The sequence below is a fragment of the Galleria mellonella genome, unplaced genomic scaffold, assembly GCF_026898425.1.
Source record: "Galleria mellonella isolate WM207_F2 unplaced genomic scaffold, CSIRO_AGI_GalMel_v1 utg159, whole genome shotgun sequence".
NCBI lineage: Eukaryota > Metazoa > Arthropoda > Insecta > Lepidoptera > Pyralidae > Galleria > Galleria mellonella.
In genome coordinates this window covers 692,572-969,713 of record NW_026442004.1, presented here as the reverse complement: position 1 = coordinate 969,713, position 277,142 = coordinate 692,572, and the positions used below count along the sequence as shown (strand labels likewise).

General features: G+C 31.1%; 1 protein-coding gene and 1 long non-coding RNA gene across 7 annotated transcripts; one reads left to right on the top strand and one right to left on the bottom strand.

Annotated features, from left to right (window-relative positions):
* Positions 1–37,315: 37,315 nt before the first annotated feature.
* On the bottom strand, positions 37,316–224,761 carry LOC113518855 (homeotic protein ultrabithorax). Of its 2 annotated transcripts, XM_031906967.2 has the most exons (4): positions 223,831–224,761; positions 121,222–121,236; positions 74,737–75,929; positions 37,316–40,048 (listed from the first exon to the last, which is right to left on the bottom strand). In XM_031906967.2, exons 1-3 carry the CDS (start codon positions 224,288–224,290, stop codon positions 75,631–75,633), a joined length of 774 nt encoding a protein of 257 aa, XP_031762827.2. In that variant the 5' UTR covers positions 224,291–224,761; the 3' UTR covers positions 37,316–40,048; positions 74,737–75,630. The 2 variants fall into 2 exon arrangements, with proteins under 2 accessions (XP_031762827.2, XP_052748576.1); XM_052892616.1 differs by lacking the exon at positions 121,222–121,236.
* Positions 121,495–216,521, top strand: LOC128200164 (uncharacterized). 5 transcript variants are annotated; one of them, XR_008252572.1, is made up of 7 exons: positions 121,495–121,640; positions 124,415–124,582; positions 136,029–136,203; positions 148,366–148,558; positions 149,027–149,169; positions 201,011–201,278; positions 215,632–216,521. It is a non-coding gene; the product is annotated as an uncharacterized LOC128200164 (long non-coding RNA). The 5 variants fall into 5 exon arrangements; XR_008252569.1 differs by lacking the exon at positions 215,632–216,521 and having other exon boundaries at positions 121,498–121,640; positions 201,011–202,114; XR_008252571.1 differs by lacking the exon at positions 201,011–201,278 and having other exon boundaries at positions 121,499–121,640.
* Positions 224,762–277,142: the final 52,381 nt, after the last annotated feature.

The following is a 277,142-nucleotide window of genomic DNA, read 5'->3' as shown; positions in this document are numbered from 1 at the left end:
AAATACACAATTCAAATTTAAATTAAAGTAATTATATTGTTCATTATAAACTAAAAACTTTTTTAAAACAAAGCTGTATTGTTCGTATATCTAATACTATATAAAACTAACTGTATCTCTAAACATTGCGCACTTAAAGTATGTTAGTGTAAAAAGTACTGTATATTAAAACTTAGATCTGTGTACTCTATTTCAAGTATATTTCACTAAAATTTGTTTAGTTATTTTAACGTATAACAAACTTCTAAGTCATAAAACACTCTAAAATTACTTACAGTAAAATTGCCAATTTTCAATATTACAATTTGTTATTACAACAAAATGCTTATGCAGAATAAATGATAAGCTTATGTCAATTTCGATGAAATGAATTTAACATAGGCTTGAGAAATTTTGTAGGCCAGTCTATCTTAGTAATCCTTGCGCCCACAGCCGATATCTAGCCAACTTTAAATTAGGTAAGAGGAATAATTCTCCAATCTCTTTTAGTCCGACCACAAATCACGGTGTTCCTTTGGAAGTAATTGAAAATACATTACGCAACCAAATTAAAGTGGAAAGTGGTACAAGTTAGAAGAGGGCGGCAGGTGGCAGCACCAGCGACATCTCCCTACCCGCGGAATGTTTTGGCATAAAATATCGTTTCAATTATTTACGTGAAAGATTTATAGCACTTAGAAAAGTGCGCCGAGAAAAAACTGCGAGCGACGTGTGCACGAAAAGTGTTTTTCTTGGGAAACTTATAATGGGTATGAGTGTAGAAGAACTTTTTTGAATCTCTTTTCTATGGTAATTTGTTTAGAGTTCGCTTATAAAGATATTAGTGGGATGTTTCTTTTCCCTACATCATAATAGGCGAACTTAACAACAATAATACATAATGTATTGCAATAGATACATAATATCTGTATTCAATAAGCAACCTTATTTAATATGTGATGATATGGGAGTTAAGACCTACACAGAGAAAGATTTTCTGTATGCGAACAAAATATCTCTCGCCTGTGCAAGTAATTAATAAAAGAGGCTTTTAAATTTTAATATGTTTATAAATGGGATACCATAGAAATTTTGTTATTATTATGGATTACCAATGAGTGTAATAAAAAGAAAATTGATGGATAATACTGGACTATAACAGAGACAGTCACAACTGTTCTCTTTGCTATTCACGACAGTACAATCGTTTTCTTAAATATGTAGTTATATTAATTTAATTTCAATGTCAACAATAATTGAGAGATGTTTAATTAAAATTCAAAGATACTTGAACATCATTTACTAACATAAAATTATTACCATAATATAATGATTTTATATAAAATAAATGAGTTTTCGTTAATTTTGTTTTATTGATTAATGGTTCTTTGAAAATTATAAATTACAAATAAGTTACCTAGGTATAAGTTTTACAATATTTTTATTATTTAGGCATCTATAAAAATTCATACCTATTCTATTTCGACTCTTGACATTGAAATATTCAAATGTGTACTTAGATAAAAATAAAAAGTTGTAAGTACTGTTAGAATACAGGCATTTGGAACTCGGCTCTCCCTACCTGTAAGAAACCTAGCGTAAATTTCCGACGACTGCAGCATCTTCACATATTTTTTTTTCCTATTGTATCCGGATAATAAAGTCGTGCCGTATCATGTCGTGTTACCATATGATTAAAATTTTTGCTCCACAAATAAATAACAGCTTCATATGTGACAAAATTGATATAAGATAAACACGAGAATAAATTCTTATAGATGGTAAAAGTAATTATTGTAAGAGAAGATATAGCATGGCATACATATATACACAAATAATGTACCTAAATAAGTTGAGAACCCCCTTTTTCAATATACAACCGAGTCGCATAAAATTCTACTAGCACTCTGTTGACAAAACGACTTGTTTAAAAGTATGAAACAACTTATTTCATACAAGCATTACGTAAGTTGCTTTAAGACAATAATTTTACTACTAAATGGAAGACTTCTCAAACAATGTTAATACGTGTAACGGCAACTCGCATAAACCTCTCCACGCATGTTTATTTTTCATTTACGAGGAGCGTCGGGTAAACAGTCTGATCTTATTACATATCGCGATAGTAAGCGGTCTCTATACACTGAAGGGAATAGCCGACAGAAATTTGATATATACATGAAACGTAATTCTGAATCTTAATGCATATAAGCGTGTTTCACGTTTATACTAAATATGGATCTACCATATTCTTTTTTTTATACAACTTAGAATGGCAAACAAGCTGACGGTCGACCTGATGGAAAGTGGTGACTGTCGCCTATAGACATGAGCAGTACCATGGACATACTGGAGTATACTGTTTCGCCCATGATACCCCTCATGCGTTGCCACTCCTGAGGACTCAGGTGTTATTCCTCTGTACCCTGTAAATTCACGCCATATCCCACCCTTCAAACCAAAACACAGCCATGCAAACACAACTGTTTCACGGCTGAAACACGAATGGGACAGAGGTACCCAAGCAATCGACTTTTGTACAAAGTCTCCCTCTGGTGATTATATAGTGGCATTTCGAACGTCACTAACCCTTTCCTGAATTGTCTGAAAATTGTACAATTTTACGTTCTAATTAAAAATTTTGAATGAACTTTTATGTTAAGTTCTGGAAAACGATCAAATCATAAACAAGCTAAGTCAATTTATCTGTATTTTTTGTACCTACATAACGTTATGTTATTTTATAATTGATTTTGCAAAATGAAAATAACAGGGTTTTGTACCGCTTTCGTCTCAAATTCATTTCGTCATGATTTAAAGTGCTAACATTATTTTACGTTTGTTATCATTTATTATTTTAAATTGGAAAAAAAGATAAAAAAGAAGTAAAAATGATTAAACTATGTTAAGGTTCTTTAACGGTAATTATATCTCCTAACAATACGTCTATATAAGAGGTATGACTTCATCAAATAGAACTTAATTAGAAAATCTTAGAATAAATTAGGTATATGAATACGCGCCAATTATTCTAATTTAAAACGGTTCGTTTGATTGATATATTATACTGTGACAAATCAGTCGGGTCGTCTTATTAATTTGTTTATAATTTGAAAATAAGTAATTATCAGTAGTAGGTAGGTATCTAACTAATGGTGTATCTAGAGCTAAAAAAAATAACGATAAAGCATTTAAATGTCAATTATATTATTTTTTAAACTTTTATATAATATAATAGTAATCATAATGGATAAATATAAAATTAATGAAGCCCATAACATTTTAAAATAATTTAATTGTTTATCTATACAGAATTGGAGAATAGATATTATGCAAGAAATTACCGATATGATTTTTAAAGTACTTTTATGTATTTTAATTATGGTAACTATATCATCTCGGCCGTTAACTGCCCACTGATGAACATAGGCCTCCCCCATAAAGGGGGTTTTGCCAATAGTTGTTACGCTTGGCGGGCGAATGGGTTGGCAACCGCAGTTAGGCTTTCGTGATGTTTTAAGAGGAACACTGTTGTCTATCCCTCGAAAAGAATGAATAGCCCTCATGGGAAAAGAATGGATGGCCCTTTTTTTCTTTCCATTCCTTTCATTAATTTTAGAAATATATTTATTGCAAACAGACATTTTATAATTAGACATTTACAATATTTTTTATTTTGAACATGTACATTAAATTTATTCATCCAATTTAAATATTTATTTTCCGTTAAGTAATCTACTTACTAATATTATTACATACTAGTTAAATGCGAAAGTACCTAACCGTAGTAGTAAGTTATCTAGATAATTTGATGGTAACACAATAGGTTAACCTATCAGCACGACACGTAATCGCAACACGCCATCTCTCCAACTTTATGTCTGCGTGATAATCTTCAGTAAAAATTTAATTGAATCTCGGAAGTGGCAGCAGATGGGACGGCGTATTGTTCCCCTTAACGGTGCTTTTGTATTGCCTACCGGAATATTCTCCTATATCCCTTAAGGGCTTCGCCTTTTTTAACGTTCGCACAAAAATTCTAAGGCCTCTTTTTCAGTTTTTGCTATCCCTTTGTTTTGTTAATCAAACGTACTCTAAAGTGAGATGAGGTCTTTTGTTATAGAACACAATAATTGCATTGTTTTTAAGATGTTTTTAAGGTTTATATTATACAAATTAAGCAAAGTATTCTTTTTATGAAGACGAACATAAATGGATATTGCTAAAATAATTTATATCAACTTCGAGATTACTGAATAATGGGATACACAGATGAGGGACATTTTGTCCGTCAGCAAACTTTGTCTCTATATCTGTTCAATATAGAGACCGTTATAGGCGCAGATTATAGCTTAATCATAAGAAATCGTCTAATGTTTCAATCCGTAATTTATACATATTTGTAATTACGTATGTATTTATAATTTACACGGCTTACAGAAAATTTTTCTTACGGACAAAATGTCCGTCATAATAACCATTACTACCATAAAGTCATTAGTATATAGTGGATATAATTTTAGAGTACAAGTATGTATTCTTGCAGATATGTATTGTAGGTACAATCACGTAGATGTATTAACAGTATAACCCCCAATGCGATTACGATAAAGATCAAAAACAAAACACTTTACAACATTAAAATAACCGGCTAAAAGTGGCGAGCGACAAAAAACTGTATTCTCGCTCGCTTTCATAATTTGTTAATGATATATAAACTCATAAATCTAGGAGGCGCGCGCGCGAATTTGTTTACAGCAGATCCACATTTAAGATATCGCTCTGGCTTTGTCGCTAATCTCCTAACAACTTTGAAGCGAAAAATTTAAATCCAGAACTGTAGCGGTGTTTTGTAATGAAGAAAAACTCGCGGTGCGCCGTGGGGCGTTTGTTTTGCTAGACCAAATTGGTTATTTCTCATTCTCGAGTTTAATTGAGAAAATATTTGATGTACTATATCAATTGTTTGAGATCCTTTAGGTATGGATTAAAAACAATGTTGATTGACGTCAGTGTTGACATAATAAGTGGTAATAATTTGTTGCAATTACTGTGTAAAATTATGCAAGAATTTATAAATGCTATAACGGCACGCTCTTGTAATTTACATATTTTGCTTGTTGATCGATTCAACTGTATAGAATATCCATCTACACGAAGATGTAATCTATTATTTACAAAAGTACAAACCGTATTCGTGAAATGAAATTGTTGCAGCCCGAAAGAATACAATAATTAGTATAAATAAATCATTCCTAAATTGACCGTGTATCAATTATTAGATATGTAGTCCCGGCATAGAATAGGCCACCGCTTCCTTTTCCGTGGATGTCATAAGAGGCGACTAAGGGAACTTAACAGTCGAGGGATGGGTAGCAGTGTCTCTTTTAACTACTATCTAATCCCCCCCCCCATAGGGGAGACCTATGTTCAGCAGTGGACAGTAAACAGTTGATATGATGATGATAATTATGACATCAATTATTTAGAAATAAACTATTCTAAATAGGCAAGTGTAGATGTTCTAGTTTGAGCGTTTATATATTCGGTAATTAATTTTGTCATAGCTTATGGTCACACAGGTTTCCTTCACATAATATGCACTTAATTGTATTTCTGCTCGCTTTTCATAAATGTCAAGCATAACGAAATTTCAAAAACGACACGGTGGCATCCCTACATGACATTCTCGGGAACATTTGCACCTAATATTTCAGTCTTCTACGGGTAGGTCGTAGGTCTATTTAACTTCCGGCATTTCGAAACTCATCCACATTTCAAATTAGGGATTCCTACAAGACGAATTGCGGAAGCTTAGCACCGCGCCCTCAGAAGGCATTATGCTAAGGCACGTACCCGAATGTTTTCACGTATATCGCTCTCATCTCGGGACCAACCCCAGAATATAATATATACAGCAAACTTTACATATATTTGTCCCGTAAATCCTTATAATATATCGCTCTATTTTTGTCTGTAGCTTCTAAATTTAAGTGGAGGACGTAGGTATTTAATGTATGTTAATGGGAACTTGCATTCGCGGCCCGCAATTGGTTTAATGTCGCTTGAAATGTGCTCTGTGTGCAATATACACTGTTAAAATTACTAATGTTGTGTTTTATATTGCATAGGTATATAGAATTAAAAATTATAGCTTTTTCAAAAATGTTATATATCGAATTTAAGCTGGAATTTCTTTGCGTGATAGAATTCGAAATGATGATATCCCTAGAAGAATCCTAGTAACCCACAGAACCTAAAGGATAAGCAAGCTGATGTGACAGTAGCCTAATCATATATCTCGAAGAACCGACAACTGATGGCGAAGAAAAGTTCTTGAGTGGCGACCCCGTACGAGCAAACGTAGTGTAGAACGATCCCCCACTGTGGCTCAGTTACATACGTTGGAGATACTACCATCTATGGAGGAGGCAATGAACAGATGACTGTTGAAATGATAATGATGATGTTTTGTATCAATTATGCCACAGTCGAAGCTGTTTTTTTTTATGGGAATAACCTTTCTTGCCCCTGCAACTGTGTATTATTGTATGATTAATATAATCTATTGTGAAGGACAAAATGTACGCCGAGGACTGTCGACCGTCTGCTCTAGCCTTAAAAACTGCGATTATTTTTAACGTAACCAAGAGGCGGTTCTGCATGAAAATTTCATGAAAAAATTGAGATATGGGGATCGTCTATAAGACGAATCGCGGGCGATTCGTAACGTGAAAATGGGCCGGCTATAGCCGTATTTGACATCTCGGATAAATTGATATTTATAAGTCGAAGGGCCATGGGCGTTTAAGGGATTGCCTTTATAGCTGTATCGGGTGGAAGGGCGGATGCCTGGTTCCTGTCTCGCCTCAGGTTATTATGATATATACCAACTCTGTCTAACTTCAAAATGTCGATACTATATTTATTGGGCGGCGAACGGAGGAATTATCGACGCTCCCGGATGTAAGGGAAGCCATTATTATCCTTTTTATTGGTATAATATTTAATTTTGGCCCTTTATCTAGTCCGCAATAGTTGTTGTTACATATAAACGGTGGAATTATTTTGTGGGATTTCAAGTAAAGGCCTATGATACGTGTCGAGAAATTTTCTTTATATAGAAGATAATATTTAAAAGAGAAAATTTAATACAAGTAACATTAATGTGCCATAAAACTAGTACAGTATTTTAGGTACTGAATACTTAATAAATAAATTATGATATTATTAAGTTGACCATTAAATGTCCACTGCTGAACATAAGCCTCCCCACAAGTGATGGTTTGCCAGTAGTTGCCACGCTTGGCAGACAGTTTGGCAACCACAGTTAGGTTAGTTATATAATTTTATAATTATGTAACATTCATTATATAATCATCGGAAAGAGATCAAAATATCTTTAGATACAGAAGTTATATATAAAAAATATTAAAGATATCTAAATAATCCTAAACGGATTTTTTAAATTGATGTAAAAGACGATATTATTTTAATTCAAATATATATCACTACACATATATATATATATATATATATATATATATATATATATATATATATATATATATATATATATATATATATATATATATATATATATATATACGTTTTATATCTAACTCTCAAACAAATAATTTACTCAATTAAAATTACATAATAAAAATTTTCCATACAGTACTTATCTATCTAAATATATATATTTAGGTAAATGTAAAAGGAATATTTTTAGCAGTGAAACATTAATAAGATGGTATCTATTTCATCAGGCTAGTGAGCACGGGTTTCTTTTCATACAAATATAAAATAATAATAAATATATTATTTTTACAACAATTAAGTTTATATGTAATGACGATGATTTTTACGACTTAACAGTATCCATCACATAGTGTACGAGTACAAGGATCACACACTACGCCTCTGAATTAATTCATTTATTTATACGACCGTATTTATACAAACCGCCATGCCCTCGGGATAAGATCAGGACATTGTTTTATGTGTAAATAAGGCAAAATTAACGCCTGCGCAGTAAGTAACACCATCAATACTCCAATCATACACAGTTCTGTTTACCCAAAAAAGGGTGGACGTAAAAAGTTAGTAATAATTATAACTACCTAATTTTTATAAATAATTTGATTAAAATTTAAGGCACATATTACCGTATCGATTCAAAAATAGAACAAATACCGTTTTGCTGTATTTAATCCTTAATGTATCCTGGTCTTGACTAAATGCACAATGTCCCACTGAAAATACAAAGTGCAAGGCAATAATCTTCAAAAAATTAGTAATTTAAAATAAAATATAATTCTTAGTATGGGGTTCTTCAAAAAAGGTATATTAAGGTTCTTCTGGGTCGGCGACGTGCACGTAACACCCCTAATGTTACAGGCGTCCAAAGGTTACAGTGACCGTTTACTATTGGATGAGCTTTATGCTTGTTTGCCACCTTCTTGGTATAAAAAGACCTATTCTTAATACAAAAAAGCAATTTTGTTTTCGAATACATTTTTTCTTCATGTTTTCTCTCTTCAACCCTTTTATATCCATCTTATAAGGAACATGTGTATTGCAGGGTACCTATAGTGCTAACTAAAGAGTTTTTTGTCTGCAAACAAAAATCATCTACGCTGACCTTATTTTTAAAATAAAAAACAGAGTAAATCAAATTATATACTCATACGTAGGTATATAATTTATAAATTACACGGAATATTGGGCCGATGATTTTTAATAGATATCATTATTTAATAGGAACATAAAGCCGAGCATTAATAAATTGTGATCGGCTGCAAGTTTCAGGACGGGTCAGAGGTGTTCCGGGCCGGGGCGCGGGCGGGCAGCAATTATCGGAAACAAAGATATTGTATCAATGGAAAGAGCATACGTACCTAAGATCATAAGGTTTTAATAGTAATACACTCTCTACCAATATTATTAATTAGAAAGGTTTATTTGAATGAATAAAAGCTCTTTATGAATGATACAGATTATAAAGATTATCAATATGTACACAAACAAAATTTATTATTTGTTACCTCTTGGCTCTTTAACGGTTCAATCTAATGCCATGAAATGTAACATACAGGTATTACTGAGGATTGTATTATATAATGAAGAAAGACGTAGGCTACTTTTTAACCCTGCTAATTAATTACATGTAGACGAAGTTACGGGTATAACTAATATAATTATTATAAGTTGTTAGGGATTAGATGTAGCATAAGAATATTCCATTTTACCAGAAATTTAAAAATTCTCTACGGTAATAATTCTTTCATAATTACTTGACATTTGACTGTCAAAAGTTCGTTAACATGAGGGCAGAGAATATTTTTTATTATTCTCATCTCTGCTTGTGTATTAAAAAGGTTATTTTGCTTAAAGATTTCCTAGCAAAAACATAAGTCGCTACGACTAGAGACATCGAAAGTAGTGAGACCGAGAAAAGATTTTTATAGCAATTCCATCCTAACTTATTTAATAAAGTACGGTAAGATTATTAAAAAATTTATTTTAAAAAGCGTGTTCTAGTAATTATATTCGTAAGCGTATTTATTTATTTACTATTGTAATTAATTCCATTTCCATTTTGATACTATAACGAGCTAGTCATTTCCACCGTAGTCGGATCTAAGTTCGGTAGCGTCACCCGCACATAGTAGATAAAGTAAGGCCTGGGGCGGCTGTCACCCGGCCTGATTTATGGACCTGCCCTTATCCAAGATTACGATGACCGCCATCCACTTGCTTAGTTTAATAGTCGTGTACATGATACGTATTAACTCACTTATAAACAATAGCAATAGGTTTGGAGCTTCATTATGTATTGAATCGATTAAGTACTTGCATAGATTAAGAAATATAATAATACTTTTGTAAATCTACTATCTGAATCTATCTTATATTGAGAATATTTATATGAATCATATTTAAATACATAGCTATGTATTACAAAAACGTATTTATCCTTATTTAATTAATTAGTAATTATTGTTGTTAATCGAAGTGATTACATTTTATAAAAGAAAATATTGTACTTTTATTTATAGTTATACTTATATCATCAAACATTATCAACTTATACATTAGGCTTTATATAAACTTAGGTAAAATGATTGATAGGCTGATATTAGTAGAATTCATAAGTTTATATTAGATTGAGAATACATTTGTACTTACAAGCTAGGGAAGATTTCAAAGGTTTTTATACTTATAAAATTAGATTTTTTTTTACAACACAGGGGGCAAACGAGCATGCGGCTCACCTGGTGATAAGTGACTACCGCCGCCCATGATCACCCACAACACTAAAGATATTGCAGGTGTGCTGCCGGCCTTTTAAAAAGGAATATACTCTTTTCTTGAAGGTTATGTTGTCGTATCGGTTCGAAAATACTGCTGCTAGAAGTTGATTCCAAAGAGTGGTTATTAGATAATACTAAGCTAAAAATAGCTTGAAATAAAAATAGTTATTGCTTAAATATCATTTATTTGGAAGAAATTTTACTAAAATTAAGCTAAATATAAAATATATGTAAAGTTATATTGTTTTTAAACTTTTTAAAAATTAAGAACAAAAGTGAAAATACTCATATTCTTATTAATCTTATTTATGAATTAATTATATTATGAAAAATAAGTCTATAAATATATAACATTAATTGATTAGATTCACGTTGGTTCTACATATATTTCCCAACTTTCTGCGTACAAAATAAGAATTATGTGTTTGAATTTGATTATAAAGATCCGACTGGATTTATGGACGGTGCGTTTCAAAGGGTGTGTATTTATTAAAATGCTAATTTTCTCTCCTCCACCGCGGCTTTAGATACTCGCTATCGGGGTTCCACACGCTTTGTGTACACCCTGTAGATTTATTCCATACGTCAGAGCCCTACCATGAGCCAAATCTACACAAACGAATTGTATTCGAGATGTTACAATAATGACAAATATTTTTTTGAACATTAGTTAATTGTTATATCCTAACATAGGTCTTTATTTGTCATTTTGAAAGTCTTAATCAGATTTATTTATTTATTTTCATTGAATTAGTGATTAATCATCATTATTATATCAAATTTCAACTATCCACTCCTGAACATAAGTGGGGGTTTTGCCTGTAGTTACCACGCTTGGCAAGCGAATTGGCAACCGCAGTTTTAAGATGGACGCTGCCGTCTATGCCTCGCTTTCCTGTAGTCGCCTCTTACGACATCCACGGAACAGAAGTTAATGATTGCTATACTTTAACAAGCAAACATTAAAACAAATTTAAACCAATTAATTTTAAGCTATCTAAAATAGTGGTGGGTTGAGTAAGTGGCTCCAGAAAGCCTATACTGACAGGTGTATGAAGAATCAGGATAAGGAATTCAAAAATATTGCAGAAAATCGATAAATATAGGTTCATCAGAACTGTTCTTTGCAAAGTAATAGAGCAGAAGTTTATTCCTAACGCTACACGTTTATGTTGAAATTAATTTTATTTACGATGATTGGAAATAATATAATATCACAAACATCGAATAACGTCCGAGAACTGATAGTAGAAGACATTGGTACATAGATTAACGGGTTAGGTATATGTGCGTGTATATGCAACGAAACGCAAATTCAATCATGGTAGATTAGAGGTCCCTTAATATTTTAATGCCTGACCACCGGCCGCTAACCGAGAATCGATCCCCGACCCCTCAAAACAAAGTATATATTTTATAAGCGTATATCTCATCTGCGCTAATTGGGGTCGCTTAATATGGCTTACCGACGTAAGTACGTAATTTATTCCCTTCTCGGTGGAGAGTAATGTTCTGTATACAGAAACGCAGGGAAAAGGTGAGTTTACCTATATTTTTATCGAGGCATAACGAAGCCTTTATAATTGGAAACAGGAAACGGTAATTATTATATGTAATTAAAAATAATATCTAATTACGCTGAGTAAAATTTCTTCAGAACATAATATTTTGCTTGTCATATGTAATGACAATCTATTCGAGAATCTGCTCTTTTCGACTTAGTTTTAGCTACTGAAATTCTCCTTAATTCAATTAATTATTTTTCTTAGATGATTAAGAAATTTTCAAATGATTTTATTTTATGATATTCAATACTCTAACAACAGTAACTTTAGTAGGTACATATATATTAGACAAAAAAAAATTAATTATAATTTTAAAAAAGTTATTAAAATTAAAATAGAACTGTAGAAAGTTTCAGGTTTTATATTTATAAAACTATATGTGAAGGAGGTTAGAATTCAGATATCGGCAAAAATAAAATCTATGAATCAACATTACAATTTTGAATTTACACCACATCGACCTCACACAATCGAAGCAAGCAATCTCTACGCCTTAACACTGACATTAACAACACAATTAAAAAGTCGATCATCGCTTTAACATCACTAAAATCTGTTATATTCATCAAATTTAATCTTTAACGCCTTGTGATAAGAGCTATCAAGTCAGCAACGTGAAATAAGGCGTCTCAAACGTCCCTGAGGCAACGCACGCGAGCAGCCAGCATCTCAATAAGGTTTACAAAACAAAAACCAAAGTTAAACTTCGTTTAACATGCAAATTTGAGAGTCTCCACGACAGCATAAGCGTCGATACTTAATTACTTGTTTAATCGTTCAATCTCTGTGAAATTAAGGTGGGTGCTGGTTCAGGTTCAGGGATTGGTTTGGTCGCGCTGTCGCGTGTCGCACTTGCTGTATCTTAACAACAGTAGCAGTCTTAGAACTGTTTTTGTTGATAATATTTCTCTTTAAAATCATGATATCGTACTATATTCTAAAAAGTTATCCCTCCTATATAAGCTGCAAAGTAATCTATCATTAAATGCGTTATATATGTATATATATGATTCTGTGTGCGAAGTAACAGAAATGTTTTTATCAGAATAAGTAATAATAAAATTAATGAATAAATTAATTATTAAGGAAGTGCTTACGTTTTAATAAAATTGAATTAAAATATGAGTTCATTAAATTCCCGTTATTCAATTATAAATTAACATTTTATTTTATAATTTTTTTTTGTATATTTATTTCAAATTAAGTAATTTTATACTATTATTAGTTGTACTTAGTAATCTTAGTATACTAAGATCGAAGTAAATGCTATATTATTTTTCAACTGTAAGGTTAAAAAGAACATATGTAATACACTTAATCTTTGTCAACAAAGACCATGATATATCGAGCAGTCCGTTAAATGGCTGAGATATATTATTGATGCATCTGATAATAACAAAATACGTTACAGCAAAAACTTAAGGATAACTTATTATTTAACTTCAAGAGTATCTTGTTACAAAAGAAGGCGTTGACAGATTAACTGAATAAGGGAATCTCTGATCACTGCCATTTTATACAAAATTAAAAGAAAATTGTTATTATAACAAAAAATATAATCAGTGTCTATGTTTTTAAGTATGGTCTTGATAGATATTGAAACTAAAATTACTTATTTATATATTGAAATACATATAATTTTTCGATATACCTATATTATGTTACAATAGGTACATTAGAATAAAAATATTAGACGGCCGTTTTAAGCATGCTGAATACTTGTAAATAAAGCCTTGTAGATATTTATACATGACTGTGATTTATACTGTAATAATACTTAGTTTCTCTGATATATAGATATTATAATTAATACTTACATTAATAAATTTTCATTACAAACTGTACCAATAATTCAAAGTATGAAACAGGAGAGTACCTATATCAAACTCGCATCCCATTTTATACCTACCTATATCAATAAACCTACATAATGAACCACAAACAACTTTCTCCTTTGGTAAATTATTGCAAAACAATCCATAACTTTACACTGCGCGGAACTCGCAATTATTCTATTCGGGCATCGAAGAGTCTTGCCTTCCCTTACAACGTATACCTACTGCGTACACCGAACTGAAAATAATCAAAACTTTGCTCATAAAAATCCAAAACAAAAATGCATTATTCATATTCGCCACTTCGCGTATCATCCCTCCATTGTAATTTGACCTCGCGAGCCCCATTTCCAATATAATAATAAAGCGAAACCTGCGTACAATATAAAGAATACTCACGGATCAAAGTAAACTGGATAAGTTGGATGTAAGTCGAGCGGACATCGCGAGCAAAGTATGAAACTGTCGGAAAATACATAAATATTATGTTTAGGGGACGCGTAGGTAGAAATGAACTATTGTTTTACTGCTGCTAAGCAATACGAACAAGATGTCTAGGTAGTATGTCTGACAAGATATTATTAATATATATTTTGGATGGTAGAATATTAAAAATATTTATTAATCAGTACGCAAGAATTATAACCTAATAGATCATTATTAAAAATACACGGAACAGTTGAATAATTTTGAAAATTTGGTTCAGGGGGACAGGGTAAATATGGACGTGGTCACTGCACGATGGATAATGACGTGATGATGATGATATACCTCTACATTTATTTTGAAAAATGAAACTAATGTTGGTATATGCTGCATATGAAATTCGATTTCTTCCTAAAGCCTTCGGTCCGTTCGGAGTGCAGAAGTCCTTCTTAGAGAAGTCCTTAGTTGAATGACGATACAGATATAGCGTCGTGTTCTATCCGTAAGAGGTAACCAGAGGTGTCAATGAATCGTGGAAAAAGCAGAATTAGTGATGCCTAGGGTATTAGTAATTTAGATAGATAAAAGTACGTTTATTATGCTTACTTTATTTGTAATAACTTAATAACTCCAGTAAATACAGTAAATTATTTGCACAAAAAGGATACAAAGCAAAATATTTACTTGAAATGGTTCCAAATGTGAGACGAAAGAATCTATGTGAATTTATAGGCGACGGATATGAATGCTGACAAGCGCAGAAAATACGTTCTACTTCTTTGAGGGAAAAACTATTTACTAAAATAGGACCCCAACGTCCCCAACTAATGAGATTTTTTTACATCTATTTCCATCTATATACATTACGTTCATTCATCTCTAATTCAATATAATGATTATATAAAGACATTACTTTTCGATGATTTTCGAGACACATTAATAAAAACCTTAAAAAAAAACAATAATTATTTGCACTTTATTGATTTATGTAAGCTTCTGATCTTTCAATTTAAAACTTGTAATTAATTTAACGGCTAACTATATCATGTGATTAAAATTTGAAGTTGAAATTTCTTAGATATTTATGGTGATATATTGATAGAGGTGGGAGGTAATGGCTTCTGGTATTTCAAATGACATCAAAATAAAATTCTTTTTAAAATCAAATGACTTTGTGTAATTACTTTGATTAATGTACTTTTCTTATAAATTTTCTTTTTTCATTCTTAAATAAAAAATAAAATCTTTCCCAATATACACATAATTTAACACAGACCACAAAAATGTTACTCACGTAAAATTATTATTTATAATACTATTTTCTTAATACAACATTCTGGCATGCGCGAGTCGCATTAAATACACTGTCAATTGCAAAGTTGCCATTTGTCCATATAAGTGCCCGCCAGTGTATCTTCCGCACAAAGTAGTGTTGCCATGCACCATCCGACCCATTCAATGCTGTGCTGTATTTTACGTAAAAGATTGAGAATACGGTGTTTTATTTCAATATTATTATCGAAAGCAGCTTGAATGTGTTAGGTATTTTCAATTGGTTCGTTAAATATTTGTTAATACTGACAAAATTTGATTTTTTTTTTATTGCTTGACACAATTAGGTGAGTCATCGGCTTGTTTGCCATTCAAAATTACATAAAAAATATAAAGATAATAACATGGATATAAAGATAATTATGGATATCTTGCTAATATAATAAAATTGTAACTTTAGGAATACAAATTTTATAAAATACTTTTTAAATAGCTGCGAAAGTAATGTTAGATTTTTTAAAAATAATATATTATTCATTGAAAACGACTTAAATTGCAATAAAAGTTTTATTAATCTAAAAGAGAGAAATAAATTAAATAAAGTAAGTTTATAATTGGTATTTCCATAAAAAAAACAAGAATATTACAATAATAAATTCACTTAAAAATGTTAGTTCGATATTCTTATACGAAAAAAATATAGTTTTTAATAAGTGAGAACACTTATATAACTTCCACAGATTTTGTGTACATAAACAAGACTTGTGAATGTAACACGCGTGTTTTAATTTATATCAATTATTTTATAACGAGTATATCATTAAATTTTAAAGGTGCATTCCAAATTCCACCAAGTACTAACAATTATCAGCATAATATAAATATAGACTGATATTATACTAAAAAGGTTAGTATTAATAAAATCTACCGAATCTCGGTTGTAATTTTCTTCACTCACAATATTTCGCCAAATTTAAACAAGCATTCATCTAAAATTACTTTAAGGGTGGCTATTATCGATAAATTACAAAAAATGTGGCCAGTAAGTAATACCTGTAATGTATTGCCAATTTATTAAATGGGGCAAACAGGAGTTTTAATTTTAAAAGCAATTAAAAATATATATAAGTGTTTAAACAATGACTTAAGCGTTTTTTTTTTTTTTTAAATACATATTACTCTTATTACTTGCAATAAATACAAGTATCTTTCTTCATTTAGGAAATAAATTTCCTTAATACAGCGTCAGTCGTAATAGGTCGTATATTGGTACATAAAGTATACAATATTCGTGAAACTCAATTATTTTCCCTAAGAAGCATCATATCTGAAAATTTTTAACCTTTTATCGATCATGTGACCGCGCGATTTAGATCAAAAAATTTGAAAATATTTTTGAGATCACGACTATGTAATTCATCTGAAATGTTTTATAAATAGGCATCATTGGATACATGAGAACGCCGTAAATTAATTTGATACATTCCACTTCTTTTCAATGAATAACGAATGTTTGTCAGTTTTTAATCGGAGCAGAGTCAGTAAACATGTTTACGCTTCGTATTCTGGCTATATTTCTATTTTCTTGTCGAGGTATTTCCACTGCGATGTGGCTTAGAAAACAAGGATACTGAACATTCTGGATATGTCTCTAGGAGAAATAATTCAAAAATCAATTATTTTAATACTATGGAATATAAAAAATGGCGTGGCTACGTAGTCCACTATTGAACATAGGCCTCCCCCATAAGAGGGGCTTTGCAAACAATTACTAGGCTTGATAGAGGGGTTGACAACCGCAGTTAGGCTTTGATGATGTTTTAAGAGAAACACTGGTGCCCATCCCTCGTCCGTTAAATTCCCTTAGTCGCCTCTTACTACACCCACGGGAAAGGAACGGTGGACCATTTATTGCCAGGACCACAGATGCTCTGAAATAATCACGACACTGTAGTTTATATGAAAAAACATGGAACTTGTGATAAGAAGTCCGCATCACCAATAAAATGTATGTAGATATATAATTTCTTTCATGTTTACATTTTACCTCCTTTTATTCCAAATAAGTTTATTTACATATATTTTGTATAATTAGAGTGAAATAAATTTTTATATAAATATATTCCATCCATAGGTTCACTTGTCACTTCTAGGGCAACTATATAGCGAAGATGGCTACCATGCTATGTATTTCAGTCGTTTCTCTGTTGGAATATATTCGTTTTTGGTCGCTCTTTTCATGAGCTCGCCTGAATGTGGGCTGGTCTATTCATTCTGGCGTACCGCCGTCGGATCTTTATGGGGATTTAACGCGGATTATATTTGCTTCAACCGAATTCAGATAAATAACGAAACGACAATATTTACGTATGTATTTTTTCATTTGTTAATACTTATTGTCCGAAAACATTCGTTAATCACCTTTATTGTTGCTCAAATAAAATAGCGGCGGGATACAAATAAATATAATTTGTTCGTCGGTAAATTGGTTTTAAATATGATTTAGACATAGATACAAGTTAAGCCGTGTGGTCATGGCATATAATAGGCCACCATTTCCTTTCCCGTAGGATTTTCCTGATGGAAAGTGGCAACCGTCGCCTATAGACATGAGCAGTACCATGGACATAACAGAGTAGACTGTTTCGCCCATGATACCCCCATGCGTTGCCATTCCTGAGGACTCAGGTGTTATTCCTCTGTACCCAGTAAATTCACGCCATATCCCACCCTTCAAACCGAAACACAGCCATGCAAACATAACTGCTTCACGGTTGAAACACGAATGGGACAGAGGCACCCAAGTAATCGACTTTTGTACAAAGTCTCCCTGTGGTAATAATAATAATATAAATTAAGTGTGATAACTACTGGGAAAATGCCCTTTATGGAGGAGGCATGTGTTTAGCAGTGGACAGTAAACGGCTGATGCAATGATTATGACTATAGGTTAAGGTAGATAAGGTTAGATATAAATGATTTAATTAGTATCGAAACTTAATTTCGCTTCTTAAATTTTAACCAAATAATTTGATGACATAATAAATATTACATAACAAAAACAGTTTCAGTTAGTTATATTTATACGAACGTATGTAAATGTATCATTTTAACAAAGGTGATTTAATAGCAGCCATTTTATTCATTGGAAATCGTTTACTTTTTTACTAATAGACATTGATTGTAAATATTATACAATTTTAGTTTAAAGAAATCTTAAAAGTAATTCGAGAATTTTCACAAATTGTTTAAGGTACTTAGTTTAGTTTCGCTGTGGATACTGAGGTGGCAGCTTTACGACACTTTAATGTCTTCGCTTAGCCGATGTTGTGCTATCCTCAGCCCTACCACAAACTACCCTAACAACTAATAAAATATTCTAATAAATAATTATATATCACATGCATGTTTTTACTAAATAAAAATAATCTATCTAATGCATCTTATCTTTTATACGATTATTTATTATTATTAATTATTATTTTACAACCTCGAAGTCAATCAATAGGTATACAATTTTTTTATACCTCAATTATACCAAATAAGTGCATGATTTCTTTAATTGTAAATACTTATCGTAGCTATGGACGTCTGTAGCACTCAGAGTGACAAAGCGCAGTGTCATAACCCTGAGAAAAGCTTAGCGAGCCCCATGTCATAGTCTATAGAATAAAAAACAAAAGGAAGTACCATCACAATGCAGTTTAAAAATCTGTACAAATGATAGGTATTTAATTTGCGAACTAATTTTTTCCTATGCATAAATCGTTTACTTGAACAAATTTTTGGTCAATTTTATCGGAGTCAAAAGTTTGAAAGGATGAGACAACCAATGAATGAAGTTTAATTTAAATAACGAGTAACGTAACATTAGCATTGTGTTAATTGATAAATTAAAACAGTGGTGAATAATACACAGAACTTGAATAGAAATGAAGCGAAGATGTAAATGGGACACGTTTATTCAAATCACAGAAGTAAATACTGTTAAAATAATGCATACATAAACTGTTGTATAACTCAAATTCGTGTCCGACAAAGAAACAATGCATGCTCTACATAAAGTGGAACTCTTTAGCGATCATTATGTATTCAGTCCTTATTTTTGTTTCATCATTTATTACAAATAGCTCGAGTGCCGCTTTATTAAGATTCTCGGTACATAATAATTTATTGTGCATTGCACCCTGGTGAGTTCCACTCAGATTAAATTGTGGAAGTATCTGTATAAGTCCTGGATTTGTGCAACTACCTAGCAGTGCTACTGCATCATGTTAAACTTTGCACAGTTCCGCGTGATTTTTTTTTTAGTCGAAACTAAAAATAGTACTGATACGTGAGTAGCTTTGATAAACGTCTAAATTGAAAGTAAGGTAACGATGACAATAAACGTCCACGCCTGATCGAGTGTCCGTTATTTTGTGTATACGTGCCTCTTTATTATCCATCATGCATTCAGCTAGATTGTCTATTTAAAATAAATAAACACATAAACCCCAAATGATAGTTCGTATTCGACATAAACGGTTTTTAATTTGAATACTCGCGGCTTTGTTCGCGGATGAGTTTAGTGAAGACAATCATGCATGACCTCCATTTTATATGAGACCGCGTAGTGCGAATATAAAAAGACATCGATTTGGATCTACTTAACGTATTCAAATGAAACTTGATTATTAGTTTTGAAATCATTAGTCAGTTATCAAAATCAATATTCGTAATATGAAATAGAAACATATATGAGTATATATGAGTAAAGTATCATCATCATCATAGCCGTTAATTGTCCACTGCTAAATATATCTCCCCCCCTTGGGGGTTTCAAAACAGTTTCCATGCTTGGCAGCCGGGTTGGTAACCGCAGAGAGATTTTGATAAGGTTTTAAGAGAGACGCTGCAACCCATCCCTCAACCATTAAATAAAAAAGTATATAAACAATAATTTTTATTCTTGAAAAAATTGCTGCGGTGTAGACATTTGGCATAGTTGCTTATTAGGTTAATATGACTGTGCAATAACAAACGATGCAATTAATAAAGTCAATTTTAAAAGAAAATTTGTAGCTGAAATACTACTATTCTTTTTTTATTTTTTAGCAAATGTTTTTTAACTGACATTATTTAAATTGAAGAATAAGTTTTTCTTATTCCTTCAAGATCAATTCCGAAAGAGTTCACGATAATCAAACTTTAAACATTTTTAGATTTTTTTTTCATTATCGGTATTTATTTTTGTTCTTATTCTGAAATAAACCATTTACCACAATTTATAAAATAAGTCATTTTTAAAAGGAATAACCATAAAAATGTCTTATACAATATATTTAATGAATTAACCAATCAAAATTTCATTAAAGTGAAAACGTATTATGGCCCAAATGTTAATCACCGAAATGGGCCACCGGTGATTCACTAAAAAATTAACATTGTATTTGCGTCTAAATAAATTTTAAATTTCGTCGCGTGATTTATAGCCCCAACCCCGGCTGCCCCGCTTGTAATTGTATCTCTTATTTCAGGAACAAAGAGAACAATTGCATTATTAATGCTTCTGAATATGATTTAGGTACGACATGTAAATTCGTTGGATCTAGTAGTATATTATCAATTACATTGCACTTTGGTTTTTGCATAGTCTGCCTAGTTTTTATATATAAACTATATAAATTTTATTTTATAGACTGTATATTTTCAAATTGGATATTAAACTTTGTGATTTACACATTAAAAATATTATTATAAATTTATATATTTTTTTTTTTTTTTTTTTACATGAATAATTTATATTTAATAATGATATAAACTATGTAGCTACACTTACTTATTTACAATATTTCAATATAGATTTATATTCAGGTATATCAATATCTTATATGAATTATATTGAATTCAAGATTTCATATAATTCAAAATGTTTTAGTTTACAGATTAAAAATGTATAGGGCAATAATAGTAAGGTACTTCTTATATATTAATTATATCTCTCATAGCACTGTATAAATTATTACTTAATCAGTCAAACATAAAGACCGTTTCGGTTTAAGATCTTTTTATAATAAAAATGTAATATATAAACAACCAGCTCATTAACTATGGAGAATTCATGAAATAATATTTGTTCACTTAATTAGCTTCCTTCATTAACCTATGCGCAGACTTCATAAATAAGTTTTAGAGCATAATACCAAGTAGGGTCAACCAGAAAAAGTTATGAACACTCAACATGAACCCTAATGTGTTACAATAAGGGCTAAATGTGATGATACACTGAACACTTTCTGTTACCAACTGTGGATCATTTCTAAAACATGCAAATTATGTGAGTGAAAAATAAAAGATGATATCGTTTTTATAGAGTTCCGTCCGAGAGCGAGCTAGGAGTGCGGTCGGCGGGTTTATATGACATGCTACGGTAAACATTAATAATGCTTTAAATATGTATTTAGAGTAATTTTATCGTATTTAGTGAGAAGGGGAAGAAACGTTGCATATTTTAACATACATAGTAACTTCTCTTATACTAAATTCAATAGGGTAGATTAAACATATTATTTTTGTGATTAAATCATGCCAATTTAAAATGATTAATACTAAATAATAATAATCATAAGAAGAACTTAATAATAATAAGAGGATCAAAATTTTTAATTAATAAAAATAAAAATTTTCACATTAAATTTGTTACGTTTTACTTTTTTAAATACTTGAATATTTTAAATTAAATTTTGCTTATTATAAATTATATTAAAAACGAATTTAAATATTCTTATACTTGCTGTCAATATGTAAAAATCCTAACAAACAAAAGTTAAGTAAATAAACAAAGCATACATATGAGAGCATATTGCTGGTTTTACACGTGACTTCAGGGTTGACACAAAATTTAATGAAGGAGTAAAAGCAAATAAATTTATATTACGTAATAGAACAATATTGTATAATAAAATACAAATGATCTTTCATGATCTGCAATTAAGATATGAAATAAATTTGCTAAAGTATTCTTACTAATAATTATACTTCAAAATGTGCATACCAATGGCTAGCATTCTAATATTGTCTAAGTACCTACTATATCTTAAATACAAAAGGTGTTCAATTTATTTATTTACATACACATTTAATTTATTACTTCTAAGGCTAATAATCACTGACAAATTTCTCTGTCTAACAATGCATAGGAGTATTTTCATTATCTTATCTTCCAAATAATCAATTACTAAGTTCATATTATTGACTTAATGTTAACTAATAAAAAAATATAATATATTATTATAATTGTATATCATTGATATTTATAAGTAAATCTATAAGTTAATTTGCTAGCATCCCTTTTTTAATAAAACGTGACAGTTTTTGCAAATGTATTCAATAATATTTATATAATATTATTCTTTTCCAAATTAACACAAACACTTTATGTAAACGTTTTTAAACTAACATATTCCTCGCTATCTAATTATAGACCCTCAAATTGCAGTAATATTGTATACTAATGAGAGAGAAATAGCCGAACGATTTTCGTAGCCGTTAAAAAATTGTATGTCCGCACTAAGCCAGCAAGACGCATAGCCCTGAACGTGTCTCTGGAGGTAATTAGTGGAGATACTAATTTACATTTGTATTCAAAATTCGAGCTCCTCTCGCCATTTCTCGTCGTCTGTTTATTCTCATCTCCTTTTTTTTTCTGGAAAACGTACCGCATTGCTGTTTTTTGCGTAAAAAATTACGCGGCACACTCCCCTAACAAATGTTTCGGGGACATTGTTTGGTAAACAACTTAAAGCGTAATAAATAGAATTTTTAAAATTGTGTGCTCCATACGCCGTAAGACATGACGATTTTAATGAAAATTATAATGAAAAAAAACGAAAATGTATTATGCAATATTGACAACCAGTTCATTAATTGATTAATGTTCAAACGGTGTTTTTAATTTATTACTACTATTTTTATTAGGCTATTTTTAATTAGACTGATGAATGAAAACATAATAAAACGATGAACAAAAATATTTAATAAAAAAAGTATTTAAAATGCCGGCCATTTCAATAATCTATTTTTGTTTCATTTTTATTGATGAAGTATACAAAAACGTGACATTGAACTATAAACAATATTTTTGATTTATTTGTCTTGTATTTTGGATCTGTTTTATTATGACAAAACTTCTCTTGAATAAAAATTGATCTCGTTTTATTTGTCCTTAAAACCAAATGATTTTATACCTAAAAGTATAAACATATAAATAAACAGAAATATAGATTTTTGGAATATAACCAATTGTATATTTAAAACTCTGATCAACATGGTATGTAAGATTAAGAGTTTAGAATAGGAGAAAAGTTGCTTCAATCAGCTAATGCTATTACTTTACGTTATTACTTGGCATACTTAGAACATTCATCTTGTCCATATTTGGGTCATATATTTGTACGTTATATTATATAGATGGAGTATCGAATGTCAAAAACAGGTCGACATTTAATCAGTCAACTGTCAAATTAAATAATTTGATTTTTTAAACGACGTTTTATACTATAAAATTAGCGCCATTTTCAGTATTAAAAAAATCTTCATAGTGGAATCAAAATTTCCCTAATGAACGGATTTTTTTATTTAATATGAATTGATTATTTTATTTTCTATACAATAATAATAATTACATATATTAGTTAACTTCAATACTATAGAGAATTAAATAATAATAATGATATATATAATCTTTACCAACTTACGTTAATTTAAAGTAATAATTTATAATCTAATATTCCAATTTACGCAATATGGATAAAAAGTTGTCAAGTTTTAGTGCGAAATTTTTACTGAGATGCTCTATATAATGTAAGATTTATACTTAAATTATTGTAGATCATAAACTAATACATTGATTTATGTAAAAATTGAGTGTGGCAGTCCTGATAGGCATATTAGGACTATCATCACATAAAATTTTTGCATCATGCATCTCAGCTCGTAAATTTGATTGAAAAAGCAATCCCATAGATGTTATTTCAATGTAATTTTTTACTACGTTTGTTCTCAGACTTCAGTTTCAAATTAAGTATTTGCTGGACTTCATCTAATTTACCCATTAGTTTTAGTGCAAATCGTAATGAAAATATTTAGGAAAAACGAATACGATTTCAATACAAATATGTAAAATTTTGATTATATGTGTTTGAACTATCTAATTTGCAATTTTTATTACCTAAATTCATTCATTAAGAAAACTTGCTTATTATTTCACATGTGGCGAAAGGTCGTGAAACTGGTACAGTTTAGTACAGACCAGTCAGATTGCAAGTGGGTGAATGTTTGTGTTGAATTTAAATACCGTTCACTTAGTTAACAATTCCACACATCTATATTTTTGTGTTTATACGTTCCGTGACTAGGTTCACTGTTTGATTGGATTTTTCCATCGGTATTAGCATTAGAAGTTGGTAAAAGCGTTTTACTGCTAAGGTCATTGTTGTTAAATAAATACCATCTTAATTCATAGCACCTTAAAAATCAAATTGAAACGCACAAAGTTTTATTGAATAAAAGACACAATATAAATCACTGATATAAAACTCGAATCACGTTGTTTGCAATCTATACTTACTTTAACGTATTTTTTTTTTTATTCTCAAAGATATATTGTTTAAATTTGATAAAAATTACTTAAAATATATAAAACCTTTTAGGAAAGTCTAAATTGAAATGGAACTAAATTCAGCACGAGCCTTATTAGCTTTATAGAGCCGGTAATGAGAACATGTTGTTTTTAAAGCAGCTTATTAAACAGAACATGAATAACGATCGGTGGACGCATTACACAACAATAATAAATGTTCGAAAATAATACGGAACCAACCATTAACGAAAGCACGTAAAATCCATTTGGCGTTTTCATTTCAATTTTATTTAATTAAGGCTTATGTGGTGAGTTGGCGTGTATTGCAGTATTTGCGTATTGTTTATTGAGTAATAGTGGGATGTTCAAATAACTAGTACGAAATAGGTACAATGAAATACACATGCTTCATATATGTATATGGCGAGATTTTTCCCTTAAAAGATTATAGGATATGACAAACTTTGATAATATTATTAATAAGTGTCATCGAATACAATATGCTATCACTATTTTTAATCATCAGGATATGGTAAGAAGTAATTCGTCATCATATCAGTCAACATTATATCAGCTGTCTACTGTCCACAGTTGAACATAGGCCTCCTCTAAAAGGAAGGTTTGCTAGTACTTACCACACTTGACAGGCGGATTGGCAACTTCAGTTAGCCTTTGGTGATGTTCTAAGAGGGACACTGCTGCTGGGATAGGCATCTGTCGAACATTAAGTTCCTTTAGTCGCCTTTTACAACGCCCACGGGAAAGGAAGGGGTGACCCTATTATATGCCAGAACCAAACGGTAAGAAATGATTATAGGGATATAATACCCTTCTTTTATGGAAAAAGAATAGTGCCTATAGTATATTAGTAGATTGTGGTGTGAAACTATAAGAACGAAACATACTACATACATTAGTGCAACAGAAGGCAAAATGAAAACTCTATACCAAGCTTTTTGACCAATAGCGTGAACATTAATCCATCAAATATCAAATAACTCACGTTGGATACCAATATACTAAGAAATTTACTTTTGAAATTGGTCACATAGTAACTCTAATGTATAACTATGTCGATAAAATGCTTCCAAAAACTCTTTCTGAGATCATAATCGTGACTATTACTTAAGTTTGAAAAAAAACTGATTACGATGATACATGATAGGAAGTAGGTGGTGATCGTCACTTATAACCATAGATCCATCATTTTCACAAATCATTCACATCTAGATAATGACAGCAACGAGTAATCCTTTGTTGAACTTATAAATTTAAAAGTGTGTTTCTTTTGTTTATTTTTAAATCTTGACGCTTTAAAGGCTCCACCAATTAATATGAAATTTAGTGTACTACATTGAATATTTGAGATGGAGGAGGACATAGGCTACTTTTTATCCTGGTCACGCGAAAAAAGTCGCAGGCACGAGCAAGCAAGTCACTTATTTCTGATAATACGATGTTACTCAAACGAGTCACAGAAAAATCCCGTTTAATTTTATTACGGATCTTAAAAGTCATAGAAAAAAAATCCCGTTTATTTTTACACTCTTTATTGCGGATCTTACATATGTAATATACTAGCATAGAAAGCTGTTTTATGGGCTGTATAACCTGGTCAATCAGAGAGAACACTTATTTTTAAATCTAATTCTATCTTTCACTACATTGCTAATCCAAAGCACATCCGATGATTAGTAGTCTGTTGCGATTGTGGTGATCGTAATACACACACATACACACGTTTCAGAATTTGATGCAGCAATAGTAGATATTGTACAGATAAAATGATTGGTGAAATTTCAAGTTTATAATCATTTTTTTAAGACTTTACCACATTTTATGCTAGATCCATATTTTTAATTCCGGTCGTGTGATCTCGGCATAGAACGAATCTTCTACCCGATGGTTTCCTTTCCCATGAGTGTCGTAAGAGGCGACTAAGAGAATTTAATAGTGCAAGGATGGCCAGCAGAATCCCATCAGCATCATTTTAAAACATTACCAAAGCCTACCTACCAACCCGCCTACCAATCGTAGCAACTATTGACAAAACTCTCCAAGGAGGAAGACTTTATTCGAGAGTGAACAGTTAACGATGCATATGCAGAATACTTTTTGTACAAAGTCTTCCTTTGGTACCACTACATAATTCTGCCTTTATTAGAGTAAGAAATAATATAGACTTTAAATCCACTTAGTAGGCCTACTAAGTCCAACGGCAAGAAAGTGATATTACTTTCTTTTTCAATAATTTATCTAATTATTCTGGTTTGGTTACGCCATGTTGTCTGGGAGCCTATAACCTGACGTCACCGGAGGCGCCAATGGTCAATCGTTAGTTAGCAGTCACAACGAAACCCGTGAACGTGACCGATCAGTTATCAATATCAATCGGATATCTAAATCTAGTAATGCTGCCTACCGCAGCGTGACCAATTTTTTAGGCGTTACATTGGTATGTACCACCTAAAACATTGTTGGTGCAGATAATTAATATTCATAAAGTTTTATGTTGTACTAAGGTTAAATTTAAACAAAATATATGTTTTGTCTCTCAGCTAAATTAAAGGCGATTACGAAATCATTACAAATTGTCGAAGATTTAAACCAAGTGGACTAAATTGTACGAGTAATCATAGATGTAGATTAGGTATTAAATGAACTTTTTTTTTCTAGAAAACTTATATATAAACAAATATCAATCATTACCATATAAAGAATGAAGACGAATACGTATTTACACAATAGCAATAGCATTAGTTTTACGTGTCAATATAGGATATAGTCCATCTGTGTATTAAGATTCAAATCAGTTCAGTGTTTAAAATGTACTTAAGTAACAAACAACCAAATATTCAAACAGTTTAAAATCTTTGCAAACATTCATATTTATTTTGTTAGGAGTATATGGAATAAGATATTATCTATTCTAGCAAGTTTATCTGATGAATAAATTTAAAAAAACTAATTTCCATAAATAAAATTACGTAGGAATGTTTATTAAATTGTTACATTTTTATGCAATGATAAATAACTTTTAATTATTGCATAAAAATTTATTTTTTTTCCCCTTTTCTCTATTATTGGTTTACAATCCTACAGACAAGTTTCTAATTTAATATAGATTAATTAACATTTCCTAAATCATCTTCATTTTCTTGCCCTTACTTTAATCATTTGGTGTCGGCATGATATGTTTTCCTATTACAAATAAAGATGTATTTACAGTTGTTCCAGCGTTCACTATCTTTCTAGTCAAATCATCTTTCCCGCAGTTAGTTAAAACTAAAGAAATATTAATTCTACAAAATAACATTTGTCATTCCAAACTACCGTACAAATCCCACTTTAGATAGTTATAAAACCCTTGTACCTATAAGAAACTATTTAATTTGTTTTTACTTTAATGTATCTACAAGAGAGTTCCTTTTATATTATAATATTTTAGCACTTTATAAAAAATAAATTAATATTGGTGTAAAAGATTTGTAGTATACATATTAAGAAGAAGAAAGAATAAAAAGTAGAGATTAAACAAGTAATTTGGCAAATATATTGCATCAAAATTTCTCAATACAAATATCCTATTTTGCATTTTCCAAATAGATACTTATTATTATTAATTTATTGTAAAACTAACAATTCTGTGTACAATAAAGTTATTTCATTGTTATAAAAACATATTAATGTCCCATTAGTGAATGCAAGTTTCTCACTATAATAGAAATATAGATGTATAATAATTTGCTAAATAAAATTATCACACTAGTTATACTCTTGTATAATTCTTTGTTTCTCTAATCTTCCCTTATGCCTTGAGAATCAAAAGAATCGGCGAGACTTTGAATTCTTGTTTCATTATCACATGGATTATAAACATATAAAGGATTGTATAAGTAAAGAGTAATCTTTTAAAATCTAATCTAATTATTTTTACGTTATAGAAACATTGCTATACAAATCCTCTTGATTCTTTTAACTTGCGACAATAACGTAAGATGACACGACACCGTGTTCGGCGCATTCATCGAAACAATCGCTAACAAAAAGGCTCTTGTTATTCAAGACACACCAATCTGGAAGAACGATGATTGACAGTACATTAGGAAGGCTGGAAGCTTGCACATTGGTAATGCGAGTCACCTTGACATGTCATGTTGATATGTCGTATCAAGAATAATGATTATTTGGTTCGTTTTTTAAAACGACACGATGATCAAGATATTTTATACCTATTTTACAATAAAATGTAAGTATGATACGAACAATGAAAGCAGATGAATCAAGAGATAAATATTAGGATATTGGCCTTTGGCACTAAGTAAAAAATATACAATTTCAATTGAGTTGGACGACTTGACACCACTTTTTTTTATAGTCAGATCGAAAATATTTTTGAATAATATTATAGCTTTATATGATTTCTGATTTTTATATCACTATTTATCTATTTACATATCAAGACTTATTATTAACAAAAAATAATTTGCAACAATAACTTCGAATTCTTTTAACAGAATCTTCAGTTACCTTTTTGTTGCGCACCTTAAAATTAGCTATTGTGATTATATTTTATCCAGTTTTTATTGATTTTACATTTTAAAAAAGTACTTTGTCAATGTAAAGCACTGTAGAGAACAAGAAGAAATCTTTGTATCACCTCAGGATAGCGGGTGGTAAGGTCCGATACAATACCTGAGCATAATCACAATTTGCGGTTGTTTTGTATACACTTTACAATTATTTCAATTTATCACCTTTAAAGGTATATAAATAAGAACTAAAATCGTTAATATGTATACAATTTCAACAGTACTATTGACTGAAGTTTATTTATGCATTGAAGTGGAACAGTAATTTATCGTCGTCTTTGCAAGGTAATTGCGTAAATCATGCATTTATGACAGGCGGGTACTAGCAGCTTTGTCTACCCGTAATATTCTAGTTATGCGGTCAACTTTATCATTACACCGTAAACAAGTGATTTCGGACTATTGTGTGATGGATAGTCTTGCATTGTTGTACTACAAAACATTTTATTCAGTTACAATGCACAGTTTTTAACGTGAGATTTGAATACCTTCATGATATTTGGTTTGTATAACACAACAAATAAGTCGATTAGTTATTATATTTAAATGGTTCGGTAATTTATAAAAAAAGCCGGTCAGGTGTGTGTCGAATTCGCGCAATGAGGGTTCCGAACAAAATTATCATGTTTATAATTGTTTTTATATAATAACTACAAACTTACGGTTTTTTTTTATGTATATTTTTTCCTTTAGGTAGAAGAGAAGTACCTTATAGGTTTTGATTCCCTTTGTGAATTTCAAAATATGCAATATAAATAGAACATAAACGGCCGTATCTTTTGATTGCATTGATTTAGAAGCTTGATTGTTTCACTGTTTTAAGAGATTGCAAACCTGAGTATATAAAATTAATTTAAACTTAATATCTCCACTAAGAAAAAGGAACTTGACAGACGGACGGACGAACAGAGAATCCTTACGTCAGAATAACGAAGTGATTCTGACGTAAGGATTCCGTTTTTTCCTTTGGAGGTACCGAACCCTAAAAATGCTATTTAAATATAAAAACACAACATTCTATAATATTAGTGACTATTATCATCAATAATTGTATTATTGTAAATATCGTTAGATTTTGCTAATATATTCCTTTACAAGATTTTATTTATCATTATCTGCCGTATAAGCAGCAGATTTACTAAGAAATATTTGAATAAAAACTTCAATAAATAGATAAATCTATATTTAAGTTTATACAAATAATAAAAAATTCTTTATTCGGATCACAATTGTGTTAGTATAAGACTTAGAAAACTATGTTAGTAAAAACAATGTTTAATTCATACATCGCTGTTCATAGCCAACTGCACTGGTTTCGTAACAATACATAGCACTCCAGTATTTCTGGAGTTGACATTTGGACTTCTTTGCAAACCTTTAGGATGCTGTTGACACTCCCGCGGAACCTATTTCACAAGGAGGCAGTTCTCGTTCTCATTATGACGTGAAAATCATCTGTACATGCTTCAGCAAACATACCTGAATCTCTATAGAGGCTCCATCGTGTTGATAGAACATCTGTGGTTCTTTAGTCTCTATTACCATTATTTCGCAGATCATAGAGCAAAGCATATTCCTCACAGACTTCTAGTAGTCGTTAAAGTGCATTAATCAAAAGACTGAGTAGCACCATATTGTTTGCACAACTTGGACTATGAACCATGTAACTATCTACTGAATACCCAATTCTATTGCCGCTAAGCTCCTCAATCAGGTCACTAATGTACAAGTTGAAGAGCGCCGGCAAAGATAGACCTTTTTGACTCACCTTACAGTTCTATAGGTACTGATCCGATAACGCGCTGACTACCTGACCTGGTTAAGTTGATGATAATACCAGTATTTAAATAATTTACCAACTCATTTTGGATATCCATTTGATGCATTTTGAACAACAATGTGTTATAATTAACCATGTCAAAGAGCCTGGAAAGATCTAGAAACGAAACTATAAACAGGCGTACTTCTGACATAATACTTCACAGTCTGGTTAAGCGCGAAAAAAGCAGTCTCCGTAGATAATCGAGTACTTTTTAACTTGTGCATCAATAAATTTAGTATAACTGTTAAAAACAATAAATCGTACAATAGAATTCGACACGACAGGTTACTATGAAATAAAACACCAATTCAGAGATTGCTCGATCAGAATGTACTAGATATGTAACAATCTATTAACAAATAAACTATAGGAGCATAGAAGTTAAAGACTTAATTAGCTGCCACGGCGGGGTACCGCGCACGCGCACCGCGTTGTGGCGTTTATCTTATCGTGAGCAGGCGCACGATTCGCGCATGTCAGCCCTGCACTGTCGCCCGCTACGATACCGACGGAATTTATGTTTGTAGCTCATGTTTGTGAATATTGCTAATATACTTAGCACAAAAACATACTTCTATGTGAAAAGTTCGTCGTTTAGATATTCATGTACCCATCATTAAATTTTTCCCCGCTGCGTGCAGTACACAAAATGTCTCCAGAGCCTTACTAGATACCATCATTAAAACTCACATTTCAATATAAACAATTTTCAATTAACATCTTAGTAATAGATAAAAAAAAAATTGTGCAATAGAAATTAAGAAATGGATATATAAATGCTATAGTCCATTAACAAATCTGCAGATTTTTGTTAGCCTTTGCATCGATTAAAACTTCAGAATAATCTCAGTTGCTATAGATTAGATTTATAAACACAAGCATATCTCTATAAACTAAAATATTTTTTTCCATGTTTACTTACAAAAAATGTAAGAATATTATAGTTATTGTTATAGGTCAGTGTGTATTTGGAGGTAATAGAAAAATGAGCCAGAATATACCCACACGCACAGACTGCGTAGAGAATTATTGTGTCTTCTAAACTTTAGATACGTAATATTTTTAGTAAAAATGTTTAACCAATTTTATAAAACTGAATTAAAAATTATTGATTTTATAATAACAATAGTGTTAATATATTATATGTAAATAATATGCTGTAGCAGGGGCAGCCGCATCTCGTAAAACATCACCAAAGCCTAACTGCGGTTGCACACCCACCTGCAAAATGTGGCAACTACTGCCCCCCCCCCCCTCTCTCTCTTCACCATAGCAGGAACCTTCAGTAGTGGACAGTTAACGGCTGATATGATGATATAATGAAGTAATATAGATGTAAAATAGAACACTACCTAAAAAAATGTAGTAGCCAAAGTTTTAATTAGATTTTAAGATCCGACCACTATATATTACAATACCTTGGTTAAAAAATTTTGTACTTTGACGCAGGAAATTATATTTCTGATCTTGTTACAGCTTCCATTATATAAAAATTGTTATTTTGCAGAGATAAACTCTACAATTGATCAAGTCAGTAAATAGTGGGTGGTCGAAACAACAAATGGTACTAAACTATGTGCAGACATCAAGTAACAAAGCAATGTAACATGAAAATACTTAATTAAACTAGTACCAAAATCCGATATCAGCAACATCGTGGCGTCACGAAACCCCGAGCCACCTAATAAAGTGAGCAGTCTCACGTTCCTAATTAGATCGTTAATTATAAGCCTTTCATGGGAGCTTTAATTCCTGCATAAATGACTATCAGCGAGGCAGGCTTAATTTTTGACCGGATTCCAGTTACGTGGTTCAGTTTGCTTATTTATATTATGAATCATAGATTATGAAGACTATTCTTTTACATAAAATATGATTATCGCTAGATATAGAATATTTATCTATTTAGAACATATAATCTGCATCAATTTGTTGCATGTCTGATTTCCTTGCGTACAACCTATCATCTATTGTTAGAATTTTCATTTTATGTAACGTTAATTTGTGTTTTTAAGTAGATAAAGATCATCTAGGAGAGTCGTACAAAAGGCTTTTGTTTGATGTTGAAGAATTTGTCAATATCTAATTAAGCTACACGCTTTAGCTATGATTATATTTTTTAATGTCGGCTGTAGACGTCAGCAAATGTATAGTTTTACTAATTTTGCTGATGATTACTCTGTTATGTACCTATATTGATCTTTAAGTATGTTCGAGTGATAAAAACATTTTTCACATATTAAGGAAAAGTAACTCACAAACATATTATCTGGTACAAATGACACGTAACGCCCAAGGACTGAACGCACGAGCAAATAGCTAAGTAATGGCAGTCCCTCACCAGGTGGACTTGAGTCATTACTCTCGCGGTAATCCGCCGAATACACCCTGATTTATCGCGGCCCTACAGACGGACCGCCAAATTTAGCTGTTTTATAAAAAATGGGGCTTAGTTTCTTGAGTTATAAATAATGTTAGAAATCCTCGTTGTAACGTATAATGGGTTTTGGAACTATGACGCAATTTTGAACAGCGTTATCTTGTTACTAGATGGACTGTTAATTTATGTATGTATCGCGTATAGCCTGTTAAGTTGATTGTGTTTTATTGTAAATCAAGCATATAGATACAGATTATTTCCAAATATATAATAAGTATTTGAACTTCGAGAAAAGAATCGGAAATTGGGCATGATAAAATAATAAAATTTTTGACAAGTGTCAATCCAACTCGCATGATATTGAGTACTTTAAAAAAGAATGTTAACTGAGCAAAGTTGTCTTCTCGAAGCTTGATGTAAGTCATTGCTATTTATTATGTACCTACTAGCTTTTATTCGCAACTTCGGCCTTATGACTGGGATAAAAAGAAGCATGTTCTTCTCCATTCCATATAGTACCTGTATACTAAATTTCATGGTTATTGGGTTAATAATTCAAGAGACGAAGAGATAAAAAATAAACAACATACATCATTCAAATTTGTAATACGAGTATTAATAATGTTTTCTAAACAACGAACGGATACACGGATAAACGGACACAAAATATTATTTAATTTTATTTGCAGTCGATATATATCTTATATATTATCGCCTAGGATTTATTATTATTATATTATATATTAAATAAAAAAAATAGAGATCCGTACAAAAATTACAATATGTAATATGTTCCAAAGTATAAAAAATTTGTATATTAAAGCTATTATAAAATATTATTTTTATCTTTTTATCTATCTATCTGTGAAGCCGGGGTTGATTATAGTATAATATATTGTAAGAAAACAATATCTAAATCAAGGTACGTATGTATCAATATTATAAAGGAGAATATTCTGCAGTGAAAGAATTGAACCCCACATCCCGTGGCGGCTCGCATGCAAACTTCCTGTTTGGCACGACACCATGGCTACTTTCCTCAATACCGACTCTGTGTTATACCTACTAGTGATGTGCTAGATTGCATTTACGATCCGATCAGAATTACAGTGCATATCCAATCTCTATATCTGCAAAATTGAACCGTTGATGTAGTGTGCGTAGTGGCTTTTGTCAAAATTGCTCCATTTGTGTAAATTAGACTAAGTAACCCTGTTCACTAGGCATCAGTAATATGGATACCAAATGACATCTATATATTGGGTTCCTTTGGACATTGATAGCGGAAAAAAGGTCATTACCCATTTCAATATTGGCCATATTCGTTAGATATCTAATTTCGAACATGTTAAAAACCTGTTCTCCAATATTAGGTATGTTTTGGATAACAGACTTTTATCATATTAATTATTCAGTATATAGATGTTTTAACTAAAATATATAGATATTGCTATATATTACCTAGTGTTTGTAATTTTATTAGCGTTATTTTAGGTAAAATCTCAAATCTCATTTGCCTATCATTGATGAAATGAAATACATGATAATGTATGTCATGTAATTTATTTATTGTATATACAGAACTGTTTAGTTTTAAAGATTGTTTAATTATAATTTTATATTCTGTTACAACTAGTTGTTTCCTGCGGCTTTACACTCACAGTAAGTATCAAGTTTTCTATTTTTTTTAAATTAAAAAAAAAAATTAAAAATTGTATTTAAAAAAAATCTCGTCTCTATGAAATAAGCCTATATAGCTTATTTCATAAAGACGAGATTTCACTTTTAATAGCAAATTTTACTTTTATAGACTTAGTAATTTTAATTTTGCGTTGGTAGTAAATCTGAACAAACAATTTTATAAATATAGGTAACATCGATAGATAATTTTCCCATCACTAATACCTATATACGTGTTTATTTAGGTACATATAGACGTATTCATGCCAACTCGTTTTTCGAACAAGCAAGCCACTTCATTACGCCCCGAACGAGGAACGATCATAAATTTGCCATCATTGGCAAATACGAGACAAGATAAGACGAAACGAGCCTCTCTCGCGGATCTGGCGACCTCTGGTGACCACCTTTAATGTGAAATGATAGATTAATAATGCAAACTAGGAACTATATTATAGATTTTAATAAAAATTTAAACATACGTATAATTATCCTGATTGTATAATTATGACACTTTGATATCCAATAGTTATTTCAATTAAAAAATTTATTAGTTGAATTTTACTAATTTGATTAAAGATGTTTCCGTGACAATTTCAAAAAAATTTTATACTTTTGTATTGAAACAATCTTATTTCAATAACCTATTTCCTGATATACCTTGATTGACTGGTATAGTCGATCGGTATACCCCGGTCACGTGGACGAGGATGCAAGTAAAAACTATTAGTTTTTTTAATACCCAGATACATTAGATTTTGTCTGTTTTATTTTGATCGTTACTGTTAGTTTTTATTTAATATTTTGAATTAATTTGAACAATTATATATATTATCTACTAGTTGTTATTAAAACATATAAATAGTAGATCTAAAATATTGAAATGAGTTTTCAAGATGTTTGCATTGAAAACACACGAAAGCCTTTACAGATTTTACAGTTGCTACCTATATAGATTACTAAGTGTTGCCCGCAGTTTTGCATGCGTGGTCTAGTGTATTCTTTTCGTCTTTATATTGAAATGTTCAAAAATTCTTTTTTCGCGGATATTTACGTTACGAAATAAAATATGTCCAAATTTCAGCTTTCCATACTTTAGTGGTTTTGGTTGTGCGTTAATAATCAGTCAGTAAGTTTACAGGTTACAGAGGAATAATACCTGAGTCCTCAAGAATGGCAACGCATGGGGAGTATCATGAGCGAAACGGTATATTCTGTTATGTCCACGGTAGTGCTCATGTCTATAGGCGTCGGTTACCACTTTCCATCAGGTGAGCCGTCAGCTTGTTTGTCCTTCTTTCTAAGTTGCATAAAAAAAGGACAAATGATTTTATAAGTTAATATATACAAATACATCATATTTTTCTTAAATTCATTTTAGAATAAAATTTACTGACAGCGCCAGTTTTGAAATTTACCAAAGATTATTATTTATATTTATATTATTAATAATGAAAAAAAAAATTGTTATTATTTTAAAATCTATTTGATATACGGCCTTATAAATTATAACAATTTAATTATAATTAAATTGGAGTTAATTTATATGTTCTAATATGAAATAGTAAAATATTGTTGTCAAAAATTTACCAAAACATCGTTTAACAAAATGAAAATAATGAATTTTATGACAAAGCAGTCACAATTTTGAATTTTAAAATATGGTAATTTTGATTTCATTAGTCTTGATGACTCTGTATTATAATAATATATCTATACGAGTATACTTATAATGTATGCCAACCTCAAATGTTCTTTTTAATCTAGTAAACTAACTAATATAAGACGAGGGTTCCAAATTGGAGAATGAAAGTAAAAGCAGATAATACTGTAACAGAATTTTATTTAATGCAGATCCATTTCGCACTATAGCCGACGTTGTACAAAAAATTATAATATCGCTTTCCATTCATATGATAGGTAGATAGGTAATAATAATAATTACACAACTTTTCACACAATTACAATCATTAAACACAAACATTTAAATCATTTTCTACACTAGAATCCCGCGATTTCATTTAAGTATTCCTTCATTTATTACTATTTAATATTAATTAATTATGTTACATTACAGTAAATTGGGCCTACCTAGTGTATTTACGTATGACAAATGCTTCGATAAAAGGACAAATTTACGTTTAATATTCGTGAGCACGCATTAAAGGAAATTAATTAAAAACCAATTGTTTCGTACAAATTAGTGTTACCATAACCCATGGCTAATAATACAGTGTTTGTAAAACAAGTGAACTAATTTTGAATTCCGAAAATATACAATAAAAATTATTTCGATAGGAAGCTATATATAGATATAAATAAGTAGTTTATAATAGGTATATTTACAATATATAACAAAGAGAAAATTTAGACAAAGATTCTTTCAAATGAACAAAATATTGATAATAAATTAAGCGACATAAAACAAGGAACTACAAGAGGTATGAGTGAGTGATGACCTATTTAAGGTTAGTACAAAATAATTTGGCACTCTCAAGATAAATAAAAAAGTGATTGAAAGAATCTTAGCCAAATTTTAATTTCTACATTACACAGGAAACAAGTTACGTATATGTTTATAGGAATCCAAAAATATTACCACTACTTGTATCTTAAAATAAATTACATTATTACTTAATTTAATTAACTATTCGTATACTGGGCACAACTAGTTTGATTCGTGTCATTTTTTAAGTGACTATAGGTAAACTATTTGTCTAAGAATAAGTTAAGCTATCGACTAATAAATGGAATATTTTTCATACTAAAGCTTTTGTAGTTACGTATTTAGGATCGCTGGCGTGTCGCAGTGTAACAAAAATAATTTATTCGAATAATGTTATGGAACCTGCCAAAAACAAGATAACTCAATTTATGAGATCTTAAAGTAATAAATAACATAATTTTAACTAAAAATTCGATGTTACATTAACAAAAAGGTAAACAAAAAATCTTAAAATATTCACTTTGCTCATGCAACATCCAGCACAAAATTATATTTTAAAGTCTGTAACTGGCATTATTATAAAGTATTTGTGTACGTATTCGTCTAGGCTCATAAAGACTAGCTTCTAGAGCCGTTAAACCTCTTTATTAAAAAAATTGTGTACGTATACAGACGTTGTACATCAGATTTTTATTACAATTACATTTACACTAAACTTATTATTTACATTACATATAATTATATTATTTTAACACGTTCAATGCTTGCTATTAGTAGAGTTTGAGCTATCGTGAAATACTGACGATGTTAGATACAAATAAATTCTTATAAGGTTTATTAGAACAACACAGTGCCCATAAAAATGATGAACTATATCGAGATCAAAAATTAATACGTATTAATTTAATCAATGATTACTGGTTAAGATGATCTTCTCCGTACAGATACATTTCTAATCGTTTAAGTAGGTAAATAATATTTTCAAATATTGAGCAATTATACTTAATATTCGCTCATACTACGGCAATGAACGTGTTAATACTAAATCGTGTTTTGAACATTTTTTCATCCCACTATCACCATTATTTATATTAACCAGAATCTATTACGCGATTTTTACCTAATAATTTCTTGTAACGTAAAATAATTCATGATATATTATTATAAATATGTAAATCTTCCGTAATAGTGGAATGGAAGACTTGAACAGTCATGCAAACTAAAGTGTGTAATAAAATGCCTACACATGAGCGAGTAACTATAAAGAGCTGTAAAACCCACCGTCGATTCGACTCCGGGTTTTTGTAGATAAAGTACGATTTCAAGTGAGCGATAGTGGGGCACGATTCGCACGATAAATAAAAACACAATTCCATTTGAAGCTCGGAGCTGCGGCGCGGCGGCCGTGTCCCGTGTACCTCAGCAGGCGTTCAAGATTTATACCGGGAGATGCGGAACAATATATCACGGAACCGAACACGGGAACTCGACCTATGCCTAGTGCAGAATAGCCACCGTACCGATGGAACATGATAGCAGATCAGTTCGACAGATAGCGGCACTCTCGTAACTAACACTCGATAACTGTTCGATCTCTTTCGAAAACAAAGGTTGGTGAAACCTTCAACGATTATTTCGCAATCCTTTACACCACCCAATAATACATTAATCAATATTAATAGACACATCTATTTAATATCTCTACATATTTATTCATAAGGTAAGGTAAACGATAAATAAGCGGACACCAAACCGCGATTTTTCATCCGAGCTTCATATAATTTATAGTCGACGATGATATCGCGACTGGTTCTTTTATTCGTGAAATAGTGATACGCGGAGTGTGCTCGGTAAGCGTTACTAACGGGAAATTTTGACAATAAATCTCCGACAGTCGATTGCCTAAGCGGTTGTGTGGGCGGGCAGAAAAATGTATTCTATAGTTGAATTTTGATATCTTGATCGTGTGACATGCGTTTTAAAATATCATAGATTTAAAAATTAAAATGTATGTAAGGAGCTGAGGTACGAGGCGAAGCGTGCTGTAGAATTCTGGACTAACATCTTCCCTAACACCTACCAAAGTATCGACAACGTTTTACACGACGACCACCTGAAACAAAAGGAAAAGCGAAATTAATTAAAATGCCAATAATAAAAAGAAAAGGAAAAATGCAAACAGCGTGTTTTAGGGCAAATCATTTAACACTGAAGCGATAACAGTCAAGTGCACATAAAATGTTGGTGATTAAAAACATGTGTGGTACCAGTAAAACATGTCATGCTTATTCTAACATGAATATATGAATCATTTTGCATAAATTGACGTTATAAACATTAACAACGTATCTAGTTAAATCTCTAAACAAATAGCAATATATCATCGTCTCGAAATACGTCCTTATAAACAAGGGCGGACTTAAAATGCAAATAATTTCGCGCAAGCCCCATGGGTATGTTAAAACAAACTCAGCATTCTAACAGCTTTCCATTATTTATCGCTTACGCTCACGGAAAGGCGATTTTTTCAGTTAAAGTTAATTTCTAGCGTAATGCGTATTTGATAAAAGGCTGTATCTCTGGCAGGCAGGCTCCGACGAGCCCGGTCTGAAATTAAGATGTAACATGATGCGAGAACGAGCAAGAGCCGCTAGATTTATTGCTATACCACTTTGCATATGCTGATTTACAAAGACGATGGACACTATACAGAGTGGTTGCGTGTGAGTCAATAATAAACCATGTATGGCAAACGACTTAATTCTATCGATGAACTTGTTTAATTATTAATATAAAATATCATCAACATAGCAATGAAACTTTTCTATATATTCGTTAGTGTCCAGCATATTTATGTATAAAATAATATTTCTGGTTAACTTGAACTAATTTTATTATTAGTCAATTGCTTAATTATTTGATATTACTTTTAAAAACCCATCTCATTGCAAAAAGATGTTATAAGCTATTGCAATGCTAAGATTAATATTAATAATATAGTTTTTGAGAGTGCTTGTGTAAAGACTCAAATAAAATTTAACGGAATTTTATGGTTAGTATTTTTTTCATTCAAAAATTTTTGCACTAATTCATAAATAGATTCGAAAGATACGGTATGTATTTCTACAAATTATTATATCGCTAATATGTTCCACAGTATTGTCAAATTGTTTAATAAGCTGGTAGACCATCACATCCAAGTATAGCAAAATGACGTAATGTCCTATTACTACTAAAGTAATATTATTAAACTACTTACTTTAAAAAGAAATATATTTATAATTTGCCTGTAGTTTTTGTATATATCGGATAGGGGTATACCCATGCTGGTCTCGTATTAATATTGTTACGTTTGAAGAATTTGCTTTTTTTTCTTTTTTGCAGAGAAAAATTGTAAATTCATTAACGAATATAGTTGAAATCTATATAGAATATTGTAGTGATAGTCCATCTTAAAGATTTTATTTTTTGCTAGCGATCCAGGGCTGAATTCGCACGGGTAGGTAAAATTTTCGAAAATAATACATAGCCTATATTACTTTTTGTAAATAAATTAACAATCAAATATTTTCTTTTTTATAATATTTTTATAGATTTAATAAAGCATAAACATAACTTTAGCATAAAAATAATGTTCGATGGTAATCGCAGCTCATGGCAGATATTTCATTGCTGATGTGGCCCATTCGCGACGAGGCGAGCGCGAGCGGGATGACTGTCTGGCGATCCGTAGTCAGCGGAAAGAAACATAACAGAATCGCTCACGCTTGCCTTGCCTTGCATTATTTTCCCATAGTTTATGATGTTTCTTTTTCAAAACTGTACATAATTGTTTAATTACTGTTTATTTAAAATATATTTGTTTTTAAAATATGTTATTAACTTCCTAATAATTGTTTTACATATCTACTCATTTATTACATGTAACCAACTAAATTAGAAGTAAATGCACAACTGAAATAGTAAGTACACATTTTATATATATTCAAAAAGTCAAAGTGCAAAACGTACTGCTCGGGCGGGAAACTAATAAAGAAGAAGGACGCCAACCGAATAATTGATACGATTATGTGTTACCACTACAGAGTACAGACAATATAAGGGTAGCTACAAACTTACTAAGCAACTTTATTAAGTAGATGGAAAGAGAAATAAAAAAGAAAGAAAACTATTTAGACAAACTTCGTATTGCGGTAGTTAATCATCAACTCCATAATATTCCTCGAAGAGCTACAGTAAATTAATTACTATTGAGGTGGTCAATTAAGGTTTTATTTCTAGTATTTATTTATCTTTTAGTTTTTTCCACGATTTCTTTAGCATGAGCAGAATAAAAGTAACCTATATACCTATCTATCTGTCCAGTTCATAAAGTACATTTCGCCAAATTTCTCAACAATATAAACAAATTTAGGTACAAACTTTGCCATTACAAGCTAGACTAAACTAACAAGCTGAAATTTTAAGTAACAATGAATCCCAAATAATCCAATATTATCAAGAATTTAAAGTGGATATAGTGTAAAAATAGTTTCATCTGTAACTTAGCAACTTAACGCGTAGGTCAATGAACTGTCTACTAACATCCTGAATTCCTTTCTATTTGCAGCTGGCCAGTATGAACACAGCACCAAGAACAATGGAAGAAGGGCGGCCAGCGCTCCGTCAAGTGCGAGCGGCAATAAATCGTCCAGGACGCGCAATTTGTTGAATTACAGCATGCGCCAGCCAGCCACCGGGCCGACGCGAAATTAGCTCCCACAGAGATAAATTGACGGCGGGCCGCTAAATAAATTATTTGGGAAAACCGAGAAAAAACGGGCGTCTTCCCTTGATAAGGGTTGCGAGCGCTCCACCGTGGAAATAATGAATATCGACCGGTGTTGCGTAACTTTTCAAAGTATTGTCCGTTATTGTGTTAAGTTGTGAATTTTGTTATTATTGTTTAAATATACTATAGGTATATTCATAACACATTCATTAAAAAATAAGCATTGGTAATATGGATACCGATCGAATATTTATAGATTGAGTTTTTCTGGCGGATTGATGGCGGAAAAAAGTTATCACCCATTTCAATGTCGCTCATATCGGTCGGATATCTAATTTCGAACATGTTAAAAGTCTGTTAACCAATATTATTATTTGGACAACAAATTTTTAACATATCCGTTATTGAACCAGTACATAGCTATTGTAGCTAATATATATTGATATTGCTACACATTACCCACCCCTTTGAGAAATATTCTCTACTGAAAATCCCAAATACAAACACGCATTATCGATGTCGACTGTTAATCATTACTCAAGTTAGATTAGGAAATTGAAGCTGGTGTTAAACACCCATATTTTTCCGAAGATAAAAGAATTTTTATTCATATTTGGGATGGCAAACAAGCTTATTGGAAAATGGCAATTTTTTCCTGTAGACTTGAATAACACAATTACATACTGTAATGGCTATGGTTCTCTCTTATCATTACTGAAGAGCAAATTATTATGCCTACATACCAATGCAAACACCTTTACTTGATGACAAAAACACGAGAGAACTGAGCAGATGACTTTTATACAAAGCCTCCCTTTGGTGATAGTAATCTGTATACACTGGGAAGCTAACCTATCGCTACATAGATAAATAACGTTACGTCGACGTTTGTAGATAGTTGATGAATAAATTTAATATAAATCGTTAAATAAAAATTTGCAATTCTTAAGATTGCAAATCGTATGGTCCGCGCATAGAGCCTAATTGCGACTGCCAACCCGCCTGCCAAGCGTGGCTTCTACTGGCAAAGCTCCCCTACAAGCGAAGGCCTATGTTCAGCAGTGGACAGTTGACGGCTGATACAATAATAATAATTCTTAAGAAGTATAGCCTTCAAAGGCTTCTTCAAACTACTTACAAGGACATACGATTCCTTCCCTTTTTTGCAGTTGGTCCATGGTCCACACGCGATCCCATTAATAAGCACAAGTCAATCTGATATTCATGGTAACATAATTAAACAGACACTACATCAAGGCCCACTCAGACTTGATTATAATAAAGTTAAGCGGACAATTATCACTTAATACCATTAGTTCACCTGACCACTGTTTCTCACGGCAATAAAGTGGCAGTTAATGAGTTAAACTTCAATTACTTTTACACACTTGAGTTAATTTTCTAAGAACGAGATTATACGAGATACGGCCAAAACAGTGTTATATTTTTCTAAGAATTATTTATTTTCTTTTATTGTAAGTAAAAGAATCTGTGAAAAACATTTGGAATAAGGTGTTGAAAACTATAAAAATGGTAAGTTCATAAAATTCTCATTAACCTAAAAAAAATACCTATATAAATGGTTAAAAATGAACATAAGTTTTCTAAATATAAAAATAATACAATCAGAGCATAATTCATCCAATTTATTTATATATGTTTATTTATATATGTTTACAAAACTGATAAGAAAATTTTGTCACATATGACTAGATCTTGATAATATATAAGAATCATATTCGACTCCATTCTTGTTTTGTTTTGTGATAAATTAGTATTACATTTTTTAAACAAAATTTGGAACTTAAATTAGAAAATAAAATAAGAAAATAATGAATTAATAATGTAATTTTTGTATGGATTGATATTAAAAACTAAGATTTAGTTTTTAATATCAATGTTTAAATACTCATATCTAAGACATCGAAAATAAAATTAAAACTATGTACCAATTTCACCCAAATAATCACAGTTTAGCCAAACAGACTCATTTATCTATCAAAGTGGAAAAGACCTGTAACCACAATGCTATAACATTTTGTACAGACACCTGATTATATATATTAAAAAATAATAACATTATGAGTTTGTTCTATTGACCTTTCTGATGGATGATTTAGTATATTTATATTTCATCGCAAATGAATAATATTACATAGAATGTATATTTTTATACTACTATACATCAGTCTTGAAAGGGTTTTACCCTTTCTTTCAACAGGATTAATCTTAGTTGTATATTCGAGATTTAGCTGGCAATAAGAAAGATGCATAGGTGGGCTTACGGAGGGGCGAGAGTGGCAAATTGTCTCAGATCCCCCTCACTTGGTATTGGTATAAGAATTTTATTACATTCGTTAACGCATATTAGATTAATGTGTAAACATTTTATATGCAAATAAATGGTGTAAATCTAACTGATGTTTATATCAAAACAAACCATTAGCATCTCTATGTTAGGCACGGATTTCTCCATATAAAAGGATCTACTATTACCACGATGGCCAGGCGGCTTGGTCTTTGAGGTCTCTTTCCTTTATATCCTTATATAACTTTTACTACATTCAGGAAACGAAAAAGTCAGTATCACAAAGCATATTTACTCTGTTATAACACGAACTCACAATTTAAATATGTAATTTACAAGAATTTAGAAAAACATATTTTAAACCAGGATGCATTAATAAATATTAATAATAGATATTCATTGACATTAATTAAAGCTGGATAAATATTTTTATGTAATGTTTTTATATTATAAATATTTTATAGCAATAACGAAACGCACAATCAGTTCAGCGTCTTCAAATACACATTTGAAATTGGAATCCATTTTTAAAGTCTCCGTGGCGGGGGTTCGTTCGTCCCACCCCATACCTGGAGTGGCCATACGTCACCCCGCCCGACGTATGTGGCTCGCTCGACGTGTTCGCTACGCAACGCCATTACTGTTTCGTTTTACCTATTGTATTGTGATCTCCGCTTTATAAATTGGGGATTTACTATTGGTTGCATTATTTATGGTAATTTTATTAGAGTATAAAAAAATATAATTTGGTATCTGATATAATAATTGATATAATTGACTTAAGATGTAATACAATATCATTATAGAAAAATATAATTAAAGGATATCAAATAATATAAATATAGATAGTTTAAGAAAAACTGTGTTTGAGAAGCCAATGCTCTGGATTATGTTAAAAAGTCAGGATAGGAGTTGATCAACCACGTTGAATCATATCACAGTAGTACAGTATCTATTATCTTTTGTATTGTAATTGTAAAAACATAATTATATTTCAGAAAAAATAAGTATTCAAAATCTGTTGAGTATGGATTATTTGTTGTGTGTGTTTCACGTGCTTCACCTCTAAACGAGGCATCTTCAGGCAAATTATGCATGAACAAAATGGAGGGTTGTGTCAATTCTGGTAGTATGAATGGAATGTATGAGTATACTTTATTTGCATTATAGGTACAATATAGGAAATAAACAAGACAATTAACCAATATAATGATATAATTTTATAAGTATCGGTCTTATTGCTGAAAACAATCCTTTCAAGACAATCTTAAGGCAATGGACTAATTGTTGTACAAGTAGTAATAGAGGTACTCAATCTTTGAATGTTCACAGTCATACACATATTTATGATAGCGGAATTAAACAAAATAATTATAATTAAATAATCAGTTATATACACTTCCACAAGATAACAACATGACAACTATTAAACTAACTAAAATAATGTTCATCATTTTTTAATAGTTACCAATATCTAAACGTCTCAAAGCAGAATTATCTCCCAAAAGTGTAAAAGCCTATAGTTATTTCTTCACATGATGTATCAAAAGATGAGCTTAAAAAATGTATGCTAATATTCTAATACAATCGCTCTGCATGCAATATTAATATTATAAAGGGTAGAACACTTTTTTCGCGCCGAATCGCCCCCCCGCCCGGGTCATATATCAGGATTTTGGACGGGCGAAGCTAAAATTTGGACGGTTAAGCTGGACGTAAATTTTACAAAACATGACACGACGTAAAAAATCCAACCAAAAAGTTATCAAATATTTACTCGTCGAGACGGAAATTAAAATTAAAGAGAAACAATTAGAGTTTTAAGTGTAGATTACATGTCGCGATAGAGAAATGAAACATGTTAGGTAAGTACTTACAAATTTAAAAATCGAATAGTAGTTTTGACGATCTTGCATCGAATGTTAATGTGTCTATTAAATTGTAAATATTTGAATTTAGAACGCAGAATTTTGTATCTATCAGTAAATTTTTCTTCGTAACAGACAACTTAATCGTCACAAAACTAATATGATAAGACCAACACTATACTTAATCAAATGCAAAAGAGTTGTCAACATCGTCGACGCAATAAAAATACGAATACAAATGCCTAATTTGAAAATCTACTCTATTTGATAATCGTTTTAAAAAATGCTCTATTGTAGGCATCTATTCCTTTTCTTACCCTACAGAAATAATACTTATTAGTTGTACAAGTTATAATTTATTATGGATAAAGATTGACCTTACTATCTCAATTGATGCTTAGTCATTCATAACCCCACACGATGTTCAACATAGATACATTGACAGGAATTAAAAAGCGCCACATATCTTTCAAGGCACCGAAAGATTACGCGGTCGTTTTAAAAAGCTCACGTACTCATATGTCGTTTCTCGCCATACTGAACTTTCACACTGCACAGATTAATTTTATTTTTGGGTTCCGTTAATGCGACAGACGTGCGTGGACTGAACTCTCTTTTTCTCAGTTATTTCTGTAACAATTTGTAATGTGCGACCATTAGGTTAGGCATGCGAGGGGCAATAGATCTATTTAGAGAAGTTAGGTTACTTATGTTTTATAACATTGACACCTATTAATTGTTCTGCGTCAATATAGCTCGTTGGAATTTATTTACCGACAATTAATTCGAATCAATTTCGAGTACTCGGTTAACAAACAAAGCAGGACCTGAAATTCTAGGTGTATGTGACTGTCTATTTATCAATAATAGGTATTCTAATTTAATCAAATTTCACGATATTTATCAATTATTTCCAATCATTTTAATACCAACTATTATTTCTGTTGAAAAGTGTTTGTCTAAATGTTAACTTTTTTATTATTCTATTTGTTAGCGTATTTCACTAAAAAGGAAAATCAACAACATTAAAATTAGAAAGTAAAATATCCTGACCTAAACATGAAATAATAATAGAATGCAACCTCTATTACTATGAGCAATCTATGTACGGTACAGTTGCAACCAAAATAATTAAGCTAGAAAAAAAAACATAATGAAAAAACATACGGTTGCCAAATATTAAAACGAGGAAACTATTTAATCTGAAAACTTTTGTAGGTTGGTAGTTGGCGATAAATCAGCGAGTTGTCGCTGGCGTCGATGCCAAGGAAATAAGATGAGATCGAGTTGGCAACGACATCGGCGTCGTGTGTAGACGGTGCGTCGTATGCATAATCTGTCATTGTTATTGCACTGGAGAGCAGTGTTAGTTCTGGAGTATAGTTCAAGATGCGATTCGAATACACGATAGTCACGATTCACAGATAGCTTACAAAACGTCACAGGATAAAGTAAATTATAAATTAATCAAACAAAATTGTTATTGTTGATCCAAGACACAATACGCAATGTAACAATAAAATTAAAAATGCTTAATATTTTATTTTTAATAAAACAATTTTATGGCAATTTACTTGATTTAATTCAGAGTACAATTAATTGGTTGTGGTTTGAGTGAATTAATAAAAGGAAAGACTTTCATGGGTGCGTGAAAGTGTAACGCGTATGCGTGCAACGCCACTATAAAGTATAATACGAGTACTAAATATTGCCTATGTGAATTATAAGGCGATTAAAAAATTACGTTATAGAGTTTAGTGGTTGCAAGATTAATTGTCTGTATTTTCAAAACATCGTTTTAATTTATTTTTTTATGATATTCAGCAAACAAGCTGATGGCTCAACTGATGCAAAGTAATAAACGTCGCCTATAGATGTAATTTATTATCGATCTTTCAATATTTAGGTGAAATTGCTTAAGTACATATATAGTCTGTTATGTCCATGTCTATAAGCGACGGTTACAACTTTTTAACAACATGTTTGCCATTCTAAGTTGATTAAAAAAATAGGACAAATAGTGGCAAGTTGATACCCACCTTATTATTATCTAATATCGATCTAATGCAGATATAAACATGTGTGGGATATTCAATCGATATATATATTAAGCATTTTTATTTATTAAGAATATTTATAAATCGTTATATAAAGCATTATTTTATGTACTGATTTGACTGATATGATTTTAGCAAAGGATTAAGATAAATATTTCTATTCAAGTGTCTGAAAAAAATTAATTAATTAATTAAATATTAATAATATTTTTTTGTGAAATCCTCAACGCTTTTGAATTTAATTATACTAAATTTAATATACTTACCTGTCGCGACGCCATTTTTAATACACTAATTCACCAAAACAGAGGATGCATTGCCATTTTGTACCAAATTATATACAGTATAATATAACGTCTTAGAAAATTATCACCGATTAATTATACATATAATTTTGAACTGGTTCTTAATAAGACTATTTATATGAATGTAATAAATTTAATGTGACAACTTAGATACGTAAATGATATTTAATGTAGGATTAGAAATATAAATTTGGCAGCTCGGGTGTAAATAATATAAATCTCAGTGTATGTATGTTTTATATAATACACAGACGGTCTTTCTCCATATAGTGTTAGCAAATTACAATACTTCATCCCAGAACAAGCGGGAGGTAACACGAAAACAATTTTCCGTAGAAAAGATTACTGGGTGAGTCTGCGATGTTTTCTTTATTATACCCAATCACGTGATGCGGCGATAAACTATTTCTCACTATTATTATTTATTAAGGACCTGCTTAGCCTTTTTTATTTTACTCCTTGTGTCTTTTCTTAGAATGAATAGTATGTTGACCATTGATCAACGTCAGCGGTGCTCGTTTCCGAAATCACGTTTATCATAGATCACATTTGTCTAAGGTTTTAGTTACGAATTTCTTAATAGATAACATCCTAAGTGCAGATACGTTAATAAACAAAATTCAACCCTTTGTGTGTTCGATAAAGGTCCAAACTGTAGTGAACACTGTTAAATGTTATATAGAAATTATAAAGGAGATAACAGAGAAGAGTCGCGAGCCACACACGACGAATTACGAGCGAACCCGGGACGCGGGGTTGAGTTATGTGACCGCGATATAATATTTATGAAATATGTTTTGTATTTGGTAAAAATCCATTTTACTTTTGAAATATAGTCAGGTGAGTAGTAGCGTCACTTCCTTTTTCTTTGAACTTGGTTGAACACGCTGCCGCGTATTACCTAATTGTTTTAATTTTTAGATGTATAGTTGAAAGTATATATATTTCAATACGTAAGTACTTATAAGTTAAGATTTTAGTCTCCAAAACAACCGACTTAATTATGACAAAATATATGATACCAACATGAACCCTTCTGATTGAATAAAAAATTGTAAAAATCTCTTCAGAATTGGTGAGGAAAAATAATATAAAAATTGTGTTTCCTTCAGACAAGAGAATACTTGGTTTACTATAGATAAGAAATTTTCATTTCTATACTAAATGTAAAAATATTTTGAAATAAAAACTAATAGGTAGGTGAAGTACATGGAAACCAGACTGCTGCATTACGACAATGACATATTTATCCTCCAATTTATTCATAACGGCTGTCAGTAAGTGCACTGACATATGTAAATAATATAAACAAGTACACAAGGTAAATGCTTTATTTGCCATTAAATAATACATGTTTACACAAGACAAGAAAAATAATAAAAATTAAACACTTCCTAAACAATGAATTACCAAAGTATAAACAGCATCTTCTTGACGCGGCAAGATGGCGACACTACGCAATTTGTCATTGAAAACAAACAGCGCAGGAATAGCTTTAGCGAAGTGACAAGTTTATGGCACGGTTACACCATTTTATTTAGGATGTATAATTAACATAAGATCCATAGTAATATGAACTTATAGGTAAATTAATTTTAAGAATTCCATAAGTATTTACAAACAAAACAATTTATGGCTATCTTGAAAAAAGAGAAATTGTTTGCTATACACATGAACAGATCCGTTACGAATAGAACAGAACACGAATAATCTTTATTGAAATAAACATGTTTGTAAATAGTGATTTTTTATAATACTGCCGTGGACATCTACAGGTTACTGATGACACCCATAACATTTGTCAGAGGTCTCATATATCTACTATACCTAATAACTCTTAGGTTCCAGAAGAGGCACGATCTATAATATTTCGAAAATTTGAACTTTTTATAATCAAATCTCGTGATAGTATGAAAGGTAAAATAATTTATGATTTCGACATTGCTGCTTTCAAATTAAATTTTGTTATAGACTCATCCTGCATCAATTGTAAATTCGAAGATAAAACAGTGATACTTATAAAAATGAAGCAGTATTTTATGTAACATTTATTATGATGATTGCTTTGCCCTTCCAGGCTTTATGTTGATACTGTCAACCTCTAATGCTTAAGAAATATGTTGTTATGACATGACAATGTGATAAATGTTTAAATTAAATTGAATTATTCAAAAGATTAATCTACAAAATTCTAAATTTCTGTTATGTATCCTAATATACTTCAATCGGCTCATCCACTTGTCTGGTTATGCTTCAGATCAAATACCGTTCCCATAGTAACAGAAAAGAAATTGGTGCCAATTAATTACCACTAAATAATTATTACATAATTGCAGATATTCAAGAGTTTATGCGACGATTTTCAAAGTTTCCTCCTAAATGGTATGCCGCAAGATGGCGCCGACGACGCGATTTGTCAAAAGGAAAACAAACAGGCTAAGAATAGTAGCAGCTGACAAGTTTATAGCGGGCGCTTTCGTCTGAGTCCCCTGTTACGAAATTACACGAACAGACGAGAAATTTTATTCAACGCTACGAGTTTTCCGCTGTGACTGCTGTGAGTCTGTAGATACTAATATAAATTTATCTCTATTTCATATAGATATCAGCACTACAATCGCTAGATACTACACCGCCCTACGTCTAGCGAACGCAACGTTGCGTTGCGACGTAACGCACACACGCGCACAGCTGTTGTTATCGTTTCTCTTTTCATCAACATGATAGCTGTTTATTTATTTTTTTGTTTTCTTCTTATTACTTTTTTAATTTTACTTTCCTAATATTTAATATGAGGCGCTGCTTCAACATGGAAACTTTTTCCTTTTCCGACTATTTAGAACGTTTAAAAAATTTACAGTGCAGAATAATAGCAATATAAAGATTCTTAAGCGGCCACCTCGTATACGCAATATATTGCCATATATTGCAATTAGCTCCATTTGGAGGATCCCCACTAGTTGTGGTAATTTTTTCTACTCAGCTTCCTAGAGACTTGATGAATGTCTGTGGCTCGGGAGAATAAAACCGTTCCTTGTGGAAATTTATGGGGATGCCATATTTAGTAGATAATGAATGGCTAAAATTGATGATTTATCTGATACCCATATTATTAAACCACATTATTCCATCGGTAAGTAAAGATCTCCTCCATTACTTTCCTTATTAAAACTTGGTGACCACTTTCTGACCCACGTTTGTTAAAACAATCTGACAGAAAAAATTGTTCGGTCACTGTTGTGAGAGAATCTTATGGTCAAAACTAAATTGTGACCGAAGGTACTTTTTTGGCTTAAAGTAGTCGAAGTTCAGTTGGATCATAGTAATAAATATGTAATAGTATTTCCTATTTGTTTCCTCTGTAGATAGAACTTAAGATATTCATCAGGGAAGGATCAGAGGGAGAAATAAATATTAAAAAAGTCAGTATATCACAGTCCGAACACGTAACTAGTTTCCGCGGATATTTGTCTAAGCAGAAACAGTTGGAGACGGGGGATGTGATAAGGGTATACGCAGCATTACGGATTTATGCATCAGACACACACAGCTTCCTACGCTGGTTATTCACGCTAAAGGATTACCATAACTTTTTAGACAAACAAGGTTATGGTACACCTGATAAAATACTATTAAAAAATTCGCGTGAATAATATGTATTATTGTGAACATTTAAGATTAAAATTTGCATACGCATGATTTATGCTGAAAATTTTGACAACTAATTTCAGAACAATCCGATCACTAAGAGTGTGCGCAGACGACCCGTTGCATAGACATAATTATACAGAACCACTGAATACTTAGAATGGCAAACAAGCTGACGGCCCACCTAATAAAAAGTGGTAATCATTGCCTATAGACATGATCAGCACCATGGACATAATAGAGTATTCTGTTTCGCCCATGATACCCCCCATGCGTTGCCATTCATAAGGACTCAATTATTATGACAGTTTATTATATTTTTAAAATAGTTATAAAATATTTTTAATAAACTTATATAGATTTCAAGTGGCAGTTCAAGTTGAGTCTAATTATAATGTAAAAATATGCACAAGTGGTTATTTAAATACCATTAAATTATAATTAATTAAATTATTGAATTTCTCTAAGTATAATTAATTGATAATGTTTATTCGCTTCTTAAAAACATATATAAGGTTAAATTGTTGTAATTTTACTTTAGCCGTTAGCGCTGTAATATGTCTTGTCAATACTTTAGTTTTTTTTTTTTTTTTAATAATAATAAACGTTAATTTATTGATATTTCAACAAAGGTTTAACACTTATAATCACTATAATGATTTAAAATAGTTTATAGTACTCATATGCGTACACAACAATCAAGGGAACGCTAGATCTGGCTTAATGTTAGGTACTTAGGATATTTATTTATAAACATACTCGAATAGCAAACAAAACAAGATTGTATAAACGAAATTAATTGAAATTGCAAGTTTACATAAATTTGAATAATTATCTAAGTGCTGAGAAATTTCTTCTACCCGCCATAATAGTAGAAATACTGTATCACAATATTATACTAATTATTACATAATTGTATAATTCCTTCAAACAATAAAAAATCGCGAAACCGAATTCGTGTGTCGCAAGTGTTCGGTCCGCCTACAGAGGGTCGTTGAAGTTACGCGGGTAAGAGCGCAACAAGAATAATACAAAATGTTTTTCATTTTCTTTATGTCACCCTCGGCAGTCGTAAAGGCATTAAGCGTGACCAAACTTTTGTTTGATACCGCCGATATAAGTATGAGAATAATGTTCCGATGTACTAAACTTACAAGATACAAATTATAAGCAGTACATACCTGAAAGTACTTGCATTTATAATAATCAAGTAATAAAATAAAAAATATAATAAATATTATGGCCTAGCTTCTTGTCCGTTACTTCCTATGAGTTGATATAAAAAGTAGGTAAACAAATACCACTTCTAGTTGGCGTATCAAGTTAAAACATAAACCAGATTTTATGTAAGACCTTCAGAAATATAACTATGAAAACCGCATCAAATTTGGTGTAGTAGTTTTTAAGTGATTCCAGAACAAACATATTTTTTTTTTCTAATTATTGTTTCAGCATCCATTGGTTTTATTAGGTCAGACATGTTTTGGTTACAGTTTAATATTATTTTAAATAAATGCATCATAATATTTAGAATGCAAATTAAAGTAAGTTTAAAATAAATATTAGATATTTTTTTTTTCTACATTTTCTTTCATTATTATTGAAATATACTGCAGATATATATTCAATGTGAAATCAAGAAGATTTTTACGCTGCGTCTAACGGCTCCCTACTTTTAGCTTCATTATAGGGAAGTTAGCTAACATATGTATGGGGATGTTTTCAGTTTGGTCACGAACCGTGATTTCTGGAGAGACCGAGGGAGATACCAATATACAACTAACGACATGTTTTCGATGTTTACGTACTAGAGAATAATATATTAACTTTTTCCTCTTTATACAAAATACATACAACGAGATGTTGATATTAAAAATAACTTAATAGTTATACTGAATAAAATATACATTTTTTTATATCACGAAGGTGGCAAACAAGCATACAGCCTGCCTAAATGTAAACGGTAAATGTTAGCTTTTACCTATTTATTTTTATTATTATTTTTATTGGCCACGATAAAAAGTAGCCTATATACTTCTCCATCCCGTTTAGTACGTACACAAAATTTCATAGTGATTGGTTAAGTCATTAAGGCGCTACAAGGAGTTATAAACAAATTTCTTTCATAGTATTAGTAAGAATAATGATCTCATCTTTATCATCACTATTTCTACGTCTACATTTACCTAATACTGAATGTGTCTCAAGGGATTTAGGATAAAGGTATAGTTTAGTTAATATTAAGTTTGTTAGGGCTAAAGTACTTTTTTCTGCGGAGAAAAATCTACATATTATGCAATAATAAATTTTAATGCATTACAGAACATTTTTAAATGTTCCGAAATGGCAACCAAACTGACTACCTAACTTTTATGTTTTCCACATCATTGAACAATTTGTAACCAATATTTTTAATTCATTACAATATTCTCAATAAATTATACAAGTTACAAAAGTCAACGACCTCAAAGATTCCACAATGCCACGTGTCACCTTAAAACCGTATATCATATCGGGCTATTCTTGAAAATATATCATGTTACCTAATTAAGAAGGCGTTGAGTAGGCGTGATTGAAAATATCTTTCTATAAAAACAAATGATGTTAGAAACATACAGATGAGTGTGTGAACTCATTTGATATAATCTCACTTGCTATAGATATGTAAATCTTTTTCTATTTCTTAAAAAGATGTAGTTTTTAATTGTCATATGTATACAATTTTATATACCTAATGGGTCACTGGCCTTGAACAAATCCGCTCTGTGCTGCGAGCGTTGGTGTTGAGCCACAAACAACATATTATCTGATTATCTAATGCAACCTATTTGACTTAGTACCTGAATAGGCTACATTTTTTTTTAATTTTCCTGTAAGAAATTAAAAACTGAGAAAAATATTACTTGCAGAAAAGTACTAAATGGATTTTCATACAAATTCTCCTCCTGTTGTAAGATACAACTTTTTTCACTTTATTGTGTTTTGGCCAGAGGAAATAAACAATTTTCGAATAGAAATGATGTTAAAAACATACCAGATTTTCATATAGTATATCTAACGACTTGGATGCGCCTGTAATAGTTATAAATCAACATAACAAGTAAAAAAGATATTTTCCAATTAAATCTAATTCACACTCAATATTATTTTTGTCAACGCTACCACTAAAGGCTGTAGGAGTACGGAGCCGGGGACGGAGAGCTACCCGAGTAATTACTTTATTAGGTGACACCGGAAGATGCTCGCCGCAAAATATGCCGGTGGCAACCCTAGCGACAAATGACCGCTTTACACTAAGTGCTATATAAGTACTTACTGATTTTTATGAAAAAAAAAAATTAAGCAGATATCCATAGTGTTTCTTTTTCGATTCTAGTTTATGACGTGCTTCTTCGAAAGTAATATTTAGTTTCACTTTTAAAATAATCACTTAAGAAAATACTTATAATTTCTGAATATTTAGAACAAGCAGGTAGATGAGTATTTATTCTAATAAATAGGTTTAATTAAACTTGATTTCTAAAATTATACGCAGTAGTGACAACCCTAAAACATTGCTTCCCTGTGGTGTTTGTAATCGCTTGTGAAAAATAAGACACTGTTAAAATTACGCAACTAATTTGTAATTTTTTACATAAAATTTGCATAATGTTTATTTGCTAGTCGTAATCGCCTTAATTTAATAACCATTCAATTTTATAGTTTTAAACGCTATTAATCATATTATTGTATTAAGATAATTAGCAAAATTAGTAAAATTTTCATATAATTTATACACTTTTATTTACATAATAATTAAGTACATAACACAGCAAAAAAACAACACACATGTATGTGCAACGCAGTACATCTACTGAAAATAACATGTACTTACCTAAACAACTATAATTATCATGCAGAAAATAGAAAAACAACCCCAGGCGGGACACATCGACGTTTTAACATAATTAATAGATAATATAGCACAAACATAAATTTACTTACAAACCTAATTATAAACGAACGACAATAAATCTTCATTCCATTAAATCAAACCTAGAGGCGTATCTACCTAAATCACGAACATAACACTCGAACAAACCACGGGGACACTCTAAACGACAAATTAACAGCGTCAATTACTTACAACTACCGGCACATCGCTATCGCGGCAATGAACTAGTGACTAGAACCCGGACCTACCTGTGGCTCGCTCCTAAAATATTTTATGACCGCCACCTTTATAAATACGGGTAAAACGTTCTTACCGTAAAAAACGTACAATTGTGTAACGGAATTCCTTTTTTGAATAGAACAAAAGAGCTCTATTGATGTGTTAACAAAAGAGTTTATATTTTAAAAAAAGATTCTTTTTTCAAATTGTCATATGGTATTTTAGTTCAAAGAAAGTTGCGTCTTTGTGTTTCGCAATTTAAAAAGTAGAGTTTTTTAATTTTAAGTTTTTTTTTTTTAAGAAAGTGTGATACAATGACAACAGAGTATCATTCTAGGAAGTCGCCGACGGGATGGGGATGTGCCAAAAAGAGATAAAGTAGTTTTATTGATCTATACGGACGTTCGGGTGGTGCGAGTGTGAGTTGAATGAAACGAAGATAACTTACCGCCCCAAGTTTGTGTGTCCCTTTCTCTCGCTACATTTCTCGGTGACACCATCCCTCTCGGGCCACGTGACCTAAGCAGGGTGTAACTCACCCTACAGCGGCCATAACTTACTCATAGCGATAGGCGGTGGGTACGGTCGCGAAAAACATGTCTACTTTATTATTCTTTATTATTTTTTAATTAGGGAAATAAAGGTATTAAACATATTACATAATTAATTAAATAGATACAGCTCAATGATAATATGATTGCACATGCCAAACTGAATTTATTTGGTTGGATAGTTAAGGCGGAAAAAGGTGACAAACAACTTTCACGTTAGTAATGTTAATAAAGATTAACATTATGCATATTTACAATAAACACTGATATAATAAGTTATACAGACGGTCTTTATTAATAGATAAACAAGTAAGTAGGTAGTACTTAATTAGATTTGATTTAATTAACGCAAAGTGTTAATTACTATATGAAATGACTAAAAAACTTTTGGTAACAATTATTGTGGTTTTAAATATTTGTGAATAGGTGTATTACTTGCATACAAACTATACACATACTATACTCAAATATACTGCACCTATTAACATTAAAAATTTATAAGATATTAATTGATAAAATAAAAAAATACAAGGACATTAATATCATAACCATACCGGGAAATAACTTTTTATTTGGTGCTGTTCAGCCCAAATGTGCATCCCATAAATTATGCCGCTCCTTGACTACTTCTTTCTCTCTTTATATTTTTTGTCCCGCTCGCACACGCTTTATTAACTGGCTAGGTCAATCCACTGGGGTACTATCTGGCTATTGTGTTACGTCAAAAATATAATTGGAAATTTGTTATCATAATATAAATAAGATTTGGTAGAGAAAGTTGCCTAAATTAGTTACTAGGTACTTTATAGATGTTTTAGTCTAATATCAGCCACTTTTGATTCTACAATATATAAAATTTAAAAAAGGAGATAAATTTAACTAGTTGTTAATTATTTTTTTTTGTTTAATTAATATTTATCTCTTTATACTGTAAAAAATATATAATTGTATTCATTATATCATGTTTTTCGACCTATGTTTTTCTGAGAATAAATTTCAGTTTTACTGGTAGAACACTTCTTTAATAAGAGTCTAATGAATGATTACAATTAAGTACCAACACTCAGTATATGAGATAATAATTATGATTGTGTTTCACAAAAAAAAAAAAAAACCTTCAATGGCAAAATCAGTTACTCTGTATTAAAAACTAAACTACAAAACCGATTTTGATAAAATTTCTATAGGTTCAATCTGTGAGTACAACCTTTTAGATAAAAAAAATTCAAAACGGTTTACAATTGACGGAGTTATGACGTAACAAATTTAAATGGTATAATCGATATAATATAGTTGGTTGAAAATAACAATTCTAACACAGTAGAGGTAAAAAACGGCATGACTATAGTTATCACTACTATTTTTTTAGGTACCTACGTAAAAATAAATGCGCAAATGTGTGTGAAAGGGGGGAAAGGGATTGTTAGCAATGGAGTTTGACAGCCCCATTGCTAGTAATATGCCTTATTAGGTCGACCTCCACGTGGTTCCCCCTGGAAACCATCGTGAACAATTCTTGTTAAATCACGTCATCACGATCGTCGTCACGATGGGCTAATAGACCTACTTCATCCTCATCTATCATCCTTCACTGGTGCCCCGCCGGTATATACCGATAGCGCGGGTTACCATTCCATTATCATCCATTAAAAAAAAAAAAGTGTGTGAAAGGTATGTATCGACCACGGTGCGTTCTATTTTTGAAGAGTCATATTTAAGTCACAGAGAGGGGATGAGGTCAATTCGAGAGAGAGGCAAGGACCAGCAAGGATTGGCCATATTGAATGGTAGGTATTAATACTTATAAAGGTAAGATAGCATAATCATTATAAAAAAACTAAATGCGTACGCTATAGGAACGACTATCAATTATCCTACCAATGATCAATAGTCATTAGAAACGATAAGGCAGGTAGCTGTTCAATTATCGATTAGTTGAATTTAAATCTCATACAAATCTATTTACTCGCTTATACTTGATTAAGTTACAACCACAACTAATGCAATAAACGTGAACAAACAACAAAATATTTTCTTTTTTTTTGTAATAGTAATAAAAAGGCCATAAAACCAATCCAAATAAGCACCCGCACGCGCGGCATGCAAGCAGTTCATAAAGTTATCTGTTTACAATAATTAATTTCAAGTGGCACTAAATGTAGGACCGCACAATCACAGGCCGAGGTGTTCAACCGATCGTAAACGTCAACTTAACGATCACGATAATCGTAAAGTTGTCGTAAAACAAATAATTAGCTGTTGGCTTCACAGCTTCATGCTTTACAATACTTGAATGGATAAATAAATAAAAAATGAGATAAGCTTTTTGCATGGTTGTCGTATTTATTATTTTTTTATAGTTTTGTTTTATTTATATTATTGTACGAGTTGGTGTATATTTTTAAGATACAGCACCGCCCCGCCATCTGTTGTTGAATAGCTAAGTTAAACGATCAATCAAATAAATCAAAGATGAATTAATTAGTAAGATTATAAATAACTTTTTTTTTATTAATAGACTATTTCAAATAACTATCATGTTTAACAAAACAATTAATCAACACGTAAAATATGTACGTATTACTAGCCTACCTATGTATGAAAAAGGAGAATCAGTCTTTTCATCCAATTGGAATATTAAACGAAATGTGACAATCCAACAACCATTTGAATAAAGTTTTATAGGCTCATAAACCACCACTTGCTGCAATAAAGTGATTTATCCTATAAAATAACAGCTGATCGCTGTGATTAGGCACAATAGGAGCGAACTCATAATTTTACAGCCAATTTACAAACAATAAAAGTCGTTCTCTTGTCTTACACGCCCATTCGCCCTCCGATATCTCCATATTCGATGGCCGAAAGTCGTAACTCCTAACTTTATAACCCAATAAAACCATAACCGCCCTTGAAGTTAGTGTAATTCAACTCTAACGTGTAGATGGCGTTCATCACTCAACTACCCGTAACGCCATCTGTGAGCGAATCAGTGAAGCTTTTTATGAGCCATTTGAGGTCGACACGTCGTAAAGTTGATGTTTTACGAGTTCGGTTGATGCCGCTAGTATAGCACTGCAGTTATTATTTAGTATCCTCCCGTACCTTGTGTACGACGTATTTTTACATAGAATTAGAGATAATAATTAAGTGTAGCTATAATTAATAATGATAAATTATATATTGACATTGTCATTAATTTTAGGAATAACCATTATAAAATTAATGCACGTATACTTTTTAAGTAATTAAATAAAAATTGAATCATCTAAATACGTATGGTATATTCAATTCCTATATGTGTAGTGTTTATACATAAATGAATATTTAATAATAATTGTTCATTTTTTATATATATAAATTGATTAAACAACAAATCTATAAGTAGTAGATAGTAAGATCGTTAAACGTTATAAATTAAGTAAACAAACTATTAAAAAACTCGACATAGACAACTATACAGTTTAAAAGAATGTTTAGAATTCGTTGAAGGAAAGTGTATTGTCGTGTTATTTGAAGTAGCTGGCAATATACGAACTGTAAATTGGATCATAAACATTCAGCTCGAACTTCGTATGGGCCAACCTCGCTAAACTCGTAGTACATGAATAACGCCACAATAATGTGGTGGCGCTTCGTATCAGAAATGCGAAATGCGACATCTATCGTCAAGTCGTTGAAGCTTTACAAACAATACTAAAGTAGAGTCAAAGATTTGTGCAATTGAAAGATAATTTTATTGATATTGTAGGTAATTCAATGGATAAAAATGGTACAAAAGAATATGTTATAAATGTCAATTAATTTTACTGGTTACATGATTCTGCATGAGTACTGGATAATAAAATTTAAAAATAGTAAGGTTGAACGTGCTATCTGTCACTAGATGGCAGCAGACGTATTAAATTCTATAAATAAATTCAGGAAATATAATGATATTTCTTGACTTATAAAAAAATTATTAGATAAACTTTATTTTTATGTATATTTATTCTGATTTCCAATTTCTGTAGGTACCATTATGTCATATTTCTAATTTATTTTTTCCTTTCAATTATTATCAAATTACTTCATAAAATATTTTATAAATATTTTTTTTATTACCTATTTACTAAAATAATGTACTGCATCAATTTCCAGCTCAGACATTGAAATGTTAGTATACAGTTTTGCCTGCTTATTTTTAAAAATAAAGGGATTATTTCTTTCAGCATGTTTTAACATTTAAGATTCTACCTAGATGTCCTTCGACTTAGGTTCACCTTGTAGGTATATGAATAATCCTTCCTAGACCTTATTAATATTATAAATATGAAAGTGAATTTCTATTTGTTAATATCTCTTTACTTTACGCTCACTGACTTAGCCAATCACTATGAAATTGGTATATACCTACACCTTTTATATGAGATGAATAAGAACATAGGCTACATTTTATCCCAATCAGTGAATATATCCCGGTCACGCGGGCGATATCGCGAGTAAAAGTTAGCTAGGGGATATAAATATTTTTATTACTTCATTGTTTTTAATTAATACAAGATTTTGCTCCGAAAAATTTGTAGCGACAACAATCGTAACAAAACTAATATGGAACTAGTACAGAATACCTATAGATCGCAAAAAGGAACATTAAAATATGTTCAGAATTACTGGTGAAGGTATCGCGTAATAACAATACAGGCTAATTGAGAAACTGCTATTTTTTTATTATTAAATAATATACTCTTAAATATATTGTATTATTACTATATAATATATTTATTTCACATAAATAATCTTAATATATATTTTAATGTGTCTTATTTCATAATAAAAATATGTATATATAAATAAATAAATAATTTCATCATAAACAAGAGTAGCTAATGGTTTAATTGATATAACAAAAGTTGGGAAAAATCTTTAAAATATATATTAAATTACTGAGCTAACTCAGAAAATATGAGGGGAGAAGAAATTACTAATAATAGGATTAGTAGTCCCATTGCTAACAATACACTCCATCAGATCAGACTTCCTCGCAGTTCCTCCTCCTGGAAACCATCGTGCTCAGTTCTAAGAGAATTCATCACGATAGGCTAACGAACTTGTCTTTTCATCCTCACCTATCATCACTAATTGGTGCCCTGCCAGCGTATACCGTTAGCGCAGGCAAAGCTTCCTTTATACTATTATCTTACATAGAAAAAAAAAAAAAAACAGAAAATATAAGTATGTATTTTAAGCAATATTATATCTTATCAAATATCCTGGATCAAAGTTGAAGAATACGAAAAAGAACATAGTGTTCATAATATAATAAATATGAAAGGTCAAAAAGGAGCTTAGACATGTGCTGCTCGAACACGATAACGCAACCGGGCTGAATTTGCAATAAACAATAAGTGATCAATCCCAAAAACTGATCAATCCTAAAAAAGAAACTACATTCACTTTACTAAAAATATATCCAACTTATTACTTTACATAATACAATAGAACGTTCCAATTGTCTCTGATAACCTTTAATTTTTCTGTCGTCTAATTAGTTTAGTTTGTTGTCTTTTTAATTAGTTTTATTCTTATCAAGAAAATGACAATCCATTTTAATCTCATAAGTATTGCTGTTTTCGTAAAAGTATCTTAGAGTAGATAATAAGCGGAGATTATACATTGTATCCCCAATCATGTACGATCCAAATTAAGTTACAAACCATGCTAATCCACCAACCGAACCCAAAACTAACATAAATTCAATCTAAAAAGTTACTCGATATCTGGGGGTAATTATAAAAGCGGGGCTGAGTGACAAATCCCCGAATAAAACAACAAGGAAATAATTCCGGACATAAATCGCACTCTCAGTGTGAATAGAATAGCAATTATTTGGTTGAGTTGATACTCCACCCGAGCCGGTACTATTGTGAACCAACTCGAATTTATTTCACCATATCATTCAATTATTCTGTTTCTCGTTAAATTAAGAGATTTTGAATAGCAAATTTCAAATTCAATAATACCTTAGTTTAAGAAGTTTCATTTTCGTATAAGATTTTGAAATGTATAATGTAAACAATTCTAACTGGATAAATAAAGTAGGATTATAAATAGAGAACTTTCAAAGAACAAGAATACAACAATAATTAATTTGGAAAGGGAATTTTTATTGTCTCAATTTGTGTCAGTTATGTTTGTTAATGTTGTTTACCACCATCGTAAATAGAAATCGAAATTAAAACAGTTTCTATGTTAAACTCAAACTGAGAAACACTGAGGTTTTTGTGGGTCGACTCGACGCGCCTAAAAGCCAAAGTTCACAACTCTCTCAATGGCTAGGTACCGTTTTGAATTTAAAGTGAGAATCTGTCGAGATTATCCTAATCATAGTAACCACTATCACAACATTAAACAGCCATTCTAGTTAGAACTACCTCACACTTCTATCCCTCTAATCTTATACGACTCAAAGGGTTTTCCCACTTAGCGTTGGAGGTCTAATTTAAGTGGTTATAAAATAAAGGGACATACTGGGTATGTACGGGGGGCCGTTATGTTGTTTAATTAACACTGTCACGTCTTAAATTTCCAAGGACCGTTAGCAATAACTTTAAATTTACCTCGACATAGTTTTGTTGATTGTGTTAAGATTTTGAATATAAACACGGACTGTTTACAAATCTATATCTTAAATTAACAATGAAATAGAATAAATATATAAATTTGAATATTCCTATAAAATTACTATGCGCAACTTAGGTAAGCACTAATGTTTTTAATGTTTTTTCTATTCTTATATAGTACACTTATACAATATTTTTAAAGGTCTCTAATAATGGCAAATAGAATGAAAGTCCACCAATAAATGGTATTGCATAAATATATTGTAATGGATGATAATGGAGAAGAAGAGAATCCATTTTTCACAATTGGTTAGTATATAAAATCTGTAATAAATTTGTTTCAGATTTTGTTTAAACAAATTTGCGTTTACTTATCGTACACAAAATTAGACAGACAAAGTGTTTAATTCTAAAAGCGTATCCTTACTGATATTATAAATGTGAAAGTGAGTTTGTTTGCTTGTTACCTTATAACGTCTAAACAGCTTAACCAATCACTATGAAATTTTGTATATACGTATTATATGGTATGGAAAATGATGGGCAGACGATGTCGCGGGTTGAAGCTAGTCCGTATTAAGTATCTACTGAATATTTTATGAACCAACTCATATCTACCACTTCAAATATTTAAGTATACAAAAACATTCAGGACTTAGAAAAATACCTAGAATTTGTTCACGATAACCTACGGAAATACTGAGTTCATGACTTCATATAGTTTGTAATATTTATTTTAATTTACCTACTCGAAATCAACTCTAAATACCTATTAGAAAGCTCGATGCCGTGACAAAAAGCAGTAAGTCTCATTTGCCCTTTTTATTCAAACGATACCAATCGCAGACTCAATTACGGGCTTAAACATCGCTATCAAATGATAAAAAACACACGCCCCAACTTTAATCAGAGCCTTAAACAATACCGCGGAAAGGAATCTCTAGTGCAATAAAGAAAAGCGAATAAAGATAAATTAGCGTATCTCCAGAGAAGACGAATAGGGGTCGGCGGAACCCCGGTAAGGAAAAAGTTGGGGCGCTCTCAACCCTTCCCCGTTTATTTACTTCATACGCCCTCTGTCGCTAGAGTTTGATAGAGTTTTTATTTATCCGGACCTTACCGAAATAGGTTATAGGTATTTACACGCCGTTTACAATTTGAAGATAGTGATGAATATTTATTTTTTAATAATCGATATTTTTAACTCAATCACACTTTAACGTATGGTTAAAGAATAAAATATTTTATTCATATAGCAGCTTTTTTTAAATACGCAGGTCAATTTTTATCCCTGTCGTAGAGAATAGATCAGTAAGCAGATATTGAGTAGGAAACAAAAACAGCATATAAATGGCATATAGGTAAAGATAATTAACTGGATGTATACCAGATAGATCAGGTTCTGAATTAGTATTATTATATATTTACTTTTAAAAAAATAAAGATGTCTATAAGACAGTAATAAGTACATTTTAGTTTGGGACTAGATGGAGCTGCGTGACTTGTTAATACTCGAAAATTCAGATCTATTCATGTAGTGTCCTTGTTTATAATAATAGCATTATAATAGGTCCAATCATACTTGTAATTGTAAATAAAATGGGAGCAAAAGTCAAAGCGGTAAAGTATGCATCTGCATTATTCCGATAATAATAATAATAATAATAATAATAATAAAGTTTATTCTCTTCACAATACCAGTTGTACATCTATTATATTCTAATACATTTATTTTTGGAGGTTACATAATTTAATGTATTGTGATAATGAATAAAAACTTAAGATTACATTAAAAAAATATTAATGATAAATAAATATTATTTATTGAAACGTATAATTATACAACTTTAAAACAATCACTAATATTCTGTGCAACCCTTATTTACATACTGAAAGTGCAGGTGTAAACGTGAGTTGGCTCGATAAATAGGTGCGATTGACATAAATCACTGAGCGCGCATGCGCGAAACGTGCCACACTGCGCACTCAATTAACTAGTGCGATTTCAATTAAAACGCCTCCAAGGATTTATGGCTATTCTAATTTATGCACTTTTGCCATTTGCCCGCGCCATGCGCGCTTTATTGGGTACAGTAATCTACGCAATTTTGGTTTGCACTAGAATTTTCCAGACATTTCACGGAGGTGTCTTAGAATTTATTTCGCATCAAAACCCACATAAAATTGGGCAATGTGTCTTTGCACTGAGATAATTCACAATTTATAAAAAAAAAACTAATAATAATAGGTAATAATAACACGAAACAGTATGTATTGTTAGAAGACTGAATTACTATCCCAAACTACTGATAGCATACGTTTCGTAAATTTTTATCAAAAATTTCCTTAAAGATATAAATTAATAAGTGTATAATAATAAATGTCATACTAATTAGTAACATTTCTGATTACCAAGCTAACTACCTAATATGAGCAGTTATCTAAACATAATATAATATTTGTGTCCAAAATATTCACAAGTATACTAGATTTCTAGGTACCTACCGATAAATAAACTTTTATCTAGTAATTTAAAATAAATTACTTAATTTAAATTATGTTGTAATGACTTCTTTAGATAACAGCTATGTTGTTATCTTTATACATAATAATAAACCTATCGTTTGCCCCACAAAGTATATTAAAGATCGGCTCATTCGATCACTTCGAATACCTGTTGATACCCGTGAAAGTTCTGACATGATATTATTTTATAAACCTGTATTTAGTCTACAACAACCCCCCACTTACGCCCATACAATTTATAATACATAATGGTAAGTAACGGTGAACGCCAGTGTACTCAACCAATCATAATCATTAAGTGTTGATGCAATTAAGTAAGTATCGGCCAGTAATCGGAAGCCAGTAACGCGAAGGCACGCGGCGGGTCTGTGTATATGCACTTTACATAAACAGTTCTCCGCCCACTAAATGTCACTCGTCTGCATGTAAATAATGTTTTCAGCAAGGTTTTAATATATGGCCACAGTGAATATTGACGATGACACTGTATAGAGAATATTCCCACCAGTATGGTCAGTGCAATAATTGAAATATTTTTCAATATCAATAAAATATGTTTAATCTATTTTTTTAATTGGACTTTGTAGATGTATTAACAAAATAAGAGGGCTACATTTGTAGTTTATTAAGACAGTTACTTACCAAATTATATGTTAGGTGGGTACTTATAAAATATATATGCATTTAAAGTAAAATATTTCACCCTAGTCAGCAGGAATGGTTATGCATGAGGGTCACAGTGTTTTATGTGTTGTTCACGATGCTGTTTTGTCTATAGCTGTGTGATGGATAGTCAGCTTGTTTGGCATTCCTATTTGTAAAAAAAGAAATTTTACCAATAAATTTATTTTACAACTTTTTTTACTTAGAGTTACATACGTACCCATTTATCTAGAAATAAATTGATTTATTATTATTATTGATAAATGAATTAGCTATTATTTTAACAATCACATTCAAATCAATACACGTAATATTAAAAGAAATTTGCAAAGTAACTGTTGAGTTTCTCGTAGTTTCTACTCGACTTTCTAAACTACAGTAGAGTCATAAAAAATTATGGTGGTTTAAAATAACTTTTGTATAACCCTACTTAAGTATAGTTTATTTTGATTTCGACTATGAGTATTAAACCAACAAGAGATGAAAAAGATATCATTAAAATAGATTCTGACTTGGCAAGGATGCCGCGTATCATGCTAAAATTGATTGAACAAAATGGATCAATTAATTGCAGAAACTGATAAATCCATTTACAATAATGTCAAGCAGATTTAATATTATAATTTATATAAGAACATAATGTCTAAATCACCAAATAGATAAACCTAAATATTATACTACATATTATATTAAACTTGTAAATTTCAAACATACCCGTTGGCAATTGGTAAAATAACCATAACGTGCCAATAATACAATAATTTCCAAGCTATCAGAGCATGTTATCGATGCCAACAGATTATGCGTTAAATCACGTCCAATAATTTTGAGCTAGTACTTTGTTTTATGACAACGATGTCGTAAACTAATAAAATAAAAGTTGGAAGTGCGAACCGATAGATAATGAACTTTTATTGGTCAGTTTTACAATGGTCCCACAGTGGCTGTAAGTGGCAAGTCGTAAATGGCAATAGCGTGCCATAGAGAATAGAACAAGGACCGTCAAACATGTATGACACCAATAAAATTATTTACGCTATAAAATTGATTGGGTTTGTGATTGAGTAAAACAGAATATGTATATTAAAAACATCTCTATAACCAATGATTGTCCAGAAAAGAGCGGCGTTAACAATAATAGTAATTTTAGCTTGTAATTCTCTTCTTTGTATTTACTATCTCATATGTAATTTCTATTGCAAAATTATGTAAACAAAACTCATTCTATATAATAAAAAAACTGATTGGTTTTATGAATTTTCTATATAATTTTTTTACTGTTAATTACTAAAAGCCTAACTGCGGTTGCCAACCCGCCTGCCAAGTGTGGCAACTACTGGCAAAACCTCTCCTTTTAGAAGAGAGGAGGTTAACCGCTGATATGATAATGAGGAAATCAATGTTGGAGTCTTGATATTTTAAACATAATGAATACCCATTTCATCTCTATGTGTATGAATATAATTTATTTCTCACATTACATATATCACATAGTTACACTTTCAATCGAAAAACACATTAGAGCGAATAATAACAAGACAATTACAATAACAACTTTATTACTAGGACACGTACAATTCAATACTTCATTGATTATAGCTTATGTAAAGAGTCCATTAAGTAGGTAGTCCAATCGGTAGTCGTGTTTATTGCACAAGTATATTACTGCCTTTACAGTAACCATAGCAATTAATAACTGTTGTGGTTAACTATAATTCGTATAACTCGTAAATTATTAAATGGTCGCGTAATTTAATAGGGGTTAACTTGATAACGGAATGGGGTTGGTTTATAGTTCATATACTGATTATTGCAAAATTTATATAGCATATTATAGTGATATGGAATTCATTGTTATTATAACTTCGATACAAATTCATGAGTTAGAAAATTTGTTAGTTCGAATGGACAAATCACGGAACAGCCTTCATTTAATATTAATATGTAACGAAGTACACAATATTATGAGAAGGAATAAAACAATTTTATATTGAGTCATTTTATATTTTACCACTGAAAATAAAATAATGTAAGGCTACAGTTATATATGTACAAAACAAAAGCGACTGACACATTATAGCACAATCGAAACAGCATACCGAGTCCAAAAACAAGAAATATGGTACATAGTTTTGAGAAGGAATTGTTTAAAAATTTCAAGATTATAATTAAGATTGTTCCCAAAAAATGTGGCAAAATCATTTATTTTTATTTCAAAACGTAAACTACTGAACCAATTTTAAATAATTTTTTATAGGACTCATCTATATCTATAAAAAGAATTTTATAAATCAGTTTATAACTGACGGAGTTATGAGGTAACAAACATAAAAAAAATACAAACAAATTGAGAACCTCTTTCTTTTTGGAAAACTATCTAGATAAAAAAATACCAGTCACGTAGTATACCAAGGTTCAAATCCTTTCTACTTAACAGAATATTTTTTCTAGTAAATAAAAATCTGATTAGGTATCTAAATAATTTTGGTTATATATTTATAAAGTTTATATTACCACTTATTATACTTATAGAATGCATGCATTTTATAGTTTTTTAATTCAGATAAATGGAAACAATAGTTCGTTTTTGTAAAAATTATCTAGTTAAGTAGGATAATAATATTTTTAGCTTTTTCCATTGATTCATCAATGCGAAATTATAAATACACTTATAAAACGGAAATCCAGTTAAGCTAATAAGCAAAGAAATAGGAAACAAAGCGATGTAACAAACGCGTAGGTTTCTCAAATAGCGGGAAACGTTGAAGGAGTCGTGTACAGGAAGGTAGGGCAGGTCGGGTGACGAGATTGTATCGAGTCGCACGAACTGTCCCGACTCCCGCCCGAGGTACTCGTACCCACGGAAGACAATTGAATACATGTGAATATAAGCACGATCGTGCGCTTGAAGAATGTTCTAGATAATTGATTGATCTTCTGTTATTGATTTAATCTTCTATTGGACACTTATTATGATAAATTAAATGGTTAAAATTAGACCTCAAAAATTTCAAATACAAAAGCCTCCCCTCCCACTCACATCGCCAAGTTTTTTGTAAACTCACAGAATGTATGATAATAATAATAAGACAAGGTCAAAGTAATATTAAAAATAATCACTAGTAATCCGGCCCAGCTTCGCACGAGCAGGTAGAATTTTCTAAAATAACACATAGTCATGTTACACACAGGTTACTCGCTGATAATATAGCTTTTTATAGGTGAAGAAATTTTTAAGACAGATCAAGTAGTTTTATACTTAATCCATTACATACAAACAATCGAATCTTTCTTCATAATTAATCGATCATTATATAATAATTTTGGATTTTTTTTCTAAATTGTAATCGTTCCTAAAACAGTTCGAGTAAAACCTTAATATACTTTTTGCGAGTCTAATGAATAAATAACAATTTGGTGTAAGATTCAAGGAACAACAAAATTTTAAAACATTTAAATATTCCGATACCTAACACCTAATAAATCTATAATATAGAAGATTTGTCTATATTTTATTATTTAAACAGTATATACCTTACTGAACTAGGTGTCATTTTGCCGGTAATATAGTATATATATTGCTAGAATTAAATCTAAAAAGTGCCACCCATAAAGGAGTTACTTTCAGAAAATAATTTAATTTTAAAATTTTAAATTGAAGTGCAGCTAAACTCTCGGACTGCCGACTGCGGCACTCAGCACACACTGCACATAAGAAAGGAGATCTTTCATCTTGGCACAGCTGCCGGGCTGAGACCGGCCCGCGTGTACATAATGATATATGCACCGCGCCCGCTACCATCGCGCCATCCTTATTACAAACAGGTTCAAGTCTATATAAAATTGCAATATTTTTACAAGAAACCGTCGCTGAATATAAATTAATTTAAATAAAAATAAAACACACGCATTGATTAATCGATTATGAATTATTCAATTCATCTAATTAACTCTGCTACAGTAGCCCGGTCAATATTGTAATAAGCGCTATTATATGAAAATTACACTACATTTTATGTATCTACATTACATTGTATGTATGTGCATTGAAAATATTCTTGTATAAAAACTTGTCGAGCTTTAAATGGGCAAAAGCATGTTCTGTTATGTGACTAAAAATATAAAACATGTAAATAAAACAACCACAATGTGATGATACAAAAAATGGCATACAAAGTAAATATATACAAATATGTTTACTTTGTATGCCATTTTTTTTTTGTTTTAAGTCCGAAAGAGTGCTTAGATTCTTGCTTAAATACAATTAAAACATAAAATTGTTGAAGAATGTTGACAAAAACAACATATATTTTTAAATTTGATATCAGTTGATCATAAGTTACTGCACTCTATGCATATAAAAAATTAAGTTACTTAAATAGTGTTCTAAATTTAATTAAAATTTCAAACTAGTTCACATGATTATATTTCAATTAATTATTCATAAATTATTACTAATGAAGCTTAATATACAACTCCGATAATAAATAAAACATTTTGAGAACTTTATTATACCTAATATTATAAAAATAAAAATTAGAATAAAACACGGGCTATCAAGGCCGCCAAAAATGAAGACGTTTTAAAATCGCCTCTTGCGATACGTCTGTAAGTCAGCAACCAATAATTTTTCGTATCGGTTAAATAATTATCTGCTATCGTCGAATTGGCAGCACAGGTCGAGGACCGAAAAGATGGCCGGCATGTACCGACAGCAAAACAATTGTTTAAAAAAATTACATTTATTAAAAGTGTGTTAGCTTACTAATATAACAAAATTGTAATTAGACTATATATATATATATATATCATCATGAAAAAATCATATGGGGATCATAATAAAAGATAAGACCAATCTCTATTTTAGTTTTATTGTCGGTGTGCCTATTTGTTCCAACATCACGTTAAAACCTAATGCATCAAATTGAATAAGGTTTCCATGATTGTGTTACTAAAGGTTTAACCCAAAATGTAGTGTATAGTGTACGAGGTTAAAGGGAAAATATTATATTTATATACAGTTTATATATAACGATATATAATGGAAATACCAATTCAGTGATAGTATTCATGAAACGCAATAACTTTACAGAACATAATTACGAAAAGATTTTTATAAAACTTAACGTGGGGTAATTTTGAACAACTTATCTGCTTCCTATATCGCCAAGCAGGCTATATTGCCATATGATTTGATTTGATGATACCGTAGTCCTCAGAAATGGCTTCAAAAGTTCCATAAAAGTTGTTTTTGTCTACAAGCAATTTTGTTCCCATCAGATGGGGCGTCCATTTGCTATTCCGAGATGCAAGATTAGGGTTGTATTTTAATTATATTAGTCCAAGAAAATTTTAGTTTTGTGAACACAAAAATACACATGAAAACACAAAAATAGCTCAAAAAAGCTGATTTCTAACTTATATAAACGTAAAATAAACAAAGAAGTTATACACTTAACTAATTTCAATACACTCACAATATAGGTAGGTACTCAAAGAGATAAAAAAATCCCAAATAATTTTATTTCTAATACGTCAAAAAAATGTACGAATTATAATCTAAAGAATTAACTATAAATTAACGTTGACATATTGCACTATGAATAAAAAATGTGTTTATATATAACACGTATAAGTATAAATTCTGATGCTTCATTACTAAAGTTAAATGGCAAACTAAAGTGGATGAACAATATTCGAAGTTTTTGCGGATCCTACAATGGACGCAGTGGAATTCAGTTTTTAGTGACGCTTTTGTAACCTTGTATAGATAAGTACATAGAATAAACTATATTAATAGATTCAACTGTTATACTATTTGTGTAACTAATGAAGTCATTATACATGACTATAAAAATATCAAAAAACTTTAGTGTTATAACCTGCCTATATTTTTGTTTCTGTAATATCTATGTATTATTATGGCAATCATTATTTTAACCATTAATCACTAAAATGAATATGGCAAACCCTTCAACTTCGATCATTTGACTAAAGTAATAGTTGTCCGATCCGAAAAAATGTAATGTGATCAAAATTCGACCGAATTGACACAGTATTTGGCAAATTAACGAAAGATTGGTTATACTATTATGCTTGCTATAGCAAATCTTATCAAGTTTAAATTAAATAAATAAATAAATTTATTAACGACTAGCGGCCCGTTCCGGCTTTGCACAGGTCCGCCCGTGCGAATGTCCACATTTTTACAACATTTTAAAAAGTAGTTATTGTGACATAACGATAATAGTTGGACATATAGTATCGTTTTTAATAAGTTTTTTTGTAGTTATTGATATTTTCTTCAATATTGTAGAACATACTTTTATTCTATCACCAATAATTTCCGCAGCGCATGCGACGAAAGATATTTTATAGCATTTTTTACACCTTGAGTTATGTTATTAAAGTTTTAGTAAGGATCCCTAATCTTTTCTAGCAATTAATATAGCTTATATTAATCAGGGTGAATGTAGCTTTCTAATGGTGAAAGAATTATTGAAATCGGCAGAGTAGTTTTTGAGTTTATTAATTACAAACATACATACACACAAAAATACAAATCTTTCCTCTTTATAATATTAGTGTAGATTTTAACTATAATTGTATAGTACTTATTGTAAGATGCATTGCAGGCAACTTTTCATTCTATGACCAACAGGCGTGACACTTTAATTGATGACATTACATACTTGCTTAACCGCAACTTCATCCGTGTGACTGGAATATGTTGCTTGACTGGGATAAAAAGTAGTTTATGGCCTTTTCCATTCCCAATATATGTCAAATTTGGTTGAGCCATTAAGACATCAAAAGGCAATAAACAAAGCCAATTTCATATTTATAATATTAGTGAGGATTACAACATAGAAGTTTGTTTTTTGTTTGTTCGTTACCTCTCGGCCTTCTAATTTTATATGTCTCACTTAATTGAGTGAAGTCGCGGGTAAAACTTGTTAATTATGTGATACAAGCTTTTTCCCATAAAAGAAAAGGAATGGCAGTTTCACACGTTATTATACATATATCATACGTGCCTAAAAATGTTCATAAGATAGCTAGATGCGGCATACTAATATTATTTGACTTATTTGTCTGCAGATATATTGACTTTACAAATATCTATTAGATAACATTTAAAAAGTAAAATGTTAATAGTCAAATATATAATAAAATGAAGACGGTTGCGGAAAATCAAATCTTCAAATAAAAGCAATGCAAAACGAAGACAACGTAGAATTCTCGCATGCAGGACTGCTAAAGTTGGTATCGACCGATGAAGACTGAGTTTTTCGCGACCGTCTCCACACGATAAATAATGCCTGCCGCTCACTTTGACAAAAACTTACCTAGTCCTGTTCGGTGGCCGGCGACGCACGCTCCCCGCTCCTCGTCGTCTCTCACTCTCCTCGTTACTTTTTCTGACCATTCCACGGCGCCGGCGCAATCCCGAACCGCTCACTTCCAACATCGTAAACTATGCCCTAACTATTTACACTGCTATGTACTCCTAAATAATAACTACTTATATTTATGGCAATTTGTTTAACTTCACCGACTATTAAAACTGCAGGAACACGATCACGTTTACACTATACTTATGCGAGAGTATTGGAGGATTAGATGGCGCGGAAGGTTATTCTGTTTCACACATGAGTCCGATATCAGAATAGCGGATTATTAATTTAACTTACGACTCTTTACTTAGCTTTAAGGGTACGAGACCGGGTCTCTTTGGTAGGCATATTAAATTTGTACAATACAGTCCGTCTCGCCGACGCTGCCGAGCTACATTCGCTACGTCGCACATAATGTAAAACGCACTACGATTCACCTACACTATGTTACACGGAAGAGATTCCTACAAATTGCACTGGTTTCCAAACGCCTTTGACGATAGCGCGAATTAAAATATTAAAATTCAATAAATCAACAATAAACAAAACTCGAAACACAAAATAATACGACCCGTTTCTAGTCTAGCATTTAACAGTTTATTGTTCGTTCAATTAATTAGAAAAACATGTGTCTATTTAATAATTAATTTAAAAAAAATAATCACAACAACCGAACAACACTTAAATAACGAAAATAATTACAAACAATATACAAACACAAAACTAATGAGTGTTCGGCGGACTGCGATCTTATCACTGGGCAACAAGGCCGATCCCTAGGCGGGCATTATGGTATAAGACCTTAATGTTCAGTACGACCCTGCTCGGGTTTTATGGCTTAAGGCCTTAATGTTCAGGATGGCCCTGCGCAGCCGCCGCAGCTGCGGCCGCCGCTGCTGCTTTCTGCGCCTGCGCTTGTTTCTCTTGTTCGTTTAGCTCCTTTATAGCTTGTATTTCCTTCTTTAATTTCATCCTTCGATTCTGAAACCATATTTTGATCTGTCGCTCCGTGAGACAGAGTGCATGCGCCATTTCGATGCGTCTCCTCCGCGTGAGGTAGTGGTTCGTGTGAAACTCTTTCTCTAACTCTAGCGTTTGATATCTAGTGTACGTTTGTCTTCCTCGTCTTCTCAGGCCATTCGCTCCTGTAACAAATAAAATACAATATTAAAACATGTGGAGAGTTTATCGACCTCGGTTCATCAGTGGTTTCAAGTGGGCTTTTAGAAGCACAGAACGCATCTGTGGGCGCTCTTAGCGTTTGAATGTTGAATGGGATTGGTTGTCTCACACGGGTTAGTTGAAATGACTATACAATTGGCGATGACGACAGCTTCATTTCGTTCTGCTGTCAATATTGATATGTGGCCGGGAGCACCCTTTTAAGAGCCGCAAGGCACCCATTCTGGTTGCAAACTTGATTAAGAAACATAAGCAAACGTGAGGTAGGTTTGTTGTATAATGTACACAGATAATATCTACGGTGTTAAAGGAATTCATGTGTGAATTTAAATTTTATTAATATCAGTATATAATTTGAATACACTCGCATAAATTTAAGAAGTTTTATATGTATACCTGTGCTGCTGCCAACCAGTATGTATTCAGTGTCAAAAATCTGAGATTTAATGAAAGGCATTAAATTTATTTAGGTAATTGAATGCTTTTGAATTGTATACCGGGAACTCGATTGGAATCAATGATAACTGAAGAGCAATCGTTCCCAAAAATTCGATCGGTTAGCTATGTTAGGGTTGGAAATCTTAGAATTTCTATTATAATTTAAATTAATTTATTTGTATATCAAATAAATTCTTAATTATAAAATACATAAGTGCAAAAAGGTATTTATTCAAAATTGTAGAGCTAAATAATAAAAATATTGGTATTTTAGTGAAATCATACCCGTATTCACTTTGTATTACATAAATTTTGAACAGGTATTCGTTATCGAAAAAATATTTGATAAGTATATTAATTATATTATTCAATAACGAAACGAATAACGAATATTCATTTATGACATTATTTAAATAATTAATGCCATAACATCAAATAATTCGTTATAAAAAACCATAAATGCCACTTTAATATACCAATTATAATTAATACTCTACTAGTAATTGTCATGCATATACAAAATCTATCAAAAAAATCTTTGGTTCTCGACTGGTTTGGTTCTGGTTGGTTTTGGTGCTGACCAGAAACTCAAGAATGCAAGAACTTTTTATTGAATTTGATATTCACAATATAGGTTCTAAGTTTACAACAACAGTCATTATAAACTTTAATTTTTTTTTCAATTTTATCGTAATAATAAATTAAATTAAAAAGAGATGTAATTGTCAGCCCTATTGAATATAAAACCTGAGGCCGCGGCGGTGCGCGGCGTTGCGGTATGTAACGAAAGCTTTCATTGCATGCCGCGTTGTTGCGTGCTCTTTAATGTATAGGTTTTTGAACGCACGCCGAATGCATTTCAACTTTTTTATTTATTTTGAAACCGCCAAAGTTTCTCAAGATATACCTACAAATTAAAATCTCAATTGCGAATGAAATCTACGAAATACCAGAAAGTCAGGACCTTTTATGTGGAAAACATGTAACACGTAACTTCAGATCCTGTTTTATATAACAAGTACATTTTGTTCAGCAGGAATTACGATTTCAATTCTGATAAACCGTATTAAAACAATACATATATTTTTGTTGTAATCTAATATCTGTATTAAAAGTGAATGTAAAAAAGCATATAAATAAATAAATAAATGTTTCGTAGGCACGTTACAGCGGAAACGTTTAAATATAAAATGTGATACGAATGACTAAAATATTTAAATGTAATAAAATTACATAAATGTAACTAGTATGTAATTAACCTTATCTATGATATGAATAATCGTTATCTATAAAAAAAAAGTATAATCATCGAACATCCATTCAGATCTGACAACGTAGTCACTTAACATGCCCTCAAAAAATGCAAAAGAATGAAAAAAAGGTAACCTTTACCTTACGGAAGTATGTGGTCTAAAAATGAATGCTTTTTGGAGTTCAGTAACTCCAATTACATTACTTACTCTGTACATTACTGATTCTGTATTGATAATTGAATGAATGAGTATACTTTATTTGCATTATACTATATAGAGGAAAAACAACACAATTAATAAATATAATGATACAAATTGTAATTATTTATGTAAGGAACAGATTTAGATCTACATAACAAAGTTATAACATTTAATTAGGTACAGTTCAAATACGCCCACTGTTAAACCACTCAAGTGCTACTTTAACATATTGTCGCTATTGAAGCATGCTAGATATAAAATGGAAACTTTTGAGATATCTTCCATAGTGAAGGGTTAAAAAATTACCACATAAATCATGTCAAGTGAGGGAGTCACATAGAAACATATCTCATATTCTATTCATTATTCGGTTCTAAAGAGAGATAAAAAGTAGGTTTTAAAATTGTTTTTAAATTCCAATATATATATAAATAAAAAAATTGGAACCGATGACATTTGAATTCTACTGTAGTTATTAATAAAAAAATATGATTCGATATCCTTTGAGACATAATATTTAAAAAAAAAAAAATAATAATAAAAGCAAATTAAACATAACTATTAAAACTTAGTTCTATAGAAAAATAATTGTGATAAAACCAGTTATTTTGATATAAAAACTAAACCACTAAAGTGATTTTGATAAAATTTCTATATGATCAATCTTAAGTATATACTTTCAGATAAAAAAATTTTTCTAATTAGTTTATAACTGACGGTGTTTTGACATAACAAACATAAAAAAATAGATTCGAATAGACAGCCTCCTATTCTTGAAGTCTGTTAAAAATATCAGGATAATAGAAAAGACTTTTTCTAAGGGTATAATTTTCGAAATTAGCTTAGTTTTTGACAATTCTGGGATGTTTCTTAAATACGGTTGGTACGTTTTTAAATACGTATCGGTTTTCTGAATTTTAATGAGACAATGTGGTATTCACGTTTGATCTCAAACAATTGACCTAGTTATTGATTCTACAAGACTTATAAAGCATGATATTGTCAAATTTTGGAAAATATGCTTTCGAAATAGTATTTGATCGCCTTTTCGACGGACCAATCTTTATTACAAGAAAGTGCCGGGTTTCTTTCTCCCTGCCAGTAATTTAGCTTCCCTTACTGGAAAGTTAAGTGCAACCTTTTTAATTATTAACAAAAATTCTTCCATCCAGAGTAGTGGTTAATTGAGTGACGCTAATTACAAAAGCCGTAAAAGCCTTCTGAGGGTGGCACGTAAATACTGGGGGACCTTTCTATAAGTTGACCATTGTTTAGTCGACTTGAACGGAAATTTATTTTTATTTTGTGAACTGCCTTTCAGGGGATTGGCTAGTTGTTTTCCTATTACGTACAACAACATGAGTAATATATGTAATAATACGTATATAAGTACAGATATTTTACAAATAGTTATTAAAAACATTATTATTATTAAATTGTGAGAAAAACAAAAAGAGTACTTAAAAATATGCTAATATAATATAGTAATTAAAAAATATGCTATGAATTTGCAAAGACAATGAATTAAGGAAAGAAAAAGGAGAAATCATTATATAAGCAAATGGAAATAAAAAAATACGGCGCCAACTTTACCAATATTTAAGGATAAGTAATACTAATATAAAGTAACTATATAAATATATATACATTACTCGTATATAATCAAGACGGACAAAAAATCAAAGCAAAAACCCATAAACACACATGTGCCATCTAATTAGTACGGTCACAATTTCATGTCAATTTGCGCCTTGTAAATTCACCTCAAAATCCGGAGTGCGATGTAAAAGTAATAAACATGACACAAATGGCTTCATTAAGGCCCTGGGCGGGGTTTGTGGTCTAGCAAAAAATACATGTAGTGTCACTTTAGGGCCTAATAGGTATATAATGACACCAAATGTTTCCTCACGCACAAATCTGGTGAATATCATCAGCCTGAATGCATTATGGTTTCCGGAAGAAGGGGGTGTGACGACTCAATATTCCCGTAAAGCATTGACACAGTTCAAATTTCATACAGATGTCAATTTCTATTATATAAACGACGCACAAAGATTGTGACCCTTACTTTAGTAAATTGTCGAAAAGAATTAAGATTTGAAATATTATAATTACAAATAAATTATAATTGGAGTAAATATTGTTATTTGTAATTTGATAACATTAAACCCGATTAATAGTCTGAATGAACTGGAAAGACCTGTGTCTAAAAATAGATAGATATAGACTTAGATGAGAAATCAAAATAAGCCATTGGACTTTGTACGTAAAAATATACAAGCTATCTTATCTTATAAATGAAAGCCCGAAGTTGAAAGATATATGAATTTATTGAAATGTTATAGTCACAATTTACAAAAAAAAAGCAACTATCTACTTACAGTTAACCGATTCTGAAATTTAACATCAAATTTCAAAGAACAAAAGCTCTTACAAGAATATCGACTCACAATCGTTCTTAAGATTCCCTTGCAAGTGTCAGCAACCCGTTTTGCAACACGTGTCGCAAACAAAAGAAACTTGTCCAACTGCGTCCCGCTCCCCGACGGGCGACAAAAGGATTGCGCAAGTTATATTAGTCGTAAAGAATTTTGGACTAAGATCTATAGCTTGTAAACCGCCCGTAATTCTCAATGGTCCCGCAATTGCCGGGGACATTCGCAACAACTGTTGTTTGCTTCAACGTTTTAATTGTTACTAATTCGTAAAACTTTTACACGTGATTTACAACTGTTGTTTTAGTATCGGTGGCTTTTGTACGGCCACTTTTTTGGGACATGTGGCAAAGGAAGCGTTTGTTGACACTTGTGGGTGCGTAAATCGTTTTTAATGACAGAAGCGACTTTTTTTGTTTGTATGTACGCAGCTGTGAGTATTTTAATCATAGATATATAAAAAAAATCACAGATTCCCATACAACAGTTTTACCCAAAATTTAGTTAAAAGCTTTGAGTAGTTATTGTAGGACAGGTCATGAGTGGCTCCTTGTTTTCTGTAAGTATGAAACTTCTGTCTATTACAATTAAAAAAAATTATAAGAATATACTAGCATATTTAGCAATAAATATCGCAAAATTATTACAAATTAGCGTGAATACACTCTACTTTCAGTGACACTTCGTAGCCTCTGATTGTGTATCTAGGTCTTTTTGTATATCAACGGTTCTAATAGAATAAGTATATAGATCAAGCGTTAATCATACCTACATGTCGACATCTAGAGGGCAATTGCGTTTGCATATTTCAAGGAAGGGTCACATTAAAACGGATCACGTCGACAAGTGTGCCCACGCGCACAATTTTCTTCGATAAAATTATGTAAAGTAGATATTTGTGCGCCGAGTCTAATGAGGCAAATTAAGATAACATAGTGAGTTTGAGTGTACACAACATGTTTTACTAGTCAATAAATGCGTCTAGGACTTGTCCAGACCAGACGAGGTTACGATCATTTTATCTCATGTAACCTTATAATATATTAAAATATTAAAGTTTTTACCTAATGGTTAGGTGGTAGAGAATGTCATACGGCATAAAGCTCGCCATTTGTATAAATTTTATTGTGAAATAAAGAATAAATAGATGAAGTTTTTATTTTTAGAATACGTACGTATACGTTGTATAAGCCGTTTATATTTTTTAAGATATTTTACGTAAACGATTAGGTACCTTAATCAAGCATACATACACGACTCATAATAGCCGCACGATTATCATAATTATATAAAAATTTTATTATTACTAAAAATTAACATCTCATTTCCAACTACAATTCGAGTATAATGGCAACCTAATCTTCCCCTTTTCCCTTATTACATATTCGCGACCAACCATCTCACGGTACATAATAACTCAAATTTGTAAGAAACGAAAATTACTAAATTGGTACCGAAGCATTGCATTACATGCGGTGAGAAAATTTCCGAATTTTATAAATATAGACGCATATATACCGTGCGTATATGAACGTACGAGTTTAAATAAAATAAGATGGGTAGGCACCTACAGTTACTCTGAGTAACGAATCACGACTTGGGTGGTCCACAGAATCAACCCAGCGATTACAATATATAACCACATGTAAAAGCGTATACCGGTATAGGTCAGCTCTTTCCTATATCTATACGAAGTGAAATATAAAATAAAAGCGCACTCAATACGGTATCAATACACGGTGTAATTAAAATTGTGCTGTAGCGTCAGCAAAATTAATTAAAATATAAATTATACAAGAATATATAATACATTGTTATATACAATGAAAGAAAAAATATTTATCATAAATAATATACATTCCATATAATTACTGAAAATTTTATTAACCTTTTTTATAATAATACAGAGGGTAAACGACCATGAGACTCACCTAATGGTAAGTGACTACCGCCGCCTCAGAGCACCTGTGTTGCTGGATTTTTAAAAAGGATTATGTTATTTTCTTAAAGGTTACGACGTTACATAGGTTCAGAAATACTGCTGCTAGGAGTTGAGTCCAAAGTGTACATGTACTTCATAATAAGTAAATATTTTTAGAGATCATTTGAACCGCAGATCAGAAGAAGTCCCGACATTTAACTTTAATGTTAAAACTCATAAAAGTAGAATAAATTCTTAAGAAAACACTGTCATAAAATAACTCAAGTTTAATCCGCAACGTAATTTTAATAGACTTTCCAAGACACCGCTTAAAGGTTTTCCGCTATCGCCAACGGAGTACCAATCAGTCCACTAGATGTGTATCGACTTAAAAAGTTGCTTGTTATCTCAAAAGCACAATATGAATAATACATTAGTGGCCAGTGAGATACACTCCCGCTTAAATTGGCCAGACTTAATTGACTCAAAGGTTGAAAATGAACTGAGACTTCAGCACACTACTTTCTTGGCGGCTACTTTTTATGTAATCTGTACCTGACGATCCACATAACGGAATCAATTTAATTCGGCTATGTAGGTAGGCACTCGTGAAAAAGGGTAGGAGCAGGAAAAAAGTTTCGTATTGCATTTATCTGAGATTAGTCTGGTTTATTTATTACAAAATTATAATAATATAGAGCCAAATATATAATAGACAAATATCAAATTTCCATATAATAAAAAATTACAAGCATCAGAAGAAAATGATATAAAGAAATTAAAACATGATTAAAGGAAAAAAATATTTATATAGCAAAAGTTGGTACCACATTAATAATTCATTAGCTTATAGCATATTTTAAAGCATATTATTTATGCATATTTTGGTAAAGGTTGTCAGGTATTAAGTAGCAACGTTGTAAATGTATGTACGCACAAAATCAGTATAAAAAGAATATGTAAAACTTGAAACACTGTTTTTTTTTTTTTTAATGACGCGTAATTTTTAATAATAGCTGCATGAATTTAATATAAATTAGCTTATATTCGTATTGTTATATGAACTTCAGTTTAATGGGTGATATGACTGATCCTAAAATTACGATGGTTTTAGAGAAAACATAAAAGAGACAAAAATATTTTCAAAGTAATAAAATCTACCATATTATTTAAATTGTCAGGAAAAGGAACTATAGGTTACAACAAGTTCTTCGTTCAAGTTAAAATTTGGGAAAAACAGAAAACAATAGTTCACATACATCTGACATGCATGTCTCTCGTTGGGGTAGGCAGAAACAATGGAACGCCAAATACTCGTACTCCGTTTCAAACAGACTTCTTTTGCTTCCTTTACATTCACCAATCTATTCAAACACAATTTAATTATATATTTTAACACTACTAGGTATCGTTTACATCAATATTAATGTAATAATATAAAATTTTATAAAGAATTTTGGAATACATACTAATTAAAATGGATGGTAGTCACAAGATGAAGACTTCAAGTGTCAAGTACAAAAATTTTAAGTAGTAGGTATTTCTTATAGCGAAAATAGATTTAAAAATAATTAAGGCGCCATTGTTATTTACGAAGTAATCGGATCCAACGGTCCCTTGTTGGAAACTGTATACGAGTATTTTATATTATGTGAGGATACTTGTTAAAATAATTACACAGTATTATCTCCACGCCACGAAAAATGACGCCCTGAAAACAGGGCGCCCTCGACAACGTTTACCAAGAAAATTATCATTTCTGCGCGCCAAAATTGCGACAACCCGATTTTTCTGGTTTTCGGCGGACCGCGCCCCTAGACGATAATTTCGAGTGACTTCGTAAATGCAAATTGCTAAATGATGGTGTACACGATCGACATTTCGATGTCGATACCGAGGAGCTCGTTCGTGATCGAACCTTGTAACCTAATTGCACACTTCGATAATGCTTTTACATTTTCTGATTTTTTAGAGACTTATTCAGTTTCCCAGACTAATCGATACCCTTATAAGAATAAAATACTAGTTAAAGTGAGATTTTTAACTTAATATTAAATATAAGGCAATAACCTAATGCAATATGTGAACCCTTTTGACATTACGTTTTGGTACATCGGCTTGATATTAGACCATACATCAGGGTTGAATGCAATAAAAATTCGACGTCCCGTGCGGATTAGGACAAACCCTGACGTATGTGACATCTGAAAGCCTGAGACTATTTCTCTTGTGAGGGGACGGCATCTGGAGTTATTTAAAAATCAATTTTAGCCATTACTTCGCAGTATAGAAGTGCTTCAGAGATAAATATGATATTTAAAATGGGCGCGATACTATTATTATGATGAATATTACAGCTGTTATTCAGAACGTTTTAATAAATCAATGACAGAACGATTATAAATTTCGAGGTCATACACCGTATAATTCGCACAATACACGAACAAAAATATATTTATATAATCAAACAAGGCCTAGCTAAGTACAATCCAAAAATACACGAATTCATTCACGCAAATAATTTTAACACAAAACAAGCCGCTGAAATCAACGCTAACAAGACGCAGCTGTCGCGATATCTCAACGGAACTCCATTTTGAAAAACTTAACGGAGTTTTCGAAAATAGAATATAAAATGTGTCACTCCTTCCCTAATAAATCAACTGTGATTAATGTACTTTAGTTAGGAACGGAACGACCCGCGTGACGGGCTATTCCCTCATTGGGTGGCTCGGTCGCCATATTGCTCAGAGCTTGTAGCTGTCAAACTTTGAAATATGGCCGCTGGCTTTCTCTAGTGTGCGCCTTGTCTTAAAATACCCAAGTAAATTAAGAGGACTGCGACATGAAATCGCAAATGGTCAGATACCTCACATGATAACAAAAACAGTTCTATTGTGTGTGAAGAATTTATAAGCAAAAAAGATGACCTTTTTATTTCACGGGAGTTTTAAAAATTATTTTTTTTCTCTAAGTGGAAAATTATTGTAAGTTTCAATTTATGGATAGGAGATAGATATTGATTTATATTTTGACATTCTAAACCAAAACATGCGTTAAATGTGTCTAATCTTTAATTTATTGTCATTGTTATAAATATTTAATACGATGTGTATGATTAATAATATTTTAAGTGTTATTTTTATATTTTAAATTATGTATGACAATTCTAAGTGTTCATTATGAATAAAAAATTTATCAATTGAATAAATAATGTCAAAATAAGATTATTATTTAAATAAAACGAGATAAATAGAAAAAATAAAAGTGAAACAGAAATTGTTACATCTGCATATATTTACGGATGAAATATAAAAAAAAGTAATGATTTTTTGGCAACTATGGTACCTTTATCCTTTTAATTAAATACTACAATATATAAAATATCTCTTCTAGATTCATAAGTTTATTATTTAACACTGCGGCAACATTGATTTCAAACCGCAAAGTAAGCATGACAAACATATCCACGTACCTACAATTGAAAAATTCTTTACTGTGGTAAATAGGTTCAATAGTAAGGCAATTTTAACCTTATGTCAAGATACTAAAGTCGAACAGATTTATTGCATGTTAACTGCTTGCTTAAAGTGTCCGATTACGAACCCATCAATTTGCGATGTAACTAACATAAAGGCGAATCATACCGATCCGATAGTAATCTTCGTCGCTATCGTGTTATTATAGAGACTTGAAAATAGCGGCAGCAAAAAAGTTATTTACACAATATAAATAAATATAGCAGCATGTGTATAATGGGATTATAGAGATTGAACGATTTAATGGAGGCTACTGTAGACAAATATAAAAACATAGTATTGCAGTATGCAATTACAGCATTATTATTCTTTCTACTTACACATTATATATTCCAAAAAAGTTTTTATCAGAATTATCATTACCACTGGAATTATCACTGATACAGTACAACGCCAATTCTATTATGATAAATGCGAAAGGTTATAATGACGTATGTTTGTTATTTCTCCATGTAATAACTAGTCGACTTTGAATAATATTATATCGATACACTCAACATTTAGAGTTTAGTTGAGTTATTATTAGTTATAACTAAAAATATTTAGATACACTCAACAGCTTAAAGATTATTCATAAAACAAAAATAAATTAGGTATATCTTTAAAAATACTTCTTTATAAAAATATGTCTTATGCAGTAATAAAGATTGACTTTAATTTGTCACAAAACAAAACAAAAAAAATACAGTCTTTTAAAAATGAACGTTAATGATTCATGAAGGTTTTTAGTTACTTAAATATGTAAATTACAATGCGGTAACGTTAGGAGACAGATTGCAATATAAAAACAGTCAAGTGATGCGAAAACATTTCTTTATCAAAATTACATAAAGTAAACAAAATAAATACACCCACGACTGTAATATCCTATGAGGTAATAAAAGGAATTTATCGATTATTACCGCGGTAACTTTTTTTAATACCCCAAAGGTGGCAAACAATCATACATCCCGCCTGATAGTAAATGAATACTGTAACCTATATAAACACTTAGGTTGTCACGTGCGCGTTGCCGACCTTGAAGAAACCTTATACACATTGAAGAACCCCATACTGTAGTCTATTAGTTATTACTATTATGTACCTATATATTATTAGAAAACACGATTTTAATTGCTAGAATATTTAAAATAATTTATTCATATACATTTCTATGCTGGCCGTACAGTTTCTATGAATGCAATAAAGTATAGAGTTGAAATAAAATCGTGGACTCGTAATATTTGCTGGGTCCATTAAATTGATAGCGCATAGAGGCTATCCATAATACGAAACGGCTCCGGAGCAACTGTTGACACAAGAACCCATTACATCCACCACAATTGCTTCAATAACTTGTTTATTTTCTTTTATTATTGACGATTCTGCTTACATATCTAAAACTGAATGATAAACAATTTTATTTTTCCATTTTATATTGGTATGTTAATGTTAAATAAATTTATACAATACAATAATAATAATAACATTGAATTTTATTCATAAATTCTTATCACTAACAATTATAATTTTAACTACTCGAACTAGGTAGAATATGTTAAGCAGTTTATTTAATTGTTTTCAAGAAATAGGAAATTCTCAATTCGTTTAGTAACCTTTAAGAAATGATCATTTTGCTTTTAAAAGGCAGACAGCACACCTGCAATTCCTCTGGTATTGCGGGTCACTCATGGGCTGCAGTAGTTATTTACTATCAGGTGAGTCACATGCACGTTTGCTGCTTGTGTTATAAAATAAATCAATCGTATCTTTAACAAATTTAAAAAGGAGAATATTCCAAATTCATCTATTTTGTTTACTTTAATAATAATTAATACTTTATTGTAGATAAAAAAATAGCCGTGTGGCATAGAATGGGCCACTACATCCTTTTCCGTGGGTGTCGTAAGAGCTAACTAAGGGAGGACGAGGGATGGGTAGCAGCGTCCCTTTTAAAACATCTTCAAAGCCTAATTGTAGTTGCCAATCCGCAAGCCAAGCGTGGCAACTTCTGACAAAACCACTCAATGAAGAAGCAGCAGTGGACAGTTAAAGGCTGATGTAATGATGTAGACAAGAAAGAGTTGTTATAATTTTTTTAATAATGTAAAAAGATCGACAAAATCTGAGCTACAGTTTCATGTATAAATTTTGTAATACTAAGTATATTATTAGTTTCCAAATAATTTCTCTTTTTTTTTTTTATTATTTGAAATAGTTCACTGTTATAGACGGTGACATTTTAATTAGGACACGATTATCGCAATTTTTTTAAGTAAAATGTAGTATGCAATAAAATTTCTATATCAAGTAATATTAATATTATATCTAAAGTAATTTAAGATTGTGTTTTTAAATAAAAAAAACCCATTTCAATTACGGGAACCCAGTTATTTTGATTTGAACACCAAACTACCGAATTGATTTTGATTAAATTTCTATGTGATCCATAAAACAAAAATTTTCCGAATTTAGTTATAACTGACGAAGATATGAGGTTACAAACATAAAAAAAAAACAATGGAATTGAACCAGAGGGAGACTTTGTACAAAAGTCGATTGCTTGGGTACCTCTGTCCCATTCGTGTTTCAACCGTGAAGCAATTGTGCTTGCATGGCTGTATTTCGGTTTGAAGTGTGGGATATGGCGTGAATTTACTGGGTACAGAGGAATAACACCTGAGTCCTCAGGAATGGCAACGCATGAGGGGTATCATGGGCGAAATAGTATACTCTGTTATGTCCATGATACTGCTCATGTCTATAGGCGACGGTTACCACTTTCCATCAGGTGGGCCGTCAGCTTGTTTGCCATTCTAAGTTGTATAAAAATAAATAAATAACCTGCTTTTTTGAAGTCGGTTGATAAAATAAACGTAAACAAGTGGTTACATCGCCTTAAGTATGTGTACAAATATACTGTGTATAAATATAAAATATTATTATTAAGATTTCTTCCAGTAATGTGTCTATGGCTGGCTACATTAGAGAAATAAACGTAATAAATTATTTGTAAAGTACCTACTTTACTCTAAATCTCCACATTTGTGCAAACTTTAAATCCGCGAGCTCAAGGAATACTCGAAAATTTTCAAACAGAAAGACGAAACAAAGTCACCTGAAAAGGAGTTGGTATTCAGGAGCTTCGGTAACCCAAGTTGGGCGTAGCTGTGTAAGTTAAGTTAGAGTTAAGTAAAGAAACCGCAGCGCCGCGCTGTCTGACGACCGACTTAAATCTCAGACTAACTTAGGCTTTGGATACAAGGTTGAGTGGAAAAACTTAATCATAACTTACAGGTAAGTTATGAAGACAAAATTGCCTAATCAAGAGTCTAAGAAAGTTTAAAAAAATTGTTGTTACAATATTATCTGACACGAAACTGACTAGGTAATAAAGAAAATACATAGTTTGTTAATACTGGAATATTTGGAGAGGTTTTAAATTGGATATCTCTTATATATATATATATATATATATATATATATATATATATATATATATATATATATATATATATATATATATATATATATATATATATATATATATATATATATATATATATATATAAAAGATATCTGTACATGAAGTTATTTAAAAAAATGTATGTAAGGGGTATTAATAAAAGTAACAGAAGTTTAATGAAATTTTTTTAGAAATTGTGTATTTACTATGTTTATTCCAGAATAACGTAAAAACTACTGCACCAAATTGAATGTGGTTTTTACTGATGTGTTTTTGAAGATATAACTTAAAAACTGGTGTGTTTTATCTTGAAACACCATACAGAGCTAGACCAGCTCTGTATGGCGTTTCAATATATCATAATATATCTCATATATATCATAATCAGGCATAAAATTTATGTACTTAATAGATATAAATAATACATACTCAATTTTCCCAATATTGCCTACAGCTAATACAACATGGTGTGACGAGTGGACTACCGCAGTCTATTGTGGTGAAATGGCTTCCAATTTTGTACTACTCTGTATTTAAAATGCGTATTCTTTCCTTACACACAACAGCGAGGAAACCGCCTGGTGGAACGCCGCGGGCAGGGCGCCACACCGCTCGGTGTGCTAAGCACCCAACTAATAATTACTGATGATGAGTTTTATGTAATAAGCCTTGGTATGTATCACGGTCTCACCTATACTTATTGTAAGGCAGCAATCAATGCCTGTGTTGTTTCAGTTATTAAGTAATCCGTGGTTTACAGAGTAAGTAAACCTAAAAAAGATCAAACAATATTTTATTCAATATTAGAGGCATCATATCTTAGCCCTAGTACTTATTATTAAAAACTTACTGAATGGCGTAGGAGAAAATTTTAATAAGGTCAGTGTCTCACTAAATTCTTAGCTGAACCTAAACCTACAGTATGTATAGAGCTTAAATGCAAATTTCGTCGCTGAGCTGGAGGATTCGCGGGGATTTTACCGCCATACTAAATAAATATTCCAGATTTGCCGTTTGAGTTCTACGCTAAGACAGTATTGTTATATTCACTTTGTCTTGAGTGAAAATAGTAAGATAGCTTTAATTTATATGAAAATATGGTATGGTTATAATAAATAAATCTGAACAACTAACTAGAATGAAAACTACCTTCACTCTCGACTACTACTCTACGTTCTCAAAACCATATCTGATAGGCAATAATATCTATTAGGTAATAAATCAGCCAGGAACCAAACCCAAAACAAGAATATTTTTAAACAAACAGCATTATTAGGTAATAAAGGTTATGTTTTATGACCTAAGCACCTATATGATACTTATTTGACAACCACTTCATGTTGAATAGTAAATAAACATCCACGATGCGACGTGTGACGATACCACGACCATAAATGTTTCCCTCCTGAAACCTGTGTCAATAAAGATAAAGGCAAACTAATATCAAAACAAGAATAGGTACGTGATAAGAAAACATTTATTCCCTATGTTTAATGCATGATTTGTCGTAATTTCCCAGCCTCCCCCGCGTGGTCCGTTGTTTTGTTGCTAGAAGAAATGGGCGGATATGATTTATTGTTTATCTTATTTATCTCGGACGAAAAATTGCTTGGGGAAACATTGCGGGACTCGGGAACCTCCGGGTTTATTAGCTAATATGCTGTTGAGCTTACGGAAGTTTATATTAACCACTTTTCATTATAAACATTATAGAAATATGATACAATAAAAAAGAAAAGAACACGATTACAAAAATATATTAAGATGAATATATTAATATGACTCTCGTGCGCGTTTCTGATCATTCGACAATAAATTAAGTAACGTGACTTCAAAAAAACAAACACTTTCACAGTGTACTTTGTATATTGGTCCCTTTGTAGGTACTAAGCGGTAATAAAGCCGCGAATCAAAAGTTAGCATTAAATCACAATATGGCGTCCGATGCCCCGTGTTTGCTCTCGCCCACATAATCCGTTCATACGGCGGTAAATCCATCCAGCGGCGTCGCGCACCATACTAAATCATCATAAGAGAATCCCGTATGTGTACTACATACAAACTGCAGATATTGCTTATTCTGTTTGGCAATGTAAAGTTCCATATCATTCTGAGCTCATACTGAATGACGAATAAGCCATTATCTCTATCGGATCGAACGTTTTCCATTACATACATTAAAACATCTAATACATCAACCACTCGTTTAGTTACGTACACGTGAGTATATAACTCATGAAATGTATAATTATATTGCTCACTTATGCAATGGCCCTGTCAAAGAGATTATGGCGTTTTTTACTCTAATGATTTATCTATAGTTCATATCGAATAGAAGTAAGTTCATTATCTAATAGTCGAATGGTCAATTATTTTCTTTCGTTTGTATCGAGTTTCAGAAAAAGTTTTCATCAAGATGATGAAAACTTTTTCTGCGTGTATGAAGAATCGATTTATCAGTTTAGAGTTAATTGAAATATTGTCTGCAGAAATATTATGCATTTTGTATTTATAAACAAATAAAAATGTATCTATAGCAAGTTGAATTAATAACACTACAGATTGTCTGTTTTTTATTGTAGTATCATAGTCGATTTCGGCATGTAATTTTTTATTATACGTATTGGTATTTTATATACTGTTTATTTAATAAAAATATAAATATCAAAATTGTTTACTAGATATGCCAAATATAAAAAAAATTACAATGCCCCTCTCAATTTTCATAGGGATCGCCCAAATCAACTCCAACGCTAAGCCTACTAAATTTCAAGTTATCGATCGTAAAACCGTTTCGAGCGATCCAAAATTTACACCCGAGTGCGTGAACCATCGCAGCAATTTGGCTTTTTCGCTCGATTTATGTGAATATCACCGGCGCGCGGAAAGCGCCCAAACAAGCTGAATTTGTTGTGGAAACAAAGCAATTTTTTAGTTTCGCCAGCGTTTAAATCAGTCGCGTGTCTAACCAGTGGATTGCTTTGTTGACTGATGTGTTTACGCGGCGTGTACACTTGTAAAACAACGCAATGATGTGTGTCCTGAAAATAACGAACGAGATTCGTGTTTAGATTGAGCGCTCCAATATTGTAAATTTACGTCACGTAAAAAGTGCCCATTGTACTCGTTGCTATAAACATCTGTATTCGTAACAAAAAAGTCAACTTATAAATTTTAATTCATTTAGAGTAAATTATGTACAACATTGCTAATCTTAACCTGTAGAAATACTCGTAATATATTTTAGTAATATTATTAAAAATAGATTATATTATTCATTCCTTTAACCCTAACAAAAAAAAAGTAAAAAAAATATATACATAATTCTTCTTATATACATACACACATATTTAAACAAAAGTAAATAATGTGAGAATTCACAATTAAATACCTAAACATGTTGTTATTATTTATTACCCACCTAATAAGGGTTACACCCATCGCATGTTTACTAACAATTAGGTGTACCATATAGCATGAGGAATTCTCCGATAAACAAAATATTTAGCAACCTAGTCTAAAATACATCTAAAAAGTTTTAAATTCAAAAAGTCTATACATATAACCAGTTAGACGAAGATTTGTGTATGTGTGTGACTCCGCTACGTTCATAGTTGCGGATGACCTTTATAATTTCACACCGTCATTAAGGGAGTGAGTACATATCTATAGCATTCCAAATCTGGGAAGGTCAATTCTTATTTAATACATATTATATTCTTTTGTAAGAGAATCTCTAACGGTTAAAACCTCGTCTTATATTTTCAAACTTCGATCCTCGTTTTAAATGTTTTAACAATCTATGGCGTCCGGGAAAGCTATTTAGATACACCCAGATATCCTGCATGATCTTTTATAACGTGTTAGAAAGTATAATTTGTGTGTTCGTCTTCGCCGGCGGAGATGATGTTGTGCATAATAGTTAGTACGTAACGGTTGTTCAGTGTTTTCGTGGCATGTTAAGGGCGTGTATCTAATCGTCTTCCTTTCCCTAGGGGGACGATTGACTACCGTTATGCTTATGAGGCCAATGAAAACATACTTTTATTATGTATCGTAATTTTGTATTTAACTACTACAACTATTACATATCTGTCTAAGTACTACGAGGCGGGAAGGACCGCTTGTTAGCAACAAATCCAAGCAGACATCATCACATTTTATAGTTTATAGATAAATAGAATTAATTGGTTATTAGAATGCAACAAAACTATTATTCGTAGATTCTTGATTTTAATATTTCAAACTTTCGATTCCACTAACTAATAGATGAGGACTGAACGCATCCGTAATGCAAGCAAGACGTGTGTGGCATGGACAATAGCTCAGATCAGTTGGGTTTGTTAAGCCCTGTCTGTCTGTACGTCAGCGGTTTATTGGACATACGGAGATTGAAGCGATAGCTTGCGCACGCCCGCCAACGTCGAGCGAATTAGAAGTGTAGGAGGCATGATGCGAGATACGATTTCTTGTTACTTGGTGTACTTCAAGTTTTTATGGAGATAATTGGAAAGAAATAGTAGTATTATGAAAAAAAGTTATGATGAAAATATTGACAATTAAACGTACTCCTAGCATTCATACGAAAGCTGTTGAATGCATGTAGCTCACGGCCTCTGACAGTAGGTAGTTTTATATTTTTTTTCATGTCAAATGGTAATGGAAACCTGGTGCGCGTAAACTATGCTCTACGGTGTACGGAGAAACAATTGTTATCTATTCCATAATTTATTCATAATTAGTTATGAATCTCTACAAAATATCAACGGTCTCTAATAGATTTTGCTGATTTCACCGAGCATGTTCGAATCCAATGTGGCAAATGACAAACTTAGTGACATTTTCTTTGGGTTTAAAATGTTATTCTTAATTAAATCTATTAACCGTACTATTACTGGTCATGAAACTCCCGATAATCTCTAGCTGTACGTTCTGTCATATACAGATTAATACGGTTTTAGTTACAAACCGACTAAAGCTTTTTTTTATTTCACAACCACTACAAACCTCGTAAACTGTTACAATTCTATGCACGTTTGTACTCACAGCTGCCTTACAATTTCACCATCGACGCTATTTATCGAACAGGACACAAATATGGGCCGCATTCCAATTTATATTCTAAGTTAAGAATTACAAACATGCCCTTATAAATTAAGAAAGAAATAAAGAACTTAAGAACTGGTTCGTAGCCAGCCCTTATTTTAAACTAGCAGTCCGATATTAAAAGATTCACAATGGAACCTATATCACTATACACGATACTCTTTGAATTAAAGAATTAAATGATCGCTGATATGTTAATTGATGCATTCAATATAAGTTATATTATTTACTAGTAAATTTCTGTATGTGCTTTTGTATAAAAACTCTTACGAACACCCTGTCATACAACAATGATAGTTTACGTTAACAAAATGTAATGTTTTAATTCCGAACATTATAATTCTTGCTTGATAATAGTGGTTTTTGTTAGTAAATCATGCACGGAATGTTCAATATGTTAAAAATAAAATAGGTGTAACACGACTGCCCTAATACATTCACGGAAAACAGATTTTTGTCTCTTCAAAAGAACTGTGCAAAGTTATATATATATATATATATATATATATATATATATATATATATATATATATATATATATATATATATATATATATATATATATATATATATATAGGTTTTCCGAAAGTGCAGCACGATAACAATAAAGAAATCTCAATTTAAAAGGAGCCTGTGTAGCAAGCTACTTAAATATTGCTCGCAGTTATTCATTTACACCATTTAAAAGACTTTTTAAGAAGAAACTTTTAGGTATATAGTGTGGGCATTAAGGTTACACTTCTGAAAGATTAATTAACTATAAAAACAATATCATAAACACAACCAACTCAAATTTTGAACTGGTACTGGTATAACAAAACAAAGTATGTTTTGTTATAAAAGCAGTTTTTTTTATGAATTTACTAATCGAAATCATTTATTCATTGTAATCATTACAATATATCAATTATGTCAAAGTAAGTATGCAATAGATATTTCACTTTGCTATGAGTCTACTTCTGTCTAAGTATAGACAATGCCGTATCCTGTATCCTGCCAAAGTATCTAAATATATTCGTTTTAAAATACACTATCTAATGTTGCAAAAGTAGCAATTTTATTTTCATTCATATAATGTACAGTACTCTCCTCAGTCTATCTTCGCGTATATTCCTAAGTCTAGTTATGTTTGTTGTCTGAGAGACAGTAACGAGCATACTGCTTTAGACACCATCTCAGTAAATTTATACCTCAATAAAGACACTTATTATTACTTCACGGTATTAGAAAACATTTTGTAAATGTTCATAATCAACATTTTAAAAATAAATTTCATACCGATATCAATATTGATATTAATACAGAATTCTAATTTCGACAATTGAATAGATGAAAAAATTGATATTTCTGAAGGTAATTAAAAGTCACAAGATATTTTTTTTTTAATTTATACTATTAAAGTTTGTTAAAGTAACCGTAAACAAAGATGGAAAAACCTAATTAAGTTGATCACCCATTTGAGCTTTTCTCAATGTTACTATAATGCCACTGACCGTCTAATGAAGAAACGCATCGCAGAACAAACAATCCAGGGTAAGGAGATCTATAATGAAGATCCACCATGTATTCCATTTATACGAAATATCCATTTATAAAAAAAAAGTTTAATAACATACATTCGATATAAGCAGAAAGTCGCCACATCCTACTTGATGATACGTTTATCATCAAATAGGATGTGGTTACTTTATAGTAGTAAGTAATGAAGTCTAAAACATTTCGTTTTTACAGTGATCATTACTACAGCAACCAGATAGATTTGATGTAAATTTACAAACTTGACTAAAAAACCTACAATGGACATAAATATGTCGAGTAAACTAATAAAGCCAATAAAGCGCGATGCATAATAACTTCATATTTAGGAAAAAATATTATATTTGTTTACGAGTAAACAAATAGATTAATTAAACATACATACAGATATGCACGTAGGTACAATACAGAGGGTGTCTGAATTTAGCCGTTGTTAATTTGTCACAGTGAATTAGCCACCGACGGGGTAACTGATAGCTGGATGTAGCACCCTGCGCCGCGCCAATATGCTCGTAAATGTCGCTGCTGGCCAATTTAATACCTAACTATTATCTAGATGCATATCTGAGCAGAAGTATGGCGTCTGTTCTATGTACTGTACATATATTATGAATTGCATCTAATAAGAATGGGGAAGAGGTTGATTTCAAAAACATACAAAGTACCTATCAGAAAATACCTAACGTCTCGTTGTACTGACAACTAATTTTGGCTCACACCATACAAAAGCAAAGGACAATGCACAATATTATTTTTAGAAAAAATAACACAATAGTTCTAGGATATATATTATTACGTATATGGTAGGTAATGAAAATTTAAACTTACGAAAATTCTCTCACAAACTGACAAACGTCCAACATATACCAGTCAGTCTAGGTGAGCGTAAAATTTTGCACCAAAGTTATGTAAATAGCGTTAACGATCACCTAGAAAAATATTTTTTAAAAAGTTACCTACATAGAGAATGAAAATTGAAACTGAAATTATTGGATAGGTACATGTATAAATATAAATTTACTACATAAAATAGATAAATATTTAGTTCATAGGCTTTTCGTAGTCGGTCCTCTTAACTAACCAAGAAGGAAGAAACTTGAAAATATATATACAATACTTTAAAAAGACAATTTATAATTGAAACAAAAAAGATACATAACTAAATAAATTACTGTAAAACCATAAAACTAATAGATATATTTATGTGATAAAAACATTATTACATTATTTTGCTATTGAATGTAACGTGGCATGGTACAGATGTTTCATATTAGCAAGCCTTTAGGATTAATTGTTATAAATTTTCGTTTTAACTGTCATCCTGTCCTGAACGCAACTATAGTGCGAGCCTATTTTTATGCCTGTTTTTAGTATCGCCATAAAACTATTGACTCTTAACTGACTAAAAAGGAAAAAAGGGGAAAGTTTACCGTAATAAAAGCACTGTTGTCCAGAGCAAATCATAAAAAATACGCAGCTATAAAACATTTCGACTTGACCACCTTTTGTCCACAAGATAAAGAGAGAAAGTACGCAACGGTCATCTTTGTAAATTTGATTTTTGTCTATTGTTTGGCATTGCTTCTATGCGAATGCAACTAAACTGTATTTGTTGATTGACGTAACATAAAAAAAAAAAAAACGATAAGGAAATATTAGATTAAATATGGATATAAATAAGTGGTTAGAAAGATAAAGGAATATCTAAAAATAAAGATGGACTGTGTGTGTGTGAAATATGATACGATGGTGAGTAAACACCAAGATTACTGTAGAAATTATTAATCGAAAAAATAAATATAATCAAGCTAATCGCAAATAATATAGAATAAAGGAAGAAGATGTGACAATAATGTAATTTTGTATGGTACTGTATAAAATTAAATAATAATTAGGTTTTGCTGGAAGAAATCTCTTATTAGAGATAAGCTCGCCTTTGTACATTATGTTTATAATGAATTATGATTAACATTATGTTTTGTGTACAATAAAGAATATTTCATAGAATTTAATAAATTGACTGAATTCATAAATGCTATTCCTTAAAACTACTAAAAGAATCCTTCCCAATATTTCTCTTTTGACATTTTAGAACAGACTTCGCTGCCACAAAACTTCGACTCGACCAATAATTCGTGCATTACAGAACATTCTTTTGTAATATAAAAGAATAAATATCATAATTTTATCATTTTAAAATAAAAATAATTTTTCAAGTTATTTCAAAAATATGAAAATACTCAGTAGAAATTCAGCTCGTAAAGAAATAATTTAAAATAGGGATTGTTAATTCCTGGGATAAGAAATAATTAGGATCACTAAATTAGTAAATGTAGTTAATAAATCCTTCATTGGATTCATACACGTACTTACAAATTTTATTTGGCTTTTCTATCGCATCAATACTTCGAGAGTTCAAGTACCGGAATAAGTACTTATGTACTTATTTATACGTGTAGGTAAGGTTCCGTTGTCGTGCCAAAGTGCGGTTAGACCAGCTTGTTAGCGAACAATGCTGAGGACAACGTTTGTACAGTTTTAATATGGATATGTACGAAACCTTGGATAAAGTACGAGTATTGAATTGTTTTAGATATCTTCTATCTACTTGACATATAACCTACTACAACTACGATTACAGCATTTTTTCCGGAGCATAGATAAAAAAGATTTCTCAAACGTTTAAATACTTAGACAAACGAATAAAAATCCAATAGAAAAAAATTCCTACCGGATGAGTAAAGTAAAATCGGTTAAAAACAAGTATATTTTCATGGCAGAAATGAAGAAAAATGCATGAATAGGTGCTTATCCAAGCAAAACAAATAAAACTTTGCCACAAAAAACAATATAATGTATTGTATATAAAATATATATTATTAATATATTATATCGATAAAACAATGTAAGATCTATCATAGAACCTATAACTTACACCTGTTCAACCCTAAGGCAGCATACCAAGTAAGCCATAAATCATTCAGTCGACATTAAACTCGCGTACCGTAACTAATCTATAAACAAAGATGTGCTAAAAGACCATAAACAATAATGGGCCGTTAATGTGGACATTTACGACTGTCTCGAAACATGACAATAACACATCTACTATATCAAGCCTCATTGAACTAAACGCGTACTATGAATCATCGATTCAGATTAAGAAATCAATTGCACCGATGCGAATAAAAAATCAAATATAATCGATCGATTAAGTCTCCACAGCAATAAAAGTAAATTATGCACAGCTCGACAGGCTTTTAACGTGTGCTGTGCAGAGAGATTTAGCCAACTGTAATATTATTTCCTTTAAAAATTATAGCTTCTTTGTAGGATTCTATAGACAATATTGAAGAAAATTATTTCTTAAGTTCTTTAAATTATAATTTTGTTATGCCCATCTCGTTTTATCTGACTATCAGTACTTGTACATTTCTACTGCGGTTTAGATTCGATAAAATAGTAACTCTCACAGATGCCAATATATATATATATATATATATATATATATATATATATATATATATATATATATATATATATATATATATATATATATATATATATAATTATTTTACGAACCTCATAATACAAATCAAATAATCGGATCAAAATCATTTTTTTCTGTAAATCCTTCTTCTGAAGTCCAGAATATACAAACGCATTTGCGGTTCATTCATAAGTTCCCATGCAATGCTCGACTCTAGTGCTGTATACAGAATTTCCACCTAATAAAAACCACGTTATGTTTAGGAAAGGTTGGACAGGCAATTATTAAACGACCAGTATAGTGAGACCTGAAACACTCTTCCCTATTTTAGGGGCCAAGATGAAAATAGGGATGGTGTGTGGTCCCTTTAATAGCTCATGTTTATGTGGTAAGCGTAACATAGTTTCCCGTTGAACGTTACCTAATTAGTATGCTTCTCGCAATCATGGCTTTCATAGGCTTGAGTACGACAAGAAATTTTGTATAAAAATATTATTTATACAATCTGTTGTACCAAAACCGATATTTGATCCAATATTTGAACCAGTATGCAATTAATACAAGGCGTAATTTGATGTAGAGATTAATGCGCGGAACAATTTATAGACTATTATCGTAACCAATACCGCCCCGGGATCAATTAACACAAAGGCTCTATTGCAAATTAGACTAACTGGATACCAATCTGGCAACCAATAAGCATTAGATATTCGAAATTGTACCTGCAAGTAGATGCGATATCGATTTATTACTTGGTAAATGATGCTGAAAGTTTTACGATCTCAAATCAAATTGGAAATTTACATTATGTATACGTATAATGAGGAATATGAACTCGGTTCTCAGAAACGGCAACGCATGAGGAATACCATAGGTCAGGGGTGCTCAAACGGATGACCGTTTGACCTTGATTAAAATATGCATTTTTGTGTGGAAAACTAATGTCTTTGCCAAGATACACCACACTCTACATAAATGACAATTCTGCATTATATAGGATGTCAGTGCAGCCTCTCAGAGTCTATCGATCGTAGTCTAATAATATTGTGGTAGGTCGCCAGCAATACAAGTTTGAGCACCCCTGTCATAGGCGTTACAATGTATTCTGTGAAGTCCATATCGATTGGCAATGATTATCACCTTCCATCGAGCGGGCTATCATAAAAAAATATTAGCTGAGTTTTGCTTCAGTGGGCATATAAGAAAACATTGTCTGATATTTGCTTCAGTGAGCAAAAATATGATTTGATACATTCCTATTTATTGCTTCTATAAATATTTTAGAAAGTGTATTAACATCAGAAATATGAGTCACTATTCGCTAAAATTATCTCTAAATAAATAAAACATATAATTTGATGCTTTAACGTAAGTATTACGATATAATACATACATAGAGGAGTTAATAAAGTAGTTCTGATTCAATTCTATAATAAGTTTAGTTTACACTAGTACTTAGTAGATTTGCTTTTTTTTCCAATATCAAGCCAAATTTTCGGTTTTGGACATAGAAATAAAATACATTCTCTATTTCTATCTTTAAAACTGAAATTTTAACTTCATACTACACAATTTTTCTTTTTCAAAATCCACCTCGTTACTCTTTCACTTTTGTATTTTAATAAATATAATTTAATTTAATCAGCTTTATAAATTCTCTGTTGGCTTCATAATTCCTTATTCTGTTATTCAAGCTATCATAAATGATCAAAATGATATCAACGTCAGCTAATAAAAACATTAGTTAATTTAATGATTCATCGATCAACGTGATATTGATCGATTGCGTGTTACTCAATGGTAATTCGTTAATGCTGGTAATATTTTACATGTCACGAACCTAAATGGAATCAGGCAATCCATCCAAGTCCATCCCTGGTTGTTGTAGACGTCGTAAACACGTCTGTCAGCTTGTTGAGTTCCTCCCCAGGGTTTAGTATTGCCTTCATAAAAGCAATAGAATTGCAGTTAAACTATTTTAAAGATACAAGTATATACTTGTAGAGAAAATATATAAAAATAATTGATATAAGAATCAAAACAGTTTTTAATGAAATTTCTCGATAGAAGACAGCTAAGATTTTTACGACTTTGTTTTTTTAAAGTTCCTAAATGTAAAAGAGATAAACAGACAAGTATATATACTAATGCTTATAACATTTCTAATGCACTACATACGTATCGCTGACTGCGTATTTTTAAATTCAATATAATCTATATTTTGAACTTCTAATTGTATTAATCTTCTAACTACAATACATTTTCATGATAAAATGTCTACCTAGATATCAGCACCATGTGTTTTGCAACTTATACAGGCTGCATCGTCACTTCATTAAACTTATCATTCCAGGCGAGCAGTTTCCATAGTTTATAACCCCATGATTATCGATCCCTTTGTCGCGTCGTCAAGCAGGTGAACTAATGATTTTAATTGGGTTTTGTGTAGCCAACTAACATAACCATCCTTAATAAATGGAGTGAGTAGTATGCATTTTATAGCGGCCATATATTGTAGATTATGTTCTAGATATTTTATGACATACTCGCCAAGAATATAAATTAAACGACTAATAAAGTTACATACATTTTTTTTAAAACTTATCTTTCTAACTTATCTTATTTATCATTCTACTTATCATTCTAAAATAAATTACACCTAAAAAAATAAACATTAATTGCCAATTTTCTATTAACTGTAATATTCGTGCAGAAAAATATTACACTACATTTAGTCCATATGGCAAGTAACAAGTGTTTAGCCTCTACATCTTACAAAACTCGACACAGGTATCTTTAGGCGAAGATTTCACACAAACATTAAAATTCAAGTCGAGAATTAATAAAGAGATAAATAAATTTAAGAGCAGCGGGAATGTGGGTCTGCCGTTACGGGTCCGGTTCGCTTTATGTGCATATCGAAGATGGATGGCACGGGTGTGCGGCACAGCGAGAGCAAGGCAACGCTGGCGAGTGCGGAGGGGTGGGGCAGCGGCGAGGAGCGCATACCGCCCCCCCTACCGGCTGTAATGGCCGCGGCCACTCGCAGCCTCGTCAGACGACAAAAATGCCATAATAATGGTCCCTGAATAGTTTTTGCTGCACCGCTCCAAATACCCACTGGGCCCCTAGTACGTGACGACACGTCGGTCATCTCTCTTTTATTGAGAAATTCGTCAGTTTCATCCCCATATGGAAAAAGTAAAATGTAGAGGGTTCAGGAATCCGGTTGTGTCATTTCAAACACTTGATAAGTATCGCTTGGAAACTTTTTCGGTGCTGAATTTCTGTGGAGCTGATCTTGTTTAGTATTCAACGAATGGCCAGTTTTTATTTGTCTTTAAGGCTAGCACGGTCACCTTCAGGACGTAATGATGAACCGATAAGAAATCCATTTCTATAGTTCAGTTATAGCCTTTTTATCATATCTTTATTATTAAAAATGTACTATATAATTAATATTATTTTATTCTAATATTTTTTTATTCACCACCTAGATGTTTGTTTTTATATATATATATATATTCTTTATTGCGCTTAAACAATACATATAGCGATTAACTAAAAATATTCCTAAAACTAAGTTATGTATTATTCCTCATCATTTATAAATTGTCATTTGGTCCCGAAATAGAATGATCCACTCCTTCCTTTCACGTGAGTATCGTAAGAAACGACAAAGAAAATTAATGGTCGAGAGATGGGCAGCAGCTTAACTCTTAAAACAACATCAAAGCCTAGCTGTGGTTACTAAACAAGCGTAACAACCACGGGCAAAACCTCCCAATTTATTAGCTGATATGAATGAATGAATATTTAATAATTATATAGTTATATACTACTACCTTTTAGATTTTTCTACTAGATTAATATGAATATATTAATATAAATATAACAATATAAATTTCATGGCAATTTTTTAAAACAATACGTATTAAAATAATTAACCACAATCTCGGGTCGTCAAAAGCAAGGAACATATCATTCCAATCCCATCAAACAGCTAATTAAAAGCAACGATCTGCTAATAATTGGTCATGTTATTATCGAGGCGGCGATATTAAACGTCACAAAAGGTGGACCAATTAAGAGTTTCCCCGAATGTCCGAACGAAAAGTTGAGAATGATAGCACCGTCAATTATGGTTGCCTGTTTGGCTACCCGAGCAGCCAATTACCAACCAGCTCCTCGATTGATAAAAAGAGTTTCGAAAAATTCGCCCAAACAAATTTGGGTTATCTCCGATGGCGGACCGCTCTCGCAAACCTCTTTAGAAAGCGCCAATTTCGAAGCACAGTTAGTTACCGATAATGTTAATTATAAGCAGCACAAAATATTATCAGTTCGTCGTTCAAGAGTCCAAGGAATTCGAAGTCGAAAAAATTCAACGTTGCGCGGCAAAACTTCAACAATTTTACGAACACGATTTTATTTACGATCCGAGGACGAGCGGTAAGCCGAAAAAAACTAGTTCGCGCTTCATGTATGAACCATGACGCAGTCGCAAGAACAATCATGGAGAATAATTCATATTCCGAGCGCGCTGCAAATATCCAGCGCCGATTTACGGTTTGTCTCTCTTGTTCTGGACCGGTATTTAGTTACTTTTAAAAATAATTGGATTTCGATTGTGAAAGAAAAAGGCCAACCGAGTTGTGCACCGTATGTCATTACCGTTGCCCTTTTACAGCGAATATATCGTATAATTGGGGCTGTATCGAGTGCTATCAGAAGATCATGCGTGTCTAACGCTTCAATATCGGAATTCACAAGAACATTTACTCACTAGAACCCAACGGACTGTCTAAAACGGCGGTCAGGAAGGTGACACCTGTATGCATTAGTTGGCCGCATAAATTCCCGAGCCGCGATTCAGTTGCATGGCAATCGCATCTTGGTTTATTGAACTCAAAAGATAAACCGTAGTTTCCACTGCATAGTTGTAAAAATAAAACGCACTAATTACGTATTATTCTGATTCGTTTGTTTGTTTTCTTCAGAAGTTTGTGAGAAAATTTTATTACATCTGATTCATTATATTCAAGTCACATTACCCACATGCCTTCTAATGTATCTATTGCTGACGTTTCACTTTACATAGTTGTTTATGATTTGCATTTATGCATTTCAATTTTCTCACTGTAGGTATCTAGTATTCTTATGTTATGTATAATCTGTTCTAGGAAATGAAAGGAGGAATGGATAAAATAATAATCGTACCTAATAGGTATTTATTTAATACGTATATAGTACATAAATTAAATTTTTTGTAGTTTAATTTACTTTGAAATGAAATCAAAGAAGAAACATTTATTTAGTTTTAATAAAAGAACGAATTGTGTAAACATTCGTTGTAACTATTCTTGGTAAAGGAAAACTTTAAATAAATCAGAAGTTAGTTCCATAGATTACTTCATGCCGCATGCCACCCTAACTAGTGGTCGTGTATTAGCACACAATAAACATTATCTCAAAAGAATCTCCGTGTTCGCGACCGCTCTCCTAAAATGTCTATTTCCCGCTCCAGCAATGGAAATGTCGTCGGGTCTGGATAAACGGGTGCGCAGGCGCAATACAGCGGGACCAGGTAGACAGGAGGGGGAGGGGGACAGTTCTAATGAGGCGCGCCCAGCCTGCGCGGGCGCTGCCCTCCATGCACGCTGGCTACGCTTTATGTGCTTAGGTATGAATTTAAATTAGTACCTACGGCCATTTAAATTTCGTAACAACTTAATCTGTTCTCACAGTTTCAAATATCCGTCAGGGCGCTTTTGAGAAAATATTTTTCAGTTGTTTATGTCGAAATATTTAAATGAACACGGAAAAGAATATATAAATCAAGATTAGTGAAGATTTCTACCCAGTAAAATACTTTCAGATTGAAATAGCTACGTAATAAGGGGTGTCTTCGTATCTTATTAATATAATAAAAATACATCTAGACGAAGTCTGTACTTAATGGGAAAACATTATCATCACCATATTAGCTGTTAAATGTTCACTGCTAAATATAGGTCTCCTCCTATTGGGAGGTTTTGCTAGTAGTTGCCACGCTTGGTAGGCGAGCTAGCAATCAACAAGATACTAACAGATTTTTTTTTTAATTTTGTCTGTTTATTTATCTGTATGTTTGTTTCGGCATGATGCATAAACTACAGCACCGAATTGGATGTGGTTTGCACAGTTGTATTGGTGAATGCCTACGCTATCTAGAAATGGTCTATTTCTTTCTGAAATCTGTACGAGTAGCGAGCATAAAACAAATATGAATTTTATAAGTATAGTATTATAACTTTAATTACATACTATATTTAATTATAGGTACATCTAAAGCGCACTGAACTAATCAATTAAATGGTTCCACAATGGTTTCAAAAGCAATTGAAACTAGTAAAACAGTATTGCCTCAAAGTTTTTAGTAATATAAAAGCGAACATTAACGTTACGTACCCTTTTTTCTCTAACCCAAAATCCATTTTGGCTTAATAAATATTAGCAAATAGGCGCTACGTACGCACTAAAGTAACGCATACGCTTTTAAACGAATTGCTTCGCATAACAATAAAAACGCCTATAGGCCCTTTCACACATTCTAATGTGCCCAATGCTCCTTCATTTGTCGAGGGCTAGCACGCAGAGGAAATATTTTCCCAAATCCATACAGCCTTAAGGATCTCATAAAGCAGTCGTTTTCCCCACGCGAAAGTATGGAAGTGAGATTTATACGGGGGACTTCGGTCTCGAGCCCGGGGCTTTGCTATGATGAATTGACACTTTTTCAGTGCCGCCTACAAATTTCAACTGGAACATTATACGCACACTGAATGAACAATGAAAGGTAAGAGTTGCCGTCGTTATGGCTTTCAAACTTTTAATGTTCCAATGAGGTAGGGCGTCCATAAATATTACCGTTCGTGAGATTAGTAGCTCTTTCTCAAAGTTACTTACGAGTACGCGCATTCATAAGGGAAACCTCAAACAAAGTACCTACTCCTCGGTAATTAAGATTAACTTTTAATTATTCTTAACAACATTCATTTTGAATCAACTTGGGAAGCTTACTCGAGTCAGAAACCACCGGTGTTCTTTTGCGATAAAAGTATCAGAAATATCCCTACATTAATGGGTTTCCCTGATATAATGGCGATGTTTCAAACAAAATCGTGTGACTACAAAATGAAGTCGGACTATTTATATTTTAATTTTCCAGTCATTATGCAGTTTGAGGAACATGCTCACGTGTAGAGCAGCCCACAAAAAGTATAAACACATTATAAACATGGACGGGGCGCCGCCATGGCCCGACGTCACGGAATCTTCCCTTGCATTTTTGCATAACAAATAAGGCTATGATTTCTTACCGTCTCCTTATCACGCTTAACTAAAAATACTTTATTCGCGGACAATACAAAGTTCTTTAGAAAAAGCTTGTTGAACTTTATATACTTATAGGCACGAACGAGATTGTAGCAATTTTTTATTTTGTTATAGCGAATTTATACACTAAAATTTAAGATGACTTCATTCAATCGTAGAAGCTTAAGGCAATCGTCTAAATTATAATAATAAGCGGGCGTGAGCTGAGTGGACGGGTTGTCTTAATAAAGCCATTATAAATATCTGATTCCTCGACGTAACTACGATACGAGTAGTGCCATAACCAAATGCCAATGCTGCCGGTTTATAGTTGTATCGTAATTGATTATTACGTATCACTGCATATACGAAGTAGATACGTAGAATCTTGCGTAGACAGATGGTACGTCAGTGTTTGAATAAAATTATCATATCATGGTTAACTTTATTAACATAATAAAAACTATATGAGATAAAGTGTGAAAATTCTTAACAACACTCACCATGTTGCTATACGAAAGGAATATAACAAGCGTAAACAAACATCGATATAGCTAGGCAGCGGTTGATTTAAGCGGCCGCGAGCTAACAATAGCGCGGTCGTATGAATAAAACGTATACAAATTTAATCAAAGAGAAATCTATTAGTAAAATGAGAAGTACGGAAGGGAGCGCACTATACATATTCAACGAGGTACTGCATCACGACGGGCCAATTTATGCGGCAGGTCCAGAGTTCCTTACTTTTACCGCGGCCATATGTAAAACTGGAGTATTTCTGCCCGATCTGATCTTCACCTGAGACTTTCTATTTGTTCATTTCCCATACGAAAACAGTTTCAATGTACTAGTTAATTGCATCGAATCCTATTATTCTATCAAATATGTTTGGTCTGGTTCTAATTTACATAGGTATAGAATATTAATATAGGAGTTTTGTTAAGAGAAGATTGAACACACGAGCACGGTAGTACAATACTTTGGAAGATTGTTGTGTATTGAAAAATACGCTCGGCAGTGGAATTTATTTTAGAAAATAAATATTCTTTTTGTAAGGATAATATTTAGATGTGATATACTTTTTTCTTCGTCTTTAAAATACTAATACAACAATATATATCGCACAAAACAAGGATTAATATCCTACAGAAGACCTTTAATGAGACGGCGTTTTTCATGCAACCATTTACCGGGTTATGGCATTTACAATAAAAAAAGCCATAACCCGGCTTTTTTTATTGTTTAATTATGAAATATTATTCTATTTAATCTTATTTATTGTTTGCTGTACTTGCATTTTTATATATAGTAGGCTCAAGTATATAGAAAACGTAAGTGTCTAATGTACAGGAATGTGACATACAATTGACAGTGTTCAAAAAAATATGTAGATCATGGAACTGTGACTGAGGTTATATTTTATGTAATATATTATTTTTATGTACCTACTTAAACTGTTTTATAAAACATTATGCACACTTATTAGCAAGTGTTAAGTATTGACAACAAAACACAAGATGCGACCACTTAATGTTTTTCACCTTACCTATTACGTAGCAACTATATATGGTAGAATTAATAATGATTTACCCATCCCTTTTTTCTGTTACGTTTTACGCTATCTTTGGAGGAGTTCATTGCTATTTCAGCAAACGAATTATAAAGGCTTTGATACACTATACCAAATGCGATCGTTGGTTAATGTAATTTTATATTAACAACACCATAAAAGCGTATATTTGGTCATAAAAAATACATGTTTTGGTACTGCATTCGCCTCGCATTTTATGTGTCGGAGCCTTTATAGTCGTTACCGACTGCCTAGTTTGCCGGCCGCACAAGTTTCCTTTAAAGTATTAATCAAGAGCCATGTCGCGTTTAATAGTTGTTTTTTATTTCGCAAGTGCATCTGCCCTTTTGTGTATTTATAAACTTTACATAATATACTTACGTATAAAAGTATAAGTATGTGTAAGCAAGTACATGTCTAGATCATAATTGGATGTCTTTTTTATCTTATATTTTGTCAGTTATTAAGAAACTACTTTAGTAGTATGTGAAATATCCCATAAATTACATTAATAATTGACGTCCTTACAAGTAATTTTTTTTATAGACGCATTTAATTTTATGATGCGTTTAATTATAGTTCGTTATTATTATGAAAATGGCATAATTGTTCTTATATTATGCAGTAAATAGTTACTTCGAAAAAAAACCGATGAAATTAATCAGCTTTAGCACCTTATATACATACGAGCTTTTTACCTGCGGCTTCGTCTACGTGACCGGGATATATTTACTGGCCGAGATAAAAAAGTATATATGTCCTTCTCTATTCCATATAATACATATTATATATTAAAATTCACAATGATCGGTTAAGTCCTTAAGGCGCCATGAGGTAACAAACAAACTCAATTTCATATTTATAATATTATTAAAGATAATAGCTATAACTACAAAATAAAAATATTTAACTACGTCATTTAGTTTTCTAGTACTCATAAAATACAAAAACGGCGGGAAAAAGAGATTGTTAGTAACTGGGGTTTGAAAGCCCCATTGCTAATATACCCTGTCCGGTCGACATCTGCGCCGTTTCCCCAGGACATCATTGTGATTAATTCTTCTTAAATTTGTCACTATAATAGGCCAACTGACCACTTTTCATCCTCATCTATAATCTCTTATTGGTGTCCCGCCTAATTAAAAAATAAAAACAGTTTTTCTTTTCCTATTTATTTTAATGAATAATAATGGAATGATAATTCTGCTTGCGCGGGGAAAAAGGGATTGTTAGTAATGAGTAATAACAACCCCATTACTAGCAATATACCCTATCAGGTCGATCTCAATGCGGTTCCTCCTGGAAACCATCATAATTAACTCTTGTCAAATTCTTCACGATGGACCAACTGACTTGCCTTCATCTTCAGCTATCATCTATCACTGGCGCCTCGCCAGCGTACACCGATAGCGAAGGCAGGGTTACCATTCCATTTTTAACCATTAAAAAAAACCCCGCCTGGGATCACAATATACGCAGTCGGGGCGGCAGTAAGGGATGATGGGTAAGAATAAAAAGAAACCAGTTGGCCCACCGTGGTCTATTCTTTATGTATGACGAATACATAAAGAATAGATCACGATGGTTTCCAGAGAGACCACTAATTTGATTATTAACAACCACCCCTCCCCCTCTTACAGGTACAGACTAGTTAGGGACAAGTTGGCGTTATGTACTATGAGTAGGGCTATTTATTTATCATAGAAATAAAAGAGAAAAGATTGAATTAGCTAAGCATCACATCGTATAAAGTCTTGAATAAATATAGGGCGTTACAGTGGGTGGAATGTAGTTATACTACTCTATAGGTAAAGTTACGTCAGTGGACATGAAGCCACGACCGATGGTATCGTAACAAAACGACTCTATCTAGTCACGTTGTTAGGTACAGTTAGCTGCACAATACACGGACTGCTTATTTTATGATTTTCACATATTCGTTTAGTAAACTTTAAGGGTTATTAGATTAAAAAGGTATTCATGAAGCCTTGTGGATACCCGCAATAATTAAAAAAAAAAAAATTACAATGTGTGTCACCAAAGAATCAAATACAAAATAAAGAACCTATCCTAAGTGGACAGACTGCGTACTCACTTAAGGAATAGTTAAGAGCAACAGTCGGTCTGTATCAGCATGTATGTATGACAGGATTAAACGAGTTATAAGACTGAATGAAATAAGAGATTTCATGAGAACTTGATGTGCTGTGATGGATATTTATAATATTATATCTAATTTTTAATTAATCATATAATAATAATAATCACATATTTAATCAAAATAACATATGATATAATTATTAACTTAGGATTATCTTTCTTCTTAAGATATTTTGGTTCAACGTAAACTTATTATGATTAAATATATACTTAACATGTATATATTATATTCAGAATATCTGTTCGAATCATCTAAAATCTTCACAAACAACAGTTAAAAAAAAAGTTTAAAACAATCCTGATAACATTTTCATTTTAAAACACATTTATTTATTTATTTAACACTTTATTGCACCAAAATTACAAGATTTCTTGAAGAATTTTCGATAAGTATAATGTAGTAGATACAAAAGGCGGTCTTTTACTAAGCAATCTCTTCATTAAAAAAGTCTTTCCTTATGTAGACACATAATAACACGCGTTTTCATGCGCAGACAGGACTTTAATTACATACTTTAACAATAATTAATAGTCCTTATTCTTAAACTTTAAAGTGCGTATTGCAATACGTTAAACAGATGCAGCTAATGCATCACAAGTTTGAAGCCCGGAGGCGACACACTTTAAAAGGATCATTTAAATCATGTTTACGTACGTAAATATATGGTAGAGAGATTTTAAGAGCTTCATTTTTATGTGAGTAAAAATATAGTTGCGTGCGACGACCGACAACCGAGCGGGGATAGTGCGGCAATTTACCAAAGGATCGATGTCCCAATGAGAACGTTGGCTGTGGCGTCGATCTTTCAAGAATTCAATTATGTTTAGTAAAGTTGGCTTAAAGTTATACGAAACTAAACCGAGTAATTATTTTGTTTTTAATTTTAATACGGTCTCGATTGGCTTTTCTGTAATATGATGTCAAATAAAAGGAGCAGAAATAAGAAATTATATTGACTTACCATCAGTTATTATTATTCAGCGCATTATTCAGAAAACCAGGTCTGATTTGAAGATAATTGCGTTTTCATTATCATCTCAATTTTTTAAACGATTAGTTGTAAATTATTATTAATAACATAATAACAATTAAAATATAAAAGAATTAATAATTTGTATTCTTTGTGACATAAACATACATAAAACCAAAATTGTTGCATACATTGCAATTTGAGATGATTTTCCGCCAGCGAACTCTATCTACATAGTAAAAAGAACTACTTGCCGAGATTTTCCTTGTAGACTTCAGTATGGATATTACCAAAAAGGTTTTTAAAGATCAATAATGCTCACGTAATAAATTATAGCAATTATCACTATTATTAGATGAGCTATATATAGCAATATATTAATGGACTATATACAGCTGAGATGTATACTAGCAATATCCCGCAGCTTCACACGTGGTCGTGTTGTGATGTTAAATAACTTGGAAGGAGCTATCACTTCTAAAAAAAATCTAATCAAACTAATACCTCCAGATGTTAGCACATTAAAACAAACAAACACTTCCATTTTATTATACTAGTGCAGATTCTTTAAAAAGTTATTATGGGTGATTTTTATTTATACCGATTCTACGTATGAAAGTGATATGTGGAAAAAAATATCAATAAAAAAGAAAATTGCATTTTCCTCAACGGTAAAAGAAAAAAGGATAAAAGCTTATATGGGTGGGTATATAAATATTTTGTTGCGTGCGTATCGCGTCGACCAAGCGGTAAACTAGCAGAGGATCGATGTCCCAATCGGGAACACTGGCTGGAGTGTCGACGGAAAAACGCTCGTCTTTGAATTTATGTCGTAGAAAGATAATTCGTTTTAAAAATAGTGGAGCATTATTACACTTCTTTTTTTTCATTTTTAAAACCCTCCAAAGTCGATTGGTTTTAACTTGGCGTCGAATATGGCCCATTAATATGAATTATATTACACCAGTGTATTTCAAATATTGCAATCTTACAGTTTTATATAAGTATTATTATGGCATTTATGAACAATAAGTTATACATCGGATATCTGAAATTATCAGAACCAGCAAAAGTGCACAGAAAGTTTTTCCAGAATGTAAAATTGCTTTCTAGTATTTCTAAGATACTAATATATAACAATATAAATTAAGTTAGCCCTTTTTCTATTCTATACAGCAAATATTTATCAGACGAATGTTTTTTTATGTACACCGCGATTTTTATGCGTTATATATATATAATAATATAATTATACAATATAATAATACAATTACTTTTACTTAGCTGTAATTTCATTCAAGCGAATACTTGTATTCTTTTAAGAAATAAATATCTTAAACTGTAGGTAATATAGACGAAGTACTATAAAAATAGCTTTTTAGTAATGCAAATATATAGGATAGATTTTTCCAATCTTGAATAAAGTATGCTAATGCTGATTTCAATGATTTCCAAACAAATGGGATTTACCTTCGCGAAAAGCAACTATTACAACTGTGAGAAAATTAATATGGGTTAATACGAGTGGCAGCCTTATTTATTGCAAATTATCAAAATAGGTTCAGAATTCGTGAAGATATCGAATAATATATACACCAATAAAAATATAGACGATGTGAGAAACTTCTTTTTTAATGTTGCTTTATAAATATAATACAAACGGGCACACACATAAAAATTATAAAAAAATATATTTTTTATTATTATTCAACCATTAACTGGCCACTGCTAAGTATTAGCCTTGCCCAGGAAAGTTTTAACAGTACTTGCGACGCTTGGCGGGCAGATTGGCAACCGCAGTTAGGCTTTTAAAGATGTTTTAAAATGCTGCTGCCTATCCCTCGCCCTCCTTTAGTCGACTCTTACAAAAATATCATAAGTACTTTTATTTATTTAATAATAAATATATATGTCAATATTTTTTTTTTTTTTTATAAAACTTAGAATGGCAAACAAGCTGACGGCCCACCTGATGGAAAGTGGTAACCGTCGCCTATAGACATGAGCAGTACCATGGACATAACAGAGTATACTGTTTCGCCCATGATATCCCCCATGCGTTGCCATTCCTGAGGACTAAGGTGTTATTCCTCTGTACCCAGTAAATTCACGCCAAAATACCGAATATAATATACACTATGTTTCTTATAGTAATACCTAAATCTATTACTACTACATACCTACATAAATATATCGGTACATTTTTAAATTTTATATAAGAGTTACCTAGAATGAAATCAAATTAATAAATAGTTTAATTTGGTATGAATATGAAAAAAAAAATTCTATATGCTTAATAATTAAATTCAAATTCAAACTAAACTAATTAAACAATTCACAATCTTATATTGTAAAATGTTCGATAGACGGTTGCAATAACGTTAGACATATTTGAATATCTTGGCGCGGATCGGTAGCCATTGTTGTATGCCCAGTATGGACTTAATTAAGGGCCAGAATAGGTGGAAAGATCTAGGGGAATTTAGAGATGGCCAGCGAGGTCGAGCTATGTTAATGCAGTCGGGTGTTACCGTACTGCATTATTGTTTAATCTATGGTAAAGAGAGGGTAGATCTAAAATAAGTAGTTCAATAATAATATAGTGAAATTATATTGTATATAAAACATTTTTTTAAATCAATTAGGTATTTAATAATTTAAAACTACAGGTTAAAAAATTTTCAGTAGGTTACAAATTTGTTACATATTGGCCGGTTTACATATTACAAGTCAAAGTTTAACTCTTGATGATATGATAATGAAACGTGATGAGATAGGAAAACCATCTGTCTTTAAATGTTTGTTTTATATCTTTCATTAGTTGCCTGTAAAAAGAAGTCTATGATGATATATGAATAGACTCTAAGTTCATTAAAATAATTTAAGTCGATTTTATTCGTCAAACAATATATCAATTCTTTTCAAGTGTTTTTATAAATTATAACTGCCACGAATTTCGCATTAGCCCTATTGAATTATGACAATTATTAAATGGTATTTTATTAAAATATTTGGAAATCGTCTTTTAATTTATCACCTCTAAAGTGTGTTTGAAACGCTTCCGGTTCTGGCATCATCTTGCAATAATTGTTATATTATTCATAAACTCAATTAACCTTCATAGGCGAGATCCCCTTGCATCTCGTAACGAACATTCTAACAATGATATTAATGTTGCAATTTCACTGTACCCAGTCGTTAGTTGCTTAGAAATTCGGCTGCAGGGAAATCAAGATGGTAAACTTAAAGGAATTGTGGTTTGGTCAGTGGAGGCCTTTTGGGTTATGTTAGCAAATATTATTTCGAACCGCGGTCAAAGGTCTTATTGTAACGAAATAATTTAAACACAATAATACTTACAATATAATATGTAAAAGAACGTCCTAAACACGATTAGCCAAAAAGTGATTGTTGAGTAGCTTCTTTAAATCAAACAAAGCATGCCAATTTTAATTAATGTAAATAATAACTATAAGGGTTGGTACCTCTAATTACGCAGTCTAACGAATCGCAAAAGTCTATGCGTGGTCCATGATAAAAATTAATTGATATAAAAAGATAGACTACTTTTAGTGAAGCGTTTCTAAACAGACGGTCTCCATCAAAGTTTCTTTAATCTAGGTAAAATACTGATATTAATAGACAATACTTAGATATATCTATGTACACTTATGAATGAAAAGCCTATAAACCATTATTGTCGATACGCACGCTACATTTAATAAATACGAGTATAACTTAGGGTGAGCGATAAGCGGGTAGATAGGTACTTACCTACTGTAATATTTGAAGAAACAATTTTTTTTTATAAAATTATTGTTGAAATAAGAGTGCGTTCTTTAAAAACAGACTATATTTATGGCAACACAAGTTATTTTTATTTAAAAACTAAACTACTGAACTGATTTCGACAAAATTTCTATGGCACCAATCTGTAAGAATTTTTTTTTTCTCTAGATTAAAAAGCATTTTTCAAATTTATTTACAACTGACGGAGTTATAAGGTAAAAAACATAAAAAAATACAACCGAATCGAGAACTTCGCTGTATTTGAGTCGGTTGATAATTTTTTTTTTATTAATAATACCATATATATATATTTGAAGAACCACTTTTTTTATAAAATTAATGTGTACGTAATAAGACTGTTCCACACATAAAACCGAACTCAATTGTGGCAAAAGAAGTTTTTTTTTTTTTTTTACTTAAAAACTAAATTATTAAACTGATTTTGACAAAATTTCTATGGCACCAACCTGTAAGTATATTCTTTCAGATATAAAAAACATCCAAATCGGTTAACAACTGACGGAGTTATCAAACATCAAAAAATACAATTGAATCGAGAACCTTCTTCTTTTTTAAAGTCGGTTAATAGTGGTATAAATAACATATAAATCTCCTTTTCGAAGTAACTGAAAACTCTATACCATTTTTCTAAGATCAATCGCCTTTACAGAGAACACTTAAGTTATATATTAACCTGTTTAGTATTTTTATATTAATTAATCGTTACATTTTCAGCAAAAATCGTTAATAATTAAACGACCACTACTGAAAACATATTTGTATTTAATTAATTTCCCATAGAAACGATACAGATAACTAATATAATGTACAAGGCCTCTAAATAAGTAATTAAGAGCCCATATTAATTGTACAAACCTAAGTTGTCCTTTTAAGTCAAAGATAATACAATAACTTATAATTAAAATAGTTTATTCTGGTGTTAGGTGAGTTTTTCCACGATAATACAACGATATCTGTATGGGATGAGTTATTAGAAAAAAGCGATTTCGATACGACATTTGATCAGAATAATAGTTGAGTTTGGGAATTAGATTAACGGAAGTCTAGCTATATCTTAATTTTAGTATGGACATGATTTTCTTATATTATCCTAATATTATATACTATATATTATAAAAACCTTATTTAATGTATATTAATAATAATATTATATGTCGGAATCTATATGAAATTCGTCTGTTTTTTTCTATTTTATGTAAAATATACTTTTTACTCTGCTCAATCACTGTCTATTATAAAGTTGTCGATTTCAATGAAAGAGGTCTCATCTAAATTTTTTCTTTAGTGTTTAAAACGAAACCTTATGGCTGAAAAGATGTCCGCAGACCGTAGAGTTAAATTTTTTCTTATATTCTGTTCCGTTGAATGCCGTAGTATAGTATAATAGTAGTTGAATACCGTCAATATTTATATAAGAACGATAAATCGCTTCCCTCATGAATTTGGACCACAGGAGAAGCGCTCGCGGAGTTTACTGCAGGGATATAAATTAAATGCTTACGTTTCGCTCGCCCGCTTCGCTAGTTTAATTAAGCGTCTCCTCCTTTGTCTGCATGTGCGTAGACATTCAACATGTTCCCTGTTGTTCCGAGACCATTGGATACGTATTTACTTTGTGTGGCTTTAATGAAGTCTTAGATAGTTTCGGTAAACGACCGATCCTGCTTAATTTTTGAGAAATTTTCCAATCATACACTTGACAGGTTTGCGGATTATAGGCTAAAATAATAAAGATTGTATAAAATATTTATTGCATATTTTATGTAAGTAGAAATTATTAGCAGGTACAATATAAATAGAAAATAAATTAATCAAAGAAAATACGTAATTTATATGTCATGTTTTAAATAACAACTTTATATTTTACTTACCGATATTTGAATCAATTCTAAATTGAAAATGACATAATGAGTTTTGCTATAATACTTGCCTAAAAAGAGTAGGTATGTTTCAAAACAAAGTTAAGAGAAATAAACATCCATTTTCCTTGAAACATTACGTTTCGAGTTCGATTAATATTTTACTAACAAAGCGATGTGCTGAAACTCGTCACACTTTTTTAATATCTAAACTGCCTAAAACAGTGCGTGACAAAAAATTCGCAAACAACATTAATTTGTACAAACACTGCACGTACAAGAGCGTGAAATTAAATTTTCGTGTCGCCCCCGATTAATTTTTTTGGAGAAATTTCGCTTTCATGTTTGTTTCCTGTCATTTAATCTGGAACATTATTTATGTTGGGAAAACTCTAAATATTAAGAACATGAATATCTTTTATTATATGGCTAAAACAAACATTATTATAAATATTATTGCCAGAAACAGTAACTTGCTATTTACCTGAAATCAAGTTTCAATATGCAAACAATGCTGTGTCATGAAGAAGCAAGGAGAATATTGTAAGTGTATACCTACGCTATACAGGACGACATCTACCTCTAAGAAGAGGTGACCGGTTGTATCTTAAGTCAATTTATCACTTATTTACACAATTTTACTCACAGTTTAGCCCTTGTTCAACAATTTCAAATTTGGAACAACCGTTGAGGATTTTTTACAACTTAAATACACGAGCATTCTACGGCAAAGCTATTCGAAAACTAAAAAACTTAAACTGTTGATCGCTCGCTTCTTTTGCAGGTATAAAAGTTTTTTAAAGGGCGATCGTGACTTTCTCCCTAAACAATGGCATAAAAAGATATTTTTTTTTATTGTTGTTCGAATACAAACGCAACGAACTTTCTCCTTGCACTACTATTGTCACTAAAAGAGGCAACAAGGTTATGAATACACTTGATATTTTTTAACTCAGTCGTTACTTCAACACCGATCGAGCTATCCGATCGACTTGACAATCGTAACCGTACTGAAAAACGGTATTCTTTTATCCAAAAATCTCTTAACGAGGTTAGTTTAGGCAAACTTTTGTGATGTGATTTTTTTGTTGCCTTATAATTGGGTCCATATGAGTTCGTATATTGTGCTACCCTTTCGATGTTGGAACACGACTAAGATAAGGGTTACGCTGCTCTTACAAATTCGTGCTGCGCAAGAGTGAGTGTGACGCAACTATTTTCTAAGCAACTCTACAATTAGAACGGAGAACACGTTTGGAGAATAATTTGAATACCAAAATGCAGATGGCTTCTTTTATTCAAGGGGCTTTGGAACGCCGCCGATATACAAGTTAATTAAGGTTTGCCCATCAATTAAATATTGATTTCGATTGTTTCATTTTGCAGATTAAGTTATGCTCATAATTTATATTCTAATTGTTATTGTTAATTAAGATATGCCTACTTGTATAAACTGTTTTGTAAAGACCATGTATGTGATCCAGTATTAGACACATTTCTTTGTTTAAATAAAGCTCTAGGTTCGATTCTCAGTCGACCTAATTTAATAGAAAAACTTTTTTAAAATTGGCCCTGTTTGTGTCTCTAAATATTATTTAGACAGTCAATATAATTACGTAGCACTTATTTAATATTACAAAAAAGGTTTCGCTTTTGAATTGAAAAATACCTGAATATGACAATAAATAATTGTTTATCTATAAACTCATATTACTTATGAATAAATAAAAGCTAATTGAACTCAAAGTTGGTTTATGTTTCTATAAATCATAATCCTCAAAGAAATAATCCAATATAGTCAAATCTCGCAAATTCGTATCTGGGACGATGCATTCATTCTACGAACGGATTCTCTGAGCGAAACACCAAAATTTATTGGGTTAGTAGTTGCCGTAGGTCGATAAAACTACTCACCGAAAACACAATGTCGTAACTCTATAAATTTGGAGGAAAAAAAATAGGACCCTCAACATAATGAAACAGAGTTATCTTTTGCTTGATGGTACTAGAAGGTTGTATGACTGAAAAGAGCAATGCGCAGTGCAATTTTGTGATATCTTTTTCACTCTCTCAATGGCAGAGCTGCTAGGCGACATACGGACGTTATAGTGTTGAATTAGCATATTTATTGCTAGTTACACGACAAAATAAATTTATCTTAGCCCATTGGGCTTGAGCCATATTCGACTTTTTTTCTTTTCATCACATATTCCGGCTTCCGCTCGGCTGTTCGGTCTGGCTGGCTGTGATACGATATGCCTATAACAATTTTCCTATTGAAAGCATTTGATAGTTGAAAAATGTCGAATTAGGTTTATTGTTAAAGTAATTCAAACTTCAAACAAGACAACTTTATTGGTTTTTTATCTGTATGTTACCCGATAGCCTCAATTCTAAACCGATATTGATAATTCCTTTTAATCAAATTCTATTGTTGGTTTTATATTAATTTTGTTAATATTGGTCTTTTTTGTTTTATTAAAATCATAGGCATCATTCCAGTTTTATGTATTTGTTGATTCCATAGTTATCTAAACTGTAAAGTAATTAAAAAAACATTGATTTCATAATTTTAAATGTATGACATTTTGAGTCTCTCTACTTAACATATCTAAATGAGATTGTAATGTGATTACACGATACATACTATACAAACATGTGCAGTCTGACTCTGTCTGACGTGAAAGAGTGGTTAAACACATTGCCTCCATAAATGAGATCCTTAAATCTCGGCAAGACCAATCTAGATAACATATCTTTCTAAAATGCCTCCAATGTCTCCAATTTCGGTTATTCCAAATATTTTCAAAACGTTGTATTACTATCCATATTATTATTACCTACACTTACTTTTAAATGATCACATTTGATTTATCCGATGAAAAATGTGATTGTCTCGCCATTCACCACTTCACCACACATAATAACCCATCAACTCCCATGAGTCTGTTCTCGTCTAAAGGAGGATATTGACCTACTATTTTCGCTCCAGGCGAGTTAGATTTAGGATTTTATATCAAGTTTTCTTTTGCTTACACTAATGTCTTGCTTTTGTTCCCCTTCACTTTTTAATACATCTTGAAAATGAAAAAGAATTGCACGTTGTAATGTTACTTCGTAAATACATTTTTTTTAATAATTGTTACTATTATAAATGTGAAAGTTAGTTTATTATTGTGCCTTAAAGGCTTAACCAATCACTATGAAATTTGGTATACACGTACGAATGGAGAAGGATATAAGTCACTTTTTATCCAGGTGAGTAAACATATTCTGGACATGCGGCCGAAGTCGCGGGTAAATATATAATTTTAATAATTTGTCATTTTTTTATGCTACTTAGAATGACAATTAAGCTGACGGCCCACCTGATGGAAAGTGGTAACCGTCGCCTATAAACATGAGCAGTACCATTGACATAACAGAGTATACTGTTTCGCCTATGATACCCCCCATGCGTTGCCTTTCATTTTATTCCTTTGTATCCTATAAATTCATTGCCATATCCCACCCTTCAAACTGAAACACAGCCATGCAAACACATCTCCTTCACGGCAGAAACACGAATGGGACAAAGGTGCCCAAGCAAATGACTTTTGTACAAATTCTCCCTCTAGTAATCTATCATGGAGAAAGATACCTTATTTCTACGATCTGAAGGTCTTAATTTCAACTTCAAAAATAAAAACTGCTTATTATAATTTTAATACCCTATTATTCCTTTTATTAATGATAGTTAATATCTAATATCTCAGACATGCGGCTGACCAGTCTTATGTTGTATTGAACATAGATGAGTTTGACAAAATATGACCAAATTTAAAAGTGTTACGTTTACCACATAAGTAAGAATTAGGATAATTCCCCTCTCAGTATGAATTTGGTATTATTACATTAGTAAAATTATTTGTTAAAAAATTCTACCTACTTTTACTCATTAATATTTCTACCACACTTACCACATATTTATGAAAATCTTTAAATATATTCAACGTATTTATGTTATTAAATTTATTTCGTAAATAATAATATTATTCATGTAGGTATATAATTATATTATTTTGCATATACCTAATAGTCAAATATTTAAAAATCAACCTTTCACAATTTGCTTATGCTTCATTATTAATATAATGTCCTCATTTTTCGTTGTAGTATTTACCTTCATAGAGTTTACCTGAAACAAGAGAAAATAAAAATTAAAAATTTAATTTTTAATCCAACGCACCGCGCGCACCATTCAATTCATCATTATAAATAGGTAGCGCGATACTCTACCTGCCCTCGGCATATACCCATGCGCACATACGCACACTTTGTAAACGCCTCTGACAAAACCGGTCCGACACGCTAGCAGCATACAAATGTACTCTCGTCCCAACATATTCTCCGTCTTTCATCGGCGCCAAAACATCACATAAATATTTCTCGCTCGCACACCCAAGCCAACTTCACGGCAATGCGCGCGTCGACCAATCACTAAACGGCGTCGCATCGCCATATTGAATGACGCGATCAAGTCGCCCTCTGTATCAACAAATGTGGAATGAATGGTGTCTCTGTGTTTTTCGCATTGTTTTTGTGAGTTTTTCCTATTTATTAATGTATTTAATTCTTATTTAAAGTTAAAAAATAGTGAGTTAATATGTGCTTTATTCATATCGTATATTAATTTATCCGTTTAAAAGGAAATTTATGTGAAAAATACGTATGTTTTGGATAGACGCCGCTCGAAGCACACAAAGCTAAGTTCTGTATGGACAATGTTTCCTGTTCTCATTTTCTTGTTTACATATTTTGTCTAATCAGACCGGTACTTGAAGAGTATATATAAAACTGTTTGAAACTTTTTTCCTGTGTGAAACTGTGTATAATACAGTTTCAAATCAAAAAGTTCGATACAACTTATCTAGTATTTTTTAAACCTATAATATTTAACCCACCATTCTTGATTTTTCTAGTAGCCAGTACTATTTTTTAATTAGTTTATTGTAAAATATGTTTTATTACACTTCAAATATCAAATATATAATAGCATAGTTCAGTAGGTACTTATTAAATGTTATTTATTTATATGAGAATAGACAAATTTCATGATTGACAAACCATGTTAAATAATAACTAAAGCAAAATGGGTACATTACATTAACATGTAAGAATTGTTTTATTCAAATTATTTTACAGATAAAATAATAAAAATACATAAGTACAAAATAGGATTATATTTAAAAGATTTTTATTTACAAGGATATTTTAACCTTATGTAGTTTATCGTATTATTTTTTATCAAAATAAAATATTATTGAGATGTAATTAGTTCTGAAGTGATAGTTTATGTTGTAAATATGGTTATTATTTTGTTGAAAAATTGGAATTGATCGATGCAAAACCGAACGACCGACGGATTCTGTAAATATCCGACGTCCGACGGCGCATGCGTCAATTTACTACTACGAAAGTTATAAAATTGAGAACATTTTATTTGTAGCTAATTTTTATATTTTATTTTAAAGCATTATATTTTCATATACTTGATTCACTAAATAATAATATATAAATATCTATGTATCTTTTATCATTCACCCATTTTTTTTTTCTATTACCTACACACTCTCTTAACATTATATTTTAGTATATTTTGGGCCTAACCTCGAATTTTTGTTATAATATTTCTTATTATTAAACGTTATTTTATCATAATTTAATAGTCATATAATGCCTCTATATTCGTTAATAAAAAATAAACGCAAAACTCTAAATCACTAATATCGTTATGGGTAACAAAAACTATTTTCTCAGCTCATTTTATCAGAGTTGACTGGAATATTGGCTGAATTCTGCTGAAGTCAAAGATGGAGATAAAACTTGAGTGCAGTTTGTGCGATATTGTGAAAGTTCAACGTTGCATTGAACGACTTTGAATCCTAAATAGGACACTGATGCATAGCTGCATCTGCATAGAAAAAACTTTAGACCAGTGAGAAATGCGTGCGGGAATTTAGTTTTCATTGCAACGTTTTTGTTTGTTTGTTGTTTGCGGATTTATTTTGCTCGTTCTATTTGTTTATTTTCCGTTTCTTTTATTACATGGGTACGTGCGAAAAAATCTGCTTCAGATAGTCTACTGGTATATTGACGATGTTTGTATAAATAATATCATGACTTTACTTAATTCAAATATTCCTGCTTTTCGGTAGATCTACAATTACCGTTATGAATTAAAGATATTTTTAGAACACAAATAAATAAATATCAATGTACAATATAGTTTAAATAAACAAAAACAATCTTAATATTACTGTCTGACCCATAAGAGAGTAATTATGATTGGTTATTTTTTTTATGAAATATGGAATAGCAAAGAAGCCGACAAGATACCTGATGGAATGTGATCACCGTTTCCAATAAACATAATTATTATGGATTTATTGTGAAATAATATACTAATATCGTCATAATATTAGCTGTTAACTGTTTACAGTTAAACATAGGCCTCTTCCTATTGGGGGCAATACCCAGTCATTGCCACCCTTGGCAAGCGGATTGGTAACCGTAGTTAGGCTTTGAAGATGCTTTAAGAGGGACGCTGCTGCCCATCTCTCGACCTTTAAGTTCTCTTAGTCGCCTGTTACTACACCCGAGAGGAAGGAAGGAGTGGCCCATTCTATACCGGGACTACATGGCTATATAATAGATAGATATATAGATATTACTAAAGATATGCAGATATTAATAATTTGGTACTGATTACGTACACACATATATTAAGTTATCATCAAATAAAACAAAACAAACAATTAGATAAATTAAAATATTGTTCAGCGACGTGCAAAGTAATTTTATAGAAATGTCTTATCTGTATAAAGTTGAACCACCTTACCTATTTATGCCGTGATGCACTAATACATACGTAGCTGTTTCGATTTTTGGCTAACAAACAGCAGTAGGTATTAAAGTCAACTTCATAAGATGTTTAATATAAATAGATATATAACTCATTTGTAAAAGGTCACTGACATGATTTTCTATATTTAAAAATCCAGTAAACTTGTTACGTTTGTTGATTTTAATTCTCTAACAATTTTATGAGACCTTATGTAAAAAGGTCTTTTATAAAGATATTGATGACTTGTTTTTTATAAGGAAATAAAATGTACCTATTCAAATGTAGATATCTAGATGTCATCGGTTTATCTAATGGGGGTGGTTCGTTTTACACATCGTTTGTCTGTAATGTCGCTAAAAGGTCATTGAACTTTTACATTTCGTCAATAATTTTAACTATAATAATATATTTATTTAATGACATTTATAGTTGCTAACTATTTACTACCAACGCAATGCTTGCATTACAGAGATAAAATACGCTGCCAAGTCTTAGCCGAACAAAAGAAGCGAAACGAAAGCGGAGATTTACTGTGGAAATTTTGGAAGTCAGCCGGCACTGCGTTGTGGTGGCTTGCATTAATCACGCGATGGAAAAATATCTCGATTTTCAACAAACTTCTGTAAGGAGCCCGATGGTATAAATATTTCAACGTTAAACTTTTAGCACAATAGATACGGTCGCAACAATATTACACATTGTTTTATTTTATTTTTTAATTATAAAACTAAATAAAAAAAAAGTAATAAAATATAAAATGCGATGTAAACAAATAGGCCGGACTTAATCCTACTTAAACAAATTTACAACGATTCTAAAGGTGACCCAAATTACCATGAAAAAAGTTTAACAGCCCTTTATTTTAGTACAAACAGAGGCTGTTCGTGGGAATCCCGTGTAATCCGGCCACTTATCACGCGTGCAAAATGCAAATTCAGCGCCGGTTGGCGTACGCAGAATTAACGAAAACTCGCGCCGGACCGGGATTGGTACGTCACTGAAATTATCAAAGTTTGCAAGTAACATTATCAAAGGATAAACAAGTAATCTAAAGTATGCCACCCCAAACTACATCTAAGTACAAGAACGATCTAAATTGTGGGCTTAATTTTAAAGAGTTGGACGTTTTAGGTATTCAGCAATTTCAAGATAGATTATAATATAGTAAGTAGTTTAAAAGATGAAAAGCACATAATGTATGTAAAGATGCATCTAATAAAGGACCTGATGGAAGGATAGATTGATCAAAGTTAAAGATAAACGACGTGTGAAAAATTTTATATACTTTTTTAATATATATGTTACACTAAAAGGTATTTATCTATAGGCCTATTATATTATATTTATCTATATGTTTATAAACTTGTTCATTGAAATAAAGAAACAAAAATATAATTTTAAGTCTTTTATATAGCGTAGATATGTTTTATTCAAATTCAGAGGATATACCTACTTGGAAAAATTGAGGAGAATAGGTATTGGCGTGTTTAGAGGCTATATACTTAGCGCTTGCTCGCTTTTCAATACCTCTACACAATATTGATTAAGTTCTCAGAAAAAGTTGGCACGCCAGTACGATACCTACTGCATGTAATGGAGTCCATGCGAGTATTATAGGGTGATTACGGGACTTTTGATCAACTACAACGCAACTATGAATATTACTCGAAATAGTTTTATCGATTTATAATATTAAACAGGCTTCCTTGAGTTATTTTACTTGGACCTAGTTTTAACCGCCTTTCAAAGAGAGATGTATATTTTTATGAGTATGTTACGAGATTTTTTTATTTTTTCATTTCGCTATTTCAGAACTAATTGCAATAATTATTTTAGAAATCGAAGAAGGTTCAACGTCGTTTAAAGGTTTAATGTTGTGTTATTAAATTTAAAATGATTACATGATAATAGAATGCCGAATTCTAAATTGAATTCTTTTCAAACTAATGTTCGAAACATCTCGTCAATCATCAGTGTATGTGAGTGACAGGATTAAATTCACTACATTTTTGTGGATCTAAATTCACTTCAATTATATATTTTTAAATACCTTGTAAATACTTTTAAATCCTTTCAGAACTTTGAAGTTGCATGTGCTTTGGTAAAATGCGCATAAGAACTTGCACGTTCGATATAAAATCTGAGGCGTATATGAAATGTTTTTGCGGAATAGTGATAGGCACGCCACCTGTCGCGTACAAACTAGGAAAACAAGCTGTGAAAAATGGCTATACTAAATGCCAAGTGTGCAACGACAGTAAATCTATTACACTAAAAGCTTGGGGCGATGGGGTTTGCGTTTGTGTCACTGATTATTATAAATTCGATAAACAAGTAATAGATCACAATAAAACATAAAGAAAATTAACTAACCATAATATTAATGTAAAATATAAAAATAAAATAGGCTCAGGTATTATTGTTTGTTATCATATTAATATTATAAATTCGAAAGTTCATGGATGGCTGACTTTTTCACGCAAAACGAATGAATGGATTTTAATGAAATTTGTACGTTCTATCCTTAGTACATAAAATAATTTATATACTGATTTACGTGGATTAGACCGCGGGATACAGCAAGTATTTAATATTCATATTGAGCTCTATCATTGTATAAATGATTCAAAATTCTACAGACATATCACAAAAAGCCATTTATTAGTTCCCATAGTAACAAATCACTCTTAAGTATCTACTAAAGTACATATTTTAAAAATTTACTATATAAAAATATAACAAACGCCCAAACTAATACATTAATTGATACAAATATTTGTATTCTTCGGGAATCGAAGCAGTACACTTGACGGTGAAGCAATAATCACTACACTGTCAAGATCATCGCATAACTTTACAATTTCGCCTTTTAGTTCATTTGCTTTAATTAAGTAAAAACAGTACGTAAACAATACTAATAGTGTTAAATATAAATAAAAGCTAAAATCATAATTAAGTCCTAAGCTTGATACTTTAGACGGGGCATTAATTTCACAAGTACTCTGCCGCTAATCTTCGACCATTTTCAGCGAGCTATGGTCTGCCGAAACCCAAGGCTTAACGCTTGTTTGTTAGCTTTAATACTCGTTTAACACCTGCCTTTTAAAATTATGCAACGTGTGAATTAGATAAAGTAGGTTTTTGGGTGAAGTGCTGACGTATATATAGGGGTAAGTGAAAAACATACTCGCTCGAACGGCTGCGCCTGATTGATTGATCACCATCGATTAAAGAGATATACAAGGTATCGTTTCCCAGTATATTTATGCACCTTAACATTTAAATGAAAAATAAATTTATGTATTCGGTACTGTATTCAAGTATTGTATTCTATAATTGATCACGAGAGGTTTAGCGGTACGGTCACACTATCTCAGTTGGATAATTTCCAAGTTTAGCGTAGTCAGACGCCATTCATCCGCGAGAATTAAACATTGTTTGAGAAATCTATTTTACGTAGTAGTTATTTATAATATATTATATATTATAGTCATTAAACCTATACCATAACAACTCATTAAAGTTCTACTGCTGAACTCGTATTTATCTTTATAAAGGGCAGATATTAGTCTATTAATTTCATGGGTTTGACTGGCTTGGTAGAGAATTACAATTCAAAATTTATGTCTTTTGCACTGACGTACTATATTGAGTTCTCTTAGCCAAATTTTACAATTGTTTGTATTAGTAAATTTTAAATAGAATTACCTATATATAGTACTTATAAATATGTAGGTTAAGCAAGGAAGACAAACACGTCAGATAACATTATCTCTCGTGTTAACGTTGAGTAATTAATGAGTAATGAATGCATCCTTATCAGTTGTTTTAGCAACTGACAACCGCTGGCATAAATTTATTTCAATTAATAACATAGTGTTTAATCAAACTCCATAATAATGGTATTAAAATCTCGTTATTATAAAATGAAATCATTGGATGTTCTTATCAGGCAGTAAGTGTAAAGATCAGAATTTTTTGCATGTTGTTTTTTCTCTTATTATGCGTTTATAAAATGATATGATAGCGTCATTCCATTACTTAGTATGGTTTCTCAGCGAGCAATCTAACAATTATAAACCTTATTTACTACTACTTAATGCTGCTAGTAAGTAAGTAGTAGGTTATGATTCATTTCAATTATTCATTAGATCATTCTTCGAAATTATTGAGACCCCATGTAATGGTATTACCATTACATGGGGTCGGTATAGAATTTTTGTCTTCCATTCTAATGTTGATTTAATAATCGAATTTATTTATCTCAACACAAATATTAATATCGTCTTGCACATAGTTAAATCAACTTTTTGTGTTATCTACTTTTCTTTTTCATCGACATTCAATTTTAAAAAATTGGCGTCCTTTAATAACATCATCATCATTATTTCAACCGTTAACTGTTCACTGCCTTTCCCATAAGGGGAGTTTTGCCAGTAATTGCTACGTTTGGCAGGCAGGTTAGCAACCACAGTTAGGCTTTTGGAGGTGTATTAATAACATGTTTCTCGTAATTTCTAATAACATTATATTACTAAGACAATCTGTATTTTTTCCTTTATCAGTTGCTAGTACTATATTAAGGCTATGTTAATATAAGTATTATTTCCGGATGTAATATTATCAGTTTTTCTTTCTTCTTATTGTTTGTCCTTAATTTAACAATTTATCATATTTTTCACCAATACTAGTTCCAGGCTACAAATATATAAACATTTTTAATTGTCAAGTAAAATTAATCACTTTTTTTTAAGTCATGTTAGTCTATATTCAACAAATTTAAAACGACACATCTAACAGTAAAAGTTAATTTCAATTAAATGGCTACAAAAAATGTTTTATAGGTATATTCATTTTATTAATTCCACCTATATTTTGTTGCCTGTCATTATCAGATAGCAAGTTTACTAAGGCCCTACGTACACAAGTAAAATGAGGGGTCTTTAAAGCTACTTATGCGAAAGCACGCCAACCCACAAATCTATTTAGCGCAGGATGTATCCGTATTTACAATATTTCTATTACGATAAATTGGTAGTCTAAATTTGGCCGGTTTAGCTCAGGTGAACGCATATCTGCATATTTATGAAACCGCGAAAGCCTTAAGGGGAACGTCTCGGTTTTAAAAATGGCGGAAAACGCTTACGTTTTTTCCGCAAGTTTTTAACAAGATCCACCTTATTTATGCTGTACTAGGGGTACGCTAAGATTTATCGTGGGGAAACGTGACGAATCGGGGAAGTTAGCTAAAGATACGTTTACGTTGAATTTAAATTGGCTTTTTTATAACTTTATCTGATCTGATGCAGTCGAAAAGGGAATTCGGATCTCCGCAGTACAAGACGCGTGTAATTAGAAAAAAAGAAGAAATTGTTTAAGGTAAAACACCGCAATGGAAGCGTTTTATTTAGGAAAAGATTCTGTCTGTCGAGGAGGACTAACCTGCAATTGTGAGTTTTTCTGCTGTAGGTGATCGACAGATCTTTCTCAACTTCTATATGTACGCACACACAAATTCTTATAGGTTCTTCAGAGCACATACAGTTTAAACCACACAAATTACATTTATTTTACAGGAGCAAGTGTCCGCGCACACCCCTCCATTCAGTCAGTACTTTTTTATTCGTATAAACTAAGGTGGGAGAAAAATAATAATGACGGACTCCAATATTGTAAACAATCTGTGTTTTATTACAAAGGGATTAAGGCTTTATTTTGAACAGAAATATAAATTGTATAGTATTGCTATTTACTAGTTCATTGGTTCTTTATTACTCACTCAGAATATTTAATAATATGTGACAGGGATTTTTAAAATTTTAAATCTACAGTCAAATTACTATCAAGGATAACATTTTAGGGTTTCTCTATGAAAAATATTTATAGTGACATTAAAAACCTGGTCACATATAGCAATAGTCAAAAGAGACTTGGAGGCGACCATAGGCTATGGTGACCGTTTCCATCAGAACTGTATGTACGGTTGCCATCTTCGTGGTATAAAAAGCTTATTAAACCATACCATATTAAAACTATATAAATTTTGATGAGACTACCTATAAGCTTACACCTCATTTGTACGTACTCATAATAATAACTGTTACATGTTTGAACTTTAATTATTTTCACACATAACTAATAAGGTAGTGTCTAATTTAATGATAAGGGACTAATAATTATGATAAAAATAGGTCCTTAAAGTACAGCACAAGGGACAATAATAATTATAGTTACATAATAAATTGCCCTTAATAAATTTCTAGTTAGATACTTACATTGAAAGCAATTGGCCTATTTAAAACAATAACTGTTAATATCGTACACACCCCTCTATAATAAGTTCTGAATTTCATTTACCAATAAATAATAACCCGTTTATTTACCGCCTATTGTATGTAACGAAGCCATGCATTTTATGTAGGTATATAATTATTAGTCTTGTCTGCAGTGTACCTAGATAATTGCCTAAACGCACTATACCGTAAGGCGTATCTAGTAATAGACTCAAATTGCAGATCAAATTAAGTAATTAATATTATCATATATGTGCTGTAAACTGGAAATAGGTTAGGCATAGTATATAATGTAGTAGTACTATAGAGAATCAGAGGTCGATTCATACACATTTATAGATTTTGAAACATTTACAAATAGTGATAAAATGCAAATTAATATATTAAAAGATTCTATTATCCTTAATGAATTACTAAATATCTTCAATCTTTATAGTAAATAGACTAACATTTAAAGATATGGCATCTTAATTTATGATTCTTTATACACTAAATAGTGCTTCACTTCGCTCACTACTTTACAGCATGCAAAAAAAATTATATATATTTTTTACTAGCAATAAATCGGTATATGAACGATATTATAAAATGAAAAAAAACGACTAGAAAACAATAATACACAAATAATTACTAAAGCCATATAATAATTATCATAACACAAAAAATACAGGTGAAGCTTCCGCAAGGGAAGACTGCATATAAACAAAGGCCATAGATAGGAGTAGCTAAGAAACCAATATAGTAGGTATAAATTTATATTATAAGTGAATAAACCGATGGTCAAAACATATGTTATTTGACCATCATTTCCATCTTCCAACTACCTGTACCACAGCACCGATAGCTGAAAAATGCAAATGAAATAACTACAAGACTGAGAAATGGCACAATCAAAAGCATGCAAATGCATGATTTAAAAGACCTAACTATGGTTTTCTTGAATTATCTATACGTATAAATACACTAGCAACGCTCTTATGTCACAGCAATTAAAGATCGACAATAAAACGTCAATCAATGATTACGCCCGTCAATGCATCTGTCACAATTCCTGAGTCGTTATTATCTACCTACCATTTCGATAAGAGCTCACAAACTACGAGCACAGCCCTCGTCTCGTATTAACTACAGGTTCAAGTTATACTGGTGGTCGGTGGCTTATCTGAGTGCAAATCAGTCAGAGGTTATGTGAGGTCATGCGTATGATATGATAAGCTACCCAATACGTTGACAACGCTGTGTTGTTGTATAATCAATTATAATTATATTTGTATCCTAGTGCGGTTGCAAAATAAATCTTTGTCTCGAACGATTTCCCAAATGAGATTATATTCAGAGTAGACAATAACAGTATCTACATACCTATGTACATTTTTATTTTTAATGTGATAATAATTCCTGTTATCAAGTTTATTTGTTACTTTTCATAGCTTTTTATAAAAGTATATGTTAATGAGGTTATGATTACGGTGATGATAATATATACATAATTAACAAATGTGAGAGGAAAGGATTGTTAGTAATGCACTCTACCAGTCTAATTGCTAGCAATATAGCCTGTCAGGCCTGCCTACACGTGGTCCCCCCTGGAAACCAATGTGCTGAATTCCAAGTTAATCAGATGGGCTAACTGACCTACTTTTTCATTCTCACCTATCATCCCTCACTGGTGCCCTGCCAGCGCATACCGTTAGTGCAGGCGGGGTTACCATTTCATTATCATTTATTAAAAAAAAAACAACTAATCTATGTAGTTTTCCTCTTATATCTTCTTATATCAATTATTTCTGGATCAGTGACGTTTGTGAACAACCGTGAAATGACGTCATAAATTTAACAAATTTATTGGACACATACCCATATTTCAGAGCTACAATTTTTTTTTTCAAATTATACATCATAATCATTCCTTTTATACTGCTTTTATACAATTTTATAAGCGAATGTGGGTCTTGTTTATTCGTTTATCAATACTGAAAATAAACTATCTTCATTAAATTATCCGTAAAGTTCTATAATATACAATTAAGGTGTTTATACAATACATTGCACATGATCATACCTATTTTGAATAAACAAACAAACGGTAGTCATAATAATTACAATAGATACTCATGTAATGTAGTAAATGACCACGGTAACTACAAAAGGAGTTAGAAACATTTATATGCACAGTAATAATAACTAACAACTGATTTATAACGTATCTACTTAATTAACAACGCATGATTTATTGCATACAAAACACGATAAAGGTCTTTAAATCATATCATTGAAATATTTTAATTTGTAACGTTATTTCATTATAATATATGATCAATTAAATAGAAATAATTTGATTAACTGATGTCAGGTTCCTCGACAAGCTTCACACTGTTTTTAGATAATATACTTGATGATGATCGTAGGTTAAATACTATGATGTAAAACATATAACTATATTTATTTTATACATCGTATATATGTGTGTGTATATATATATATATATATATATATATATATATATATATATCAGCCGTTACTATCCTCTCCCATAAGGAGGGGGGGGGGGTTGCCAGTAGTTGCCACTCTTGGCAACCGCATTTAGAATTTGGTAGTATTTTAAGAGGGATGCTGCTGCCAATCCCTCATCCATTAAGTTCTTTTTGTCACCTTTTATGACATTCACAGGAAAATAAGGCGTGGCCTATTCTATGCCGGGACCACACGGTTATACGTGTATACCTATATATATATATATATATATATATATATATATATATATATATATATATATATATATATATATATATATATGTACCTATGAAAATACGTTTTCTACTCATCAGTGTATGGAAGAAACTACCGGAATAAAAAAAATAAAACGTTGGCTTAAGTACACTCCAAATTCGTGTAAAGATGCTCAGAATGTTTGTTTATGATAGAATAACTCACAAACTATTCGACCAATTTTAAAAATTCTTTCTCCCATAGAAAGCTACATTATCAGCAAGTATCATAAGCTATATTTTATTTACAAATAAAAGTTGCGTAGGCGGAGCGAACTGTTAGTAATTCATAATTCTTAGGAAGATTTATAGTAATCTAAAGGAATTAAACGATAGGTTCCTATATAATAAAAATTTACATATACCTACTAAATTTAGGGACAACAATAGAAATAACAGTAACAATTAAACCTAGAAACAACATAAGTTTAACTTTCATATAATGACTATAATTGTAAGTCATATAAGTTTATATATTTTAACTTTTATAATTACGCTTGGCTTTTTGATTGTTTTTTAAACCGAAGTTAATCTAAAATCATATGTGCAGATCGTTGTCTCGGTAAAAAAAAAACTTGTAGCTAGAATTAATTTTATATTTGAACAATATAAATTTGAACAAATTCTTTAAAGTAAACATATTAATTTTATTAAGTTTTCTCTCATTCTCATTGAATGAGAATTTTTATGTGAAATATGTATAAGAATTGTATAAGCAATTAATAAGTTATTCTATGCTTTTTGCTATAAAGGAATATAAACGTTAATTAAAAAGTAAGGAGAACTGCTCAACAATTAGTCGGAGAACAAAGAATCCTCATTAAAACCACGACGGCTAAATAATTGCAGGCAGTAACTAACTGAAAACTAAACTTTAGATAACTACAGTAAAACAAATAGAAGTGACAAAAGCGTGTAATTGCGGTTAAGAAAAAGTGCAGTGGCGTTGTTTGTAAAAACGAATAATTTAAAATTTTACTTCTCAAAAAAAAAAACAAGGGCTTTTAACGTAACAAAATTAATATAGGATCCATATAGGTACGAAAAAATTGTATCAATTGCAAGAAGAATTCTCAAAATAATGTTAGCAATTCTAAAAACGAAAATATCGTGTAGGTAACATGAATAATAAAATTATTTAAGACTTCAGAAGTAAGGATTTTAAATAACTTTAAAATAATGTACATTTATTTAGTAAAAATTAGATAATAAATATTTATTATTTAATTAATAATACTACTATTTCAAGGCTTATTATTATTATTTACAGATTATCTGTATCATTTTAATCGTTAACTGTTCACTGCTAAACGTCAGCCTTTCCAATAAGAGAAGTTTTGCCAGTAATTGCCACGTTTGGCAGGCAGGCATATATATATATATATATATATATATATATATATATATATATATATATATATATATATATATATATATATATATATATATATATATATATATCTGTACAATTATACATAATTGCGAATTCTTGTAAAAAAGGTCACTTATGAAACTAAAACAATAAACAAGGAGAAAGAAAGAAGTAAAGGACTCGCCCAAAAACTTAACCAAGATAATGAGCTCGTAAATAGCTTCATGTATAATTTATTAGATGCAGTTTTTTCGCTTAACTTGCGAACGGGAAGACATAGAGGCTATTTACTGCAGCTTAAGATAAGCTGTAACAATTACAGTTAGCTATAGAATAGTAAAGAAATCAGTCGCTGAATATAGTAATACATTAACGCAAAAAAATAAATTCTTGATCATATTATCGTATATGTAATTATGTTTACAGTAAATAGGTATATATATCTACGTATGTACATGTTTAATTATTATTATTAACCTTAAATTTGTTTACTTAATATAAGTCTACATTGTTCAATTATTTATGTCAAAGCTTTTGTACATTCACATTTATCAGATGAAAACGTATACAAGCGGACTTATCTCTTTATTTTTTTTTATTCCATAGATGAATACATTTTATTTTTTATTAAAAAAAATTGTGCATATTCTTGTTTCGTAATTCTTATTCTTTAGTAAAAACTATGCTTACAATTGCTATCTTTAGTTGAATTAAATATCTCACTGAAAAAATATCTAGTTACTTCTTTTAAGATTTATTCTCATCAATTAAGCGTAACAATATTAAAAATAACGCAGATATACGAATACAAATATACAGAAATGCTACTAAAAAATTAAATACAGCATACACTTACGAGGAGAAACAATCGCAAACAAAATGAAATGCAACATATGTCACACTCTTGTCGATACGCAAAGAGATTATGTATGAATTATGTAAGCCAGCTGCCGGTGTTAGCTACAATGAATAAAGCAGCACCTTTTAGTATACGAATTGAATTCTGTTTTATTTCTCGGGTGCACTTTTAAACGCATCCGTATTCACGCTTGGACACTGTCACTGAAAATTCGCACGGTACCGAAATACGAGTAAATATAGACCAATAAAAATAAACGTCTATCTCCTAAAAAATATAAATGTAGTCGAAATTATTGTAAATTGACCCGAGCCCGTTATAAATTCCATTCGAAATTTGAATTTTAATAAAACAGCATGTTCGTGTATTCATACGTCACATCATTCCTTGTTGTACGGCCTCTATGCTCACAATTTATGTCTCTCGTGGGAGACGAAGAGTAATGCCGGCGTAGGGAGAAAAGGCAAAAAAAAATTGCTACGAGTCGGTCGACAAGTTCAGCCAATTATAACTGACAAGCGGCGCAGGCGCGCCCGCCCGTTTAATTTCAAGCCTTCAAGCAACGACATGTAGTAATTCTTAACAATACCTTTTCCTTCGTTAAACACGTTAATGAATGTCATTGTACAAAATTCATTTAATTAATACAAAACGTTTTAATATCGAGCGTTAACTTGCATAAAACCAACAAAAAATAAACGATGCAAAATGGTAATTGAAAACGTGAATAATAATATTCTCGCGCGCTACGTTTTTAATATTCTATTATATGCCTTCCACCTTCATTACAGGTACGTTTGAGAAGTTAAAAAGTGCCTTGGAATGAATCATGGCGTGCGATCCCCATGAAATATTACACCCAAGCTGGCACCATAAAGCAAACGGCGTGGCACAGCCGATACAACGATAGCGACACTACGAACTCGACAGACACCAGAGAACTCGACGTTCTGAATGCATATACAGGTTGTTTCAAGATACAAAGAATAAAACGTTTTCTCTCCAATTAATTTCCTGAACAATACTCGAAATTATTTTATAATACAAAAATTCTTAAGCGAACAATGGCTTTAATTATGCAACAGGTCATAGTAATTTTTTGTGCTCATGTAATTAAAAATTAGCGGAATCTTACAACCATGCAGTTAATTACGACATTCTAATACATGTTCACCTTCAACAGTCAATCACTTAAAGTATAAATGTATTATGTATCTATAGGACAGTTATTACTTTATTAAACATATATGTATGTATGTATATAGGATTAACGTAGGTACTCATGTCCTAGCATTTTTAATACACGGAAGAAAAACATATCTCATAAAATTATTCAATTTCAATTTATTTATTGCATTCTACAATTCTACATTCTAATCCTGAATTACATGTTATAAAAATAACTTTTAATTAGTTATTATTAAAGGATTAAATAAATCCTTTATATATATTTACGAGACTATAACAACCACTTACATTTTTATCTCGATGCATTAATTTTACTAAATATACTAAACTACCAGAGGGAGACTGTACAAAAATCGTTTGCTTGGGCACCTCTGTCTCATTCGTATTTCTACCGTGAAGCAGTTGTGTTTGTATGGCTGTGTTTTGGTTTAAAGGGTGGGATATGGCAAGGAATTTATAGGGTACAGAGAAATAACACCTGAGTCCTCAGGAATGGCAACGTATGGGGGGATATCGTATCATGAACGAAACAATATACTTTGTTATGTTCATGGTACTGCTCATGTCTATTGGCGACGGTTACCACTTTCCATCAGGTGGGCCGTCAGTTTGTTTGCCATTCTAAGTTGCATAAACCATATGACTGTGGAATTTTGAACCCAATTTCCTAGTTTCAAATGATCCTTGTAATATAGAAATTATAAAAATAAATTAAATACGAGGTTTTCATGAACGACAAATGCGAATGAAGGCCTAATTAAATAATTAATTCAAATATGAAAATAAACTAAATAAATAGGGCCACCCTGTGTGCAACTCCCACATATTTTACTCACCAACACAGGGACGTAATGAAGCAATTATATATCGATATTTTTATGCATAAAATACTTGGCGGATATCTGGTCGGACCGCGTCGGAACGTACAGAAATAAAACAAAGCGAGAGGTTATTGTTGGCCTGGGTAGGTGTGTGCCCGTCTCGGTTATCGAGCTTTTAACCCGACGTGCGACACGTCGCAACATCGACACGATTTATCACCTCACTAGCCCACTACTCATTCGTATTTTCCCAGTGGAATAAATTCAAAACAAGCGAAATGATTGAAAACTGTATCTGATAATTTAAATTACATTAAATAGTCTTTTTTCTATTTAACTTATTTATTTCACAAACATTATCAATGTGAATTTTTAAAAATATTTGGATATTTGATACTCAATTACATTTAAAAACTACACATAGAATACTTTATATACTAATGTACGCAAGTAACGCCACAGAAAACAGCTAGTATATAAATAAATGTACAATTTTTTAATATTTAAATATTATTATCTATTACCTACTACTAGGTATTTATTGGTGTAATTAGTTTGAAATTATTAGTTAAAAAATATATAAATAAAACGTCTATAAACAAACAAATAAAACACGTAAATACAATATTCAAACTATAGTCGTATAAACTATAAAATAACGACAGATGACAACCCTAATGAAAAGCCACTTAACTCGAATGGTGTACTAAATGGTGTGTTTAAATGATTATGTGTTATTTCAACGACATTACAACCATTTTTGTTATTGGAATAACGCCTCAGATATGCGGACGTTGCGGCGGCTCCTTAGTGAGATTAACAGGTATTCGACATGTTTCATTGCATACAATTACTGTTTGTTCTTCCCGTGGATGCGCGGCTGATGAATATGTGTGATAAGGACAGACGGTGTCAATGGAGACGTTCTGTCCGTGTTTTATGTGCGCTGATACACCATTGACGTATGCACACACCGTCATTCCGGAACATATTACAACATGTAGTTACTTAAATTATTTTTACTTTTGACGCATCTTTTTTATACATCTATTTATACATGTGGTTTGATTTTTCAATGATTATGTATTCTTTTCCATAATTTAGCAAATTTGAATTTACAAATACTGTATGCTCTTTCCTAGTTATTTTGATTAACTAGATACTTGAATTTGTGCTGCCACTTGATCGCAATTTTTTCGAATTGGTTTTTAAGCGATTTTTTTAGCAAATTGGTTCCTAATGCACTTTTTGCATTACCGAAAGCAAAAGGTTAACTCTTGAAATGGTCCCACATTTTATTCCCTGTATTTTGTCGCAAAAAAATCTTAAATTATTAAAATGTTTAAACAAAATATGTATCATTATTGATTTTGTAAATTAAATTATTTATATAAATATATCAAATAGAACTGAAACTTATAGAGCAACTTATAAAATACTATACCAAAATACGTATACAGCAATAAATACAACATAAACGCATCATTCTGAAGATTTATAAGTACCACATAATATATAATATAGTAATATATAGCAAGTAACAGCTCTTAGAATGAACTAATATCTCTCTAAGGAACAATGTACAAAGTCTGTGCATTGTCTGCTATTACCCTGTGGAATTAACTTGAAGATGAATAGGTACTGTATTTAGTTTGCATTACATTTCTTGTCCTTTTGTTAAATTAACTAGCCCCTTTGATATTATCATCTATTGTATTAATACATATCCAACCGAATTTAAATAGTAAATTTTCTAATTTCATTAGATATTTTTTTATGTTTTGTGTTCATTTTATGCGATGTCTTTAACAATTGGAAACATATTTTTAACAAAAGTTGTTGTTTTATTATTTTTAATTAACAAAGTTTAAATATTATGTATTGATTCTTTATTAACTACATTTAGAAAATGTTTAATATAGATTTTAAATGTTTATTACATTTTTAATTATGGTAGGTAACCTTTAACAAAAGATATAGGCATTAATTCTTAGATTATTATTTTAAAACGTATCGTAAACATTTTAATGATGTCAAAGGTTCGTATTTGATACGGATTACTTTTAAGTATATTAAATTATATCAATAAAATGCAGTTGACAGATAAATTGAATATTGTGAATAACCTTTGGCCAAGTTTCTGTTTCAGTTGTTATTATAATAACATATATACAATTTTAATAGGTATTTTTTACTTAATTATTACTAAATATCAATTAATTATTCAGTACAATATTTTAATGATGAAAGTTTGTTATAGAACAAGATAAAAATAGATTTAGTGAAAGGTTTGCCTTGCTCATATTTTATGAAAACAGGAATTGTATCATATGTAAATTATTGATTTTCCTTTATGCAGAAAATATACCAAATAGCTACATTGAATTCATTGGTATGCATTTAAGGGTTCTATCAATATCTTATCCCAAAGTAGCCCCGATCAAATATATACCTACATTAATTTTTCTACTCTTCATACAATCACGGCGTTTCCAATTGTCAAGCTAGTAAGTACTAATAAGTATGGGTACTCCTATGTAATACAGGGGACTCTACTTTTTCCCGTTTTTCTTATCCAATTCTTTGGGATAAATGTTGAGATTTACTGATACAATATTTTTATTAAAATATGCTTGATAAGTCATCAATTTGTCTGTTAAGTTCTGATATTTTATTAACATTTGCCACTATAAATAATTATGTTTAAATATTTTTGTCTCATTTCTCGAATTTATCCGATAATCACAATGATAATGACAACAAATGTCTAGTTGTTTCATTAGGATACCCTACTTTATGGCCAGGTTTATAGTTATTATTAGCATATGTTTATACTTCAAAATATTTTTTTCTCACAATTATGTATTGTTATTTGTACCCCTTTGAATTTCTACAGTCAATTACGTATAATAAAAGTAGTTGGTAATATTTTACTTTTACTCCGTTATCACATAATAATAACTGATATTAATGTGCTAAATAAATCTATATTGAAGTAGTTATCTAATAAATTGCTAGCAATTATTATTAGTACTTGAAAATAATTTGTGTCCCATCGCCCTGTTGTGTCACGGACAGTGTTAGTGGGTTATCCATTAGCCTCTCAACATTCTACGACACTCCGTGATCCACGACCCAGCCTGAGGCTCTCCTACATACATCATTAGGCGTCTGTACATCACTATATTGTTGTACCGAGAAATTGATGATTTCAGTATGGAATTACGTGCATAACTGATTTATTTAATATAAAACTCATATATTACTGTGTAGACGTTACAGTTCGTTTAGTGTAGGTGGTTAGATAATAGGTACTTTAAAGTTAAGTGATTTTCATGCGAGATGCCTATTGATTGGTATAACCACCCAAACTGCTACAATTTTGCAATATAGTCTAAACAATATATTTATTATAAGAGAATATGTAGCTACGCATATTTACTATAATAAAATATCAATGTGATTAAATCATAAATAGATTTTGCTGTAATGAAAAAAAAAATCTATATTTCAAATTTAATTTCTTTTTATCACAACAAAATTAATAGTAGCTGGTACTGTCACTATTCGTATATTAAGACGAATAAAATACTGGAACGTATGAAGAGATTTTTGTAAGAAAAATATTTTTATTTAGAACGCGGAATTCTCTCAAGCAGATTTTATTCCACAAAGAAAAATAGAGGTATCATGAAAACCCTATCGATGCAAAAAGGATTATGAAAAATTCATAATTGATGAAATTAACAATATAAAAAATACAGGATAATGCTGATTCGATTTATATACTCTTGATTTCCTCTTCCACAATAAACATTATAGTTACCATTTTATTACTATTGCAATAGTATTTGTGCACATGGAAAACAAGCCTTAATCTTCATCCGAAGCTTACAAAGCACCAAAACCCAAATATCCACAACAGAAGAAAAAAATCTACAGAAACCCGTCAACAATAATAAAAAAGATTCTTTATTGGTTAATGTTAGTGATAAAGCAGTAGGTATCCACACTTTCATTCATTCCATGTCCTGATAAGATGGGCTGAATACTGGCTGGACATTTATCTTTAAGATTAACGAGCCAATTTTCTTAGTTAGCTATAAAAAGAATCGCTAGGCCGACCTCGGAGGCCATCACGGCCACTTATGGGTTAACTTTGGCCCTACTAATATTTGGGTTCCGCTTGAATTTATTACATAATGTAATTATCTCCGCTAACAAAATTATCAGAAAATCTATTTATGGTGTTGTTATCATTATAATATTAAATTAGGCTTTTATAGGTATACATATATCTTCTATAATATAATAATTATTATGTTATTAAAGTTTCAGTTTTACACGATTTTCAGTATATTATAGACAATATATTTGATAAGCGATATTTATTATCCGACTTCCTACTTTTTCATAAATGTGAAATTTTGTAAAGAGTTTTGTATGTTTCTTACTCCATCACGCTTAAACGGACGAATAGTAGTACGAGTATATGGTATAAATAAGAATTAATATTACTAATTAAGTAATATATAGTATAGCTGTAAAAATTAATATATACAAAAACAAATTTTTTGAAACAAAAAATTACCGCTAGGGGACAATCGTGTTATAAATAAGAAAATTTTAAATTCAAAATAACAATTATAAGGGAAATATTCTTCCCCTATCCCCGGGGTGGGATACAAGGAAACAAATTGGATTAAAGTGTCAAAGGTGAAATAAAAAACTCGCATATACTTTATCTTTCCGATGTCTGTGCAACGTCACGGTCTCTTTTGTGTGCTTACGCGAAATTGGATTCGTGAAACATCTTAATATACAATACATACGGTCCAAAATCCTTCATGCGGCACAAAAAACCACATGACTGCCCAGTATAATGCGTATTTGCATTTAAAACAGTAAGTAAACAGCGAGTAGAGTATTCGTGAATGGACGCCCATGTTTATGACTCGTTTTATGACCTGTTAAGCGTAAGGATCGCTCGTAAAATGAATTGTTTGATAGCTAGTTGGTTTTTTTACGTTTTATAAATCTGCGCTTCCATTCATAAAATTCTCGAGGTTCGTTTAAATTATAGTCGTGTGTATTTCGAAGATTAGGTATAGGTATAAACTAGTAGTATTTTAACGTAAATTTTATTCAGATGTTACTTTACATAATATTCATAGAACGGATTAGATAGATATAGACGTAGTATTTGCATTAAATATTTAATAACAAAGTATGTGTAAAATTCGTAATAAAAGTTTGCACCCAATCTAGCGTGGCCGCTTTGTTTTCGTACAAATCGGGCGTGTACACGGGCGGGCTAACTTATTTTTGTTCGTAGGTACGCAGGATAGATGGATCCAATTCCAAATTATGTCTATCTTGGGAATTAACGGTGGGACGGGGATTCCAGTTTATACAAAAAAAGTGCGGGAAGCAGGGTTGGAGGGTGTATCAGTGGTCGGGCGGAGGGAACGGATGAAAGTTATTTTGGAATTATGATTCCGGATGCGTCCTCTGAGCACCGCGTGTTTCACGCCTCGTTTCGTCGTAATATTGGTCGGTTGCAATCGTTTAAGTTGCAACGGGACGCATATAATATTTATGATGAAATATTTACACGCCGTTCCGTGTGTGAACATTCACACATGGACAGTGAAAATATTCCGTAGATGTTTTATAGATTTATTCAAAGATTCTACAGCAATTTCAATTTTATTAAAGAAAAAATATAAGTAGTATATAGATAATCTTTACTATAATTGCATATATGTATGTATATGAATAGTTAGTATCTACTTACGGTGACACTGGGATCCTTGTCATAATTGCATACATACGTGATCTAATATGATAGTCGATAGACGATAGGTATTCTACGTATATGCTTAATATATACGAAGGAATACCAATCGAGGTAGCTAGCCAGAGAAAGATTTTGTCAACTATTCTTATTATGATGAAAGTGATATTGTGGTGAAATTCGGTTTATATATACGAGTATTTACCAAACTTACTACCGTTCCACGTATACAATATAATTTTACCATCACAAAATACCTTAGCCTTTTTAACTAATTAAGACAGGAATATAAATTTATCTAATTAATGCCCCTACAGTTCACCTTTAGTATATAGATTGAATGTTCTTTTCCATTATTTAATTAAATTGAATATTCATGAATTTAATAGAATAGTACAAGTAACTAATTAGTTTTAAACATTAATTATTTTTAATAAAACGGCTATATACTCATTTATCATATGAATATAATTAAAATTTTACATTTATTTAAGAAATAAAAATACCATACGTAACTGCTTGTTATCTACCTAATAAAAAATATGCATATCATAAATTTTACAAAATATTTTCTACTGATAAATTGACAGCCCCTTTTATAAAAAGCAGTTGTTTAAAAAAGTAATGCAAGATCGAGTCCACATGGGGACAAATTAAAACGTCTCGCCAAAAATGCAATACGTGTGTTTTAATGGGGTGTCACCGGGGTTCTTAAGTATTCCACCGGCCCACCCCATAATACCCAGTCTCCTTAGTCTGGCACGTCCTCCCCTTGATATATTAGTCCCAGTTCGTCGTACATAATTTTGTAGAGGGTGGTTCCACCCTCTCGCGAGCGTGGCCGATTCTTACAATATGAGGCTTTTGTTTATAACATTGTAATGTGTAAGAATTGTTCACTGTCAGTCATCATATTTATATAACATTAATATGTATTGTATAGTTATTTAAATATAGAAAAAAAAATACGAACATAAAGATGGAGAGACAAACTTATTATCCAACGAAGCCAACACATTTCGTATCATCATTAGACCATATATAATCTAAATGAATGTTATATACGTGAAAGAGAAGTAATCAAAACTGATCGATGGTGGTAATCAAGCACATCTACAGTTAACCTATGAACGCCCGCAACAACGGGGTATCACGTATTTGTTACCAAACCTAAAAGAACCTATTAAGAAGGATCACGTAGTATAAAACTATATAAATAAACCCTTCAGTAAAGAGCTCACTTCTAAACTGAACCTGAATAGAAACTCCTAAACTGTATTGTATAGATGTGATGATTAATTCTTTCGCAATCTCGGTTAATGCAATCATAGAATAATCTATACTTATAATAAATGAATGAATGAATGAGTATATTTTATTCGCATTATACAATATAGGAAATAAGCAAGGCAATTTACAAACAACGATACAATTGTATAAGTACAGTAAGGCGGTCTTATTGCTGAGAGCAATCTTTTCAAGACAACCTTAAGGTAATGGACTAATTGTTGTACAAGTAGGTATGATAGTGCTGCATAATTAAAAAAGCATCTTTTGAGAAATCTGTACAGAGGTCAATTCTGTACATGAAATATATTTCCAAAATAACTATCAGGGAGTGATTAGTGATCTATACTGATGTCAAAAATGTTATCAGTAAAATTGTTGTGTCTGTCTGTGTGTTCGTTATAGAAACAAAAACTACTCGACGGATTTTAACGAAACTTGGTACAATTATTCTTCATACTCCTGGGCATACATATAGTATACCTTTCATCACGCTACGATCAATAGGAGCAGAGTAGTGAAGGGAAATGTTGGGAAAACGGGAGAAGTTACTCCATTTTTAAGGTTCTGTTGCGTGTGCAGCCTTAATGGCCACATTTTAAAATTAAAAAATGTCCACCCGTGCGACGTCGGGACGGGCCGCTAGTGTAAATAAACTCTTTTAGCATTCGGTTGATGAATGATTAACTCTATATATATTGACTCTGAAATTCCCTCCCAAATTATACCAGAATGGCGCAAACTGTTCATACCTTCAGAACTTAAACAAAATAATATTATATTATTATAAATGTATAATAGTTATTCAATGTTTATATATATTTAGCTATATTTATATACGTGTTTATGTGTATATGTATACATTAATATGTATATATGTATAAATTTGTTTACTCTGTTACTAACTAGGTATATATGTAGCTACTAATAATTTAATATTAATTATATTATTTTTGCACCATATACGTTATGCTTTGTATACCCTATAGACATTTTTTCCTATCGGGTTCTCAAGGTTGACTGGAAGAAATCCCTTTAAGGGATATGTCCGCCTGTGTACATTTTTGTTATAACCTAATATCTATACTATAAATGAATGTACATAAGCATATTAATAAATAAATTTACCTATAAATATAGGCGTTAGCCATGTGGTCTGGCATAAAATATATCACCACTTCTTTTTCTGTAGGTGTCGTAAGAGATGACTAAAACAATTAGATGGTAAAGGGACGGGCAGCAGCGTGCGTATTAAAACCGTCCGCCAAGCGTGGCAACTACTTGCTAAACTCTCCTTATGAGAAAGACTTATTATGTGTAACAGTGGACAGTTAACGGCTGAAATGATAATGATGATAAGTGTTAACCAAAGAGCAAATTGTTATAATTTTCCGCCCATATTTGTCGAATAATAAAATAAAAAATATAAACATGATATTTGCATTACTGTTATTAGGAGATACTGTTATAATTTGCAGAATTGAACATAAGCATTTTACTTCTCATAACAACATGCATATTATCCGTTCGCTGTTCATTAAAAAGTATTGATAATGTATGCGATTTTTATAGCTTATAAATAATGATCTTTCGAATACCGTGCTACCCAAATGATAAATGTATCATGATTAATTCAATAAATCGCGAGAATGTAATTACGCAATTAAATTGGATCTTTTGTTATTTATTGTTTTAGATAACAAAAGGGGACATTGTATGTTGTCTTTAATTCGGTCGTATCTCTAGTAGATAGACAGTATCTATATACCTATATATTTGGTGTAGTTATAAGGAATTATAATTGTATTTAACTTTAACCGTAAAATGCTGATAAAGAAAGATAACCCATCAGAAAGACTGTTAGAAACTATTAGGGTATTTTTGATGATTATGACCCATCATTGTAATTTTGATACAATTACTATATATTACTATATATTTTCTATTAATATTTACAAGGAGCAACACTAATTTATCGCCGTTTTTTTACTGTTATTTTTATTTTGCGAGAAATGTCCAGTTTCCTTGATGGTTATCTTGGATTATCTTAAAAACCTAAATAGTTATGCACTGTAAGGTATTCTTTGTGAGTGGTATATAAATAATTATTATTTATTCAAATAATTTGGATATCACCCTGTATAAAAGTGAAGTCGGAAAGTGCTGCATTTATCATTATGTTGTTAATATATTAGTAGATACAACCTATAGATGTTAGTATATGTGTGGTAGAATGTCATTAGTTGTACACTGGAGAGCCGTTCATCTCGTGTGGTCGCGTGCTCCTCTATATTGAGTTATATGGGTAACGATCACAGTTCAAATAAACTTTATTGAAATATAGGATGCCATTTCAAAATTGGTACATAAGGGAGACCTGTGAGTTTACCGCGTTAGATTTTTTTTAACAGAACCTGTTAATGTTTAAATTTGGTTTATGCAGTATATATATTTTATAAACTTGTAATTTTATTAAGTATGCACTCTAAAAATAAGTATCAGATTTTTGGTGGATTTTATGTACATTTATATTAGATATCAATATATTCGAATAATTAGATTAATAATGTTTTCAAATGTTTAATATTATTGTCTTTTGCAAAATATCATCATCATTAATAATTCCCATTAATCCTGTTTGAATTCATCATGAAAATGGAGTTTATTCAAATTCCTCAACATTTACGTAACACACTATTTTTATAATAAAAAAGAATAGGTCTACATTTATAATAATTATAGAATTAAAATATACAAATATACGTTTTCGTACAATGTACCTATCTACAAATTTAGAATAAGCTTTTTTTATAATACAATATTCCCCTAGAGAGTTTAATCTTGTTATCTGTAACACATTTTGTCACTACATTATCATCATTATAGCAGCCGTTTACCACTGCTGAACATAGGTCTTCATCTATGGAGGACTTTGCCAGTCGTTGTCAAACTTGGCAGCCGGATTGGCAATTGCAATTAAGCTTTGGTGATATTTTAAGAGGGACGCTCCTACTACTTTCTCGGAAATTAAGTTCTCTTAGTCGCCTCTTACGACTCCCACTGGAAAATAAGAAGTGGCCCGTTCTATGCCGGGACCACAAGGCGACTACAGTTTATAATAATTACATTATTTCTTCCTATAGACACTTAACGATTGTTACACAATGAAAAGAATATTCAGTAGGCAATAAAAAAAATAGAACAAGGTGTCTAAATCTGGGAAACGCTATCTGTTTTATCATTAGATACTTTTACAACTCACGTACGTGCCTCGTATTATTTCTCATAATAATATAATACAGTCCATTAGTTAAATTAAGCAAGATTTCTCTCCCTATCTCGGAGAGGTATTTGTCATGTAGGGGCCCGTACTTAGACTGCAATACATTGTGGTTAAGGCATTTAATTTTGTGTTAGACATAAATCTTCATTTTGAGAGTCTACGGGAGTGTCTTGGCGTCTTGTATGTCATACGAGTAAAATTGGCTGTTGAGAAAATATAGTTCTGATTGATTATGGCAATTATCTCGTTACTGTCTCGATGGGTACCTAATATTTATTAATTCTATATGTATTAATTAGTTGGAGAGTTTTATAGTGACAAATATAGTGATGGATTAGGAATAAGTACAATATGAAAAGAACATGAAAATATAATCAGATATGAAAAGGAGTAAGCGCTCTTTTTTTATCCAGGATTTCGCAAGAGGCGAGTAAGGGAACAAAGCAATATACACCATTGCTAGAGAAGGAAAACTCGAATTAAATCCCATAATAAATCACCTGGACTGTGTGGTAATATCCTCCTTTTGTGAGAAGAGACCCGTGTCCAAAAGTGGACGCCAATGGGCTGTTATGGAATAGTATGGAGAGTTTTGTACTTTTGTATTATTTGGCAGGATAACCTAGATACCCAGCGCGTGTTTTATTAGTTTTATAGTTTCGATCAATAGATGCGAGATCTGACAAAGGAAACATAATATCTTAGTGCTCAGAAACGACGCATAATAATGATGAAAATATTTTTTACAACAGGCAATTCAAAAACAGTTTGAAAGGGCTTGCTACGTCGGTTCAGGCATGTGGAACAAATGTCAGATTAACAGACACTACAATGCGAAAGTAGGACAATGCAAGTATCTACTGAGGAAGCCTCCGCTGGCCTGTAATGATAAGAGAAATGGTGTACTACTATCTATGTGAAGGAAATATCAAGTTTTCAAGAACCGTACGTAATTCTAATTAATAATTAAAAAATTAATAGAATTATCTACGTGTGCGATGAGTTATGAAAGTATATGAAAAATGAGATGTAAACATAAAGCCTTGTCACAAAATTTTTCCTGTGGGATCTAGTATGAATATTAAATTCACATTTTTTAATTATTTGTTGAATTAAAAAATGTCTTAAAATACTCAATAGTCTATAGTATTGAGTCATTAGAAAACTACAGCGTCCGCATTGTAGATCAACGCGCCCACGCGCTGTCACCGCAAGCCCTGCTATGTTTATGGGGACCCTACTGGCTACAAAATATACCGGTAATAGTAGATGGCATGTAAATCTGTATGTATGTTGTACTGTTCATTGTATCAGTTAATTAACAAATAATAAAATATCTACTTTGAGTGGCTTTAGCCATGTGTGACATTTTAAATATTCTATAAGTATAATAAAGTACGTATGTTGTTACAGGATATGTCGATGAAATTGATACAATAACCATACAAGAACAAAGAATTCAGATTGAAGTCAACTATATTATGTATCCAAGAAATATAATTCATGTTAAGTTCATAAATTCAACCATATGTGGCTATTGAAATTGTGATGTTTGAGTAAGTGTATTTTTAGTCTTTATGTAACAGGTAAGTGGTTATATAAAGAAAAATTATATAAAAGACAAAGATATTGACAAAAACTATTTTTAAGCCATTGCTATGACGATGAGGCAATAAATTAGTCTGTGTGTTTGTGGATGTGTTACACAATTACATTAACAATTCTAAAACAACTTTAGAATTTTTTTTTAATCGATAACATTTGCTCTCTTGTTAGTCCCATATTAAATTTATGTGAATTGAAACTACAGTTTTTTTTTCTTTGCTGAACAAAAAACTGCTTATTGTTAAGCAAAATCTATTTGTAGACACATACACACACTATTGCGCATTCCGAATTCCAATTTTTATTAATTATATATGTAAATGGAACTTCTCGTCATTTATCAGTGTATTTCGTCACCATTTTTTTTTATTGCTAAGAAACATGAGTTTGTAAACTTTATCTTATATCATTGTTCAATACTTTGAACAGTGGTTCTCAAAGTTCATTAGCCACAAAACAAACACTACTACACTACTATGTAGCTAGCTATATGGAGGCCTGAAACATTTTGTGGCGAGCATACCTGCATAAACCATTCAAGCATCCGATTAAATTACTTAACGTCTTCATTCCCCGTGGTGTACGCAGGTTGCATGCAGGCACGCGGATGTTGAGATACATGTATTTAAAATGTACATAGCCTTATGCAGGTTATACCTACTTATACCTAGTTTGAAGTAATTTAAATTAAAAATTAATATTTGTGTATGCAATTTTTACTTTTCGTTTTTGATGTTATTCTTTTGTTTTCCCTGTTTTTTATACTTGTGCTTGTACTATATATCTAAAAACGTATCTTCTATTTACCAGTTTCATACTCATAGTATTCGATATAATTATTTTTAATTAAAATCACATTAAAATACGTATAAGTAAATACAAGCTGAATAAAATTATTACCTATACATAAAAAGATAAATAAGAGAAATAAATATTTGGTATGAAAAGGTTTTATATTAGGCATAATATAGGTATACACCTTTTTATTAATCTTTCTCTAAACGGTTCAGATCAAAATACGAGAATTCATAATTCTCATGCTTTAACAACATTTAAAAGGTAATAAATAAAGAACATTGACTATGTTTTTTTTATTGCGAAATAATATCTAAGTATTAGACGTATACTGTCATAAATCATAGAATCGATGTTTATATTTGCTATTTAAGTCTTGAATAAGCTTAATTTATCATCATTATCGAAGCTACGATAAAACAACGCGATATCTGAAAGCTAAAATTTATAATCCGACCAAAAATCAGATAAGGGCACGGAAACTATGAAATATCCTCTTAGGAATTTAAGACGGTGTCACACCAATAAAGCATATCCTCGCAGTATATTTAAGGCGGCTTTAACTGTAGTATATTATTTAATATTAAAGATCTTAAGGTAAACGGGCGGAGTGCCTGCATTTCTGCGATAAGGCTCCGCCGCCCCTCCCTACGCTTTTTGGGGGTGGAAGCGTCTAAGAGGCGGCCATACTTCAAATTGCGTTTTACTTAGATAGCTAGTTTGATACATTGCCCCCCATTATATTGCATATCAAAGGGCTTTGATAAAAATTCGTGTGTAGTAAAAGTACAGATTTTGAACGACCCATTTCGTTATTACTCACAAGATAAAATGGTGGAATTATGGTCGCCAATTCTACAGCGTCAATGGATTTACCTGTAACAAATTTATGTTAATAAATAATAATTTTAATAATAATAACGAAGAAAACAAATACATAAGAACAGGTACAAGTGACGATCCGAAGTCAGAAAATATTAATCCTAATATTATAAATGCAAAAATGAGTTTGTTGGTTTATTACGCTTTCACGCCTAAACCGCTTAATCATTTATGATGAATATTGGTATAAAGGTAGATGTAGTCCTGGTGACAGTTATATGAATGAGGTTTTCAAGTTTTCCTTCCGAAAAACTTATCAGGTGTAGAGTGAGGAAGGGGTAATTTTTGTATGAAACTTTTTATTCCATCGTCCGATTTGCTTCAAACTTTGCAGAATTATTGTTTATAATTCATAATGTACACATATTTATTTTTCAAAATATTTCTTAAAAAGATTTCCTTTTGTAACTATTTCATCTCTACCTATACTGACAACCAGAATTGTTATACAAAATCAGTAATAACGCGAGCGAAGCCATGGGTAAGCTAGTAAAAAATAAAATAAAATTGTATTTACTTAACAATGAAAAAAATGTACTAATGTTCTTCCACGAATAAAAAAAATATATAAAAATAAAATATCAAACTTCAAATGCTTGATTCTAAATAAAATATCATTACAATATCTCTGTGTATGTATATACCATCACACATACAAAGCACTATCACATAGTATACACACACGTGAACAGTGTACGGAACGAATTGCAAACGTAGCTCTACATCACGGCACGTAGACACAAACACGGTGCAGGCAGCCGATATAATAACGAATCGATGCTATTCGATATCGTATCGATGCTACCTATAGATACGATTGTCAGACTAGATAGAATTCAATGTACGTTCGAGCTTCCTTCGATCGGAAAGATTATTCGGAATAATATCTTGTGAAGTGAATTCGTTTATAGTCACATAGTTCTTGATAAAATAGATTTTTGCCTATTCAAAATAAAAAATATTTCATGATTAAAAGGTATCTATGTATTTTCATCTAGGGATAAAATGTTTTGAGTACATTTTGTTACATCATTAATAACCACTATCATACCGATATATATCATGCGCTGATTGAAATGTAAAAGCACAAGAAAAAAGATTATCATATCTTAAATAAGTACCTTTAGGTACGTATGTACCTACATGTATATAACATTATTTCTATTATTCATAAAAAAATCAAAGCTCTCATAAACCTATTTTAACTATTGAACTTTATTGTCTATTTTTGTTGTGCTAAATTCCCAATTTTTAAGAAAGTGATAAAATAATGTAATAGTTAAAATAGGTTTCTAGAAGATATTAATTTTCATGAATAAGTGGATATTTATACAACATTATTTGTCAAATAATTTGCCATCTGAAAGTAGATAACGTTTGCATAGCAAAACAACACCATAAACATCCCAGAAAACAGCACATCATGCGTTGCCATTCCTGAGGACTAACATATTATGCTCCCGTACCCTCTAATTTCACTGCCATTATCCACCCTTCAAGTGCTGCTATATAAGACTGTGTTAATAAACACACCCAAGTATGGCACAGCTTTTTGACGGTAAAAACAAACTGCGACAAAGATATCCATGAGAAAAACTTTCATACACTCTAGTATTATATAATAATATCTATAGTTTTACAACTCTATTACATTATAATTATTGGATCCATATTTGTTTATTATGTAATATTATGTATGAACATTATTTTACAATGATGTTACAAACAATAACAACTTAAAATAGCCTGTGGCAATACAGTATCGTTGTAGACAGATTAAACATCGGAGGCCAAACGAACGCGCGATAATTTATCGCACATACCCCCGTGTGTATTAGCTGTATCCGACTAATGCCGGCTTTCGATATTCGGTTCGGTCGCGATTCGATATTTACGACCAAACGAGTCGCATTAGACTGTCCGCTCGTAGGTAAATTAGCACAGATGCTCCACTGTTACAGTGATTCATTCCAAATTGGCTTTTCAACACAGAAAAAACGGTCCGGCAACGGCACTGCGGTAGACGCTATCTAGGAACTGTACCTAAATAGCTTTTAAAACAGTTTGCGTTTTGTTCTCCTTTCCCAGTTTCCAATAGTACTTTATGTGCAGGCAGTATTTTTTGTTAAATAGACTGGTATAGGTAATAAGCTTCGGTGGGGTATCTAAATAAATTTGTTTAAAGAAAATAAATCTTTCAATTTGTTGTTGTTTGTTTACATCGAATTACGTACTTATTAGTATAAGTTTATGTTAATGGAAAGTGCTTATAATATTACCATGCTCGTAAATTCACCGTGCGAAAATAATGCAACAATGTAGAAGCAATAAACAAATCGAATTTGCAATTAAACATGGTGTAATGGTGTAAAGGCGTTACCGAGATCGTTGGTAGCGGCAACGCCTTACGATGACTATCGGCCCTTCCCCGCCTCGACGCGTGCTAGACCACCAGATAAATTATCGTAGTCAGTGAAATTTTATGACTTAAAGAGCGGTAAGTGGTCATTTTAAATTGGACGCGTAATAAATAATCGAAGTCAAGTAGTACGCGTATAGTTGAAGTAGCTTTTTGTACGCAGATATAATGACTGTCGGGATAATGCCGTAGTTTGCTCATTGGAGTATATGTTACTCACGTACTTTTTGATAACGAAGTTTACATACCTATGCCTCAATAGATTTGCTACGGTAGTGAATTGTGACAAGGAAACGAAATTAAAAGAAGAAAAGTTATTTTTGTAGCAGCAATAGAAATACAGCATCAACAGATTAATAGCTAAAACATATTCCGAGACTCGTAAATAAATTTATGAATTTTAAATTACATAAATAAAACGAGAATTTGACAATAATAAATAATAAAAAATTCGGAAACATGTAAATAATCGAAGTACAACACGGATGTAGCTTATTTTTAATGAACTGCAAATGATAGTCCGTGAAATACACAAATGTTGCATTTCCCAATAATGAACTGGGGAAATTACCTTTAGTATAAATAATCCGTGCCAAAGGGTGGCATCGATGCGCTGCTACTGCAAATCAAGCTACCCCCTCCCCCACAACAACACCCCCACCGCGGACTGTCGACTATAAATAAAATTCACGTTTTAACAATAAAATGCATTTTCCGCAAATGCTCCCAGTGAATTATTGTTCGGGTTTTACGAGCTTAAAATTATATGGGCACGTGAAATTTCCGATCTCGATAATGCAAGGCCTGTGGCACAACACTATTTTTCGAAGAGCACAATTTCAATGCACAGTTGTGGTGAAATAATTTTGTAACATTAAAAATTCATAAATAATACCTGACAAGATAATTATACAGAAAGTGCAACCAAAACATTTTCTATTTTTTTCTGTCCATAAAGGTTATTACGTTACATGCATCGAGGGTTATTTTTTATGCATTTTTCCATTTACACCGCTGTGGACGCTCCCTAAAAAGAACGTCTGACGCCCTAAAACATAGTGTCACGTAGCGACCCCAAAATACTTATAAAACATTTCCCGAAGGAAAAAACAATGTTTTATTCGCAACAAAAATAGATCACGAGACCGCTTGATGGAGAACCAATGGCGGGTAGCCCTCGGGCACAGATGGCGACACAAGCGCACAGATAGCAGAAATATGAATTGTAGCTTTCGATATTTGTCACTTGAATTACAACTCCCGACGGACTCAAAATGGTCGAATTGCCAGTCGCACCTCATTCGTTGAATGATGTATTTTTCTACCAAATTCTGGTCAGGGGCACATTGTTTTCTCACTTTAACCTTCTGCAGAAATGTGTATAGTTCTGCTGACTAATGCCCGTGTGATTATTTAAATATAACCCAAGTTTCATGTTCTAATTTTAGCTGATGTATATTTGAATCTTTAACTTTCATGAGATTTTGTCGAGTTTCCAGAAATCATACATATATAATATTTAAAGAATTTACAAATAACACAATTAATCATACATAAGGACACGGTATCGTAGTAGGCTGAAGCGTAGGTGTGTAGACAATTTAGATTATTTTAAAGAAAAGACATCAGTTGAATAACTTCAGCATAGAGTTATAGTAAAAACGTGAAACTATTCTAAGAAGCAGAATACAAATGAAGCAAAAAAATAATGAAAGAAATCATCCTAAAATGCGTTGGATAAAAACGAAGCTAAAGAAGAAAAAGTAGCCAGTAATTTACTACGCAACATTCTTATTAAGGAGTAACTGGTGCAAGATATGTTGTGAACTCATGATGTAATACCTAATTAATCACACCACATATAGTTAAACGTTTATACCTTGCAACAGAAGCTGCTACTGTCCGGGAGCAATAAGTAAACACAACTCGTAATAACGGCCAGTCACGCCAAGCAAACCAATTTGGGAGGTATTTGTAAACGTCAAATATGTTTGTGCGCACCTATTTATTGCGAGCATCCCTCACGTACGAGTAAATAACGGAGACACTGCGATAAAGTGAAAAGAGATACCCAAAAAGTACGAAAGCTTTGCCTTAAGTACAATTTGTGGGTGCGCGAATTTGAACTTTACGGGTTCATCATTGGGTCTGTATTTATTTGGAAAATTTCAGAGCTAAACCGTTTTGTATTAAGACGGGTGCGTATATAAGTGGAAAACTCAGTGCGCCACGTGCGAATGATTCATAGCCGTCCCTTAATTAAAGAAGATTTTAATTGTATCGGATGTCTGTGAAAGCGAAAATAATGCACTCCTAAATTGGGGTCGGAATTCGGAAATTTATTTTTGGTAGGACGAAATATTGCTTTGCACAATTTCAGCGATAACTAGAATCTTTCGGATGCCGTTACAGGCGGTACTCAATTGAGAGATGATATAAATAATAAAGAGTAGCAATTATCTGTATTATTGTTTTGTAAATTATTATGCATATTACAGTTTAATTAAGATTTTATGTTTCATATAATATTTTAGTCTATAATAATAAACTAAATTTTAAATTAATTAATATCCGAAGGACGAACCAAGATCCTCGAGAAATATTAGAGGTATTTTTTTATTGTTAGGAAGGCAAACGAGCAGACGGTCCACCTGAATGAAAGCGACTATCGCCCATGAACAGTTGCAACACGAGAGGAGTTGCTTGCGCATTTCCGGCCTTTAAAATGTTTGTAGGCACGTTTTTTTAAATTACCCATTATATCAGCTGTTAACTGTCCATGTTGAACATAGGCCTTCTCTTGTTGGGGGTTTTTGCCAGTAGTTGCCACGCTTGACAGGCGGGTTAGCAACCGCAGTCAGGCTTATGGAGATGTTTTAAGAGGATCACTGCTGCCCATCCCTCGACCAAGTTAAGTTCCCTTAGTCGTCTCTTACGACACCTATGATAAAGGAAGGGGTTACCTATTTTATGACGGGACCTACAGGAAATTTTCCATATTATTTTTATTTTTTTCACGTGATGATAAGTGACTACCGCCGCCTATGATCACCAACAACGCTAACATCATTATAGGTGTACTGCTGATTTTTTAAAAAAGATTATACTCTATTCTTGAAGGTTATGATTTCGTATCGGATATTGAAAATACTGCTGCTGAAAGTTGATTCCAAAGAATAGTTGTGCGTGGAAGAAAGTGCCTTGAAAAATGCACGGTGGAAGACCGCCACTCGTCCAGATGATTGGGATGAAACTTCAGTATATGGCGGGTTGTACGATGATGAAAATCAGCAGCAAGTATCCATCCGAACAATTCCTCAGAGCACTCCCTATGATAAATTCGGTAGAAGATGCACAGAGATGCTACATCTCCACGCAGTTTCAGTGGATCGAGTCGGACAGTAAGGCGCTGATTATCAATAATCGAGTCGCCCAATATCATATTGTATAGGGAAAAATGAAGATGGAAGCTCATTCCATAACCAAGATATACACGGTAGAAATGAACGGGTACACGGACAGTAGTAGTATATCATACACCTAAAAAGTGAAGGTGAACTCCATGGCGAGAGGTATGATGAGTGTATTGTACAGTCGATAGAAAATGGATAACGAGGTAAAATACCGCCTTAAACTCAGGGAATCCTTCCCAGAATCTAGGGAAGATTTTTTGTTCAGGAGTGAAACACTCTTTTGCTTTGTTCAGAGCCCCGAGTTTCTTAGGAGTCAGTTTCACTTTCTCTTCCAAATGACCCTTAAAATGAACGTCCTTTATAGTATGAAGTCCAATGCTTCTAGATACCTTAAGAGGAGTATCCAAGAATTTAGGTGCCACAACAAACGAGTTCTTCTTTGCAATAAATGCATAGATCTGCGTCTTTCAGGGGTTAAAGGACACCAAAATTACATTTCCCCTACTCCGAGATCCACTGTAAGTGCGAGACAAATTATAATAAAGGAAAAAGTGGAAGATGCATGTACGGACAATATAGTATCCCTCTGTCTACCCCATAAGATTGGAAGAAAAACAGTTAGGTAACTATTTACTGTTCATTCAAATTTATAAATACATTATAAAAACAATAATTTAAATAAAAAATAAAAACGCAATTTCAATAACGTTTGGATTCTAAGATGTGACGCTATTAGCCCTAAATCATTAACAAAATAATAATAATTTGCCATAATATTGACCAAAAATTTGGTATCATAATCTCAATATTATTTTTCGTAGGAAAATGATCGATATACTTTCATAAATACTTACTGCGTAATGAAAGGAACAACAACTTCGTCTAACGAAATTTAAAACACCCTTAAACCAGTAAATTCATTTCGCAGCTGCCGCCAACTAAAATATCTTTCTTAATTACAAAAGCCTTTGTTGAACGTATCTGATCTATGTAAGTCGGGGCGAATGTTTTAAATAGCAGCCCAACAAATAGGTTCCGGTTGGGCGAAATAAGCAAAACTCCTTAATGAAAGAATATTTGAAGGGTTACGAAGACGGTACAGTGCCATCGATTTGAAAGTCGACTTCAATTTACACAATAAGAAAGATCAAGTTGAAAATTTGTAATTGAATGTATTTTAAAATACAGGAACTGAATGAAAAGGGGCAAGGTAACAAATCTATAAATTAAAAAAATCCAGCAACTTACCGATATGAATGACACGCAAAATGAATTTCGAATTTCGAACACAAACCGCACTGAACATCAAACATTGGAAATTCGCATATTCCGACGGAAACTGATGACGGAAGCAGTGTAACGATCCTGTAAAGCTTGGAGCGTACTTCATTTGGCGAACAATGGAGAGGCCCGGTCCCACCGCCCCGCAGCGACACTGGATAAATTGACTCGGGCCTTAACTCGCGCCCGCCCGCGGAAAATTGGGGAAAATCGATTTAAATATCTTGAATGTGATGGCTTATCTCGATCGTAGGAGTTAACCCGTACGCTTTCAGTCGCAAGACACATTTGTATAAAACCTTTTTGTCTACATGGTTGATATCTTACTGAAAATTCTTTGCATGTTTATTTTATAGTTATTATATTACTACAAATAATATTGACGAAACTGAAAGCGTATACCTTAGTCAATTTCTTTAATAATATTTGTATTAGCAAAAAGTATAGATGTAGTGTTGAAAGATTATTTACATTATTCTATTGAAAATTGTGTAAAAATAATATAGTCCTATACTAGAATCCAGACAATTTGATATGATATTAAGTTATTGTGCAGGTATTCTTTCCCTCAAAACCGCAATACAATGTATGAGTTTTCATTTGAATTAAATTAATATTATTTTGGCAATTTATAATGGCAAACAAACTGATGGTCTACTTATTGGACAGTGATAACCGTTGTCTGTAGACATAAACCATGCACACGATGCATGAATAAATTACTGAACAAAGACCAAACTAAACGAGAATGGTATGAACTAGATAAATAAACGAAATGTAGCACGCAAACCATCTTCTTTGCTCGGTGCTCATTGCATATTATGTAGACATACCTACCTGTAGTCTATATAAGTCACTCTGTATATATTAATAAAGAAATGCCAATTAAAATGTGTGGACTGAAAGGAATAATGGAGAATCTAGATAGTGACCGCCACTGGCTCCGCGAGATGAATCTTAACCTGCACGCAAGCTTAATGCAAACAAAATTAAATTTATGATGAAGAAATAAAATGGACGCTAAACGCTTGGCGCAGACTATCTACATGGGTCTAAATATTACCGGAAGATAAATTATTTCTTCGTATGTTTATACCTTTCACTTTAAGATCAGTTTCTTACATATTAATATAAATCTCCGCGCCCATATTCGAAACCCCAAAGAACTCAAAGCAAGGTAAGGCCGCTTAACTTAATCTAATAGAATCACCTCGGATTGCTTTCCGATATTTACTGTTTGATTTTTCCCCTCGTGTAGAGATTTGGGACGTTTACCCAAAAGAGGCGTGTACCAGTTGATGGTAATGGCTGGTAGGGTCGCAGGGTACATAACCTTCCTAATTAACAATTTGCCCTGCAGTCTATGAGGTGCGAGTTGATTATTTAACGAGTATTCCTTCCCTTTGTTTTTCTTTTACCACACAATATTAAACGTTTCATTGTTTAGTGAGTTCATAGCGGTTTATTTGATGCAAATAATGCAATTAATCTACAAAATGAAATAAATACTGACTGATACTAGATACCTTTTAACAATTTGAAAACTCATATTTTGTGAAAAAGGTAAATAGTCTTGAACTCTATTTACATTACACAGCATCCGAATCTTTTATCGCAAATGTTTTATATATATACGAGTTGGATAAAAGATCAAATCTGCAAAATTTATGATACCAAATATAATATAACAGCAGAACAGAGAGACAGACATGTCGCAATGCTAAGGGACCGATTTTTATCACTTAACTACGAACCCTAAAACATAATAACTTGCGAAAGACATTGTAAAAATAAACGAAGAAAAACGCACAGAATTACCAAATCAAATAACACGGCAATACAACTATACAATAAGTTGATTGAATTGATGATGCGCAAATATTTATAGATAGGGACGCAACAAGATAGGGTCACAATTTATTGAAATCCAAGCATACATAGGTAACTTACATAAATTGAGATCGGCAGCAATCAGACAAATTGGCTCCATCCAAACCCCTCCGAATTAATCTGATACGTAGGTTTTCTTAGCGAAAACCACTTAGATAGAGAAATATGGGTGAAACAGAGGGGCAAATACTGAAACTCATACGAATTATTCATCTCTGTTCGCTAGCAAAATTGAAATTACTAGTAAATAGAATCTGTATTAGAAATTATTTTTATTATTCAATAAAAAATATAAATAGTGAGTTTGATTGAAACAAATATAAAAAAAATACTGTACTAGGTATTATTTTGCGAAAGTCCATATCACTGTAGAACTTCTACTAATAATAATTGTAGTCGATCATCAAATGTTGGCAGGCATACTAATGGTAGTGAAATTAAAAAAAAATCTAATCAACTAATCAAACAAACTTTTAATCATTTGGTGTACCTATATGAATGTGTCATCTCAATAATGATTGAAAACAACAATAGTTTGTTAATTAAATAATAGTATTTAAAATATATTATTTTATGAACCTAAATATTTTTTTTTTGTATCTTCGTTCTAATGTGCCTTATGATTTGTTCAAATAAGTATATCGAAATGCCCCGTGAAGATGCGCCTACCGCGCCCTAAAACATGTAAACGTACGTGAATAAATATCCAACAAATCCACCTTTAAATAAACAGTACGAGGGAATAACGTTTTTGCCTCATTCCGAGCAAACGATGCTTAAGATATTTATTACGGGATGAATTGAGTTTTTAGATATTGGAGCCCTTTTCTATCTCTTCTTAATAGTAAATGGGGAAGACACATCGTCTCAAGAATTTTTCCCATAGATATCATAATTAATTTCATCGTAGTATATTTTATCTTTTACATCTCTACAAAAATGTTCTTATCTCATGTCAAATCAACATAATGAAAATAAAATTCATTATTATTAGCATAATTGTTCAAAATGTATTCAATATTAGTCACTATAAAATAAATGATCAAAGTCAAAGACCTACATTTATACATCTTCCACGTATAAAACGCTAAAATTTTAAATTTTGCAATTAAATTTGTATCCACCGCCTAATAGTTTAAAAGAAAAACTGTTTTAAAACAAGATTGATATTGTTGTCCCCAATCTCCCCTACTAGTAACATTAATTACATTTGTTCAAGATGTTTAAATCCCATTTCTGGTGGAAAAACTGATTATCTAATTAGAAGAAAAGCCTCAAGTCTCCTAACTGTGGGCTAATCACAAATTAATGAGCGCTTGTACCCGAGTGTCGTGGCGCGATGATAATTCCACGCCGCCCTGCTGCGCTAAGAACCTCATCAATTATGGCAGAGCCACCCCCAGTCGAGCCTTGAAGGCCGAACACCCCTTCGTGATAATCTAGTCACTACAGTACCGTTGCAATCCCTAGATTTCACTGCATTTAGATAAGAATAGGTAATTTGCCATTTATACCAAAATAACCATATTCTTTCTTTTATTTTTAAAAATAAATTATTAATCTTAAATTAATTCCTTTTTTTAAATAAATAAAATATACTTTTTATTTTCTGAATAATATCAACATTGAAGTAATTTTATATATAAGTATTAAAAATATTTAAACAATGAAATAAATAATACATTTAACAACGGTTTATCATTAGGTAGTTTTTTATGAAGTATTAGAAATATTTATATTATTATTTTTACTTCTGACACCAGAAAGATGTAAGAATTACAATACGTTCAGTTTCATTTTTTATATTTTGTTTTATATGTCAGATAGTAATTTAGAAAAAAACATAATATAAATCTACAATAAAGAGGTTTTTACTAGTGCCAGCGACAATAGTATTAGAAAAAGTTAAAATATATATAATGTAAATTATAGTGAATAGCTGAATACTAGTATTACATTACTAAATACATTCCTCCCTATAAATAATTAATGGCCCTTAAGTTCTAGTACCGGCACCAAACACTTCCGTTCCGAAACCGCACTTGATTTGTTGTTCCGTTCGCTCAAGTTACTGTCTTGTTACAAACATTTCGACCCGCCATATGCTCACAGTTTATTACCTCAGTTTGAATAGCTAATGGATACATATAATGCACTAAATATTATTTACCGTAATTACACCATAACATTTTTGTCATTTTATAACCATAATGTTGGTTACAATTTAATGAGACGTCAACGATGTAACGGTCATATGTGACAAAGTCATCAAAGTATTACAAAATGACATGTTACTTGTAAAAGTTGAAACAGAATTAAAATTTACGAGTTCGAAAGCTCTTGCTCAACCATCTTTACCGTTGAATTTTTTGATATAGATTTCGTTCACGATCGGATAGAACAAGTTACATAAATAATAAAAACAACAGGTTTATTTAGCAGTCTACGATTTGAATGGGATCATCCTAAACGCGGCTCTTGTTGTTATGCCATGAATATAAATCGTGATAAATTCCGCGCGGGGATAGCGAGCGAGGGCGGGGGGACAGCGGGACGAAGCGGCAGCCTCAAGGGCTTTTTTCTTAAAAATAACTTTTGTCAGAGCAATTCGGAGGAGCGTTGAGATTTATGGAAAGGTGGTGTCACTCCGTAATTAGTTTTTAACTAGTTGTGATAAGGGTTCGCAGTGTTTTATGCGCGCCCAAATATAAGTTTAAAGCACCTAATATACTACTTGCCAACAGGGGATGAATTAAGCTCTCTAAACTTTCTCCTATGTTCCGTAAAAAAGTAACAATATTTGCATTAAAATCTTGCGCCAAAACAAAAGTGAGTGAGTGAACAAAAGAGAACAATTGTTCAAACGTGTCACAATATTTTTATTGTTTCCGTATTTCTCGCGTTATGGTTCATCATATATAACGCATAAGTTATGATTTATGTTATACAACAGCAAAAAACAAGAAAGTTGTTCCAAGAAACTTCTTTTATTCTTGGTGAAAGTTGCGTAAAAAATTGGAGGCGCTTAGAAAAAAAAGCAATTTTCTAGCTCAGGTGTGTGAGATGTTCTTTATCTAACTTTGCATCCGAACCGCTTTGTTTATGACGGCATATTTTTTCGAAGTTTTGAACATTTTATTACGTTGTACCGTGAACTCGTACCTTTATGCCCTTAAAAGCCCGACAATAATAGAACAATTGTTGTTTTATAAACTGCCGTTTCTTAAAAAATTACACCGCTACCTGTTTTTGTATTCATAAAATTGTGTAACGTGACGCAGAGTTACAGTTATTTGAATTGTCAAATTTTTATGTTGTCTTAAAAATATTCTGAATAGACGTAACATTTAACCCAACAACAAAAGTTGTTTAAATAATAAGCCACAGAAAACCACATCTCCTTTTTAATGGACACGGAAAATATAATTTGAAATACTCTTTATAGCTGCCATAATGTAGCCAAGTGGGCCAAAAAATGGTTGTCACCGTCTGGCGTAGTACATTAGCATGAAGGGTGTGAGGTAAGGAGGCTTTATCAGGAGGGCCTTTCCTGAGGGAGGGCCAAATAATGCGATATTGCTCGTTTGTGCGAGGCCCTATTTATCTATTAAAAAACGTGAGATTTATGAGCGAATATAGGAAACTTTAGGAACTTTTTATGTTGTTCCACCGAGCTTCAGCTAATATAAGAGATTGATGTGTATTATTACAGTTGTTTTGGCATATATTCCGTGAATACATATTGTTGTACATTTTTTTTTTAAACAAAAAAGATATAAATTCGCCATTATTATGCCATTTTTTTTATTATTTGACAACACATGAAATGGAAAATTTATTTGATAATATATAGATCTGTAGATACGCTTTATACTATTTAATACAATATAAACAATTAAAGAGTTTTGTATAAATAAAAACTATTATTATAATTTGATGAACAAATAAGTTTATTTAAATACGTTGTTCAATTGCGAATATTCTCCCTAATTTACGATGAACGAGGGTAAACCGGAAAACAGTCCTAATCGCCAACTCGGACATTAAAGATCCGGTTTAATAGTATGTAATAATACGCTACGCTAATACCGTCCCAGAATTAGGAATAATTACTTATTAGTAGATAATTAATTCTATATTGAATATAAATTGGCAGAAAATCTGCCATGAAAGTAAATATGTATAATGAATTACATACATATAAGTATACTACGTTACTTTAAATATTTTTTTAAGAAGCTCTATATTTTAAGACTTGATTCGTATTTCATTTTTATATAGCACAACATGAGACCATACCATCCTTAGCGAACACAGAGACAATATAGTCCATGAATATGATCACAATAATAATATTATAATACGATAATAATGATTTATAAAGGTTTTTTCCCCCTTAACATGGCGAACAAGCGTACGGCCTGGTGGAAAGTTGAAATCGTCGCCTATTAACATAAACAGCACCATGGACATAACAAAAATTAACGAACGCACCTACTTAAATAAACAGAAATAACACTTAGAAAGATTTTATTTCTATTAAGTTAAACATTTTAATGTTATATATTATTTAAAACCGACAGCTAAATATTAATATGTTTTATCTTGGAATTCGATAAGTAATAAAAAATATAGAATTAAAAGCAATTTCTATAGATAGTTCTCGAACTATATCTAATATTAATTTAAGTAGATCCGCTTCATCCACGTCACCGTTCCATATAGATTGATATATCGAGAAAATCAGAATAAAAATAGTCTACTTTTCTCCCTGCCAAAACTCTTACGTGTATTGAAAACTTTATTACGATTTTATTTATGCAATGTAGAATAGAATAGAATAGAATAGAAATCATTTATTCAAATAAACTTACATTGAAGCACTTTTGAAAAGTCATTACATTTTTTTTTTAATTTACCGCTGTTGAAAGCTGTCTCATCACAAGAAGAAAGCAAGAAACTTGCAACAAACAATTTTATTATTATTTTACATTTTTAAGTTTAATTGTGTGAATACAAACCAACAGTTAGCACTAATTCATTAAATACAAAAAAAAAAAAAATGTACATAATATATGTTAAACAATTAATATGACATATGTTTATTATCAACTGGGAATATTGGCTCAGCCATCATGCGCTCGACCATATTTTATTGACCCGGCCCACCACGCCGATACATTTTAGTGAGTATTATCTCCACATTATTTGTCATCTGATAGTTATACACATTTTACGAATGCATACCAACGTACAAAAAACGCTACCTCATTGCTTTATTCCTAAAATTAATCAATAAATATAATTAAATGAATTATAACGTTATAAAAAATATACTTGATATGTTGTCATATTAATTATAATTAAGTAATAAAAACATTTTGTATGTTTTAGGTACTGCATTCTGAAACCTCTTCCTAGTTAGACAGGCATTTGCAAAATTGGCTACTTTTACATTTAAATAACTTTTGAGATATCTTTCAATTTGACTTTGAAAATTATCATCACAAATATTTTTAAATTTATAAATAAAATTTCTCTTTTGTAAAACAAATATAAGTATTTATAAAATGAAAGTATTATGCTATGAAATAACTAAAATATAATAGTATTGTTAATATTAATTGCATATGCAATAAAGAATATAATGGGGCTAATATTATCACAATATAAAAAAACTTAATTTAACAAAATTTATTTTCGTCAATATAACTGTGTATTTATTAACTTACATTAGAAGTTAAATTTTATACACTTTGTTTTGCTAAAATAAAAAAAACATGTAAACAATTTAATATTGCAGACATAGCACAATTTACATCGTCTAATTGAAATAATTTTAAACATAATTTAATGAAAAATATATTGCAATTATTACCATAAAGTCACAGAAAAAAAGAAAAATATGATATTATTTAATCAATATCTACTTATTATCCTCTAATATAGTTCTCTTAATTTTAGATCATTATCTCTTATACCATAGATAGTACAAACATTTTCATGATACACAAAAATGTATTTTAACAATTTAGCTATTAAATGAACTAACTTGTAACTCTCCCAAGACAAAATGTGTCAAAACACCTGCGTCATAGAACTTGCCGGCGGTGAAACCATATTGCTGACTGTGAAGCAGTCCGTTAATAAGTGATGTAACATTTGATTTAACATTATCTTTTCAAACACCTATATTAAACTGGCAAATAATTACCATCACTCGACCATCATCATCATCATTGTAAATATATATTATTTATTAAATGTGGAAAAACGCATTATCAATACATTTATTAAAAATAGTAGATATGGACAACAATTTCATATCACATATAATTGAATAATATATATTATTTAACAATATTACCTATTAATTTTTTTGCTCGAGATTGAGATGAGTCCAGACAAGATGAATCAATCGGAATATTAAAAAAATCTTCAAAAATATTAACTACATCTTTTGTTGTTGTTATTAATTTATTATCATAATTTAATGTAAATTGATTACAGGCTATTTTAGATCTTCCAGTTTCTTTATTTATAATTCTCCAGATGGTTTTAATTTTGTCAGAAGACTGCTTAATTTGTTTATTAAAATAATTAGACTTAGCCATAATACAAACTTTAAAAATTTTAGAATAATTTTTTACATAAGTGGTGAATTTGTCATCATATATTTTTTTTGATCGTATAAATCAAACAAAATATTTCTACTTTTAAGTATTCCTACTGTTGCCCATTCCGTGAATTTAGATTTAACATGAACTTCTTTTTTCTTGAAAAATTGAATTCTCCGGATAAAATATTAATTAGCGATGATAATAATTATTAAAGATTGTGCAAATATTTATTTTTAATCGTTTTATTTATTAATATTGTAAACGTTTATTTGATTTTTTATTATTGTACTTTATTGATTTGACTGCTAAACTTAACATCCAATGATAAATGGCAAACAAACTGTTGATTAAGATGTGATTAAATTAAGCGATAACCCAACAAACAAACTCACTATTACATTTTGTATGATACCTAACAGTACTTCCATATTACAGCAAATATTATAATGTACATAATATATGTAGCTTCATATGACATATGTTTATTATCAACTGGGAATATTGGCTCGAAACATAGTACTAAATGAAATACTGTGTATTATCTATTATTCGTCATTAAACAATCAAGTTACCAACGTACCTACCTCATTGCTTTAAATAGTATTGATTCAATAAATATAATTAAATGAATTGTTATAAAAAATATACGTACATATTAATTATAATTAAGTAATAAAAACATTTTGTATGTTTTAGGTACTGCATTCTGAAACCTCTTCCTAGTTAGACAGGCATTTGCAAAATTGGCTACTTTTACATTTAAATAACTTTTGAGATATCTTTCAATTTGACTTTGAAAATTATCATCACAAATATTTTTAAATTTATGTATAAAATTTCAATGAAAGTAATTTTAAAATGAAAGTATTTTGATATTACAATAAAATAATAGTATTGGTAATATTAACATAATAATAAAGAATATAATGGGGCTAATATTATCACAACATAAAATTAATTTACATTATTTAGCAATATAGGTATTAACCGACTTAACTTACCAGCTAAAATAAAAAAAAAACATACTTCAGAAGTACTGTAACATCGGGGTACCTAAGAAATAATCTCAGCATAATTTAATGAAAAATATATTGTACAGTTATTACCGTCACAGAAAAGTAAAAATATGATATTATTTAATAATGTACTTATTAACTAATATAGCTAGTAACTACGCATAGATAGTAACACATTATTCATGTAAAAAATATGTATTTTAACAATTTAGCTATTAAATGAACTAACTTGTAACCCCGACAAATGAAAAACTTCTATAGAACTACCGTAACACCGAGTTAGCCAATAAATAATAACAACAAAAAATATATTAAGCAGATAATTACCATCACTCGACCATCATCATCATCATCATCATTGTAAATATATATTATTTATTGACGTCGCATGTCTAATAACATAATAGCTACATAATTTCATATCACATATAATTGAAAATATATATTATTTAGCAATTTACCTATTAACTGACGTAGCTGGTAACCCAGACAAATGAAAGACGTCTGTTAGAGCTACTGTAACACCGGGTTACCTAATAAATAATAGCAGCGTGAGTTAAGACCTCCCAGCGAGGAAGCGGGCCTTGTTTACGGCACTACCCGCCAGTATTGTGGCCACCTACGCCATATATTTTGCTTAGCAAATTGCTCAGCTCACGGTGTCTAATAACCCTTTAATGAAGGAATATCGCGATGATAATAATTTTAAAAGTGAAATATTGTTATAAGTTTTATTTTAAAGAATTTGAGTGTTTGTACAGAGTACAGATCCAATGATAAGTTGATTAAGATTGATTAAATTAGGATGCTTACTATTTCTCTATTCAAATTAGGCTAAATATTTACGTTCTATAGCAGTCTAAGAATTGTGAAATGATTTGTGGCTCGATTCTCATAATGAAAACCGGTATCGTAGTTATTCGGGCAATAAATCAATTCGTATACCTACCTGTCTTTAAATAGTAGTGATTCTAAATTCATTTGACATTATGGAACAATCTTGATATTAAATATATGTATATATTTTTTTTATATTGAGGATATGCCACTGATTAACTGTTAAAATTATAGTAAAAAGTATGGTACTTCATTTCGATCATACTAGCATCTTTAGAAGACTTTCGTTAAAAAAAACATCCCATTCTTTTATTCCCTATTTGTAAAAATTATATACAAACTTTATGTTACATCTTCCTATTATAATAGTAGATAACTTGTTTAAATTTTATGGGATTGACAAGTTAAAAAACAAAAATCCCAAATTAAACGTAGATTAAAAAAAAAAAAAGAAAATCTTTCTATTATAATTACTTTTATGATAATTATATACTTTTTTTCCGACAAAACTGTTGTATATGGTCAGAAAGATTAGACGATGAAAATGTATATCTAAGAGTTCCCTCTTGAAGGTGCACTATACGGTATATTAAAACCCTCTATATTATTAAAATTAAGTTATATATGTAGCTACGGTTTTTTTATTTATAACCATAATTTGTAGTACCTACATTAAAATCTTAAATTACTGGGCTGGTTCCATAGTTCGACAAACCGGCAATCGATAAGGAAGAAAGGTTCTTGAGTAACGATCTCCTACGGGCCGGCATGGTGTAGGATGACCCCCCACTAAATGGAGTGACGACCTCAAAAGCATTGCAGGAAGTCAATGGTATAGGTGGCTCAAGACAGTTCTTTATGGTAGTGCACGGAAGAGCCTATGTTTAACAGTGGACAGAGAACGGCTGATATGGTAATGATAACGATTATCAAAAAATACTCAAATACATCATATTTTTAAATAACACATGAAACACTGTATAAATCCTAAGAGTGTTGACATAAATTTAAAGAATATACAAGTAAAAATTTTGTTTAACGTATCCTATTAAATTAAAGCTTACCACCATACACCATGCACCGGTAAATGGCCGAATAACAAATAATTACCTGGAACAAAAACAAGTTCAAAATTATAATTAACACTGCGGGAGATTTGAATGCAACATACACGGAGATACATTGATTTTTAGCTTAGATGTTTAATATTTTTAATGGGATTTCCAATGGTAACATTTTCACATAAGTATTATTTTTACATGAATTTGTACATTTAATTGAAACTACACTGTAGGATAGGTATTATTGGTTACTAATGTATGTTATTCATGCCAGTCTTTATGGAATAATGTATTCACTAAAGTATCAAAATAAAACTTAAAAGTAAGACTACAGTGCAAAACTGACCAACACCACAAACATTGTGTGTAATATTGTGCAAATTAAATTTTATATTAACTTCGGTATTTGGCTGAAACTGAAATAGTGACCACGCCTGCGCTATCGGTATACACTGGCGGAGTACTAATGAGTAATGGTAGATGAGGATGAAGATTTAATTTGTTTCTCTGATGATTAAGATCGAATTTTATTCTATTTTTTTCAAATTAATTGTTATTATTAAATTATTCATTAATAGGTCAGGTTAAGTAAACCATAATTGTTTTCTAAACCAACCAACTAAACCATATTTTTAGGGAAGGATATTATTATCAATCCATTTCCTCTTTAACTTTCCGTTAATTAAGAACACCTGTAATAAATTATAATCTGCTACGTTGTATTTTTAATATGCTCGGCGAAATGTGGACATCTCTGACTACCCCATTTTAAATTAAAATAATAAATATTTAATTTTAAAGATAAATAATGAATATGTAAAAATAAAGAATAAATCATACTATTTATTAAATAACTATGTAAAATATAAATATCAGTGAGTAGAAGCAAAAATAATATTAGAAATATACATAATTATAAAATTTAATCGTAAAATAGTAGGTATTTATAGAAAAACTAAACATAAAATATAATAATCATTTAAAATTGACGCCAACAAGGTCGTATATAAATCACTATATTTAAATTTAAAACGTAACAAAACGCCCCTTAATAACATAATACTAGTTAATTATAACATTTAAATAATGTAACGCAAATGAATTCAATTCGTAGCACGCGACTCGACACTCCATTCACAAAACTCTAGAACTGTCCGCTAATGGTTAATTTGAATACAATCTAGACATTTGTCTAGTTCAGGCAGTATATTATATCAAAGTAGCCTACAAACACAGATGTAAATGGGGATAGATGACGCAAGTCCTCATTTTTTTTTTGTTTATCATGAAAATTAATATGTGCTATATTTTTAAGTGATTTCCAAAAAGTTCTCAGTGCAGATTAATATGCGTCATTTTCTGAGGCCTACGTATGCAATTGCATCGTTAATTCTAAACCAGTATTCTTAACTATTTTTAGAATCAATAGCGTCTTACTCGTGTTGTTCCCACATCCATTTTTTTACGATTTAAGCACCGTTTTTTTTTTTTTGTAGACACAATACTAAATTTAAATATTTGTACTGTAATAAGTTAAAATAAATATTCTTTAATCGGAGTGTTTTATCATGACTTACATGTTTTTTTTTTTTTTTGATGAAACTAAATGTCTGCTTGTTGTTACATATTGTAAATATTATTTTATTATGTTAATAGCAGAAATTATTGGCACATCACACATATAGATTAGAAAAGTGTTCTTATTATTTACATTAGTGAACTGGCTACAAAAAGAAGGTTCTCAATCAGTTGTGTTCTTTTTTGTCTGTTAACTCACAACCCCGTCAGTTATAAACCGATTTGGAAAGTTATTTTGAAAGAATATACTTACAGATTGGTCTCGTAAAAATATTATCAAAATCGATTGAGTAGTTTAGTTTTTAAATCCCAATAAATTAAATACAAAACCAGTGGGTTTTGTCACAATTAATTTTGTTGTATTTTTTAGTGTGGTTCACAATCTTGAATTATTTTTTCCATGTAATCATTTAAAGAATGCTTAGAAATTATCAGAAGTAAATGTAGATAAATTAAGTAGAAAAGCATATACTAAAATATCAGGTAGTTTTAAAAAATGTAAAGTTGCCAACATACATTAATTGTTATTTTTTTAATAGAATAATAATAATTATTATTTTTTATTAAGGTAACCCAATTAGGTTATATTACAAACCAAACCATTTTGAAAATTTACTTATAATGTATTAGATATACTATTTTGAAATCAATATTAAGTAAAAATTTCATGTAGGAATTGCCAAAAAATTATATTTATTGTATTTTTGTTCTCTAATTATTTAGTAGACATTTACACAAATTCATAACTTATATAATTCATCATTTTGAAAACAGCAATAGATGAGTTTCTTACCAGTTCTTCTCGACTAAAGTTTCATTTTAAATGGGTGGTAGAGTAATAAAAAAAAAATGCTCAAAATTTACCTGAACGACAATTAATTATTTCTTCCTGCAAAGGACCTAACTGAACTTGCGACATCTATTTCAAATCATGTCCCCGGTGCAAGTGTATCTATTTCTGAGAGAGTTTCAACAACACGCACTTACATTCAATTTCATGTATATAGTACCTACCTACACTAAGCTTAACTCAAGGTTATAATTGCCAAATGTTGTGACAGCTCTTAAATGCATGAAAAGAGAACTACTTGTTGTGAAAGTAGGCCAAGGGATCTATCATAATTTAATTAATGAATTTAAATCTAAGTCATGTCCTGCACATCGATAAAACCAGCAATCAAATATTTTTAGACGTACATTCGCCCTTTGACACGTACAACATTTAACAGTACAAAATTTGAAACATTATTTAAATATTTGTTGTTTTGTGGGTAAACCCGTTCACACTTATAATTTTATGGTTCTGAGTCCAAAAAATAATTTGTATTCATCTTTTTATTGCATCTGTGTCATGATGTTTTATTAATTATCAATTTGATTTTCAAACACGAAAAAATTTAGTCCTTTTAAAATCTTCTATTAAACATGTAAGCGTCACGCACACATAAAATTCGAACTTTGGCACACTCCCATAAATCAAGGGGCGTTATACGCCATGTTTCACGAGCCTACTGCATCCCTTTCCCGCTATTAGGAATTGTTATATATGTATCTCTGTCTAACGTTAAGCTGGAGCTTTGAGAGGGTCAGGGGAGGGGGCAACTGTCTAGTCGTGACGTATTACTTGCCCGGCGCTCGGTCAGGTCAGTACATTTGGTTGCTGCTCTTGTTAAATAATGCTCTTTTAAATTATTTTATTTATTTACCTACGTACATTTTGTAAAAACTGGGATTAATGTAATAATGCAGTAATATAAACTACCATTTGTAAGTTTATATAAAAATATGATTAATAATTTAATATTATTGTTAAGAATGCAACGACTAATGAAGCGCATGATGTGAATATCGATATCGATATGAGTGCTAATTAGTTATCTACCGACCGCGCCATAATAATGTATGCCGAGTGGGTTCTCAATGCAAATCGCAAGTTCGATTCTAGAATAGACAATGCGAGGACAAAGTTTATGGGACCACCCACACATCTACCAGTGCATGTATTTTATGGAAATTCGCTTTGTTTGAGATAAAACCTCTAATATTAAATAAGAGCATCTTATATGATAAAAATGCTAGAAAAAGAAAACAGGCATTTCTAAAAAAAATAAGAAATAATTCATCATTTCTTATTAATCCAATGTTCATTAGATAAAATACGAACTGGAAATATTTATTCTAGACTGTATAAATCGATGCACTACTTTAGTGAGGTATTAAGAATAATCATGAATAATACATTACTTACTACGTATACTGATGTTTGAGACGTGTGAAGATTAATAATGAAATTACCCGGTTAGTTACCACGCTTAGCCTATTTAATTGTATACACAACCTGTTCCAAATTGTTATTCGTTATTGTTTTTATTCGTATTCTTTATTTATAGTATTCGTATATAGTTTTATAGTATTCGTTCCCGTCATTTGTTAGACATTTTGCTGAACGACATCGCCAGCATATTCAGACATCATTGCTGGTCTTATTTGTACCGCCTAATTTTTCTGCCGTTAAAGTTACGTGTCCTTGTTGGACACATCATGGTAGGCAATAAATATAGGCGTTATCTCTCGATATCGGACGAGAGCCGCACTTGGCCCGCGCGACTTACCCCCGCCCTAATGAATTACACAATGAACTCTCATCTAAATACAGAAAAAAGCTTTTAAAGGCACATATCAAAAATGCCCACAAAAGCTTACTAAGACAGGGCTCAGATTTATAACACTCCCTTTGTTAAATCACGTAATCTCCACGTGGAGTCACGATATAAATGGAGGTAAATGAAAATAAATGTAGTTCCTCATTCTGTTTCTTGCCTATTTACATTGTGTCCGAGCATAAATCTGACTCTATTTAATGGTAATCTATTTTAAAAATTACCTGTTAAATCACATTAGGACAGATAACACATTGTCCCGGGTATGTGGTTTACAAAAAAAAATGTTTGTCGGCGGACGCTGTAAAGATTTGTTGCCTTCAGGGTGGCATCTACATCATTGGTCCTCTAATATATTGTGTGGCACACGGTTTGGAATACATTAAACAGGTAACAAATATTAGTATTAAATACCTTTCATAGCCGTAACGTTTTTGTTTTCATCGTACTAATATGCTGTGCATGATATTATGACAAATAATTTAACAATCTTAAATCATCTTAATATCGCTAGTATGTGGGCGAGTATCGAATTTGAATTAATAATAATTTATTGCGCTATGTTTTGGACAACATAGCGTAGCACCGTATACTACCAAATCATTTAAGGCAGTTTCCGGGTTATGTTTTGTAAGCATAGAAAATTATTTAGTTTTTTATAACAACAATCTTAAAACGTTTTATTATAGAGTCGAAGTTCTCAGCAACTCGTCTAACTTACATATTATTAATTCAACAAATTTAAATGCGTTACTAGTCCTACTTAACTACACATGAATACATGTAAAGATATATTTTTGTTTTCCTGTCTTATATTGTCAAAATTCCAATGCAATTAATGTGACCTGAATTATTGATTTCGAATCGGGGCATATCTATAAATAAAAAATAAAATAAAACAAAAGTGCCAGTAAACTAAAAAGTTGCAGAGCAGCAAAACAATAATAAAAATAATTAGTGATGTGACATCCCGCAGGGTCGACGTGGCACATCGTAACTCTCGCCTACATACGGGGTGTCATGCTAACGCAATAAGAAATAAACCGAATAAAAAGAACTGGCCCGCAGCTATATTTCACTCGCAGTTCTGCCCGGAAGATGCTGACGCGGTGCATGTAAGACAACGAAGCGTTGGGAACATTCTGACCCGTCATTGCATATCTTAAAATCCTTTTTTATATCTACTATAATTTATTAAAGAAATTTAGAACTTTTTAGCAGTAGATATATTTGAATAATTGTGACATGAATTTAAACTTGCATTAATTTAAATATAAATATTAAATTAACAAATATAATTGTCATATTTCTCGACCAGAAACTTCTTATCCTTGTGTTATGTGTAATATAATAGTTTATGTGTCATAGATATGATAATTGCACGTACATTTAAGTTTACTAAAACCGTTTTATTGGCGCTTTATCGATAGAAACGTGACGCAGCAATTAGCACATCACTAGACAAGCGCTCTCGGGTGCGAGACTACAAATCATACAGATAGCATCTTCTACAAATTTGAATCGGATCTTATTTATGATTTGCCTTTTTCACGGCTACGTTTTGGGGAAAATTCGAATATAAATCACTGATAAATGGTTATTGGGTTTTGTACCTACCTAATTCAAACTTTGTTACACCCACCCGATACAAAATAGCAATACAAGACACTTATTCGATTTACATTTAATTGTTGCCAAGTGCTTCTCTAATAAGAATACGATACAAATACTATACATATCTGATGAGAATGTGGTTCAATTGGTAAAAGAAAACTCAAGTACATTGAGAAAAGGCGAAAAGTTCCCACGATACCCTTTTCATTATTCGCAACAACATAATAATCATAACAAAAGCATGTACAAACACCGTACTTGGTTAAACAGCAATCGCATAAACAAACCCCAACAATAAAGCCAAATAAACGCTCGAGCACGCCATCCAATCGCACCTTGAATCGCACATAAAAGCCCATGAACACCGGTCGGATTGAATACGATCCGGCTCAACAGGAGCATCCAAATATTGCATTTCCAACCTTACTCGGTCGGGTAATATCGAGCACGAGAGTAGAGTTCGTTAGTGCCCATAAAATCGTTTACGAGCTGCCGAAGAGCCCTCTTCAATAAACGTGCCATAAAAGTTCGGTTATTCGAAGGTAGATGGCGACACTAGTGGCCGCTTGAAACCGTTCCAACGATTTTACTGCCATCTATGGAGCTTTTTAGTGTTTAAGGACGATGCCCGACAAAGATAGCATGTAGACTTTCGTTTCATTCGAATTGGAATGAAGTTTGCCACTTAAGAGGGGTTAAGTGCGAGCTGTTTTTTCTCGCACAGGTGATATTATATTACCTATTTGAATAATTGTGACATGAATTTAAACTTGCATTAATTTAAAATATTACCATAGCACAATGACCTATTTTTTTTATATTTGATATATTTAGTAAATAATGTAGGCGAGTCTTTTTATTGAAATAACAAAAAACAAAAAAGATGTGTTGTGTTTCATTATGTTATTATCTATCTTGCGTAATCAATACAATTTTATGTAGGTTACATAAAATCGATAATTAAAAAATCATTGCCACCTTTATTTACTTAGAAAAGTATTACCAAAACAGCATACAGAGATAAATAGGTATGTCAGATTGTTTATTCAATACTAAGATGTTGTTTCATATGTATGTACAAAATACATACATAATAATTAATTTTGAAATTTTATAACAGCCCTTTTATTTGTTTCCGTATTTCGCGCCATTTTTACCAACGACAATTTACTGTTTCTGTATATCATTAGGCACTATTTCTATAAAAATTGTTGTGTTAAGTAGTTACATATTTACCTACTTCGAGAGTATTGTTTGAAATTAATATGTAATGACTATTTATGATATAATCTACCTGTAATAATACGTAACAATTACCAAGTTAGTATTAACTTATATCAATATTTATACCAATATCTATACCGTCAGATTCACTGGAATGTTAGTGTCTAAATCGTCTCTAGTTATCTGTATTTTACAATGTAATGAAGATTATTTATAAAATAATAAGCTGTTCTGTAGTACTAGCAGTCTCCCACGGCTCTGTCTCTGTGAGCCAATGTTATAAAGTATATGTAGAAAAAGGTTTTACCATATATCATAATTTTATCCATTCAACAATTCCAACATGACTGAGCGCTTTTCAGTTTACTTATTTTGTCTGTTTTCACGGACCAGTTCTATTATTTTTATGTTTATAATGCATTTTATGCATTCTATAATTTTATGTATTATGAATTTTATTAAATTCCCATTTATTAACACCTCGAATATCACACACTAGTAAAGCATATTAAGAAAGTTTATATATAACTGGAGATAAATATTATTAGGTAATACTTATACGCGATATAAGAAAAAAAGAGAACAGATGATTTTGTGAGCTCACTTATATCTTTTTACATTTCTGTTACACAAATTTGACCTATTTGATAATTTATTTTGTAATTAGTAGTTTACTTTCTGTTTTATGTGAAATAAAATCCTTAATAATAGTAAAAAGAGAATAAATACAAAAAAAATCACTATACCTAATACATGAAAATATAAACTGATACATGTACTACAACCAACAACTTACCTACTTTAGAATTTTTGAAATTTACTTTGTGATGTACTAAAAAATGTGCCGATCAATAACAAATATTTTATAACGAGTTTGATAAATCTATGAAGATAAGGTACTGATAGCAATTTACCTAGTTAGCAATAAGCTCCGCAATGTTACTTCGCGTGACACCCCCGAGACAAACAACGTGACTGAAGCAAGAGCGCCGATGTTATTTTAAATTTCGAACTGCGCGGGCGCAAGACGCTTGATGAACGGTTTCACGCGCATTAGGTATGAACTGGTAGGGTTGTCTACCTGTTTTTTCTTTTTTATTTTTAGAATTTATATCAATAACCCTTGCGTGGCACAGGAGTATTAAAGCTAATTAAATTAATTAATAAATGTATACGAAAAACGATAAGTGGTAAGTAAAAAAAGAACATAATTCCAAGTCGGCACATTATTAGTTCTGACTGTAATGAGCAACCGTATTGTAGTAGTAGTGAACGTATGAATTTACAAGTATATCGCTGTAGCGTCAAGAGACAGTAACAAAAATACATAAGTACCTATCTTACTTTTATATTTTTATATACTCAAGTCGATTGGCGGCTGTGATTTTTAAATGCAAAATATTCTTATTTGATATTTATAATTACAATTAAATTAGACATTCAATTGTTATTATTAATATCATATATATCTTTGAAGATTAAATGATTATACATAAATTTTTTGATATACTACCTATTTAGTGCAAATAAATAATTTCATTTATTAATTTTTCTACTCATAACGTAACATTTAAAGGATAAATAAATAAATAAAAATTTCATGTATGACCCTAAGACCCTGCATCCTCATAGGTGGTCTCATTAGGTAACGCCCTTGCGTGTGTAGTAAGTTTTTCATATTTATGTAAATTTAAATTGTCATTTAATAAACTATTTCTCTATAGAAGTGCTACATCTAGAAGTTTATAAACAATTTAATACATATGACACAATATCATTTTCATAATGAAGTTACTAATGAAATAGCTGAGTATTTTTCTAAGTAGATATAAGTAGTTTTTTGGGACTATTAAATATAAAAATAGTATTTTATGGGTAGATATAGAATTTTAATTAAAATAAAACTAAACTAACATAATTATCATATTCTTTTATGTAAATATTTGCAACATAAATTTATTTGTTCTGTAGTTTATAATAATGTACTGAAAGCTGGAATAACTACGTATCCAGGCGAATCATACACAATTCTATTAGTACTAATATGAATATCGACTAAATTGAGTACTATACGATATTAGGTAATATAATTTAGTTAAGATATTTTACTCGATCTCTCAAAAAATAGTAATCGCATTTAGATAAATTTTAACATAGAGATAAGCAGTGTTCTTGATTTAACACGTAAGATATCCTTTCTCTTGGTGACGCATTCCGATACTATCATTTTGAACCGGAACATGCACGTAATGGAAGCCAAATTACAAAATATATATTTTTTTTTAACTGTGAAAATGGAATGGTAACCCCGCCTGCGCTAACGGGATACGCTAGCGGAGCACCAGTGAAGGGTGATAGATGAGAATGAAAACAGGCCAGTAATCATGATGAATTCATCAGGAATTAACCATGATAGTTTCCAGGGGGAACCGCAAGGAGGTCGACCTGGTTGGGTATATTACTAGCAAGGGATTCTTAGTCTCCATTACTAACAATCCCTATCCCCTCACAAAATATGTATTTGTACTTTGTGGCCTATTGATATAAACTTGCTGTATTCCACGATATTGCCCGTGTGAATAAATATATAAACTACCAATGGGCTAAGTTAGAATATAGTTTACCCGTGTATCAAATTCTATTCAAATTCGTTCAGTAGCTTTTGCGTAAAATAGTAACGAACATCCATCTATCCATCATTTAAAACTTTCGTATTTATTATAATAATAGGATAATACGATGTGCAAACAGATTTCTTTGTTACGTCTTGGCCCCTAGACTCCATTACTTACAATTCCTTTTCCCCTTACATATAATATTTGGTTTGAAGAAGGCCACAGGCTTTATGTCATGGTTAATCTACATAATATTTTGAATATTTAAGTCACGCAGACGAAGATAGTAGTAAACACTAGTATCAATATATTAAATTAAATATAACTAGATATAGAAATATTTATTGTTTATATTATTTATATGATTACGACATAATGTGTATTAGCAAGTAAATAAAGAATCTTCTATTAATCACCAAAACGCCACCATTAATCAACGGTCGAATCCTAAAGTCGATAATTTATAGATAAAGAACAAAATCGATACGAAGCCATGTTCACAGAATAAATCTCAATAAAATTGATCTCATCTTAAGTAACATCATCTTGGATGGAGTTCGTAGACTTGTGGCCGGTACAGTTAGCAAAGAATATTACTACTTCTTTTAATTTAATATTTACTCGTATTTATTTACCCTGCACTTATCTAATTATAATAATATCAGATAAAAAATCTTTTTCATATATGTTGCATATATAAGAATAATGAAACATTACATAATTAATTAATTACAAATAATATATTTTTATATGTCAGTCTGTCTGTACACCGTTATATGACTCTAAAACTCTTGATGCATTTTAATTTTTACTTTTACTATCAAAGTTAATAAAAAAGCGTACAACATTCATTCATTTGCATCAAAATGTACCTAACTTTTATTATCGTATCAACACTTAGTAGTTAATACTTAAGATCTCTATGTATTAAATAATATCACCAAATAATATAATTAAAAAGACATATGATCGAGTAATAGAATTTTTTCTTTGGTATAATTTGAACATTTTTATTATCTCAAATATAAAGGCAATAAGTACCCGCGTACGAGCTAATTGTCACTTCCCATCAGGTGAGGCTACCGCGTTATCATCACCGTAATTAATCGACGCAACATTATCATCATTGTGCTAATTGGAAACGTCAAAATGACAAAAAATCTGGAAAATTTTAACTCGCACCTTTTACACTTTAAAATCTCAATATAATAATGTAAATGCGCTAAAGACTTCGATTCTCTAATAAATTTAGAGAATATATGTTAAAACTAAGTCCACCATATATCGTTAATCTTGTAAATATGAAATATAAAACTGTATAATTATAAATGCTAGTACTACATTTACTCGTTACTGTCAACCTCTGATGTCAGTAGTTTCTAGGTCGCCTTCATTATACACGAAGACCCTCGATATGCTATACTGGACAACAGCTTTACGTACCTTCAGAAGAATGAAATAAGTGACAATAATTTTTAAATAGTCTGAACGTGAATTTTATTATTCAGAAACTATTAAACAGCTGAATTAAATTAAATCAAATTTATCATAAAGATAGAACATCTGTAGGATTTATATCCAAAAAGGTTTGATGTAAATGATAACTAAAACTAATTCATACCAATTCATGGGCAAAAGTTGATTGGTTGTTCTAAAGTTAAATGGAAACATCAAACATTATCTTCACGTATGTGTAGACACATACATGATGTTTAAAATACATTTACTAGTACTTTTTTAATTACAGACGGAAAGAAATCAATATCCAACCGTATTTAGTTAACCTACAAAATACAGATTTCTCTTTTTTTTTGTATTCATTATGTAAGTTGCAGTAATTACGCATAGTACATTTATAATTATTTACATAATACATAATCACTCGGAGGAAGAGCATTATGAGTAATAGTAACTAGCAACCCAAATGACTGCCAGGTCGACCTCCACGCGGTTTACGTAGAAAAACACAGTGATTAATTTCTAGAGAATTTGTCACAATAACTGGCTTTATCCTCGATTATTATTTCTCACTGATACCCTGACAGACGCCGTTGCAATTGTATTTTTATCCGTTAAAAAATACGCAATCGCTTAGTTAATATTTAATAAATTATTTACATAATTACGTACGTACGTACGTATGACATAACCTAAATACATTGAAAAAAAAAATATAATGCACATATATGGCATACTTATTGTTTTTTATATACTATTTTTTTCTTCGAATTATTTAGCTTTATTTGTAAACGGTACACACCAAAACTGGTTCGTGCGGTATACGTAAATATGCTTACGTAGGTACTAACTTGAAACGTATTGTTATCTCTGTTTTCGTCGGAATACTTCAAATTGCTTTCTTTTAATTGTTTATAAATTACTTGTAACAAACTTGAATTAAATACATTTTTTCGTAATTTTGATTGATTGCAAAATAGAACGTTCTCAATGGCAAAATAATACTTTTCTTTAAACATTTTAATACTTTTTTAATTGAAATTTAAACAAGAATCAATTAAATTTGTAACGTTTCCATCAAAAATCAACCCTTTTTCATATTTATTCTTAAGGGTTAACAACGCTCACGTTAAATTCCTGATGTTGCAGGCGTCCATAGACTACGTTAACCATTTAAATACCATTAGACGAGCCGTATGCTTGTTTGATACCGTAGTAGTGTAAAAAAAATAAATATGAAAATAAGCAATACCACAAATTATTATACACTAATCAAAACTTTGGGCAATATGGATAAAAACATTATGGCGACCCCAAAATTTATATAATTGGGATAATTGTAGGAAGATGATGCTGATGATTATAGATTAGCTACGAAGCAATCTGACAATCACAACAATTGCCTGTGGCAACTCACATCCTGTACCATCTTATATATGAGCAACTAGACGAGAGATGCAAACAAAGCTGTCCCCACTCTCTGCCCATATTCTGCGCGTTGTAGCACAATGATGCAGGTGACAATTATCATTTGGGTAGCCATTACTGTAAAATAACTATATATAGCATTTAAATCGAAGTCAATCTAACAATCATAATTGAATGCTCGTCACGACCCCCATAGCACAGCGGTGGGTGCTTTGTATTATGTATATCAAGCCCCGGATTCAATTCTATGTCGGTGCAATTATTATTATTGTTTTATTCTGACTGTGATTAAACGAATGAAATCGAAATTTTTATATATATATGTATAAAATTTCAGTCATTAACTATCCACTGCTGAACATAGACCATCCCCATAAGGAAAATTTTGCCACGTTTAGCAAGTAGATTAACAATCGCAGTTAGGCTTTTAGTAATGTTTTAAAAAGAACGCTGCTACCCATCCCTATCAGGGATCATTAAGTTCCCTATGTCGCTTCTTACGACACCCAAAGATAAGGAAGAGGTAGGTCATTCTATGCCGGGACCACACGGCACGGTATTTATAATTAAGTAAATATTAATACTTACTTAATTATAAATTCTCTACTTATAGATTTAAGACAATTTAAAGCATTTCAGTGAATGAGATGATTCGGTATTTTTTTAATGGGTGATTATGGAATGGTAGGTGATTAATGATGATGGTAGATTAGGTATGATGGTGGCTCCGCCTGCGCTATCGGGATACGCTGGCGGGGCATCAGTGAGGGATAACAGGTGAGGATGAAAAGGCAAGTGACGAATTCCACTAGAATTAACCACGACAGTTTCCGTGGAAGTCGACCTGATAGGGTGTATTGCTAGCAATGGGTCATTTAGATCCCATTGCTAACAATCCCTTTGCCCCCGATTGTTCGGTATCTACCGAGTCAACTCAGCCGAGTAGAGATTCTCACAGTAGTGTAATGCGGAAATGTGCTGTTTTTATGATGTAACACGGCGCTGGCATATGTTTTTGAGAGATGAAGGATTTATAACTATCTGCGTAAGATTATTCAAATTAGATATCGGATATATTTGTAACTTTAAAATTATTAGGAATTCGGTTAGAAAATCAAACATTTCCTTATTATTACTAGAATGTATTCATTTCAACGAAAAGCCTATAAAATGAGTAGTTTTATGCATAAATATATTATACAGAATTTAATATGCTTAAATTAAATTCTTTAAAAAGTAATTGAAAAATATTTCTGAATTTAAAATATTCTTACAAAAAATAATTCAAACATTTTGTGATTTTTGTTTTAAAATTTTACAGTGGACTTTCATAAGCAATATTTTTACTTTATCACATTTACACTATAAAGGTTGTACATATTTTAACAAAATTTCATATACACATAAATCATTGCGTATTAAATAAATCAGTATACTAAACTTGTATTCTAAATAACGAGAACAAAACCATGGGATATAGCTAGTGACTAAAAATACTTATTTTAATAATTTAGATATTACAAAAATATTAAAAACTTAAATTCAATTTACAAAAGAGATATTTAATATAAATTGCGAATAAATTATGGCAATCCGTTCGCTACCCGAACCATATGCAGTGGTTTATAAATAACATAATGAGTTCAATTATCCGCCATCTTTAAAGTTCAGGTTCATTCCCGCTTATTACTTAGTACCTTGTAATGATATAATCTTAAATCGAAATTAACAAACACATATAGTAAGCAAAATCGAAAGCATTATACCTTAAATATTTAAAAAAATTATAACGCATTAAGATATATCCTTGCGCTCGGTTCCTCTACACTATTTGAATTCAAAGTTGAATATTATTAACCACAAGCTATTTCACGTGGGCAACCACATGAATCAGTACATAAGGTGTCCTATCTACTATATTAGGATATAACCTATTCGTTTAACAAATTTCATTTAAATCCGTTCAGTAGTTTTTGCGTGAAAGAGTAACAAACACACATCCATCCATACAAACTTTCGCATTTATAATATTAATAGGATTATTGCAATCAAAAACAATGATTTTTAAATATCTAGAATACGGATATTTAGTAACTTATTTATTAACTTGAGTATAAATAGGTAAATCAGTTACCAGCCACACTTTAAAACTTATAGGTGAAAAATTAATTTACAGAATTCTCAAAGTTATTATATAGTTTGAGATGATATTTTAAATAAGTATGGTTTTATTTCAGTTTCATAAAAATGAAATAAAAAAATAAATACCTATTTATCAACAAATTAAAAAAATTGTTGACAAATAGGTAAGAATATACATACTGAGTATCAATCTACTTGAATACAAATCTACTTGAATACACAGAGTCCATTAACTTTAGCATAGATATACAAAAAATTAATTATAAATATAGCTACATTTAATAATAAATGAATTATAATAAAGGAATATGTGTTTATAAGTCTAAAAGTATCTGATAATTAGTCTAGGTATACATATGCGAAAGTTCAGTTGTTATGAATCTAGTTCACCGACTCTTTAAGTCGGTGAGTAGAATCATAGCAATCAGATATGACCTAATTAAAACTGATATAACGCTATCTAGATACTTACATATCAGAACGTGCTAGGCATTCACAAATAGCTAGAGTGAATGAAACAACACGCACGACTTCCTAAGAAATTAATTTCTAGTTCAGTCTGATAGTTCTACTATTTGAGAAATGTAAGTAACAATCGCATCATTAAATTATTAAATAGTTGTATTAAGTAGAACAATTGCAACTGACCGATATGTTCTCGAACAGGAATGGTATCTGCATCTCACACAGACCTTTAGTTATACTTCCTTGAACTCCTTTTCCGCTCAAATTCTGAGATTTGTTATACATCTTACTGAGGTCGCCATTATTTTCACCCATAAGCAAAATGTATTTTGAAATAAATAATAAATTTTAAACAACCAAGAACCAAACATCCCAATATTTTTAAACTTTAACATTCACAATATTAGTTAACCCAGTTACTAACTTACTTCGCTTTAGAAACACAAAACAGAAATTCATATTTCATTGTATACAGAATTTCTTAAAGTTAAAGTAATAAGGCACATTATTTGTCGGTGGTACAGCGGTTTAACACACAGCCTCACCTTCCTATAAACAAACATAGCCACAACTGCCATAAGCAAATATTCATGTACATGAGTACCGTTGTTTAATCAACCAACTTCGATAATTAAAGACTGTATTCACAAAAAAAAACAACTTTAATTGTGAAAAAACCCAATTTTTTGGTCAAAAAATTATACAACTGAACTTATTTTTATTAATAAAATTTTTATGGGACTAATCTGTAAGTATATCCTTTCAGATAAAAAACGGAATTTTCTAAATCGGTAGGTAAGAAATTTAAAAAAAAACAACCGAATGGAGAACTGTTCTTTTTTTTCAACCGACTTCAAAAAAGTTTTTTTTTTTTATTTCTATTATATAGAATTACTAGCTTTTACCTGTGACTTTGTCCACATGATAGGGATATGCTAAAAATAATACAAATATACCAAATTTCATGATTAGTTTATTAAGGCACCAAGAGGTAACAAACTCAGATTCATATTTACAATATTAGTAAGAATTACACATTATATGTAAGTATGTCCATACATATATTATTAGTAAAGTAAAGCCACAGTAAAAGCTAAATATATATAATTACTTTTTAATAATGCATATAATACTATCGCCATGTGGTCCTGACATAGTGGGCCACTCCTTCCTTTCCCGTGGATGTTGTAAAAGGCGACGAAGAGAGGGCGAGGGATGGGCTGCAGTGTCCCTCTTAAAACATCTCTAAAGTCTAACTGCGGTTGACAATCCGCCTGTCAAGCGTACTGCTGGCTAAGCCCCCCAAGAGGGAGGTTTATGTTCAGCAGTGGTCAATTAAAGGCGGATATGATACTAATGATGATAGAATACTAAGTAAGATAGTATTCTGTGATTTTGAAGTAGAAAGTGTTATTATATATCAAAGATTATCTATCTTCACGCCAAATCTAGATATATACTCACATACATCTAAAATAAATTAGTTATTATTAAATTTGAGTCAATTTATCTCTATAGGTATATTCCAGAATAATGAATTATATAGATATGCTCTATTTATATAATGCACTATTAAACACATTGCACTATTTATGCATGTATCAAAACTGAATCAACATTTTGTTAGTTAATTGTTCTATATACTTACGCACATAATGTATCTTGACATATCTATATTTAATTATTTAATATATAAAACAAGCGTTTACGCATGAAAGAGATGCAAAAATTATCAAATAAAATAAATATAGTGGTTATAAAGGAAAAACTCATAATTATTTACCACGTAAAATTCTATGAAAAAGTAAACCCACTTTTCTCGAAGCATTTTTTGTTTACAACTTTAAATGACAAACAGGCTGACGGACCACCTAATGGAAAGTAGTAACCGTATTTTATAGTCATGAGCAGCAGTGTTAACATAACAGAGTATACTGTTTCGCCCATGTTCCTCCCATGTCCATTCCTGAGGACTCAGGTGTTATTCCCCTGTACCCTGTAAATTCACTGCCATATCCCATTATATGCAAACACAACTGCTAAATATTATATATATATATATATATAGAGTTGTTATTGTCTAATATATATATATATATATATATATATATATATATATATATATATATATATATATATATTAAGAAACCGTTTACTTATTACAAAATGAAAGTTCATTGTAATAACGGCACATCTACATTCCATAGATCGTATTATAACCCTGGTATCAGTAACAGTATCATCATAATAATGATGTGTGATTATTTGTTACACAATCACCCATAAATGGTTGACCGAATTTGAATGTAAACGCACAGGTGGATCATTACTAGATTAATATTACAAGATACTATTTATTCTAAATTTCATAGGAACGGAAGAAATGGACAGTTAGTAATGAGAGAGATCAGGTCAACCTCCACGCGGTTCCCCCAGGAAACCAACGTGGTTAATTTCTAGTGAAAGCGTCACAATGGGTTACCAGACGTACCTTCATCCTCATCTATCACATCTTACTAGTGTCCCGCCAACATACACTAATAGCACAGGCGGGGTTACGATTCTGTTATTATCAATTAAAAAAATACGTAGGAAAACCATAGGAAAATACGTAAGCAAAGGCCTCCCCTTTGGGAGGTATTGTCAATAGTTGTCGCGCTTGGCAGGCGGGTTGGTAACTGCAATTAGGCTTTGGTGATGTTTTAAGAGGAACACTGCTGCCCATCTCTCGACCATTAAGAGCGCTTAGTCGCCACTTACGACACCTACGGGAAAGGAAGGGGTGGCCTATCCTATGCCCGGACCACACAGCTAAATTCATAGATGCACATTGCTGAATCCTCAGCTAAATTACAACAGCTAATGTACAGTAATTTTTTACCAAATAATAATAACTCAGTCTCCCTCACCAGATTTACAATAAAAACAAGATGTACGTTAATGAATATTCTTTCATTATAAAATATTTTGGCATACCTACTCTTTCATTTCTTTAAATTAAACTTTATTTAAGTATCATACCCTAAAACCGACATTTAAAATTAAACAAAGGCCAACTATCTCGTGTCTACATGCAAGCAGACAGACGGACGGACACAACAATTATGTAGATAGCAATCGCACGTATCAGACATGAGGTGCACTTTGTTGTACCTCGTTATGTATTTACGATTACACACGTAATGATATAGTGGCCATTTAATTTACAAATTGGAGTACGTACTTTTGGTTTCAAATGGAGGCAGAAAAATAACAACCATTATTGGGCAATTTGCATTTTCTGTCTGCAAACGATTACAGAAAGAAATGTATTAAGGAGCAATTTCGAAAGACATAAAGAATTTGAACAATATTTGAAACATAAATAACCTTGTGTATAACAGTTACAAAAAAAATTTAAAATAATTTAAAGAGAGAAAGAAAAAAATCTAAAATTAATTTTGATATACAGAGGAGACCATATCCAGAGCATATGCGATAGGTACTCTTTATCACGTAGATAAAACCTCCGGTTACAACAAGTATACTATAATGTATTAAATTTCATCTCTTTACACGTCTGAGAATGTCGATGAGTCTTGTATGCAAGCGGTGGGTCTGATAGGCAACGCGATGGCCGCACTACACGGGGCGTCTACTACTTGTAACTCAATGCACCAAGATATTTATTGAAAATTAATTGTGTGAAAACAGCATCGTAGCTATCTCCTATCAATAAATGCTAGCCCTTAGGAGGAATGCATTGTCGACAAATCATTGGCAAACTATGTTTGGGAATAATATATCAAGTGAACCGAAATACAACGGTTTTTATTTTTGAATGTAGAATATAATCGCGCCCTCTGGCTAAAATCAGTTTTATTGCAACCGAACATTTCGTGAAACATTATCTCGGAACATCGGTGACTTTTTTTTTATTTTTGCATCCACTATGTTAAAAAAATCATAAAGGAGATGAGAGTCCGATTATGCCATAGATATTGAATGAAAGAAATGGTATAACATCGTAAATCCTTTAAAACTAAAATAAACCAATTGGCAACACCTTAAAGTCTATACTCCAATAAATAACATCTGATTTATGAAAATTTATCATACTCTTGAAGCTTAATTTTGAAATGATCTTTTGATATTTCGGGATGGAATTAAGTGTGTTTTCGATGTCAAGGTAAATCGGACCTTGTGTTTTACGAAATAGGTTGAAATACAGTATGCTCTTTGTAGCATGGAAGACATTTTATCAATACACAACTAGAAGTGTGTCTGCGTATTGTTTTGATAAGCTGCAGAACGGGTTTGCGAGATTTATGCTCGGTATGATTTAATGCGAATAAAATACTCTCGTTGCGATGGTTGTATTGACGAATGCTTCATTTTGGCATAGTCACCTATATTTTAATAGCGAAGTTAACGTAATAGCAATACCTACCAACAAAATACATATGGTGCTCTACCTTTTAATTAGGAAAAACGAAACAAAATATATGACGAATCTCATCTCTCATGAAACCCGTATCAGAATACACATTGAATGACAGAATGGTCGGAAGGAACTGTTAAATTTTGATTGTACTAATGGAGTATTACTGTGATAGCCAGATCATAATACAGAATCAACATTTTTCAATCCTCATTTCTTTAATAAAAGAAAATCCATTTTCACTAGTGACATCATCATCATCATATTACCCGGTAACTGTCCATTGCTGAATATAAGTCTCCCCTTCTGGGGGTTTTACTTATAGTTGCTACGCTTAGCAATCGGGTTGGTAACTCCAATTAGGCTTTGGTGACGTTTTAAAAAGAACGCTGTTGCCCATCCCTCGACCATTAAATATATTGTATTAACTCCGTTAAAAATATGCTAATCGTGACAAAATTATCCAGTATATACTATTTACTTTTACATTATTATATATTTCTCAAACATGCTTGGAAATGTGACTATTATTTTGACAATCTTCTTCAAGATAAATCAAAATTACCGTACTAGCCAGATACATGCGGGCAGCGGCCGGCAAAAGTTGTATGAAAATCCTTATCTGTTGTGTTTTGCGGCCAGATAAATTACTATGTAAACTTATATCTGTCCTGTAATTTAAAAATGGAATGACCTTTTACTTCGAAACATGGCTACCAAGGAGGTAACTAATAAAAGGTTTTATTTAAATTTCGAACTGGCTTGCAAATAGAAAGCTGTTTATTAAAAGAAAAAACAAAAGAACATTATGGCGCGTGAAAAATTATTATTGTTCGTTATTCGTCATTGATGTTAAAAAGTAAAATTGTGTTTTTGATTTCCGTGCATTGTTTGAGAAAAGTAGTATACAAGCCTTGGCCACAACTAGGTATTGATGGACTCACGTATGTGTGCCTCGGCTACGCCTCGGCCCACATTTGCACGTTCGTCCATCAATGCCTCAGTTGCTGGCCGCTACGGTAATGTACTATAAAATAGTTTATAAAACTCTCAAACTGTATACCTGTAAACTTTGTTCTGCTTAAGTCATGGCTCACTACACGTTTTCGGATACTGTAAATGTAGTAATTTATAAATAAATAAAATAAATAAATAAATTACATATTTATTCCATGTTTAGTTCATCTTAGTTTATCTACCTCTTAAGAGACTGATGTTTAAAGATACATAAAATTTATACTGAGTAGTAAAAGCAGGTGATCAATAATCCACTTACCGCCTCTAATTACTGTTATTGTAATAATTGATTAGGTTTCATGGTCTTTTAATTTAGAAGTGAAGATAGGTAGACACGCTGCATCCTTGCAGTTGGATAATTGTAGGTCTTCAATTTAAATATAATGACAGTTGTTGCAAACTGGATCGTTGGTTGGCAACCCTGCCGCTCAGAGGCCAATGGAAACGCTGTACCGCGGCGCCTGCGCACGACCGCCCGCCGAGCTTTACAGTTCAAACAACGTAAGAAATATTGTTGAAGGAACTAATCTGCGTACGTTGGATCGTTTAAAACAATTTATACAGCCATACCAATCAATTAATTTCCCACTGTTAGGCACGGACCTAGAAAAAAAAAGATATTGGACGACCATACTGGTCAGATAGCTTGGTACAAGATTAAATTAAGAATTTTCCTTCTTTTCCGCTGGATTATTATACACTTTGTTCCTGTAATCATTCTTTACAATATCCTATAAACTAAAAAGTGTAGTAACACATTATATTTTTTCTTAGTCTATTTTTTGCGTGGTGCAACGAATTTCACAGGTTCATTAGTTTCGAAGGTAGTCAATTCTTATGCATAGCTGATATAATGAGAATATGGTCAAACACACTATAAGTCACAATGTGTAATACACAAAAAAATATATTACATTTAACCTTATTACTGAAAGCAAGTTTGTTTTATTTTTATATGATACTATTTGGCGCCTTACCGATTATCATGAAATTTAGCATACACCTATTATTTGGAACACGTAGTATTTGGAATGGAAAAGTATAGATACAACAACTTTTTATACCGACCAATCAATGTATGCTAGTCGCGCGTAGTAACTAGTACTAACATAAAATATCTTCCGTCCTACAAATTACCACTGACTACCGAATACGACATTGTCAATTCAATTCCTTGATCATTTATTCAATATAACAATTCGTTCCGCATACCTAACCGTTTGACGCTCCAATCGAACGTTTGATGCAATCATCCTCTAATTTTCACCGATTTAGTAGAACGTATAGCGAATTTGACATACCTCATTCCATTATACGTAACTACCAAAACAATTCGCTTCGCAAATCTATTACGAAATACCATTGACTGATGCAAAACTGGCAACACGAATGGAAGTAAATTGTTGTATCCATATTCTGTAGGCTCTACATAAATCATGTGCAGTTACTAGATATTTGCATGTCACAAATGTTAAATTTATAGCGATAGCAAGGTCGGGAGTGTGGTCTATTACTGTAGGTCATGATTCCACTGTGTCTTTGAGGTGAATATACAATAGAAATAATTCATGTTGTAACTATTATGGAGCAAGTGATGATGTATATATATATATATATATATATATATATATATATATATATATATATATATATATATATATATATATATACCAGAGGGAGACTTTGTACAAAAGTCGATTGCTTGGGTACCTCTGTCCCATTCGTGTTTCTACCGTGAAGCAGTCGTGTTTGCATGGCTGTGTTTCGGTTTAAAGGATAGGATATGGCAGTGAATTTACTGGGTAAAGAGGAATAACACCTGAGTCCTCAGGAATGGCAACGCATGGCGGGCATCATGGGCAAAGCAGTATAATCTGTTATGTCCATGGTACTGCTCATGTCTATAGGCGACGATTATCACTTTCCATCAGGTGGACCGTCAGCTTGTTTGCCATTCTTAGTTGTATTAAAAAAAAATCTAAAATTGAAACTTTAAACTGAGCGTTCTGTGATTATGCAGATTAAATTTTTTTCATCGTTTTTCGACTCAGAAAAATATTCACTCGTAGAACATTTTAAAACGATACTATTGATTTAGATTTTTTTAACACATTTTGTTGTATTTCATCTTTTATTTTTTGTTAACTTATTTATTTAGGTAAAAGAATTTCGTTAATCTACGTGTCATAGATCACACAAACCAAGTATTTATTTATCTTCAATTGTATAGTTTCGCTCACACTTAATCCGTGGACATTCCTTGTTAATATAATGTTGTGGGTGATCATGGGCGGCGGTAGTCACTTACCATCAGGTGAGCCGCATGCTCGTTTGCCCCCTGTGTTGTAAAAAAAAAAAAAAAAAAAATTAACTAATACTTTGCATAATTGCCTCATGAACTATCTAATAATAATGTGAGTGGAGACTGTTTTAGATTTAATATTTTATAATTTATTTTCATTATAACTGGTATCTTGTCTGATATAGTATTATTTGTTATATCAACTTTACGTTTTAATAAATCTACTATATAACTAAAAAACCATTGTATGGAAAATGAGGCTAAAATTTGATTTATGATGAGATTTTTTAAATAATGAAGATAACATATATACTTGACACATTCAAATATAGAACATGTAATTTATCCTTACCACATACCCCAAATAGTTCTCATAAAAAAAAGCACTTGAAGATAATAATATAATAATTTACAAGGAATAACCCTTTATCAGTCACGCCGCGGCAGAGGCAGTTAGCAAATTGCGCCTCTAGCCGGGATATTGTCAGTATACACGCTATTCCGATGGATATGCCTGCCCTGAAATGAATTACATGAATTACGACCATTATTTTTCACCAGACATATTATATTCCTTTGATAAATTTGGTAATAAAAATGATAGGACTGAAGTGATATATATGTATATATACGAGTATATAGTTTGTCTACATTAACAAGGCACGCCCGGGGGAATAAGATTGTTAGGACCTGCATTCGTCCTCAGCTATTATCTATCACTGATGCCCCGCTAGCATATACCAATAGCGCAGGCGGAGATACCATTCCATTTTTACCCATTAAAAAAGAACATAACACGGCCCTCCAACTTCTTAATTCAATGTGTGAGACTATTAGACGTGGTGCTTTGTTAGTGAACAACGTTTTCAGTAGCGGTCCGAAGAGAGTCAGAGGAGTATTATATTCCTTGGTCGATATCTTGTAAATATTATATATTTAGTCGCACATTTTTAATTCTTTAGATTTTGGAGTGGAGTACCATGTTATCATAGACAATCTATATATATTTAAGCATTTCGTGAGGTACTTCCAGTAGTACAGGAATAAAGCGATTTCGAGTAGTGTCTGGCACTTTCAATAAAATACTATTTTTTTAGCAATTAAGAATTTATTGAACTACTTAACAAAATTATAGTTTTGGTATAAAATATGACATTCTTTTGTCTAAAACTATAAAGGTTAAAATGACAGGGAACATAGCATGAACATTATCTTATACTTCATGTTACATAATATGCACTGATGGTACGTATTGTTATATTCTATTATAAAATTTTCTCCTTAAATATGTTTTATAGGAAAATGAACAAATCTTTCTATTTAAAATTTTATAACTGTTTATATAATAAGTTTATTTTATATACATTACATTATAGCGATTAAATATTACTTTTTAAAGAATATACTAAAGGAAATTCCAACGTTCCAACGAATCAACTAATAAGAAAATATATTAAATATTTTATTTAATAATTTTTTTTTCAATGCATGATATTGAATAGTAACTCCGTCTGCGCTATCGGTATACACCGGTGATGCATAAGTGACAGATGATAGGCGAGGATGAAAAATGACCTTCGAGTGGAGGTCAATCTGATAGGTATATATATTGCTAGTAATGGGACTGTTAGACACCATTACTAACAATCCTTTTCCCCTTCCCCCTAATTAATATATTAGAAAATAAATATAAATCAGAATAAAAAAGCTGAACTACTAATATATATACGTAGATATTATAGGATCGTGATGTATAAGACGCATGTTAGATATTACAATTACGCACGCAAACATGTTATATGAAGACATAAATAATGCTCTAGGCACCAAATTTGGGGCTCACATAAAATTAAGTAATAGATGTATTTTGAAATATTAACCTAGTATAAAAGAGATAAAATGTATAAGTTTTATTCGTTAATGTTATTAAAAAAATTGGAATTGAATAATTTCTTTTTAATAAGGATGATGGACTATTGTATAACGTATATTATACAGGACTTCTCTATATGAATGAATGAAAACTCTATATTTTTCACTTCAAAGAATTTTTTTTATACAACTTAGAATGGCAAACAAGCTGACGATGATGGAAAGTGATAACCGTCGCCTATAGACATGAGCAGTACCATGGACATAACAGAGTATTCTGTTTCGCCCATGATACCCCCCATGCGTTGCCATTCCTGAGGACTCAGGTGTTATTCCTCTGTATCCAGTAAATTCACGCCATATCCCACCCTTTAAAACCGAAACACAGGCATGCAAACACAACTGCTTCACGGTTGAAACACGAATGGGACAGAGGTACCCAAGCAATCGACTTTTGTACAAAGTCTCCCTCTGGTAAATAGATATACAGAATAATACAGATTAAAAAGATTAACAATATTTACACAAACAAATGAATGTACTGAGATATTACAAACTATATCACTGCCATACCAAATTAGTAATTCTATAAACACAGAAAAAAGAGCGCATTTTATTGAATTACAAAATATATGCCATAAAAATGTATGCCACTTACAAAATTCAACGAAGGAAAGGAAAATATAATAAACAGGCAAAGGAAAATATTTATACAAAATATTAAAAAAATTAATCGTCATAAAGAAAATAGATAGATTCTCTAATAGACAGTGTATTGATAAATAAAAGACATAAAATAAGACACATTTATTTTTCAGAAAAAATTAAACACATTATATAAAATAATTATTTATTTTAGTGCGCAATTTAACCAAAAGGCAAGTAGCTTAAACAAGGAGTGTATTTCATAGTTTTCCAACACATTACACACCTCATATCAATATTTATTAAGTATAATATATTATTAGTACGTTAAAATACGTCTGGTTCATAGGTGGGAAAGCTTACAGGTGTTCTATTCTTCTGTATTTCACATTTTTAGTTGTATCTTATGTTAAAGTCTAGACGGGTAAAACATAAACCATTTTATTATATGGGGTGACAGCAAAAATATAATGGGTGTATTTTATAGAGATAATACCTAAACAAAATTTGAAAAATATTTTCTTAAAATAAATTTTTTAAATACTATTTATATTACTTATTATCATAATATTGGGGTAAGTATACATTTCTTAGAAAACAATAATTTACCTACTACTACTAATTTACTGCTACCAACTTATAATCATACCAGTTAAACAATCAAGCTAATGAATCAAAATTATAGATTAATTCATTCGATTATTGACTTGCCACAATCGATCAAAACTAGACAAGTGTAGAATAACAATAAACAGTTCAACATTAGAACTCGAATATAGCCGGATACAAAGCAGTAGGAGCTGTAAACACAGAACAGAGCCCTTAAGCAATAATTCATAACGAGCGTGAACAGACTTAGAACTAAAAATACTGGAATAGAACTGACGAAATGAAACAATTGAAAGATTTTTCTTTACTATACATAGTACAAACACAAAACTTTAAAAATCTGTTTACATATTGTACTTAGCTGTATTTAGTTCGGTTTAAACTGTTTTCATAATCTAATAGAGAGTAATATAGCACCTAAACATGTCTAAACAACTTCTGCCGATTTTAGTCGAGTAGAATACTTTTTACTAAATTACTCGCCGCTCGACTAAATTATTAAGGGGTCCCAACTAGGCTTTAGGCGAAGCACGCATTAAGAATATTAATTGTTGAATAAAAAATTATAATCTATGAACTATTACAATTTAGAATATTAATACCATTTACGTATTACGGAAAAAAGTCATGTACATACATGTGAATCCCAATATCTGTATAAAAATAAAACGGTCAAGTGCGAGTTGAACATACACGCCAGGAGTTCCATACATAAAATAATCAAAATAGCTTCTTATATTATTACATATCTATTATTTAAAAAAGAAATATTTAAATTTATATTTTTTTTTGTTAGTTACCTATATATAATATTTAAATACCTGAAAATAATAGTTATTATTGCAATTCGAAATAACTCATTTTGGTGGTATTTTTATTTACATTTTTAATCAAATGTCAAAAACTTGAAACACTAAAAATAAAATTATTAATTTCGCATATTGAGACAGGTAGAATCTAATGTAAAAAAATTACATATAAAATACAGATAATATCATATAAAATATAGATCATTCACTTGTCTATCGTTTCCAAAAGTGTGTTCTATTTTCTACAAAAAAAAAAAAAAAATTATCACACGGTGATGTAAAAATTATAATACAATACCATAATAATATGCATAATTGCTTAGAGACAAAAAATGAGTGCATTTTTAATTTCAACAGGAAGTCAAACAATATGCTAATTAAATGTCATTATATTCATTAATTACATCATTAGATTAAATACATCTTATTAATTTAATACATTATAATATATTTAGAGAAACTTTTAAAAAATTCCCAAAAATGTCTATGCCAAATAATTAATCACACATATAAAGTGAACTTACACTCACAAAAAAAATAGGAACTACTGATACCGTGAAGAAATATAAACATACTTGAATTTCCAAGATATTATTATAAATAATACAATCACTTATTGTACTTACGAATTATTAATATTTATAATTAAACATAATTATTTCAACGAAAACAAGTCATATAATAGTCGCAAATGTTAGTCCTCGTTTTTCTTTTATACTCCCAATAATCTTACATGCTTAGGCAATTCATATCTTTACGACTATCATTTATTATCCACTTCATTCTACTCTCCACCTTATTGCAAATAAATAAGGTCTTAACATTTTCGAACGTAAATGTTGTACGTAAGCTAGAAAATTTTCACTATCATCTGTTTATAAACATGCAGTATCCTAAAAATACACTATGATAAATATTATCGTTGTATTCGTTACGTCTCTTGGTCTGTTCACGTGGGTAATTTTTATTGGGTCCTTGAACTTGTACAATTTGGTCGGTCGATAATTCAGCTATGTGTGTGTGTTGTATTATAATAGGCTTTGATGACTGTGGCCGCGATTCTTTGGAATGATATCACATATTTTATGCACTAGACACGAGCAGGAATTGTCGGAAATAGTCATATTTCTGGTACATTACATTTATAATTCGATTTGTTTAAATTTTATATTGATTTTAGCCTGGAATAGAATGTTATAGTACCTAATTAAAGTACTAATGCAATACATTTGATCTACCATATTCACTTCCTCTATACGCCCCTCATGTTCTTATATAGAAATACAGGTGTTCAATATAATTATAGAAAATATTATTAAATACTAAAGTATTAATAAATATGTAATTCAGTAGCATCTATAACACAAATACTATACAGTATAATAATTAACGTAACCCTTTCTATAAAACTGGTGTTAGTATTAGTTAATAAAAAAAAAATTACCGAAAAAAATAAAAAAAATATATAATTAATTAAGAATATAATTTTAATTAAAATATATATATATATATATATATATATATATATATATATATATATATATATATATATATATATATATATATATATATATATATATATATATATATATATATATTCATACTGAATTCGTCTCTGATTTCATCATCATTTAACTTACTCTTCTCTTACTCGTATGCTATCAATGAACAAATAACTAAGGAGGGGGTTACAATTTTTTCATTACATAAAAACAATCCATTCCATGACAAGGTGTACTCTAATCAACGCCATCTATTCTGTAAAGTCCATGGAGTTGCCCAAGTTAGATAAGAATTAACACTTTCCATCAGGTAGGGCGTCAACGGTAAATTACAGTTCTCTCTTACCCAATACGTAATTATAACTTTTAAAATTTAATATACAAGTAATTGCTATGGAAGTTAAGTCCCGTAGTTACTGGATTTCTTATTTACTAAATATTAAGTTTAAGACGAGCTTGATTTACGATCTAAGGCAGAATACAGTGGAGTCTTTGTTGCTGGCTTGCTCACTATATTTATAAATATGCAACGTAGCATTCTAGCATTAATTACATTTCCTGTTTCTTTTGACTATTGTTCGTTAAGATTTATATATGTTATAAAGAAGCATAGTGGTTCTTGTTTTTTATTCATAGAAATAATAATCATTATTTACTTATATGGAATTTCTTTGAGGGTTACCTACATCATTATGGGAGTTGATATCTTTTCAACTAATCACTGTAAACTTCTGAACGTAGGTCTCCCTCGTTCACAACTATTAAGAACGGTCCTAAACTACCTGAATTCGTTTTATAAATGTTACTCTATTTATTGAGACATAGCCCTACAATATACTGTTCCTTATAATTATTTACACATAAAATGATGCTTTATGTATACAATATCAATATAAATTTTACTATTTTTTACCCGCGACTTTATCTGCGTAACAGGAATATTCATTGATTGGATTGATAGTAGCTTATATCCTACTTTATCCCAAATAATACGTGTCATATCTAATTTCGTGACGATTAGTTGAGCCGTTAAGGCATGAAGAGGTAACAAACAAACTCACTTCTATATTAATAATGTTAGTAAGGATTATTTTTAATAATTATTCTGCATACCATACCACATCAGTGCCAATAATGTAAGCTTCAGAGTATGTAAAAGTATAACCTTCGTTTAATCTTTAAGCTTTAACCGAATTCAAAAGGGCGTAAAGGGATTGTTAGTAATGGAGACTGAGAATCCCATTGCTAGCAATATACCCAACCAGGTCGACCTCCTCGCGGTTCTCCCTCTATCATCGTTAATTCCTGATGAATTTATCATGATGGGCTAACTGCCTGTTTACATTCTCATCTATCACCTTTCCCTGGTGCTCCGCCAGCGTATCCCGTTAGCGCAGGCGGGGTTACCATACCATTTTCACCCATCAAAAAAAAACCGAATTCAAAAAACATCAAGTTCTGAATTCGTTGGCGTTTTGTATTAATTTTGACATTTTCGCCAATGTAAAACTTCAATTAATCCATTCATTAATCATGGTTTTAAAATGTTCTGAAGCTAAATATACATTGTTGATGATTCTTTTTGCTTCCACATTAATTTTATCATACTTTTAAGTGGCTGTTCTCTAAAACCATTATGATTGATATTTTCATAATTTCGTCTAATAAAAATATTCCGGTAATAGAGAATCCACCCGTGTCGAGGTATTGTCGATATTTACTAAATAACTGACTATAGACGCCTCAGGTTACAAGTTAACGGGACCACTTTACTTACAATCGATGGGTAAACTCGTCTATCTAAATTATTCTTTAGAAGAAATTGTAGAACATGAGGAAGAAAAAATATATATTTATTAGAAAAATATAGTCAACAATAGAATCAGTATAGATATGTTTGTAACTATTTACTGATGCCAATTTTATAATATTTTCACCGCATAATTTACATTTCTGTTCTTGCAAAGATTGACTCGGATAGAATGCTATATAGCATTAAGTTCGTCAGTATGTAGTAAACATTTTTTCTAATGTAGCCATTAAAAAACAAATAAATAAATAATATATCAATATCTGATAGTCCAATATTGATATTTTTGTTGACATTTTAGATAAAACATGTAAAAACCTGTGACTTACTACATTATTTTAAACAGTAGGCAAAATGCCCAATTTATACTTATGTAAATGAAGTAAATAATTTAATATTTAATACATATAATAACAATAAAAGAACCAAATACATGACATGTAAATATTTTATTAGGTACAATAGATTATTTTGAGGGATAAAAAAAATAAATTACATACATATCAATATATATTTATATATATTGGTTAATTTGACAAATGTCACTTATTTTTCAACTTTAGAAAAATGTATTTAGACTATTGTTCCATTTTTATAAATAATAAAAAAGTGTTATTATTATTGGTTTTTATAATGAACTAAAATATCAATCGTAAAATTATATTTTTGTTGAAGTATCTGTAATTTAAATTTGTTAAAATTTTTGCTAAAATCTGATAAAATTAAAAACAATTTTTAGTTTCCTTAAGGGGTTTACAATCTTATGATAACACAGTGTTTTAGAGTGACTTATATTAGGTTACTGTGTAAGCATATAATGTTGACTTAACTGTATATACCTAGTTTAACGTGGTAGTTAATTTTTAATTTTCTGTCTCACACGACAAATTTCACGTATCTAGTAATTACTGTATCTACACTTGTTAATTACTATTTTTGCCATAAAAGGTACACAAGTCCATAAAATAATATAAAAAAAAATATGTATATTCATGTTTTACATCATAAAATGGAGCACACCTAAGTAATAAAAACAGAAGAAATTATTTAATCTAATTGAATATAACACGTAAACAATAAAACCGGCTTAATCATTGTTTATTTACAATGTTTGTGCGTAGTTATTTTATATTTACATTGTTCTATAAATATGTATTGGTTTACGTATATCATCGACCTAAGTTATTGTCTGGTGATACATGTAAACCAGTATATACAAGTATCATAAATCTGTTCGCAGCTGACTACTGTGAAAAGATTTTATTATACATGCCCACCAAATAGTATATGATGAAATATTCAAAGTGATCATATTAATAAATTATTAGTAACATATATTACTAACATTTAGTTGTTTTTAGCTACTATACTAACGATGCTTACTAATATTGCGCTTTTTTTTTTCAAGGAAAACATCCGAAGCAGTCGTAATAAATCACGTTTTTGTCCACGGAACATCTACCGGAGCGATATATCTTAAAGAGTTGCAATGTATCAGTGCGGCACAGTCAAGCCCGCCCCTGGTCTCACAATGGCAAATTACTGATCTTTGACATCTGCAGGAACAATGGGGCGACGCAGCCAGCGATTTATGATGTGCGGAGACTGTCGCGGTTTCAATAATTCTGCGCAAACGCAACTCCACGGCCACGTGAGCTGACGTATGGAATTTAAATGTAATCCAATTACCGTCTCGTGTAGACATAGCGTTATAGATAATATCATTCATACATACCTGATAAATTAGTAATGTTATGTACACGGTAACACTTAAATCACGCGTCATAAATATTTAGTTAGATACCTATTTCGATTCTAAATCAAGACAATCTGCATAACCAAAACTGCATTCAAACTACTGTTTTTTTGTTTATGCAAGTCATCTAAATTCCGAGCCCAAATTATTGATCCATAATATCCTGTACCTCTATATTAGAACTTTTCAAATATTATGATAAAAGAAATTTAGCAAAAACAGGTAATACTGTTAAATGGGTCACAATTAATATAATCTCTGCGCATACGCACTGCAATAATACGCATAACGTATGAAGCAATAACTTTGTACAAATTACTTGGCACAGTTTTATGTGATAAATCTTAATTCAAAAAGTACATGAACACTTAGAAATTAATGGATTTTGAATGATCACCTCCGCTTTATCTAATAATTAACTAATACATAATAATGTTGCCCGGTTACCTCGAGAAAGTGCCGGATCTAAACGTTTATTACGAAATTAAATTATAGAGTTAAAATCAAGCAGATAGGCCACGAATAAATAATATCTTCTTTTAAGAAACCAACTGCAATATGAATGTAAATAATATTTTTATATCGCATTTATTATTTTTAATCTTAAATGGTATTTGTATCTCTATTTTAGCTGCTATTAATTTATCTTTCTCTTAAAGCATTTAAGAGGGTCTAAATATTATCCTGTCTAGTCACTCTGTCTACATTCATATGTATTATCAATTTATTTTCAAAGTAGTTACAAATGTACGTTTGTTTAGATTACAAGCTATAATATTTCTTTAATATAAAAAAGACAAAACGTTGGAGTTAAACAAAAGAAGTATGATGGGGGCCGTGTATGATACGAGTTTTGATTACCTAAATACTATTTTGTCATTTTGGTGTGTATGAATGTCTATCAAATCTACCTCCGTGTAGTCTCCTTGGAAATAGCAATGGTTAACTGATGACTTATTCACAATTGGCCAACGGACTGTTTCATCCACATCTATCATCCCCCACTGTTGCCCCACACCAACGTATGTCGATAGCGCAGGTAGGGTACTATTTCATACTTGCTCATTAAAAAAAAAAACTGACTAACTGCATCTTTACTAATCATCTCTCATTGGTACACCACCTTCACAAATGAATAGCCAAAAAAGTCGTAAACCAATCAATCAAAAGTTCATTTACCTATATTTTTTTTAAACAAATAATTTAGAGGCGTCTATATACGTATACGTAGGTACCATACTTATATATAATTTAATTGTACACTTACTATAAATAATTCTATTAATATGAATGATTCAAGGTTTGCTGGAAGAGAACTCGTGCGGAGTTAAGCTCCCTTTTGTACATCTTTATTTAATATACGAGTAAATTATATGTGTGTAATTTTTTGTGTACAATAAAGTATAAATAAAATAATTTTAAATAAACTAAAGTTATATTCAAAGGGGGGGGGGGGGGGTAAAGAGGTTTATTCAGGGTGTCGACCCGCGCGCGTAATACCTCTGGTATTGGAGACGTTCATAGGCTACGATAACCGCTTACCATCAGATGGGCCGTATGCTTGTTTGCCACCTCAGTGGTATATAAAAAATGTAATTTGCATACAATTTTAGAGTGGATATAAATTATAACAAAACATAATCCAATTGACTAATGATGAATAAATTTTAATAATTTACTATTGATACAACTAAAAATAAAACTATATTTATGACTTCAAACTGACGTTAAATCTAAAGCAAAACATAAAGACAACTTTTTAAATGTTTAAACTCTCACAAAATACGTGTTCTACAAAATCTATTATGTTATTGACAAATAAAATGTTGTAAAGGTGTCCACTTTACAATTATACAAGTCAGTAAAACTTTGTGCAACGACTTTTTTGGATATAAAACAATAAAGCTTTCAATAGTAAAATAAAAAGTTCATATTACCTGTTATTTTATTAGAGGTGCACCTTTAAAAATAAATATTTTAAACGAATCCTGCAGCATTATTGTTCACTATTTATTACAATAAGGTGCAAAGCAGAGCATTTACGTATTAAAAAGTCGTTTAATTCTATATTCTACAGTAATACAAAAAAAAATTGGTTGTAATAAGATATTGGTTTGTAATAAACTAGCGTCTCGATTTTGTTTATCCTAGAGAGTGAAAATATAATGACGTAATCATCATTATATCAACCATTAACTGTCTACTTCTGAACATAGGTGTAAGGAAAAATATGATATCTCTTTAAAATAAAAATATAAAAAAAATAATGTTTCATAACAAAAACTGAGATTGCATTTTAAAAATATCGCAGAAATATAACCAATACAAATCAACGTAAATAAATAGGTTAAGGAAAATATATTAGCTTTATAATTGTTGCCTGTATATAATTTATATATGTTAGTAAATCGTATAGAATGGCTGTCGTATTGTTTAATTTTTTTAAAATATGTTATGTAAATATCTATAATTTTATAATGTTAATATTCGCGACACAGTTTTATACTTCCGCGGATATCATCGTTTTTCAATAATATTGTAACCAATGTTTTTGTTCCAAATAAAAAAATATTATTATTATTATTATTAATTATGCCTCATTATAATTAAATATACTATAAGAAGTAATTAATAGACCAATATAAAAAAGTCAAATAATGTTTAAATATAGAAAAGGAATAGCCCTGAGCCATCTGCATCTACTAACTTCCACAATGCATTTGATTTGGCAGTCTAACGGCTGACACCATGATATTGATGATGATAATAGAAAAACAATAAATCATTGCTAAATATTTCCTTTATTTTCTGCAATTCTGTGTCTTCAAATTTACATTATATTTAATTCTTTGACATTACAATACATTATGTTATTTTTATTTATAAATGTCCCCATAATAATTTGTAAAACTATAACGCTAACTTAGAATAAAAAAATAAATAAACGTCAAACACGCGAGACTAAATTAATGCGGTATTAAAAATTCAATTAAAAGCCACATAAATGCGGTAAAGTATATTTATGACCTATTTCAATAGGGCACGTTCCATATTCATCGAGATCGCAATAAAGACTGTAATTACACAACTACTCGCTAACAGTTACTGAATAAAAACTAAATACCGGTTTTGGTCTTTACAAATTTGCAAAGATATATATATTTTTTTGAAGTACATATATATCTACATTATTTTTTTGGGACGAAAATGAAATAACGACCCCACCAATGGATACAAGTGGGTGGTGATAGACGGGAATAAAATCAACTGTGTTAGACACCGAATTAACTACGATAGTTTCCAAAGTGAACTACGTCGATCTAAGGTTTATGGCCAGCAATGAGGCCGGTAGTCCCCGTTCCCAACAATCCCTTCTCCTTACCCATATATTTAGATTTTACAAGTAAAAATACATAATCATAATATTAAGTGAGTAAATCCCCCAGTAGCTACCTACTTGATAGAAATTGTAAGAGGATGGGAAAACGGTTTAATTATTCTAGAGAACATTTAAAGTAATTGATTGTAAAATGGGAAATCTTATAAAATTCGTCTTCTAACAGCTGTAGTGACGCACTCAAACAGCTGATCCTATAAAATATGTTGTAAACAGAACCGCAATAAAAAGAAGGGACCGCGTGGTTACTGAGCGGCGCGCCGCTATAAAACGCGACGCACACTGGTGGCCTGTGCCTAAAGATTCTAATACCTGTTTATTTTTTTAATTCGAAAAAAATATGTAAAAATTATTAAACTGAAGCTAATAATAAACCATGTTAGTAAGTCATATAGGTACCATAACAGAAGATGTCGTTTAAAAATTGTTGCTTTACGTACCAAAACCATATTTTATATTTTACCTTTTACCATTGTAACTCAAAATTTATACTAGTCTACCTATATCTATATCTACCTATTTCATCCATACTAATCAACACAGATTAACTCATTACATTGTTGATATTATTAATCTATAACTTTTATTTTTAACAAGAGATAATGTGTTTTTATAATAAATTACTGCATAAAGTAGACAGAAAGCACAGGTAGGTACTACGTAATACTTATGATTGCATATTTATATTTTTTTATCAAATTTATATCGTAAATTCCATTAAAATCATTTTGTTAAATCTATTATTTTAATTTTTTTGCACTGTGATCGTTACAAACGAATATACGGCTCGCCTGACAATAAATGAGTAGCGTACCTTTATTATAACCAGAAATAGAGCCATCTAATGTATTTATTTCTACAGTGACCTGAAGTGTCCTAATTAAAACTTTCCACTCATGTAGGTATCTATATCTACCTGCCACATAATTTATTACGGTTACGTCATACGGACCTACAGTTGAATTTCTATTTGTGGTGTTGGCATGTCCCCAATTTTAGTATAAATTCCTATCCATAATGAGTTGGTAACTGTTGATGAAATATTGATCTTATCCGGTTTTCTCACGCAAGACATTTTATAATGACTATCTACGAGTATATACTTTATTTATGTATCATTTATACAAATAGTATAACCATTATTATTGTTCTGAATACAATAATATAGGGAAGTGTATATAACTCGATCTGTATAAAATTTATTAAATTCCATTTAAACAATACTTATTATTGTCTACAAATTAGCTTCTATAACTGTCTTACAGTTCGGTAAATTATTTATATATTATATTAATATTTACCTCAGCCTATAATACATGTAATATTAAGTATATAAAGAAATTATAAACAATTGGCTCATGAAAACACACGTATTAATTAATTATTTATAAAACTTTGTTAAAGTTCTACATTTCTAAATAATTGTAACTAGATTTTAACTACAACAAATATTTTATATATTTAATTATATAATACCTATTACAGTAGTAAGTATACATGTACATATTAATAAATAAAAAAAATTGCTTCTAATAAATAAGAGCAAATAATTAATTATAATAAATTATATTATTTTGCTATAAACAATAATAAATTAATAAAACAAATTCGTTTAGTGATTCTATACGCAACCGGGCGCTGTGACCGCCGAAGCTAAATCGTAAACAGCCGTCGTAACTGCGCTGAACTCACAATGTGACGTTTTATACAGCCCGGGCAGGTGTGAACATTATCTTAATTCAACTGCTACCGATGTGCACCCAGCTTAAGGACGCGAAATGAAACAAAATTAAAACGTCATTGAGGACTGATTTGTCGCTAATGAATAATTCGTATAATGTTTGATGTTACGAATATGTTAATTAAGATTATTCTATACATAATGCATATACTTTTATATTAGTAAATAATTCTAAATTTATTGTGACGCTTTTATGAAAAATTAAAGAATACTTACAACCTTTGTCTACATGAGTTCTAAGGGTAAAACAAGATGTTTTCCCCCTTGAAACTTAGTAGGAAAAGCTATTCAGTTTCACGAATAATATCACTATAACTAGATAGTATTTACAACTGGTTTACATTTTTCGTTTAATCATCTAGATTATAATGTAAACTGATTACATATACAAAGTTCAACCAATGAAACTAAATATTTCCACAAAGAATTTTTTTTTATTTTAAAGTCTCATATCAATAGAATTTTTCCATAGAAGGATGTTAATAATTTTCGATTTTATCTATTTATGATTAACTTCTACATTTACATGTGTTATCTTTTCTTTTTTTTTTTTATTGTTGGTGATGGAATTTGTTGGGCGAAGAATTTATAGGAGGATTAATAAATAATTTTCCTGTATATAAACTTACTTTTAAACAAAAACATTTGACACCCGTTATTAAATTTAAATAGTAAAAATGGACAAAACAAAATTTACGGTTTAATTCTGTCGTGCAAGTTTCAACAAATAATTTATTAAAAGTCAAATAACATTAGCGTAATTAAGTGTTAATCCCTTGACATTGAACATAATATATTTTATAAAGATTTTTATCGCGATTCTGAATCGAAAATTATAGTGTTGCCAAGGTCAGCCATAACAATCTTGTCGAGTACAATCTTTTTTAAATGAGACATATTTAAAAAATAAAAAAAAAAAACTTGATACACTCTAGCAAAGCTATTAACAATCAAGTATATAACTGTAATCTTAAGTTAATTGTTATTGACAAATATGGATCATAGCTATTCGAAATGAAATTATTATGAATAATAAATTGTTGTATTTGGTCCCCTATTGTTTATTTTTTATTGTTAATTATTATTTTTTTATGTTTTATTGTATTCTATTGTTCCTGCCTATCCCAACGGGAGACATGCGTGTAATATGTGCATTACCTTATATAATTTGACTAACAATAATTTATTTATATCAGAATTTTATCATCCAAATAATTTCACACGAAAATAGCTGTTAGTCGCCCAAGTAGGAGTTTCAGAGCGGGTCAATGGGCCAGGAAGGGCGGAGGTCACCGCCCCAGCCGCACTGGATAGACTGAACTCCGAGAATTAGGAAACTTAGGAATAGCAGTGTGAAGCAATTGAATTCTCCTTTAAAATCCAGAACTTGCAGATTAATGACTAATTGAAAATTTTATATATTCTAAGTAAATTTGGTTATATAATCTAATTTAGCTGTGCGGTCATACACTTAAAACATATTTTAATGATTAATATGACAAAAATTATCAATTTCATTATATATTTAAGTTAAGCAAAAAAAATGAATATACCTGATCACGTGTTTATTACTTATATGATTCAAAACTTAAAATATAATCGATAAAATTAATTAAAAACGAACTTTAGTTTATCTTATATAAAGTATTATTTACGTTTTTTTAAGATTTGCGTTCGTAATTAGCTGTTTTCCAATTTATTATTAAATAAAAATTTTTGAGACAGTTTAAAAATTATAGTCATAATATTATATATAATATTGTATTTCGTAATTATAAATTATTATGTAATATGTAAATAAAGATAGACCTTAGCACTTATTTCTATTTTAAAGAAATATGTTATACGGCACAGTAAAATCTCATAAATTTTATACATATTGTCGGTTATGGTATCAGAAAATAAATTAAAATTCATAACTTGACAAATATATTAACTATTGAAACTTTTTAAGCTAATTCCTGTTTACTATAATATATTCAGGAAATATAATATGCTATATTCAATGGTTCTCTTGCATTTATGCCGGTGCAGGTTTTGTTGGACACTTATTCAAAGCGTTAAAGAGCCGTGTTTGGTACTACTTTGTTTGTGGAGACATATTTTCCGCGCGGCGGCTACGTGCGCTCGCATTCATAATCACTCGACATTACCTTAAGGTTGCTGAAATATTTCACAACTATATATGTTCTAAAACTATAAATATCCCAAAAAAATTTATCACCATATCACGTATACTTTTTAGACGCCACAATTCTAACAATACAATTTATATTTTCATAAGTAATTTAAAACACATTATAAAATGTTTAAGACACAGTCCGCGATTGTACTTTCCGTTGTAAACATGAGTGCGGCCCGCATAATGTATTATGTATTGGAAGTGCATCACAGAAGGAAATTCTCATCAAAATTCTGCACAGAAGTCGATGATTCCAGCATTCGTGAGGCGACAACGAAACACATCTCACGTGATGCGTGTGAAAAAGTAAAAGCAATTGTTGTTAATAATGTCAGTTACACAAATACACGGATTAAACTGTTCTAAAACAGTTGCTTCTTTTTCGCAGGTTAGGAAGGTGATTCACTGTCACGCTTAGCTGCCATTTTGAACGGAAATCAAATCGGCTGCGACTATGCTGATTTCGATACGTAAATTGACGCTACGTGTACCGCATCGCTTCGCATCCTCGAGACGCTTTGATCGAACGCCGGCACCAAATTGATCTGTGGTGGGTCACATTACGTCACGATGCCTAAACAATGCGATATATCGCTTCAGTTTTATATATTGGTATTTTTTTCTACAAAATTTTATTAACGTATCACTCAAACAATTGTACTCACTTGTTCTAGTACGAACGTCCGTCATATTCGACAATCAACACTACACTAAAAGGACTACAAAATTTTGTATCTCAAAGAACACCGCCTTAGATACGAAAAGGTGGATATCTTAATTTCGTGATCCTGTGGATCAATAAATTATAATTTACGATTGTAGTCCTGCGGCAGTAGACGTTAATAAAAAATTGGTCACTATAATAGAAACGTCGTTTTTTTTTACCCGCATGTAACGTTTAACCGGAGCTAGTCTTTCGATTATCAGGCCTTGGTTTAGTCGCCCATTAGACTGCGGTAGCACCGAGATTACTATACCCGTCTCTTTCTTTAAATATTACAATTTTAAATAAACGATTTTCAAGGTTGTTAAAATGGTGTGCTTCGAAGCGGCACTTGGTGATACAACTACACTAATTCGTGTATGAACAAGTGTACAACCAATTAAGACATTCTTTTACGAGCTTATTAGCGAATGTGGAACAAAAAACGAGTGAATATACAAAATAAATGTAATATAACGACGCATATAATGATATAACTAATTCTAATTACTTTTTTTTGTAACCAAACCATGAATCGCAAATGAATGGATATCATTGAAACGGTGTGGCATTTTATAAAAATTATGTATGACAGACTGAGACAGGTATACTTCGTAGTGTGTATCCTTAAACTAGAAGGGTTTATTAGTTGAATGTGCTGGTGGGGCCCATACATCATGGATAACGGCGCCGGCGCAACCTTTCGGTTCGATTCCCGCCGAGTTTCTATGTTATTACTTTTTAAACGATTTCAATATTCCATATTCAGATAACATCGCCATAGACTTTTATTTTCATTAAAAAGTATACACTTATTGTTTATATTTTTGTTACACAAGTGACACGAAAGGTTAATTTTGGCTTTCACCAAAGCTACTCGATAAAACATCAACAATCGAAATTGCTATAAAATTTTATGGTTGAATAATTATCAAGATTCCTACCGAAATGGTGTGATAAACTTTATTGGTCATTAGAACGAGTACCGAGACTAATCTCTGAGTGGCGGGACCGATCGTCAGATTTGTTACGGACTGAAACATGAGTATTGATTGACCAAGGATAATTAAGAGGTAGCGAGAGTACAATAAAAGAAAGGTAAATGCACCCCATCAAAGTATCAGTGACCCTACTCGCCAAATTTCACAAATAAAACCTATGCAAAAGATAGACATTTCATCTGCGAATAAAATTTCCCTTTATGTAAACCGTTACATAACGTGGAATACAGTTTTAGTATATTCCACGATATCTTGCGAATTCTAAATAAATTTTGATAATTATTTTTGCAATTAGTATGATAATTTGTATTTCCACGTTGATCCCATGCTAATATTGTCATATATAATCTTAAATGATATTATATCCGTTTTTACATTTCATGTAATGTACCTTAATTATTGGCGTCTTAAGGATTATTTCGCAGAGTGGATCTGACCCCTTAAAAAATGTATTCTTAGACATGTCTTTGCAAAACTTTATTTGGATCCTATGGTGGACACCAGTCACCAGACAATTCTAGGCTGGCCATGGCCAAACCGGCCCTCCTTGGATACGTCAATAAGCATATTTATTTATTTTTTTTCGAATATAGTGGATTCTTCACAATACTATAATTCATAGTTTTATAATTCTGTCTCTAGTAAACCACGCGTGTGATATAAAATACCACTCATCTTCCCTTACAATTATATTAACATTTCTAAGATGTAAATATTTCCGATGAGATTATGACAATAAACTCAACTTTAGAAATAAACTAGTTACTTATACGAATGTAATCAATTGCAACAGATTAATCTCATTTATTGCAATAAATAGACGTTTTAATGGCGTTATGAAAACTAAATTAACTTCAGTTTATTGTTTTGTCATAAATAGGCAATTAATGTCATTCAAACATGAAATAATGTTATTTGTACGCAAACAATAGCCGAGTAACATAAAACCAACGTTACAGGAGCGTTATAATAGAAGCAACACTATTAACCGACTTAGTTTAAAAAGAAGATGCATTGTTCTGTAAAACGCTAGTTTCGGCACGAAGCCCTCTACGTCAGAGAAATAACTTCGAAACGTTTTAAATACGTTACATGTTATGCAATAACAAACTTTAATACCACCTATATAAGGTCCACACAAAGTGCTACGTGGAAAAATGTAAAAGAATAACGAGATCCCGAAAAACGTACCTTCACGGCGTCGTAATAACAATTAAATTTCCTTGTTTGCATTAAGATTTTTGTCCCGAATGAAAGGCTAGTATGACGCAGTTATTTATAAGGAGTGTATGTTACCGTGCACTGTTTATGTAGAATTAAATATGGTTTAATAGTTTACTAAGAACGGGTTAGCTCGCGAAAATTAGTTCGTGTAATTTCACTCTTAAATGCCGCGGTTATTTTAACAATCTCGTGTTTTTTGTATCCTAAAGGTCAAAAAGGCACAGAAAAAAGACAAAAGGTGCAGGCACAGAAAATCTAGATCTGGAGTATGGAAATATTCTTGTACGAAACTGGCAAATAAACGATTATCTCTGTTATGAGCTTTTAGATTGGTGTACAGACAAAAGTTCCATCGTGTTTGGTGTGATTATTAATGTGTATTTAAAAATTATTTAAAATTAACATTTCTTTAAGAAAATGTGTGTGTAATAATACATATAAAGTTGTTGTGTTGTATACGCATACATGTATACATGTTATTGTTATATGCATGTTCCATGTTTTTATATATTTTGTAGTAAGCATAATGTATAACATAACAGACAAACCTCTATGGTTTTTTGTATGTTTATTTGTTAATTTAATTTATATGATGAAAAAAATAAAATGACAGTTATATTACCAAGTATCTACCTATTTGTTTCGCATATTACATCTATTAATAAATTGTGTACACATTATATTTATTATTAATTAGTATTAACTAAAACATATATCAAGTTTCGTTTCCAGGAAATATTCTACAAACGTTAGAAATTTTTTTTTTTGCTACATTTTACTTCTATTAGATAGAATAAAAACATCACGAATTACAGTTGCTGATGTCATGACCGTTCCTTACAGAGACGGTTTATATTCGATGTTTATTAACAGCTGAAAATATGATGATTATAATAGAATGTCAATAGTGACCGATTACGCACTTGCATACAACCTAAACTGGTTAAATTGTTCATAATATTATTTCCATATAATCATCATCATCATCTTAGCTATTACCCGTCCACTGCTCAAATAGGCCTCCCCATAGACTGATATATATTATATTTTCATATAATATTATAAACTCATTATTACAACCAATATACAATATAAATAATAAATAAATAAAATAAAAATAAATATTACTAAAAAAAATAAGAAATTTCACAAAATTCGCACAGTAATAAGATATAACCGATTCAGGGCAGTGAACCCATCGAAAAAGCACTACAAGTATTTTATTAAAATTTACTTTAATTAATAATTTTAATTTTTACTTCATCACTAAGCTGCAGTTCGCTCGATAAGAAATCTCAGTTATCGTTTTAAACTGTTTCCATTGGATGTTTTACAGCCTACTTGAGTATTCAAATCCAGTCTGGCGGGCACCTCCAGTGTGGGGTATCGTGCAACAATTAATTACCGCACAGGCTTCAAACATAGCAGGACTGCTGTCCAAGTGCAGCGAAACTATAATTATAAGGACGATGAGAATTATCGTTTCGCTTCGACGCCAGTGAATAACAGCCTTAATCTAGACTGTCACTTTTAATCTTTGATACATAAGATAATACTAGCGTATGTTTCCGATTTAGGTCGCGTGGTACTTTTTTGACACAACTACTTAAAAAACTGTTATGCTTCTACATAAACTCCTATATTATGAAGATTCCAAATATCTAACATATATTTAACCGTTAAAAATATAAATTGATTATATATATCTATATATGATAATATAGATCGCATAAATAAATATACAAAAAAATGCTTTATTTTCATTTGAAAGTAACATATTACTCCGCCTAGAGAAATACCTGATCATTGCTAAAACTTGACCAGCAGAACAACCAATAAATGTTATTAGGGTTCCGTAGCTATGTATCTTGATGTTTATATATTATTAAAATACATGAGCATCCAAGTTTAAAACAAAACAGGCTGAATTATGTTAATCGACAACTTGCAATTTCCCATATTTTTTTTTCATATACCCGTAGTTATAACATTAAAAACATAAAACCATGATGTGATTAAATAAAATACACCTACCTCTTTATAACAATTATAATAGCGTATAATTTTAATCATAAATAATGGTATTTATCAATTTACTTGAAACCGTTTAATAATATAAATAATAGGAACATGTTATAAATAGTAATTAGATACACATTCATTACTATAATAGTTAATAACGATTATATATATGTATTATTATATTATACCTAATAACTATCATAATACTAAACGTGATGGTGAACGCACCTACGATCTTAAAGTGACTGACCGACGAACTAACTCGTAATAATGCATACTATTTACATACAAGAGACAAAGAGGATATAATTATAGGCATGTCATCACATTATACCTACAAGTTCAACGAGAATTTTGCAATTATGCATTCTGAGCGGTAGAAAGCTTAATAAATATTGCAGAATATGTGAAATTTTGTTTTTATAGCAGTCTCGAAGAGATATCTTAATATAAAAATATAAAGTATAATTATAAATATATAAAAATAAAATATATAAAAATAACAGAAAATATAGAGACGAAATAAGTGTTTATAAATATCATTAAATGAAATATGATTTTATAAGTAGAATGTTCGACAATATTTAAAAGTAATTTTAGAGTATAAATTATTTTTAAGTTAAGAATGAATTTCGTCAATATTTTAATTAGATAAACGATTTATTCACAATTTATAAACTAACCAGCCGTTCCTGTATATATATTCTTATTTTAGATATTAATATATTTAATAATATAAAAAATATAATTAAAAAAGTCATGCACGCGTGGAGAGCAAGCTTTAGTCTGTCGTTTCCGAGGGCTTGACCGAGCGACCAACTTGTAATAATGCTGCATTTTTACAGACTACGTACCTACGATCGGGGCAAATTATAGAGGTAGGTTAAGAAGTGCATTTAGTAAAAGCGAGATATTAAAATGGGAAAGCGTTTTATAAAAATAATTTGAGTAAGTACATACTAGCGCACAATAAGTTTAATTCGATACTATAGCTTTTTGAAGACCTATGAGTGTGTTCGAACATAATATTGGAACACTTTTTTTTATTCTATATCCAAGTCTATTTTTTTACCCCAACAATAAATAATAAAAGTACAAAATTGTCAGTAAACATTTATAAACCGTGTAAAGGCATAAACGTCTAAACAACCGTCCAGCAATTGAGAAATTGCAGTAAGGTAAACCATAGAATCGACGTTAACCGATGGTTTCCGATGCAACGCGTAATGACTGATTGTGAACGGGTCACGGCATTCCGAGTAATGCTGACGTATATAGTAACAATGACCTTTGTTTCTGTGTTCATTTCTAGTCTCATATAGGAAATAGAACAAAAAGAGACTTGCAGAAATTAAGCGTAGAACAAAATAACACATTGATATTTTCAACTGATTTTAAAAAAGTAGATAAATTCGGTTGTTCTTTTTTTGTTTGTTACCTCATAACTCCGTCATTTATAAACCGATTTGGAAAATTCTGTTTTATCTGAAAGGATGTACTTATAGATTGGTCCCATAGAAATTTTATCAAAATCGATTCACTAGTTTAGTTTTTAAATCAAAATAACTGGTTTTGCTATAATTGAAGTCGGTTTTTTCGTGGCACACATCTTGATTATTTTATTATTATAGTTATCATTAAGAAATATACCTGTACTAGTAATAGTTACGCTTATTTATACTTACACTAGATTTCTTACAGGACAGGCAGATAAATTATAAAAAAATATTACAAATACATATAAATAATAGTTAATAATATTTTACACAATTATTTTGTATCTACTCTACTTATGAGTACAGAACTGTACTTAAAATTAATTACTTAGAACATTCAGAAATCGATTGCAATATAAAAAATATATATATATATAAAATATTTCAATACTGTAGTTTTATATCATCACACACTAATCATATCGACAATTAAAAAATTTAATATATTTATAAATTAAGTATATTTAATTATTATAATTCTAATTGTATTAACTCTTCTATTTACAGATGCGTTTGAAGTACGCCAATGTTCTCTAATGGAGTTCACATAAAAAAGAAAGTACACACACATAGAAGGTAGCCGGGATTTATATTTATCACTTCACAGCTGCACACCTATGATCGATCTTTATCCAAGATGGCCGACGGCGCGCCGCACAACCTGGCGGGAAACAAGCGCGGGCGCACCTCCTACATAGCGGATCATCTTCGACGTTATAATTTCAAAAATTGATTATAGAATAGAATACACAATTATTTAAAAATTTTCTACTGACACAACAAACGTGCAATCTCACAGACGGTGTGCGTTGTACTAAAAATTAAAAAAGCATTCTTTAAACGTATTCAAAACTTGAAAACCATAAAACATATCTCCCCCATTATTAGTTTATGGCTTGCGACTGTTACCAAGCTATTATGCTGATATTTCTGTGTGTATTGATGTTTGTTTTTATTGTGTGCGGTGGACGAACGAGCCAATTTAGGGTACCATTACAAAATGCTTCTATTGAGCAACTAAACTAAACATCCCGTTACGTACCTTTTTATTATACACATTTCACTTGCCTTTGTGCGGTGATTACAAAAATGTTATTGTTTTATTGCGTACCTACTGTTATTCATAGTTATTTTTTACTAGTCGTACTCAAAACGTCCTTCGCGCGACGGTTTTTTTATACCATAGTATTGAGGCATTTTAGAGGTTTCAAAAAACAACCGATATGTCGAAACAGATATTGAGTTGTTACCATGCCAGTTTTCATCAAAGTCCGTCTAGTGGTTTTTATGTAACTTATACACAAATATGATACGTGTAAAATATATTATGGAAACAAAATAAAAATTTATGATATCATGACATAGTGTTTATTTTTTATTTTATTTAGTATTCTAAATTTATAAATAAATTTTAATACATGTAAATAGAACCACTATCACTATAATAAATATATTTATATTTACTATGGAAGCGCGCCTACATTTTAAAAATAAACCAGTACAATCTCACTTGTATTAAATGTATTGTTATACCAATCAATATCATATATATTCAATGACATGACATTACATACTGTTGTTATATTGATATGCATATTATTAGTATTTGTTTGAATTCAATTATAATTATATAATAATTTTGAATTGTGCTCCATAAAAAAACTACTTCTTTTGTGGCAAATCCAGTCATTCTAATTTCAAAACTAAATTACGATCTGTTTTTTTTTCTTTTCAGATAAAAAGATTTTTTTATATAGGCTTATATAACTCACGAAGTTATGAGATAACCAGCATAAAAAAAATACAACCAAATTGAGAACCTTCGTCTTTTTGAAGTCGGTTAAAAAGGTAAGTAGAGCCACCATCAATACGATGAACAGTCTCACGGATGCGCGCCCGCATTCTATAGCTTGGTAGACTCATAGTACGAGTAGAGCGTCAAGTCAGTACAATCACAAAAATATACCATTTTCACGATTACTTACTGAACATTTTGAACTACCACTTCAATATCAGGTATATTCAACATTTCGATATCGCATCAGTGTTTCGTCATATTCATACAAATATTAATTTAATTACTGTTTTATTTTTAATTAAATAATTATTTTAAAATTTAACAAAACCCACTGTGTCTACGTTAAATAAACTCGCATGCTACAAGTTGTTAAAGTCATAGTAGACGAGTCAGTAAAACCATTTTGTATAAAATGTTCACGACAACTGAATATGAACAACCAGTTTAATGTCATGTATATTCAACATTTTAATATTACAATGCTATCATGTTTATAAATAATATATTTAATTAATTAAACGTAATTAACTGAGTAAACAAGTTTATATATTTTTTTAAATAGAGTGAAGACTTTATTGCATGTAAGTAGGTACTTATGATAGCGTAAAAGTACAAGAAAGTAATAATATTTGTGTAAAATAAGTGACAGTTTTTTTTTTCTTAAACATACACGTAAGCATGTTAAGGGGTCGATCATCCTAAAAGTAGCAGAATTGTAATGTTAATAATTATTTATCTCAGAGTATTATTTCGGATTAATGTAGTAACTATTAAAAAATAGAAGCATGCAATATACATGCTCTATAACTAAGAAACCGTTATTTATGTAAACAACTTTACATGACTACTCCGTAATCGTCATCAAGAGTCACCTACATCCACTGTATGCATGTAATTTGAGATTGTAACTTCATCTAGTGGACATCGTTCTATATACTACGTAATGAGTGTAAGAACCTTAAGTGTTGCATAATGATATAAATATCAATGAAATAATTAAAATAATAGATTAAAAATAAAAAAGTAAGTTGCAATTATTATATTTTTAATTGACTTCAAGAAAGAGGTTATCAATTCGGTTGCATTGTTTATGCTTGTTACCTTTTTACTCTCGTTGTAGTTGTAAACTGATTTGAAAAATACTTTCTTTTACCAGAGGGAGACTTTGTACAAAAGTCGATTACTTGGGTACCTCTGTCCCATTCGTGTTTCTACCGTGAAGCAGTTGTGTTTGCATGGCTGTGTTTCGGTTTGAAGGGTGGGATATGGCGTGAATTTACAGGGTACAGAGGAATAACACCTGAGTCCTTAGGAATGGTAACGCATGGGGGGGTATCATGGGCGAAACAGAATACTCTGTTATGTCCATGGTACTGCTCATGTCTATAGGCGACGGTTACCACTTTCCATCAGGTGGGCCGTCAGCTTATTTGCCATTCTAAGTTGTATAAAAAAATATATATACTTACAGATTTGCTCATAGATTTTTTAAATCGAATTTATTTCAAAATCGAATCAGTAGTTTAGTTTTTATGAATGAAAATCACAGATTTTGGCAAAATTAAAGTTTTTTATACTAAATAGTTATAAATACGGATTTATCCTCTACATTTGTTTGCGATTGTAATATACTTAGTACGTAAGGTCTCTTAATAATAAAAATAAAACTAAGAAAATCAAGTATTAACTCCAGAACATTTTACAAGTAAGCCACTAGGTAGTGATTACAATATCCCATTTCCCTTTAATAAAGGTGCATTTAAAACGTTTTGAGCCCGAAGCGAAATTGAGTCGCCAATTTTGGAACTGGTTTAGAAATTATAGGGTCAGCCCTACGTCGGTACGCCGTACGTACGAGATTAGACCATGTTTATAAACGTAAGCGAAGTAACAAATCCACTATAAAAATATCTTAAATAATTTAATACGTTTTGTATGTAAAGTTGTTTAAAAATTTATAAATCTTTTATTTATTTTTATTTGTGAACTAGACCCAACACGACTTAACACCTTTTTTTTTTTTAATAAAATATAGCCCATACTACTTGCTGATAGGACCTTACTGTCGGTAAAATAATTTTTAAAATCGGTTTAGTATTTCTTCAGTTCACCCATTACAAATAATTAAATAAATCCCTCTTGTTTATATAATAGTTTAAATAATATTCCTATTAAAGGTAAATGTAACATATTTTTCACTACACAAATGTTGAGATTTATTTTAATTATAAATTAAATATAACTAAATATAAACATCGGCCATTTTTACTTTGGAATTGGTAAAAACTAAAGAGAGACCACTGCATTCTATACTCAACAAAGATCCCATACTCCTATCGATTTAAGTTACTTTCTTTAATCTTATAAGTAAATTCAGATAAAATTTACTTAGATATTTTATTAAAAATAAAAATAACAATTTTTGAAACACAACGGTGAAATAAATAGAGATGACTTATTCAAAATTAACAATAGAAGGCAGTTATATTTTTTTGACTTGCTGGTTGTTGGAATAAATAAATACTATATATATTTACTTTTTATATAGTTTCTAATAATTATTATATACTTTAAGTTCCTAGTGTAATTTTATATATGTGAAAATCTGATTATTTTATCTCTCCTAAGTCTAATGGTTCGATCAAATGTCACATAAGTTGACATACTGATATGTAGAATTAGGCATGCATAGACTGCATTTATACAATTAATTAATATATCACGGTCACGCGAATGAAGTCGCGGGCACAGCTAGTAATTATTATAAGTTAATAATGAACGCGTAATTGTCTTTAAGTACTTGAAATGGTCTTTAAATTATGAAGGCACACATAGAATAACATAGATTAATAACTATCTAGATGGAGCATTTCTCTACAAACGTTTCACCAAAACTAGTCAAACTTTTTTATTTTTGTGTAAGTGAATTTGTATCATAGATCTCACATAGAGATACGTAATTCGATTGCGTGTGTAAAAAGTGATAACAAAAATTGAATACCGAAATTGGTGCATTTCGGTTCCTTTAATTAAATAAAAATACAAGCCAACAGTTGGCTGATAGGGACGTCTTTGCTACTCAATACCCCATCTGGTTGTATGTTATCTAAGATAAGTACCTAATACCTAGTAAGCAATTGGCAATTACAAAATAGTCGAAGCTACATTTACCGTAGCGGGCTCTTTAGTGGGTAGGTGCGCATGTCGAGCTACTAGAGGGTTTTAATCAAGAAATAATGTGTTGCAATGTAAATTGTAAACGCAATTTAAGTAATTATAGTGTGATTATGTTTCTTATGGCACGATATTATTATAACTCGACTGCTTAATGGGAGATTTTAAATGGAGACAAGACAAATGTTGAACATGACGTTTACCGTAGAACGTGCGATATAATGAAATATATCGTAAAATATTAAATACATAAGTTTACTGGCTAAAATAGTGATTTTATAGAACACATTTAAGATACTTTTCATCTAAAAATAGTCTGGGCATATTTCATGTCTCCTCTATCATAGTTTTCAGATCTCTGTGGAAACTACCGAGGTTTAATTCCTAGTGAATTTGCCTCGATGAGGCAACTGGCCCGACCCCATCCTCGGCATTTCATCGTTGACTGGTGTCCCGCCATTGTCTATAACAAGCTTAGGCAGGTGCTATCGAAAAAATGTGTTAATCGAAAAAAAAAACATGATGCGTTTTTGGTTAGAGACACTAATTTGACTCTTTCTACGTTCAGAGTAACAGTGGTTTAGTTGATTACAGTTATTATTCAAGTAACTAGACAGGTACACTATATAGCATTTTTAATATAAACACAGCATTTGAGAGCTTGTTCAAAATGAAGCTGCTTGTTATGGTAATTTCTGTATGTAAGTAGAGCTTGCACTGCGATAATTTCAAGAGCAATGTAATGTGAATACGAAGTAGCGAATCATTGGTCTATTTATAACGGATATTATAGAGTAGCTATTATATTCTAATTTTGCTTTTAATATCGTAAGTAGGTATTACTAGTATTCTCCATACCTTATCAAAAATAAATTGAAAAGCATCCGCCTAATTGTCTAGCGCCACCGTTATTAGTAGCATAATTTTTATGTGTAAATTCGTCTTATATTGACGAAATATTTTCTTAAAACATCTATAAATTATATATATTATAAAAAATATTAACTTAAATATAAAAGAGCTTCTTTATTACATTAATCTTTATACAGATTTATTTATAAATAAAAATCTATTGCCGAAAGTATGTAAACTCATCACTTCAGAATGGTTACATATATTTGACTAATTCTTTTTTATTGTATTTATAATTGTCAAGACAAAAGAAGAAAGAAGAAGAAGTTTGTATGATAGAAAATGTATGAAAAATTGTATGGCTAGTAAGTGGATAAATTTCGATTTAGATTTTTATTATTTAATTATATTTTACTACTTTTATATATTACACAAATATACGCTTCAATCTACAGTTGTTTCTACCACGGTTATATAAAAATATTATAAAATCCACTATAATTGCAATCAAGTACAATACTGATTTTTCTTAAAACAAACATGTCCCGAATATAATGATATTTATTGATGATATATTAAAGTATTCTTTTTTTACTATTTTTTTTAATTTTAAAATTTTGTTTCACATGTCTGCTCTGTTAGTTGCAACTCTGTGTGGGACAAGCCCGAACTTCTCATACTGGCCACGTCCAACGCGTCCTTGTATTGTTTCGCGGGCCATGTTGCGTGAACCCCGAGTGAAATATGGCCGACAGTTCGACTACTTATTTTTGTTTTATTTTTTTAGGCCGTGTTACTTAATTTTATCAAGTCGCATGAGTTATGAGAATCGGGACCACACGCGTTGAGTTAATTACGCGGTAGTAATGTCCCACGGCTCATAGATTCCGATATGCGTACGCCTTATAGAATTCTTATCCGAACACTCTCTCTTACAAGATAAATAAATTAATTAGGTGAATCTTATTCGAATTGTTAGACTCGGTGAGAATATTAAAAATTTAAATAAAAAAATATATAGGTATAGGAGCACGAGTCACGATTATAATTCGTAATGGAGTAGTCAAAAACATTTTTCGACTGTTGCTGTTTTGGTGAGCGTAAAACTCGAAATGTTTGCATTTCACCGAGCATATTAGAATTCAACATAGCAAGAGGCAAGCCTACCGCCGTCACTCGGCTTAACAAACATATACAGCTCGAAATTCTCTACTATACAATCGCTAGATGATATAATATTATACTAATGGTATAGTGTGGCGTGTAGCAATAAAACTAATTAGAATTTGCATTACAAGATAGGTAGAGTACACTGTCTATGGAAACAAATAGGCGTTTATGCTAATAGGGATTTTACGACTCCATCGATAAATCTTATGGGCAATTATTCTCGTATCTATTTATCTATTATTAGTTTTCCGACATATTGGACGCTGAGTAATTTATTGGAAGAATCAGAACTTTAGTAATATGATAATTAATTTTGTAAGCAATTCAACTGCGCGGGCGCCGTGACTATCGCCCAATGACGTAGAATGCTTTCATTTTAAGATGGACTGTAGCATAATCGAGTGGCTATTTGTCGAGTTGTGGCCAGTGGCACTCCTCAAGTTAATAATAATGCGCCCAAACTAGACCGGGGCATTGACCCAGGCAGCGCGGGCGCTCGCTCCCGGCCCAACGAGAGCGCTAAAATGTTACTATGACCATAAAACTAAACGAGCCAGCTGATACCTTTGATTGAGTTTCGTGCGCCCGTGCCCAACATTAGCGCCGACACTCCCTCAAAATCACGTTCAGTTATTGTTGATCTGATTATGATCTTATTGCCAAACTGGTTTTGCTATGTGTCAATTCAATATACAGGTGTGAGATCAATGCAAATCTAGTTCTCATCACGTATTCTATATACGTTCTGCATAGTTATATAATAAACCTTTTATTTTTTATTTGATTTGAATATCGTTGAAAATAATTACAAAAGGAAAGATTTTAACTTTATACATAGGTATATCTAAATTAGGTAGTTCAGTATCTATATTTTTTTAATTGTAATGATATATCTAATATAGCAAATACTTATCAAAACACAAAATTAAAATTTTTGTTCGTCTGTCAGTGTTAAAATTACATAATAATTATTATAACATGATCAAATTCACAGATATAGCCGGTAACATAATATTATACAGTAATAAAGACGACTATTATTTAAATAAAATCAATTTAATTAAACACATATATTTATATTAAGTATTTAAATTAAATTTTTATGACTTGTCACTATGTAGGAATGAAATGTAATATAATATGGTTATAAATAAATATGTTTAATTACATTAAGAATGCTAGCATGATTTTATGTTTATTTTAATATCAAGAGTGATTTTTAATGTTTATTAAATTGAGTTCTTAATTCGGCGGCTATTTCTTACAAATTTGATGACTGTAATAAGTTATGAATGGCACTCAAATCTGTCGACGCTAATAAGGTGTTAACAAGGGTCGTTCGTTTTATGTGCTTTTTATTGACACTTGAGTCGACTCGGTGGTCGTCATACCTACCTGTTTTGTTACGAACATTCTCATTGGTATCTTATGAGACTTGGGAATTTGTTACGAAATCTTTTCGTCAACTGCAGCAACATTTTAGAGCTTTTTCTTGTAGTGAGTAACTATGCGGATTTAAGATGTTTTGTATGTTTTTAATTTATGACTAAATTAATTTCCTTTTATATTATTATTATTAAACATATTTTATAATTTTTTAATATTATTATTTTTTTTTTTATCAAAAATAAATGTTAAACCGTGACGAACAAATTTTATGTTATGTACTTATTGAAGAGCCTAACTTTTGTATTAGCATTTAAGTCACTAACCTGCTATGGCCATCCAGGGGTAGAAGGTGTGGTTGGTGGGCTGATGCTGCACTGGCTGTGCTGCTGCTGCCGCTGCTCCTGGGAGTGCGCACTGGTTACCCCATGGGAGGGCTCTTCCTGGACTCGAGGATTCGCTGTACCGGGCTTCTGGAGTGCACGCCGCTGGTCTTACCAGCGCCCCCAGCCCTGAACCCCACTCTTTGGCTCCATATCCGTTCTGTTGTTCACCGGCCGCTTTAGAACAATCCGCCTTGGCATACTGCTGCTCTCCAGCGTACAGTTTACAAGCTGCCGCCACTGAGGCGTCATAAGGCGAGTCCTGGGGCCGGGGCTGGTGCAATGCGTGAGGCTGAGCATACGTCAGACCCAACGGAAACCCTCGATACTGATCACCGCCGCCACCGCCCTGGTGCACACCGTGGGCCCCATAGAAACCACCCTGCTCGAAATAGGAGTTCATTTTGACCGTTCACCGTTCACAAACGTCACTCAGTTAGACAACACTTATGTCATCGCGGCCCCACGCGCCGTGATAACGCGACCTCCGCCAATGTCACTCCGTATAGCAGACAATGAAATTTAATTTTATTAATTTTATTGCCTCTTAAACGTCACTCGAGCGTCATAATGGGCTCCGGTGGCGATAAAGGCCAGTTGACGTGTGTTTACTTTTTACGATTATTTTACGACTGTGGAGCGCGTGCCGCGGGTTTTACGAGTTTCTAAGAGGCTCCGTCTACGGCGCCGGCCCGTCTCAATCAGCTGTGTAACGTGGTAGGTGATGGAGGGATTGTTTTTAATTTCCAGCGACAGGACGTGCTACGGCTGATGTCGCGAGCGAAGTTTGTGATCGCGTGTGGCGGGAGCGCGCGGCTGTATGCCGTATACGACCGGCGCGGATCGGCTCACGCAGTCTACTGTCACGCGCGCCGCCCCGCGCACTGCCTGCGATCGCAACACGGCCGATTGTTCCGTCCCCTTTTCGCTAATGACTATTAAATATTATCAGTTACGCTCTCTTTTCCCTTTCTTATCACTCCTCCTGAAGCACGTGGTTCGAGCTTATTAGCAATGAAAACTATTACGCCTCCTCAAACTTGCACTGTTCCAATTAAACCGAACCTATGCTCATTTGCAACTTATAAAGTAAAATTGCACTTCGAAAGCCCAATAGAATGTAAACAATAATTCAAGTACAACAGTAGTTAACAGATAATGCAACTTTTATGTGACTGAGTCCAGTAGCATTAACAATAAGCATAATAAGTACCCAACAAAAGACCGATAATGACTTTACTACTGAAAAGTGAGGCCGCAAAGTCGTAAACTCATAAACGTACAATTAGTGAAACGGGCGAGTAAAGAAAAGATTTTACAACCACTCCTCGACCGGGCCACAATGAGCGCGCAATATCGTAACAAGGTGCTGAATAGAGTGAGAAGTCGTAAAGATGATTATTATTTCTTCTACTACCTGTTTTTACGAGTGTTGTTGCCATCGCGTTCGCTCGTGCGCGATTTGATCGCGAGCGAGCGAGAGGGAGCGTTGTCAGTGTAACATTTGATGGAGAGTCGGTGCAGTGTGTATCGTGTTGTCCTGCTCTGGCGCGGCGTAGCGCGTGCAGTGAAGGCGCACTATCGAAGGGTAAACAATAGCGCATTATCGCCGAGCACTCAGTTGCCGCGACCAAATGAAGTCATCAAAGCAATGAATGGCCCCTGCCGCAGCGGCCTACCAAGAGACACGCTCGTATTTTTATTGCAGTCACCTCTCTATACAAATATTTGCCGATAAAGGACGGGTTGCGAGGGGTTTTTTTCGAAGGCACCTACAATAATTGGTCAATTTAGTTCTATAGAAATACCGGTAGCTACTTAAGTCCTAGAAAAGATGTTGCTACTTAATAGCATCTTCATTTTAATATTGTCAAGTAGGTAGCTACGTAATTAGATGTCAGACTGTAGAGTAAAAAATATGTAAATAAATAAGATAAATTTTAGTCTTTGTACTCAAAGATACTTATTAAAATAAATTAGTTACTTGATTACCTAGCATCAACAACTATTTTTAACTACTTATATTTTTTTTAATAATTTATATTACTAATTATTCATACGAAATATTACCTAATATAAATAGATACCTATCTCAACCTGATGTATCTACCACTGATAATGAAAACAAATAGTTCCTTTGATAACCTAGCAAGATTTAAAACTTATTAATGTTATATTATTTGTTTAATTAGTATTTATTTATAAGAAAAAAATTGCCCGATATAAAGAGCTATCTCTACCTGACTCTATCACTTGTAGAACTCGTAGCCTCGTAGCGCTACGAGTAGTAGAACCTATACGAAATACGATAAGTACATTCTAAAATAGGCTCTACCATACAAAATATGGTGCATTTTAAATACCGGGGGGAACGGGCTGTTACTAATGGGGTCTAACTGCCCCACTGCTAGCAATATACACAGGGTATATTGCTAGCAATGGGGCTCGACCTTCACGCGGTTCCCCTGGAAACCATCGTGGTTAATTCTTGTTGAATTCATCAGAATGGGCTAACTGACCTGCTTTCATCTTCGCCTATCATTTCATTCCACCCTGCCAGCGTAAACCGATAGCACAGGCGGGGTTACTATTCTGTTATTGTACATTTAATAAAAAAAAAACATATCAAATACCTACATATTTGTCTACGTTATTACCTACACTACAATGTACACATTGGTTTAAAAAAAAAGTATTTACTCAGAAACCTTGTTTTTCACAAATACGTTATAACAATATTTAAATAATTCGTATTGAATAACATTTTTGTTCTACTTGGATAGAATACAGATAAAACAAAACAAAAGATTTTGTCAACCTCGATTGTACCTAACGGACTAATTTTTTTGCTGTTTGTAATAATGAGGACAAAGTTTGTATGAAAAAAAAATATTGAAAAATCGTATCTGTTCTTCACCAGGGCAGGCAGCTTGTACAGTGCTATATATAAGGCATATTATTATATAGATTACAGTCTTGTTTTAAATAAACCTCCGTGTTGTGACAAAACAAGACTGCAAGCTGTTATCAGTTCCTTTTATTCCCAGGATGTCGTTTAACTACAGAGGCAAACCAATACAAGGAGAAGTATATTACAAAACAAAACCTAAGATCAAGCTAATCAGATCGTGTGCGTGTTGGCACTGTCATGTTGTTGATAACGTTAGTGACTGATACGTGTTCCACGTGGATATAAAACTATGTGGTCATCTTCATATACATTCCATACAACTCACGGATAAAATGGGTATTGACTCCCATACTTTTTACGTGTCTATGAGTATATAAAAATGCCTTTCTAAAGTACCTCTTAAAAACAATCAACCAGGATTTGTAAGCGACAGATATCGCAGTGAGAGTATGCTCAATAATCTTCTATTATAGAGAGAGACTTGTATCCAATATTAAGACATTAATATATTGATATTATACTTTTGAGCTAATTATATAAAAAAAAAAACCTTTTTTTCTCGTGGGTGTCGTGGGCGGTTAAAGAAATTTAATGGTAGAGGGATGGGTAGCAGCGTCCTTCTTAAAATTTCATCAAAATATCTTAAAATGTCACCAAAGGCATAACTGCGGTTGCCAATCTGCTTGCAAAGCGTGGCGACTACTGGCAAACCCTCACAATAGGGGAATATTTATGTTCAATAGTGATCAGTTAATGGCTGATATGATGATGAAGAAAACTGCCACCTCTTGTAAACATCATACACAGGTAATGTAGCTATCATCTGCAGAACATACTCCAATTATAGTTTACAATATCATCATCTCATCATCATCTTCCTACCCTTATCCCAATCATTTGGGGTCGGCGTAATATGATTTTATCCATATTACAAAAAGATTTGGTTTTTAGTTTTACGACCGGCCACCTGCCTGACGTCAACCCTCTTTGGGTTTACAATAATAATTATTAATTTTTTATGTAACTTAGAATGGGACACAAAGTCCCATTTCATGAAAAGTGATAATCTCCAGCTAATGCCAACCCATGATGATCCACATTCATACCACTACCTATTCCAAACTAAGATTTTATGCCTTCCTGTATTGTAATATCACTGCCATATTTCATGTTTCAAACCAGAATATATCCATGCAAGAATAGCTGCTTATTAGTGGCAGAAACACGACACATGTAAGTATGTTACATAGGTACCCAAGCAGACAACTTTGAAACTAAGAACCATTTAAGTAAATTCATTTTATAACTGTTTTACTTCTGTCTCTACCTTGACAAACATTACAGACACTTCTTAAAGTTACCTGAGGTGCCATTTTATGTGTTTTGTTAAACCAGTGATGATAAGGTATACCACAAGACATATGAAAATCAGTTATTTGCATTTCATTAATTAAAAAAATCATTAAATCAATAAAAAATATTAAATTTAAATCAATAAATACTTAGTTAATTAAATTTACTTATTTAATTTTATACATAGTTTATAATATTTACTATTCTACAGACTTGTAGTAAATAAAATAAAAAGTAAATATTGTATATCTTATCTACACATATAATTATCATGCTTAGAAAGATTTAATCTATTTTATAATTAAACAAATCTTTTACTATAAAAATTTTGCAAAGGAGTTTTAATAATTTAAACACACTCAATATAAGCATTAGGTTTACCCAATTCAGAAGTCAGGAACCTACCTATATTTAGTATAATTTTTACAATTTTTCCAAGAATATTATCAGAATATTATTAACAGGTGACTAATAATTAAAGTTCAAATCTAAAGAATAATATTTGTTTATATTATAAAATTTAAGTTCTTATCAAAATGTGGCATACGACTATATTATCTGTCAATTATTTAAAATAGTAAAAAAATAGGGTCGGTTCCGAAATCATTTTTCTATCTAAAATTAAAATTTCAATTTGATATCACATCAGAATCTTTATTCTAATGACCAGTATGAACTAAATTTTTAATAGATTTAAATCAAAAATATTATGACTTTAATTTATGATGGTTCATAAAATTGCAATTTTGCTAAATTATCAAATTATATTATAGGTTAAGAGATTATATATATGATGCCCCAGAATCAAGCCTAATTATATTTAACAACAAATAGCATTATGTGTTATTTACCAGTTACGCTTATTTTTTTTATGCAACTTAGAATGGCAAACAAGCTAACGGTCCACCAGATGGAAAGTGGTAACCGTCGCCTATAGACATGAGCAGTACCACGGTAACATAACAGAGTAGATATACTATTTCGCCCATGATACCCCCCCCCCCGCATTGCCATTCTTGAGGTCTCAGGTGTTATTCCTCTGTACCCTGTAAATTCACTGACGTATCCCACCCTTCAAACCGAAACACAGCTATGCAAACACAACTGCTTCACGGTAGAAATACAATTTTAAAGAGTTTATTTAGATTTTAAAGTTTACAAATGGATACTATTTATTAGTATATTCTAACAAATTTCAAATTTTCAATTATAGTTTAATAAAGATGGTATTATAATATTAACATTTTTATTCGTTGCATAAATATTTTTAAATTCTGTTTATGATGGAGATTGTTGTCACTTGGAATTGGTTTAGAATTCATCTTTATAAGTTAGCACAAATTATCTATATTTTATAATCTAGACATGTTAATGTATTATCAAAAGCATAAATCTTACATTAAGATAGGTAGGTTACTTGACCCATTTACTTTTTATATTATTATTCCAAAATATGTCAAATTTTAGAAGCTTATACTATCTAGGCGTATTTAAATACGTGATATTATGATAAGTATTCTTGTAATATAAACCTTTTTCATTGGAATAATAAATACTTAATCAAATCAGTAAAAAATATCATCATTGCCATTATATTCGCCGTTAACTGTCTAGTGCTGAAGATAAGTCTCATAAGGAGGGCTTTGCCAGAAGTTTCCATGCTTAGCAGGCGGATTGGCAACCGCTTTTGGTAATGTTTTAAGGGGGATGCCGCTGCCCATCCCTTGAAAATTAAGATCCCTTAGCCACCTCATATGACACCTATCGGAAAGGAATGGGTGACCTAGTCAATGCCGGGATCATATGGCAGTAAAAAATATACACACAGTTTTTAATATATCGTAATGATCAATTATGCAGACAAAAATCTGTTACAAAACTATTCAAATAAAAAAATACAACCAATTTGAGAAACTCCTCTTTTGAAATCGGTTAATAAGGGCTGTGGTCGACAATGAATAGGTGTCTCCATCTTTAAAAATTTTATTTGATATTACAGCGAAATGGAATCTTGTCCTATAATCCTTTTTAATTATCCTGTTGCTAAAGAAGGTTATAATTTTATAATTATTGATAAGCAAAGGAAAATAACTCTATTAGGTAATCAAACTCACTCATTCTTCAAATATGGTATACATTAATCTATTTTTTGTCTATATATATATAAAAAAGACAAAGACATAATATTCAAAATAAAGCCTTATCCCTTCGTAATAAAACACAGATTGTTTACAATATTGGAGTCCGTCATTATTATTTTTCTCCCACCTTACTTTAACGAATAAAAAAAAAGTACTGACTGAATGGAGGCGTGTGCGCGGACGCTTGCTCCTGTAAAATAAATGTAATTTGTGTGGTTTAAACTGTATGTGCCGTGAAGAACCTGCAAGAACTTGTGTGTGCGTGCATATAGGAGTTGAGGAAGAACTGCTGATCACCTACAGCAGAAAAATTCACGAAACCGATGCCAGGTAAGTCCTCCTCGACAGACAGAGAATCTTTCCCTTATAAAACGCTTCCACTGTGCACCTAAAACACATAACATACATAGACATAAATATATGATGATATTTTTGTATTATCTAATTAATAGACGATAGTTGGTGCATAAGTAAAACATTTGAATAAGAATTAAATCTCATTAGAAATATATTTAAATATTTTCTAATTAGATTTATGTTTAGCTCTAGTAATCTTATTTACGTTTTCGGCCAATGGGATTCAGCTATTCATTGCAACATTTGCTGTAGTTTTGAGTTATCTGCATTACTTGACTCTGCTATGCATTTGAGACACCTCCTTCAGTTTCCTACTGTTCACATTACGTTTGCTTATACAGACATCTACAGAGAGAGAGAGAGACTCTACAGACATATCATTAATAAAAGTTTACTATCGATTATTTAAAATTTGTGCTATTTTTTATTACTCACACTAATAAGAAAATACTATTTTCCTTCCTAAAAGGTCGGCAACATGCTTACAACTCTTCTGGTGTAGCGAGTGCTCTCGGACAGCGGTGATCACTTACCAACAAACAAATCACCGGCTCGTTTGCCTCTTGGATTATATAATATATAAAAAAAAAACTAATCCTCAGGGCTATAACTGAGATTATGTTTCTTTGTAGATATGCTTGTTTCTGATTTCATTACAAGCTTAGAACTTAGCCTCTCTATACGCTAGTAAACGAATTAAAACTTCCTCATGTCATCTATAGAGTAATGTAAAATTTTCTGAATTCTAGTTAATTAACATACACAGCACTACTAATATTAATAGTACAGTCTTTTTTAAAGAAACTTTAAAACCAATTAGATAATCATTATCACAATCTTCTGTAAAAACTTGCCACCTTTTTTGTTAGGATATTTTGATCGTAGATGCTCTTCTTCATGATTTTTTTTTTATTAGCTGGAAAAAGCAATGAAGCACATTAATATATATTACTACCGTCTCCTATAGACGTGGGTATTATAGAATACGCGTGATACTGTGCACATCTATGATATTCCTAATGACTTATTACCGTTTCATAAGAAAAGTGTTATTTCCTATAGTTTCGTTGTCATAATTTCAGTATTTTGGGATGTAAAATTGAGTATATCTGTATATAGAATATACTACCAAATAAAGTTTGAAGATATAACCTGTCTACAAAACGCATTAATTTCAAAATTTATAGGGTGTACTTATTCATCTTAAACTCATTATTCATTCAACAATCTGCACTCAGTCACCCATACATCTCATAACAGTGAATAACCATCAAGAGTTCACGACCTCTCTTTATCAACAAACCGTCAAGTTGCTAAACTCATTCAAATTCAGGCGATAGAGGTTTCGCGGGCTGCATGGCGGCAAGCCAGACTAGCGTTGCCAGATTGTGCTTTTTATTTTTCCCCAAATGTTTTTTTTACAAATTAATACGTCTTCCTTCACTTTTACCAGATTACAAAATTTTGCTCATTTCACTACATACTAACAAGATGAACTTTGGAAGAGAATTACATTATACGAGTGACGAAGAAAACCGCTTCTCTACGGTGACTCTTATCGTTATCTTACTTTATTACCTTCTATAGAGTATTATATAATTCTATATACAGTTTACAAAATGTAAAAACTCTAGAATAAATTACCCAAAATTTTTCACACCCATTTTATTTTTCTATGCTAATATTGACAAAATTTCTTTAAGGCAAACATTTTACCCATAATTGCGAAAAATCTGCCCAGTCTGGCAACGTCCGGACAGGCGGTGACGCGGCGCGCGCGCTCGCACGCGACTTGCTCGCGCGCATCGTAAACACGATTTTTACTACCACTCGAACGCTCGTAAACGTCACGTGAATTGCACCATTTGTAGAACTCCCAGTAAACACCGCTCAGATTATTTCGTATACGCCTCCGGGGCTAAACCTCGATATAAATTCGAAACTTTATGGTGCCCGGCCGTCCGACGCACGTGGATTGTTATTATGCCGTTCTTTAGACGTTTATTGAACCATTATTGACTTGTTTAAAGTATCACCCGTTTAATATAGATAAAGAAGTCGATAGTTTATGTCTTCATCGTGTGGGGGTACAACAATGTTGCTTTACTTCGGCCCCGGCGTCTCTCATCTTCAATCGAGATTATTACAGTAATTTAACTGTTCATTGATTCATAATGATATCAATAAATATCAGAGCGCATTTTCATTGATTATTTTAATTAAATACAGAATAGTTTTTTATTTTGATGGTTTTATGAATTAAAAAATTTTAAAACACTATTTATCTAAACAGTGATTAGCAGAACTCTGTTTAAGTGATTAAATATTATATTACACGGAGTGTAATAATAAATTAGCTCGCGATGATTTCAAAAATAATAAATCTATGAGAAATGAAATAAATATCATATCAAGATAAAACATGCAGTTTTTAAGTGAAAACCTCATCCAATTCCATACAGCAGTTTTTACAAGTTTTTGCAGAACATGATAGATAGATACTCTTTATTGTTCCCTCCAAAAGATAACAATAGTAAACTTATTCTATATATAAACAATTACAAGAAATAATCACAATGAGAAAACAATGGGCGACCTTATCGCTAAAAGTGATCTCATCCAGACAACCTTTGGATGGAGAGGAGTAATTATAAACAGTTTGATTGGCGGCACGATGAAGATTATTAAATAAGTATGCTAACCGGACAAATACACAAAATAAGAGGATAACAATTTACTCAAATAAAAATCCTTAAGTTTTGTTCTAAAACTACATTTTATATTATATACAAACAGACATTTTATGTTTCGAATAAAAACTAAACTGGTAAACTATTCCACAGCCGTACAACTTGCACCGTGAATGATTTGTCGTAAAAACTCGAATAATGTACTGGAGTCTTCAGTTGGAGGCCCTCAAAACACCTTAGATTAAAAGAACTGACGAAATGTAAAAAATCAAACCGCTCTTTCAGATAATAAGGGGAAGAAGAGTTAAAAAGGATATTGTGGAGCATTGAAAGAATGTGAGCATACAGAGAGACAGTTAAATTCCTGAAACCTATTGTTTTGGTTTATATTGTTCTTATAAAGATCCCTCATATTAATTTTTCAAAACTATTTTTCATGTACAGCTATATTTATGGTGACGTTTAGTTACAATTTTATTATAGGAATTAGAAAGATTAAAACAGTGGTTCTTTGACAATTCATCTTTAAAAGTGTGAGTTTTAACTCATATGCATTAAGTTAAATCTTGTTTTTATTTGTGAAAACCTGTAGTTGGCTTTTTGTCTAAAATTTTTTATAATGAGTTATTTTAATTATTAGTTACTTTTTTTTTTTAATAAAAAGTAACTATAAAATATTTTATTTATTCATATTATATTATTTAATACTTTATTGTACACACTAATATGACAGAGATATTCAAATGTAAAAAGCTTAACTCTAAAAAAGTTCTCTTCCAGCAAACCCAAAAACCCAGCGTGGAAAGGACCCAATGTATTCAAGTTTATTAATCCAATCATCTTTGTACTGTGTATGATTTAAAAATTATAAATCCAATTAAATAGACCACCCCTAGAATGTATATCAAGATAAAACATGCACCAGTTTTTAAGTGAAAACCTCATCCAATTCAGTACAGCAGTTTTTGCTTGACGGCAGTACAAGTATATAGTCAGACAGTTAAAATTCCTGAAACCTATTGTTTTGGTTTCTTATACTCTTATTACGATCCCTCATACTAATTTTTCATAAACCAAAAATTTATCAGAATTAAAATTTACTAGATTGCTTTTTAATTTTTTTTTTTTGGAACTGTTTATCTGACAATTTTCCTAAAAGAACATTCCTTTTAAGGAAATGTTTATGTGGCAAATTCTTTGGTACAATACAAGATTAGAAAACAACAAAAACAATAGGTATTGAGCTTTACATACTAATATGGTTCGTCCTACAATTGAATTAGTAAATATGGAACGTGGGGGAGAGGGGAGGGAATAGACTCTTGTAGTCCCATTGCTAGCAAAATTATCAAATCAACCTCCACGCGGTTCTCCCTGGAAACCATTGTGGTTATTAAAAGGGCTATTAATATCCCATGTCCGGATAAATAGAATATTGACCCCATAATGAAAGACCAGCAGGTCAGTTTGTGATAAATACATCTGGAATTCAGCACGATGGTTTCCAACATTAAGTCTGATAGTCCGCATTACTAACAATCACTTTCTCCTTTAGTATAATGTACTATATATATAATGTTCATATTTTGTGTTTCATCCTCACCTAATATCTCTCATTGGTGCCCCGCTGATATATATAGAAAAAGCAGGCAAGATTACCATTCCATTCTCACCTACTAAAAAAAGTATGGAGGGTTAAATTTTTTTATCATTATTCAATCCATATTCCTTTAGCAAAAAAAATTCAGTAGGTACAGGAGTAGAATATTCCTTTAAAAAGATCGAATGATTTCAATGTACGTATTGTAGAAGTGTTATTTAAGTTTTATTTCTTTACTTTAAGTTTGTTAAATATTTCTTAACTACTTACTTATATGAACAACAGTAGCTCCACCTGTCGTGTTAAAATGGAAGAAAAAGGGTTCTGCAGTTTCCTATTCTGATTTAGGACAAGGAAATGAAATTACTATGTATTTCAGAAATGTGCATGTTATGTGATAGGTATATTAATAAACATAACCAAACAAACATTTGTTTAGAATTTCTTTTCAAGAAAATTATTTGTTAAATAGGCATTTAAAGTCTAACCGCCATCTATTGAAAGATTTTAAAACAAAATAGCTGCTAGCTGGGGACTAAGTACGACTGGCAAGGTCAACACTTAAACCTAAATGTTAATAACAAAACATTAAAATAAATGTCTAGATATATTCTATTAAAGAAAATACTAACACAATCAAAACAGTAAATTATATTCTTTGTTACAATTTAAATGGCGTTATTAAAAATAATAGAGGTATAAATAAAATTAATTGCTCATTAATATTATCTGCGGCTCAATGGCTCAATGAAATAAGTTTATACTTATTTAAATATGTTGTGAATCACTTTTATGAGCTACTCATAATATTGCATAACAGTCGTCACCGTATGAAAAAGAACATAATAACTGCCAATAGACCCGAGATAACACGCTCGTAAAAGCGAATTTTATTGCTTTATTCATCATTCGGCTATATAAATTCATCAAGACACTTGTTAATCGTAAAATAAATCTTATTACACAGTAAAATGATGTTTAAATTGACGACAAACGTTTTATTTTCGTCATAACAATAAAATTTATTTTTACGAGCGCCCGGTAGTGGCGTGGTTAAGCGCCATCTCGTGGCGGACGGCAGGATCACCAGTCATATCAGCTGACGTCATTCTGTAGGTGGTTGGGTTTTATGATGCTTTCACGACGCTTTGAATGAATGGGGAACTCGTAAACGGATTTTGGCGGTTTTAGAAAGTACTATTCGTTAGGGCAATTCACCCTGCTTTTTTTAATATTCATTTATTTTTAAGTATATTTAATTTAATAGACAATTAGTTTAATTTATACTATAGGATAACAATTAATTAAATTTCTTAGATTAATTATTCAAAATTCACACTTAGATGATAATTAGGTATTTAATTAACTTGTTGTGGCATTTTATATTAACGATCTCGTGGTCAGAAACCAGAACTGGTTCTTGTTAGTGGACCGAAATTCGAATTATTTGTTTGTATTTGTGAAATACCTAAATAAAGGTAGGTATTACTTGCTTAAAAGTACTTTATAGTTCTCCTAATTAATTATTATTAAATGTAAATTAAATTATTATTTTAACGTCCGTATGTTATATAACTGATTTCCTTTTACCTATGAAAATTAATAAAAAAAAGTAAGTAAGTTCCTAATTTTATAAGTGGTCCAAAAACATCGACTTTCCCCTAAGTTCTTGGTACTAATCCTATCTAATAATGTTACAATAAGTACCAAAAAATAGAGTATACAAATTTGACGACACTAACATAGCGGTGAAATAAAGTGCTAGGACTTTTTTTATATTAATGTAATTTCGAAATAAAAAATTATGTCTTCATGCACTAGTCGCTGTCCCCGTGACTGCTTTCCTCATTCCTGTGTCCCGTTCCTACGCCGAACATAGGGCACACGAACACAAATACACAATCCATCTACTATGCAGTTACTAGCGCACTCACATTAAAACTAAACTAACTTTGCATAATTGTCTCATTCACGCACATGTAGTCGTTATGTCCGCGGTCAATAGTGCTATCTCTGTCCTACACGATCGTCAAAATGGCCTCCAAACGAGATATTTTGAAGGAACGCCGCCAACTTTTGTTGCCCGTAATGGGCGGAGCGTGCATGCCCAGGGACGTAATTAGATTTAAAATGTTGATCCATTTGTTATTTATTTTAAAAGATGAAGTGTCATTGGGAACCAAAGGACTGAGACCAGAAGCGAAAATAAAATTAACAATGATATTACTGCGCACATTGTTAAAGTAAGCAATTTAATAACTCTTAGCTAATTTAAGAAAAAAATTAAAAACTCACAGTTAACCAAAAAGTGAAAAGAAAATAAAAAATGTATTATCTAGTACCCATATATATGCTCTATTTATATTTGGTATTAGTATAGTATTACTATTGGTAATGGTATTTATTTCGTTGTTACTTATTTATCTTTAGAACATTCAAGCAGCGGATGCGCATGAATTGGAATAAATTGACTTTATTTTGAATGTATTATATTAAACAATACGCACATAAAACAAATAATATACAGAAATTAATGCTTTTAGTAACTGCGACTTTAAAAAATACCTAAAAATACTTTAATATTTTATGTCAGTACCGATAATAATGAAAAGCAGCAATTTTTTAAATTTATAAAGTTTTTATTCTCATATTAGATTGTTTTTATTGAAATTGTAATTTTGTTCTTTTGTGCATTTTTCTTGTGCCGTAATCATTTTAATGGTGGAACAAATAGTTCAAATAAAGGAAAAAAAATATGAAATATTACTAATTAATATTATTAGTGTTTGTTGGTGTCATCAGTGTATTTTGTTTATATTTTTTAAATTATAAAAAAATATTTAAAAAAGCATCATCCATTATTTTTTTGAGTATTATTTTTATAATAGCCATGTATTATAAACATATAAATAGAATTAATTTAATTTAATAGCAAACATAGTTCATTTCACAATATACGCATAAAAAAATAATAAAATAATACATTAATCATCATAGCATTACAATATTGATTTAAATAAAATATTGACATAGTTATTTATAAGTTTACAACTAAGTTCGACTCTGTATATTGAAATTTGGATATGGCGACCGATGCGTCGTCTGAGGAACGATGAATGCGATTCTTTAACTGGTTTAAAATATAATTCCATGTTATTTTTATTAAAAATAGTGCATATAGTGGTTGAATATAAGTGTAGTGAGATAAAATTAAGTTATACCAAGTGATTTGTTCAAAACAACTATTAAATAATTCAAATAATTCTGTGTTTGTACACGTCCGCCATTACGGCCGTCTACGATGCTTGTAGCTATAAAAGAGATCGATAGTAACACGTCTGTCTCTCTCACTCTCACGGCAATAACGCTCTGTAAGTGAGAATGGCTAAATTTTAGAGTTGGTATTTAAAAATGAAATTTAAAAATATTATATTTGGTAAGCTCTTAAACAAAAATATTACAACTTTAAAAAATGATTTTGATTAAGATTAAAATCTCTACATAACCATAATACCTACTTCTTTATCTATTTGTTGGATTGAGTATTAGTATATTTATTTAAGTGCCTGCCTGACTAGGTAGGTACGTACAGGTACTTAATTACTTAAATACCTATCAATAAGAGAAGTAGGAAAATAAAAAAGTTATAGAATATTGTAATGGAAATAGAGACTCTCAATATAATAAGTTTGTTTTAATATGTTTACAATCACTCTCATTTTACTCTGTCCCTTCTATTTCACTATTGTCTATACATATTAGTACCTACATAAACCTGCCTAATTTATTCTCATTAAAGAAAATTTTATTGCAGATCTAACCAATACAGGTTTAAGTGTAACAAAAATACCTACCTATTTACTGATAAAAATCAGAACTTATTTTATTGTCAGAACTTAATTTGTTACACAAAGTAATAGGTTGTACAGAATTGAATATTAGCTAATTAAAATCCATTCAATTATTTGAGCGTAATTGAATAACAGAAACAGTTTTATTTGTTATAAAGACAGTTGTATTGTTTTCATAACAAATAAAACTAATGAAAAATGCATAAGTAAATATTTTAGATGAATCAATTCTGAATCATATGATTTTGATGCTGTTAAATTTATCAGTATAAAACATGTTTTATTGCTATTATTATTTCATTTATTCTATAAAGTATTAGTTATAAATCATAGGTAGAGCAATAGAATTTAATGAATAAAAAAAAATTCTTGTCTTGAAAGAATGATACTAATTATAAGGAATAACAAATATAAAACAAAATGAAACTAAATAAATACGTAATTACATAAACTTAATTACGTAAAAGCAAGATAAAGAGGCGATCGCTAAATAGCGATCTCTGAATTTTCTGTGCAGTTTTAGAGTAGAAACTTACAAATTTATTTATACTTTTGCACACATTGAAAAATGTCTACAGGGCGGACTTAATGCCTGATGGCATTCTCAACCAGTCAACCACCACGCCAGATAGAGAGAGCAAATGGCGGTGCGCAGATTTAAGAAAATAGCAAATTGAATAAATTAATTAAATAAACATTTAGAGCTCCTGCTACAGATAAAAATAAATAAGAATCCTATAGGTACTTAATTAATTTAAGTATAATATATTGTAATAAATAAGTCTTGGTTTTAAAAAAAAATTATACAACTAGAGTAGTAAAAAAAATCTATAAAGTCAAAGTAAATTCTGAGATATTAAGATGGTCAGCAAAGAGCAAAGAGCTGGCCCAAACATCTACATTCCCCCTAGATGAGTCTTCCCAAGTTGAAATAAATTTTATTATATCCTATTATAAAAATATAGGCTAATCCAAATCGTTACCATTCTATTAAGGGAATCAGAAATTAAATATTTTCTTCAAAAAATATCAATAAAAATACATATAAGACAAAAAAGCGAAAACAATATGACATTCTCATATAATATTATTATTTATGATATATCTAATATTTATCATATAAAAGCATTTTCTGTCTATATTTTATTTACTTGCATTTTCATATTATATGTGCGTATATATATAAACGATAATAACATATTAAGTTTGTTCAGTTTTTTTTTATCACAGTACATATTATACACTGCTCTACATTGATGCTCGTATCCACTTTGTTTGGTGGAAAAGAACTCTTATAGAGCTCGCCTTTATACATTTTATTATATCACTACGCTGTCATATTTTTTCTTGTATTATTACTGTATAAAATGAAGTATAAATAAATAAATAGGACTAAAAAAAATTTACTGAAATTAATACAGAATCACTTTCTAAATAAAATTAGTAACAAATCGAAATAATCGATTTTTTTATTTTTAATTAAACTCATTAATTTGTTTATATTTTTATTAAGTTCTGCTGAAACAAATCTACCTATTAACCTAACAAATACCTATACATCAAATAGCAGTAGTAAAATATTTTCAATCACAGATATTATAATATTTATCTGAACTACCAATAAAGTCTTTGCAAATCTGGAAACATAAGCGAAAGCTATAGTACCTACTGCAACGAAATTAAAAATTGATTGGACAATTTAAATTCGGAATCACGTGCAATGTTTCCCTACCGACGGCGAAACGCTAATTTTAACACGCATACCTATTTAGAACCATTATAAGAAGAACCCCTGTCCTTGTTGCAAATGGGTACAATATTTTAAAGATTAGAAGGTCCGATAATTCTGGACGTTTTCCACCACGGCAAGTTGTAGCCGAAATAAATATTCGTTTCTATTAATATTTCGTCAGCATCTAGAGGTTACTTTGAGTTTGGGTAACGAAATTCCTTCTAAAATTAAATTATGTGGAGGTGTGTATGTTAGATATGGGGTGAAGACATGAACCACATTATTTTTCTATATACGTGTTGTGTTAACATTTAATTTTAGACATAAAGTAAATTACTAAAGAAAAGCTTCAATCGTCAACGGTAAATAGGTATGGGTAATATCGGTGTCGCCTCGATATTGTTCATATATAATTCTTTACTCAAAATATTTTATTAAATGGGTATTCTTCGTAAAAATTCATTTAATCATATTTAAGCTATGAGAAATAAAGACAAATTAAAATTGCCAAGAACATGACTCACAAAAACTATGAAACAAACCATTCACCATTACCCAAAACAATAACATAATTGCCAAGAAATAAATTTAAAAATAAAAGAAAGTCATATTTTGAGAAACATCCTTTTTACAACGTGACCATATACCTATTTATTTATATTTAATTATAATAAGATTGACAATTCCAATTTTATTTCTTGTAGTCATCATTATTGACATGTAAATTATTATTTTTATTAAATTATTATTACAAGAGCAGACAAACTGCAATGCAGTTTTGCGGCACTAAGAATATATATTGTCTATGTAACTGTTTACTTGAAATAAATAAATAAAATTACATAAGCGATATTTATTATATCAGTTATTTGGCCAATATATAGAAATTGTAACTAAAAATATAGATAGTCGCATATATTACCCACCCTTAGTGGTAAAATAAATATAATTAGGTACGAAGGTAATAAATAGATACCTATATAGTTAGATACATCTGTCTATACCTTGTTATTTTAATTTATTTAAATAAATTTATTGACCAAAAGAAAATATGGTACAAAAGGCGGACTTAATGTTACTACCAGTAAACCTCAGAAATAATAATATAAAGAGGTATCAGCGACTTTCGCTTTATTTACCTAAACATCTTTATTTACCTACTAATTTTCAAAAGAAGAAAGACAGAATTGAAATCTACAATATTTACTGCAAAGGTATGAGTAATTTAAAAGGTACAATATAATACATATACAAAACTGAAGGTTATATGTAAACACATCCAAGGTTTATTTAAGAGTCTATGTCCTAATTATTTTACTGAACTAGGTGTCACTTTGCGGTTGCGATCCATATGGTTGATGTGAAATGGCGGTAGGAGATTGATGGCTAATATGGAATGTTGTAGAGCTTCTGGTAGTAAAAATAGTAATCAATCTTCGAGTGTTGGCAGTCGCACACATACTAATGGTAGCGGAATTAAACAAAATAATTCTAATCAAATGACCGACGAGGTACGTAGGTATATGCTATTCAATTTGAATCTATATGTTCAAATATAAGATACAATTTACGAGTATGCCGTAGATAGAGACAGAAAAATTAAAACTTAGATGGGTTATAAGATCGTCTTATAAAGATTAGTTATAAGAAAACCAACTCAACTCGAACTAAAGAGCGTAGTTGCTGATACACCGCCTACTAAATGGAATTGCACTAGTGAGCGTGATTTGGGCCAAGAAAAGAAGAAAAAGGAAAAAGTAAAATATAGGCAGTTAAGTGAACATAGGTATCTTGCTCATAGATAAAGAAGACCAAAAGCAAATTGGTTTGATGAAGTGTTGCTGTAAACGAGAAAGTACTCAATCAAAAAGTCTTTCAGAGTTAAGATAAAGGTATCTAATGCGAAAAGAATGCTAGATATTAAGTCGATGAAATTAATAATAATGCAGAAAGAATAAAGAATCATGAGAAGTACAATCTAGGTCAGACTGATCTCTGGAGAGAAGTGTCTCTAGAACTTGCGTGCATCCGATGAAATATAATTTTTAATATATGACAAAAAAGATGTGCTTATAGATGTGCTACCTAATGTATGTCTTTTTCGAGTTGGCGCCTTTCTTTTGGCGTAAATATAAATAACTGTATACTTATTAATTTGTGTAAAGATCGATAATTATTATCTATTTTATTGAATTTTGCAGCCAAACAGGGACAATGGAATGACAAATCTTTTGTATCATTCGATTCCCACGAAGGCACCGAGTCACATAATCGTGTCGGGTTGCTTTGGCGTTGTTACAAAGTCGTTAGTTAATTACCATTGTATCCATTTTCACGGCATTCACGATGTATTCTGAGTGGCATATTAAGCAGTAAGAAAAGGGAATAGTTCGTGTATTTTATATTGATAGGTAAAGGTGTATACTAGATATTAGCTATATAACTAATATAGTATTGAGTAGCAAATTATTCATAGGTACTTATGTAGAATTTGGTACTTGCATAATGTTGAATGATCTATAAATGTTCAGCATATGAACTACTAAGTTTATTAATTTTAATATAAGTCATAATCTAATCCATTTGATATATTGTAACCTATTCGATAGGAAAGAAAGATTGTTAGCAAAAAGGTTTAGCAGGCTAATTGCTAGTAATTTGCCATATCAGGTCAATCTTCGCGTAGTTTTCTCCAAAAACTATCGTAGTTAATCCCTAATAAATTCATCATGATAAGTTAACTGACTTAGCTATTTTCTCACCTAGAATCTCACTGGTGGCCCATCAGCATATACTGACAAAATCTATGGTTTTTATAGAATGCATCATCATCCCAATAATTAAACATTTATTAGATAAATTTTCTCGCAATTCCCGCTAATAACTATCATGATTAAGTTATCATCAAATTCGTCATGATAAACCAACTGTTCTGGCTTCATTCTCCATTGATGCTCCGCCAATAGCAATTAGCACCTATGCCATAGAAGCGGGTGCGCCATTCTATCATCATCCGTGAAAGTAGCTATACTTAATTAGATATAAAAACCTGTTACTGACAATGTTAGATAGTGACTTAATTTCAAAGATTTTCATAAACAAGTCCACATACCTAATAGAAGATATCATGTCAAGCAATGTTATGTCAAATCAGATGGCGCTGTTAGCCGCGATAACAATAGCTCCATATAGAAAATTGTAAATAAAATATTTTTCATACTCTTTTATCACTTATATACCATTATAAGAAGAAAGAAACTAGTGACAAATATAGTGAAAGTGTTAGTTACAAAAAAAAAGAACAAAGATAATAGAAAATGCATAAAACTGAATAAAACCATTTAGTACTATAAGTGCCCAACATTTGTGACGAATATACATATAAAGTGTCGAATAAACATTTAAATATACGGATTATAAAACCTGCTTAAAAAAAAAGATAATTAAGTGATATGTGAAGTGAAATATATTACAATATTTTAATTATCAATATCTTCTACACAATAATAACTTGTAGGTACCATACTGTTTAAATGAATTACAATACAAATTCAAATTTTGAATAACGACGGTTTGATTAAATTGAACACAAGGAATTAATAATTTGAACAGATTTGATCGTACTGTAGTGGTTCAGAGGAAAAGACTCCTATATTTTTTCAAAGTCAACCTGCGTTCGAGTTCGGACTAAGGTACTCTTTTTGTAAGAATTTTTTGACAAACTATACTTTGTTATTGGATTTCAGCCTTGTTGGCTATACTATTAATACTTTTTTTTTTTTATCGATATTTTTTTTAAAATGGAATGCACGCCAAGAACTAATGTAACACAGAGGAAGAATATTAGAAGATCGATGTCTTTTTTTGATCTATCTACTCAAAAATCTGGTTTCGATATTGATCACACGACACTCCAAGACACCACCATAAAAAGTTTGCGTGATGTGACACTAGACGAGAGTCAAATCGTAACCTTAAAAATGCAAATAGAGGAACTACAACTTGAGCTTAAATCTGCTCACCAAGAAATTGAAAATTTAAATGGAGAAAATGTATCTTTAAAAAAGGAATTAACAAACTGTAAAAGAACAATGGAAACACTAAAATTATTGGCAATAAATCAACATAATCCCAATTCCTCATATACATCCAAATTATACCCTTACACTTCATCACCAATGCAAAATATTACAGAGAAAAAACTCGAATATGAAAAAGCGCCATCTAGTGGACAGATTGAACATGGTAATCGGACAAATAAAACTATGAAGGTAATGGGATCAGAAACGTCAATACAATTCATTACGTCTACAGAGGGCGCTGAGACAGATAACCTATTAGTAAACAAAAAAGTCCAATATTTATCTAATACAAAGTGTAATACCAAATTAAATAAAATTATTCATAATAAATGTAACATATCAAGTTCAGCAAAGCAAGTATACCTACAACAAAATACGTATATGAAACATTTGTATATATTGGGAGATGAACAAGCTATAGGACTATCTTCATTAGTTATAAACAGCAGGAAAAACAAATGGAATGACAATTATGTTATAACCTCGTTTATAAAGACAGGGACCGATAGTACAACTATTTTGTCTAATAATCCCTTTTCTGACAAGCTCTGTAAGGGTGATTCATTAGTGCTCATACTGGGTGCAAATGACACAAATCCTTTTAAATTATTATGTAATTTAAGTGTATTTCTTTCTAAATATAAATATTTTAAAGTCTATATACTCCAAGTAACCTCAAATAAGTATCTCAACTTAAACGCTCTAAACTCACACATACAGTTAATAGTAAAAAACCATAGAAACTGTACTTATATCGCTTTAAATAATAAATATTGGTTAAATGATATTCCAATATTGTATCAATATTGTGATAAAATAAATTTTACTCTAGACTCAGCGGACTATAAAGATACTTACTTAGTACCTAGGATATCTAAAAAACTAACGTATAAATACAAAAAGGGTACAATACCTTATTATTTTAATAAACAAAACTCTATAGGCACAAAGCTACAAAATAAAACAAGCTCAATAAAATGTACTGAAAATTGTACCAATAGTGTAACCTTAAAAAGGGGCACAATTCCTTATTATTTTCAAAAAACAACACAGTTAAATACTAATAATAAGCTTTTTCGTTAAAAACATAACCCCTCTTAAATATGACCTAAATAAACCTAATAACTCAAATACAAATAGCGAATCAAACTTAAATTACCATAATTTTTTTATTTTGCATCAAAATATTGCCAGCTTTACAAAAAAGAAAGATAATCTTGAAATAGTATTGCAAGAATATAAAATGAATAATCGAGAAATAGATATCATCTGTCTATGCGAAACATTTATTAAAAAAGGAGCAGAGATAAATTTCTGCCTACACAACTACAATATCGCCTCTTCTTATTGTCGTGATCAAGAAAAAAAGGGGGTTCCTGCATATTTGTCAAACAAGATTTATTATATAAAAAGTTAATGATTGCGGAGGAAATTTCTATACCACGTGAATTTGAATGTTGCGGAATTGAAATAAAAAGCTTGAAATTAATCGTTATTTGTATTTACAGAACACCGACATCGAATATAACCGTATTTTTTAACAATCTTGACCTTTTATTAAACAAATTATGTAAAAAAACTAATAAAATTATTTTATGCGGGGATTGGAATATTGATATGATAAAATCAAATAATATCTCAAACACATTAAGCAGTATCTTACAAAATTATAATATTAGTATAAATATAAATTCACCAACGAGAAGTAACGCATGCATTGACCTTATCGCTTCAAATATTGTTGGAGCAAAGGGATGGACTGACAATCTAGCTCTCTCAGACCATAATACAGGACAGATATTATCATTTCATAACAAAATACTTAGGAGACTACATACTTGGTATGAATATAAAAGAGATTATAACATAGAAAACATAAAGAAATTTATTGACTGTATAAATAGCCTCTCATTTTCGGACGTATTAGATAAACAAGAGGTCAATGATGCATTTAATGAATTCCACGATATTTTTATATTATTATATAACTTGTGCTTCCCAATAATAAAAGTAAAAAACTCTAGTAAAAAGAAACTGTCACCGTGGATCACGAGAGGTTTAAGGAAAAGTTGTTACAAAAAGCGTAGACTATACTATCAATACATAAAATCAAAACAATCTAACAAAGGAAACAATAAACAAATATATCAACAATACACTAGAATATTACATAAATGTATAAATCAAGCGCAAAAAATTAATAATAATAGGTATCTATATCAATCAAAAAACAAATGTAAAGCTTCCTGGACAATTATACGAAAAAATATTGACACACTATCACAGAAGCATGACATTCATAAAATTAAATATAATGGTAAAATTATAAATAATTTGAATGACATTGCTAATACTTTTAATAATTATTTTATCGACATAACAAAAAATAATAATAATCACTTTAACAAAAATCATTGCGACTTTAAATTAAATAAGTCAAATACACTCAATAGCATATTTTTAATGCCAGTGACAAAAGATGAAATTAGTCGCATAATCTTAGCTCTAAATAATACAAATTCAACTGGATACGATAATATTAAGTCTAAAATACTTAAATTATGTTCTCACCAGCTGGCTATCCCGTTGACTTATATTATAAACTTGTCTATGGAAAAAGGCGTATTCCCTGATAGATTAAAAATTTCGATAATAAAACCTATTTATAAAAAAGGAGACGACATCGATATTACAAACTATAGACCAATTGCTCTCATTTCAGTGATCACAAAGGTTTTTGAAAAGGTTATGGCTATAAGGCTGAATAATTTCATTAAAAAACATAATATCATTAAAGACGATCAATTTGGATTTCAAGAGGGCAAATCCACGACACTGGCATGCTACAATTTAGTTAAAGATATCTGTGAAGGTATCAATAACAAAATACCTACAGTAGCAATATTTCTTGATATGTCAAAAGCGTTCGATCTAGTAAAACATGACTTACTAATATTAAAATTAGAAAATTTAGGAATCAGAGGAATATCACTTGAGTGGTTTAAAAGTTATTTGCATAATAGAAGACAATGCATAGAATTGACAAATACAATCAATAATGAAAGAGTAGTAACACGTTCCCAATTTAAAATTAATGAAACCGGGGTACCTCAAGGTAGTATACTGGGCCCGTTACTATTTCTTCTATATATAAATGATCTTCCAGATTCAGTTGACCAAAAATGTATTTTATTTGCAGATGACTGTACATTGCTATGTAAATGTAAAGACTTGGACACTTTCAAAAATGACATTAAGGATATATTAAATAAAATAATAACATGGTTAACAAAAAATAATTTAAAAATTAATTTACTTAAAACAAAAATAATTCATTTCAAAACTTATTCAAGCCCCAGCCTTGACCTAAATATAAATTACAAAAATAATAATATAGAAGTAGTGGATTCCACTACTTTTTTAGGTATCACGTTAGATAAACACTTAAATTGGAAGAAACACGTTGATAATGTTTGTAAAAAAATTAATAAATTTGTATTTGCATTGTATAAATTGCGCCAGATTGCAACCATACAGACTGCTCTTAGTGCATATCATGGATTCGTTTCATCGGCACTTAGTTATGGTTTGATTATTTGGGGGAATTCGCCTGACATAGAAAGAGTCCTCAAAGCGCAAAAAAAATGTATAAGGGCTATTAGCAATGTGGGGTGCCAGGAATCTTGTAGGCCATTATTTAAAAAATTAGGAATCCTTCCCCTGACTTGCATGTATATATTTGCTATATGTACTTTTATTAAGCAACACCCTGAATTATTTAATACATGTGGACAACTCAAAGAAGGCATTAGATCACACAGAAAAAATAAACTTGTGATACCAAAAAGTAATTTGACCTTGTACCAAAAGAATGTTTCATTTATGGCCCAAAAAATATATAATAAACTTCCTTCAGATCTTTTAGACCTTCCCTTGAAAATATTTAAGAAACGGCTTCATCTATGGCTTCTGGATAAGGTCTTTTACAGTATGGGAGAATATTATGCCTACACATCCCAAAAATAGTTAACATAATCATTAATAATATAAATCCTTAAGACTTGACATAAATTTGCTATTGACATAACATATGGAATGTAATTTGTATTTAATTAATAATAATAATGTAATTGTTAATTTTATTTGACTATATTGAATATGTAATTTGACTTGATAATTGTTTGAGCATTGTTTTCTTTTTTTTTATTATTCTATGATCATAATAATGTACTAGTATAAATTAAATTTGTATCCTTATTTAACGAATAAATTAGATTTGCATGCCTACAATTTTAAGGCAATTAGACAGATGCCAAAAAGTTGTGTCACATGGCCCTTATAATGTCAAATGTCTGTTTAAAGCAAATAAATATTTCATTTCATTTCATTTCATTTCAATGATTTATATGTGTCACTGCACACACGTTAACGACTTCGACTCTGGTACATCGCATAATAATGAACAACTTGTACATGATTAAATAATGATTTGTCGCTTTGTCTACAAGCTGACCTTATGATTAATGGATACAATGAATGCAACTGATTAGAGACACTGAGAACTGTTTGCGTAATTCGTGGAAGAAAGACACAACAAAACGAACTGACTACTTTATAAACAGCTGATTAAAGGTAAATGGCTTTATCAACTGCATTACAATAGACAGATAAATTAATACTTCAGTTAAATTTAAATAATTCAGACATCAGTCTCGACAACATGTGCGTACGGAACAAAATGTAAAGGTACACTCGTCAGGCCAATGAACTCACAGATGTAGGTATTTACAACAATTTTTAGATATCACAGTGTCTGACCACATGATAATATGTCAGAAGTAATGACGACATTGATATAAATTAAGTATATTTTTTAAAGCCATATAGCGGTGTTAGTACGTCGTCGCCCAGTGGTGCTGCGTCGGCGCGTCCCGGACAAAATCGTAAATAAAAATAAATATTTCGACGGATATCGAGGCGGCACGTGCGCCGGCGCCGCTGTGGTTTAGCATTCAACTCCCGCGCAGCATTGTTTGTTTTCACACTAGAGCGCTCTGAAGCCAGTCATTACGTGATCGTTTTATCGAGTATATCGATATCATGTTGGCATGTCGATTATTATCTAATCTGTTAATATCTATTCATGTAGATATAGTGTATTTTAATCATACAATTCATAATTATTTTTTAGATATCGTATAAACATTTAAATTGAATGCCAAAAGAAATGTATGGAAAGTAAAGTAGTTAAATGTTATTTATTTATTCTTAATTGTACTCGCTAGTTATGTGACAGAGGTAATCAAGTATACAAAAGCGAGTTTAACTCTAATAGAGTTTTCTTTCAGCAAACCCAAAGTGGAAAGCAGCATCAGTGTCAGCGAGTAGAGCGGTGTACAATATTGTGACAATTTTTAAACAAAGAAACCAGACAAAATTAAATTGATTACATCATATTTAATCGTATAAATATACATGTTAGGTATTTTAATAAGATTTTAATACAACCTTTCGCGGTTATGAAATATGTAGTTCGATAGATGATTGTTCTGTGCTTTGGACAAAACAAATAATACGTAAATTGAAATCTTTTTACCTTTTCAAATGATTTGCATATAATATGATTCTTACTGCTTATTTTTAAAGATATACCTAACATTATATATCTGTTTGCTTTTATTCAAAAGTATTCTGCATATACTAAGAGACTATATCCTGGCACCAAATAGAGTGGAAGTAAACAGATACCGAGGAAGTACAGTGCGCACATTCCTAATATGTAATAATTTTGTCAGACCACCACCATTGTCTAGTAGTTTAGTATGCCGATGGTTAAGCGCATTTATATTGAATAGATATAAATATTTTATACGGTATCTTAACTAGATAACATTTCGGTATTAGGTTTAGTAAGTAGGTACTGTTTATTATTAAAAAATAAATTTAATAAAAGCTTATATCGATAGGAATTTATAATAAAACGAGTTTCGACGTATTACGAGAGTTGACACTTCATCAGGTGGGCCGTTACTTGTAATTAGCTCGTTTATCATTTTAAGCGTGTAAAAAAATAACGTAATAGGTAATAAATATATGTTAACTTACACAAATGTCTATCGAAAGAAATCTGAACTAAGGCAAAGGTATGACTATCTAGTTAGTAGTTACCTTCTAAAATAAACACAGAAGAAAAAAGAAACATCGCAGTTGACGGCGCCGCTCGACGGCGAAAATATCCAACCACCCCCGCAGTAGGTACGAGGCTATACGATATACTATATGCGAGGCTTACATGCCGTAGTATTTATAGCATAATATTAATTTAATTCTAAGTTTTTTTTATTTCTTTTATATGTATATGTATTACAGGTTAAAATATAAATATTTTTAACGAACTTCAAAAAGGAAGGGGTTCTTAACTGCTACCATTATTTGATACCATGTTTCTCACAGTCTTATGAGATATCTCGCATAATTTTAAATAGATTTTAATTTTTTTATCGAAAGGGCTTATTTGTATGCCAATTTTGCCAAAATTGGAGTTACTTTTTATGGATACAAACGTAATTCAATTTATTTTTAATATATTGAATTATGTATATGAGACGTGCGTATATAAAAAGATTGATGAATATAGAAGAAGCGATCGTGGCTTGTTGCAATCGAAATACCCTAATAGGAGACAGGTGTGGGAGATATGTATGTATGTATATTTATGCTTATAATTGTGATGTCTTTCTGATTAAATAAAAAATATAGATTCAAATACGAAGAAAGGTAAGTTAATAACTATAATTTCAAACGTAAAAATAAATTAGGTAAAATTTGAAGTTATATTATATTACGTATTGTCTAGATACTTACAATAGGTATATTACCTAGATAGATGCAATGGAAATGGTTTACTAGTTAACCTTGAGATCAACTTACTTTATGTCTCACTCATATGATTATCTCTCATAACTCATCATATATATACCTAGTTTCAAGTTCGTGTTCATTCTGACTGTTATCACAGATTAGATGTCACCTGCATAAAGTAATGACATAAACAAAATTAATTTATAATCACTATAATATATATATTTTATTTACGTTCTATTATTAAAAAAATTGTATAAATCTAACAGATTTAAATGAAACACTGCTAGTAAAATCTGTGTCTTAACAGCACAAATGTCGGCCATTTTGTGATGTGTGTGAGCCGTCCGCGATGCGCCCCACCCGTAGTAGGGAGAGGGGAGATCTATACGAGTTAATCAGTATAAGCTGAAACATACGATATCAAAATATAGACTTTAATAAGTTGTAATAAGGGTCACAATATGTGTTCTTTTAAATTGGTTATAGAAGTATACGGGCTGTTTATGTAGCCGAAACTGCCGCTTCATACACCGACGGCGTCACTGCCATCACTTTCATTATTATTGGGCGATTCACGACGTTTACTCAGCACTCACCGAGAATCTCTGTTCCGTTGTTCAATTAAAATGTAGGTGATTGTTATATTTTGATAATTTCCTTTCTTCTTGTAGATTAAATACAAATATAATTGTAGATATTTTTGTCAATGTAAGGCAAGATTTATGTGCATGAATAATATGTATGAATTAATACATAATAATCTACTGATGTTTGAAATATTGTTATGTTATTAACTATTTATTAAAATAAGTATCTTTAGTACGCTATATCTATGTTTAAAATGAAATAAAAAAGTTATTTGTAATAAAAAAGGGAGTTTGTTACTAAAAAGTTTTGTCTTTTTTCCTGTACCTAAATGAAATTTACTAAAATGCTGAGAATAATGTTATAAACATTATAGAAACTATGTCTGCATGTTTAAATATCTCACTCAGACCTCACTCATTATTCACACTGTTTAACATAATTTTGCTTCTTTAATGCCATGTTATCAATAACAACACGCATTCTTGGTAAGCATTAAATCTATGTACCTACTCTCCTATTTACTCGGCGTCGCTAATAACTGGGGAACACGCAACTAGGTATAAATTTAACAAAATAAAACTAACTATCTATATTAAAATGCTTTATAGACAAGTTTATATAGCGCGGCCTGCCACCGCGTTACGACCGAAACTTACGTAGCGCGCCGTTCCACAGACCTCATTTTGGTTTTTGGCCAAACCCAAACATTCTGTCCATTAAGCTCTTAATAGCCCATCCTTATTAAATTTATACTGGATACTGTTAAAATTTCAGTTGTTTAATTACTTGGAATTTTGGCCAAGGGAAACCGCGTTACGGCGCACTGTGCGTGGGCCGGACAATACCAACTAAGTGGTTACTCTATATTGTATAGTTATATATTTTTAAATTTACTTTATTAACATTAAAATTTTATAAAATATATTTTTTAGTCATATAAATCTTGTTACGATGTTAATTAAAGGCACTAAGTACTTAGTGTCGAATAATAGATTATAAGGTAGTCGTTAGTACAAAATATTGTTAAACGTTTTGATGAATTTTTAATATGTTTTGCCTATAATTTGGATATATTGAAATGAGAAAATTTATTGTTTCCGCTCATGAGTAAGATATCCATATAGTCTATAATAATCCTAAACATAGATGTAATATAAATATAGATAATTAGAGAAAGGCAGTGTAATAACACCCTAAAGATCTGCCCCATTAAACTACGAAGTAAAGAAAAAAATAGAACACACTAGTCGTAGATCAAAGAGTATAGTTCCATCTCTTTCTCTCTAATATGGTCGTAACTGTTGTTGAGACGTTTTGCGTTTTATGTAACGAGAGCGTCGTAAAATAAAAGTGCATCAAAACGGGCCTGCCGTTTGCATTGTCCGTGATCAAAAACCGGCCGAATTTAGGATACACCCTCGCTCGTGTTCAACAGAGATTCCAAGTCGCATTTCAACTCAGTCGCGTAGCGTGGGTTCCTTTACGATTATTTAGTCGTAAAAATCAAAGTTATAGGCTATTTACAGCCGTAACTGTATGTTAATCTTTGTTTTACGAGTGTGCGGTGGCTTATTATTTAATCGTTAATCACTTAACACTTTAGCTTTGAATATGACCGGTTTTACAACCTCGTTTTCTTGATTCCTGGCCGAGATTATTACCTAGGGTATATTTTGTTGGATATTTACATTTTATGTCTTATTTAAGCTCAAACTATGATTTTATGTGATAAATTCATGCAAATCCAAGAATGATATTTGTGCATAATTAATTACAGGAATGTCATTTATGAGAAGTAGATATTACCTATAGAAGTTCTTTATTTTCACGTCTCTCTGACACTTTTAGTTTAATAGGAAAATTTATTAATGATATTGTTTATTGATTTCTTACTTTTTTCCTAAATACACCTATTAAAATAGTTTGTCTAAATTTATGACATTAGTCACCAAGGATTGTTTCTCATTGAATACTTTTTAATAATACATTTACCTATTAACGTCAATGATTCAATCCATGTAAATTCTGGTTTTATATTTACCTATTGAAGTAGAAATGAATGTAGGGATTTGTTGTATAAACAAAGAACTGTACACCAATTTTAAATGGTCGTATTCGACTTGTGACATTGTTACCATAAAGTCGCCGCGGAATCTCATTGAAACAAAGACATTAAACACCACTGCCAAGACCGAAAACAATATTCTGCACATCGTCTACTGTCTTATAAATCTGTTTATTAATGATATAGAAAAACAACTTAACACAGTTTTTACAGCAGTCAAATATAAACTGTACTTTGAAAGGAAAACGGTTGAATTTTCTACACATCCAATGTTGGAGATCTCTACATTGGTAGATACTGTCTTAAATGTCGTTGAATTAACTGCGCCGGCGCATGTGATTGCATTGCAATTTGCGTTGTTATTTCTTGAAGGGAGCGAGAGTGAGTTATTAGTTATAGTTCGCCCATTTAAAGGCTTGATTGTAAATATACAAGTTTATATAGGTATAGCAACCTAGCTCCTGTTATTTAATTGTTAACTATGTTTAATTTTGTTAGCGTATCTATGATAAAATTATACTTTATTGTGGTTTTAGTGTTTTAAGTATATTAAGCTGCATCTAATATTATATAATTCATCATTATTATTCCTACATATAATTAATTTACTTAAATAATAATTATTTCTGTTTCTTTTTCCATCAAATTCCTAACTTCAAAAATAAACGGCTATTGTTTAGATAATGTAATACCTATAGTTTTCATATCAGTGAATAGGTATGTATAAATATTACCTTATCATATTGCTACGTCTTTAATATACATAATTTATAATAAAACTATAAAAAGATGAGAAATAAAAGGAAAATAAATATTCTGAAGACTAGATTCTTGGGTTCATTTTTCCGTGTACATAATATGGCATTGCCTATTTAATTACTGGGCAGATTTTCATGGAACTATATTAGTCAGATTCAGCAAATAAATTTGACATATATAATCGGATTGGCATCAAATTTAAATCGCATCGAATAGACGTTATATGTATGAATATGAAATATATAGATATATATTTTAATTTTAATTTAAGATCATATAAACGAATTCGCACGGATATGCTCTATAAAAAAACTTTGCGCGTATTTCTAGAGCTCGTTTAGTTAGTTTGCGTGTTAGAACTTCGTTGTGCCTTGTAGCTTTATCGTGGCTCGTCTGGGAATTCTCAGATACATCCTTTTACGGGAACCATAAGTTTGCCTCACAACTATTTCTAACTGCGAAACATTGGGTACAGCTGAGTACTGCGTGCTTTATTAGTGTAGTATATTTACTTATGTTTACAGTTGTTCTTACTAATACTTAAATTATTATTACTATATTAATTAACCACCATGATTTCATAGGGGTGCACTTATAAAGAAAATTTTGTATGTTTTTTAATCACATTTCTATTCCGATTGAATACTTTCTATTTTTAAATGCTTTCTTTCTTACGAACTTCGCTTTGACAATTACAAATACATACAAAAAATTAACTACAATAAGATACCTCTTCCTTTCCCGTGGATGTTGATAGAAGCGACTAAAAGAACTTAACTGTTAAGGAATGTGCAATAGCGTCCCTCTTAAAACATCGACAAATGCCTAACTGCGGTTCGCCAACTCGTCTGCCAAGCGTGGCAACTATTGGCAAGATCCCTCTTATGGCGAAGGCCTATGTTCAGCAGTAGACAGTTAACAGTTGATATGAATGAATGAACAAAAAAAAATACACTATACCCAAATATACGCAGCCGTTCTAAAATTATGCGTTTACATAATGTCCGGCAATTGATTTATATTTATATTTTAGTACTTTAATTTACAATGAACAATATAAAATTAATATAGCATCTACATGGGAATAAATCGATGGGAATATGTCGATTAGAACATTAACTATTGTCGATCAGAATATTAACTACTTGTACATTAATTATTGTAGTATATATAATTGTTGAAGATATTGCGTAATGTAAACACAAAAAACTACAGGCAAATTGAAAACTTCCTTCTATTTGAAAACGTTTAATAATAAACCACTCAACGGGGATGAATACCGATTGTTTATATAATCAGGCCAAGTAAAAAAGCTACAGTTCTCTGAAACTAAAGTTTAAAGTCAGTTATTCATCAATCTGTTATTTAAATTTATATTGTACTGTTCAGTAATTTATTACACAAACAATGCGTAACAAAATACACAGTATATCTAACATGCATCCTTTAATTATAAAATTTAAATTTAGAATCAAATATTCCATATACGAAACGTCCAGTGTGAGCTAGCATTTTGGTCACGTCCGTCCGCATCGTGACAGTGTATATATCACGCTGAGATAAAACCACTCGTGTGCTTACTCTTAGTCACAGTTGAAATTAACATTATCAGTGTCTTAAGTGCATTTTGTTTTATTTTATTTTCAAAAGTCACATCACATTTTTTTTATTATTATGTTTATTTTATAATAATAACACAATAAAAAATAAGTTAACATATGTATAAGAATTCTATAGCGTTGATTTCCATTATCAAATTATGTTAGATGTTAAATAAATATGACTTTTAAAATTATAAAACTACGAATATTAGAAAATTTCCTTCACACTATACATGCAAGTATGTGTTGTGTAATTTAGAAATGTAATTAAATCACAGTAATGTTAGGTATTTCGACGACTTATTTGCTACGAATATATTAATACATTCTTTTTGTAGATTTTTTTGTTCAAAATTGATTTCAAATATTATAGCAACAATTCCTCTAACTTATAAAGAACCTATCGATCTTATAAATCAGATTGTTATTTTTATAGAAAACTAGTCTTATTTTTAAATTAATTGTGTCATTTGAGTGTTTAATCTATTCTTTAAAAATAGATCTAATAGAATTTATAAATATTCTAATATAAATAATAACATTTATTTGATTTTTTCAATTAGACTACTGCTCGAATAAAAGTTACCAACTGTCGCGGTCGTGTCAGAAAAAAAAATATCTCTTTAGCACTTAGCCCGGGTGCGCGTGATCGAATGCAATGAACTTTCAACAAAACATTGTTTGGCTGTCTTTTACTGAGATAATCTATTTATAACCACTTTTAACATAAAGTGTTGTATTTTATTATTGGTAGGCGCTTATTTGTTTTAATTTTGTATGTTATGTATAACTTTCTATACATAATTAAATGTATATGACACATAATTTTATATTAAAAATTGTTTAATATTTGTAAATTTTTTTAATAAGACAACAGTCATTTAATTTGATATAAATAAGTGATATAATACTTTTCTCTATAATATTTTAATATTGGTGTTTCTGTAAATTTGTATTGTATTATAAGTAGATTGTATATTTAGGAATCACAATTTTTATGAAAATATAATATACAAATGTTATTTGGATACATAATATAATCTGACCTGTACATGTATAAGATTTTAAAGCTATACCAAAATAATAAATTACTTTTAATGGTCTACTAATAAAACCGTTAAATTTTAAATACTTCGTTAAACAAAATTATAAGATTTATTTATTTTAGTAATTAGGTAAATTTATGTTCATGAATATTAAAATGTATTAAGTAAGGAATAAGCGTAGGTTTTAAATATGGAGTGATAGAGGCGACTAATATCTAAATTTATAGGTAGGTATAATAATGAAGCAAGTGATTATAAACCTATACTAATTTAAAAACAGTAACGTGATTTTACAAGTTACCTACTTATTGGTAGCGAATCTTGTTCACTGTTCAGAAAACATCTTCTGTAAATGTTTGTAAATTGTTGGGTACCTATAAACTCCGAATTAAAATTTAGCCTATTGCAAAATATATCTTCGGCATCCGTTTACAGGATCCATAGTAAATATCTAAGCAGAGTTAAAAACAAAGTAAGTTGAAATTATAGTGTTATACAACGTTTCTTATTTTCCATGTAAGAAATATATGCTGTGGATGGCTGTAACTATATTCAGTTTTTATGTTTGTATAATTATTATTTTTCAATAAGATCGTCGTATCAGCCGTTAACTGTCTAGTGCTGAACGTAACATAACATATTATATGTATTACTGTATTAATGCTTTCCTGAGTGAGCGTATTGGGAAACTGTAAAGCTCACTCAGTTGATGAAATAAATAAATAAATAAGTCTTTACCTATTAGGGGATTTTGCCGATAGTTACCACGCTTGGCAAGCGGGTCTGCAACCACGGCTAGATATGGTGATGTTTTAAGAGGAATGCTGCTGGCCATCCCTCGACCATTTAGTTACATTAGTTGCTTCTTAGCATTTAAGTTTGTAGTGTTTAAGTTTAGGACACCCACTGGAAATACACCTTTTAGTAAGATACATCTAATTAAAAATAGAACAATTATTATATATATATATATATATATATATATATATATATATATATATATATATATATATATATATATATATATATATATATATATAATTCCGCATTTGGTTTCAGATTCAAATTTGATTGCTCATAACTTTTATAAGTTAACATTTTATTTTTTAAGACGACATGGACATTATTTATCTTATGTGTAGATAGTCAAATTTGTTTCATTGATATTTTAAAAACTTATATATATATTTTTTATTTTTAAATATCAATAAATCACATTATTTATTTTAAACATGGCGAAGCTGCAATAATTTATTCAAATGTGATTTATATTGTATTAAGTTTATGTGGGCGGTCGCGGAGTGTGATGCGAGACGTAAGAGAGGGGAGGTTATCTCTGAACACGCAGACCTGAGTTATGGAACCGGCTTGGGTATCGGTGGATTCTTTAGTATACAACACTATATGGGGAACAAGGAATGATGGAATTTACGAGTATTTTCTATACCTATCAAATATCTACGAGTATACTACTCGTAGATATCTGGTATGGTGGTGATAGATAATGCATATACATAACTAAATACCAATCTAATTAATAATGTAGTACATATATTTTTGACTATCTCATTTTCCATCTTTCGAGCTGACCCATTGTACGTATCTAATAGCAAGGACGGATCGCTCTGTCAGTTACACGATTCCGAACTATTAATAAAAATATCTATCTACTATTGAACTTCTATAAAAATTTATAATATTAAAAAAAATGTTTTAGTATATAAATTTAACTCTTACCACTGTTTGTTAATTTATTTTGATTGCCGTGTGGTTCCTGCATAGAACAGGTTATCTCTTCCTTTCCTGTGGGTATTGTAAGATGGAACTAAGGGCATTTAACGATTGAAGGATGGGCAACAGCGTTCCTCTTAAATCATCATCAAAATCTAACTGCAGTTGCCACCTACCAAGCATGGCAACTACTAGCAAAACTTTACTTATGAGAGAGGTTTACGTTTGGCAATAGGCAGTTAACGGCTGATATGGAATGGTATTTACTTATTTATTACACCGATATTTGCCAAGATTTTTTTGTAAGTAAAAAAACAAAAAAGGCAAGGTAATGTTTGTTGGTAAATAGTTAATATTTTGCTATGTGTACTGTGTCTAAAATAACTGTGAATAAGAAAAAAAAAAACTTAATAAAAAATGTACTTACAAAAGTTAGATAAACTTATCATTGTCTTCAATTTAAAGTGTGCATGAATTAATTGAAAGTGCTCATTTTTAGTGTCGTTTTATAGTTGTTGATGTTGATTGTGCTTCTTGGATGTATTTCTGTACATATGCACATCAATATTATAATTTATATTCTATTTATTGAAGTGAGCATAATGAATAACATAATAGCTATTTGTAAAATGGTTTCGCAATTAAATACAATATCTTTATATTATATTATACTTATTAATTTCAATGGTTCTGCTCAACGGTGCAACTATTGTTATATTTATGAACAATCAAAAATAATAATAGAATTAATCTGTTAATTAGTATATATGTACATGTACTATATGTATTTGTACATTAATTCACTGCTGTATCTATAGATAGTATTAAAATTATTTTAAAAGTTTCTAGTATTTTAAAATAGGAAAATGAAATAGTGTTACCAAAGGTAGACTTTCTACAAAAGTTGTCTGCTTGGATACCTCTTACATTTAGGCATGGCTGTGTATCGGTTTAAAGGTAGGTTAGGTTAGGTTAGTTAGTAGGTAGCTATAACACCTTAATCCTCAGGAATGGCAACGCATGGAGGGTATCATGGGCAACGCAGTATATTCTATTATAATAATGGTATTGTTCATAACTACAGACAATGCACTTTCCATCAAATGGGTCGTCAGTTTTATTGCCATTTAAAGTTGTATAAAAAATTCTTTTTGGCGCGTTATTTTTTTAACCAATTATCATGAGAAGGATATTTGCTCATTTTATCCAGTTGAATCAACATAGTCCGGTCAGACAAAGTCACGGGTAAGAACTAGTAGTACCTATATATACGAGTAACTGTCTCAGTGCGTGTGTGTAAGGCATAAAGTAGTTTGATATCGTTTTTATTGTGTAAAATGCATATTAATAAGTACTATTTATTATCATATTACATGTTTAAAACAAACTGTAACTCGGTATTTATCGTTAATGTTATGGTCAGTTTTTTGATGGCACTTCATTAAAATAAACTTAAGATATTTTTTCATATTTATTTACACCTTTAACAACATTAACGTATCAATTAAAATACTACAATGTAACAAGATAATATTTTCATTTATAAACTTAGTATTCAGTCCTTCGGATTTTTTTTTAACACAGAAGGTCACTCGAGCATGTGGTTCACCTGATGATGGAATTAATTAAAGGAATTGATATAGGTAGTCATATACCAGCTTATTACTAAGTAGATCATCTTATCTTACCTTTCAATTCTATTGGAGATAAAAAGATACACAATTTTTAACACTGCAATAACACATATGATAATCACTATCGATATAGATACTAATGAATAATATACCTTTAGCCTTGACATTAAGTATTGTTCGCACAAAAATATGGTTCCTAAACCCGAGTGTACACTAGAACGATTTTTTCAAGACTAAAATTCCATACAACAAACTGGCCCTAACACAATAGCCCCAAACGTATATTTAACTTTGATAAAACAAAACAAAAACTACAAAAATAAAATGTTTTAGCCTTTTGTAATAGCCGCTTCGCAGAAGATTCAATGCAGCTATGAAAAAGTAAAAAACATTTGTTTTTTTTTTTAAACTATAACCCTTGCAGTGGACAAAGCATGTTTTTTTAAAGTTCTTAAATTGGTTAACAGTTTGCACAAAGAAATGTCCTTGTAAAAAAGAGAATAATGTATTTTTATTATGGTAAAGGTATCTAAACGCACCTTTCCATTAAGCGTTGCAAACTTGCGAATAAATCTGAAGGAATCCCGCAATGTTTGGCCTTGTCTAAACCAATTTTATTACACCGTAAACCACTAAAAAGTACCTCGCAAAATGTTATCTTAACAGTGTTCGATGTATTCAATGCCATTAGGCACGTTAACAAACAATACTAAGAGAATAATTACACCTATAACGTTTTAAAGAAAGTCTTTCACTATTGTTCGATTTGTTTGTGCTTTTATTAATAATTGTTATGATTTTTTGACACGTAACGCTTACAGGTGAATTATGGACTTTCTTTTATTTCGCTATGACAAAAGAAAATATTTTGTGCTTTTTAGTTCAGTTTGACTATTCTAATGGTAAAGTGCAGTTCAGTTGCTGATTTTGCCTAGTAGTGTAGATATTAAAAAACCAATTATCAAAATTACAATTAATTTCACTCAAAATTTTTAAAATATGAAATTAGAATATTGTGTGGTACAGTGTAGTGACTTAATTATCACACTTTAATAGCAGTATGTGTGTGTAAAAAGTAAGTAACCACATTTTATTCAATAACATTAAGTACTTATTATAATAGGTAGTAGTAACATTGTATCTTCATATATTAGACACATATAAATATATTTTGTCTGGCAAAGTTGCATTATAAGTGAATAATCTGATAAGGACATTAGCATATCTATAAGTCTAGAAGGCAGTGTAGCGCCCGGAGACACAAAGCCGACTAATGGCTTGACAATCGGCACAACATTTCATAATTATCGTCTATTTTGACTAAACCACATCGGTAGCTCATCGCTACACTCCTATTACGGTAGCTGATTTAGATACAAATAGTTAATAGGTAATATAAATTATGATGTTTTGACTCTGCCAATACATACGAGTAAACTGAACTAGCAATATCTTATTAAAAAAATATAAACTATCTACATTATTCACAAATATTTTATGTGTAGAAATAATGTGTTCACACAGCTAATGCAAAATAAACAAATTTTCTAGTGAACTATGGTACTATATAACAGAAAGATTTTACGCTTATATGTATTGTAATTTAGAAAGATTATGAAGAATGTTGTTATGTTTAGCTAGGATAGTCATCAACTAAAATGCACCTTACCTTACTACAATTATTGTCACTCCATCTTTGTCTCCTGACATTCTATTAAAACCTAATTACTTTTTGTTAATAGCTGTTTTACAGTAATTCTTCCTTTTTGTATTCGAGTAGTAACAAAAAAGATCAAGATTTTCACTGTCGTAACTGATTATCAAGAACCTTTTACAATAAAAGTAGTGAAAGACTGTAGAATTTTCCTTGAAGTTTTTATTCTTCGAGAACATTTGTAAAAAGATTTTCGTATTCGTTTGATTTGATTGCCTCTTTTTTATTATATCATATTATATTGAACATATTGAAAAATTAGATAAAGTCGATATAAATAAATAAATTAGTATTAAATAAGAAGTGTATATTACAAGTGCACAACATTAGAGAGATACATAGGATCGTTACCACGCGTTTGTTCGACGTATCGGGAGCACAATGCTGCCAAATGCGATCCAACTTGTGATGGGCGAACAGGCCACTTTTAATGTCCCATTTATGATGCCACTAATAGATGCTAATGCCGCCATTACTGAAACATGATTTATATTAATAATATCCTTCGTAATATTATCTTGATCCGCAAATTGTTCTATGTATAAATTTTTAAAATATATCTAGTGAAAAACTATTATAGCGGCAGACACATATTACAATATCCGTTAATATAAGTATGAAGTAAATTTATCAATAAAATGATCTGTTTTAGCTATATGTGATAAAAATTCGGATACTATTATATATTAAGTACTTAATACTACCCTTATTGATTGATTATAGTTGAGTTTACAGTTTTTCCTACATCAATTTACATATTAGGATATATTATATACCCTAATATGTCTAAATGCTATCTATGAGCCAAATTTTATTTGTAATTTAAGTGCCATTAAGTAACAAACATCTAAATATCTTTTTTTTTACCCTTTATTTTAATAAATTAATATTTAATTCCTGGCGAATACGTCACGTTGAGCTTACTGATCTGACTTCATGCTCACTTATCATTCATCACACAAAATAAGTACACAAACCACAACAAAGTAAACCAATAACGCAAGCGGGGTTACCATTCCATTTCACCCATGAAAAAAATATCATTATTGTTTTTTTCATTGCGTTCACGAGAAAATATTTTAAGTTAATAACGCAGTCAACAGCCCGAAGATATTCAAGTTATAGGTATGTAAATGCAGGTTCGGCAATGGGTTGGCTCATTACACTTAATTGGGGAGCCGTTCGCGGACCGACGTTAGAGTTGATGGGTGGTTTCGGGCGAAACACCATGACGTTAAAGTAAAAAGTTAGAATTGTGAGTGCTCCATCTAGTGTATATTTTTTTTGTTTCCAAACTTTATAAGAGCTCGTAAAAACAATTTAAATATTTATCACTTTTCGGTGTTTATGTCACCTCAGGTGTTTATAACACACAATTAACGACTAAGTGGATTTGTTACTGCAATCCATTTTAAAGGATGTTGTATTGTTTCGTCTTATGTGATGTCTTATCCCACAAATTGAATATTTTTAAGTTATATGGAATTAATCTTATAACATCTCAACTCATACTTTCAATTCATTTTGATTCGTTACTCACATACCAGCAATTTTATGCATAATTATTAATCCCTTTAGTATTTTTAGCTTTACTGATTGATAGTATTTTACATTATATTAGGGACAGAATATACATTTTATCAGTGAAATTGTTTTTAAAGTCGATTCCAGATATCCATATTTTTTAGAGTACATTTTAATATATTGTTTAGAAATTTATTAGGTATATTTATGCTAAATTATTTCTAAATGTAAAATTATACATTTTGTCCATAGTAATCTTAATAAAAAAAAAGTTTATAAACTATAATAGTCTCCCTTTAATTGACTAGTGTTCGGAAATTCAGAAATGTTATACTTCAATTGAAATTACAATTATCCATTATTAGTTGGCGAATCTTGCAGACATGTAATTCTCGTTTGAGTTTTTTTTTTTAATGGATGATAATGGAATTAAGGCCCCGCCTGTGCTATCGGGGTGCCCCGCCTGTGTATACACTAGCGGGGCACCAGTGAGAGATGATTGGTGAAGATGAATAGGCAGGTCAGTTAGCCCATCGTGACGAATATCGATAAATTAGTTACGATGGTTTCCAGGGGGAACCACGTGGAGGTCGACCTGGTATGGTATATTGATAGCAATGAGGACTAACCTCCCCATTACCAAAAATCCCTTCCCCCCATTCTCGTTTGAGTACAAATATATTCATGTAATCATCAAATATATTTTTTTTATTCCAAAACTAAACTTCACTGGATTCAATTATACATTACATTTCTAAATAATGCCATATTATTTATTATCAAGTTTTCCTCTTTATTCAAATATAACATGTATCCTATAGTTTCTAGAGCATTAAAACAGAACTGCTTCCAATTCCTATATCTCTCCCAGAACAATAGTTTATGAATATTTGAACTCACCTTTTCTTTATATGGAAAGCAATTTCTCGCTTACTTTGCGTTTAAACAGCAGGGGAAATATTGCAGCATAATAGATAAGGCTTTACAGGACGTCGCCTTAACCGCTTTTGTTTCCGAGAAAACATACATTTTTCATTTGAGCCCGTGGCAAACGCATCGGAAAATTGCTTGTAATATCTAAGTTACAACGGTCATAATTGCTTAAATTATGCATTTAGAGGTTTAACATCGCATGAGAGATGAAATTGATCCCTTTTAGAGCAATTTACAGCAATTTATGTAATACAATGCCGTTGAGATGGGATATGTGCCCTACTTAGCTGTGAAGGTGAACAGTAGAGCTCACAGCTACTTAATTGTTACTTTTAGATATCAGAATCAGATAAGGGCTATATGATATATTTAATAATGTTGCAGTATATGAGTTTTATATTGAGAACGAATGATAAACTACATCAAGTTTATGTGTAATTGTTTTCAAGAACCACTTTTTACATGTACCGATATTAAATGCGATTGCTAAAGCCAATCTGAGTTTTATTTACAAACATATGGAAACAAAATTAAAACAGGCTATCACAATTGGCAATAAGCAATCTCTTATCGCACATCTCTATAGACCTTTTAACATAAACGAAGTGCGCTCGCGGGCGGCGAACTAATCTCCATAACTTTAATCCTTTAACCCTCGCAGTGCCAGGAATCCAATCAAATGGTACACTCACCCCCTCCCTCTCCCTAAGTCCCCTTCAGCACCCGCTCGCCTACGCAGCCTGTCCCGAGTAATTATCAAAGCTTTAATGACGTCATAAATCGAGTGTATAATCTAATCTGGAAAAGCCCCGGGCTGGAGCGCTCGGCTTAATGGTGTGAAAGCAGCCTTATCTCCCGCCATGTGTGAATAGGGCTTTATAAGCGACCGCCTGAAAGCGTCGGGAAACTTTGGAAAAATATGTCGTAGAGCGCTCCAGATAAGAATGTGGGGCGTAGCGCTTTCAAGTTTAATAGAAAATCGAACATTATCGTAAAAGAGATGTCTTTGCTAACAAATTCTGAATGTGTATACATGTGTAGCCATGCATTTTTTATTGACATTAATTTTAACAATCTCAAACGAAGACTCACTAGAATTGTCATTGTTAGTTCCAAAATGGAAAGTTCGAACTCAATATTGTGATTCTTTTTGGATGAACTGAATGCGGAATTTCTCACTTATTTCAAACAGATATACAAAAACCTGGCAATCCAGTTGTTTTTTTGATCAATGAAGCTTTACAATTTATTTTTAATCAAATCAAAGTAAGCCGTGCATTAAATAGTGCAATATATAGTCCATCACTAAACAGTCTTACTAAGGTCAGCATAAGCAGTTGATGGCAAACCCTAATTTCTAACTATTTTAAAGCGCAATGTAAACATAAAAATATTTTATTTATACACACTATCTTTATATCGAATTCATTTATTTTTATTTTAAAGAAAGAAAAAAAATATTTTATTCAAGTAAACTTAGGCATTTTTGAATAGTATTTTTTTCCTTACCGCCCATTCGGAACACAATTTCAGCCAAGAAGAACGGATAAGAAACTCAGCTGTTGCTTTTTTCAAAAGGTTCTATATAAATAATAAATTTGTGTGAATACAAACTACTAAACACCATAAGTTCATTTACTTACTAGTCATCACCTGCAACTTTATCCGCGTGACTTATATAATAGATTAACCGAGATAATTAGTAACCTATGGTCTTCTCTATCCCAAGTAGTACATATTCCTATGTTAAATTGGTTGGTAGAGCCATTAAGACTAAGAAGCTACAAATAAACAAACCAATAAATAAACACATTTTCTCCTTTATAATATAAGTGAAGATTACCAAAAATAGGTAAATATAATATTCATAGTGTAAATTTCTTTAAAACCATTAACCAGTAAACCATTTCTTCTGTCTACAATCAGGGGTCATGTAGATACTTAGAGCAATTTTCGAATATTTAGGATCAAAATACTATTAAAAAAATTAAGACAAAATACATAAAGACAGATGGATTTCGAAAGTTCCATCAAGACATTTAACGATTTATCACAACACTTCCAAAAAACTGAGCTGCAATTTCTCTGTAAAAGGTCGATCTGTGTAACCAATCGTTGATTACAGATAATAGTAAAGTCAGACTGTTAGTGCCGCCGGTCTTCCGAGGTTATTATTGAATTACACGCTTAATTAAATCAAACGCCATTGTAAAACTGCCTTTAAAAATCCGCATACAGTTTTATGACTCGCAATTCGTTATAGCGCTACAGAATAAACTAACTCTGTACTTCGATTTGAACAACTGCTAGCTTTATCAGAGATCATTGTGTAAATTTTGTGTGCTATCCTATGGTCGTGCGTTCGATCAAAAATTTCTACTAACGATTTGTTTTATATCTTTTATGCGAGACGATTCGATTTTAACTAGATACCGTTCGGACTGTATCGAATTGTGTTGTTTCTCACGTTTTTGTTTCGTGTATTCGTTTAATTGATTTGTCTCCGATTACATTTTTATGTATTTCTTTATCGATGTAAGTACCGGAGTGAGATTATTTGGTGTTAAAATAATCTCAAAATATTTTTAATTAAATTTATTGTTGTTTCTCAATTATAAATGCAAAAACAAACATTAAACGACTAATATAGTAAGTTCTTTCATATGTATATATATATTGACAACGGTGAAAATGAACACTAGTTTAAAAACAAATATTAAATATATACATATATATATCCACCTACGAACTCAACACTACATATACTAACGGTAAAATATCCAGATTCTAATAATAGACTTTATGTATTTGATCGTATCTAAAACCCATTAATCTCATTAATAGTCATTATATGACCTTGATTTATATAGTATATACATATAGTTATTTCCACATACGGACGAGTTGACCGCAGACAAAGATTAAACTATTCCACAGGCGCCTATCCATCCAACTGTGCCTACATACACGCCATTATCCTAAAATTCGTCTCTCGAACCCCCGCTTCGCAGCTTAATGAACGAATAAATAAATTGAGCCCTTCTTGTAAACAGCTAACGTGGTATGGCCCTGTAAGGGGTAAGTGGATTTTGGTGTTGTACCGGATTTGTATATGTATATGCTCGATTCTGTGTTGTCATGTATAAATCTACTTGTTTCGTTACACCGACATGACTGCGGAAGGGGAGTGTAGCAATGATAGCTATGTAGATAGATACTACATCTGACTATATGTAATGGTTTGCGGTACAACTCTCATGAATTATAATTTTAGGCAATTACTATTGAAAAATAAAGCTAGTGATTTTAGTGGCATAATTTAAATACTATTAAATATTGTATAATAGCAGTAGTATAACCCATGATTAAGGATCACGAATTGATCATGAAACTAGTCTAGCATACTCGATCTAATTACACGTAAGTTATTACATAAAAATAATTATTCCGTATCCAAATATCATTCTCAATGGAAGTATGCCAATTAATGTATGTATAATTACAAGTATTACTTCGTTGTTTTGTTATATATTCTTTATTGCACTCAAAATACGGTAATAATTATAATTAAAATAAATTTGAGCAAAAGTGAACTATCTTCATATCTTTCGTTACTAATTCTTTGTTGTAGGCGAGATTTTGCTTACCTTTAATAATATATCTTGACTGCAAAATATTTACTTAATATACCTAAACTATTTTACAAAATATATTTATTTTTAAAGTAAATATAACTTACAAGACTCGCAATATACGAACACTTTCTTAGATTTATGTACACAAATTGTACACAATTAATCAATCCTGTCCTATTCCTATCCTATTTCTACTTTGGTTTACTATCATATCAAATCAAATATTCAGATAGTGTGTCTGTGTCCTAAGCTGCAATTCGGGTAGAAAAGAAAACTGTTTGTAAATATACGTCGTTGTTTCGATCGAGGCTTAAAGATTTTATTTGCAGGATATTTTATAATATACTCGCAATATAAATACAATTTACACATAGTAGTTTTAGTAAAACTACAACTAATACAATGGTAATCTATATTGTTGTGATTAGCTTAGATTGGATTTATCACAATTTCAAATTGATATTTATTACTAAGGTTTTATGTTTCGTACTAAACAAGTCTAGCACGATTTCTTTTAGGAATATAAATTATATTTCAGCTGCAAGACTACAGTAAATCACGTTTAAGTGGTAGCAAATAAGAAGCACCAAGTTTTCACTGCAAGAGTGGAGTCTTGTGAGCATTTTCATGAGACCGTGTCTAAAAGTTAAACTATTTTATATTTTACTGAATTTTTTTATGCAACTTATAATGGCAAACTGACGGCTTATCTGATAGAAAGTGGTAACCGTCACCTAGGTATATAAATGAGCAGTACCATGGATATAACAGAGTATACTGTTTTGCCCATGATACCCCCCATGCGTTGACATTCCTGAAGACTTAGGTGTTATTCCTCTGTACCCTGTAAATTCACTGCCATATCTCACACTTCAAACCGAAACACAGCCTTGTAAACACAACTGCTTCACGGTAGAAACACGAATGGGACAGAAGTGCCCAAGCAAACGACCTTTATACAAAGTCTCTCTCTGGTGAACTAGGCGTTATCTAACTTATTATTATTAGCAGAATATAATGTTTGATAAATATTTTGCTTTCTAATTTCTAAAATTGAATTCGAGCTTTACCAAAACATAAGTATTACCGAATTATGATCCGCTATTAACGGCAAGTTAGATCCGTGTTACGGATTTTAATTGATTTGATTCGAGATCGGAGAATTTATAAACAACATCTCTTCACAAACATGTTTTTACAAATAATAAATAGAAATATAAAGAAAATTTTACATTTGATTTTAACAAATTTAAATTCGTGATTCAGAAAATTACAATTTGGAAAAACATGTTTCTTGAAGCAGAAAAAAGTATTTTATTCTAGTAATGCTAAATATAAACATCGTAAAATAAGTATACAGTACGTTAAAACGTAACCTATTTCTTAAAACTAATGTTAGGTACTATTAATAGGATTTAATTTTTTTTTTTCTAGACTAATTGTTTATATAACTAAACACTAAAAAAGTAAATTTCTTGAAAAAAAAGAACAACCTGTATCTGTATCAACAGTACTACATAATAATAATAGGTATAAGTACCTTGTACTATGTAGTGCCGTTGGTAATAATCGGTAAAAATATCTTTTATTTTGACATGCTGTATATTGATTCACTACAACTTTTGATTGAGAGGTTATCAAGAATTTGATAAAAACCTGTAATATTATATATATAGTTACGAGTACAAAACTAAGGTCAGAACCTAATGGTTACAATAAGCTTAGATTACGTAAGTCGTTCGATATAAATAAGGCACGGTAACAGATAACGTGAGCCCTGGTGTTTAGTCATCTATTTAAAGAAAGAAGGCATTAATTTCGGTGGGGGCATTATTTACTGAGCTAAGTAGGCACGGAACGGGTTCCTTGTTACACGATAAATCGAGCCGAAAGCTCCAAATAAATCTCTCGAATGCACGATAAGAATCGATGTCTCACGCAAAGCGATTTATTTATTCCTTCGTCGTATATACAGAACCCGGAAGAGTGGGTGTCGACGAACTGGGTGCTTCGTTCGTTGCTTTCTCTTAAAATATATATTAATATATCGACGCTCGATCATTCGATGTTCTTCTTCTCGATTATGATTCAAGTTTTTCGAATGTTGAAACTCGGTTCGTAATCGGTGTGCGTAAGTAACGAATAATTCATGGCTTTTAACTGAAAACAAATGAAGGAGACCGAAATTTATTGGATGCGAAAATTATCGCTTTAGTTTTACATGTGCGTAAATCTGGTTTATCATGAGTTATCTTAACTACGGTCGCGTTGGGATTTATTACAACAAAACCATATACAAAACTCAAAACGTCCACCCTCTCTCGATGTTTACGGGTATCTGTAAACACCGAGGACCGCTTTAATGTAATGTATAAAAATTCAGTAATTTTTGGCTGATGGCGTACTTTTTAATGTGATTTTTTTTATATAAATTTACTGAATTTTATACATTTATTCGGTATTTATTAAAAACACCTGATAATGAAGTATTGTTTAAGAATTGATTTAATTTTATGTAATAATAATCAATTAAATATTACTCTGAAATTATTACTAGGTACCCTTGTTAATGTCATATATAAAAATGAGTTTGTTATTCCTTGACGCTTTAACTGTACAAGCAATCGTCAAGAACTTTAATACATCTACACGTACGATTAGGGATGGAGAAGTATATACTACTTTTTTCCCGGTCAATAAACATATCCTGGTCACGCGGACGAAGTGGCGTGTAAAAATTATGATAGTAGTAAATATATTCGAAATGGAATTTAAGTTCTGTTATCATGCATATAATAAATCAAAATATAACAAATGATTAATTTATTCTAAAATCCCATTGTAATTTGAATAATTTCTCAAGTAAGTATTAGGTAGTTGAAACTTTTATAATAATGAACAAGGAGTAGAAGCGATAACGTGCAACGAAAATATCGCTCACGAAATCACTGCCGTCCATGCACGCTGCTTCTTACAAATAGTAAGTTAAACTTATATTTTTTATCTATTTCAAAATAAGACGAGTTTAGTTTTTTTGATTGCATCTTAGGAACTCTATCGTTTATAATACGATTTTGTTATGGGTGGATTTGTGGAGTGCTACCTATCTATCTGTTTGTTTTTGTAAGCCTTTTTTTTTTGTAATTATAAAATCTCATTAAGGTTCCTCTACTGGATGCAGGTCTTTTAATTAGAGAAGGATATAAGCGTATTAGAAAGGCAACTTTATATATATATAGTTTATTTCGAGTTTTCATTCTTTTGAATTGATATTTAATAGTGAAGTTGAAGAATGTTTTAAGAAATGACTATAGCATCTTTTAAAACATTTTGAGGGTGAAAAGAAAATCGTTATAATAAACAGAATAAATTCGATAACAAAAAATGTCTGCGTTTTTATTAATCAAAAGAATTTCTATTAGCAAGCTACTTTTACATAAACGTTCAGATTTTTTACTGTGTACTGGCTAATTGATATCAGTAATGAATGAACTACGTTCACTATTCCCAGTAAAGACAGTTCATCTGATAGTGGTAGGTGATCATCAACCTTAGTTTTATGAATCTCCATGGACATTACCGAAACAGTATACTATTTATGGCATCTCTTATGTATTAATGATGAAGAAATGAGTATGAAGAAAGATTTAATTAATTATATTTACTTGTTATTCATTTCTAAAATGTACGTAAACAAAATATTTCTATGATTACGTAACGTAAATATTTTTTGGTTGAATGCCTACGAGTCGTAATCAGTGTACTCAAAGCATATGTTTCATAACCGAAATAGCGGACATTGAACCCCGTACCGGGGAGTGTGTCGGTTGGTCGAGGCCATGGATATTTGTCATCGAGATATGACTCGTGGCAGTGCACAGAAATTCATTTACGTGACACAATAGGCGTGCTTAATTGATTTTTGTTGAAATAGGCTTAAACTCATTCCCCTTTCGCAACTGTACTAAATTTTAACAGTAAATAATACAGTATGGACAGTTATAAATTAGCTTTTGTTTACGGAACGTTTTCCTGAAGAGTTATCTTATTAATTTTTACTAATTATATATATTTTATTATTAAGTATCTCATTATTATTTATATTAACAAACAAATAAATAAATAAACACAAATAAAATAGTGTAAATATACGAGTATATAATAGACAGGTATGAGCTTCATTAGTCCTAAACTTATATTTTTTTAACTTTTTAAATTACGAACCAAGAATAAACTAGGTACATCGTTCATGTGATCCCGGCATAAAATAGGCCACCCCTTTCTTTCCCGAGTGTATCGTAAGAGGCCGTAATACCTCTGGTATTGCAGGCGTTCATAGGTTACGGTAACCGCTTATCATCAGGTGGGCCGTATGCTTGTTTGCCACCTCAGTAGTATAAAAAAAAGGCCTAACTCTTACGATACACTCGGGAACAGAAACTTAATAGTCGAAGGATGGGCAGCAACGTCTCTCTTAAAACATCACCAAAAGCCTAACTGCGGTTGCCAACCCGCTTGCCAAGCGTGGCATTACTGGCAGAATCAGGGGGAGTCTTATGTTCAGCAGTGGACAGTTAACGGCTGATATGATGATAGTAATTATATAGATTTGATGTTCGCTTTATAGCATTCATGTATATACTGTATAATATAGAACATCGTTATAACAATATAATTATAACGGAGATCTTGTTAGAGAGATTAGATTTATATCTCCATAAACCACACCATTTTCTAAAGGAATTCTAGCGTGCACATTGCATTTTTTTTTTCATCAACTGTAGGTATTGGTCTTTTTGCTATTACGCTATGTAGGCGAGATGCAAGAGCCGTGAATGGCGGGGTACGTTGCATATGCAAATTAATATTATTTAATTTCCTTATAAGACGGTGCAATTAATATATAAATCTAATCATCATTATGTAGCTATAACGGAGATTAGATTTATAATTTTAATAAATATATCATCTTTTAAAGGAGTCGTAGTATTCACATTTTTTAATAACTGTATTCGGCGTATTTCGCTTTTTGCTATTGCTGTGTTTTGCTATTATAATGTGTAGGTGCAACGCAAGAGCTGTGAATGGCGGAGGGCGTTGCCAATGGAAATTAATATTACTTAATGTCTTCATAAGACGTCGTGATTAATGTATAAATGTATAATCTGATTACAGATACATGATTAGATTTATACCATCATTAACCACATCATATAGTGAAAGAATTGTTGTAGGTATTTACATTGTTTTTTTTTTATTAATTCTACTCGGCGTACTTGGCTTTTTGCCATTACGGTGCGTAGGTGAGATGCAAGGGCCGCGAATGGCGGGGGGCGTTGCGAATGGAAATCAATACTAACTGCACACTACTGCATTGCTCCAATATAAATCAGCCCCCTGGCACCCCGTTGCTTGCCAAACTCGCTAGAATAAAAATAACGTTTTTAATTTGTTGACATAAGAAATAATATTCGAATATCAAGTTGAATTTAAATAGAGAATTTAGAGAATTTGAATATTTTAATTGAATTATTCATTTAAGTAGACACATTCTCCAAAAGCATTACATTTTTTATTATTCGGGATAAAGACGTATATCTATAGAATAATTTACTACCACAGAATTGCTAGTATCAAGAAGTTGCAAAATTATGTAGTTAGTAGCAACAGAAGATATTGTATAAACTTATTAAACATAATGATAAAATGTTATATTTATAAATTTTTTTATAAGTAATATCTGTTATCACATCGCCGTTCTATGTAAACAAAATAAGCTATGTCAGTAAATTTAATTCTTTTAAAAGTACCTAACCTTGTTTCTAACCCGGTGTAAGGTTACGCCTAGTACACACCGGCGGATAGATAAGGAACTGGCTCCACTGCCGCGGCGCACTAACTCTCTGTCTTTATTTATTACGCGCTACGTGCCCCGAGCAAGCAATCCAAGAGCCCAACATCTTTTACCGGCGTCAAATACCAATGCTGCACAAATATCAACCCAACTTCAAGCTGTGTTTGATTGAAACTTCATATAGAAGACATTTAGAGTAGGAGTCTAAATTTGTACAAGTATTTCTAATTGATAACGCGCTCTGTATCTGGTATTGCCATGATTTAACGGCGCTATTGGAATCCGATGTGCGATTTATGCGGAGCCTGTTGCTGCTACGAACGTCTGTGCCATGCTTTATATCATTGCTTACAATACGTTGGTTTTTTTTTCATTCTTTGTTATTTGTTCTTTAGCATTGTTGTGATGATAACACGTAGTAAAAATAATTGTTCTAGAGCAATAATTATTACTAATAATTTAAGAAATACATACTGCAGCATGATAAACTCAAATATGTTTTTAGTAAAAAAATATTTGAGTTGAAAAGAAATAAAACTAATAATTTAAGTGGACGAAACGTGAAGACTAATTGTTAATTTCGTTTATTTTTTGTTTAAGTAAAACATAATAATAAATTTAGTTTAACAGATTCTTAAACTGATCGCTCTATCTTTTATTACAAGTGCAATAATATTTTGTGTTTTTAATTTTATCGTCGGATTTAGAATTTGATATCTTCTTAAAAGAACCCGAAGATAATAAATTATATATAAATATTTATTTGAATCATCTTCAAATGTATATTTTGGGTAAAATTATTGAAAAGTAACTTAAATCACTTATATTTAATTGTTTTCTCGAGTAATAAATATTTAATAGCTATTGTATTAGGCTGATTGAAAGTAGCTTCAACAATTATCTACAAATAAAAATAGTAATCTTACGAGAAACTACAATTTTCACTTCTTCTTTTATCTACTTTCATTATGTTGGTAGGTATAAATCATTTATATAATAATATGAGTAGATGATTATATGCTGTAATGATTTTATTTTTAGATGTATCGGTAAACAACAAGACCAGCAGCAAAATAATTATAATTTATTCGCATAAAAGCGCAGCCATATTTTTAATTCGTGTCATGCAAATTAATCAGGTTTTAAGGCGAGGCAATTACTTAGGCATTCTCTGCCTTTATAAATCGAAAAATGTTTTATGCGTTCACACAAGTTAAGAAATAAATAAGAGTCGAGTTGCAGGTTTTGGTCACGTATTGCTGTCTCTGTCTATCTCGATAGATGTATGGGACGTGTGAACGGTAGGGACGAGAAATGGCCTGTACCAAAACCAGTTTATCTTCGGTCCTGACTTGTCCTTTTGCGGTACCTAGAGGCGTCGATGGTTCGGTTCATTTTTCGAATTTCGAATGTTTTTATTTTATTGATAAGCGAGTTTCTGCCTTGACCACTTTGTGATCATAAATCTTATATACGCTATACTGATTGTAGATGACAAAATGGCTCACATTTAAAAAAAATACATACCATCCAATATACCTACTCAGAGGGTTAGTATGATTTCCTTTAAAACCTATGTAATCATCTTAGGTGTGAAAAGTCTAAAGTAGCAGAATATAAAATGCAGTAGTTGAATGTTAGCACTGTTTAACAATAAAATAGGTGTCAATGTGATTAACTACCAAAGGTCGGCGCAGTAAGTGCACCGAAGTAAAGAGTTTTAATAAACGCCCGCAGTAACTACCCGGACTCATAGCGATCTCATTTATCATGAGTTTGTGTCTGACTGACATCAAAACTTTGGACGTCAATTAAAATTCTTGGAGTCTATCATGAAACGTAATCCAAAACTTTCAACCCACACGTGCGTATGATGAAATACGTTCATAGTGAAATCGGTTTCGAGAATGATAAATGAGTAAAACCTCATTATATAGAATGATCATAAATGTATAATTTTAGCACTATATTTTTAGTTATTTACATATTTTATTTTATTCGATTCCGAAATGTTAGACAGATTTTCATGGTAGGTAGGTTGATGTCCTACGTTCGATCGTAATTACTTCACATATCCTAATTTTTTAAATAAAACGATCCACCAAACTTTATGAGTGATATTGCATTTTGAGTGACTTACATGGGGTAATAGAATCAGCTGGAGGAAAGGGATTGATAGTATTGGGAATCTAACGAGTCTTATACTATCAATATATTCCATCAGATCGACCTCCACGCGGTATCCTCGTGGTTTCCGCGGTGATTCCCCATGGAAACCACCTTGATTAATACTTTACGAATTCATCATTAAGGGCCAACTGACCTCTTTTATCCTCATTTATGTCATCCCGCCACCAGTATATACCGATAGCGCAGGCGGGGTCACTATTCCATTATCACCAATTATAAAAAAATGGAATCAGCTGAGTCACTTTTGCATCTGATATATAAAGCCACAACAACTAACAACTTCTGATGAGGAGTATCCTGGCCAACCATACATAATATTGCAAGTGACAATTGCCGTTGTTCCATCAGGTAACTAGTCAACTAAATGTCAAGTCTATTTATTTCCAATGGAAATATATTC

Bases quoted from the DNA above. Each gene is read 5' to 3' on its own strand.
- LOC113518855 (XM_031906967.2), bottom strand. From the start codon at position 224,290: ATGAACTCCTATTTCGAGCAGGGTGGTTTCTATGGGGCCCACGGTGTG.